The sequence below is a fragment of the Lates calcarifer genome, linkage group LG3 (assembly GCF_001640805.2).
Source record: "Lates calcarifer isolate ASB-BC8 linkage group LG3, TLL_Latcal_v3, whole genome shotgun sequence".
Lineage (NCBI taxonomy): Eukaryota > Metazoa > Chordata > Actinopteri > Centropomidae > Lates > Lates calcarifer.
The window spans coordinates 16,492,248-16,726,342 of NC_066835.1; the positions used below are offsets into that span (position 1 = coordinate 16,492,248).

Consider the following 234,095-nt stretch of genomic DNA (forward strand, 5'->3'; position numbering starts at 1 on the left):
TACTAAATTGCCTGAGGTGGCATCACTTGAGTCAACATAAGTTGAGACTGAAGACTACAAGTTCAAAAATGAAAAAAAATCTGGGGTGTTAAATTAGAAAGAAGCGATCTTACCAGACCTCTGTGGCCTTCTGTTCATCTCTGCATGTGGCTAACAGCTAATTAGTCTAATTTCCTACTTCTTGTTGGATTTCTAGCAGACTAGATGCCTCGCGGCACGTTGCTGCCTCCTACAGGTTATACTATATAGATTGCAGTTCGGCTCTCTGGGTTTGCTGTATGGCTTTTAACCCTTTGTTTATAAACTGACCATTGTGATTCAGACAATTTCATGCTATTGTTAGTGATAATAATATAATACAATTTACAATTTGTTAATAGTCAGTTTGTTCACATCCCGTCACTTTGCAATAGTTTTCAAAATGAAACAGCATGTGAAAGCAACTGTGTGACTTGAGGAGGACATTATAGACTATAGCAGGTCAGCTATACTGTGTCACATCCATATGTTGTATGACCATGACCCTGAGTCTGATTAAAAACTATTCCCTCCCTCTACAGATTACTGATTAGCTAATTAGAGGAACTCGGAGAAAAGGAGGATTTCTATTTCAAATGATGTAATGGTTGCAGGGCCAAGCTATCTGATCTCCACTGCCTCGTGTATGTATTTGTGCGAGTATGGGTGCGGCTGTGGGTGTGCATTAGCAGCAATGGATGTAGGCACCACAACCAGTGTGAACATCAGAGGTAACTGAAGCTCGCTGTCTCCAGAACCTCTACTTCATCAATTTCCAGGCATGTGACTGAGCGGAGGTCATGGGGGCATCTCAGCATTTCTGTGTGTGTGTGTTAGTGTGTGTCAGAGGGGATGGTGGAGGAAACAGACCAGACAGCTGATAGCAGTGTGGTGAACAGGGTCACAGAGTGGACAGATGCTGCTTTAAGTCTGAACCATGAACCGTGAACCATCAGCCACCTGGCCTGAGACAAACTCCCTAAAAGTTGGGTTGGATGGAGTCACATGAGTCACATGGGTTTAATCATCACCATACCCAGAACACTTTATTCTGACAAGAGGTAGCTTCATTCAGTGGTAAAATTCTCAATCTTTCCTTTAATTTCATTATAGTTCAACATATTGGGAAACACACGAGAGTGATATTGATCTTCACATCTAATTTTCGGCAAGAAAGTGAAAAAAAAAAAAAAAAATGCTGAACAGCTCCTTTAAAGAGAACTATATTTACATTCTCCTTGCTGTAAACTGCACAGTTAGTGTAGTCAACAATATCTAGGCTCCTTTCCCTCTCATCAAAAGCTGCCATTTCAGCATGAAACGTTGCCTCCCCCACACTCTCAAATTGCTTCAAGTACTGTCAATAATTCATCACACTTAGCACAAATTTAGTTCTATCAGCATACATTTTTCCTCTCTTGAGCATTATATGTCAATTACTGTTGACAGGCAGAAGAAATAGCAGTCATTACTAAGAAATAAAAACAACACAAGATAGATGTGGCACTTAAGTTTAGGGGAAAACATTAAAATAAGCAAACATTAAAAAAAATTAAAAAAAACTACACACAGCATGAGCTATGTTTCTAAGTGATGCCAGGATTGGCCTTCATGCATTTTAAAAGATCTTTCAGTTACTGTGCAGGCTGACTCCTACTTTTCCCCTGAGTTGCAGTCTGTTCTGCAAATGACTAAAAGAGACATTATGCAAATGGGGGGGATCTAATCTGAAGTTAACAGCGTCTGAGCACTGTGTGGCAGAGATCAAAGGAGTGTGTGTATTCCAGATATATGGTCCAGCAAACCCTCAGGCCAGATGGGTCACGAAGGCCTCCGATAGCCACTGCCCTGGGGTGGGACTGGGACAAAGGAGAGGAGGATGGAAAGTATTTATTAGACCTACGTTATCTACACAAAGAGACAAAAGGACTGCTGATAGCATGGGAATAATCTTTGGGGAGGATCTCGGTGAAAGTCAGCAAAGAGAGAGCTGATTTCTGATCGTCATTCTTCAGCTGGCCCACCAAGGCTACATGAGCCCGTAAAAGCAGTCAGGTCGATAAATCATCCATCTGCGTGCCTTATCTTTTTTCCCCCTTCTCTCTTCATCTCTAGCGGGTGTTTGGGAATTCTGTATCTATAAAAAAGATCTTTCTTTGCTGAAATTTTAATTGTTGCAGTGGGAATAGTGTCAGTATAAATGCATCAAGGCAGTGATTTATTGATTTATCTGAGCTGTGGAAAAGATTATGAGTAGGATATGGGCTGACACAGAGGAATATTTAACATTAATCATTTGTTGGGGACATTCTTCATTCAGGTAATGAGCAGTAGTTTGATACTGCATCTGCATTATTGTATGTAAAAGGTAAAAACTAGACTCTCTCTAGATGCTGTTAGAAACCATGAATGAATATGTGGCTACAAGCCAAAAACACCACACACAATTAAAAGTATAACACATAACTAGAATAACATCTCACTTTTTTAATATGATATAACCTTTACCGGTTTTCTCTGTGTGAGTGTTTCCATTTTAATTACATTACTCGTGACAAATGTTGTAAATGTAGGTCAAGTGTTTCTTGTAGAATTATGAAAAAGGATAAAGGGCACAGTGAAGCATGAGTGCCACCTGTTGGACAGAAAAGGCACAAAGGCACAAAAAAGAAGCTTGAAATCACTGTACAATAGTTCTCTATGTACCACATTACAGTTTAGTTTGCTTTTTCAACAAACACACCCCAGGTCCCTCCATGAGTCTCGTCAAACTGACATAAGTAAATGGACAACATAATCAACTTTTCATCCCGCTAAGTTCAGGAAAATCTGTTAAAATCACAATATTTTGAAGGGTAGTAAAATGGTTGAGTGGGCTTTGTGTGTTTGAGTGATAAAGTGGGTTTATATGGTCACACACACACACACACACACACACACACACACAAAAGGCTCTGAACTATGTCATAGCTTAGGGAGTTAAGTCCCAGACACATTGTCTAGAAGAGGGTTCATCACTCAGCAGCCCAGGGGGGCTGTGCTGCTTGGTGTGTGTAGTAAACGTGGGGCTATTAGGGGCATTAACTTTTTATATAAGCAAGTGTGTGCATGTGTGTAGGGAGTGTGTGTGTGTATGCAGTCCTCTGCCTCTGTGTTGGGTGGGATGTTGCTGCATTGTTGGAGTATTTATGCTTCAATATGCTTTTAATTCTTGTGCCCAGATGCTTCCATATACTGCACACAAACCTTGTATCATATGGAATACACCTGTGTGTATAAACATATATTTATATGATCATATGGGCAGGAAATATCTACCTACAGTTCACCTCCTCCTGTTGTTTATTAGAGGAAGCAGCTGCATTATAGAGGGATTTACCGTTGCTTCATGAACAACCTGTCTGCTTACACTGCAGCCCACAGGCATTAGGATAGTTTGTTTTGGCCCCATACTCCAGCACACTGGATTTGAGATGTAAAAATGAGTTGATCTCAGGGTGTTTACATCCATATCCCACAGAATGGTAACCATTTTTATATGTCTCCCAAATCCCACATGGTTTACCCAATATGATTGTGAACACTTAATAACATTTGCTAAATGAAGTTGCTAATGGCAGCAAACCAAAAAAGTAAAGTTGAAGGCCCAAAAAACAAAACCAATGGGCTTAAAGTCACTAAAAAGCTGAAGGGGAACTGCAGAATCAAATTATTTAAATAAATCCTCACTATGAGTGACCCCTTTCACATAAAATTAGTCATTTGATCCATTTTTAATGTGAAAATAATGACTACAAATACATATAAATACAACAATTTAATGGCATAGTCTTACTTGAGATACAGCATGTTGGAATACAGAGCCAAAACAAGGAAAAACATATCACTGCATAACAATTCAGAACTGCACTCTTCATGTAGCCTGCACATACAGTAGGGTTATTTAAAAAAAAAAAAAAAAAAATCACTCTGTTTCTTAAGTGGGTTGATTTGATGGCTAATTTTAATTCTTGTGTCGTAACCTTTTGAGATGTTGAGAAGACCATACTTATTTTCCCATTAAGGTGAACATGATTTGGAAATACTATTATCTTTTAAGGGTTTCATGTGTGTGTATGTGGGTGTATGTGTGTGTGCATGTGTGTTATCAGAGCACATTGAGTTTCAAGGTTTTCGGGTTGTCTGTGTTTTGAACAGAATTAATCCAAGGTCAACAGTAACAGACTATTAAATGCAGTGTCTGTGTCTAAAGAGAGTCTGCTGTGCCAGGGTCAGTGTAGAGACAGAGGATTAGGTTGTCACTGTTAAGTCCAATAATGATTTATCTTCTAGGTTTTGGCAGTACAAGTCCAAATGCACTCGCTACACCAGCACACACACACACACACACAAACACATAGTGCCTGTTTCCCCTTCATGTCCCAGCAGAATTGAAGGAAACTGCTTTTCGGTTCACCCCCAAGGGAGAGGTTGGTTTTGTTTACGTCCCAGAGTCATGTGGGGCTGCACCACAGAGACGTGGTGCCTGCCTGTGTCCTGCCTGTTCTTCAATAAGGGCGGAACTAAGGCCCTAAAGGTCCCAAAATAACCCCTGGTGAATTGTTGGACACAAACCAGATTGCATGAGTAGGAACAAATGGGGATATGTGAAGACAGAAGTCCATTGTCAGTGTATAGTAGTGTATAAATGTGTGTGTTCAGAGGTGAATTAATAAATTATACCTCTTAACCACTAGATGGCACTAGAGTATTCTACATAAAAATATGCCATATATTTCTGTCCATACACTCATACAGTAGATAATAAATGCATGCATAAGGACAGACACCGCAGTGAGCTCAGGATGTTGACAACATATGGAAAGTCTGCTGTTAATCCTAATGTCACTCAAAATATGGTGTCCTATCCTATCAGATGTTTTTGAAGTAACATTCAGTTTTGGAGGACAAATATACAGGACATTAAAAGGCAGAATAATAGCAAAAAGCATCTGCATATAAAAAGCTTTTGTGTGCGTTTGATGTTCCCAAGGGTGGAAGGTGAGTGGGTGAAAAGACTGTGGTGACGCTTGGAGGAGAGCTGCATTCTGTTTATCCATTTTTGTGGCACAACAGGTGAGAGAATAAATCTATACCCACCCTCCAGCAATGTAACTGTGAATAAAACAGGTTATTTTACTATTTTAGAGGGGAAGGGACACAATGGTCTAATGTTACGCTCTGTTGTATGGAGGCCTTGGCCTCCTCTGTTATGGGTTTTATAAATGCCAAACCTGAAACTTGATATGTGAATAGGTGAGTGAAAGTTAATGTGAACTTGCCTCAGCTAGCTACACTCACCCTATGGGGCTAATATTTCAGTATGACACATAAAGCATAGTCGGCTCAGTAAGGTGACAGTAGTGAATTTGATGTATGTTTTTTGGAGTTGTTGCCGGAGCTTGGAGAAATGGCAAAGCAACTATTAAAAAGAGCATAATTTCATAGCTTAACAGAAGAAGACAGAAATACATAGAGAGAGTGGCAAAATATAGATTCAAATTTAGTATAGTACAATTTTCCAGAATATAATATGAATAACTGGAGCTGTGAAGTGGTCAAGTTGAGAAAAAAGGGACTTGAGTTTCCAGGCTTGCTAGCAAACTGCTGCCTATTAGCAAAGTTGTGGTGCCTTCATTTTGTACCTTTTTAACCAATTTTTGTACCCCAAAAATGATCACCAAAGAACCAAATGGATAATCAATATAATATGATTAATATATTCAAGTGCATAATGTAATGGTAGCTTAACCATACCAAACTGAATGGATTAAAAAAAAAAAAGTCAAAAGTTGTTGCTAAGTTAGTTAGCTTTAGCATTACTTTAGCTGGGTTTTTCCTGCAAGTGGATTTAGTTACACTCTCACTTAGTTTTGAGGAATAACGAATAGAATTACCAAAAATGCCAGTTCATTAAAACTGATAGTTTGCGATGAGCGATACATGTAAATTTAGTTTTAGCTGAGGCTAGCTGTGGCAGTTTTCACCTGCTAGCTCTCTTGCTAGGCTCTCTTGCCTTAGCTGTCTAGTAGGCTGTTTCTCTGGGGCAAAAAGTCCAGTAAGAGCAACAGAGCTTATCTTTTAGAGAATATACTTTTCTATAGTGAAAAATGGTGAAATTGAAAAATCAGATAAAGGTCTGTAAGTTACTGAGTTCTGCCTTTGTAGTAGGCTACATTATGGCTGCTGGTTGTAATGGTGAAAATTCTTTTTTTTTTTTTTTTTTACTAAAACTGACCAGTAAGTCAGTATACAGTCTGTCCAGAACTTTATCAAGTCTATCTGATAAGTTTGGCACAGGGAGAAGGGAGACTGAAGAGACATGTATAAATATTCGTTATGCACATTCCCAACATTGAGACCCCCTCTCCACCCACTTCTCCACCCCTCTACTCTGCCCCCAAATTTTTGTTTTGGACGTCGGATCCTGTGATGCTCTGCCAGCAGCACCCAGGCTGCCTAGCGCTGCTCAAATATTTGAGCTCAGATGCGGCCAAGTTGACTTAGCTTGGAGCACGGCATTCCCCGAACTTTGATAGGATGCCTGTGCCGAGTATGGGCTTTCAGGCGGGCTGCACTGAGCGCCTCTTGTGCTCCGCTCCGTCTTGTGTCTGGTGGTTTTCAAAACAGACAGGCTGGGCTGAGGGGCAGACGGCCACATGAGAGAGGACTAAGGTTTCCCCGCCATCACAGACAAACACTGGCACAGGACTTCTGCTATCCTGAGTTGTTGACTAGCACAGATCAAAGTCTTCTGGTTCACAGATTTGGTGGATAGCAGAGAAGGTGGGTTTCTTCAAGGTAACCGGGGAATAGTTCAGACTCCATTTTCTAAATTATATACCAATACAGTGGCCTAGTTTCTCTCAGCCTTTTCCCATTAGTGCTGATGAATACCTAGACTACCAGAACTGCAAGTCTTTGCTCCTGCTAGACAAGACTATGATGCTTCTTTACAAACTCTTTACCTAAAAGTCCACTCTGTGCAATATGCATACCAGTGTGGGTCAGGACATTGCTGCAGTCTTGTAATGCGTTTCCATTTTGTTGAGTTATTTCAATACAATTCAGGTAATTTAAAAAGACAGCAGACACAAATGTGAGTTAACTTTAATTGACCTTACTCGAGTTCAATTCAGTACTGCAGAGTAGTTTAACAATCCATTCAGTGTGGTTCCCTTAACAACGATGACTTGATGAGTTCAAACCAGTTCAACAGCCTGAAAATACACCTGTGTTTGATATCAGCAGTGCGGTATGCAGTAGTTGTTCAATATGTGATGCTATACCTAGTAAAAGCTTTGCCTGAGGCAAATTTATGGCTTTTAGCTCCTTGTTGTAGCCTTGTCAATTATGTTTCCTTGTCAGAAGATTGTTTGCTGAGTTTGTTATGGTCCCTCAAGTGGATCTTTTTGTTGTATGCCTGTTATACAGTCATTCAAAGGTTTCAGCTCCATTATGGCATGTTATGATGCATGCTGATGTGACAGGACCCCATACTGCTATAACACTTGGACTAATAATTTCCATTCCAAGATAAGAGACAAATCAGGGGTTTGATAAATGAATGTTTGAAATTCAAAGATGAAAAATTTCTCCCACTTGGCTTTTAGACAGCAGTGGAATGAGAAGTGAAAATCAGGCAAACACATTTGACAGAGTGACAGAGTGGATCCGAAAGCCAAGAGACGAAACGACACAGAATAGCAATGATAATGGACCGTATACATGCTGGCAAAATCCCCTGAACAATAACAAGACAGAGAGGCTAAGTGGGCACAGCCAAGAGAATGAAATACCACAGATACCTACGAAAGGCTTTGATTTTCTCAGAAAATGAAATCCATCTTGCTCACAGTGTAGGTTAAATAAGAGATGTTTGCAGTCCAAGGAAATTCCCATGGTAGACTAGAACCCTGTTGTTTCCATGAGAAAGAGGAAACCGGGCCTACACAGATACAGCAGAGCGTGGCAGCCCACAGGCCTGTGTGAGTAGGAGGTTGTCCAACTGAGAAGAGTTGACAACCAGAGATCAGCACACATATGACTACCCATAGAGCAAAGGGAAGACTTCCCTTATTCTCTTTCCTCTTTTGTTTCAGTAATCTCACAGTAAAGTGTCAGTCTTAAAAGGTCACTCACTCACTTGTGCACTCATTCATATTCTCATCAGTACAGAGACAAACGGACAGTTAGGTTTCAAACAACACCCTCCTTTTTACCATTTACCTTTTCTGTTTCTTTCCTTGCGTCACTTATTTTCCCAGCAACGGCTGTTCAGCCTGTCATGTTTGATTTAAAGGGAAGGTGGTGAAGTTTGGATGTGGGGTGAGTTAAAGGTTCCACTTGTCCATCTCCAAATCAATTTTAACCTCAAGATGAACTCCCACATCTTCCTGTAACATTTTCCAATGTTTTATACAAAAACCTTTGTCCTTATTCTCCTTTCCTCTTGTCTGATTCCCTTTCTTCTCATCTCCTCCCTAATTCTCTATTTTTGCTCACACAATTCTCTCCTTTGTCCCTCTATTTATTTCTTAAAAGTAATATTTAGCCAGAGTAAACAGTGATGGTCAGTTTGGCAGAGGCTGGCATCAGCTGGCTGTGCTGGGTTTGATGATCTTCCACAAGCCTCGACTTTCTCTTGAATCATTTCCATATAAATAAGCAGCAGATAGATCACGTTTTGAATACCAGTGCTCAGCATATCATTACATCTGTAGAATTGTGTCTCTCTTCTATTTTGCTATATGTCACCTGCCATTTCATATCTCATTTTCAACCAGTGAAGATGTGACCTGAAATGGCTCTCTGCTATAGGCCTTTAATAACATGTTAGGTGGTTGATGTGCATGGCAATTAAAATTTAAGATAACTTTATCAGTATCTGTCTTCTCTAGTGTTGGGTAAGTTACTTGAAAATGTAATTAATCACTTTACTCATTACTTCATTTCAGTTACTTCCCCAACTCTATCAACACACGTCTCATATTTAATGTAGAAATATGAACTGAGATCTTGTGGTTTAACATGGAGCCAGCTGTTTTGTAGGTATTGTGGTGTATTTGAATTTAGCCATTTTTAAGTTGGAACCAGGAAGCGCTAATGTGAATACAAATCATTTTCACAAAGTTAGACATGTTCAGTGGATTTCCCTGTTGTGGGTTCTCCTGCTGAAAGGATAAGGAGGTGGATGGATGATAGACAGTGTAGTGTAGACATAGCCTCAGTAATGCATCACTGATCATCCAGTTCTTTTAATAACCTCAGCAGACATTTATTAGACAATCTAGCAACACACAAGGGTTTTGGTACATATTTCTAAAAATCACCTCCAACATGTAGCTTTTGCGCTGAAGGGTGCATTTCGGGGCATTTTGACTGACTTATTAGATCCGTTGAGGGCAACTTACCTCAAGACATATAACGGTGGATGGGCCACTTCCACAGAATCGTAAGCACTTGATATGTCAGCGCCAGCTGTTGACGGATTCAGTGCAGGGATTAATTTCACCCTTTAAAGTTTGACTGACATTAACAAAGTTTCATTAATTGTCCTTCATTGCAATTTAATTTTCATAAAACCTCACAACTCACCACTCAAACCATTAGTTAGATTACTCACCTTCCTATAATACAGCCCACATGCACACCCACTCATACACAAACACACATACCCATGCACGCGCACACACACACACACACACACAGTGCTTTGTCCAGTTCCATGTCAGTTAAATGTGTAATTAGAGGGACCCTAATTTGCATTTTTAATTAAGCAGTGCATAATGGGGATACAAGGCCCAGATATTGGTGTGGTATTTAATGGTGTGGAGGCAATCAGAGAGATGACTGGTAATTACAGATACACAGTCTGATTGCTTTCTGCTATCTAATGAATTGTCTGCCAGAATAAATGGCTTTGATGTAATAGGACGTGGTCTTTGATGAACCCAGCGGACCACCACCTTTAATGGCAGCAAAAAGTTGAAGTTTTCTCTCTTCTCATGGTGAAGTCACTTGTAGATGTTTAACAGAAAGGAAGTGTGTTTGCATGCTTATAACAGTTAATTATGCAGGGATAAGTGCTCAATAAGAATTTCAAAATAAAAGTCCCTCTGCAGATAGCAAAACTGACAGTACAGACTACAAAACCATGTGTATGCATTTATGACCTGTGCTTTAAATTTAGCAATCAGTGCACATTGATAATGAACACAACCCTGTCAAGAATCATTCATGGAAATCATAAAACCTTCTTTAAAGTGCACTACATATCATCCAACCATGTCTAAAGGCAAAATGCTTATGGTTTTACCCAAAGGCCACACACGAAGGTGGATGGAAAGCCTGCCATCATAGCCTCTTCCTGACTGCATCCCACTGTCTCCCTGATCTCTTTCCAAGAATTCTGTAAAGTCTTTGTAGTCTCGACACGATGAATTGTACAAATAGATATAATGACACACTTTGAAACAGCCTCTCTTCAAAGGGATTCAAGGTGTTGCGCTCAGCTGAGCACACCAAAAGTGATGGGAGTTGTGCGGGGAATGAGGAAAGAGCTTTGGAGAGAAGTTCAAACCCTGCCTACTTTCACACTTTTGCACAAACTGGTTGGACTGGTTGTCATGGAAAATGGAAAAAGGATTGATGCTTTAAGGCTTTTGATATTGTCTCACCTTCAGATTAAAAGGGTTAATGCTTCATTTATGTGAGAATAAAGCACAGAGCAGGAGAGGCATTCTGAGGCAGAACTTGTGCTTTAACAATCAGAGAGGAATTGCACAATGGCTGACATGCTGTGACTTACTTATTTTCTGTCAGCTAAGTGCATGCAAGGCATTATTATCTTTTATGACACCAGTTATTGGTCTGTCATGACTATTTAATACTATATCATATATTATTCTGAATGCCAAATATGCATATTCTGTAAATGCTGCTTCAACATTCCCCCTAAGATATGCACACTGTTTATTAATCCAAGCACATGGTTTAGCAATCCACACCCCTTGTTTCTACCTCAGTATTTAATTTTTACCATATGACCTTGGGGGGCTCTACAGAAACTCAGAGAAAATGGTTTGTTAAGTGACAAAGTACAGTAATAGCTTCATCATTGCTTTTCAAATTTAACCTAAAAAGGTCTGTTGTATTTGATGTTGTTGTTGTCCATGCTTTACTAACATCAAACTTCACATTTCCCACACTCCAACTGTACAAAAATGTCAACTGTCACCCTGAAATTTTCCAAAAATACTTTGGGGGCTGCTGTTCCCAAGCTGCAGCTCAGCTCCCACAAGCTTTTGTGGGTGAAGATGACACTGAAAGCAGAGTAAAGACATCTTTTTTTTTTCTTTTTCCTTTTTTTTTAATTTTTTTGACTCTTCTCTGATGGGACAGGTTTTCTGCACTAAAAGCTTGACTCTTATTCTCCATTTCCAGTATACAATCATTTGTTCCATGACAGTTCAGGAGATGATGACATAAGGCAAGATGACCTTACAAGGACACACAATCATTTTCTTTTTTTGTACACATGAACACATTTATTCACAGTTGTGAGGTCAGGTTAATCTGACACACAGAATGTCATGAGAGGCCTATTTTGAGTGCAAACATACACAGACAGTCTCACATATAATACAGTATATAGCGAGCAGCAATGTAACATTTACCAAAGAGAACAGTGGGTGATTCCAAAACAGCCTGAATTCAGCTGTGTCGATACGACTCTTTGGCCCTTTTCATCAGTGTTTCTCCTTTACAAACCAGTATGAGCAGCACTCATGCACATGAATACACTGTACACACACAAACACAGAAGAACTTCCAACAAGCATGTCCCTCTGCTCTTGTTAAAAATGCATGAGAGCTGGCATCCCATTTGGATAGTGGAAAGAAAGTGGCAAGGCAGCAGAGTGGGAAGGGGTAAAGTGACGTCCAAGAAAAAACATGTTGGTCTCAAACGTCCTCCTAAATAGCTCTGTGGGGGATAAAATGAAATTAGGATCATGGTGAAAAGAAAGCCTCGGTGGCTTACTTGAAAGAGGAGGAAAAAAAAGATAGCAATTATCATCAACGAGTGTGACAGGTGGAGAAGGCCCTCATCGCCATGGTGAATATACATCGTTGGGGAGTGCTAAAGAAAGACAGCAAATCAGGATGGAAAGTTGATTTCTAGGACAGAGAAGGATCAAGGAATTACAAGTTTAAAGCTGGTGGAGATTTCACGCTGAGCAGCTGATCGGCTGTTTAATGTTCAAGGATGTGATGATATGAAAGATTTCACTGACTTTGCAGCCCTTTGGTTGACTCAGTTGTTGTGCGACAGAAAAACATGGTGGTGTCATTTCACCCCAGGAATTTAGCTCAGTACAATAATAGACTAAAGTCAGTGAAAGACCTCTGAAGTGCCATATTTTAGAGTCTGAAAATGCCTCATCATATAGCAAACTGATCAGTTTTCACTGATAGTTTTCACACCACACAAGGCTTAATCATGCTAAATAATGTACTTCAAGGATAAGGCTGTATTTTTATTAGCGTCAGCAATTCCCATGAAAAGACTAAAACAAACTTTGCTTTCACCCCATAGGTATTGCCTATGTAACCAAAGCCTGATAAAGCTTATTCCTCTGTGCCTTTAGACCTCCAGTGTTGAGCATCTATATTGATTTGAATATAAGACTACATTTTTTTCTGGATATTACATTTAGGGAGAGAGTGAGTGTGTTGCGCCAGCTCCTACAGGGTCGTTAGTAGCCTTAGAGTTAACAAGGTTCTTCAAGGCTGTTTTAAGCTGCGTTCAGACCAACTTTAGTCCAATATGTTTTTATCTGCAGCTCAAAATATTCCCCAATAAAATGCAATACTTTCCCTTTTAAGATTTGTTGACAACTACAGATCCCAGATGTTTTACAATTGTTTTAAAAACTATTTTAAGTACTGAAAACTACACAAAATTATCCAACTACTGCTATACTTAAGTCATATCATCACACAAGTTGATCAGATAGCTCTTTTGCTATGCTTGTGTACTCATGGGAACATGGGGAATAGATGTGCAGTGGACACTTCCTTTAAATGCGGTCTGTGGTGGGAAATTCATGACTGACATTGCTGTTTTGATCTGTTTTCACTTATTCTCTTTGGCTTTGAATGGAAGTCAAATAACATCAGAGTTGTTAAGTCACGGGGGCGTAAGGATTTGTCATAGTGTTAAGCCAGCTGGGCCCTCCTGAGATCTGATGCCTCACATAAACTTTCTCTGTAGCTGCACCCACTGACAGTCTGTCTGAGGACCTGAGCAGCGGCAGGTCTCTGTTTGAAAGCTCTTACTGGAAATAAGTATTGGCTGGTGCCCATGTGTCCTGACATGCGGCTGGCTGGCTGACCAGCTGGCTGGCTCCAGCAAGCTTGCAGAAGACATGACTCGGCCTACGCCTCGGTTTGCACAGCCTCTGAGCACGTTTTCTTTCTTCTTGGTTGCCAAGGTAACTCCATGGCTGGAAGAAAAACATCCCACTTACTGTCTACACAGCTGAGAGACAAGAAAGGTGGAGAAAACTGACAGCGAGAGAGAAAGCAGACCAGTCTAAGTATGTTATGATTTAGGTACAGTAAGTGTGTTTATCACAGTGGTATGTGTTGCTGTTTATTCCCATTCCAGAACTGCGATGGTTTTTATTGTCCCCTTTCCAGCTCTATAAAGCATGTTCTCATAAACTGACAAAGTTTATACTCTTGACAGCACACCTGTAGGGCAGCGTGTGAATGTGTTCTTTCTTAAAATGAAAAGCCACACACGCTGAAAGTGGCTAACATGATGTAACGCAGAACGAACTTGCAAGACGGCAGATTTTTGAGAAATTTGCCACTGAAATAACATCCTTTACGTCTGAAAAGCAGGAGACTTTCCATGTAAAATGAATGAATAAATGAATGGAGGAAAGACCCTGTGCAGAATTCAAAATGCCACACTGAAGTTAATTCTGTTTCTGTTGTATCTATATTAAATTTGTTAGAAAATTTGTTTTATGTCTGCAGCTGAATCCTAAATGTTAACGTGGTTTATTGGTCACAACAGCACAGTCATCAGTCACAGTAAATTTTACTGAATGTTATGTCATGTCTCCCTCAAATCCACCAAAAAGACTGACAATTTAATCCCACTGTAAATTGGAAGTACAGCATTAAATCTAATATTTATATATTGACATGCCAAACCCCAGAGGGATGAAGAGGGTGCTGACAATGTGAGTTAACGTTTCCTATGAATTCCAAATGAGAGAGTGGCTCATATGATCATTCCTGCCCTCATATCTCACCACATAGATTTCCTGAAATTCATATTACCACCAGCTTGTCACAGGAGGTGCAGAATCAATGGATATTCGATTCCTGCTGGAAAGTTAACAGTACTGTAAGCAGAGAGAAATCAGATAAGCTTTATTTCCAGGGAGAATAAAAGGTGGATGGAGAGGTTGTCACCAGAAAAGATTCTGCGTCATTATACCACTGCCTCTGAGGCTTCTCTTGTAACCGAAGGTAATATATGTACGTATTTTCACGGATATATTACATCAACAAGCTGTGCTGTTATACTGAGCGAGGAAACAGCTTTTCAGTCTTAAACTTTCCTCACCAACTGCAAATGAATAAAAACTTTGACACACTTGAATTCACAGGCTGCTGTCTTTTTGTCAGCTATGAGTATAATATGAACATGTTTCTCACTTAAACCAAAAATATGGCACAGTGACAAAATAAAGCATCTGTATTTTCAGAGATATGCCAAATTTAGTTTTGCAGCTTAAGACAGAAAATAATCTAAATGCCCTTTTGTATTCATCTATCATTTTCAAGCTGTGAAGATGTAACAGGCTATTAATTGATAGCAGGAGCTGATGAAAGATTCCATGGTGCATAAAATGTACATGTATTGTGACAAGATTTGTTACCCTGATGTTTTTCATTACTTAAGCTTAACAACTTTATTAATTTTAACTCACTGTCATACTCTGTTTAACCTTTTTTTCTGTTTTCACCTTTTCAGTTAACTAAATGAAAATGGTTCCTTGTGAAGACAACGAGAGGTTTGGACCTGGTAGATTTTTGTCCATTTGACCATTCACTAATCTCTGCCCCTCTTAGATACTGTGCTTGTCAAGCATCTATGCAATTTACAATAACAGAGGCAGACTTACCACTCAAAAACAATAGGACTTTGTTTTAAGGCAGTTAGAAAAAAACAGCTTTTTATTTCAAGCCACGCACAAATTTTGCCAGCTAAAAGGACAACTGTTACCAGGTAGCCAGTTAAGCTAACATTAGCTGTAGCGTTGACTGAAAAGCTGTTGAAAATTAAGTCTGCTGAAAAGCCAGACTTAATAATTTCTCCAACTGATTTCAACTAACATCATTTAATGAGAACATTACATATAAACATAAAATATAAAAAAGACTGAGGCTAAAGCTACAGGTCTCAGGCTAAAAGTCACTAGTTGATGATGCACATAGAACATGTATGTAAATAAAGAAACAGCATTGTTCTTGTATTGCAGAGAGCAGGTTACTTACAGTAGTACTCTAAGTAACATGTAAGATGATATTTATTTTTGGAAACCCTGTTTACAGCTACTTAGCTTAAATACTTGTTCATACAACGGTAAGTTTTCACTTTACAAGAGAAAAGGATGAGGACTAGCCGATGTGTTTGTCAGATGTAACACTACCCCGGGGAGTGATGGCTCAGCTTGCCCGAGTGCAAACATCCCAAAATCCAATAAAGAGCTTTGAAGTCTTCTAAGTCAGGTCAAGTCAATTTTATTTATAACACTAAATCACAACATAAGTTATCTCAAAGCACTTTTAATTATTAAGGAGATACAACACAGTGGATGTGCAAGGCAATAATCAGGGCTTTAAAAAATTTCACTTTAACCTGTAACCCCATAAAGTGATAGTCATTAATGATCTGCTCCATGGTTATGAAAGTTATGCATGGTAACTTACGTAGGTGGTACACTAATTAGCCAAACACATGAATGATTGCAGTTTCTGTTAGAGCTTAGCATTCCTTACACTTTTGCTCTTGTGTTTTTTCAAATGGTGTTAATAGGAGTTAATTACCAATACACTGAAATAGATACTGAAACTGTGGTTACAGATACTGCAAAGAGGTCATTGTGTCAGTTGTTGGAGTTGAATTCACGAGGAGATGTAGAAATCAGTGATAGCAACACGAATCACAGATGTCTGTGAAGGAAGATTTATGATGAGTTCATTTTAGTAAGGAGTTTACACCATGGACAAAACTTTCAAAAAAACAAAAAAAAAACAAAACTCTCCTTAATGTCACTTTCACCTGGAGCGGATTAAATCGTTTTGGAAGTATGCACTTCTTATGCCTCACCCATACTGTGAGTCATAACAATATTCGAACATGGCACCAGAAACACTCAACATTTCCAAGTCTGACTGTTTGGTGGCACATACTTGTTCTTAGACTTGCTTAGTGAGAAGAAAGTGTCAGTTGGTAGGATTACTTCTCTCCGGATTGCACTCAGAAAAAAAGAGAATTTAGATTGCAGAGACTCAGGCAGATAACAGTCTGCAAATGCCACAGATGCCTTCCAAAACCAGATTTGCCCAGAGACAGATGGACTCAAGTCTTCTTGTTAACCCCATGTAGTTTGGAAACACAACCAGCTCAAACAAACAGCTGATTTTTTGGTACTGTATTGAATTGCTGTAAAAAAAAATAACTCCTTTGGTATCAACAAATGAGGTTTTAAACAGGTCTATAGAAACATGTTTGCCTCTTTTGTCATGCCAGATTTACAGACAGAGGAAATATCTCATCTCCTTTAAAAAATGTTCTTTTTTTTCCTTTTACTGTTACACTGTTTTACTGACTTCTTCTTCTTCACTGTCTTTTTTGCAAGCCAAATCCAAAGTACAGTACCTGCAGTACCACTCTTAGCAATATATTTTGTACCCTCTCCACTTGTGATCAGCAATCTCAAGAAAATCACTTGCTCATCACTTGCTGAAACTGTATGATCCATCTTCTTATGTCAGTTATTGCCTTAAATCAGCAGTGTGTGACCAAAAGACGACAAGGAGTTGCCCTTCTGGAATGAGGGAACTTTGCAATTTCGTTTCTTTCTCAGACAAAAGATCAATAAAATGTTGTAAAATGTTCAACTTGTAGAATGGTCCTCTTCCTGTTCAGAGGCCTTAAGTGACTGAGACTTCATTCATATTTATCACACCCCTCACAGTAGTGATTTAAGATCGTGCACCAACTCCCTGCGACCCTTTCCGTCATTACATTCCTAACCGCAAAACTGAGGCTAAATCATGTGTTCATGTTAATGTCATACTCTGTGGTGCTTAGGTTACAGTGACTGTTTGCAGTGTGTTCACCCAGCCTTCAGGGTCAGAGGAGACTGAACCATATAACACCCTGTCAGCAAAGGAGGGAGGGTACGTCAACATGTGGTTACACACCTGTAATAACATGCTGCCTACCTTTTATATATACTGTCACACACCTGTGAGCCACAGTCTGGCCAAGTCAGCTTTTTATTTGCTTGCATAACCTTACTTTTTGTAGTTGGAGCGCTTGCCTGTATGTATTTTACTTTGCAGCCAACAGACAGCGCATTCATTCCATAGAAGATCTATTGCAGGGGTGATCGCTTAGTATGCTGTTAGATTTTCACAGTAGCTAACTTCCTGAATCATTATTTTCCATCTTTTGATAGACTGTAAAAAGATGGTGCATTGTTATAAAGGCAGACTTTGGACAAGTTTAAATTCTGCAATTACCGTAAGAAATACAGACATGTTGGACTCAATTTTCTCTACTCAGGATGGGTGCCAAATAATCTGAATAAAGATGAGAATATCCACAGCACTCCCATAAAATCACATTAAGTCTTTCTGCTTGCTACTGTGAGGGATTTTTATTATTACAAAAAGATAAACCTCTTTGTATGATTTATGTGTGTATTCCTCCTTTTCCTAATAACAATGACTCATCTTAACCATTGTTGCCACAGGTAGAGAAAAATGAATGGATGATGAATTGTGGACCTCACACGTTGTGTATAATAACATATGAGGTGAATGGGAAATGTTCTCAGGCATTCTTACCTAGCATTCATTGGGCAGGAGATTGAGGTTGATGATCGCTATAAATTGACAGTCCACACACTGTATAAAGGGCAATAATCTGCATTACTTTGTAGGGTGGTGTCTTTTTAGAAAAAAAAAGGAAGAAGTTTTAGGAATCGGTTTAAAAGTTTATCGGCTTTAACACAACGTGTAATGGTTAGCATGCCTGGCTAACTACCTTACTACCTCCAAGGCCAAGGAGTATATTATTGACTAACTACACAAGTTTGTTGGGTTACAAGTTACAGTGCATTATAACAAAGTCTTATTCACAGTAGCACATCCACTGTGCAGTCTTTGGAAGCTGGTCCTCGATGCTATCAGTGTTTAGGCTAACATTAGCAACTCTGTATTTGATTTGGGGAAGTGTACACTCTAGTAGTGTACGCTTGCCAAACACATTGTGAGACCTTATCCCAAAAGGCCTAATTGTGTGTGGGACATGCAACATTGCCTTTAATCCTTTAGTAGGATATTGTGTTGTGTAAGACTAATGTTAGCTTAATTGGCTAGCTAGCCACGGCTAATGAATTGGCCAGAATCGAACAGGTACTTTTGTGTAAGTCTGTAAGAAATTAAGGAAAAAATGACTAAGAATTTCAGGTGGTAAATCTGCTGCTGTGATCTTTGTAATGTGCTGTGCTAGAACAGAAAGGTTGACAGGCTTAGCAACAGTAACTAAGCAGGTGGGACCTAGAAAATGGTCAATATATCAGCACTGCTGACAATCCTCAAGCGATCAGAGGCTCCAGGGGTTAATGGACTATGAACACTATAGAAATGGAGAAAAGTAAAAGGGGACTTCCCTAACATGTGAAACAGATGCTTCTCATTCTCTAATTTTTATCTTCTTTTCCCCATCTCTTTCTAAAATTTCCCATGAACTTACAACGAAGGGAAGTAAAATAATTTTTGACAAGATGGATGAGGTTATACCTCCTGGCATGGCTCAGGAAACTATATGTCAACTTGAATGAGCATTATATCCTCAGAAAAAGACAAATAAAGCTGGTTAGTAATCTATTTAGATATTTTTTCCCCTACTTTTTGGAGCAGAGGAAAGAATCTGGCTCATTCAATTGGCCTCAATAATGAGCTGGATGAAAATCAATACACCCTCTCTCATTCAATGCGTGTGTTTGGGCTATAATTAGCTTATAAAACATACTAACTTCTGTAGTGGTTTATGTGGCTCAGAACACACAATCTGTGTCTTAGAAACAATAAAATACCCATATTAAAAACTGTTTAAAGCTGAAACAGATAAATATTTCTGCAGAATGTTCATTATTTTGCCAAGTAATTTATCTCCCTCTTTTCTTTGCCCACCAAAAGGACCTTGGTGGTTGTAAGTGGTTATAATTGTACATCTGGTAGCAGTTAGAGCCGCGTACTTGGCACCACTGAGCTTTTTGCTGCTGGAGGAGAGCAGCAACACGTTCCAAGAGCAGCCCTGGGCCCGGCTCAGTGCTCTCAGTTCATCCCTGGATAGAAACAAAAGAGTCGTTTGATTCAAAGGAGTCCGACCTTTGGTCTTCATGGGAGGGAGGAGAGACATGGAGGAGAGAAGTCATCGGCTTTCCTTCATATCTTCACTTTGATTTCTTTTCTGAATCCTTGGATGTTGTTGAGTGAACACATGAGATGAAGAATGAGGATAGAAGGCAGGATGGTGGAGTGTAAGCTTGAGATAGAGAGACATGGGATAAAAACACCCCCAGAAATGATTGATGACAATAGCAAAGCAGATTCAAGGTCTGGCTTCCACTCAGATCTCTCCCACACCTATAATGATGATGGCATGTCACATGGCTCTCTTCTCCCTCTTGGTTAAATAGGTATTTCCAATGTGACTATCACTTTCTCTTCAGGTGGAAAAAAGCAGAAACGAATGTTATTTTTGTTCTCCAAGTAGCAGGAAGGCACTAAGAGTGTTTGAGCAGCTGAGTCTGAGATCCCTCTGATTTTAATAGGCTTCGTTTCATGTTCTCCTCCAGCCTTTTGCCATTTTTTTACAACCTTTTCTGATAAGAATGTCTTGCTATTACCCCAAACAAAATGACTTTGCAAAGATGAAATAGATAGACCTCCTGTGTAGTGCAAATGGCATCATCCCCAACAGAGCCATTACTATTTGGGTTATTTCATACCATTTCTCATCCCAGATGAGTCCCGCGGCTTTCAGCTAAAGCCAATGTTTGCTGGAATAAAATGAGGTTGTGTGTGATGCCAGCTCCTACCAAGTGCTCTGTACTTGTGAGGCACAACACCATGCAAACCAAAATCACACACCAGCTCATAGCAACAATCCAATTTCAGACAACAGCACATTTTAACTTCTTTCCAGAATCCAGATGTTGCTTGATGCAAGTGGGTGAAACAAAACATTATGTAACATACCTACAGCAGACTCAGATCAGAGTTTTCACAGTCTGACTGTTTTCATATTTCACCATGATATAATCATGAACATACTGTATATAATCAGTGCTCATTGCTCAGGCAATCATAGTAATTAACTTTGTCATCTGTGGGTTGCCTTACATTACAGAATTTGCTGTAAATAGAGGATTAGCCTCGGCAATGGAAAGTACTAAAGTAAATTTGCTCAACCACTGTACAAAAGTATTTCCATTTTATGCTACATTATACTTATACTGTACTATAATAATAATCAATCACGGGGACTACTTTTCTTTTACTTGTGATACTTAAAGTACATTTAGTTCATAAAATGTCTGAGTGATCAGAGTGCTTCTTCCACCACTAGCCTACCTGATGTTTGCTGTACTAGTTTGTAAATGCTGTGATCACCTAATCATGATTCAGCTGGGTTGGAATGTAATTATAAAAGCATTATGAGGTGCTGAGAGCAGCAAGAACAGGACAAGCAGGGGAGAGCAGCCTAGACTCTCCTTGCCACCAGGTTACTTTACATATCTGCAACCCAAGCAGCTCAGCCCTCCCACCACCCCTCTGGCTTCTTACTGTGGTAATGGCCAGGAGCAGTCACAGTCTCCTTGGCACAGCCCATCTGTTGTTTTTTGTTTTTCAGACTCGGGGTGGGAGGGGAGTGGGCTGACGGCTGGGTTGGTGTTGGCCTGGGTGAGGAATGAGAAAATGATGGGAGGCTCTAGCCACAAATTGTTGCCTGTCTGTTATTACAGTAGGTTGTACGTTAGCGACGGTTACACGGCCTAACAGTCTGACACAATGGTCATCTCTAAATAAAGCCTCGACCTACTGACGCAGTTGGTCGGCCACTTTGGGCTTGGTGAGAGGGACAAAGCTGAAGAGGCAGTTTGCAGCCTGGCTGCACCCACCACAGAGTCAGACGTGCAGACAGGAATCTACAGCAAATTAAGATTTATATCAAGGTCAAAAACATAAAAATGTCTCCATTTCGGAATCAGAAACATCCTATTAGGTACATTTACTGGGCAGCAGGGTGGATCAGTGGCCAGCACAGGATGGTCCTGGCTCCAAATCTCCACCCTGGTCTGTTCTGCGTGGATTTTGTATTATGTGTTATCTCCATTTCTGGGTTTCCTTTGGTTTCCTCACACACCAAAATATATGTATATTAGGTTAAGACTCCTGCTTCTTGCTCTTGACCCTGTGAACTTGAGTTGGTACTTTGGTTAAAGGGTTGGTTCACCCAGTTGACAAAAATGCAAATAGTTTTGTTTTTTTTCATAGGTATAAATATCCCACCTCTTGGATTTCTACCTTCAACCCCCAAAAAAATGTTTTAAAAAATTGTTCAACATGTTGGCAAATATGCTAAGTCACACAAATTCAAATCTTATGCCTGTGGGTTAAATATGGTGCTGGAGATGGGGCAATTAGCCTGGCATAGCAGAAAGAGTGAAAACAGGAAGAAATATCTAGCTCTGTCTGAAGAGAATAAACACACCTACAAACACCTGTACAGCTCACTAATTAACACACCATGAAGATGTTTATTTCACACACAAACAGAAATGGATAAATGACTAGTTGTGGTTTTAGTGGGAGTTAAGTGCTATAACTATTACTTGCCAAACAACACTAAGACCTGAAGCAGCACTTATGTGACTAGATCCGACAATCCACGCTATATCCAGAGACGCTGAGATATGCTGAATGAGATACAAGATGTTGTTTACAAGGGTTGGTATTCACTTTAGACAGAACCAGACTGGCTGCTTCCCCTTAATTCCAGCCTTTATGCTAAACTAGGCTAGCCCATCTCTAGCTTTGCCTCAAAAGCTAAGCAAATTGCAGACATGAGAGTGGTATCAATCTTTTCATATTGCTCTCAGAAAGAAAGCAATTAAACATATTTCCCTAAAATGTTGAACTATCCCTTTTCCAGAAATGATCTGATAATGCTTTGCAACATAGCAGTAATTGCTGAAGAAAGTGTGCGAGGAATTTAGAGAATGTAGCAGGTGATCAAAACACAAGGTATAAAGAGACAGCGCACAGACTACAGCATATGCCACATGGAGAGGGAGTATGAGCAGTGAAAGACTTGTTGATGAAATCACATCCTGCACCTTTACCCTCAGGGTTTTATATTCGGGTCCTTCAGCCATTGATACTAGTGTAAAAATATAACTTTCGTCTCAGTGATCCCCAGACAAGCTGGCTTTTGTTTGCAATGTAAGCAGCCCATTGGTTCCCCACTTGCTCTCTGTGTCTCATACAGACAGTCACAGCTAAAGCCAGCCATTGTTCCAGGCCAAGATAATAGTATCAGTCCTTGACGGAGGAGTTACAGTTGGATTGCCACCAGCTGTTAAAGCAGCAATACTTTGTGGACCTGATTAGATTACAAAACTACACCCGTTCTCATCTGACATTAATTATTGGACTGTAATATGTTCCGAACCAAGCACTGCGCTGTATATCCCAGAACTACAAATAAATTGCATGGTGCCCCTCTGCAGTTAAACATGTTCAGTTACGAGAGACTGCTCTCATGGTGTCCAGAGACCTGGCAGGTAATGTGCTGTATAGAGACTTTAATAGGGATATTCAGACAGCTTAATCAGTATCCCAATCACAATTCCCCAAGGAAAGGAGAATGTTTTCCATTGTTGGCTAATACTGCCAGACCACCTTCTGAGATTCTTGAGCATTTGTATGTAGCTACTGCTGTTGAGAGCTTGTGTTTCTTCAGTAGTGGACTGTGCCCATGCTGAAATGTAACACTTATAATTTCCTCTCGCCTCTCTCGTCTGACTTTCAATGTACATGGTTAAAACTTTGTTTGCAGGACAACTGTCTGGTGATCTGAAGTGTGTATGGATTTGTGTTGCAGGGAGAGACAGATGGCAAATGATTGGCTCTTTACACCTCCAACGCAGAGAAATAGTCAATTGTATTATTGTGTCAAGGAGGTAGCAATGGACCCACAGCTTTTTAAAATGAGAACATATACAAAGATATAGCGTGCAAGATGGGTAGAGCATGAGACGTGATTATTAAGAGGGATATTCCTTCTTAGATAGGTTAGCTTTAAATGAGTGCCAGTATTAGCCAGTTTTTAGTCACTCTGTAGACAGCAATATCAGCCTGTTGGTCAGTCCACCATTTTGGGTCTAAGGTTCAATATCGCAACTATTTGATGGATTAGAACAAAACTTTGTACAGACAATTATGTTTCCTATATGATGAATTTTAAGTTTGGGCTAGACTTGCAGGGACTCACTAGTGTACCATATATGTTAATCTACAGCAGAAAATAGGCCTTCACTATTCTCCTACCTCTGTTTGTGTAATGTTTGCTAAAATCTACAGTTCACAGCTATTTTAGGAAATTCTGCAGCCTTTTCAAAAGAAACAGACCCTTTATTTGTGACCTGTTTTTGAATATTTATTTTATTTTTTTATTTTGTCTTTAGTATGAATTACTGGGCTTGAGGCTGAGCTTCAGTGAGTATTGAAATCAGAAAGTGGGTCACAACTGGTCAACACATTGTTGATTTTGATCTTTTCATGGGAGGTGATGAACTATGAGAAAAATATAAAGAACACCTGACATTTAAACGTTTACAAAGTTGCATTGAATTATTTGTGTTGTTTTGAGCTGCATCATACTGTGACATTATTAAACACTAACAGAATCATCTCAAGAGCTGATAACACACAGCTCCTTAACGCTGATGATCTGGGCCTGCTGCAAATGATGAAATGACAATGAAACCACAACTCGCGTGAACAGTAATTTCATGCATCCCGCCTGGTATGACTAAATCACACAATGGGTGATAAACCAACTTAAAAACCAACCAATGCACTGCCATCTGCCATAAATGGCACACATCATGAGAAGCTCCAGCTGTAAAATGATATATACCATCACTCTAATTATTGCCCACACATCTGTTGTCACTGCCTACAAATCCCCAAGCAAAACTGACAACAGCAGCAGAGTGAAGCAACTGAGAGAGAGAGCCAAGATGTAGGTAGTGATAGATTTACTGAGTGATGCAGTGGACAAAAGAGTATCTGAGATTTACAGCAGGTCTGGTGCCTTCGAGGCAGAGACACCTCCAGAGCCATCCTGGCTTGCTCCTATTAAGATTAATAATACTAGTATTTACAAGGCCCAGATCTCCCTTCAGAACCCTGAGGCTGCCCTGCAGACAAACCATCGGCAGAACACAGCACAGAGGCTGGCAGAGAGGAGGGAAGAAACTGTGAGTGTGTGTGAAAAATGGGAGTGAGAAAACACTCCGTGTGCTTCAGAGCATAGCCACAGTACTTCTTTGGGATGCTGTGGTTTTTGACTTCCTTACAAGCTAAAACTATATTTTATGTTTCAGTAAATCTTTGGTAAAAAAAAAAAAAAAAAAAAAGTGCTAAAGTTTAACTGTTGAATAGGAGTTATGTGGTGCTTAAAACAATAGTTTGACATTTTGGGAAACATGTCTCTATGTTGAGAGTGAGATGAGAGCATTGATACCACTCTCATTTGTCCAGTAAATGCAGGGTTACAGCCAGGGCTGGTTAGATTAGCATGAACACTTGGGAAAACAGCTAACCAAGCTCTGCCAGAAAGTAACAAAAGCTGCCTATGAGCTCAAAGATAACTAATTAACACATTATTTCTCCTTTGTTTTAACCACAATAAAACCAAAGTTTAAAAACATCAGAAAGTTATGAGGAGGGCTATTTCTCGGGTGGAAGCACATAACTTCCTGAAGTCTCAGCTGGTTGCCAAGCAACTTGTCACTGACAATAATCTAGGAAGTTACTACTCCTGACCCGAAAAATATGTCAACACATAACCTTCCTTAAAAGCCTAACTTGTGTTTTCCACTTTGTTTTTGTATGGTTTGTGCTAAGCTAAGCTAACTTGTCACTGGTGTCAAACTATTTTAAATCTGTAGAAGCCTACATTTGGGAGAGAATTTTCTATTTTCTTGACTCAAGTATAAACTCTGAACCGGCAATATCAATAAATAAATAATTATAAAATCAATAAATAATAAAAATAAATAATTCAATAAATACAGTGTTTTTATTTACACCATGTAAACAGTCTAACAAAGAAGATTCAATCTCATGTTAGTTTGTTAATATTTCATGTTGTGATTATAAAGTTGGTACATACTAGTTGAAACTGTAATTTGAAAAAAACTTACTACGAGTACACATTGTATAAGTTTTCAACACATGAAGGCATCCGTTTCACTCACTCCTTTTGAGTGACTTTTGAGTGAAGACAGGAATGTGAGCAAAGTGCAAACAAAGCTGAGAAAGTTGAGACTATAACCACAGATTCCGTGAGAAATTTACATTTGATCAATATAATCATTCAGTTGATTAATAAGCTGTCTGTATTTTGAGGACTTGTAAGGCTATTTTTCACATTTCCTTCTCAATGAATGAGAATCACAATCTTCTCCTTTTGTCTTACTACTGAGTCTCTGACTGAAATGAAACTTTCTTGTCCTCCTCACTCTCCAGCGGTGCGTACTCACAATCACTCGGCTCTAAAAGGTTGAGATTCACCTGTACTGCCACCAGTTTCTGCACCTTGTCTGCTGAGAGAGAACCTTGGACCTTTGTATTGCAGAAACGCGATCGTAGGCGTTCACAAGCACCTGTTGTTGGACGGGATCTGGAGTATAGCAGAGGCCACGGCGGACAGTGGCTCAGAGGAACACAGCCCTTTCCACCAGGTGGATGCAGACACGTGCTGGCATGAGCTCCATATCCCTGCCCCCCTCCATAGTCCCTGTTTGGCTGAGAACCTGGCAAAGCTGCCGAGCACTTTACCCTCATCAAGATTTAGATGGTGTGACAGGTTGGATATCACGTAATAGGCACTGTTTATCTGCTCTCCAGAGAGTGTCTGCTGTCCAACATGCTTTGGATCCAGCATGTACGCTGCTGCGTGGATGGGCTTCACACAGAACTCCTGACATCTGTCTAATGATGCCATGACAGCTTTCTGTTCAGCACTGTGCAGCACTGACCCAGACAGGGAGGCTCCAATGTGGTATCTTATCTGACTGAACATGTCAACAACACCAGAGAGTACAGCATCTTCTCTTTTCATGTAATCAATAGAATTCCCAATCAAGTAGAGCAGGTTGTGACTGCTACGCAACCCTTTCCAAAATGCAGACTCCTGTAACGTGGCCCTGATGGATGCTTCAACATTTAGTGCAGGTGAGACAGCCATCTCCTGTAGAGAGCTCTGACCCTCCAGGAGGCTGCTGAACATGTTAAGCACACCAGTCCAGTCAGAGCTAGTAGGCAGCACCAGTGTTGTCCTATTAGAGGTGTGGTCTCTAACCTTTGTGGTCTGCCAGCATCTAAAGGTCTCTGCTAATATTTCTCGCTCTCTAACATACCTCACCACCTGCTCAGCTCTCCTGCACAGTGCCTTTATAGACGGCTGCGCCACCATGTCGTCAAAGAGCTGCTGGATGCCTGCATGCTGTGCAGCCAATCGCCGATATGTGCGGGAAGGCTTCCTCTACTTGAGCCCAAGCCGCCATCATTTCTGGGGAGTCATCAGTGACAACAGAAAAGATCTTCTGAGGCCCCACTTCATTTATGATATCTTTCAGTTCCTCAGCGATGAATGTGCTTGTATATGTCTGCTCCTTTGTCTTTGTGCATTTATAAAAGAGCGGCACAGGAGTTGCGACAATATAAATGATAGTTCCACTTTCTTTTATTTTCGACCAGCCGCTGCAGATGATGGTGACACAGTCTGCTTTCCCTATTGCCTCATGAACCTGGTTTTGTACTCTGTCATACTCACAGTCCAACAGATGAGAGGACAGAGCCTCTCTGGTGGGTGGACAGTAAGCGGGCCGGAGCACACTGAAAAATCGTTTCCAATAAATATTGTCTGTGAGAGTGAGGGGTGAGGAAGTGGCATATATAGCCCTTGCCAGGCACTCGTCAGCATACGCCTGGCTGCGCTGATCCACTGAATCAATGAGGAACTGTCCCCCAGGAGTGGCAGATGGTAAGAATGAGAAAGAGGGAACGGGAATGGAGGCAGAGGAACTCCCATCTGGGCCTGGTGACTGCTGTGAAAGCACAGAGTATTCCTTGCATTTGTCCAAATGCATCTGCATCTTCGTAGCGTTCTTCGTGTAAGTCCTTGAACAGTAGTTACACATGAAGGTTTCCCTCCCATCTTTGATGGCTGGAGTAAAATGCTTCCACACACCAGACTGCAAGCGTGGCATTGTCCTGTATGTTTACAATGAAGATGAGGAAGAATATTACCTCGGTATCAAAGTGGTGAACTAACACCTTGAGTGTCTAAAAATGTCACAGTAACAACAGCTGTTTTTAACCACACTGATGCTAATATGGTTTTGAGCTATGATTTTATATGCTACTGAGAATGTGACTGGGTCATATGACTACTTGCAGCAGTCCCAAATCACAGATTGCAAATGTCTACCTGTTGGTGGCCAATTCAAAGAGTGACTTTTATTTGAACACTTTTACATGTATTGGGAGATGGAAAAGTCTCTTGTAATTATCAAGCAAACAAAAAAGATCTGAAAAATAGGAAAAATCTTCTGTTTTTGTGTCCTGTTAAACATCCATGACCAGTTAAATTTAATCTGGAACCACTAGGCTGGGAGTCACTGTCTACAACAGTTGAAGGTAAATAATTGTTCCAAGCTGATTCAGGTATTTATCCTAATGAGAACAATTTTTGGGTTGCCAGGTTGTGGAAAATTCTCCTCCAGCATGACTTTGCATGTCTTTGTAGGCTTAGACTCTTGATTGAATTAAGAAAACTTATCCAATGGACTACATGGCTACTTAAGTTGGATATTGATCCAGGCGTTCTGTAGCCCTTTTGAAAGAAAATAAGTGGCTGACAGTTAGATTGCGAGATCTCCCTATGAAATTAAAGAACTAATCAGAAGAGCAAAGTCTCATGCTGGAGGAGGTTGTGTTACAGCTGGAAAACCCCAAAGGCTTACAAGTGATATGTAAAGCATTAGTAAATTATATAATTATATATTAACATTAATATAGATTACATTTCTTTCCCAACTATTACAGAAACTTACAGAGCACAGTAAATAGGCAACTAGCCATTCACCCACCTCTTTGTATGAATCTCAGTCCAGTTGAAGTTACTGTCACATAAGCTGTTTTGGCTAACTTGACACCCCGCTAAAAACGTTAGCAAAGTGGCTAAAATTAACGAAAAAAAGTCTGAACTGTCCCGGTTTTAAACTTTGATCAGATAGCAGACTGAATACACATCGAACGTGTTCCGTATTATGGCCATAATTACGGGGCAAGTTAGGAAAATTTGTCATAATTTGGCAAGAGAAGTAGGTTGTACGCCGTTTGTTATGAGTGTGTGGCTACTTCCTGAAACTGAAACCGAACGCTCCGTCAAGTACGGAAGCTCCCATAGGATCAGTAAACGCGAGTGCGACTGTGGTATCTGGAGGGAGTCAAAGGAAAGCAGCTGGCAGAGGAAATGTTCGAAAATAATACTGTTAAAAGTCCGTAACTCTGCAGCTAGAGTAAACTCATGGAAAGTAGAAGGTAAATTCTGTTCAGTATCATAAGAAAAGTACAGAATGTCGGTGATTAAACTGCTGACAACTGTTGAGTAAAATAGACAATTTCTATCTCACACATCTTGGCATGTCATGAGGAAAAGCACAGGTGTGATAAGTAACACTAATTACGACTGGCCCCGTGTGGTTTTGCTAGGTTTTGCTAGTCTCAGTGTTGTCTCATGATGGCTGGTGTGGCTACTTGGAACCATCTTGAGTGTTTTTAGTTTCTCCCGGACCTTTCCCGTCTTGGCAATTGAAAATGTAAGCTGTAAATCTTTCTTTTATTTCCACAGCGTTTTCTTCTGTTCCTGTAAATTACGATAATTCTTTTTATGTGTTGAACCGTATGATTGGATATAGGAATTTGATTATATAGTCTGGCATGAGCCGTCAGACAAGCCAACACTAGAGGCAAATTATCAAGACCACTTAATTTGGAGGTAAAACTGTACAAGTGCACAACTAGAACAGCTAGGTAGCTACCAGCTATCTTACCAGTACACAAGCCAGGTTAAAGTTGAAATAGGTAAAATTGTGATGGTTCTTTACACCGGGCAGTTTGGGTTACACATAGTTATTTGCATCGTTTGTAATCGTTAAATCTGCCAGATTTTTTATCTTAATTATTTAATTAGCAGGCCAAATATTTACGTTGACATATCCTCACATTTGAGAGGGTGGAAACAGAGAATTGGAATAATCATCTGTTTATCAAAATCTTTTTTTTCTTTTTGCTTAATTGATTCAACATTTCAGCTCCAGTTATAATGCTCTGAAATGTTTAATCATCTAGAAAGTTGCATATAAATTTTCCACAGATTGACTAATCAATTAATCAACAGAAGGCAATAAAACCAGATGCATATCTAGAAGTTTTTAAACACATGTATGGTCACCTAACTGATCTCTTACCACTGATGTAGGTCTGTACTGGTCTTGGTGTTAATGGCCCACACTGATTTGCTCTAACACAAAATGACAGTGATTATCTCCAGCTCTGAGTCACATTTCAGTACCATGTGTCTGTCATTAGTGACATTTCTGGAGTTTATACAGTGCCCAGTTTTTTGCGGCACGGTGAGTGCAGCCAAAGCAAACTAGCTCTATCTAATTTGGGGGCAATCTGAGCTGTGTAATGTCTGGTTGTATCACAGTGCTCTTCAGAGGGTGAATATTCACATCGGCACGCTGCAGAGAGACACAGAGAGCAACAGGACCTCACCAGAGCCGAGCGCTATTATTTTCTTGTCTCTCAGCTTTGGATTAAGTTGCCCAGCCCTTTTGAGAGCATCCATATTTGAGCCAGAGAATTAGAACTCCAGACCACAGGGACACCAGTAGAGAGGAAGCAGGGTGATGTCATGACATGGCAGTGATGGAGGATGATGTTGGTTTGCTGGTTAGTTGGCGGGTTTGGCTGTTCTAAAGCTTGCTCTGGTCTCATGGGAATTGTTTTGCCATTTCATTCAGAGGTTATGCTTTTTTCATACTTAAATGATTTCACAGGAAATTCTACAGGGGACAGAAGGAGACATAATCAAGATGTCTTGGAGTCACTGAATTTGATTTAGAGCACATAAAAGCGCATTTTAAAGTATGATAAATGTTTTTTTTTCCTGGTTTTCGTTCCAGATTTAGTTGCTCCCCAAGCAAAAACTTCCTCTCTAATCCCATTTAATGTGGAACTGTAACAAGTTGACATTCCAAAAGCTGTTTCATGCAGGCATCTTGATTTAACTGTCACTCTCGCACACAAGTATTTTTTGTGTCAGAATACAGTAATACAATCTGCCAAAGCTGTAATGATGACACATAAGCCCTGTCTATCTGTAGGTTGTTGTGGAAAATTTGGCTCAAAGATTAAAGTTATCGTTTAAGATCCAAGAAAGTGCTTTCATGTCTTCTCTGCAAAATGCCCCCCTCTTTATAATGCTCTGTCAGAGTCAGGCTTAATCCGACAGCACTAGCTTTGGATCCAAACACTTTGCGACATAAAAGCCTTTCAATTACCCTGTAAAATGCATTTCTTTAAACATGAAACAGTGCCACACACTCTTGACTTAGGAGGCCATTAGGCCACTGAATAGAGATGAATTAAATGGTGTCATTTTATTTTCACTTTAATGGCTAATCTCTGCCTCTTGGAGCTTCAGGCTAAAGCTACAGCATGGGGACTCTGTTAGCAATTACTTGATTTATATCAGAGGTACTTTTAAAAAGACTGAAAATAGCTTTAGTGAGGTTTCTGAGAGCAGTTTATGGGAAAACATCATTTACTGTGTGTACTGTATGCTCTGCCTTTAGACAATGGCATTTGTTATCGTGAGAGTTTTGTTTTTAGCACCAGCTACATATGTTTTCTCTGTCTGTGGTTGACATCTATTAATATAAAAGTGTTTCCATGTTGTCATAAAGTTTGCCTTCAAACAGTAAAAGATTTTAATAAGATGTTAGGTACATCTGGGTGTGCTCTTTTCACTGTTTGCTTCGCTTGTCTTGTATTTTTTGTAGGACACATTAAGAGCTCCCAGTTTGTCTGAGCTTCTATTCTCAGTGTGTTTGTCATCTCAGAAATGCTAATTAATGTCTGATATCAATTTGACTGAAAGAGCGAGTATACTTAATTCCTTTATTTAAAAACAATTCAGGTATAATTTGATGAGCTACATTCAGGACTGACTTCTTATTTAATATTACAAACGTCAGCACATTCCAGTATAATTAAAAAGCCAAACATTGCTGTCATCATTTTTCCAGCAGCTGTGCAAAGGCAGGACAGATGCATCCCTCAGCCTCTCCCAGTTAGCAGTTGGGATCCATCCACGTCAATTATAATCCACAACAACAGTTGGCTGAGTTTGATTCATTATCTCAAGGTAAGCATGAGCTGGAGCACAGAGATTAATACAGGATTAAATTAATTAGCGATCGTCAGCCTATTGTTGAATGAATCTCAGGGCAGTGTGCCCCTCCACATTCCTGTCATAAATGTCTACCCCTGTATGCAGTACCCTTACCACCCAGCAGAGGCCACTGTGCCCAAGCGCCACCACAAGACCTTTGACATCAATCCACACTTTTCTCTCAGGCTCACAGGTGTCCTCAGATTGGTAAACGCTTGCACTCAAAATGATTGAAACACCTTAAAAGTCACCACTGGCCCTGCAGTAGATGCCAACTTGCTGAAGCTCATAATATTTGTTCTTTGAGACTGTCACTCCTTCAGGGTGCTGGTTTGAGTTTTTGTAATGTTTGAGGCTGTAGACTGTAGTATTGTTAAGAACCTATCTCTCAAAATGTCCTTTGTGATATGTTTAATTTCCATTTGTCTTGTGCTCCTATACATGAGATTACTTTGCATCTCTGACGGAAGCAGCACCAGCAGCAAGTGACCACTGAGAAATCACAATTACACAGATAGCTTCACAAGTGAGTCATGTCAAATTTAGGGCTCGTTGTTTTTAACAGAGTCACTTATTTTTAGAAGGGAATTTTAAAGCCAGAGGAAATTGCTTTCATACCAGTTGTAATTAAGTGGGAAAAGTCCCAAAACTTATTACAACGCATGTATAACAGAGGCGATAACACCTCAAGCATAAACAAGCATGGGTCACAAGAAGACCCTCATGATGAAAAGACAGTTAATGGGATATTTAGTGAACAATAGAGTTTCCCAGTGACCAATTCAACAACCAATTTGTTCCCTGTTGAACGCTTCAGTTTAGTCAGGTCAAGGCAGGTTCCCATTCTTATCTGTGTCAACCCTTCTTGTCTCTTGTCAAGGAACTACAGATGAAAATTTGCTTTCAGCTGCTGTGTATCTGGTGCAAAAAAGGTACTGTCCATTGTCCATGCTAAAAAAAAAAAAAAAAAATGGAGAATGTGAAAATCACATGAACTGCTACTGTTTTTGACCACAGCTGCTCATTATTTGGTGGTGCATCATGCTACTGCCAGTTTGCTCTGCTTGTTGGGGTCAACAGTATTTTGGGTCTAATTATCCTTGGGTCTATTCAGACTGGGTCTCATGCTAAATTCAGGCAATGCCAGCAGAGTGGGAAGTATGTTTTTTAAAACAAGAAAAAGAAGCTCTACTCTGACTTTGGAGTGTTCATGCTTTATTCCAAAGTGTTACCCTAAGTGCTAACTTAAGCTAACCTTAGTTACTGTACTTTTGTTGTTTTTTTAGTAGGTGAAAGTGCCCTTTTTTGATCTGGTCTGGTCTCTTGTTTTTGTTTTTGAAAATTGGAGTTTGGGAAATGCAGGATTTTGGGACAGGAAGTCATGATCCAGTCAATATCCAATATGCAGTTTCTACAAGTGAGAAAACCTTGAAAGCAGCAGACATATTTTATCCAGTAGTTAAACTTTTAAAAGGAAATACATTTGCATGTTCATAGACTCTGTCTGGCCCTTTTTAATGAGGAAGAGAGGGTAGATGTAATTAAAAAATACTGGGCAATTGGAACTTGTAAACCATGTTACACACAATTGATTAAATATTTATCAAAGGTGAGTATTTTCATATGTCATGTGTCAGCCTCTTGTGTAACATCTTCTGTGGCTGCTAGTTGAGCGTTATAGTAGAGAGGCTGAAGGCAGCATTTATTTGCATTTTCTGTAGTAATCTCCCTTTTTCTCTTCCTGTCCTTTCAGTCTTTTACTTAACTGTTTACAATAATGACAGTATATACAGTCATTTGCACAGGTACAATGACTTCCTATTTAGAAAGCCGGTATAGCAACAAGATGGATGTAATGACCAACAGAGACTGAGAGGCAGTGTGTCTTATCTCCCCTCTGAACACAACTAATGTCCCATAAGGACAGGTGTGTGAGGGGAGGTGGATCAGTAGTGAAAAGGACAGGTAAAGCTTAATGAAACAGAAATGGCGGTAAAGAAATCAATCTCCCTTGTAGCCTCTCTCCTCCGATTGTCTCCGATCCATACGTTTGTTTTCTACAGGAGAACGACAAGCTTGGATGCCTCCATGAGTCACAGCCATTGCTCCATTCAACCAGTAAACACCCTGGAAAATATCACAACCATTTGTCTTTGAAATGATCTCACATGCAAATGGAGTTTTGTGCCCATTTGTTTTGTGTGACTTTTTTTTTTTTTGTGAGGCAGGGAGAAAACGCAACAGACTTGGGCACTAAATCTTGTAACAACCTGCACAATCCACGCAAATGGAGCGGCATTAATGATCAAAGCAAGTTCACAGGCAACCAGTCTTTGTAGATAACAACCAAAGCCATTGTTTACTGCAGCAGGCAGAAAGGCAAAACATTTGTAGGGTCCAAGACTGTAAAAAGAAAAGCACATATTCTGAAGTCTCAGAAGTTTGCAAGGCCACTCCTAACTGCATTGTCTTTGCTGGTAATGGGCTTGAAGCAGCAGCCTGCTTTGGTACATACAGGGAAGTCAGGCGGGAAACAATTTGTCTAAAATGGAGGAGAGCATTTAAATAACAAAGGAGCCTGAACAGCCAAGAAATAAAGAATTTACAGAATAATTTCCCTTCAAAACCAATTATAGTGCACTCAGAGTTCTAACAGTAGAGTCTGAGAGTTTACACAGCATATATGCGATGCAGGATTGTTTCATTCTTGCACGCTTTAATCTTCCCAAGATGTTTTAATGATATGAGTAATATAGAAGACAAAGTTGTAAACAAGGAGCATCAAATCAAAGTAAAATATCTGTATCTGAGAGAATTTGTACAAGGCTCCATCCTGATGATGAAATCGGTGTGAAATCACAGGAAAAACACAGCAAATCTTCTACGGAGACAGACATATTTGTTCTGTCAATGTTTTTTGTCAGGCATCCATTTAAGAAGCCATTTGTGTTAATCTTGGATTCAATCTCCAAGTGAAAGATCTCTCTGTTAACCAGATGCCATGACCCAAGCTCAGCCCTCTTAGCATGAAGCATGGCATCAGCAGTGAAGCCGGACACTTGCGTGTTGTCATAGAGACCCAAAGACTGACAAAAACACACGCTAATGACTCTAAGATAACTCTCCCAAAAGCATCGTAACCACTCACCACATCTACAAAATAATCCACCAATCACAGACTAATTTAAAACGGCAAAACTTCACAGTCACACATTTTCACTGGCTGTGAGAATAAAGAAAGAAAAACAGCAAAGGAAAATCAATGACCGCAACAGACACATTCTTCAAGTGTCAGGGGTTAAAAGGAGCCCTTTGGGTTGAGTGCACATGCTTCCAATTAGGTCTCAAATAGGCAAGAGGAAACAGTTGATTTAGGAATATTACTGAAGAATGACTTTAATTAGCCCAGAGACTAAAGGCCCCTGAATGTGGATACCACTGTCAGCACCAAACAAGGACAGACCTCATTAATCAGCAGCACCAACGGGGGCTTACTCAGGCTGAACTCACTGGAAACAAGACAACGAGGGGTGATATTTGTTTATCATCACCCTCCTGGTAAATCATATCTGTTGACAGAAACTTGAGAAGAATGATAAAAGTAAAGCAGATGGAAGATGCAGGATTGTATGAGAGGAACAAAGGTTCAGCCCTGCTTGTTACTTTTCACTCCACAACAGAAACCACACTATTGTCACCTCCAGGCGGCACAGCTGGATTGTGACTGTTGTGACTTTGAAACCATCAACAGCCTCATTTGAAAGGCAAACACCACTAAATTGAATGTCAATATATTGCTCCACGCAAATCCTCATCTTATTAGACTGCAAAGGCTTTGACTCACTGGCTCTGAATATTTAAGCATGCAGTGTTATCATATTTACAATGTGGGGTAAATTATGCTCGGACTAAAATTTTGTCAACCAAAACTGTAGTCGCTGGTCTCTTAGAATCAGTTTGTTTTGTGTTTTGTGTTTGAAATAAGGCTCTTGATAGTTTTGGAAAGTTATGTAATCTGTCATCACAACTGATGTTTTTGACTGCAATTACTTTGTGTGAATTAGCATTTACGGGGTCTCGCTGTCTGTCTGAGGGACACACAGGCTGTTTCAGAGGTGACCTGTGTCCTGTGGTGGAATTTAACCGTAGGCTGCTCTCAATGGACTTGCAACTAAGTACTTTTTCTATGTTTAAAATACAATTTGCTAATAATACAGTCTTTACCCTAGTGACTTTTTCCATGCATGACTTTTACTTGATGCCTTATTGCTGCTTTTAGTTATGTAAAGGATCTGAATACTTCTTCCACCATTGCCATTTAATACCACTCTCTACTTCTATTCCATTAAATTTCAGAGGGAAGTATTACACTTCTCTCTCTACAACATTTATTTGACAGACTGTAGTTACTAGTTATTTAAAAAAAAATTAAATGATACATACAAAGCATATGAAAAGGTTATACAACACATTGCACTGTCCTAGATAAATAAACTACCTGACAGTATATAAAATTAGAGCTGAAATAATTAGGAGACTGATATGATAAAATAATCAGCAGATTAATGCAAAATGAAAATAATCATTAGATGTAGCATCATATGTAATACGATATTTAAAAATTTACCCTACAGTAATCAGCTACAACAATAAAATGCTGCTTCCTCATCAATGTGTCAGGAATAATAACCTCATGATAGAATGTATGATACATTTCTGGTCATTGAGTGTTTGGACTTATTAGTTTTATTAGTACCTGTACTTCAGAAAAGGATCTGAATACTTCCTCCACCACTGCAGTAAAATCTCCCTCAGTCACAGATCAGATTTGTCTTCCTCGAATAAAGCGCTTCTCTGATTTCAGTCTCATGCTGCTGCAGGTGTAATGCTAATCATCACTTAATCAATTCAGTTTTATTATGTATTGCAGCCTCGGCTCCCCTGAGAAGTGCTTTGCTTTCAAACGAGTCATCCGAAACTAACTTTCCACGCATTTATATTCAGGCACTGACTTAACCAGGTAGAGATCTACCTAAGATGACTCTGAGTAATTATGTAGCGATTAGGCAGCCGATTCAGTGTTCCAATGGAAGAAGCAGTGTACTAAACCTATTATGGGGTTTTGACAGCTTCTCTTAATTGATTGATGCACAGCAAGGATCTGGTGATTATCATGCTGTGTGCTCACACATGAATCATTTCACATGGGCAAAAAAAAATGCTTTCAGCCACACATCACACTCCAGAGAGCAGCAGCACGTGGCATGAAAATTCACATGTATTAGAGGGCGTTAATGAATCCACAGACATTAGAATATTATCATCATGACTCTGTGTGTGTGTGTGTGTGTGTGTGTGTGTACATGCGTGTGTGCGTGCGTGTGTGCGCACTTATCTGCACGTGTGTGTGTGTGTGTGCTCAAGCAGGTGTGTCTTTGTGAATATGCTGGTCCATTATGTATAATAACCACAGAGGTTCCTGTCAGAACATTTTGCCTCCTTGCTTGACTTCACTCACTGACTATTTTATAAAAACCTGAAATTTTCTTTGCATTCTTAAAATAGCTTTTGTCTGAGAGGACTGGGTTCCCACAAGACTGAGGAATAAGTGAGCTGAGAGTGACTGATTCCAGAGGCTTGCCAAGCACTGTTAAAATTGATAATTACATATTTAAAATGGGTTTGACGTGAAGAAATTGATATGGTTTTAGAAGGTCTACTCCCATGCTTCATGTGTAGTTTAAGTTATGGAGGAATAAGGTGTGATAAAAGAAATGCTTTTTTGTGATCTGTCATAAAATCTGACAAAAAGTGTTTGAATCTCTGGAGGTGGTATTGTGTGGTGTTGTTATAACCCCAGTCATCAGAGCCCCTACAGCTGATGGTTCAGCTCAGGTAGATGTGGTCAAGCAGGTCAAACTATCAGGCGATGCTGTGGCGTGTTTTCGTTAAAGGAATAGTTTATTGTATTGGGAAACGCGCTCTTGCACTTTGTCGCCAAGAGTTGAATAAGAGGATTGATATCACTCATGTATGAGGCCACAGGCCTGCCCAGGAATATATTCCAGCACATAATGTAAAACTTGTTGTTTCACACTTTTACACTAAGCTAGGCTAATCTGCTGCCAATTGTCGCCTCATATTTAACATGAGACATGAAAATAATTCCAATCTTCTTATCAAACTTTCAGCAGGAATGTAAATGAGCTCACTTCCCAGAATATTGAACTATTAGAAAACGAGTATGAAAATATTATGCTACTATAAAAAATGTATATATTTACATTGCTTATTTGCTGTGTTTTAGATATTTCCTAAAATGACCGAGCCAAAAACCTAAGAAATATTTCTCATCCAAACTCTGTCAGGATGCAGTCAGATTCAGTCACATACAGTATAGAGCCGTATCCCCTCCATTCATGTGCACTTTGTCCTACATATTTGTATATTTCTCAGAAGAAGCGGCTCCTTGGCCCTCAACTGCTTCCAGATGTGGAATGCCAGAGATAATCTGTCCTTTTGGATCTCGACAAGAGCGGTGGTGTCTTGCAGAAGCTAAAGGTCCGGATCCGGCTACCAGATTGTAGACATCCTACGCATGCACGTGGTAAGAAGTAGAAATGCTCATGTGGGCACACACACACACACACAAACAGTCACACAAGGATATGCACTAAGGCCCCAACCCGGGAAATAAAAGTCTAAACTACTAGCTAAGTTTGACTTATTAAAGCAAATACAACATGGCATTTGTTCACAATGAGACAAATTACTTCTTCGTCCTTAAGATTTTTTTCAATGCTGAAAAAGTCATACATTCTACAAACACTGCTAAAATAGTAAGTATTGATGTTTTACTCTCTGATTAGTATTTATTCAGACCAGTTTATCCAACAGTTGTTTTCAACTGTATTGTGTTTGAAGTGGTGTTTGCTGATGGTGAGCAGATGCTGCGGGAGAGACAGACCAGATAGGGAACACAGAAATCTCTCACTACCGGATGCCATTTCAAAATGTGAGAACACTGCCTGTTTAATGTGCATCATCAACAGGATACTTTACAAACACTTCTCTGTGAGCAATGTGTCTGCCAGCTCTGGTTGCCGGTGAAGCAAACATCTGCTATACATAGCAACACCAATGAAGGATTTCTGGATGTTTAATAAATGCTATTGATGTTGGTTTTGTTTTGATTTTGAGGGGAAATATTCAGTATAGCATTTCATTACAGCTGGGCTCCAGGACCTGTAGCTGGCAGGTCTCCCACAGCCAATATAAACAACCAGTCCTGTAAACTGTGCACCAGGCATCCAGCAAACCAAAATGTATGTGGCAACAGAACAGAGCAGAGACTGAGCGCTCGGGCAACTCGGCATCCAATCAGAGTGACGTTTTCCTGAGTGGAAAAAGTGTCTGAAACAATTAGCATAGTTTAGAGGAAAAAGCAGTTTAGCAGCAAACTGAACATGAGCTAAAGATAAAAAAGCTCCTTCACATTCATAAGCAAGCAGAGAAATAATGTAATTACTGTACATCTGGGTATTTTTCTGGCTACAGAAACAAAAGATTGGCTTCGTCGGGGAGACTATTCATGTTCAAATTTCCCTGGCACCAGAGTAGTCATTACTGTGTTTGGCAGCAGCGCGTCTTCATGGATGAACTTTAGAGCAAGATTCACATTCATGGAGGGAAATACCAGTCATCCAGAATGAGTTGAGCTGGAGTCATCCTGAAGTTGCCTTTTTTAAACAGCCAGTCATGGCTGAAAAAACATCCACAGACTTGACAAAGCTTTTGCCTTTTTCTGTGTGTGAGTTGAGTTATGTTACTGAAGAGTTCTCTTGTGGTAGAGGAAGGCAATGTGTCAATAAGACACCAGATTGCAGATCATAAAGCATAACAAGCTCACATTTCTCAAAACAGTCTGCTCCTGCTTGAGGGAAAATGGAAGCCTTTTGAGAGAGAAAAAAGGGGGAGAAAAAAATATTCTGTTAGATGTTGGATTCCAGACATCGTGGCTCATTGTTGTCTCTGCAGAAAGCATAGCATGATTTCGGGCTCTGTTGCATAGTCACCCCAAAAATTGAGTCAAATGTCAAATATTCTGTGGAGAAACTATCCAGAACTGTAGCAGAGTAGATGAAGTCTGACTTGCAGTCAATTCTTGCTATGTTCCATACTTTTTCTGGTTGTGAAGTGTCCAGGAGGCTCTCAGCAATTGACTGTTTGCTAAGACTCTTCTCTCTGATGCTTCATCTGTCAAACTTAACCATTCTTGCTCAGTATATAGTTTTTTTTTTTAGCTATAATCAGAGACTAAAAGCAGGCTGCTTGTTTTTAGCCTGTGACCACCAGATTTTCTGACTGGAATGAGAACTGAAAACTGGTAGATTTTAGTTAGTTAGCTACCTCACATTTGTTGATTAAAAATGGTGTCTTTGGCCGACCTTTAAGCTGGTGACAAAACACATGATAAATGCTGATCAAGCTACATTTCCTAGACCAAAAAGTCTCTCTCACCAGTTGTCCCTGTAGAAGACACAGAAGTAATCAGCATACTTCTTTTACTTGAGCTAATCAGTCCTAATGTTAATGATAAGGGAAAAACATAAGATAAGAATGTTATGTCATTCTAACATAACCCAATTGAGCTGCTTAGCTTGTGTTACATACGTGTTTGTTTTTTCAAAAAGTATGTTTTCACTTTCAAAAGACGTCTTACAGGACCAGGACCAGGGCTGAGCAGTTTGTTTTACAAATCTCACACCCTCCCAGGTCATGGTGATTTGGACTGCTGGAGTGTTAACTCCCCAAATTCCAATAAAGAACAGGACAGACCTGTAACATTAACATCACCGTAGATTTTGTTAATATCTATTTTTTAAAAATCTATTAATAATGGCTGCATTTCAGTCGCCGCCACCTTTCCAAGAACACTTGTCCTCAATCATCCCTGTACTCTCATATTATTTTCCTCTTTTCTCACTCTTGCCTAATTTCTCACTCCTTCAGTTTGTTTTAAATGCTTCCTATGCTGTCCGGTCTGGTCTCATCTAATCACGCCCTCTGCGCTCTCCTCTCTTACCTCCTTCTTCTCCTCTCATAGAGATGTGAGGATCGCTGCCCTGAGGTCTGGCCTTGGAACAAGCACTTGCCTTGTGAGGCTCTGTTTGCTTTGCGAGGTGTTTTCTCACATTGCAGAATTTCATGGCCATGCCTGGCAGATCACACCTCTCTGTGTATGCCTGTGTGCACATTTTCGAGAAGACTCTGTATGAAGTACTTCAAGCTTGTGAATTCATCTATAGTTTTCGAGCATCCTTAACTGCATGGGCGTAAGCATGCATCGTGTGTGAGCATGTGTTTACAGTACGGAGTTGTGTATGTTTGGAGTGAGAGTTGCCCCTGGGCAGTGCGTAACTAAAGCTTTGCTCACCGGGTAACTAATGAACCAAGGCATGCCTGCCTTCCTGTTTTCTTAATCAACAAACATTTAAGGGAATTCAGCAGGTCTTTACAAGGCTTTATTAGAAAGACGAAGAGAAAAACACCTTCTAACTCAAGTGCTTTCAAATGAAACGAGGAGAACAAAACTGTAGGAGTACTGCAAACCCTAAATGCACAGTGGCACAATCATATCTCTTGCTCTTGTCCTCAATCAAAAAGATTAAAGTTGTTCTTTGCACTTGAAAATGAGTGTATAGCTTTAAATGATAAATGAACAGATGGGCTGACACTTTAGGACCTGCTGGAAGTTGATAAAGCTATGGTTTAACTTTAAATTCAAAAGCTTCTGTGATTTTTTTCCCATCACTTTCTTACAAACTTTAGAGTAGGAGTTCAATAAGTCAGAAGGGTGTGGAGCTGCTAGTTTTCATTCTGAGCTAGATATTGATCTTGATATGAGAATATATAACACAAAGTAGCAAAATATGAGGCATTTGATGTTAAAGTACATCTGAGATGAATCATCTGTCTGGAGTTAGTGTCAGAAGCAGATTATTCTACCTGTTCAAACAAAGATATATTAATCTTTCCACATGCTTTGTTGGAGCCAGGCAACAGATGGCTGCCAGAAATGTTCCATACCTGGAGAACTCACACACTGTTCCAGGTCAGGCTTGTTTCATTATTTTCACGGCTGAGCATGAACTATATTTCACTGATCTTTCCATTATGTTTGATACACTTACATTAAGAACAAAGAGCTGTAAGTTGATCTCACACTTCTAGGGGTGACTGAGCAGCTCCACATGAGCAGCTGTGGGCTTAGTGCCTTGCTTTGCAGCATCTCAGCAGATGTTACTGGGCTCAGGTATTACTCTTAACATTACTGGGCTTTAATATTTCACCTCCTTGAGGCTGTAAGTTATCATTGAAAGTGCAAGTTATCATTGATTTCAGTGTGACAAATGGATAATGGATTTGCTGTATTGTGTTATGAAGTAAATACATTAAATCTATTTATTTTAGCTAGTTTAGACACCTTAGATAACCTTTTTTTTCTTTTTGCTCAGAGTCTGCTGTCTAATATTGATTTTGACCTTTTTGCCAACTACTGTCCATGCTGAAGGTCATGCTGCCTATTGATTTTGCCTCAGAATATTGCCACAGAGTATTGGCTTGTGGCTTTGATAAAAACATTTATATACTCTGCTAATTTAACATATACCATTGTATTGTTGCATGGAATTCGGAAACAAAGTTTTGATTCAGTTCCAGTTTAAACATAAACATGTGGTGACAGTTGTTTGGAAATGGTGTGTTTACATGTGTATATGTGTGTGTCTGCACTGAGACAACGGCCATTTTAAGCATTAAAAGCCACTGAACTACCACAGACATATTTAGGAGGTATGTACTAAACATACCAGAAACCCTAAGTGAGACAGTCCTGTGTTTAAACATACATACTGTATACATCTCAGTGAGGAAAAATAATAACACAGTAGATCACTCACAGATCATGACACAGAGCCCGTGACAAAAAAGCATGCCTATATTATTTGTGTTTATCAGACCTGTCCCACCCCCCCACCCCCCCGGGAGATGTCTGAGGCGATACATTCAGAGATGTTAGCATTCCCAGACTCAACTCAATCAAATTTAGTACAAAATGACCTAAGGGGTGGGATTTCCCTAAAATAATCTCTAAGGCAGCAGTAGACGGTACACAAGCACTTGTTTTTGCTGATCTCTTTGCTGAACATCAGAAATACATTTAAGTGTCAAAACAATTCACTCTAACAAGGCTCAGACCTCCCTTGCTGAAGATTACATTATGTCCCAAATTTAACTCAGGTTTTTTTGAAATTGTAATGTTTGATAAGCAGCTGAGAAGTTCAAATATTAACCAGAAAGGTAGTTATCATTGTCATCATGGCCATTCTAATCCCACAACCCCCTCTGTGATGTTATCTCTGCCTTACAGAACGTGGAAAAAGATGAGGACACAGACAAACACTTGTGCAACTTGAATTACAGCACCCCACCACCATGACCTCCCTCTCCCCTCCTCTTCCATACCAACAGAGAATGACTGGTTTGAACCAGGCAAAGAGGAATTTCAGCACCATCGGCCAAAAAATCAAAGACTACAGCAGAGATCACATTGCATGTCGATGTAGTTTTTGAACTTACACTGATAAAAGCCTCACACTGACTGCTGGGTTTTATAGGATTGGCTAACAGCTAGTGCTTATGCAACAGTCGAGTACAGAAAACATAGACTCTGAGCAGCGGCCTCTTGGATTTCCCAATGAAGTCAGTGAACCCTCTGCACTGTTATTTGTGTTGAGTACAGGGGGAAAAAAGTTTACGTCACATTTTAACCATCATGTTGTCTTGAGAATGGCTTTACACTTTACACTCTCACTGGTCTCTCAGATACTTTTTTGCTACATATAGAGAAGCATTCAGTTTCTTACATTGTTTTCAACCATTTGAGGTTTGACCGACATTCTTGTATTTACATCATCTCATTGTGCCTGGTTTCTTTGCAGTGATTTAATGGTATTCAGCTGCGCCAGAATTATCTGCTCCACGGCAGTGGATAGAAACACATCTTTTAGACCTCATAGAAACAAACTGTTATAAAACTTCAATAACACAAATTGTAATCAACGTATTTGGGGAGTGGGATTAGAAGTGGTGCATAAAAAAAATCAACATCAATCACAGCCACAGAGCGTCTTTACAAGCAATTCTCAGAACATTAGGGAAAGTCATTAAGGTATCATGGTTATTAAACAATGTTAAGTATGGTTTTCATGTTAATTTTCCCAACTTGAGGATTCCATAAAGTTGTTTCAAGTGGAGAGGACACAGACGTCTTTACAGTGACATCTCCAGTAGCTGTCTGACTCTGGCTCTGCCCTGATCAAAACACACATGTGACAACCTACAGGTCCATACAACACAAGTTCCCATTTTGGAAACTCTTGCCCACACATTTTCCCTTGCTCTTTTTCCCACACCCCACACCTCTGTTTTTCTGTCTCACACTCTTTCTGTCTGTCAGCTCTCTCCCCCCTGCCTCCCTCTCTCTCTCTCTCTCTCTCTCTCTCTCAAACACACATGTGTACACAGGCCTTTTCCTGTACTCAACTCCCCTTCCCAGCAGAGTGATGCAGCTTTGCTTTTATGAGATACCAGAGTTGGGCTTGCGGCAGGATGACTGACCGACTTGTAGAGAGGACAGAGGAACCATTTTGTGCCCCACCGCTTTGCTGAATCCCTTTAAAATATTCATTCATAAACTCCTGGAGCCTTTTACTCCACATCAAACACTAGACCCATAGGAAAAGCACTGAGCTGATGCATCCAGAGAGGAAAACAAAAATACAGGGTAAACAGGACCACGGGTGATCACCAAAATTAATCTAAATATTTATGCTCTAAATATACTCTGATATATTCATTGTGTTTTTAGGGAAATGATTTGGACCCAAAGTGAATCAACAGTATTTGAATTTGGGAAAATATGCAAAAGCTGTGAAAATTGCTTGCTCATTTTGCAGAGCAGCTGTGTTTATCCCTGTGAAATAGTCCAAAACAATTAGGTATTTGCTTTTTTCCCCCCCTATTTTTGCAACTGCATATTAAGAAATGAAGCCTCAAAAACTGATTTGGAAAAGTTAAGCAGAGGAGACGTCATCATTTTCCTCATTAGGATTGGTTGGCACAAGCTGTTTGTAAATCCCTTATTAAGTTGTGTGAGGTTTGTGAAGTTCTTAGAAACTACTACACCATTAAAAACAGATTCTGCAGCAATATCAAGTCACTCAATTACAGAAACCAAAATCACAACCTGCAACATAGCTTAGAAAATTCAGTTTTGAAGAGGAGTTGATACATTTAAGTTCACCAATGTATATAACTTTTGTTTTATTAATAATTTAATGCAATATTCATGCAGTTTAGAATGAGTTTGACATATCAGAATATGTTAACCCAGCTCGCATTGTTTATGTGAGTTGTGAGTTTTAGAGGTGCTGGTACATGAACAGAGCCATACTGGCTGCTTCCACCTGATTCCAGTCTTCATGCTAAGCTAAGATAACCACTCTGCTGTCTTTTATGCACACAACTGCTGTCCTAAATCTTTTTTTCTCTTTTCTTTCCATCCCCTCTCACCGCAAATGACTCCTTTACAGAAGCCTCTCTGACATCTCGAATGTCACCAAATCTAACTCTGAGCTGGCTCACTGCTCAGCTATGTGAGTGCAGAGTGCACGGGCGGCAGTGGGAGCTCTTCACAGACAATATTACGATTTCTGTGGTGAATGTCACAACTAATAGAGCCCAGCATGACAGATATATGCTTTTAATCAGAGGGACACTAGATTATGAGAGCAGGGCTGACATAGAGAAAAGAAAGGAGGAAATGGAGAGGAAATCAGCAGTGACTGTGATTAAAGCAAGGCCTAAGATGAAAGGAAAGAAATGCATGAGTGTAGGAGGGGAGCACAGTGGGGGGGGCAGTGAACCTGAATGGTCAGTCATGGCCGTCATTCTAATGCTGTCTAATAAAACAATAATCTTTTTGCTGTCTTTTATGCAATTAAATGCAGTAAGTATGCAAAGTATGCAATGGCTTGCATGTCTCAATAAGCTTTAGATTAGTTGCTTATGTGGTGGAGATTTGTTTAGTAACAAATGTCACACTTTGTTGTTGTATATGAGAAGAAAAAGGGGTGGAGTCAGTAAAAAAAATGGGATACAGCCTCTGTAAAATCTTAGTTTTCGTGTTTTTCTTACCAGTTGCATGTTCCTGAAAGCACCTTGGCCTATTTTTTATCCACGGTGTCAACACAGTTTGTCACGGCAGGGGCACCAAACATGCCGGCTGCCAAAACATCCCCTTCTGGATGGGGTGTTAGACCCCCCCCCCACCCACTCCTCCTCCTCCTCCTCCTCTCCACTCCCTCACCCCTTCCGCCTTCTTCCTCCTCCCTCCTGCAGACACCATAAATCACCCAATGTCTATTCGAGGTTGACCTGCTGATGAACCAGTGGCTTTTAAAAAAGTCATTTAAATAGCTAAAGAAGGGGCCACACACACACCTACATGCACTTCTGTGAGGTCAGAAGTTTAATATTTGATACCTTACTACTGTACCTTTTCAGCTACTTAGAGTACAGTTGCCCCCGATAGAAGCAAATTAAAGTTGACATCCGGCACTAGACAAGACCTGAAGAAAATAAATTCGGTTAATTCATACTTGTATGTAGTCAGCTGACTATTGTTGAGTCAAATGTATGTGGTTCATATAGTCATTTGCCATGCTTGGTTTAGCAGATAGTTTTTCATTAAATGGTACTGTATTCTGGCAGATAAGAGGGATCTCTGAAGTTCCGGTGAGTCACTATCGGGTCATGGCAGAGAGAGGAGTTGAGAAATAAAGGTAGAAACAGCAGAGTGAAAACCTCAGAAAAATAGACACAACAAGAGACAGAGAGAGAGAAACAAACACCACAGAGAACATAGGGAGCACAAGAGAAAGAATAGAAAACTGAAGGAGTGGAAAAGCAGACAAAAGTATCCTGGGGCGAGGCCTGCAGGAAATGAAGTCAACAGTCGTAGAGAGATGGGAATGGGAAAAGCAGCTGTGGGTCCGCAGTCCTCTGCTCCCACAATCTGCAACTCTAACACCACATGGCTAATGAATGAAACCAGAAAATGACACTGTAGTTGATGACAGACTGTAATTAAGCGCTGATTAGACTGTGATTCTATTGTTCCATGTACCACAAGTTCTTTAACTGTTGATATAAGATGGAGAGGATAAACTATACCAATGTCAAGAACTGCAATGTGCTCATTGTGATTTCAATTTATTTAAGGGAAACTTACTATGGAACAGATTTTAATATACAAGGCTTACAAGAGTTGAAATAAAATACAAGTGTGGAAAAGAAAATAGATATACACGCATTGCTGGCTGGGATAATTGGATTATTAGACTTTGTAGCAGTAAATCCAGGCTTAAGACTTTTCATTAATAACATTCTGAGGTAAACACTTATGCAAACGTCAAATGTTTTCAAACTAGATTACAGTAGAATAGGTTTGCATAGTCTCTGGTGTAAAGTGAATGGACTTTTTTATTTTCTTTTGCAACGGTTTTTGCCCTTGATTTAAGATGTTTCCAACCCAAAGAGGATTAAAAACACTGTTTGTAGCACAAAACAAAAACTTCTGCACAGAAGTCGCCACAAAGAGTGGAAGAACGAAGGGATGGTTAGGGTCTTTTCAGTTGAGGATGAGCCCACACAGATGGGCTGGGACAGAGGGAGGACTGATTAATGATTAATCTGCCTTGGCCACAACAGAGAAGATGCAAACATGGCCCAGGAGGAGAGCCACTTCAATCTCTGGCAGAGAAAGGAAACACACAGGCAAATATGCCATCATTCAGCGTGCTCACTGGACCTCATGCACATTGTATCCTTAAGTGATGGACCAGTGAAAGAGAGGGCTATTTAAAGCCCTACAGAGCCTATGCTTAAAATGAGAGTGGGTGTTGTGGTGTTTGTGTGTGCGTATGTGTGATAGAGAACAAGGCCTATGGGAACAAACATAACAAAGGAAGAACTCCCTTTTTTAAAATTCACTTATAATGGTTTTTCTAATTACACTGCACTGAGCTGTTGATTACCAAAGACCCCTATTGACTGAGAGGCTGCATTAAATGAGACAGTTTCAATTAGTTTTTTAGATACTGTAATATGAGAAAATTACATAACCCTATTTACTGTACTTATTACATCATTACATCATTTTTTTAAAGCTAAAATGCCAAAGTTCTCCAGTGGTAGTTCAGTGTGAATATTTACAGCTTTTCTTAGTTTTCTTTTATAATTAACTGAATACCTCTGGGTTTTGGATTGTTGGTTGGACATCACTTCAGATTTGGGAAAATTGTATCATATTTTTATTTTCAATGATTAATCAGTTGATATATGAAATAATTGACAACCCAACAGTGAATACTTCTATTTGTTCTGTTCAGCTGCTTTGATTTGCTGCAGTGAAATTATTGTTAAACAGCTGACAAGCATGTGCATCACAATAAATGTGCTTTGATATAAAGGCAGTGGTATACCTTAACAATGAAGGTTAAATTATGATGATGACAGTGACACACAGGTGAAGTAGTTTGGTGAACAGATGCTCTGACCACCATTAACACTGGCACACTTCAGCACTGTCTGAGAGGTCTGTGCCTGTACTCAACCAGCACGAATCATATTCACAACAAGAAACCAGGGTTGTTATTTTCAGTTTAAGATCAAATAAATATCACAAATAATCAGAGGTAGATTTGCCCATTTTTCCCACAAATATCTAAAATCTCAAAAAAGCCTGAAGCAGTGGAGGTGAACGGCTCCTACTTCAGCTGTAGGATAATGAAGCCACTGCGGAGTTTCCTTGTTACCGCTTCTGTATCATTCATCTGACAGCAGAGTTTGCTACAGCAGAGCTGAGATGATTACTTCTCTAGAAGATGGACAAATACCGAGAATAGATCATGATGTGGCCTGCAAGGTGAGGGTGGCAAAAAACATTACAGGAAAAAGACACTTGATGGGAGGGAGAGGAAGACAGAAGCAGAGCACAGGGGATATGAGTGTTTGGTGTGTGTCTGCATGAGGGGTGCTCGTACATTTGTGTGTGTGTGTGTGATAGTGGCGGCAGTGGGGGCTTTCATATAACAGATTAAAATCAAAACAGAATGACATTCAAAATGAAGCCGAAAGGATTAGACTCCAGCCGGCGTTTGTGGTTTGATGGACTGTCAAAACACTTTTCGTGAGATTACCCACCTGTCATGGGAATGCTGTTGTGTACGTTATACAACACTGATAACATAATTGGATTCCTGTTATGAATTTTAGCTATGCACTCAAAAAAAGAAAAGCACTTTTCACTATTATTTAGCTCTCTGTCTGTGTCTTCAGGTGCACCTGCCAAATCCAGCTCAGTCCTCAGTATGCAGCCCTGTCAGGACAAGCAGCAGCTGAGCCACTACCTGCATGCATCCCAACAAACTGCAGTCTGTTTATGCTGATTTATTACACCTTTTCACCACTTATTAGATCAGCACAGCTCTCAAAACATTACTGCAGTCTTTTTTTGCCTCTCTCTGTCTCCTTCCCTCTCTCTTCTTCCTCTCCCTTTCCATCTGTTCTCACTAGTGGCTTTTGATCAAACGGAAGGAAAATCTGCTAAAACTAATATACCCGCTCGGTCAGCCCTGTGTAGAAAATGCCAGACGCTAGCATCTCAATTCTCTGTCATGTGAGCATTGCAAGCGACTGCCAGTTATGATAATTTTACCTCCTAACATTTAAAGGGACAGATATAAAACCAGCTCTGTATAGTTGCTCGTGTGCAGTTCTATGGTACCTTAAAAGGAATAAACTGAAATGACAAATTAGAAAACATTCAGTATTTTTGATTCTTGCTTTTGATTCTTCATTCTTGTAGCCAATAACCTGAACTGACAGTACAGTCAAACAAAAAACAGACCCTGAAGACGCGTTTCCCATGATTGAGGTGACCTACGTCATTGAGCTCCTCTGTACTTACTGACCAAAAGCATCCAGTGAAGAGCAGAGAGGAGTTGCTCTCTCTTTGGCAGTCTGCCTTTTCATCCTGACCCTGACTTGTTATCTTGCTCCCTGGTCTGGCAGAAATTGTTTCTGATCACATGTTGAAACCAGTTGCCATATCAGTCCTGCTCCTGTTTGTTTACCAGTGCCTCTGAGGTGTATTTTCTCAGTGTCAACATACCAGAATATTCCACTGAGTATCAATAGTTTGAATCCTGGGTACATATGAAACATAAACAATGACACAAGACAATTACCCTATATACTCTGTCAATCAAACGTACTAATGCCCAAATGTCAGTGTATCGAATATTTAAAAACCTAAAGTCTAATTTGCTTCCTTGTAAACCTGTCCACTTGATTTCACTTAGTGCCAGCAGATGTGGAAAACTGTAATACTGGAGGTTGCTCTTGAACTCAGCTTTTTTGGCTACAGGACTTTCAAGGATCTGTGGATCTCACCCATCTAAACAGTTCTGTCAATTATGCAGGCAATGTGACACATAGATACATCACATAGATACATCAAAACTGCTTCTTTAATTCTAAGAACAGTGCAGTTTTAAACATGACCAGTGGTTGCATAGTTATTGATTAATCCCTTGGGGCATACTGTGTATCACAATTTCAATGTTTGTCCAGTTTCTTAGTGAGATATTTTGAGTTTTGGTCCAATGTCCTGTATTCAGTATTGTTGCATTGCAGTCAGAGCGTTTGGCCTCCTTATGACCTTAGGGAAATGGCTATAGCTATGGACATTACTGTTGTGATGGTGTTGCTGTTGCTGTTTTGATTAGCGGTGCTATAACACAGTTTTTTTTTACATAATGCAATGTAACATAACACTAACAAACCAACTCGCCAGTGCGAAGTGATGTGGTGGAGCTTTATATACTGTATAAATATTATATGAAAATATTATGATATTATAAATAACTAAAGAGAAAGGAAAGTGTGTCACTTACACTTACCACCAGAGCTTTCCCATCAGCTAGTCTCTGTCTGAATCTCTGTGGACCAACCCTCTGCCTCTCTACTCTTCTTCCTTGGTCCCCAAAACCCTAATATGTCACTTTCCCAAACCCAGCCTTTCTCCAGTTCAGGCTTTAGTCAAAGCCAACCTGAGTACCAGCAGGCCTCTGGTTTTGGGGTCTTGGCTTTGTCTTCTTTCAGGATCGACTCAGGATCTATGGTGCCTCCTTGCTGAGCAGCACCGCATAACCTTCACCTGTACCCTATACCCTCTAGTCAATGGGTTGTGGTACTGATGTCCTTCCCACATGAGAATTTGCAATATGGGTTGTCAGTCTTGATGCCAGCAACTGACTTTCCACTACTTAGTTTTATGTATAAAGGCATTTTCAGATTTTAAAAAATGGAGACTGGACTGTTGAGGTCTCATATTCTACCAACTACCTGTTGTCATAATATCAAAATGCTCATATCCAGCATCCTTTGGCTTGATAAAATTTCAGCTAAAATGGAAAAAAAAAACCATGATCATTCATTTAGATAACAAATTATCTATGAACACATGATACAATCTTAAACAAGTTCCTTTCACTCCACAGCGCATTTGGGTTTTTTATACTGTACTCCCTCTCATCTACATTGTATCTGTAAGCAAGCCAGGAAATTGGAAGTGACAGAAAGGTGTGTTTGAGTGTTTGCAGGTCATTTTATCGATGTCAGACATGGACTGAATGAATAGGGAGGCTGACTCAGGCCCCCTGGGAGCTTTTTTTTTTTTTGCTGTGTCTATCGGAGGAAGAGGTGGATGGCAGATCTATACTGCAGTACCGCATAAGTGTGTGTGTGTGTGTTTGTGTGTGGAGGAAACAGTCAAGTTAAAACTCTAAAGCCTCTGTGCTCCCATGGGGTCTGAGGAATCAGACAAAGGAAGCCAGTGGGTACCCAGGAGACTGAAATAAAGCCCCATTTCAAGCACACCCACACAGACACACACACAGACATGAAGTGACAGCACAGACTAGTTAACACTCGGCCACACACACCTGGGTCGTCCAAGGTGCTGAGAGCAGACATGTTGTGTCTGGAGTTCTGCTTTTTTATGACGGGTCCACTGTAGCAGACATCCTCCTTTTTCAGGGCCACTGTACTGTGACGGCACACACAAAAGAATACTTCACTGCTAATCTATGATTTTGGTGTCGAATACTCACCAACTGTAGACTTGAAATATGGCTCATAAAAGCACTGATGAGCAAACCAGTGTTACAGCATAATCTACTTCTCTATTGCTGATCCATGTCTTGTATGTTTCAGTTATTTATAGGTTCTCTACAGTAGATAAATACATTCCATCCATTTTGCACTATTGCCTCTTCAAAGCTTTAAAGCTCCACTTGAAATAATAAATTTAGAGATTTGTTCGTGAAATGACAATTGCTTGGAATATACAGAGGATGTGGATGAATAGTGGAGACATGGATTGTGCTGCAGGAATGGATAAGAGGTTTCTGTGGAGGTTTGGATTTGTTCTGACATATGACAAAGCTTTGTAGTGGTCCACTGGGAACAAAGCAAGAACTGTTGTAGAGCCCCAGATTCTGCAGTTTTAGGAGGTAGATGCAAGGGAGATCACTGTACATTTCTTGTTTCCTACCAACTCCTCAGCATTCGGTTTTTGGTCTTTTAACCATGACCACATTCATTGCCTAACCTTAAGTGACTGGTTACTACTGTAACCACAGTCATGAAGTACATAACTTATTTTAACCCAAATCATGACCAAGTTGTCTTTGTGACTAAACCTGAAGAAAACTTACTGCTGTCAGATCAGAAAATCCTTTTATTTCTCTAATGATTATTTGTATATGTTATGATGGTCACAATATATCAGGAATGACACCAACATTCACTTAGACTCAGTTTGTTAGACAAAGGTCAAAGATCAAGGTAACTGTAAGCACATTTTTGGCCTTGTGAACATCTTGAGGGAATTTCTTCACAAATGTTCACTTGAACATGAACTGATTAGATTTTGGTAGTCAAAAGTCAATGTCCCTGTGATGGGACAAAACACATTTTTGGCCATAACTCAACAGGGAGACAGTAATTGTAGTTTCCACTTAACTTGACTTATTCTTTCAAACCTACAGGTGGTGTGTTAGATACTCTAAAGAGAGATGTTTTTAAGACTTCCTTTAAGAGAAACAGTATTACACAGTGTTTCATTATAAATCCAGATTAAATAAGAAATACTGTTTTACAATAGACCCAGAATGGGATTGGTACCTAGGGTTATGATACATGCTCAGCCTTTAAAACGCTGTATCACTTTTCATGTCTGTGATCGGAGGTTGTTGAACTGACAGCAGTGCCATGCTCAGTCTCAGCACACACCCTTTGAAGACCACCTCATATCAGCTTAATGAAAACTCAAAAGCCATTTGTGTGGCTTGAGGACAATACCTCCACATGGTGAACTCATAAGCCAACACCTTCCAATGCAATAAACATATGTCCCGCCATGGTATGCAGCTGCAGCACCCAGATCAGATCCGTATTGAAATTCATAGATTCAGTATCTCCTTTTCTCCCAGTGCTGCTCTAATATAAATACACTTTAATCAAAATAAGACGTATTAAGCTTCCCATTGGGACACATGGAGAAGGGAAAAAAAAAATCTGATTACAAAAAGCTGCCTTGTAGTGAGGCAGTAAGTCGATGAGTCATGGGTCTGGGAGATTAGACAGGAGGTTCTTGTGCTTCAGAAGGGATTACAGAGCATACATCAGAGGGCCACGATTTTTGAGTTTACAATAAAGAAGCAAAGGATCATGTATGCAGCAAATGAGGAAAATACAGCGCTCAGGCCTCTTCTCTCTACCTCATGATCCTTGGTGCCGTTCGAAGTGTCACCTTCCTGATAGCAGTCACCCCTCTGTGTGATTTACCTCACTCACCAAAACGTATCAGACAGCAAAGTCCAACTGGTGAAATTCAATCCTGCCAAATCTCCCCTTCCCTCAGCTGTGCAGGGACACTGATACGCATGTTAGACACGTATCCAAACGCACACACGTATGCACACGTATGTATGTATACAAGCGCTCACACACATACACAGTTTCCATTTCAATCCCACTCAACCCTTCTCTTTTCAAAATTTAAGCTGCTTTCATGCTGCTACTTATGCAAGCTGAATGTTAGCATCTGATATTCAGATTAGCGGCGCTGCGAAATGTGCCACCAACGGCCTTTCAAGGCCTATTCTGGGTAGGATGCACTACTCTGTTTTCAGCAAACGGCAGCCAACCAACGCCAGGCAGACAGCTCAGAGACAAAACAATCCACTGTTATTAATGAGGACGTTTTTCACCTCACTTAGAAAGGTAAATATACCCTCTGAACGTTAAGCCATATGGGCTGCTTCAGAGAACCAGGATCAAAGAGGATTCAGTGATTCAGGTTGACATTAGGACAGCCCTGAAATAACAATGATCAGACTGAGTATAACCACCCACAAATTGTACTTGACTCTGCCTGGTTAACAAACATCACACTTGATATCCCCATACTAGCTGCTAAACTGTGTGAATAGGCACCATGTAGTTGGTGATGGTTAAAAGCAAACAAGCTAGTACTTTGAATTCCTGTATTCTCTATGCTTGGAATAATTGGTTCTTAATCCAGTTATTCAATTAATTTGGTGGGTTGATTTTAATACTTTAACACCATCAACTACCAAGGTTGATGGGTTATATTATTTTTATGAGAAACCTTGTTCAGATATTTGTGTTACTTGTGTTTTTAAAACAGTATCAGCAAATGAGCATTGACATGTTGAGAAATCTGCTTTCTTACTGAGAGTTGAAGCAAGGGTATGCTTGAAGAGGCAGAAGACAAAATCAGTTGTGCAGATCCTCCTCTGAGGCATTCATGGTGTTGTTGTAAAGGGATGGAAGTATTGTTTAAAGAGTTGAAAAAATAGAACTTTGGAGATAAGTTCAGATCCAGCCCTACTGTCTCACCTCCACACACCTGGCCAATCACCGTGTGAAGAGGTCAGTTTTGGAAATTGTGTGATGCAGCCCCACAGTTCCAGTGTTGGGAAAGCTGTGTGGAGAGTTTCAGGAGCTATTTGTCAATCTGACAAGAACTTTATTTGAAGCGTACTGGCACGTTTAGATGACAAGATTGATAGCTCTCTAATTTCTTTGTGGTAAGTATCATATGGGGTCACTGGTTGCCTGGCAACTTCACTGCAAAAAGTGTTACTCCTCATAAACCAAGAGGTGTTGTTTTTACACTTCTGTTTGTAACACAGTAGTGAGCTTCAGAGGTGGTGGTGGGAGAGTGGCACTGATCTTTTATCTCGCTCACAAAAAAGCAAATAATTGTACTTCCCAAAATGTTCCAGTAGGTGTTGTATTGTAGCACAATTAAAATCTTATGGCATGTTTATACAAAAAGCATTTCAGGTACATTTCAGCCATCGTTCGCATCACTTCTGACAGAACATTAAATCAATCCAGCTGTCTACACAGGCCATGTAATGATTTACATTGTCATTCACACTCATGCTATATGCAGGAAAACATAACCTGAAGTGTATTTTTAGTTTCAAGTCTCTTGTCCTGTGTTTTAGATACGTAACCACAGTGAGTGTGTACTGGGCTCTGAAAACTTCCAAAATGCAGGTGACTTACAACTCAACTCTCTGCCTGAAACCCTCCTGTGTAGACTCACATGTGGAGCACAGACGCTGCTCTTCTAATGTGCTGCTCACACTACACCCTCTGTGCAGACTGTTACGGTCATATTTTGACTGCAAATGTGTACATACAGTTTTGTTCTTATGAACATGCAGCACTGATGCGGTAGACTTAAGATTCCACCCTGTGGCTTCACAATATTACTTCTGTATCTTTTCTGCTTTTGCTGCAAGCTACACATACACACACAAACACCCAAACTTGCGACCTCTCACACAAACCATCTACTCACCCACGCACACACAAAAAATATACTCTGACCTGTTGTTCTGCACCGAGCTGACTGTCCATTGTCTCATGGGACAGTAGCAGCATGCCCCCACATTTGACATTGCGTGAGGCATCGACTGCACACTTGGCTGCATCTGGTATTTCTGTTATACCCAGAGACCCCAGAGTCGGGACCATGCAGTTTCAAATTCAGCACTCTTTATTGTCTATTGAATTTCCATGAAACACACATTCATTGTAGAAATATGACTCTCAGTAAAATAGAAAATATAGACACCACAGGCAAAAATTATACAATAATTGAACTGTGGTACAATAAAGGAGAAAAAGATGTTTTGCCTGGAGTCATAAGTTGACATAACTGACTGTTGACAGTGGACCTAATGTGCCCCAGCCTTGACAAAACTCTGCAAAGAATAGTGAAAGTTGCAAGGAGGACGAGGTGGGTAATGTCTTTTATTCAGGGCAAGTCACCTGATCTATTCCGAGCTTTTGCGTCACTGCACAAGTTAGCAGAAAGAAAAAAAAACACAGATCGATTAACAGTTTTCATACTTGTATCCTCTGAGGCCACCCCAAATGTCTCGCTGTTTGTCAAGGGCAACAACACATTTAGCTAGCATGTACCCTAGTTTCCTCAGCAGAGTGTTTTGAAGAATAGCAAACTGCTCAAAGCACAATACTCTATAAGAAAAACATTATATCACAAGAGAGAGCAGAGATGAATGGAAATTTCTGATACATTTGCCAGTAAATTACATTCCAGTTATTTTTTCAAGATGCTGTTAAAAGTAATGTCTAGACTGCAACCCTTGGATGGCAAAATGAATATATATATGTGTAAAAATATAGCTTTTAATTACTCCTAGTGATATCAGCTCCTACCTGTAGGTGCAAACTGAGGCTGAGAACATGCAGTGCTGCTCCAAGGCCATGGTGACATTTTCACAGATGCACATTGGAAGATTGTATTAACAGCACACGTCGACCAGATCCATCTTTAAACCAGCCCACCATCCCCTCTAGCCCAAGGCCACATTGCTTCTCAACAATGAGAGGCCTATTACAGTGCAGGGATAGTAATAAAACCGTCATGGTATTAAATAGCCGGGGTAAGAAAGAATAAATGTTGAGTAAAAACTGGTAATGATGATGGTTTTCACTGTTTTTATTATGTGCTCCAATAAGTCCTTGTAAATTGAATCAATTGAATTTGACAGTTGTGGACAATTACTTCATGATTCCAGTAAAAATGCTGATGGAAAGATACAGAGAAAAAAGGCTGTGGGGGGAGTCAGAGTCAGATCTGTGTGGTTCCAGGAAGAGATGATAGGAGGCGTGTGTGTCAGGTTACTGTGAACTTTGAATTGGAAAATGCCAGTGTTGTATAACTGCACATTTTTACTGTAATGTGATGAAAAAAAGTTCAAGATTATAGTGAGTATGCCATAGCTAAGGTATTTGTTCTGGTTCTGACACTGCCATTCCCTGCACCCATTTGTTTGATGTGCTAAAAACAAAATGGGTAATTTTTCAGTGCCTTTCAACATAACTCAGAAATGGTTCCAAATGACTCATCGGTGTTTTCTTAACTGCTGCACTGGTTAAAGCTCCAAAATTAATATTTTTATATTAATAATGGCCAAATAATGGTCAAATGGACGCAAAAGGGGTCACTGGTGAAGAACCAATAGAGTTCAGCTTGACGGAGCATCTTCTAACCAATTGTTTTGGTTTTCACGGCCCACAGTGTTACTGTTTTGGTTTACTCTTGCAGCATCATTTTCAAGCTCAGCAGGCAGCTGTTTTCAGGCAAAAAGCTGTGATAAACCAATGATACACTGGCATAAGCTACATAGTGAACATAGTGGAGCATTTAGTAGCTTAAGACCCACATATTTCCCTCAAGAGTCAGTGGAGACCAGAAACAGAGCTAAGAGGAGAGTAAATATTAAATTCACCAGGGGGCCAGAATGATGTAGTTATGTTCAGGCAACTAAAGCTAAAGGGTTAGGGCTTTCATGCCTTCATAGTTAAAAGAGAACAATATTGACTGTTCGTAGGTGGCAAGATGCAAATGACAGTGTCAAAGTCACATGCTATCTATGTCCTACTACGTTTCACTACCTCCACCTTTGTGACTGAGAGGACTGTCATCCTTTGCACGACAGTGATTCAATAAGACATCACAAAACCAGACACAATCCAAATATAAAGCGCTCTGTCCTAGTCCACCTCTGTCATGATCAAACAGAACCAAAATGTTGCAGGTGATTATCTATACCAGCAGCTGGTACTGACACAGTGTCAACCATGATGTCATGGAGGTCAGAGGTCAACCTGGTTGGTGCTAAGGAGACACTGGGAGCCTGGGTCATCATTAGTCACAGCACAGGAAGAACTAATAGACATTAGTGAGTCATTAGTCAGTCAGGGTTGTTTGAGGGTAAATGAGTTAAAGGCATCTTTGTCAACACAATGATATAATATGACAGAGGATCAGTCAGCCTCACAATGATATCATTCCTCTTTATGCTGAGAAAAAAATGATAATTTCTTATTAAGGCTATTTTCTTCAAAGAGTCAAACATTTTTTGCCTCATAAAAGTTTCAGGATGTTGCCACAAACGGCTTTTGTAGTCAGGCCCAACTTCCATGTTGCAATGATTTGTAAGTTATTTTGGGGCGTTATGGCTAAAAATACCACATACTACAGAAGCTCTTCTTCACTGTCTGAAGATGTGCCATAGCAAATCCAGTAACCTCTTTTTTTTCCCAAGGCGCCACCACGAGTTATGTTTAGATCTTAAGTTGAAGTCACACAGAGGTCACGGCCCTGGACAGACATGGGGGTCACAGCCCTAGTGACCTGTCTACATTTCCTCCACATGCATGTTATTATTCAGGTATGTAGGGAGGAGATGGGGATCAGGTTACAGTGGACTGCCCATTCATCAAGGCAATGAAGAGAGAGAAAGAGAGAGTGAGACAGCAATGGAGACGGACAGACCGCAGCATGATAAATATCAGCAGGAGCCATCTATTGTACGAACCACAATAGCAGCGGTGATCCAAAAGCCACAATATTAAACACGTAGGGAGGGAAGAAATATGACAAAAAGTACAAGGAAATGAGAGAGCGATGTGGTGAAAAAACGACACGGATACCCAGCAAAGAGTCTGTTGGACCTGAGACTTATTGGCACAAATCAGTGCCGTCAGCTCCCTGGCTTAGCTGACCACAAGACCTGCAAGCTAATTTATAGATCGGTTTAGGTTTTCCGTGGCTGCCTGGAACCTCTCGCTCTGTTATAAACCCCTTTGGGAAAGGAGGAGTTGTGACTGGAAAGTTATTAGCCCATTCTTTTTTGCCATATGGGTTGTAACCTTATTCTTTTACAGAGTATTCATACTGAAAAGGTTTTATTTTCTTTAGTTCTTGCCACTATGTATGTATGAGAGCAGATACCCATGAATCTCTCTATAACGAAGTGGCAGTTTATCTATAATGATCTCATGAAAATGCATACACTTCAGTAATGCTTTGTTTATTCCAGGCCATTTCTAATGCCTCTTCTCCTACATACATTCACAGCCTCGTAAAAGCTCCCAAGCTGCAGATTTAGTTGCAGGTATATGAATATTCAAGATCCAAACAATTTAAGTACTTCATGAATAATGCTGGCTGTGTACAAAGCCATTTCCTGACTCATTGTCATTTGTCATGCCCCCCCCAACCCCAACCCCCTCTGCACTGTTTATTACTCTCTCTCTCTCTCTCTCTCTCTCTCTCTCTCTCTGTCTCTCTGTCTCTCTCCATCTGCCTATAGGGCAGATCCATAAGACAGCTTCTTCAGGAAGAGAACAGACAGATTTAAACACTGCTCACTGTCTTGGCTGACTGCCCAAACCTGGAACGACTTCAGGGGTGTGTGGAAATTAAAATACCAGGATAAAGACAGAAAGAAAGAGGGGGTGGGATGAATTAGTGTCAGGTAAGTTACAAGGAAACAAGAAGGTTAAGATGTAGAGAGAGAGGGAGCAGGAAAGTGAGGTAGAATTGGTGTGAGTTGGCAGTCTGAAAAGTTAATGACACTGTACCTGTGAAGAAAGTTTGGTCTTCCAGTGGACGCTGGAGGTTGTTGGTTAATTCTAATGGATTTGTTGCGAATGACTCCAACAACTAAAAGTAAAAGCTTAGCCAATTAGAGAGAGCTTGAGATGGGTAAACTCAGTTTTCCTTTTCTCCTTCCTGTCTACTCCATTTTGCTTCCTCTGTGTCCTGCTTCTCTCACCAGCCCTGACAGTTATACCCATTTTTCTAGTCTAACTGAAGTTACATTCTCATTCAGATTACACTTCTACTTCCTGATATGTTCTAAGTGTGTGTGACTCATCTGTCTTGTGATGTGTAGACTGCCATTTGTTCTCAGGTCTCTGAGAACAGATCTTGAGCTCAGTTAGACTTCCTAATTAAATAATATGAGATACAACTCGTGTCACACTCTGGATAAGCCACAAAACACTCGTGTCTGCTTCCATTGAGACTACTTCCTCTGTAGAAAGTATTTTGCTGTAGTTTGGGTGAATGAGGCCTTCAAATTGACCTAAAATGGAGCACACCTTCTTTATGACTGTAAGGACATCTCCACTTTCACATAGTGTACTAACAAATTCACATTAATGATAAACAGCACATGTGCAATACATATACATATGCTGGATTGTACTACACAGATATAAACACAGACAAAACCAGACCAGTGGAACCAGAGTCTCTTGGTTACATACCTTGCACAAAAATGACTAACACCACTGTAGTTTCCCTCAGAATAAAAAGTGTGTGTGTGTGTGTGTGTGTGTGTGTGTTTGTGTGCGCGTGCGCAGCTTCATGTTATTATTCAGATGGTTTAGCTCTGGTTTGGTTGTATTACACTGTGCCCACCTGCTGCATGAATTCTATTGCAGAATACTTTGCAATACCTCTGTGCACAAGTGTTTCTATAGTGATACACATGCAGGCACAAATAATTATCCTTTGGAGGAAATATGTATAGCCTTAATGAATGTTTGCGAGTGTGTGTGTATGTGTGCGTGTGTGTGTGTGCTGTCCCTAGGTAGACTCTCTTCAGCTAGTGGTCCCTTGCAGTCTCATTAAATGTGGTCTCTGGCAGGGAGAGTAGTGCTGCACATTCTCAGGGTGTGGTGGTGAGAGCTGGCTTAAGTTTCACATTTCTGTGAGTGTGTGTGCATGCAGACATGTATGTATGTGTTTGTGTGGCTGTGTGTGTGCATGTGTTTGACTGCTTATTAACTGTAGATGCCATTCTGTGCTGTGATTGATCCCATAACCATCCGCTCGTTGGTCTCCCACCAAACACATACTCTGGCTTTTATAACCTAAACATGTACGACCCAGTTTTTTAAACAGCCTGCATATGACTACATGAGTGTGTGTGTGTGCGCATGAGTTTATATGCATGTAAAAGGCACAGGTCTTTAACTAAAAATGTACAGGGTGCTGAAAATGAGCCTGGACATTAATGTTAAGCAATGCTGCCACAAAGAAATTGAAAAAGCAGCCAAGGCTATTAGAGCCAGAAAGCCCTGTGAAATGTTAGAGAGGAGGAAATTATTTCATACAATTCTCTTCCTGCTTGTGAGCCTCTGTCCCAGTGCGTAATTCCCCTGCTCCCATCTGTTGAAGACCCTTGTCTGTATTGCTTTGCCACCCATTTTTCTTCACTCCTCCTCTCTTCATCGCTCCCTCTCTAGTCGGTTCACCTCAGTAGAAGTTTGTATTTTTCGAGCATCGGTGTGGAGACTGCCACTCTGGCGCTACTTGTTGGGAGCATCTGACAAAATAGAGCCGCAGCCGTGGGTGTCAGAGGCCTGTGATGTCTGAAGCGGCAAGAGTTTAAAGCTCTCAGTGAGCAAGAAATAGTTTGGCCTGTGACAGTGACACACACAGACACGTACTGTTCAGATAGGACAAAGTGACAATGCTCCTCATGGTATAGCTGAAAATCTCTGACAGTGCTGGGTTGCGAGAAAGTCAAAAACTCATTTCAGTCTTCTCCAAGTATCTCTCAGAATGTTTGTAGCCGTGGTCAGTCACATTAGTCTGCAGTACTAGGAGCAAAGGGTGTAGGGTTCTGTTGTGATTTAGAAGCACTGAACCTCCCTGTTGAAGATGTTGAATCCCTGCCAGCGCATTGCGCTTTTTTTTTCTTTCCTACAATAAAGTATCACATATTTCCAGCATTATTATGTCACATTTGCAAGGGAATATGTTTAACATCAACAAATTAAAATCAGTGTTCCGTAGCATGTCAGAACATGTTACCTATTATGTAACCCTTTTAAAATTTCAAAATTTAAATGTTTTAATAGAAGTATCCCTTTCATTAAAGCCAAACAGATTCCAGTCTCACAGTAACTAGCAGATATATAACAGAGATGATCATATAGTACAGTTGTACCCAATGTCTGTGTGAAATGACCACGATGACCAAAGACTGATTTTATTTTGTTTTAAAACTTTTGAAAAGGTAAAATTATTAACTCACAAGAAGGGACGTATGCCTGAAAAAAATAAACCTAATTTTGTGTAGCATAAATCAGTAAATTTTTTTGCTGCTTTCCTATCCCATTACCTCATAATCTTATCTCATCACTTTTTAAAATTGTGGATCAATTCCCTCAAAGTATATACCAAAATATTTGTCTGTATTAGAAATATAACATTGGTATACATAATCAAATATTTGCAATGTGTTGTCAAATACTGTGCACTAAATACAATATAGAACACACCAATGATTGGTGCACATATTTTCATTTACTTACATAGACCTTATAATAAATCTGCGTGGCTGATCATTTTGTATTATACATACATATAGAGAGTGAAGTGGATTGCAGTACAGGAGTGTTTTTTCCAGACATGAATCTAGACGGGCCGCTGCCACTGCTCTCTTTGAGGAGGCAAAACACAAACTTCATACAGCCAACCAACAAGCCTCCAGGGGACTTTATATTCATAATCAGATTTTGGCAGAGTATCACAGAAAAAGGATTCAAAGTTATGTGTATCATTTCTATCTAAAAATATACTAATAAACTGCCAGTTTATTGGGTACACTTCGCTAAAACTAGTCGATCTAACACAACAGCCCTGCAATAATTCAGACATTATAACCTTCATGACAGTATTTTTGTCTTAGTTTTAACAACGTGTACTTGATAAACTGGCAGAGTATGTGTTTCACCTTTGTGTGTTTTCTTCTCCCTCTCAGCCACCACTTTGTGTGTGTGTGTGTGTGTGTACATGCAGTATTATGACATTTAGACAGATACAGTTTCTGTATGTGGCAGGAAATACAGCCCAGGTGAGTTGAAAGGTGCAGGCAAGGTCAGTGTAAACAACCTGTGAACAGCTGTGGCAAAAACCTAACATGACTAAGAAGGTGAGGTGCTGATGTGGTGTGGCGCCAGCTTGAGTAGCATCACACCAACAGGGCACACACACACACACACACACTCACACACACACACACACTCAGAATAACACTCTAACCCTCACAGCCACACAAGGATGCTTGTATTCAGACACACACACAGCCACACACATACCAGGTGTGCACTTGACACATGGTGATAATGGCATGCAGGCATGACTAATACACAGAGCCGTACTGGTGAGAATAGGGGTTCGCCTGGGCATATGGAGATCATCACTCACACCTAGAGAGCGAGCGATAGCGGGAGAGGAAGATCTATGGTTTTCAATGAGGGCCTGGGCTCTGGCCTCTCACATTACAGGCAATCACTTACCCTAAATAAGCACACTAAGAGCTGATTAAAGGAGGGAGGTTGAGCGAAAAAACACAGACGGATGACTGGGAGTGAGGGAGAAAGTTAAACTACATGAATCATTGTGAGGATTGCGAGGAAAGAAACCTCACACCTTTGCCAGTGGTTGCTCTCCCATCTGATCCAGGAATCGAAATGAAGCGGGCAGCGTCTGATGGGACCAGAGAGGTGTCGTCCCAATTTATTTGACAGCGCCTCGGCTGAGTCACCAGCATTTTAAACTCGCCTTTTATCTTTAGATCCGTCCTTTCCACAAAAGGGCCCCATCGCTCAGCGACCCCCCTGAATAAGATAAGCAAGGCAGATCAGAGTCAGATGAGAGGAGAGGATGAAAGGATTAAAGGGAGGAAGAGGAGGGGATGTGTAAGATCTATGAGATGGTTAAGAAAGGTGCTGTCATTACATGACGACCCCTGCTAGGAATAGTCAGGGTGAAGCATCTCTGACACAGCAGGGCCGTACAGGTCTGGCTTTGATTTGAAGGTATGAGATATAACACAGTTTAACAAGCACTCAATATGTGAGACCACTCTTTTATGCTCATACTCACACACCAGCATTATCTCCTATGAATTATGTTAATACATAAAGATTCAGCTTTAGAAAAATATGCTCTGGGTGACACATACTTCAGGCATGCATGGATTATTGAACAAGCCTGTCAGCCACAAGCTCTGGTGACTATGGTTTTAAGGGGGCCCCTAAGAGCCTCTGTTTGAAGCTTTTCTTTTTAGAAATTCACAGGATTCAGTAAAAAGTTTTGATCCTGATTTATTATTTAGAGTCTGCTGATACTGAGTCTGATCTGATATTGATTGAAGCAGTCCTTCTCTCAGTCCACACTTTGGTCTAGATTGAGATATCTCAACAACTATTGGACTTATTGGCTTCAAAACTGTGTACAGAGAGTCATGCTCTCAAGAGGATGAATACTACTGAGTTTAATGACCTCCTGACTTTATCTGTAACGCCACCATAAGGTTTACGTTGACAGCAAAGTCAAAGTTTTCAATTATCTTATGAAATATCTCAACACCTAATGAATGGACATTCATGGTTTCAAGAAGATTTTGTTTTGGTAAATGTTATTTTAAATCTTAGCATGCTAACATGCTAAAATAAAATGGCAAATATTGTAGACATTATCCCTGCCAAACATAAGCTTGTTAGCATTGTTATTGTGAGCATGTTTGCGTGTGCATATTTTTCCCCTAATAAAGCCGCAGAGTCTTTATATAAGCTGCAGTAAATGTCCATTAAAATTGTTAACCAATATGTTTGGCAGCATAATAGCCCCGCTTGTACAAAAATAACCTCCATCATAGGTTTCCTTTGATGATTTTGTATGGGAATATCTGTGGAGAAGAATGTCATTGTGGATCTGTTTTGGCAGGAGGGTTTAGAGAGGATTTAGACAGCCTCCCTTCATCTCCAGCATAAACAAAATAGTCTCAACTAACATCAGACCAACTTCTGAGTTTAGGTAAACCACAGAAAAACATGCAAAGCCACTGCAAACAATGTGCGAGGGTTGGGGTGTACATGTCTGTGCCCAGGGGCCCACCATCCTGTAATCTGTCAGTGGATTAAGTTTTTCTGCACACAGAACATTCATATTTAACTTCTGTGGAAAAACTTCCCTGCTGAAGTGTTTGTTCACCTCATCCTCACTCAATCAAATGCTCTTCAGTGGTCATGCCACTGAGGGCCATAATGTGGCTCATTCGCTGTTCACTCATTATCTAGTCAGCATTCTGCCAGTTCTAATCTAATAGCACTGGTTTGTTAGTGTGCTCCAAACTCCAGGGCTTTAGTGTAACCAACATGTATCATTATTCTTTGTGCATGACGCAGAATATGTACTTCTGACTAAACGGAGGACAGAAACATATACTGTAGTTCTCCTGATTGACGCCATGAACCAGATTTTAATTTGCAGTGTGAGCTGAGGTTGTTATGGGAGCAGCATAATAGGCACTGAGATGATGACACCACTAATAGGAAACAGCATTCTTCATCCCCGTGTTCAAGGGTATGGTCTTTGTCAGTCAGTTGGGCCTAATGGAGTAATTGCATTTCTCCTATTCTCGCTACAGTCGCAGCATTGGCTCGAAAAGTGTCTCTATTTAACTGCACAAAACAAATGTGTTTGAATGAGTTATGATTAAAATACCTCCTCCCTCTGTTATGTAGAGTTTGAAATAAAAAAAAAAGTTTAGCAGGGTAATAGCTACTGATTCTATCATGTGACGCCAGATTCAGACGTCCGTTGAGCTCAGTATCTTGTTTATGTGTTTCCCTCAGCCTTGTACTTATTTAAGGATGTGAATGTGTTCCATTGTCCTACTTTATGTCTACAATCAAGCTAATTCATGCATTCATATGTGAGGATGGTGGAAATGGCATGCTTCTGTTAATGACGTGCTTGATGACTTGAGGGTAAACAAAAATGTTTCGTTTGTCACAGTACACCCACCTCCATGCAGAAAGGATACACAAAGACAGGCAGGATAAGAAGGAGAAAAAAAAAAAGGATAAATACATTAGCTGCATACCAGTTTTGTCCCTGTTCTCTGTACCCGAGCCATTTATATTAGATTTTTTAAAGCTTGTCTTGTCTATTCTCAGCCTGCCATGTTAGTAGAAAGGATGTTTGAATGTCTGTTTCTACAGTCACAATCTGTCGTACAATAACAAATTAAAATAAGCTGTGAAAACTCCACATTTAAAAAAAGATAATTACAATTGACAATTAATAATTCCTTTGTCTTTTTTGTGTTAAAATGCTGAATTATTAAATGGAATTGCACAATCAATGTCAGAAGGGCTTTCAAATTCACACTTAGGCTCCTTGAAATGTTTTTGAACTTTCAGTTGCATCTTGTGACCTTCATCAGCAGCTGGAGTTTGCCCAGTTGTTGTGGAAATAGTTTGGTTGTTATTATGAGTATTGGAGTATAGATTTTCAGTCACATTATAAGTGGTGTTTGGGAGTAAAATATCCTGTGAATGTATAATTCCTTTTAAAAACATGTAAGATCATTTTGGTGACACTCTCTGGACTCCATACATCAACACCTGCTTCCTCCCCAGTGTGTGAACTTCCACAGCTTCCAGCCACAACACTGAGTCACCCTTCAAAATTAAGTGGTTGTTAACCTATAGGCAGGATTATGGGTAGGATTTTGTCAGTTTCTCTGGTGCATTAATTCAGATGTTAAATAAATCAAACCTCAGGAAAAATGTTTCAAGGGAAGAAGTTTGTGATCTATATGAAACATCCTTTGATTAAATTCTAATTCCAGTAGATGGAGGGGGGGTGGTCTGATAGTCATATCTATTTCTACAGGTTTATCACTGCAAACAGGGCAAGGAGAGACGAGGTAGAGGGGGGTGAATTAATGTGATCATTATGGAGAGGATTCGGCTCATTACAGTTTTGACGCTGATACATGTAATCCAGCACTCGGGTAATGAAGCTCCGACTGTCCTGATTGGCTGCTTTTAATTGCCCTGACAGAACAGAGCAAATACAATAGTCGTGTCCTAAAGCTTGGTGCTGTGTGACGGTTCTTATCCAGCATCTCTAAACATTTAGCAATGATTTCAGTGTGTGTACAGCTGAGAAAGAGACAGCAATTTATGGAATTAGTTGTAAGTAATGACAGCAATAATAAAATAAATGAGGTTGAATGAGCAGTAGTTAAAAGGATAGGTGAAGTGCATTATAAGAGTTGGTTGTAGGTGGACAAGCTCCTGGTCTGTCAGTCTACATGAGCTGATCACTTTGTTTCAAATATCAAATATTATTGTAAATATTAAAATAGCGTTCAATGACAGCTCCAATTGATATGGAAAACTATCTTCATCTCCAAAATGCTCCACTATGTTCACCAGCTAGTCGCTAACTTTTATGTATCTGTCGTTTGGTGCCGGGAAGGAAGTGGGCTTTCTGAACTTTGTCTCTGAAAATTGCTTCATGTTAAGGCCAAAAGTTTGTATTGATTATCCTCTTTTGGGTCCAGAAATTCAAACTCCCAACTGCTAAAATACAACCTAGAAGTTTTTTATTTAGTTACTTTAATTTATAAAAGGGGAAAAAAGATAAACAATTATTGGGAGATTTCAACTTTTCTGTTCAAACAGCAGAGATCACATGACATTCTGCAAAGACGGAAAAAATGAATGCAGCATGTCACATCTGGTAATGCCCTCATGGTGCAGGTTAACAGCAGGGTGATAACAGAGGTGACTGCGGTGAAGGGGAGAGCAGGCAGTAGTTTATCAAGGGTTGAGGGGGAACAGCAGCAGCGATACAGAGGTGGCGGTGAGATTTGGAGGACAAAGGAAAAAAAGGAGGAAAAATTGCACTGTAGAAGCATGAAGGCGAAGGAGGAGGTGAGGGAGCGTGTTGAGATAACAGCGGTGATGGTGGTACGGTGGGAGCAGGAGGAGAGTTTATCTGAGCTGCTGAATGTTCTCCATTGTTGATGTCCCAGTCTGCCGGCCTCCACACAGATGTGCTTCAGAGGACAGAGGGGGTGAGGGGAGGAATTTGACAATCTGCAGTGCTATCTCTCAATCTTCACCCGCAGCTGCTATCAACCGACATCCCGCCTCCTCCCTTCGCTTCTCTCCCTCCCTCTCTCAGGGTCTGTGAAGCCATTTGAAGTGTCACTCAGTAGATGGTTAGAACAAAACGCAAAGTAAGCAGTAAGGGTGCTCAGAGAGGTTGCTTTTTTTACTTCTATCGGAATTTTTGAGGCATGAAAATGATCTCATGTAAAGGCTTCACAGTTGTTGTGAATGATGGCTTTATTACTAAATATTAATAAATTATTAATGAATGCTTTTTCGATCCATTATGAGCCATTAACACCTTTTAGGTTTCCAGGTGGTCAAAGGAGGGTTTTTAGTAAAAGGGATTTTTTAAACAACCTGCTAACTCATTTATTTCCCAAACTATTTTTTCAAAAAACAAAGATTTCCACAGCTATAACACAACATGTAACAAGATGTTGAAACATGCACAACTCAGTGCAACTCAGTCCTCTCAATAACTTGGAATAACTTTGTTTTAAGCTTGTGATTTACTGTACTATGTACTAGGGCTTGAGCACTTGTCACACCACTTGTTTAGAGGAAAATGCATGGCTGTGCTCCAACACTGGGCTCCTGGCAAATTTGTATTAACAATGTCCATGTTTGCTTATTGTGTGTCAGCTGGTTTTGATGCTCTAACACCACAGTTTGTGGGAAATAGCATTGTTTGTCAGCCAGCTGTCATCATATCTCTGATTTCTGGGCCTCTCACCAGCACATGATCACCATAAGCCACTAGTAAACTCTTCAAGAAGTGCATTTGTCGGAACCACATTACCACACAGCAATACTGATGAAAATATGGTATGTTATTAGCACAGCTAAAGCATGCTAATTTGCTCACTGTGATTCTTGACTTTTAGAAATGGCTCATCAGCTGGGAAAGATGGTTTCAGTTAAAATGGTTTTACTACCACTGAAAGAATGAGGTCTAATTTTACCACTGAGCATGAGGAACCAATACAGGTCTGAACAAAAGAAAATGTCCTCTCCCTAAAAACTGACAGCCAACAACCTCTGACTTCCTGTACCTCATGTGCTGTCAACCTGTTTGGAAGAGGATATGACAAACCTCATTGTAAACCACCTGCCAGCTGAGCCCATGTCCTATAATAAGTAACTTATTTTGTCCAGTTGCTATGGACACAGATGGCACAGAACTAGGCCGGGGCAATGATAATAGACAGAGGAGGTTTGGGGTGAATGTGAATCTGTATGTGTGGGTAAAGGGCAGTTACTGTGACACTGCGGTCACTGCTCTGATAATAGGCTGGCTGGATGGCAGGTAACAAACAGCAAACACATACACAGTGTCAGTCGCAGGAGAAACACATTGAAAGGGGCAGGAGAAAAATATTCTTCCAGCATCATAAACAGAATGTGCTTATAAAAGTATTAAACAAGGGACAAAAAATGTGCAGGAATTTGACTTTGAGGCATCAAGTCAGTGACAATGAAAGCTAAATAACAGTAGTAGGGAAAGGAGCTAAGAAAAAGTAGTTCCTGAGTTTCTCAAAGTGTTGCTAGTGTATTTTTACAGTTGTAGATATGGTTTATTTAAAAGAGAAAATTCTGCATTTTAACAGAAGGTAGAGATTGTTTCATTTTTGTTTTGCACTTCTGCAAACTGCAAACTTTTGCCAGTTGTGGGTAAATTATGTTAATGCCTTGCAGTTATTAAGTGCCATAACCATGTCAGGATGCCCTCACTTTCAGTTTTACCTCCAAATAAACTGATCTAGATAATCTTGCTAAATTGATGAGATGATAACTACTACATCTGATCATCTACATACCTGTGTTTGCAGATCTCAGCAATTACTTTGGTGGGTACAAGGGTTAGGGTTAGCTAGCTACAAAGTTAAACTCAAGTAGTAATAAACCAGCATTTTTCTTTAAAAACAGCACAATACAAATGTAGCATTCAAGCATTTGAGGCCTCTTGGACAATGCTATAGAACATCTCTGGTGAACAAAAAGATGTACAGTTTAAGGGATCCTTCATGCCATACTGTATGTGCCCATTCTGTATGTGATCAGGAGCTCAGGCCTTCACAGACAACTAAGAAAACTGTACTACTGTGAGGTGACTATATTGGGGAGAACTGGGTATTGTAGAGAAAAGGAAAATCAGAGTTTTCAATGTGAGCTAAACCGTGTCATTCATATATTAACATTTATTTGTGTCCTGACAGTTCCCTTTAGCTTTTGTTTAATTAGCGATTTCATACCATGATGTAAAATTGTGTCATTTTGCGTCACCTTTAAAACCACTGTCTGATATACTTGTCTCTAATAATAGCTTCAAACCAGACAAGTTTTAAATACAAGGTAGAGTTCCCCTATAGCTCATGGGTCATCACAGAGTACCCCCGCCTTTGCAGGCAGCTACGCTTATTTTGTTATTTGTAATGCAAGCTCTGTCATGTAATCACCATCTCTTTTCTCTTTTGGTCCCTGTCATCTGCAATATCTTTTTTTTTTTTTAAACTCTCTTTGGCTAGTTTTGTGCATCTCAAAGTCAGAGCCAATCTTTTGTACCATGTGCAATTAGTATAATAAACAGGAGGCAGGAGATTTCATTTGGATCAACTTTTGAACACATCCTGCTGTATCATTTATGACTTGTTTTGCAACTTGTGCAGGATTTATTCTATCCTCTCTTCCTCTATTCTATTCTAAGCTTTATGTTTATTAACTTTCTACAGGATACATTGTGGCTACAGGTGTAGAGGAACTACAGAATTATGAGCATCCTGCTCACAATACCATAACATAGTTATGAAACTGGGCTAATAGAAACTAACTTTAGTGTTTCAGAACCTTCTTTATGTAAATGAGCATTAACGGGAGGAAATAATCAAATTAAGTACAAATTTTGAGAAAGTAAATACTTGAATCAATGCATTTAGTTATTTTCACTGAAAATGTTGCTGCATGTAATACATGTGCAAAGTTTCCTTTTTTAGTGTAGACTGCTCATATATGAACTTTTCCACTAGTGTTCATGTGGTGAGGCCATATGCTCAAGAAGACAATTTGCCCTTTGTGCTCAAAATGGAGACAGTGTTCCTAAACTATCCGGTGTAATTCAAAAGTAAACCAGGAAGCGCTGGTGTTTCCTTGGTCCTGTGAGCCTGTCACATGGTGAGCGCAGTTGTTCCGTTTACATGCTGTGGCCTCAGCAAAGGATTAGCTGTACAATAACAGACCCTGTGTTACATACACAGCAACACACATGGACAGAGACATATCCTATAATGAGAGAAGAGGACAGATGAAGTGTTACCACCTGTCAAAGATCATTCCCAGCCACAGCCTCACTCTCTAGCTATCTGCCCCTCTTCCTTCTCCCTCTCTCTCTTTATGGAGAAAAACAACAATTACCAAGTCACCTTGAGCTCTGACACTTTCCTCGACTGCTACCTTTTCTCCTGTGATGTCAATTTTGACCTCCTGACAGCAGGGCCAAAGTTAACCTAACCACACAAGCATGCAGTAGCATACAGGCCATACGCTGACAATTGGATAACATCCCCAGCTGTCCTGTCGCTTTCACCTTCACAGCTGCTAAGCCCTGGTGTGTACATTACATTATGCTAAGCCATGTGAAGTATTGTGCTTATGTTTGTGTGTGCCCATGAACACATATGGACAAGCACGTGTGTGTGTGTGTTTCACCAGTGGCACATGTTTTCAGTCTTGTCGCCACAGCTATCTAAAACAGATTTAGCACTTGCCTTTGACTCCTGCGGTCAGGGGAGGCATGCGAGAGGAGATCATTTGCGGCGCACACATAGATACACAACTGACCACACACACTAACAGTAGAAAAAGAGAAGAAATAGAGGAGGATCTGGAACAAAGAGAGGAGAGGAGAGGAGAGGAGCAGATTGGATGCGAGAGCAGAGAGGAACAGGGCTCACTAAGCCACGCCGCTCGGCTCTTTAAGGGATGTGGAAATGAATATGAGTCTGCCACGTAATCAGCTTATCCCGGGACCTTGCTCGGTGCCTCGCTTATGCAACACTCACACCATCTGAGAGCCTTTCATTTAGTTTTCATTTAGCAGCCTGAGAGACTGATATACCACATCCACCGGCTGGCTCACCACAGCTGGGCTCAGCATCATACATCCTGCACTAATCACGCCTGCTGCTGTATAACTGTGCGTGTGTGTGGGTGGAATGAGCAAGTCAAGAGGTTATAAGAGGCTGTGTGTGAGTGTGTGCATTTTTGCTTGAGCGTTTTTTATTGTTTATCTAAAGATTGTGTGTGTGTGTAATACAGCATGTGTGCTGCATCAGCTGCATCGTGCTACTACACCAACTACATCTTTCCATCTTCTTGTAAGGGCAGAGATACGACATGTTCCCCTGACTTCTTCAATGCATCACTGCCTCACCGTTTAAATAAGTAAAGAATGAGTCATGTCCCAATTGTTTCTGCCTCTGCATTAATGCATTTATTTACGTAAAACAATGTTAACACCCACAGGGACATTAAAATAAACAGAAAATGATTTACAAGCTTAGCCTCACATGTTAGTTTGTTACACACAGCAGCAGTTGGATTTTCCCAATTTTTATGTAACTACATGGAAGTCATTACAATACTGGCTTTAGTGTATTGTTCCACCTTAATTAGAAGTGGTTAGTACCTAGTGACTGTCCACCCATCACTTCTTTTTGGCAGTTGCATGGGTAAGAGTCAACCTCTTGGGAGGCGATTTATTCTTGGCTCCAGCTGCCTTTTTCATTTTACTTTTTAATGAATGTAACATCGCAGATACATGGTTTGCTCCTTAACCCACTGAGCAACCGAGACACTTCTCTTTAAAAAAAAAAAAAAAAAAAAAACTTAAAAACCATCTCTTCCAGAAGTCTAGGTTAGCACTTTATTTTCATCTTTTACTAAACTTGTTCAGCACAGCACTGTCAACATTGCCATTTCAAATAGCAGCAGAAATAAATCAGCAGAGTTACAGCAGTGCAAAGTCACATGTCTGAGTAACTGTTTCTACACTGTTGGCTTCTTCTGCTCTTTGTTTGGATTGGAAAGGACTGACAGTACAGAGTGTACTTAGTCTGAAAGGTTAACAGTAAACATTTTAACTTTAGAGGAACATGCGTGACATTTAAAAACAGGTTTTATAATTGTCCCATGCAGACAAAGCCCACAGAATGTATGTGCATATGGCATTCAAGATATGGTAGTAAAAAGATGTGTGTGCTAGGCACAAGCTTAAAACAAGTCTGGTAGGAGAAAGCCACTTTTGTCGTAGAGGCTGTAATGGATTGGCAGCATGCTGACTGGGGAAAAAAAGTGCATCTAACCTGTATTTATCCAGTTAAAATGTCTGAGTACACATTGCCCTGCTTCATCATTTAATACCAGCCGCCTCATACAGTGTAACCACTGTGTTCTCGGCTGGAGCAAGTTGGTTAGTGTTTAGCTTGGTGGCATCAAAGTGTGATTATTCAACCTTTAAAAAAAGTAACATCAGTCCTTCTTATGCAAAAAATTTATTTGAGAAGGAGTAAAATGCACCAGCATCCAAAGAAACCCAGAAGCAACAACATCTCAAATTTGGAGATAAAACTGAAGATCTGAATGTGGAATAAGCTCCAATACAATGCTGCTTTCAGCTATATGTCGTTGTTTTGTTTGTTGCCAATGGTAATGCTCCTTTTTTGTTAGTTTGAAAGCTACAGATTTTCTACAAGGCTGGTTTAACCATAATTTGGAGCTAAACTGCAACTTCTCTACTCCTGCATTAGAGTACTAGTAGGGATGAATGTCTACTCTCCACCCACGTAACGTTATCTATCTGCAGTTTGAGATGTTCAGTGCATTTGATGAGTCATTTTGGGATGTGTGTAATGCAGTTAATTAGTGTACATACTTTCCCTCAACCCACCTACTTCCTCATGCTACATTTCCTAGAATGACAACTAAGTGTGAACTCACTGCTTGCCATGCTCCTTTCTCAGAATACAAGATGTATGTTATAGCTGCACTGCATTGTAGCCTATTACAGCTGCTGTCAGCAGAGATTTCTGTCTTGGCTGCCTCTATGATGTACTTCCTCTTTAGGTAATTGTTAAAAAATGTGCAGAACTGTGAAGCACTTGCCCTTTGATTCTCTGGAGCTGAGACTATAATTTGACATTGAACACTCCTGCAGTATTTGAGATAGTTGTTCAGTGCAGTATTTTTTGCTCGCAAGTTGTAATGCAACTGCAGTGAAGATTTGTCAATTTGATGTCCAAAAAAAAACACACATGAAAAACACTCAGGTGGCCCCATAAATGCATTAGCAATAATGCTAAAAGCACTCAAAGTGCTTTTTCCTTTTAGTAGAGAAGACTGGTTCTTATAAATTCTTGCAGTACTAGCAAAGATAAAATCAGCTGAAATTAGTAGACAAAGATATTAGGAATGAAAAGAGACTTTTAAGGACATTCAGCTTGATAACCTGTGAAGTACAAAAATAACCATGCATTTTTGATATTGCTGATGTCAGACTTCATTAGTCTTGTATATTTCCATTTGATCCAGAGCGCTATCACATCCGTCCTCATTAGAAAGCGTCTCTTTGTGACATAACACACGTCACAAATCTGCTGCCCTAGCCCTGCCTGTCACACAGCAGTGATTAAAAAAAGCTGAGAGTGCACAGAAATCTGTGTGTCTCTCTAAATCAGCTAGTGTGTGTGTGTGTGTGTGTGTGCACGCTTTATGTTTATCTTGATTAATGTGTATCTCATCCTTGCAAACAGTCATGAATACCAGCGATTCTCAATTACACACTTGAAGTCTTCCCTATTACCCGATTTGAAAACACAGCTGTACTTTATGTGAATGTACACAGATAGATCACGTAAACTGGTGCACAGTCTGACACCTCCTACCACAAACCAATATCATGCCTCTCTTCCAGTAAATGCAGCTGCAACATTCACTATAGGAAGTATACAGTACTGCATGTATATGTGTGACAGCACTCCTCCTATAGTGATCTCACACTGTATACAGGAAGCACTGACGCAAAACACAGATGAAAGAGGGTTAATTTGAGTGGAATTTCCCTTTTTAAAATTAGAAGCAGAAACCCAGACTCATCCTATATCATCCGCTCCACTCAAGTGTGAAGCATACCCTCATGGTATGTTGATTGGGTGTAATACAAAACCTGAGAGCTTTATTAGGGTCTGTTGGGTGTGCAGCCGAGACAAGGACTGTTTCAAGTGATGGCACACCCACCACTCTTGTCTAGAGGAGAAACAAAGGAGTCTTTCTGCTTCCTGGGCAGTTTACCCACTCTGGTAACAATAGAAGCACGTTCCTCGTCTGTGTGCATATACATGAGGCCTGTTTCTCAGCAGTGAGCCTCTGATAGCTGGTTGAAAGGCATAAGTCTGGATGGAAAAAAAGAGAGAGTAGGTACGACTACCAAAGAAGGGATAACAAACAAGCTGAAGTTAAATTATGAATACTAATTAATATGCAGTCTTATTTTTGGTTTGACTGACAACCAACAAACTAACACAATCCTGCTGGTTTGTTGCCGTAGTCATGTTGGATTGAAGGTTAAAGAGCACTGTTACTGGTTTGGTAACATCAGGGGTCTCTTTGAAAGCAAACAGGTCGAAGGTTGTGTTTGTTTGAGAGATCAAAGTATCTGTGCCAGAATTTTCCATTCCAAAGAAGTCAGGGGAAGAAGTATACATGTTTTGATTACCCATTTCAAAAACCTGCACAGCAAGGATTACCATTCTTATCAAGTAATGTTTTCTTTCATTGAGCTGTATAAATCTTAATTTTCTTCAGACATGTGAAAGCCAGAGCCATGCCAGCAGCTCTGTGAGGCTGTACCAGCGATGCTTTGAGCTAAATGCTGTGCTCACAGCAACACTAACATGCTTTTCTTTAGCAGGTGGAATGTTTCCCATGTTCGCCTTCTTAGTTTAGCATGTTAGCATCTTAACGTTTTCTGTCTGGCATCTGCCAGGTGTTGAGACACTTCACTAAAAAACCCAAATGTCAACCTCATGGTGGCGGTGGAGGAAGAGTCAGGAGATCACCAACATCATTAGGGGCAACAGCAACGTGTGCACCAAATTAAACGAAACTAAATCTGAACCAAATAGTAGACAAAAAATACTTCATGTGAATAAGAACAGATAATAATAATAATGATGATAGTAAACAGCACTGGTCAGCAGAGTTTTGTTTCTAGAAAACTTTCACAGTTTTCCCTGTGGATTTACCCCAACACATTATATGAACACCTTTGGGCACAGTGTGATGGTATGTCATAGTGTTACAGTTGTACTCATGTGTGATATGCATTAACTGGACCAGTGAAGGGTGAGCATCAAGAGCAAAATCGAGGCTGTAGATGGAGATGAATATCAATTATTCATAAACCATGGAGATGGTGACAGAGAGAAACAAATTTCAATTCAAACACCACAGTGTTCCATCACAGGCATTTATCTGTCTATAAACTTCAGTTTGTCATGCTGAAACTAAATAGGTGTATGGCCTTGCACTTCATAACACTGTGTAAACGCCTAATTTAGTGCTAATAGACCACTGTCTGTTTTTATAAGCAGTCACATGCAACCACTAGAACTTTACAAGGGAGTGGTTTTTCTCTAAGTGCCTTTGCAAGAAATGCAATTTTCTCTAAGAAGGGTATAGTTAGATGGGTGTGAGGGCGGTGGGGGTGAGAGGGGTGATTTAGTGCTACAGCTCAGGGTGGAGTCGAGGTCCAAACATAACCACTTTAGCAATTCTCAACTAAAAACAAACTGTAATCTGTGACAAGTCGACCCAAACATAACATTTTGAGTGAATAAACAGAAAGGTGGAGCCCAGAATAGCTGCTGTGTGACGTGAATTCAGCACTACAGTATCATGAAACGCTTTGTCTCAGACACAACACTGGAAAACATTGTATTAATTGTCCTGTGTGTTACTGCTGCAGACTTTCTACAACACAGCAATAACAAAACATGCTATGCCTCTTATTTAACCCTGTAATAACAGAATGTTTTGGCTGTTATGTTCTGCCATTAACAAGCTAATAGTACTACATCCCTATAGCAGTGACTTTTTTCTGGCATCTCTGAACAACTTGGCGTTCTAATATAGATTCATGTGATGAGCATTAGACTCTGTTATTCTGCCTTGATTTTACAACTAAGCGAGAAGAGGGACAGAGGGAGGCCGGGGAAAAACAGAGGGAGGCAGAGCATTAGAAGATTATCTGATGTTCCTGTGAAATGAAAGAAAAAATTATTCATATTTTCACAGAAGTAGGGGAATAAAAGATTATTCACATTCTAACACCCACTGTTTCCTACACTACAAATGTGATTTACAGTCAGTCGTTACCACAAGCTTCGGGTAATAAGAGAGCCGGGGAACTAAGAAATGCATTATCATAAATAGAGAAGCGCTTTATACCTGAAAACACAGAAAAGTGCCATTAAAAAGCGTGTGAACTCTATGACATATCAGAATAACTAGCGATAGAGAAGCCAGGAGCATATTCAACTCTCATTCCTCTTCTTTATGAAATGTGTCATTGCATACAACAAGCGCTGCTCGTCAAAGTAATTGTTGCAAAAAAGGAGTAATACACTCCAATGAGAGGAGAAATGTGCAGAGACCATCTTCAGCTCCCTGGATTATCAGCAGCCTCAGTCTTGAGTAAGAGGTGGACATATTTATTTTTCATGATGTTTTGGAGGTGAAAAGTGCATCGCAAAGCAATAAGTCAAAACAGGAAAACAGCGGTGCCTGTGAGTGTGTGTGGGGTGTGTGGATATGTGTGTAACAGACTGTGTGTGTACCTCTTCAGATGATGTTGCTTAGTTCCTTGCTTTACTTCAGTGTGTCATCTTTCCTTTCTTCCTGTCTTCTTTTCTGGAACAGGGCCCTGTTTCCTAAAAACATCTTATGGCTATAAGGTGACAGTAAAATCCATCTTGCAAACCCTCTTGAGTTTCAGAGGTTTTCCCCAAAGGCATTGTAACTTAAAGCACCCTTTGAAATGATCACAGAATAATGAGTGCCTCCTTCACACTTGTAGAAGCCTGAGAGCATCTTAAGAAGCTTCGAACCTGCAGGAGAAACTGGAAATGACATGTATCCACAGAATTGTCATTGAGCGCGCAATGCACTGCAACTTACAAAAAAGCTTAGTTTCAAAAAACTGTAACTGTTTAAATAAATCATAGATTTAGAAGTTCCTTTTCTTCTTGAGATTATACTCTTATTATGACCACCAAATATTATCACAAAATTAGAAAAAATCTCACTTCTCACTTAGTATGTTCATCTCTTCAGGCTAATATGCCACTTACCTGATGTTGTCAGGCTTGTATCCTTTTGTCTCTTTTTATAAATGGTGTGCACAATATGTTGTTTACCAAGTGCAGCAGGTGTAATACAGAAATTATTCACAGACAACCTGCATATTTATGCAACTTAACCATCATTGCTTGATAAGAGTTTTAATATGTGCTTGAAAATAATGTTTGCCTGTTGCAGCAGCGTTTAATTCAACATATTATCTTCAACATATTATCAATAACACAGCTCAGCAAGATGGCAGCAAGATGACCATGAAATGTTAAGCAGCACCCGCCAGCATGTGCATACACTTACATGTAAAAATATTTGTAAAATTTGAGAGAGAGGATCATGACACAGAAAAGCTAAAAGCCATGGCCTCTGTTTGGACAGGAGAGGTTCACTGACCTTCGCTCTAACACAAATCATCAATCTCTTGTTGCAACATATAACCTTTAACACAAAGACTCTGCTGCAAAGTCTTAAAAGACGCACAGAAGACTCTTGTCATTTTTAACACCTGCCATTTTCGGAGTCTATGAGAAGCTTAAACAAGAACCTTCCTTTCTGTATTATGAATACCTTTTACCCTAGACATCCATTCAGCCTAAAAACATGACTGGATGGCTTCCCTTTGTTTTACAGGTCTTCACATGTCAGGAGTGTGTGCATACATGTGAGGCAGGTAATTGTGTTGTTTGTGCTGAAAGTCCTCTCTTTGACGTCTGACTTCAGTGTGGTCCATAGTCCTGATGACAGGTACATTAGTGCCCACATACTGGCTCCGGGGTGGGAAAATAAACAAGGAACCGTTCAATCATTTCTCCCTTTGTGTGGAGCTTTGGAGAAATTGTGCTTTTCAAGTTGTCTTACCTTTGTAGATTAGTCCCAGAAATTGTCCATTTCTCTGCTGTTTTCCAAGGAAACACTTGTCAACATCAGGTAAAGTAGAGCCACAGAGGAAAATCAGTCATCTTATAAAGTATGAAAAAAGAAACAAATACATGCAAAGGGGCACAAAAATAATGACATAGGTAAAATTATGTCCAAAGAAGCTTAGATAAGAATTAGAACTTCTGTCACTGTCAACTTCCACAATTTACTTCTGACTAGTACTTCCATTATAGCCTACAAAAGCTGGTGCAAGGCATTTTCCCCCTTTTCCATATTAGCAATTTGGTTTATCTGTCCATTTACAACATTTAAAATCTGCGAGGACATATTAAGCTTTTGTATTCCACCTTAAAAGTGGAGGCTAGCAAGCTAGGCTAACTAGCCTCTGCTTGAAAAGTGGAAGCAAAAATGAAAACTGATTACCCCTTTATGAAGGGTATGTACCAAAAATTCACCGTCCCTGGAGAACACTAGTACATGGGCAGAAAAACAAATAGAACAAATAAGTTTCAGTCAAGGACAACAATATTTTCTCTCATTCAAATTCCATACTTTAAAACTTCCTGCTTGCCAAAAAGATCAGAAAACCACAAAACCAAGGCAGTAAAATAAATATTTTAAAGCATTTTAAAACATCTAAAGTTAAAATCTCACTGGTTGACATATTCATGCCAGCTCAAATATGCGCACATACTGAACAACTCACTTGATAAATACGTCATTCAAAATGGCTCCAGCCTAAAAATATGACTCAGTGAATCATTTATGGGTTAACAATCAAAGTTGTTCTCCAGGCATGAGGCAGCACGGTGGGACCAAAAACCTCAGACAACTGCTTGGGTGAGCAGCTGACAGAGAGGAGAGGGAACAGAAAAAGAAAAGGCCTTTAAAAATGTTTCACATCAGGCTGATAATGGTTTGCAGCAGGTTTGTATTCCCTGTCCGGTGTTTTTACAGTTTAGGTACTGACCTGATGTCTCATGATCTGAGACATTAGAGGTACCTTTTATACAAATTATAGCCCACCCAAATAACACCTCACACTGGTGTCATTTTGTATAAACCAAATTCTTAAGTGGAAAGAGCATTAATACAGTGTCTTCTGTGGTAAAAAAAAAAAAAAAAAAGTAAAACAGTTTTTATTGGTTTGATTTTAGTTACCAAAGTTTGACTATGTGTGCAAAAATTCCACATCCAAAAGCAAGATTAGCTACATATTAAGTAACAAGATCTGGAGCATTTGTGAATAAGATGTCCTTCAAAGATCTCCTTCACACTAAAACACAAGTGCAAGCAGGGTTTCTGGACTCTATGTGAAAAAGGGGGATCGAGAAAGAGAGGGGAGGAAAAGGGTGAGGGCGGAGCGCACTCAAGCAGGCAGAAGCAGAGAGGTGAGCATGAACCATGGTGCTGCGCTAATGTTTTCTTTCAACCCATTAATCTCTTGCTGGCCACGCCACAAAAACAGGACCTGGATGAGAAGGGAGCTGTAATCACACAGACTAAGCTTGCCACTGGCTGACTGACCGTCCCTGGCCTCCTGTCCGCTCCATGAAATCCAGAGTTAAAATTCACGCATGCCAGCCTCAGCTCTAACAAACACAACAGCACATGACCGCATGGATATAAAGAAAGAAGACAGAGATAACATGGTCAGTTGAAGAATAAACCATTCTCGATCTTAAATTTGTATCGATGTTGATCATAACAAGCCATAATTAAACTAAAGTCACATCTAAACTAAGAGCATATAGCAGAACTGTAGGAATTCTTGATAGGAATTTAAACATTTGAATTCAACAGTGCCTTTTAAACAGTCTAACAGTGTTATGTTAAGATTTACCAACACACATCCTTGAAGCCTAACAAGTGCATTAAAGCATCATAAAATAATTATTAAGCCAGTTTTTGAAATATCTCAAAGCTTTCGTTGTTTATATATAAGTTGGCCATCTGTTCTTTGTTGATGCATTGTTACATCATTCTTAGCTTATTACTGCCAACAACCCTCAATCAGTGGAATATGTATCACACTGCTACTTGTTCATGTGTGCATGTATGTCCTCGAGCTTGTGCACAAGATACAAACAAACATCATGTAACATACTCAATCTGAAGTTCACTTCCCCTTGGCTCAAATTCAAACCATGTGCGGCACAGTATACATTCCTTTTGATAACACATGGCCTTAATAGATTGCTTCAGGCAGGAGTCATAGACTGTATATGGAGGGAGCCCACCACAGTGGAGTGTAGATCAATTAGCTGGGGGAGGGGTAAACGGAGAGCCACTGCAAAGGAGAGAGCCAAGAAAAGAGGATGACCTGCAGGAAGAAGAAGAGGAAGAGCGTACGAGGATTGGATTGATGGATGACTTTGTTGAGATAACAGAGTAGTATCAGTGCTGGAGGATGATGGGAGGGGATTCACTATCTGTTCCTGAATGCCGCAGGCAGGCATTTGTATTTCTGAATGTGTGTCTTTGATACATATAGATATATGTACGTAGGCAACCAAGGTGCAACACACATGCAAGCTCCACTGACAGACACACACACATTTCTTCTTTCCATACATCCCATTCCATCCTGTAGTCATGGGCTTCAAAGTCCAGGAGCTAACGGGATGGGACCACCACGGTTAGTTAAGTAGAGACATGATCCATGTCCTGATCACAGACAGGAGGTGAAGGTGGGGGTTGGTGGTGGTGAGAGGAGCCATTGGTGGTGAGAGGAGCCAGTGGTAGGAGAGAGGAGAAAGAGGAGGTGAAGATCTCACATGGAATTGACAGAGACAAAAGGAAGCAAATCAGGAGGGAGAGATGGGGAAACGGGAAGGGAGAGGGAACGACGGCATGTCTTCAGAGAGATGTTGGTCCCTTTTGAAGAGGACACGGGTGCTGCTCAATCACTGCAAACTTCAAAGGCTGTTCATTAAAGCCTTGCCTGGAGACGGGAGCCCTCCTCCCCTCCCATCCCCTCTCTCTCTCTCTCCCCCCTCCCTCTATCCTCATCCTCCTCATCCTTCTTTTCCTCACTGTCTTGCCTGTGTCGCTCACTCTCTCTTTCTCCCCTGCCTCCACTCAGCCATTAAAAACAGCAGGTAGAGAAGCGAGTGAAAGAGAAGAAGAGCGAGGAAGAGACAAAGGGACACAAAGGGAGAAAGATCAGCCATGCAGGCAGCCACGTCTGTTTAGTGGAATGGGCAGTGTCTTTTTTCCTAGAATCTATCTGTCTTTTGTCGTTGCCCAAGCTCAGTCTGTGATGTTGTCTTGCTCTTCTTCTTTGCGGCTTGAATGGATGAGTCAGAGACGGATGAAAAGGTGTGCACAGGCTTGAGTGAAGAATCAGAATAGAAACTGAGGCGAATGCTTCACGGTGTGTGAAGCCTGCCGTGGCAGAGTGATGTGTCACATAACTTATCAGCTGTCACATGAAAACGCAGTGTTCCCAAAAAGTCAATCTCAGGATTTAAGAATTGTTACATTTTTGAAATTGTTTGACATGAAACTTAATCCAAACAAGCACTGTGTACAATGTTAATACCATCTGTAAAATTATATAAAATTGTGACTGTCAGTTAATAATCACCTGTTTTTGATTTGATTTTGCAAACACAAAATCCGTTGATACATTTGATCAGTGCTTTCAGACATTGAGCACATCAGGTCCAATCAATGCGATGATGAAATATACACCGTGCTGAGGAAAAACGTCAGGGAGGCAGCACGGCTGATCATAAGCAGGATGAAAACTACACATATAGTGCATCATTCTGTGAACACACACTTCAGTCTAGAGATAGTGAATCAAAGAAAAAGAAAGTGTCACTTTGCACTAATTAGACGCACAGGCATGGACATCTGTCAGGCGAAATAACAAAAAAAAGAAAAAAAAAGCTTTTCTTTGGCGTCAGAGACCCTGCTTGTCACAAATGATGAAAATACATCAGTTGCCATGATGGGAGCAGTGATGGAGAGATGTAAAAACAAAGACAAAATCTAATGAGAGAGTGATATAGCTGAATTGCCAGGAGCCAATTTTTACATTAGGACTTGGATGGTTGCTCAGGCTGTCACATCCGTGGCATTTTGGGTATACAATTGTCAGGACTGTCAGCTCCTCTAATGAGAAGTGCGGTAACACTGGCATCAAAGCTGTTGTCAACATATATTATTGATGTAATGCATTACACTTGCTCCAGGGAAGAATTTTGATTAAAAGATGTTCAGTAGACCTACCTGTACCATCAGCCTGGGGCTACAAACTTTTCCACAGTTCAGACAGGCACATGAGCTGTTTTATTGTCATGTTTCATTTAGTGTCTAATTAAATATGACTTCAACCTACCTGTGACACCAGGTAGCTTATATAAAAGTAAATATTTGTCTGCATATTCCAACGCTAAGCACTGCATTCTTGCTAGCACAGCAGTATCTTTACATGGCAAATTTAACTCCCTCCACTATTAGCATTTAGATTTCTGTGAATTTTGAGGGTTTCTTGCAATATGTCATGATTTTCATCAGCTTTTGTGTATCTTAGGATCTGCCAGAATTTTTCTTCTTAAGGGCCAGTCTGTGTCAAGCTTTAGTAATTAATACCACAGCATCACATGAGCATAGCACACTTCACAGCTCAACTGTATATTACTGTTGAAAAAAGGGTTAAAACAGTGAGTGTCCAACTGAAAACAGAACAAGGCTAAAGGTGAAATACAATCTGAAAGTACATGTCCCCGCAAAAATACGTAGAGAAAGGTAAAAGTAGGTTGCACAGGCTTGCAGAAGAGATGTGTGACAGCAAACAGCAAATTTTTGGGCCAAAGCATATTCTGAACATCTTCTCAAGCCTGTTAGTAAAGCTGGGGTCCAGTGCTGGCTGATGGAGTGTCAGAGGGTGCACTGAATGCTCCACTTCTGTAGACTGTGCCAAACCTAAATGTGGCTGATCATCCCTGGACGCAGAAACACTGCTCCTAAGGTGGTGGTCCAGATCTGGACATGATGTAGGCCATGGTGATTTGAATGCCTGAAATATGGAAGTCCTTCAGAGAGCACAGTGCCCCTGAGACTCAGGAGCGCCACAGGAGGACTGGTCAGATCATTACCAGTCCAGGGGGGGGGGGGCTCGCTGTTAATGATCTGTCCTGTCTGTCCTTACCAAAAAACATCCTTGCCTCACAGAAGAGGCTTGCAGCATCAGACACGCATCAGCAGCATCCATCACCGGCAGATTAATGTGATGGGACTCCTCCGGAGCCCAGCTGCCACCGACTGCTGTTGTCATGATGTTCTCTCCACATCACTACAACTAAGTGATTAAAAAAGGACTTGAAGCATTAACAAATATTTAGTCTAGCTATTTGCACCACAATGTCCTCTGATTTTCTCCACCGAGATTTTACTTCAAAGACACATCCTCTTCCCTGCCCTGGTTTTGACATCCAGGAAAGATGATTTATCTGGGGATATGAGGCTTTCATCATACAGCCCTGCAATGATTATAAGTACAAAGGCAGCAGTGCAAAGCCAGGTCTTCAAAAAGGTCTGGCAGAGTTCAGCAGCTAAAAAGTTGCCTCTTTCTGTGATGAATATATAATCAAACAATATAAAAAGACAAAAGAAAGATGGGATCAGCATGTTGTGGCTTAACTGAGCCTTCTTACTGAAATATATGTGGTTTTTATAAAGTTAATCATTGCAACTTTCAACATCAAAACCCAACTTTCCCCCCTGTGATTGATCTTTACTGGAACTTAACTGTTCACTGCACTGCATATTTTATACTACACTGAATATAATGTAGCGAAAAGTGAATGAGTGCAGATGAAGTCAATGTTACAGAGTCTTAACACAACTAAAAAACATAATTCAAACCATCACTGTAGTAAGTATTCCAGTCCCAGAAAATGGAGTGTTCCCATGGGCTCTGAACACAAATCCATGTGACTTCCCCCCCCTGTAGCTTCAGATCTAATTAGTATATAATGGTTATAAACGTTCCCATCATGGGCTCTCTAATCAAAAACAAAACTTCCATTTTCCCCCAGTGGACCTCCAATGAGCAGGCTGCATTAAAATGAAACGATGGTAATATCAAGTTGCAGGCTAAACCCAGGGAAGATGAGAAGTCTAGCAATGGGAAGTGTTCGTATGTATGTTCTTGTGAGGGTATGAAAGGGAATTAAATGATTTCCAAATCCAATCAAAATGAAGCAAGGTGGCACATTGGCATCTATTATCAGCCAGCATTTAATCAAGAAACTTGGTGATTAATTGGCAAAGTGAGTAGCTTGTTGTTTCTCCAAATTGAGTTTGTCATGTGGAGGGTTATATTAGACATTTCTAAATTATATCAGTCAGAGTTCTGTAGCATGAATTATCCCACCAGTATTTCTACAGTTTTGCAGTGATCACCTTGTGTTTCTGGTTGGTTTCTGAGAGCATTTATTTTGAGCCATGCTAGTGGCTAAATCATGGCTTCATGGGTGGTAGTGTCAGTCTGTTGGTTGGTCCACAGCTTTGATCCAGAATGAACTTTCTCAACAGTTGGTTCAGACATTCATGGTATCCAGAGGATGACGCCTAATGATTTTCGTGATCCCCTGACTTTTTCTCTAGTGCCACCATGTGGTTTTCTTTTCTTCAGTTTTGGGTTTTTATGAACTCAAACAACTATTGGATAGTTTGCCAAGAAATTTAGGGCAGGCATTTACAGTAATAATTTGCATTGTCCAGTACTTCAGTTTATGACCAAATTCCCATCAGTCTCAGCTGTGTAGTGTTTATTAGCAAATGTTAACATGCAAACATAAGTGCAAATATTAGAAATTTGCATCACTAGAGATATAATATGTTATCATTTGTATGTTCTGCAAGTTTGGAGTAAATGGCACAAGAGCTGAGTGTCTGTTTAGAGCTTCCCAGCATTCAGCTTTGTAGCCTGTATAGTTACACCTCTGGCTCAGGCCCATTAACTCTAAATCATGTCAGAAAAACTGGGACAGCTGGAGTTTTTGGAGCAGAATGTTTAGATTTTATTGGCTGATAATCCTGAAGAACATAGTTGAAAATGATACTTCTGCTTTGTTTGAATAACGAAGCAGAACATAGTTTGTTAGGGAGTGGTCATCCTCTGGGGCAGAACATACTGTTTCGCACTCACAATATGCTTTGTGTTGCTCACAAAATATAAAACTATATAGTTTACCTCAATAAATGATTCTTAAGAACCTCATTACTCCTTTCCGAAAGGGTGATGTAGTGTTTTGAGTCAACAAAATATGAGGTTATTAAGATAAATCAGTGCAATCAGTGCAATTTAATTGTGTGTGACGTGGGTGAAATCTGTTTTAACCTCAATGAATAAGCTTAGAAAATTAAAAAAAAAAAAAAGATACAACACAAAGAGAAGACATGAGGCCAATCTTGTGAGCTCACAATACCATCTTGTTCCTTCCATCCTTTATCCGGCCTGTTAAATTACACTGACCTACATGAAAGTGGACCAGAAACTGGGCATACTGTTATTCTGTTCTTTGAAAACATGATTAAGTCATCTGTGTTCAATTACCAAAGACAGAAATCACTTGACTGTTGTAGGATTCATCACCTCAACAATAATCATGTTTTAGAGATGAGGGAGTCTTAAACACTGTTGCTGTGTTGCTTTTTGATTGATTCCTGCACCATGTTGGCTTCTGTTTTGCCAACAGGGTGCTGGAAAACCACTCTTCTAATCATCAGAATGTGTTAGCAGTAGTAATTACACTCATCTTCCCTTCCCAAATGTGTTGTTCTTTATGCAGCAGTGAAAGCTTATTTTGCTAAATGTGTGAAACAAACTCAACTACCAGCTTACAATAGCAGCCAGAACTCTTAACCTGGTTCAGCCTTGTTTTATACTTTGAACCAAGGAATTAAAATTGTTGAAATTCCCCAGTGGATCATCCAAACTAAGCAAAATTGTTGCATAATTAGTTCATGCTTCCCTGCCGAATGTAAAAAGCATCATTAAGCTTTAAAACCTCAAGACCCAAATTACCTTTTTTATACATGACTCAGAGCTTTTAAAAAGTGGAATGATAATAAAGGAGATGGAGATTAAGCCCACACAAAACGGCTACAAATTCAATTCATTGTAGCAGTTTCACAATATTCAGACATGATTTACCTCCTAAGCATCTTTGAGCGCTAAAACCTCTGATCCTAAGAAGTACTCAGCTGAGCTCACCTCCCTCACCAGGAGTGAATTACGCTCGCTCTGAGACTGCTTTGCTTTTAGGAAGGCCAAGGAAATACTGCTCATGCGGGTTATCTCCTCTGTCCTCTTTGACCAGTCAAACCTTAAATCCAGTAAAGAGCACTGAACTAAAGACAGGTTGGTTTGGCTCAGGGAGGATGGAGATGGGGATCACAGATGCCAAGTTTCTTTACGACAGAGATGACTAAATATAGTGACTATATGACAGGCTAACATTACCATTTCCTCTTGTTTTGTCTGAGGATGATTTATTTCTAACCATTCCACTCTTTCTCATCCTTTTTAGTCTAGTACAGCCTCTCTTGCACACTGATGCAAATTTGTGCTCATAAAACTATTGTTAACAAGCTAACATTCGTTTTTAGCCATGCTAACAGCATGCTCTCCGTGCACCAGTTTTGTTCAGACTAAATCAGCAACTATTTGATGGACCGCATTTGTGACATTTGTAGTCACCACAGTGCTTTGGGTTGCTTTTACTTTGAGTAAATTTTTTTGTTCAGCGTTTCTTTATTCTTTTCTTTGTCAGGCCATGCTTAGAAGTGAAGCTAAAGTTCATTCTTGGCAGCAGTGTCCAAAAAGCGCATTATTGCAGATTATTCTGTGTTGTGTTGTAGAAGTGTCCCCTCTGGACAACGAGACAATGAGTCCCAGAGTTTTTGTCACCAGTCAACTTTAATGTTATGTTGTTTGTAAGAGTCAGAGCGGTTTCTTTGTTTGAAGCTGTAAATCATCATGCAGCGGTGGCTGCAGCTGGTAGAGTTGAGACTGAGGCGTGTGGCAGCGACAGCCATGAGCAACGCCAGGCGAGAATATAGACTTGAGGTTGAAGCTTGGACCAAGGCTCGAGCCTCATCATACTATAATTATCACAGTTTGATTTGCCAGGCTTGGGCTTGGACAGGCACATTGGCCTGATCCGGCGTAGTGTTGTGTCTGTGTGCTGTGCTGCTGTACTCTGTGTTTGGGTCAGTGAGGTCCTACGTGTCCACCCTAGACGGGCCCAGGCTCAGTCTCCAGCCATGAGCTCTTATGAGGCCTGACAGCCTGTTTACCTTGGACGCCATTTCCTTAACGTTTCTGCATGGTTTGGCGCTGACTACCAGTTGATGGCCGACAGCTTTATTGAATTAGCTCTGAAGCTACAAAGGGAGAAAAAGAAAAAGAGACACAAAGGAAAAGATAGAAAATGAGAAAGAAAGAAGAAGGGTTATAAAGTAGCCTAAAAGCAGTCCACCTATATCTTTGACTAAGTGGGATTTGCATTTATGCTCTCTCTCCTGACGTAAACACACACTGACCCTTTACATTAACCTACACAAAGCACAAACATCACATAAATCCTGTTACACTTTGACACAAACTTTAGACTAAAGGTCTAGACTAAAACACATGCACAGAGAGGAGGAGACAGATTGGGAAATGTTTGTTACTGCAACAGCTTCAATATAAATGGCCTCTCCCATTGGCTCTCTGCTTTACCACCCCCCTAAGTGGGTCCTGTCCTGGTGGGCTGTCTTGTATAAACTGCCTCTGGGCAAATATCACATACCGTATTAGAACATACTGACCCGATTCCTTAGAAAAGGAGTAGAAAGAGGAGTATTCACTTAAAACAACATATCAGGAACCAGGGGTAGTTTTATCCTGTCCCCAAAGATCTGCCTCCCCTCAGGTTAGATACAAGAGGAGACAAAATGCAAGCAAACGTTAGCACACATATGTAAACACACACACACACACACACACACACAGACACACACACTTTTGGAATATTCACTGATGCATGCATGTTCAGTTCCTCTTTCCATTTTTATCTTCAAAAAGAACATCACAGGATGGTTTCAGCACCAGAATGAATATGAATAACCCCATTGTGATGAAGCAGCCTGTAAAATCACGAGTCACTAGAGATCAAATGTCAAAAAAGAGCTGATTTTCTGCACTCAAAGTAAAAAAAAAAGGTTAATCTAATGGCATTAAATGGTTCCCACCTCTCCAGTAATTTTCATAATTGCTGCGTTTATTCCATTAATGAACACAAAGGGAAAAGAGAAATGTTACCTTTTCTTAATAAGCCGCTCTAAAGAGGGGTAATCACCTTTACTTTTACAGCACATAGGACACAAGCCATGATGTGTTTCTGGTGATAACTCTGAATAAATAAACTGGTTAATGAGAGTAAAGTTGCCCGCCTGAGAGTTTCCAGAGTTCTTGTCAGCCTCGCCGGTTTCTCTTTTCCACTCATGGCACCACTCAAGATGTGCAATCCTGTGTGACATTAATCCCCACCGTTACTCTAATCTCCCTCTGTAACAGGGTGAGATTAGGGTACTAAAATGATATGGTGGAGAACATAACCACATAAAGATTACTCATCTGCACATTGATAATCCCCTTAGAGTTTAAGTAATGTTAAGAGATTGAATGTGCTGTGGAGTATTAAAGGCAGCCCTAGATTTTAAATGTTCTATTCTATTTGGAGACACAGAGATAGCCTTTTTTGAGGGCAGTTTTGCTGTGGGGTACTTCTGGCTTTAGGGAGACCATAGTAAGAAAGGCTTACCTTAGAATAATTAACCAAATGAGCACTGTTTGAGACATTTTTAGTATTAATGAACGTAAGGTTTCAACTTTTCTTTAACTCAGTAGTTACTTTTACTCAGTACACCGGGAGAAATATTTGCTCAAAGGTATTTTAAAAAATTAGAAAACATATAATCTAAAAGCCACAACTTTAATGGCAGAACAGCATGATTTTGACCATATATTAAAGGAATACTTCAACATTTTAGGAAACATGCTCATTCACTTCCTCGCCAAGGGTAGAGGAGAAGATTGATACCATTCTCATGACTGTGCATTAAATATGGAGCCGGAGCTAGGCAGAAATTAGCCTAGCTTAGCATTAAGACAAGCAGGACACAAGTAGCCTGTCTCTGTCCAGAGTTTTAAAAATCTGCCTATCAGCATCTAAAGCTTGATTCACATGTTGTTTTACAACATGGTGATACCTGAAAAATAAGTGTTTTGTCTGACCAACAGTTCAAAATCCAAAGATATTCACTCTACAATTATCGGAGACAGAGAAAAGCAGCAAAATCTCTTATTTTAGAATCTGAAATCTTGAGCATGTTTGCTTAATAAATAACTTAATCAAGTGTGTAAACTCCTTCAAGTGCTGTGTGATTCAGTGCTGATTTACCAAGGTACTTGGTAAAAATTAACACAATCAACAAATGCAGGAGGCAAAAACAAGTGTTATTTTAAAATAAGATGACACAAGGCAGTTGGATATTAGGCCACAATGTTTATTCAGTAGTGTTGTTTCAACTTATAGGTACAATACTGTCAGCTTTTGTAAGACTAAAAAAAAGTTACCATTACAGTCATCCATGCTCACAGAATGCCAGTCAAGTCGTTTACACCCCTCCTGTGTGTACACACCCGCCACATGCTCACCTTGAGCAAGTACATTTCCAAATGGTAGGCACTTTGAAGGTTTAAAACATTTGTGAATATACATTTATATATATTTATATATCTTTTCATATACTAATAAGCAATTGGACTCAAAGGTCAGGTCTCTAATAGAGAGAGAGAGAGAGAAAAAACGAGTGACGAAAAAGAGACAGGAAACAACATGATGTGGCCATGGTGGAGGGGAGTGGGGATGAGAAGATGGTGGGAGTAGAAATACTGTGAGTCTTTGGGTTTTTCAGTATAGTTCAGTACCTTAGGTCCTATGACGAGGAAGGACGACAGAGATGGGTGGGGGGAGAGGATGAAAGTGGATCACAGAGAAAGGAACAGGGATGGAGAGGTAGAGGGATGAACAGCTGCATGTGGGTGGTGTTAGGAGTTTAGACGATGTGACAGCATCTACTGTATCTACTTCACATTACTGTACATGCTGAAAAAAGGCAACTTCACAAACCTGCCGGACAAAACACACGTCTTTTGAGAGCAAGTTAATGTCGACATTTAAAATAAGGAGAGAACAGTAACCTGTTGTCATTTGACTGTAATGTTTGTTTTCAATTAATGTAGCTATTTTGCAACAGCCATTTTGTGGCCCTTTTGTTTAGTTAAACTCATTTGGGGATGCAAAATGGCACCAAGACAAACACCTTGTGGAGGATGTAAACCTGGTAAACAACCTCATCTTTCAACCGAAGCTATTTTGAAATGACCTCTGAAAATCATGAATAGCCCTCAACAAGCCAAGTCTCAAAACTTTTCAAACGTAACACTCGAGTCTTAGATTTTCCGTGCAGACTTATTTATCACTCACTCTGAGAAACTAGGTTTCTAGAAAGGGGGGCTCCGGTGTTGTTTGCTGCAGAGTTTTGTGCTCTGCATGGATGGGGGACTTAGCCCCGGCCTGGTTTGTTTGTGTCCAAGCAGTAGCAGGCCTTCACTGAGCAGATCTTTGGGCCTAAAGCATCAACACTGGGACACGGACAATAACACCAGGCTGCCCGGGTGGCTCCATACAGCTGAGTGGGAAAAAGAGAGAGTGGTGGTGGGGGGGTATTGACAGCCCAACTGGCCGTGTTCCAGTCTGATTAAAAAGAAGGTGGGAGTGAGGGAGGTTAGGGCAAACAAGAGAGAAAGAGAAGGGGGGGAAAGAGATGTTAGCAGAGTTTGGGTGCAGTCAGTAAAATCGAGGGGGAGGTAGGTGGCTATAGGCCAAAAACACCACAAGCCACGGCGAAAGAAACTTCACCCCAAAACACTACACACGCAAAGCTGCAGGATAGCAGTGGGAAGCAAAAGCAGTGAATGTGCAATGTGAGAGAGAATGCATTTAAATAGAAAAGAAGTTCAGCGAGACGAAAAACAGAAGCAAGATTTTGTGACTTGTCTCGAGCCCTGACACACTTATTTTTTAAAGACCAATTTCCTGGTATGAAAATATAACGCTGTTGAAAAGAAAAAAAAAAGGCTACACCGAGAAGAGAACAAACAAATCAACAAGACATAATGAAACGCCCACGTTTGACTAAAAAAACGGATGTGAGAGCAAATAATAAACATTATAACCTGAAGGGAGAACATTTACATTGACCGTTAACAGCGTTAATATGAAGACCAAAGAGCTTCATCAAAACTACAAAGGCATTTTTTTTAACATCAGAGAAAAGATAAATTAATGTAATACACCTTAAGAGATCAACATCAGACATGCTAGGACAAAATAAAAAGAAAAAAAATGAACGTAGGATTGATACAGAATAATTATATTCAATTATTTCCACTTTTAAATTTTTTTTCTTTACAAGTAACATACTGCTACAGTTAAAAGTAGTCAGCGACTAAAAACAGCTCCTTTGATAGAAGACAGATGCGATCAGTTTCCTCACCTTTACAGATCCTGTTTTTATTTTTTCAGCCTTTTCAAATAATACACAACATGTTTAAATACACTGAGATTTGCCATAAAATGAGAAATGCTTGGTTTTCATTTTTTTTAAAAAAGAAGAAAGAAAAGGTCTTAATTACAATACTCTATGCAAAACCTTTCCTTTATGCTATTTTTCCTTAATCAACTTGAGAACATTTTGTTGTTGTTTCTTCTTGTGTTCGAACAGATTTGCTGTTGGACTGCGTTTTTTCTTTTTTTCTTTTTTTTTTTTTTCTTTTTTGACAGTCACTCGAGATTTTGTCAATCTGGCGGAGGGGAGGGTGAGATTTTATGCATAAAACTCCTTGGTTGGGGCCTTCTGATAGGCTGCGCCGGAGGGTTTCCTCTCTCCCAGGTCGTAGCTGCCCTCATCCTTCTTCCTCATGCGGTAGACCAGCAGGAGGATGAGGAAGATTGCAAACAGGAAACCGATCACGCCGCCTGCAATAACAGCTGAGAGAGGCAAAGACAGGAAGGGAAGTTAATTATCAATGCTTGGAAAGTAAAGTCAACGTCTACTGTGTGTCCTAAAGGAGAAGGAGACCTTTAATCTGTCCTAAAATTTGTTCCAATCAATTACAACACACAGTTTATTTTAACAACTGTTTCTGCTATTATTCGAGTAAGTGTTGATACTAATGCAATACAACAGCATATTCTCAAATTGAGGGCTTAAATGTGGTGAAGACAAACTGCAACCATCACCACAGAATGTTGAAACCAGTGTAGTTACTGAATGTTAGTGGGAAAACCTTCAGTTTGTCTCAGGAGATACAGAGTCAATCATTTTCTGTGGTTCATTTCACCTCCTCTAATGTGTTTAAAAGTTAATGTTCCATTAAGGGGATATTAATGCTCCCATCTTTGATTGGTATACAGAGCTGTGCTGCCCCAAGTGTGGTTGATTCAACATGGTCTCTATTCCAATCAGTGACTGCCATTTGGGACTTAAGAGGAAGTAGCTTGTGGCGCTGGCTCCATCGTCAACAGTCCAGGGGAGTAAATCCAGCCGGGACAACCAGTCCAGCTTGGCTTGAACCGAATCCTGTCCTTGAACTCACTGATAAATGTCACTGCAAGACTAAAATATTGACCGCTGACACAGACCTGACAGACACCAAGCCAAAAAAAACTGGACTAGACACTCTCTGCCTGTTCCACATCTGTCAAATTCACACATACCAGTCTGTAACACAAGCTCTCTCTTACAAATTAGTAGCCCCCGAGCCCAAATTAATAACCTAGGTGACATCACTATGACAGCATCAGGGTTATATTCCTAAATTTGAGGGTTGACGACAGTATACAACCATGGACTGGGTTGGACTAACTGTGCTTCATGAGCAAAGTTAGCGGGGCACCCCTTAAATTTATAATTCAGAATCACTGGTTTGAAGAGACCAGAGGAGCGACAGATAAAATGTTGAGATGTACATTTCTGAGACTGTGCAAGGGTAAATTGCCGGATTTGTTGTTTCTTTGTTCCCACACCTCTGTTGATACATCAACAAATTTTGAGTTGGCGAGACCAGGGGCCCTCTAGCAGGCCTACAATAACATCAGTATTTTCATGTCATTTGATTGGATGGTCAGAGAGCATACTGGTCAGAGCTAGCAAACCATATCTATAGCTACTAGCATAAGCTTAAACATGTTAGTGTAGGTTTAATAGCTGTTTTTTCAATCCACAATGGCTGAAGGAGGAGGAAGAGTTCAGTGACTGTTAATTGGGTTTTTATAGCATTGCTTCAGTAATGGCATTTATTCTGGGTACATGACATGCTTTCAGGTAGGCCACCAGTAAAGGCCTAGGTGTGAAATGTGCAGCCCGCCACTAGAAAAAAGTCAGCTGGCTTTAGGGTAACAAAAATCACGATTTATTCCAGGTCTCTTCCACTCAAGTCAACACAAGGCAAGACTCCTTGTTCTGGAAGTCCTGCCTTGTGTTGCCATCTTGAAATTTTACATGATTTGTGTTAAGTTAGTTAGTGGGTCACTAAAAGGATTTCCACTGTCCCATGAGTTTAAATTTTCAACATTCTGGCTGTAACAAATTATATGAATCGATCAATGACTAAAATGTCCTTGACATATCCATGCAGGACCATTAGACATAGTTAGTATAGGGTTCTGAATCAGGGCACCCCAGTGAGACTGAAACAGAAAGTGTTTGAGGTTAAACTTTCTGTAAAGGACACATTGTAAACCAATAGGCCAACAGTGGGCTAACATCAAGGGAAATCTGAATTAAACCCACCAAGGCTGTATTAATACATGCCCCCCCCCCCCCCCCCCCCCAACTCCAGCTTTGACCCTGACTCTCCTCACTAATACTCCTAACTCGCCACATGGGCTTATTTCACTCTCTCCCTCCCAATTATGCCTGTATGAGGTTCTTTATAGCTTCCTAATCTGTTTAAGGTCTCTCCTGGTGCTACAATCTGCCCTCTGCTCCACTTTAGGTTTCCACATGTCGACTGGCCCTCACGGCCCCATGGGTAAAGATCTTGGCACGCACCCAATTTCTGAGCTCCAAGAAGCAGTAATGCAATGCAGAGCGAATAAACGAAAATTACATTATGGGCAATTATTTTTATAGAAGTCATACAGGAGATGAAGAATAATGGTTATGATCTAGAAGAGGGGTGAAGTGAACGTGGTGGAGAAGGAAAAGAAGGGTGGAGGTGACCAAGGTATACATATTTCCACTTTAAAGGCCTTATCCGAAGACTTTATACTGCCAATCCTTTTTTTTTCAATTACAATCCACAAACAATATGCAATGAAATGAAAAGATGAAATGAGCCTATCAATAGGAGAGAGATGTGAGGGAGTCTGTCCTGATTTGTCCTTGTTGATGTTGTTTCAGCGTATTGCCAACACCAGATGGATATCACAACAAAGTAGAAGCGAGGTGCCAATCAATGTTTGCCTCAGACACGCAGGGAAAGAGAGACGGCATCAGAGAGCACAGTGATTTTGAGTCAGATAATTTCCTTTCCACCCTCTTTCATGTATTCAAAGCAAACAGCACACACTCGAAACACCCACAATGCTGCGAACTCTACAAGGTCCCACAGCGAGACGCAGACAGAGTTTATTAAAAGTAATTATTTTGAGAAGTGGATTAGGTTGGAGACTTTAGGGAAAATATTACATAGAATTCCAGGACTTTCCGGAAATGTGCTGACATGTTGTAACATATAAGAATTTGAGAAACATGAGACTGCAAACTAAATAAACACTCCCAGAATGCATCAAAGAACTTGTTGGTGGAGAATCAAACTGAGACGCTCTGACAAAAACAAAGATTGATCTCACTTAGAACACAAACTGGAGTGTGTCCTTGTGTATTTAATTAATTTTCTAAAGAAAAAGTGGTTTGGTGTGTTTTGTGGTTTACTGTGATACATACCTGCCAACACCTCTGTCCTCTGGAAGAGGTTTTCAGTGCGGACCTCGATGGCCTCCTGGGGTGAGCCGGGGGCACTAGTCGTACTGGTCATCTGGTTCCTCTGCACGTCCTCTGTAACTGGCACTGGTGCCTGGGTGAGGAGAAGAAAGACAGGAAGGGGAAGAGGCAAGACAGGAAGAAAAGAGGGTTTTAAGTTTAAGATTTTGTTACTTTAGTTTCCCTGATTACAGTCTTTATGCTAAGGTAAGCTAACTGGCTGCATTTCCCAAAATGCTTAACTGTTCTTTTTAGGGAAAAGAGAGAATTTTACTGGGCCACTAAAATGAAACCCGCCCAGTAAATGTACTGTATCCCATGCCTTTTCCAAAAACACCAAAGAAGGGTGCAAAGGACAGAGGCACGAGGGAAATAAATGGAACAGGGCCAAGTAGGCTTGGCTTAGGGCTGTTGAGACCTTAACGACTAATCCCAAACAGATGCAGTGTCCAGTACAGTACAGTAGGAGTGCAACACAGAAGTGAGATCTAGGATGGTTCCAGAATATGTGATTATGTCTGAGAGAGATGTAATCCTCCATAATTTGCAATGGAGCGAAAACACTGAGAACTGACGTGAGCACTTGATCTTTATCCTGAAAGCAACCTCACAGCTCCTGGTATTACAGGGGATTTGATGACATATACTGGGTAGGATAACGACACACTTGCCGCTCTGCGCTGTTCTCCCTTCGGTCAGGGTAGTCATAAACGAGCTACCATGATTATTAATGACATTAGTTGTGGTTTTACAGGGGTTACGTGATGGAACTAGTTTTTGTTTGGTGTACTGTTTAAATCATAGCACTGTTTCAGGATACGTCTTACCTCTGTTCTGAATGGTTTCCTGGGTGTGCTCTCTCTGGCCTTTTCTCTGACCGTGGCTGTGTCCACCCTGGGGGTGAAATCTTTAGTGGAGTCCTGGGTGGGTTGTGCTGCATTGGGCTCAAAATAAACTGTACTGACAGTCGCCGTTTCCTCCACCACTTCTTCACCTGCACCTGGGAGAAAGAGAGTGACGGGCAAATAATGTCTTTCAATGAAGGAGGAATTTATAAAATGTCTGAAATGTTTGCTTGGTTAAACTCCAACTGTTTTACTTTGCTTCACTGGGCTTAAAAATGCAGTAAAAATTTAAAGATTATGATGCTTGTATATTCAAATAGGCAAAATATGGGCATGCGTGTTATCAATATTTCATATCCAGAGTATCCATGTACTTTGTCTCACTTAACTTCACACTCAGTTGGTTTAATTTTAATGTATTATTTACAGTTTCAGTCTCCTATAGAATATAGAGTGGCAGAGCAGAGTATTGGAGAGGCTATTGATCACTGTCCTGTCTCCTTTTACCTAGAATGACCTGTTCTAACTGCAGTTATACAACTCTCTCAGGAAGAAGAGTAACTTTTGACCAAGGAATGGGTGGTGTAGAGGTGCTTAAAGCAAGTAGAGCAGAGAAGCTAATAAAAAAGACATGTGAAATTTGCACACTTGCCCACAGCAGTCCGGGTGACAAGGCAATCTCAATTTAAATCGAGTGAGAGAACGAAGAGACAAAGAGAGAAAGAGAAAGGGAGAGTGATAAAGAGCAGGGAGAAAGTGATGGCTTTAGTCTGCTGCTGGTAAAAGAAAAAAAAAAGAAAGAAAAGAAAAAAAACTTGGTGTTCATAAAATTTACCTGCAGCAGACTTGAAAATGAATGTTATCATGCCCCCGGGTAATTGCCTGCTAAGCTTGCAACTGTGTGTGTGTCTTTACCCAAGTGTGTAAGTGAATGTGCATGAGTAAAGGTGTGAGCTTACCTGAGCCAGACCCTGAGTTAAAGTCATCATCATCTTCAGGGTAATAACCTCCTGAGCCTGTGTCATCCAGGTACAAGTCATCAGGCTGAGAGGATGTCTTGGCTGCTTCTGCTATCTGCAAAAAACCAAGATAACAAGGTACTCAGGACTTGTGTCGCTTTACTACATGTCTCTGTTTGTATCAGTTCTTGCGAAAAGTTTTAATTCTGCACCAGATCACATCAACAAAGTGAAGACCTTCACTTTCTCCACACAACACACACTCTCTGTTTCAGGCATCTAAATATAAATCAGAAAGTTTAGTGGCAAACTTTTTATTCTAGCTCCTAAATCATTAATCACAGCCTCTCCACTTTGAGACCAACACTTCAGTTAGTGATTATTCCTTTAATTGGAAAACATAAAAACCTCTTGGGTTGCAATTCAAAACTCATATTATTAGAGCAGTTTGAGGAGCACAAATCCTTGTTGAATTTGCCATCCAGAAATCTCTCAGGCTGCTAAGTGCAGCCAAAACGGTCTAAACAACAATCTGTCTTGTTGTATCGGATATAAAGTAGGAGTTAGAGCACTGTGCAAACACAAATTTACAGCTGAGTGTGTGCCTAAGAGATGGATACTATCAACTAGTGTTTTAAAAGTGAGACGTATTGGTGTGGTATGAGCTCACTGCTAATTTCAGTGTGCTTATATGCTCATCATCAATCACACAATCACCAAAATCAGTAGGATTCATCCTCTGAACACAGTGAATATCCACACCAGATCTCACGGCAATTCATCCATTGAGATATTTCAGTTTGGACCAAAGCTGTAGACAGACCAACACTGCCATCCCTACAGCCACACTGCACTGGCTAATAACATATGTCCACGTTTTATGAGTTAAATGAAGCACAGCGGCACAGGTGACCATCCAATAACAAGTCCCTCCCATAGTATCATCGCCTAGACAACTCGCCTGACTAGTGGGAATGTTTGTGTTGCAGCTTAATGGAGTGACTGGCTGTAAAGGCTGCAGTTTAACAGTGCCTGTTTGTTTAGAAAGCAGCTCCTCACATGGTCTGTAAGTTGAGAATTTAATGAGAAATAAGATCAGGAAATGGAGTTTTCATTCGCAGAACCGGATATACGCTGGATACCTAAGTATGACAGCAGGTATACAAATGTGTATATGGTACACGTAACTATTTAGGTGTTGTGTTGAGTGTGTGTGACTGGAATAGCTATGAATGTATCCATGGCAACATCCATTCAACTCCTATTCACCAATCTGTGGTTGGCTGTACTGCCCCTTCTATACTGATAGTCCTGCTTTAGGGAGAAAAAGAGTACAAAAGAGAGACCCCACTATATATCATCCCTGTGTGTGTCTGTGTGTGTGTGCGAGAGTGTGTGTGTGGCACCCATTAAGCTGGTTGCTGTAGTTCCCAGATCTGCTCTGAGGATGGTTGAGCTGATAAACCTGGGGCTGAATGAAGCTGGATTGGGGGAAATAATCAATTGGCTTGACAGGAAATAAGATTTTTTTGTTAACAACAAAGAATAGGCATGCTGTGAGAAAGCTAAGAAAATTTTGCCCCTTAGCACCTGTTTTAGACTCTTTGTTTGAACGGGAAGAGGCAAGCAGGGCTGAAACTAACATTTTCATTAAGTAGTCTGTCAGTTCATTTTTTTTTCCATTAGTGGTTAACTCTGTAAATGGTGTTTTATGAGAGTTTAAGCATTTGTTTGACATATTTTTATTATATGTTTTAAGTATCTAATGTTCAAGTGTATGTATTCCCACAACTTTCCCTTTAGGCCCATTAAAATCATTGAGCATCTTCAGGTTGCTTGGTTTGTCTGACCAGCAGTGCAAAATCCAAATATATTCAATTTATATAAAACACAAAAGCAGCAAATCCTCATTTTTTAGAATCTGGAACAGACCCATCTTTGGCATTTCTGGCATCTGAAAATGCTCCTGTTACATCCCTGCTCCACCGCCGCATTTCCAATTACACTCGGTATTCTAATGTGAGTGTGTTCAGTAATGCTTTTAAGTCATTGTGTGTGCATATGTGTGCTTTTGTGTCATTGTGAAAGAAAAGGCCCGGCACTCTCCATAACAAAGCAGTAGGGAGTACACACAGCTAACAACAGTGTGAAAGAGAGAAAGAAAGACAGAGGCGAGATGAAACAGAACAATGTGTATCTCCATCTCTCCTCTCTCAACTGGCTCTGACTCCTGGAAGAAAGGCCTTTCACTGCTGAGCCGCCTGATCAAAGAGAGAATTTGTTCAAAGCAACTTTATCTTAACCTTTCTTTGCCTTCTGTTCCTCCAAACACCCCTAAACCCTCACTCCCACCCCCAACAGCCTGGCAAACCAATTCACCGGTCCATGCGGTCGACAGGTCTTTATGCATTAGCGATATGAGCACAATGGGCCAAAAAGAGGCAGGCCACAGATCAAATGGTGACAAAGGGCACTAATGAGATAGAGGCCACACACACATGTACGCATGCATGAGTGGACATGTTTTACAGATGTATGCAAGCATTCATTGATTCATTGATTATACATACACACACATTGGAGTGAGAAATTGAGCATGTAACATGACACCACACAGACAGACAAGGAAATGGTCAAATTACATGCATAGTGATGCACGTGGAGGTAGTTAATTCTAGTTTTATTTTCTCTTTCTTTAGGGTGATACAATATAAGGCCTGCTACAAATAATTCATTTAATTATCAGTTTTTCATTGAATGTATAAAAGAAAATTGCAAATAGCGAAAAATGCCCATCACAACCCCACAGAGTCCACTTAATGTTTAATGTTTAATGTGATCAAAACCAGCTCCTGACTGAAGCTTTGTAAGTATCAATATAAGTGTGGTACAATCTTCTCATCTAACTCTATGCAAGATAGCAAAAAAGTAGATTTCTCATAATGAACTAGTCTTTTAACAATGGCAGTAAGACTAAATCCAACCAAGAGTTATGCTGCCGTTAAGATGTGCACAAAGGCACACAAGTGTATCACTGAGCTGTTTATTTCAAGCTTGAGGGTACACAGGTCTGCTGTCTCCTCTGTAATCTTCATGTTTCAACAGTTCAAACAAAGCATTTGGATTAGAGAGGCTGGACTGTACAAGCCACGCGACTCCAAATCAGCACAGATCTGAGAGAAGGAAATGGTCTGTTTGACCTCGATAAACTTCACTGACTTTATCTGACACACTGGGACAGGCACAAACTAGCAAGTTTTGTGTGCTCGGGAGTATACACAACATAAACTCGATAAAGCTGACTTTCTCTATCACACATATGCGTGTGCCCAGACACGGCAGCCCCGATAAACTTTGCTCTTTTTATCAATCCGGTGACATTTACAGGTAGTCTCTGCTTTCAGGCCTTATCACAGTGTCTGAGCTGAACCAGACATCAATCTGCCGACAAGTAAAGCAGAGTGGACACAGAAAACCAGTTACAAGGTTGCTTCACTGTGACATAGCTGCTCCAGTCTAAAGAGCAATTATTTGAAAACTCCTGCAGTGTTACTTGCAGAATAGATTCAGGGCTGGAGGAACTTGTAAAATTGATCCAGTTGGAAATATCTAATTTAGCGACTTATTATTTCTTTTTAGTGACCATTGTTAAGTTTCCCATGATGAAGAACAATTTCTGAATCCAATCTATTATATGGCAAAAATCCACTGACTCATCCCTCCCTAGAAAATCAAAACAGTGCTCTTTCCCTTACTATCTATGTCGTCATTCACTAAATCTGAAAGGTAATGTGATATTAAAGTTTCGTAAAGCCATGAAAATAAAAACTTTAAGACCTGCAGTAATTCAGTATTGAGTCTAAAGTAGGAATCCATTTTATAGCAGCCCACATTCAATGAAATGTGACCACTCTAGTGAAGGGCTCCATGACAACATTTTCTGAAGGCTTACTGAGTTGCTGTATTGATTGTAAGATTAACCACTGGTGTATATAGTTAGTGAGGAGGAAATCAACAGTAATCTACAGTAATTGTCAACTACTAGCTAATCTTAGGTGACAGTTTGATTTTCAATGCTTTGCCTCTGTGTTAAATCATCTAAAATCCGCACTGCAGTGTGGTAACAGCACACTACACTTCGCTATGACAACCAGAAGCAAATACAGAAGGTTTTCTGGGAATTAAAAGCGTCAAAGACACACTCAGTCACATTCACTCGCTCTTCATAAACAAGGCTTAACTTTCCACTAGTCCTGCTTTGACAAGTGTCATTCTCAGAGCTCCACATGTACATGTTGTAGTGGACTAAAAAAAGACCATGTCTCAGAAAGGAGAGGCCTTGGAGCATTATAGCCGAGGGAGATGGAGATAAACATCAAAGCATCTGAGTGACACTTATTGAATCATACAATATTTATTTACATTTACATTACATTTACTTGTTTGGCAGAGGCTTTTATCCAGAGTAACAGGCTCTGATACAAAGGTGCACATTCTTAAAGTGGCACTTCACCTTTGTGTGCAAAAAGGTAACAAAGAGTGAGGACGAAGGTTCACACATACAGAAATTTACCTTATGCATACACATACACAAACACTTCTGTACAGTCATTGTCACACACACAAATCTACATGCAAACACACTCAGATACATAATTAACTTACTGTTTCTACTCCACTTGTAGCAGTAACAAGTAGCAGTATCTGTGCCTGATATTCACACTGACATTATAAAAAGTCCACAGTCGGCCATCAAAAAAGTTGAACCTGGCTCATCCTTTGGCCAATCAAATTCAGCCAAGCATACACTCCTAGTAGACTACTTTGTAGTGTGAACGCCATATTCCTACGGTTTACCTAGAGCCAACTGCACAACGTGTGTAAACACCTGGATTGATTGATCTCTTTTGTTTGGTGCACATTATGCAGCTGTGGCAAGCTTTTACTTGTTCTGTTAGTACCCTATGGTGACTTATGTTAGCTCATGCTAAAAAACCTTAGGTATGTATGACTGTTTAACTGGCACTTTTTCATGGCTCTCCCTTACTTGTGCTGCTGTTACACTACATTTTCTCATCTACTTTTATTCGGTAAGTGTCACTTGAGGCCACGGTGGCTGCTATTGAGCAAAGGTTACATAGCTGCATTTAACATATTCAAATCTATACTGATTTAAGTGGTGAATGGATTTTTCTGATAATGAACTTAACCCTGCATCAAAACGTATCACAGACACCAAACCACTGAGTTCCTGACTTTTCAAATTTATATTTAATTAGTTTTTTAGCTATCATTAGGGTGAATGACTGTCACACAAAATGGTTTCATACACACCAAGACACACAGAGACAGCGTCGTTTGGACACCTTAACAAGCAGATACTGCATAGTCTAATCAAGCTTACAGACAGTAAAAGGAAAGGAGAGACAGACACAGGGAAAACAAGTGAAAGCGAGGAAGAAGGAGGGCAAACTGCCATAATGAGCTAGTAGCTGGTGATGTATGCCCTCTATTAGTTGTGAAAAGAGCTGCCTTTACTGGCATCTCTGCCTGCTAATGAACTAATGAGCCAGCAGGAGCGCAGCTTCCACACTGTCTGTCTGTCTATGTCTGCGTCCCCCTGTCACTCTGTCTGTTTGACCTGTAAATCTGAGCAAGACGCAAAAAGCTGCACTGAACAAAATGCAGATGACAGAGAAGGAGGGATTGAGGAGAACAAAGTGTGAGATAAAAGAGAGAGTGGGGGTGGACGAAAGGGGAGAAAGGATGAGAAAAGAGAGGAGAGGGAGGGGGAAATAACCCACTGCTGCAGACAATCCCATAGCCTGGAGGTTGCTCTGCTAAAAGCCCGTCAAAATCACCATGTCCATGCCTAGCGGGGCTTGAAAGGCACTGGGTCTGTATGTGCTTACAGTATCTGTGAGTCAGTGTAATATTTGCATCTCTCTCTCCTTTCTATAGGAGAGAGATGGAGGGGATGAGGGGATACATATGGAGGGAAATGGAGTCATCTAAACCAACCCTGGGCTCCTGACTTTCTACTGTTGACACACTGCTCTCACTTCTAACACAACAAATATTAGCTCTACTCCGAGTCAGGCCAGGGGAAATAGTGTTCCTCAAAGGAATGCAGACACACACACACACTCGAACATCTGCGTGTCCATGAAAGCACCCATGGGACACACACACATGTGCCAACACAGACACACACAAACCCTTATCCAGCTCTCACATCTCCAAGGCGTGAGATGAATACATAGCCACACATCATAACACCGACTTCAGAGAGAAGAAAAAGTGGAAAACAAGTGCACGGGGGCCAGCAGACAGACAGAGTCTCAGATCCTCCGTCATTGGTCTGCTGCTCTCTCTCTGGTTCTTAACTATTTCCTTAAGTCTACCTCAGAACTGCGAGGAGCTTAGCAAGAACCACAGCAGAGAAAAACATCATCCATCTCTGCTTTCCAAGCACAGTCACTACACTATGTATAAAGCATTGTGCTTCACAACTGTAACTTTTCTATATTTCATGAGAATATCTAAAGCATATGCACTTACATCAGCCACTGAACTTGTAAACATGTCTCCTCTTTTCTTATATTTAATTAAGCACACTTCCATTCTTTTGTTACACATTGCCCTTGCTAGTAAATTTACACTGGTGAGGTGGGAGTAGTCAACAATTTTTATCATCAATTCATGATTTAACTCATTTAAAAAGCAAAAATGCCAAACATTGATTAATTCCAGTTTCTTAAAGGCTTAGAGAGAGACGCGTTTATTCACCTTCCTTTGGAGAGTTATACAGATCAATACCATTTTCATGTGGCTACACCTAGGAAATGGTTAGCTTAGCTTCACTTGAAGACTGAAAGCAGGGATAAGCAGCTGGTGTTTACAATCAGGACCTCTAAAGCCAATCTCGTTAGTGTAATCCATGTTTTAAAAAAAAGCTGAGTAAAAACATCAAAATGTAGTTTTACAAAGGGTTTTGTGCCAGGCCTTCTCTAAGTCTTTATGCTAATTAAGCTAATTGTCTCTAAACGGCAGCTTCACACTCAAAAGAAAAGTTTAACAGTTTAGGAAATACTCCTCTTAGCTTTTTTGCCGAGAGTTAGATGAAAAGATTGATACAACTCAAATCTGTCCATTAAATATGTGGCTACAGCAGCCAGTTAGCTTAGCACAGCATGAAAACTATTGTTAGGCCGATGTAACTATTGTTAGGCTGAGTTTGCTACATTAATGTTGGTAGCACCCTTGAGGCTCTCTTTGCATCTCTGTTTGTTCAGGTGTATTAACTTTAACAATATCAACATTCTTCATATGCATATTGTGATAGCTTTGCTGCGTGTTAGGTATTGTCTGCTTTGTTCTGTCCTGTGAATGAAATCAGTTCTCATTGTCACAACCAGGCAAACAAATATCTGCATCTGTGAGAGAACTCAATAATATGTGAACAGGAGGGTGTGTGTGTGTGTGTGTGTGTGTGTGTGAGTGACAGAGAGAGAGAGAGAGAGTGCGATAATCCCTAATTAACAAAGTAAAAGTGGCAGATTGGCCTGCTGGCTCTCACTTTATCTGTTCTACTTGGCCTCCACAGATCCATATAGAAGGTCAATACAGCCAACACAGTGTGGCAGGCAACAACTGTGCTCTGCCCTGCCTCACTCTGCTGTGGACAAACCAGACTCCCTCCACAAGCCCATCCCGTTCTTTCTCTCACTGCCTCCTCCATGACATGGATCTTTATCACTGTGCAACAGACAGAACACTCAAAAACAAGAGGGGAGTGGAGTGGATGCAGGCTGAGAGGTGTTGGAAGACCTGATAATACATTAAGCAGTTTATATTTATTACATTTTGGATGCCTGTTTAATGTTAGATGAATTTAGCAACTGTGATGTGTTTTGTTCCCTATTGCACTAACAAAGTCTTGTGATACCACAAAAGCTCTGATTTTGCACTTCTGACTTCCTCACCATAGTTACACAGTGTCTGAGTCTCACTGGTATGACATTTAGAGCTATTTACCGTACCAAACTGACCAAAAAAACCACACACATTTTCACTGGAAAAAAGTTGAAATCACCCAATTAAATTGGGCATAATATAACCATAGTATGTCACTTAATTATCCTGGAGATCTTTGTTTTTATGTTGAGGAACAGTGAGAATATCATTAGGAGAAAACCTCCAAATGGCATTTTAAATTAAAAAAAAAAAAAAAACTTCCTCCCACTTTGCAACTCTATTGAGGCTAGGAGGAGGACAGTAAGTCAACAACAACCTCCCTGATGCTTGGAGAAGTTGATGGCAGGAGAGAGGGGTGACAGCAGAAAACGAGTCTGGGAGACTTTGGTGGCTGTGCAGGGTGACAAATTGGCTTCTGTGAATTTGTGTAGCATCAGCCATCAACGAAGCAGACAGCTGCTGTCTTCATGGAACAAGCATGAATAACAGCTGGATCTGTGGTGGTGGTGTTATTAGAGACAGGAAGAAAAAAAAACAGGACAGGAGGAGTTGGCGACATCCAAACATTTAATTTGTCCCACCAGCACCTGCTGATGACTGAACAAACTGCTGGCAAGACAGACAGAAAAAAGGTCTCTGTGAGTCATGAATGTGGGTGGTGAGCATTGTTTGGAAAATGTAAATAGGAAGAGCAGGCAGTAACAGCCACCTACAGAACTGTAAGAGAGGATGTCCAAACTGTAACTCTTACAGGCCAAAAAAGGTTAGTGTGTGTGTGTGTGTGTGTGTGTGTGTGTGTGTCTGCCTTTGTGCTCTTTGAACCCACTCTAACTTTTATTGCTCTCCCAGGGATCATAATAAGGAACTAATTGATAGTCTTTGAGCTGCGGGCTGAGGAGAGGGGGAGTTCCTGCCGGAAGTCAACACAAATCAAACTCTCTGAGCCTTAAGGTCTGGAGCTATTCCAGCTGAGTTGTGGTGTGTGTGTGTGTGTGTGTGTGTGTGTGTGTGTGTGTGTGTGTGTGTGGTTGGGTGGGCGGGAGAGACAGTCAGACAGAAAGCAGAGAGGAGAGGAAATGCAAAAGAGAGTGTGACTGAGATAAAGAAAGACAGCTTGAGTTGACATTTAAGGTTTACACAGTTACTCATCTACATGTTGCCTCCTCTCAAAAGCACAAACTTCCCCTTTGACATAATTTCAGCTCTATGAAATTATGAAATCCAAGACATATCAATATCCTACCTATCTTGCATGTAAACCTCTTAAAAGCTTGCAGTTTTTCCTCTTTGTTGCATGTAAAAATCTTAGAAAACACAGTACATAAAGTCAACACAACAAGGCAGCTTTACATAAACTTGTTACACAATGATGTCTCACAGATTTCTAAAGCTGAACACTGTACAGTAACCTATGGAAATTCATCCTACCCCCAACTCTTTTCATTTTCTCCCTGCTCCTAAAAGATTAGATCACATTGCCTCGGTAGGTGAATGCCCCCCCCCTTAACAACCTGAGCACAAGCTGAGCATGTGGGTGCTTTTTCGGCTCAGATTCATATCGTCTCCTATTCCAAAACAAACGGCCGTCTGACACAGAAAGGCATACACCACATTCCACAGGGCTCAAGCCCCTCCATAAGGGGGTTGGTAGGAGCAGGAGGGGTTTCCAGCTCATGCTTCCAAGGGTGTCTGCACCATACTGCTCTGTGTGCAACTTACAGTTTTCCTAAAAGTGAAGGTGGGCCACTTTTAGGCATGTGCACAAAATGTTCTAGTGCAAAGTCAAGTCTAGTGATAATCAATATTTTTCTTTATCCTGGGAAAAGACCAAAACCAACAATGAACTGACCCTTTCTAAGTGGATCACACCACTTCACTGTCAGAGGTGGCAGTCTACCAAGTGAACTTTAATTCATATCAATGATTTAAGCTTATAGACTTTATATTTTTGAACCACGACCCTTGGTATTTGGCTCAAGCTCATAAGACTACGGTGTTTGAGCTGTGTTATTTCAATGTGTCGGATACACAGACATTTAATCAACATTTTAGTAGCGTAAATTAAGTATTGGATCAGACTCTGGTCAGCACATACCCAGTATTAAAACCCTCGGCTCTGGATCAGGGCTAAAAAACATGATTGTGACATCCCTAACTAATGGGCTTGGGGCTGAGAACTGTAGACCTATTGAGTTCTGAGAAACGGACAAGCACAGTGTTAGTTTTGGTCATCTTGTGAGGCTTTCTGTCAATAACAAAGATAAAAAGTAAAGCTGGCCTTATACTTATAATAATAAACTGACAAATAAATAATAAACTGCTTGCAAACACTAGATGAGTTTTAGTCATACATCCATCAGAAACAGGGTAACATGGGCCTCCCAAAGGAATCCACTATGGGTCAAATGTAAGTCCAATAATACCTTGTGTCTTAGCCCTGGTTTGGTCCTCTAAATCCTACTGAAAAACATCTGGGTCTGTTTACTTGCTATATGCTACTCGGTTACTTCGACTCCTTACTGTTTGTGCGGGGCAGGTAGTGTACAGTTAGCTTGTGAGAGGTTGCATGCAATGAGCTGTGGATTTATATCATATATCAGTGACAGTAGTTGCAACTGCAAATGATCTCAATCGCTATGATTTATTTTCTTGCTGGAGCCACAGGACTTTTATTTTTCATTTTTTTGGTTAAATCTTTTAGTGTTAACTTTCTGTAACCCAAATGAAACACAAATGTGATACTGTGTTCAGGACAAGAGGCTAAAAAGATTTTCAAATGGGTATGATGAGAATGCAGGTGAAAAGATGAGTTACCCTTTCATTCCTCTAACACTGCCCTGCATGCTGTTATTAAGAAGATGAGACCAGCCTTTAACGGGTGCATTAGCACAACTTTATGTCCCCATAAAGATTAAGTAAATGGTCTAAGACTGCAGGACAGCCACATGCAGCTCACTTTTCTGTGAGTGCTGCTGCTCAATGGACGTGTCTGCTGACTGCTTCAGCCTGATACCACTGAGCAAATACACAGACTTTCTGAAATATGTCAGATCTGCTACCTTTTCACTCCACAGCTTGAGCATTTTCTGCCCACAGAGAGCATATCAAGCACTAAAACTAGTGGCTGTTGGAGGGATTTTGGTTAATGGACAGAGCAGATGGGAAAGAAGTTAGGGACTGAAAAGATGAATCACCACCATCATTTTTTAGCCATGATTGCTACATGGCTCCATGGATGACAGTGCCAGTCGGTCGGTCCACCACTTTGAATGGATTACCAAGAAATTTTGTACAGACATTCATGTTTTTGAGAACATGAGTCCTAATGAGTTTGGTGATCTCCTGACTGTTCCATTAACACCATCATGAATGTACATCATTATCTGTGCCTGGGTACAACCTCACAGAGCACTCACTAGCTAATTGATGTATTAAGAGAGCTGGACATGGCCCTGCCACTTGGCCTTGCTGCCACTTTGTCCCAGTTTCTTTGTAGAAAAGTATGTTTTATTATCGTCATCCCAGCGTTAAGTCCATGGGCGGAGCAGGAGCATGCAGTTGGATGAAACACTAATATGCATGTGCAGTGGGCCGTACAGCGTGGAAGCAAACCAGGAATCTGGACAAACTTTTTTGCTCATGCACCAGATGAGCAATTTTCATTCCAGTGAATGAGCACCATCTTTAAGTCCAGTATCCGCTTCCTGTAATAGTCCATGCACTAGCCTCACTAGCATGGCAGTAGACTTAGTTTTGTTTTCCTGTCTTACAGAAACAAAGTCCGCTTTGACAGCTCAAACTGAATCCATATGTTAGGTGAACACTATCTGGCAATTAAAGCAGATTAGAGATTTAATTGTTACTTCCAAGCAAACAAATGCAAGCAAAAACAAAGAGCTTGAGAGTGGCTGGAAGAGTCATCTCTAGTTGTATATTACTCATGTAAACGGCAGACGTGGGCAGAATCATAACCATGCCTACCATAATGTGCAGATTTTGAACCAGCACCACGCGCTCCTCTATTTTTCCTTCCCACAGACCAGTAAGACACAACATAGTGTGGCTATGATTTCCTCTCTTGCAGTATTGCTTCCCAACAGGAAGAAAGTCAATTTCATAGTTTCCAAGAAAAACAGACACATGCTGACTGACCACCGATCTGTGAGAAGGAACAATGGCTCCTGCCTCACTCTCACCCCTACCTGTCCAGTTGTGTTTAGAGGCTAATGTAAGATATATGCAACCACCACCAAAACTGATAAATGGAAGTCAAAAAGAATAGTGTAACATTCTTACCTTACTGTTGCTTTGTATTTATGTGTTTCTGTGAACGTGTCAGTGTAAGAATATGGATTTTCTTACATGCTGCAACACATTACAACTGATTTACTTCATCTCAGACCTCTAAATATTTCACCACTCTAATTACAGGCTGTCTGATTCTGTTGAGTGGCTCTCCAGAGGCCCTGATCAGATTTAACGTAAACTTAATGTAAACCTTCTCACTGTGAAATTTCTCCCTCAGCGCTGCCAGAGCTCATAAAGAGGGAAACAATGTGGAGCTCATGTGGCTTCAACATGGCCCTATTTAGAGAATACCTCAGTGCTGTGGTATCCAGCCTCATGGACCGTAACTGGCTTTCTTTCTGCCTTCTGCACAAGAAGGAGCTCTGCAGATTCCCAGGGCCAAGGCGAGCACTGCTGCTCCCAGCGCAGAATCCCGCCCTCTTCTCCTCCCTCCTCTACGCCCCCCTGCTTGCCTGTCCACCGGCTCCTGATATGCACGGGAAAGCCTGGATTCTTTGTCAGCTGTGAAACTCTAGACACTGGGAAATGGGCTTCACCTTCCAGTCATCTCTGGTGCTGAGGAGGGGGGAAACAAGTAAGATTTGCTGCAGCACGGCAGCTTTCTTCCCTCCAGACAGAAGAGAAATATGAAGCTTAACAGAAAAGCGTGAGCTGAGTAAGTGTAGAGAAGAGCAAACGCAGTAAGAGAGCGAGAGAGATTTAAGTGCGTTATATAAAACAGGCTTCATATTCTGTATCTCAAAGACTCCAGTAACCCGAAAGCACTAAGGCGCAGCATGGGAACAATCTGGAGTTTCTCCATTTAGCTGGGAGTGATAGCACAGCCCATATCATGAATACCACATATCGGAGGTTCAAACCACTTGCAGGGACTCAAAATGGAGTCGGGCCATGTACACACAAATGTGAGCAGCTGTATGAATAAGTGAGAGCTCTTGTTTAACAAGAGCTGATAACTGGAGGGAGTTTTTACAAACAGTTCAGTGCCTCTGCTAGAAGTGAAGAGGAACTGTCTGGCCCCAAACTGACCATTCAGTGGTTAACTGTTAATTGATATGACCTCAGATTCCATGTTTTCATATCCTGAAAGTACACATTAATGTACAAATTCAAACAAATGCTCTTCCTGTGTACAGGTTTAAAGCAGCTGTCCTTATTCCTGGTTATACACAAAGCGTAACTGATGCTCCTACAATATTTTAGACTTTGCTGACATCATTCTCTGAAAGCTAATGATGCTGCTGCTGCTATAAGAGTCTTAATTATACTACAAATACAAAACAAATTTCAATATTTTGAGGGTTGGTGAAGTTCAAGGATTGAATTTGATATTTTTTGTGACCTGACATTGATGAGAATAGGCCATCATGGGGCTTTACTACATTTAAATAAAAAAATATATTCACAGGGGCTATAATTAATGATCATTTTCATTAGTGATTAATCTCTTGATAAAATTTCCCTATAAAATGTCAGAAAATGGAGCAGAAACCAAAAGTTCAAAACTAAATAATATTCAGTTTGGGGCTGCAGCTATTACCAGATAATGTTTGGCTTAGCTTTTTAGCAAAAATTGTGATTTTTTTTTCATGCAAAATGACATTAATGAAATTATTAAATTAGATAATTTTTCTGTTGATCAGCTAATAGATTAATAGACTAACTGACTGAGCTCTAATTCAGTTTACTCTGAGAGAGAGCAGCTGCTTTAGCTCTGATATTCACTGCGTTTTAGTAAAAATAACTTCTGTGAGCCATCCACTCACAGTTCCAAGGACTTCTCAAGGCCCAATGGAACCTGTGCTTGTGTAAGTGTCCTTCTTCAAATCAGCTCACAGACAGAGTAGTGAAAAGCAAGTTAACAACAGAGGACGTTTGAAAGCCGCAGGTAAAGGCGATTTACAGCTGACACAACCAGAACTGCACAAACACACTCAGAGACAAAATTTTCATAGACATCATCAGTTTCCTGCTTTAATTAATAGCCACCTCTGGCTCTCATGACAACCTTTAGTTGGACTAAAGAGCTCGTCCTGTTTCTTTTTTTTCCTCATGTGCCAGCAAATTGTAGCTGAAAATGACTAACCCTGCAATGCACACTTAACCTGGGGAGAGCATTAGCATTGTGACAAAAGCTTATTCTCTCAGAAAGGTCTCAGTGACCCTGGTCCATTCACTCACTCTTAATATAACACAAAACTAATCAGGCATCTGGCTCTACATTGGTGCAACATTCTCATTTCCCTCAGCCCTAAAAGAACAGATTTTTATCCCTTCACCTGCATCACATTAATACACACTTAGGTCAACTTTTAGCTCACAGGTGCATACTATATGAGACCCTAGCCTTTTGTCTATGCAAGAGCAGGAAATTAACAGTCATGCTGCTAACTTAGCAGGTATTCTCCCAGGAGCTGTGGTGTATTTTAGAGAAAGGAGAACATGGAGTCTATATAACATCCCTCATCATTGCCAGTACAAGAATTCTCATCTTTCATGCCTCCTATGTAATACTCAGCCCAGTGAGCAGGAATGTGTTCATATACATCCACCTCTATTTAACTGCACATGTTACTGTTATCTACCTCTCTGCGCCAACAGGCTTCCTGCTCCCTTGATGCAGGCCTACAGGGTTCAGCTGAGTAGCATGTGGCCCAGAACTGAAGCTCTGCTGTGTTCAGCTGCCGACAGACAGGCAGACTCTTCTGGTTTAAAAGCTGGGAAGGAGGAATACTTACAGAGGGTGCCAAGACCATCTGTAAGGGAGTGCAGGAGAGAAAACAGGTCTCTCTTTATCTCACATCCTTGGACACAGCCTGCTAATAGGACAGGGGTCGGATGGATGGAAAATGTTTGAACAATTACTCAGTGGAAGCTTAACATTAAACCTATGGTATATTGTATTTACTGTTGGAATAATGTGTCATGTTGGATTTTCTTCATTGGAGACAATACATACAGTTCTTATTAGTACAAAAAGCAGTAGTTGATGACTTGATTAGTGGCTAGACAGAAATCCCCTGCCAAATGCAAAAATACCAAATGTGCCGCAACAATCTTTTCAAATATGAGTATTTAAATTTTTTCTCTGTTTTTTTTAATCTTCATTAATTGAATATCTTTGGGATTTGGAGTATCAACAAAACCAGCAGTGTAAAAACACAGGACTCTGGGACATTGTGATGGTCATATTTCATGATTTTCTGACATTTTGATTTATGAAAATGGTTGTTAATTGCAGCCCCATATTGATGGTTAATGCAGAAATAATGCAGTTCCTCAGTCACTGCCAGACCTGTGTCTCCCACTGATGAGGACGTCTCCAATTATAGAAGTGAGACGCTCACGTCCTCTGACCCCCAGCGGTGGCACTGCTGGTGCACATTTCTTCACTTCTTGACATTTGACTTTGGTATCTGACCACTTCCTCGTTCATTTCTTGAAATGTTCAGCTCTTGGCAGCGTAAACCACTGCTGACGTATTATGCTGCCAAAATGGTCCTTTAATTTTCACAGCAGAACTATGAACTGTGGGAGGTAAAAGGACTTGAAACTAGGCTTCTGTGTGTGTGCAGTATAGTTATTAAGTGTTATGTGTGGTTTTATAGATCAGGACATCACATGGATTGACAGATGAATAGAATTATACTTTATATCATTAGAAAACATATTCCTACATAAATATAGCTACCATTAATCACCAACAGTAAAGACTTCAAAAGCTTTGCATGGCTCCCAGCTGAGATCTATCACACCGTTGGTTATGTAAACCTCTGCTGTGCATACACACACCTGTGCCACGAGCAAAAACGCACTTTCAGTACACTGCCTGGCACATAAACACACATACACCTCGAACACGTATGTACACATTAACAGATGAGCTGCCACATGTTCATGAACACACAAACTATAAAGTATGTTGCTTTGGCCTGCGCAATGACCTGTGCTCATATAGTATGCACATACATGGCCTTCTCTCTTTCTTCTTCACACACACACACACACACACACACACACACCCTCCATCAGGTCGCCAGTGTGTCAGTCAGTGCTCTGGAAAGGGATGAATACAGTCTTTCAAGCTGCAGCAGGCCTACAATATCAACCATTCCAGCACTAACACAGGTGCTGCTGCTGGACGAGTCCACTGAAATGAATATTTGTGTGCACATGCAAATATTTGTAGATATATGAAAGAGAGTGCGTGTGTGTATGTATGTTTGTGACTTGCTATACTACATGTTATATACACACACATGCACAGTATACGAGTATCATGATCACCTGAAAGGCACGTGGGATCAATCAGAGCCCTGTGATCTGCACTGCTGACTTTGTCAACAAAGTGTGCGCGCACACACACCACCACACACACACACACACTGAACTGGAATGTGTTTTGTTTGAACCCTATCACTATAATTAGGCTTTGTGTATGTGCATTTGTTCCATGATGCCTTTGCATGCTTTGTACTTGCACTCTTTGTTCTTGAACTGCACATTTGCTCAAGTACTGCCGAATGCTGGTCATGAAAATTACACGCTAAAAATGGCATACACTGAACATGTTTGTGTTCTCCAGGTCAATCTCTTTGTACACAGAATGTCTAACTTAAAGGGGGAGCTGCTAATTGTTTTAAACTCAGTAACCTTAATCTTTCAAACAATGTCATGCACATGGCTTCTGGCTCAGAGGGGGGTCAGTGTCATTAATCACCAATCATGTGCTCCAGACTTAAGAGCTAAGCTAATCAACTTGTCTTATAACAATCAAGGTGCGGGGTCAATTCACTTTCAGCTGTCAAATGAAAGCGCAAATTAAAAACATTTCATTCAATACAAGCGAGGCCAATTAGCTGCTCAGTTGTCAGGAAACTGAATAAGCAGATTTTTTTTTCCTCTTTCTTTTCTGGAATGGATGTATTGTCAGTGGTTTCTGCTGTTAGCGGCTTCTGCCAGCTACACAATCCTCTAGTGCTCTGTGTCACAAAACATGTCTGTCACACCTCACACGGTCTGGTTTTCTCTGTCACTTTGTCAATGAAAGGGCCATGGTTTCCATCAACTCAGCCTTTTAAAAGCTTGTGTGTTTCGCCGGTGTTATAAAAGTCCCGCAGGGCAAGGTGTGTATGACTATGTGTTTAGCCTCTATGCACGCATGCATCTTTTGTGCTCACATACTGTATGTACAAGAAAGTGAGTGAGTGAGTGAGTGTGTGCATGTGCTGCTTTGATGGATAAACTACATAAACCGTTTCAAGTTTAATATAGTCCAGCCCCCCCATTTTAACGTCTCTGGGTCTATGTACGTGTGTCTCTGACCAATCTGTTGCCAAAAACAGAAAAGAAAGCCCCTGAGCTCTTCATTGCCAGATCATTAACACCACCACATGAAAGCTCTCTGGAGGCCTAGAGGGGTCAAAGTTGTGCCCTATGTCCTCCTCAGCGCATAAAATACAAGATATAGCAGATGGATGGGAGAGGGGGGAGAGAGATGTCGGACACAGTTTGGGAATTTGAGGCGAGTTATAATTTCCTCCCAAAAGTTGCAGTGATTTGCCAGTTGCCAGCTAAAACCTGTTCTTATCCATTTACTTAGAGCATTTTAGATGACATGAATAAATGGTTGCAACATAAACATATAACTAGAAGAGTGGAAATCCAGATAACCACTCAAATACACCATATTTTCGTTCCTGTTAATACATATGGCTGTTTATGCACTTATCAGTGTGCGGGGGAAAAAAACTGATGATGTGCCACATTCCTCCATCCAGCACGCCAATCTCTCACTGCTGCCAGTCCTGCCTTTATCACCTGAGATGAAAGCCAGAGGGGAAAGAGAGAGAGAAAGGTAGAGAGAGAGGCAGATGGGGCAGAGACATGCGAGAGGGAGGAGAACGATTTTGCCGCTTTGTTGGCTGATCTGGTTCAATCCTTGTGGTGCAGCGATTGAATTTCTATCCAAGCCTTTTCCCTTAAGAGGATTTGGACTCAAGGGAGTCAGCAGGGCCACAGGACTACAGTGTGAGGGGAGGAACCCGTAAAGAGATGATGGGAGTGATGGGGGAGAGAGGCATGGGTGTGGGAGGAAGAAGAAAGAAAAGAGGAGGATTGAGAAGTTGCAGAAAAATAAATAAGATCTAGGATGGTTTTTTTTTTTAAAAAGGTCAAGGATAAATTCCTCTCCCAGCCAAGGCAAACACTATCACTTCTAGCTGGGATAATGTGTTAGTAATGACAGGGAGGAAGCAAAGATGGTGAGGAAGGTTAATGAAAGAAGTTACGTGCATTATAACTGTCAGAAAGAAGGGGGGGTGAAGAAGAGAAAGGGGACAGTGATGATTTAAGGAACGGATAAACAGAAGGAATAAAGAGGCAAAGGAGGGATGAGATGACGGGAGAAGCACGGCAGGTGGTGATCTCTGATCCCATTATCCGGTGCTAATCCTGACCAGCAGTGAGCGTGTTTGTATGTTTACCTGCATATGTGTGTGTGTGGGTGTGTTTTTATTGTTGGCATGACACTTACTGGAGCACCAGGTCTACAAGTCAACCTGTAGCCTAGATCTGAGATGTGTTCAAATTTTACTAATTAAATGTCTTAAATAGAATGTGCAGAATGGTTTGGAGCATCTTAAGACTGTTGACATTTAGTCTTTTATTTTGGAAAAAAAGTGTAACTCTTAAAAAAAATGCATTCGCACATAATTAGTCTAAAGGAAAGATATCAATTAAATAAGATGAAAGGCATGAAAATTGAACAAGAAAATTAAGAGTTACGACAGGCCGGTGTGGTGATTGTATAATTAAATCTGTACCATCTATTCAGTGAGACAAATTAGCTGTTTAGTCTGGCCAGTGCTTTGGATCTTGACAAAGGTTTGGCTGTCATTTCTCAACAGTATCAATTTGCCTTATGTTTTAACAAGCTATTTCTTTGTCATATTTTCCTCTTGTGTGTGTCTGTTCTCCACCCTCACTCACAAAGCAGCAGACTCCTGACAGCTCGCCGCCTGTCAGATGAAAACGGTGTAAAGTCTCAGCGTGTGTCCACAAAAATAATAAAACTCAGGTGTAAACTTTTCAGACTTTGAGAAACAGCAGGTAGTGAGGGATTGAGTTGAGTCTGACGTTAAGTGCATGAGAGTTGGCAGCCCTTGGTACTACGTATCCTGAGTGCCGTCACCTACAGTACGGTATGCACTGGGTTTTATTAATAGTGAGCTAGCCAGTGAATCTGGGTCGCCATGTGTTTATGCTCAAACACACACTGTTTGAATTATGGCTGCAGGATGCATCATAAATAATCTTAAATTACATTTTTATGTTTTCAAGATTTATAATCACAAAAATACAGCATGAAAATTATTCAATTACAGATGCAATTGTAGCTTTTCTGTTATACTATGACCAGAAAATAACACATGCAGTTTTATACAATGTGACCTAAACATACAGTAGGTCACAGATCAACTACATCAAGTTTCAATCTAAACTACAGCCAACTACATTAAAGCAACGTGTGCATTATTTCTTTAGTGATCCAGTGAGAACCCTCGCCATTGTTGCATTGTTATGCTTGAAGAGGATTTTGTCCTCCGGTTCTAATCCAGTCTGGGCCACCATGTCACATGATCATGTTGGATGGATGCAGATGTAGATGTGCAGGTCAGGTCATTACTGTGTTAAGCCTTAGAAAAAAATGTCTGTCCAAAGACACTGTAATCCTCCTTTACTCAAAGCCAAGGCAAAATGTGACAGCTAGCACGTTCAGGTGACACATCATCACAATATTTTTAACTGTAATCTTGCATTGAGACTGAAACTTCGGAAGATACCCACTTGATCTGTCTAGCTCGGACTGCTAGAGCTTATTCAGATAAACCTTGCAGTGTATTTTCACATTACATTATCCTGTCACTTACCATTAAAAATGATTTGGAAACAGATCTATTAAGAGCTAATCTTGACAGCAGGAGTGATTACAGCAAGCAATGTCCGTTTGGGGCCTGAATACAGACATCCTGATCCTATCCTTTAAACATTTTAGCCTTCAAGATTTAAAGTCAGGACTGCAAGGTATATAATTGGGTATTAAAATCTTCATTAGAGGGAAATCCTGAAAATAGGTCAAGAAGAGAAGATAAGAGAAAACATTAGAAAAGTGTTTCCGTGGTAGGATAGCTCTCTCCAAAGATAGAAGAGATGGAAATCACAGAAGAAAAAAAAATCACTTCTCAATTGACTCCTAGCTGTGAACAGTGACTGGCTCCAATGTGGGCTAAGCATGACTCATGTAATTGCCCATTAATGACACTGTCTAATTATGGGTGCATGAGCTGAGCTGTGTGCCAGACTCAGTGTAGGGTCCATAACCACACAGGTTTTTTAATCTCTAGTCTCCATCAATATTGAAACTTTGAACTAAAATATCTTGAAACACTGGCACAGGAATTCCCTTCAAAGTACAGTGATGTTTTCTTGGCATTATCACTGAAGTACAGGTTTAATTCCTGCTGCAAGTTTCAAGTAGTGTAAAGGCCCACCAACAAAGGACTTGTGAGCCAAATACCGAGGTTGATTATTACACTGGTAATGTGCACCCATAAACCCAGTGAACCCTGTAAAACCAGGATTAGTTTAAACAACATAGGCATTGACACTTCACTTGTAGCTGAAGCAGTGATTGTACAGTCACACTAATATACCCACAATATATGCACTGCAAATCCTGATGTTCCTGCTGTGGAGAAGTGGGAAGCATGAAGTCACTGTCACACTGTTACCTGTGTGGATTAACAGTGTTAGAAAGTCACCTGAGATTAAGTTAGCACATGCTGAAGATTAGCCTGCTGTGGCTCCAGGGCATCTCAGACCTCTTAGCAGTGTAGTCCAAACTAAATCTGACTTGGCGTGCAAAGATGAGCGAACTCACTGCAACTCAACGTCTGTCACGTTAATGGTGGCAATGCCAGTTTCACTTACTGGCATGTTACAGCAGCAGCAGGCACAGCTTGCAAGTAAATCAAAATGATAAGCTGATTAGTCGATTAGTTGATCTGCTAAAAAAATAATTTGCAATAATTTTGATGATTTATTATTCATTTCAGTGATTTTACAAGCAAAAATGCCAAACATTCTCTGTTTTTTTTCTTTGTCATATATCACATTGCAAGTTTTTCAAAATCAGACACAAATATATACTAAATCTAGAGGATTGGTCTGTGCATGCAGCAGCATTCTAGGCAAAACTCCAGCACTTCCTTTACTTCATCACAAGTGTGAAATGACAAATGGGATTTTGCTTGGAGAATACAGCCTGCCTTGGGATCAAACACCAATCACGCAAAGAAGAAGCCCTTCTAATGTACATCTGTGTGTTTCTCTGCACATATGAATGATGTTTGACAGAAACACTGCAGCTAGGGCCGCTCAGTTCCGCTGCGAAGCAAACTGCTCCACAACAAAAGAAAGAAAAAACTTCCATGTCTTGCATATGCAAGCCAGATGCATTCTTCTCTTATCACCCAAACAGCAGAGAGCCCACAAGTAAGCTCAGAAATATGAGTAAACAACTCACATCATTCTAGACGATATCCTCCAGGGTCTATTATATGTTGCAGTTCAGCTTTGATTGGCCCGTAACTGGAAAGACTCTTGTGAGGATTGCCTGCTTCTTATAGTCTGTTAAACTTTAGTAAGATCACACTCTCCTACTTGAAAGGATGAGGTGTTCCTCCCTAATGATGTAACACAATCACCCTTCTTGGGGATATTTCATGAGTAATTTTTTCAGAAGTGTTGTAGCCTCTGGCTTATATTTGGAAATGATCAGGTGAAATTCTTATTCATGTTCCATCCTATGTAAATAATTGAATTCTGGCAACTAAAATAGGCCCAGTACTTCTGCCACAGCTAGACTGCATTTTCAATCTTTAATGACTTTGTGGAAGAATAAGCTGGGACTTTGAAAGAGTTCCAGTTTATCAAGACAGAAAACACACTTTCAGCTGAGAGAACGCACAATTAGTAAGAGCCCAATCTTTCACAGAAGAGAGCAGGTTTTTTTGTGTGCACTCGCTCGCCCTGCTTTGGATGCAGGACAGAGATTGCTAACAAAACTCCTGCAGCTAAAAATGGCTTTTAATGTGTCTGCCAAACCTCTGCTCCCTAGCTCACTACACGGCCTTTCCCAATTCTTTCCCTGTGCTGTAATTCTGCAAGAATGTGTGGTTTCTGAAGACTGCAGTCTGGCTTTCCTGAAAGGTCCTGAAACAACACAAGACGCTGGCCAACTGACGCTCCACCCTGTGCTCCAGGTTTTACTTTACGACCTCCTTACAGACGGGCTGGGGATGCTGAGCTCTCAAGAGAGGCACCATGAGTTCTTGTAAGGGGAAAAAAAAGAGACAAGTTAAGACACAGCATTTGCGCAGCACAGGGAACCTTTGGAAACAATAAGAGAGATGAAACACTGAGCTCTAATCAATGATATCTGCACATGAAAACTTAAAAGATTCATTCGCTCAACAGACATGATAAGAAAACTGGGAGACAGAGGTTGTGGTGGCACATCCCGCACTAAAGAGAAGCCTCTATCAAAAACCCACCACACAACAGATGTTTCCAGCAGCTTTTCACTGCAGGTCTAAGAAAACTTGTCATAAAGCCTCTTGTGGTCACAAGAGTCACACATAGGCGAGTGCAACCACACTAAACAAAAGCAGAGGCTGCAACAGCGAGCAATTATCTTCAAAAAGGCATCTTCAGTAGACTCTAAAGAGCTGTGTGAATGTGTAGGCAGCTATGTCTGCCACATACAGATGTGCTGAGGTTAGTGGTGTTCATCTGATGCACACTGTAAAAGCAGGATGCCACAATGTCACCCTACGCTCACTATTGAAAATGAATCTTAAAAGCAGGACAGAGCCAAAGTAACTGTGGTTACGGATATTAAAAAAAAACACTACAGCAACTTGTGTGCTGCTCTCAGATTATAAAAGTAGTCATTATGGCTTGTTATTATATTGTGGGTTGTAGAACAGACCTCTTTTCTCATAGACAGTGGAACTGTGATGATCTGTGTATTTCAGCAATTTATTATTGAAATTTCAAAATGTTAGAGGTCTCAAAAGAGATGAAAAAACAAATCTCTGCAGTTGAGGCCAAGATATTCTGAGTTTTTTTGTAACTCAGTTGTATTGTTTTTTAAGACTTTTCCTGCCTTGTAAACATCCATATTTCTTTCTCTGTGCCCCTAGCTTGTAACACAGACTTTCTAAGTCCAAGCTGAGATACTTTCTCAGACTTGACAAAACTCCCTCCAGAGCTAAGGCAGACATTATGCAATGATATTTTCACAGGCTGAGTCATTCTGTCCATGACAAAAGGTGATTTTGATGTGTAAAATCAGTGGAAATCCCCTTGAAATTTGGCTGGGTTTAATACTGTTATTGAAACTTCACTAGACCTGAACACGTAACACAGAGAACTCATTTGATAATTGATTCATCAAATTGAAAGTCATCACAGTCATTTCTACTAGCTGAAATGCCAAACATTTCTTAGCTTTAGCTGTTGGAATGATAGAAATAACCACCTGCTGCAGCACTAATCTTTACTATCTTTACTACTTTATTATTAACACTAGAAAGAGAAGAAGAAAGGTTTCTCTTCCTCAAAGCAAGAAATTGACTTTTCTTAGAAACAAACAAAAAATAGGTTTACATTCACCTTAACAGATCTTAAATTCTCTTCATAAAAGATGTGGAAAGCCAGTTTTTAAAAAATTGTTAAATCCTACATCTCTTTTTATTAGCTAAGAGTATTATTTCTCTCTCTTGCGCTTTAACACGACCAATGGTCCATTAGTGGAATCATGGAAAATCAGCAGTGTTTGATGCTGCCTGCGTTTTTTGCATGTGCACGTTCGCAATATAAATAAAAAGTCACTTACATTAGCCACAAGAGTTATGAGACTTAAAGCTCTTTAAAGCTTCTGTAGATCCTCATTCTCTTTTTAATTCTTTGTGATGAATCTGAAAAACCCTATAGAGACTGTGTTGGGAAGCCAGGAGGCTCCAGCGTCTGTTGGCTGCCTGGACAGAGATCCTGCTGAGTCTGGAGAGTAGCGGCATGCAGCCATTCCACTCAGCCACCCATCACTTGATTAAACAAATTATCATCATCAAAGTAATCAAGCTTTGCACCCTGCCAGCCTGCCTCCATTATACCATGAAAACCGGTTTAACCATAGCATGGAAACGATACGGATTATAAGTAAAGCAGTGACCTTGGCTGATGTCACTGTCAAGAGGGCTTATGTTTTTTGGGGGGGAGGGAGTAAGACGGAGAGAGCCTGAGAGGATGGGTAAGAGCAGAAGAGCAAGAGAGAGACAGAGAGACAGAGTGTCAGTGAGGATGATATAAAAGCTGGTGCATAGTATGTCCTCTAAAAGTCCATTAGAAGCTTTTATTATGAAAGTAATAATGTGCTTAGAACTTTTTGATTATATTCACTTTCAAATATCCAAACCCCAGGCATGGTAAAGCCTGCAACCTAAACGCAGTCAACCATGCAAAAATAGATTTCCAGTAAAGGGGTCAAAAGGTCAACCATGTACCATGACTGTGGACATGACGCATTTTGACCGCCAGCCTCTGTTTGTTTAGAGATCTCTCCCTGAAATTTTCCACCCATCAAGAGGGCTGTGTGGTCGCGCCCTATAAGGAGAGCGCCGACGATGAGCGTGTCAGCGGTATTTGCATTTAAAATCAAAATGGATTCCATCTGACACGGTTTCTCTGGTCTAAAGCCTCTCTGGGCTGAATAATAAACCCAATCCCTCTGCGTAATGGAGGACTGACTGCTGGGGCGCTGAATGCCGTGCAGTGCTCTGCTGAAAGGGTTTTACAGTCAGCGTTGAGAACACAGATGGCTGTTAACAGAATGCATTAGAAAAGATTAACTTGCCCAGTAGATTCGCCACATTAGTGCTTCTGATCATGTTAACGGCCACGGCAGAGAGACAGTATGTGGCATGATAAGATTTAGACTGAAGTTAGAGTTAGAGTCATATCTATGGTATTCTGAACATGGTGGCCTTATTCAAAATTCTTGAATGACCAATAACAATAACTATATAAATGTTTGTAGCTACCGTTCACGTGATCTTTCCAAAGCAGGACAGCAGATTTGGAGTAAAAACACATGGCAGCAAATTACTAAAAAGCATCTTTGCTGATGCACATGCCAGCTCTAGCTGTCCTAACATTTGTTTTGCACAGCATGTGATTTAAAGTTTGTTGAAAATCTCCACAATATTTATATTCAGAGAAAGAGAAGCTAGCAGCAAGCAGTAAAAGTAAAGAAAGAAAAACACTGAGGCTGTAGAGATTACGGCTCCTTCACAGGAAGAGCTATGTTCACAGGTGTTACTTTTTCCGCAGTAAATCATTTCACCTGTTTTCTCAGATTAAGGACTGTAAATTGGTTTCAGACTTGGTGTGAAAAGGCTCTCAGTTTGATCGTTAGCAATGAACTCAACTCCAGTATTCTTTTTTTTTTTTCTATAATTTGCTCCCCTGTTTTTCACCCCTCTTAGCTCATTCCGTCTTACAGTATGAGTCACTGTCTGGACCAACTGTTTGATGATGTGGTCACAGTTTAGACTTTCAAACATCGGATGTCTGCCACAACAGCATACACGAACATCTGGATGCAGATACCGGGGTCATGACGGTTCCTCCAAATCAAAATAAGGAAATGAGGCAAACCTCTGCAGAGCCAGCAGCAACCATTGCCTGAAATTAAACTGGGATTAAAAACTAGGATACGAAAATACTGCTGAAGACTCAAATGTTTGTTTTTGCTGAGAATGTGGAGTGTTGGAGATGGATGCACATTTTTCTAAGCCTGGAAAAAACTGGCTTATTATTAAATTACAGGTTATGTGCTCATGAGGAAATTATTAAAAGCTGGAAGTATTCAAGAGTCGACTGAGACGACCCACATGGAGACAGGAAAGCAAACACATCCACTTCCTGTTTTTCGTCTCACATCTCAGTAATGAATATTCATGAACATTCAGTTGCAGGCTTTTAAGTCACTGCTTTTTGCTAAAATGAGATGAGTTTATACACCAGCATGCATTTAGAGAAAAAAGTGCTATGTGCTGTGTGGGGAGTTCACTAATGAATTTCCCTCATCAGCTCATCAGCTTTCCCAAATACTCACTGGAATCTCTCAGTTTTCTCATGAAAACAGCTCTAAATTAAGTGACTACATGGAGTATAATTTGTGGTCGGTGATACACCCTGCATAGAAAGCATGATTTACACACTTTAGCTCATTCAGTGCTGTTTTGACTCGAGACGGGGGGAAATAATGGAAACAACAGACATTAGAAGTGCATTTCTCTGCTTGGGCGGAACGCCAGCGCAGATATCAATTTGGCGCCTTTTTTTGGAGACGATAAAGCGTGCTCGTAAATATGAGTGAGCACAGATGTGTTAAATGTGCCTTGCCGTTTTCCACAGCAATCTTGGGAGTTGGATGGAAAAAAAAACCCTCACTGACATCATGGCTTCAAATATCCACAGTTTTTTGGATAGTGTACAGATGGAAGAAATTTGGCCACTCAAGTCATTATCGATTCAGCAGAACAAAGTCTAACCGAGACGGCTTCACAAGCGGCATTTGATTTCACTTCATCCTTTAACAAGCGAACCAACAAAACCTGAACTGACCACAATCTACGCTAATGACATTTAATACAGCTGTAGAGGAAAAACATTCGTCTTAGTTGGAGAAACAGGGCAAGCAGTCTAATATCACAGTTTCGATTTCCAGCAACAATGTCTATGATTTTCATGTGCTTTGACTTCACTAAACACTATAAATTGTACCAAACAGCGAGGATTTGACTTCTCTGTATGGAGACTGAACGATTCGTGTTTCAGTGATGATTTCTGTTTTCACTGAAAACATCACATTTCCACACAGTCAGAGAATGTAAAAGTTGGTGTCTTGGTCATAGCTCAGTTATGAAATCCTACCACACCTCAGAGTGTCTCTCCTGCCGGGCTGCTGACTGCGCCGTCAACCAGAGCTCAGAGTATCACAACGGCCAACAGATACGAGTCACGCTGCCTTGCCTCGCGCTGTCCAGTGTCTCTCTGCCCTTCGTTTCCATCACTGTATCTACTTCCATCACAGTTTTGTGGTTCAGTCATTTTAAGACAAGATTCAGCTGTAAATATTGCTCCTCCACTGCTGTGTGTGTAAACTATGATAAAGAAGGGTAATGAATTGACTGACATTTTGTGAGTCCACCCTGGAGTCTTCTGGATGGATGCATCGACTCGTCGACTTTTAGGTGGCAGCCCTAGCTATTTCAAAAATTCTTAAAGTTAAGGAACACATAATAGCACGCATTTTCAGACAATCTTTCCTCAAAGGCATTCATGGTAACAAAAGAAACTGTGAGAAAACAAAACAAAGATGTGAGAGAAGCATTTAGAGCCTATATACTTTGTCACCTTGGCACACGTCGACAATCACTGTGTGAAGTGTGAAGTGTTAACTGAGATTTTCAGAAGCAAGGTTTGTTCCATTTACATTACTGCAACAACATCCTCATCCTGGATTTGTATCCCTGCACCAAACTTAGGTTTAAGGATACTGCTGTGATGTATAAATGTGATCAAGTTTTACTAGAGTAATCATAGCGTTAATACATATACATTGATGGAGTTTGTGGATAAGTCTTATAGATATCATAACCAAATATAAGATATTTGAAAGTAATATTTCGCCCTCCGACCCAGAAATTCTGCTGTTCATAAATGTGGAGACACCTAAAATCCAATACACAGTGAGTTGTTCCATTAGCTCAAGATTAGATGTGAAAAAATTGAATAGATCAGCCAAATGGGCAACTACTTTAATAATGAATTAATCATTTAAGACATTTTTCTGGCAAAAATGTCACAAATTCCCTGGTTCCGACTTTTCAACTGTGACTGTTCAGCTGTGCTGCTTTGTTTGTCATGATAGTAAAGAGAATACATTTGGTTTTATTGCCTGGTCAACCAAAAGAAGAAAAAACAATAGTTTGATAACAGCATGCTGCATGCTACATTAATTCAAAAGAGCCAGGCCTTCTTTTTAAATCACATATAAAATACAAAACATCTCTCAAAGTAATTGAAAAGTTAACAGTAGAGGCTGATTCCTAAAACTCTAACAAACCATTCACAAAGAAGACCAGTGCAGTAGTTACACACCAAATACCATTAGTGGCACTCTGTTTACCACTTGGCTCTGTCTCTGTCATTTCACCCCCTGCCAAGTTAGACACTTTTCACACCTCATGCAGCAGGTCCTGCCTGGCCTGGGAAAAACCTGAACACCAAAAGGGAGGCAGGGTTCTCACTCCCCCACTCCCTTTTCCTTCATCTCCCTTTCCTCCTGCCGACTAAAACTGGAAAGCAGCAGCAGTAAAAAAAATAAATAAATAAAAAAGGCAGAGAGAGAGAAAGAAAGGAAGAAAACAGACATCCTGACACAGGGTTTTCCCCATTTCTCTTTGTCACAACCACAATCCCCTCCACCACAGTCCTGCCAAGGAAGTTTCCATTTGCTAAGCTAATTAAATAGAAGAAAAACGGGAAGAAAGGGGGTGGGAAGAGAGGAAGAAAGGGAGAGAGAGTAATGTTTCAGGTCTAGTGTGTCTAAATATTTTCATCCTGATTTCCACATGCACTCACGGGTTCTGTTGTCTACCGCTGCATACGTCTGCTAGCAAAGGTGGCTGTGGCCCAGCATAAACCAGTGCTGCTGTCACTGGTTTTGCTGCAGCCACATCTCCTTAATGTGTTTTCCCTGTGCCTCGGTGGCTGGGATGACAGTGTATTTTAAACATGTGGCTATAAACTCGCTCACACTCATAACCCACAGGGACATTAAAAAAAGGCACGGGTGCACAAACACACACACAAACTACATGCACAGTCAACAAGAGTTTGACTATTTGTGAGTCTTTACTAGTATGCACAGGTTGCTGCCAAAGTACGAGCCTCCTCCAACTCGTCAACAAGAGAGAGGAGGAGGTGGAGGAGAAAGGGGGGAGGGAGGAAGGCAGCTTCTTTTAAATGCACATACGTCCTGCAGATGTTAGCAAATTCAATGCAAGCGCTCACATTTTGAGGGAAAGGGGTAGGGAAAAAATGGGGTGCATCTTGTGTGAAAAAAAAGGGAAACTAAATCCTTTCCCCTCATTCCTTCCAGCTGCCTGGAGAGGAAATACTGTGCCACTGTTCTCAGCCCAATCCAAGACACTGTGGTAATGACAGTCAGCATCTTGACCGTGCTGGCAGAGAGATATGGCAAGACCGGAGCAATGTAGAAAAGAGGGACGGGGAAAAAGAAATTCAACACGGAGGGAGGCATGAGACTGCGTGCATGAGTGTGTGTTTATCTGCTTGTATGCGTGTGCCTGCGTGGTGGCAAAACGAGTTCATGCGTGGACACGGATGGATTCAGGGGGGGGGGGTGGTTGCAGTAGTGCTTTCAATGGTCCAGCAGCCCTTGCCTCCTGCCTTCTGTAGAGTCCATTAGCGATTGCATAATGCTAGGCAGGCAGGGACAGAGTGAAATGCACCCCCTGAAGGGCCGGACACTAGCGAGGAGGTGGGTTGCTCTGTGGAGTAAAGAAACTCAGTGTTCCCATGTGTGTCAGTGGCCCAATTTATTAGGAAGATAAAATGGAGAGCAGTGGGTTTTTCACAGTCAGACAGACCACAAGCAGTTGCATGCACGCAGTAGTGGTGGTGGTGGGGTTGGGGGTGGGGAGTCTTCAGTTTGAGGAATCCTGGGTTAATGCAAAAATAAAAGAGCATCATTAAATATACAGCAGGGCATAGCTGCAGTCACAGCACAGCATATGGCCTCCTCTTCTTTCATTTTTCTGCTCTATCATTACCCTTTCATACTGTAGCTTTTATTACATTCTTTATTTGGTCATTGGTATCCTTGCATATTACTCTTTGCTGTCTTTCTCCCTTTATATTTCCTTCTCTTGAATAAAGAATGATGGAAAAAAGGGCAAATATTCTGTCATAATATACACTGGAGATGAAGAGCTTAAGATGAAGCATATTTGTTTTATCATTGGAGAAATGAGAGGAATTCTCCAATGTATACACCCCATTCAAGCTGTGAAAGCCTTGTGCTGTGCAACAAAATGAGTAAAACTGTTGCACTGAGCTCAGTAGCCTTGGAGAGGATGTCAGGAGAATTAAAAAAAAAAACATCAAGAGCGGTGGAAAATAGCATGCTTTCAGGATTCATACAGCCTTCATATCAGTCTATCTTAAAGAAATAGCGGTGTGGGTTATTTGGTCTTGGTCGACCTGGGAATGAATGATGTCTGTGGATGTGTGCACTTTGCTAGAAGTGTGAGCCGTCCACTAGATGGCCTTAGGTTTAGAGGAAGGTCGGCGTGTGCGTCTGTGCTGTTCATTTCATTACCACCAAATCAGCAGATACAAAACTAGCATTCAAGCCAGTAAATGAAACTCGAATACTGCTGTGGGACCCAGATAATACATCCCTGACAATACACAGCCTGCACCTTTTCCCACTCCCTCGTGAAAGCCATCAAAGGCTTCAAGTAAGAGTCTTATATTCGGCTCCTTGGCCTTTTCACCCTTGAAATAATATAAGGATTTTTCCTCGGACTTAGCGTGTCTTTTCTTTTTGAGTATTTGAGGGCAGTTTATCAAAGCGATCCGACCTCACTTGCCCTTTTGAGGAAAGACTTGTAAGACAGGCTTTCACCCTGCATCATCCTCATGAATGGGGGTCAGTCCATAACAAATGCCCCGAGAGAAAATATAAACAGATATGTGAAATCTTTCTTTTGTCTGCTTCAAAATCCCTGGAACTTGCCTGTCCTCCAATTTTCCTCTCCTCCTCTCTTCTGCTACACTCCATTTTTTTCCCAAACTATCCTTAGAAGCTCATACCAAATCAAGCCCCCCCTTCCCCCTGTAGTGATTCCTTTGAGTCCAGCATCAGAGTGCGAGACAGCTCACGAACCCCCCTGTAAATCACAGATGTAAAGGGAGGTGAACACCCACGCTTCCCACCAAAACATGACACAAATTACAGACCACAACATCTGGTGAGTGGCGTGCACCAAAAACACGACGGGGCGGGTTGAGCTGAGCGTATACAGTGCAGCCTAGCTTAGCCCAGCCAAACTCTTCCTCCTCCATCACAAAAGTTCTTGGAAGCAGAGGAGTGGAAAACATTACAAAACCTGTCTGAGAGCAGAGAGCAGAGCGCTAACAGCTCCATGTTTGCTATAGGCTGACCTCATCTACAAAGAGATATGATAACAACACAGCAGTATGTCTCCCACTGTGCTTTGAGATCTACAAAGCAGTGTTACAAAAAGCATTACTCCCTAAGTAACCACGCAAACAAATCAAAACACAAGAATAAAGGGAGAATAAATGATCTTATAGGACTGTGGATGACAAATCAGTTCTCCAGCTTAGTGATGAAATAATTTTGCCAAGCCAGGAGCAGCTAGTTTTATCTCTGCCTTTTCAAAAGCCATTGAGTATCATACTGTATCCCTGTGATGTGACGGGCTAATTAAAACACAGACAGATGTGCCTGGAGCAGGTTCTCAACCACTTGTCAACACCAGCGCTAATATTGAGAATCAATGTCATGTGTCAAGTTCCACTGAGGCCTTCAGGGGACACAGATAAAGGGGAGGAAGATATTGATCAGGTTAAAGTGTGTGTGTCTGTGTGTGTGTGTGTGTGTGTGTATGGATTGTCTGTGTAAAGTCATCTGGATGATGATGGTCCAGCATGCCAATCCTGCTATAATCCTATAATAAACAGCAATAATAATCCAGTGACTATCACTGGATATTATACTTGAAGTGACCAGAGGAAGATCACAGTACACTGTGATCGTACTGTGATCCATTGTAATAAATGCTGCCTTTGTGAAACTTTTAGCTTGTTTATTCAACACTGTGGGTATTTCTAAGTCTGCCATTTGTGTACTGTAGTCACTCTGTGTATGTAGAGCCACATGTAGAGTTCAATAAAGAGCTTGAGTGTTGTGTTCAAATACACAGCCCAGGTGTGAAAAAAAGATAATAGAAAACATGTTTAAAAAAATGTACTCGTGGGGTGACCTCATGCAAAACAATGAGTCATTAAAACAACAGAGTCTGAATCAGCTAATTGGACAAGCGGCTCTAACAGAGGAGGAGGCACTGCGCCAAGCGACCAAGTCACAACCCACAGAGAAACAACAGGAGGGGACAATAATGACAGGGGCCGCACATGAAAGTGCCAAAATCTGTCATTCCAACAACCTGGCCAATTTGCAGGGTGATGCACGCTCGGTCAGAAGGCACTATGCTGACTTGAACCTGTATCTGGATACAAGGGATGAACAAGAGCAACAACGTGTGGGGTTTTAAATCAGGCTGCTATTGATGATAAGAAGGGGAAAGGGAAAATTGAGACTGAAAGTTGGGACATTGCTTAGGGGAGAAATGTCACAATCATTCAACACCAAAAAGAAGACAAAACAAAGATTTATCTATCTAGTATGGTGGACTGCCCCAATAAGAATGACACACAGTACTGCATTGAGCCTGCACGACTCACAGGAATCAACATCTGAACGGCAAATCACTGTAATACAGCTGTAATAATCCATGTAGATTCACTCTGTGCTCCCAAATAGTCAGTATCCTTCATTTCAGATGTCACAATGTCTATTATATTCCTATTTAGTGTGATATTTCCCTCTAAATGTGTCTGATTATACAGTTACTTCTCAGCTTTCAAAAAGATATTTAAGCAACAAGCATGTCAACTTAACTTTAACTAAGCATGTCCCTTTAAAGTTGCAAAAAAAAATATTTAAAATTCTGAAGATGAACACCTTTAGGCGAGTAGTTAAGAGAAGCACATCGACCTCTGCAGGCTCTTTCTGACTACGCCAAGTGTATTTTAGTATATAAAATGACCTTAAGACTTTTTGTTATAACCAAAGTCTTGTGTAAAGTGGCAGCAATAGGCTTTTTCTGCCTAGTTGTCAAGCACACAGATTCAATGGGCAACCAGACATCGATAACTTAACGTTCAAACTACTGTTGAAATCCGTTTCGCTGCTTATTCTTTCAAATAACACCAGTGTTTTACAGCACAAAATGCAGATACGAAGAATGCTGAAAATGCTCCATGGGTTTTTCTCAGACACAACAGCCAAAAACAAGCAGCGAGTGGTCCGTACGTGGACCCAAGTTGCCTTTCTCTCCCACCGCCACCGTTTTAAGTTCCAAAAAACTTACCCTTTCCCCGGAGAGGACGACGGTCAGGCCGAGGGTCAAAATTATCCAAACGTTCCTCATTATTCCTCTTTATTAATTGAAAACGTTGTTACGAGCGAAACGTCAAATCTTTCCCCTCTTCTTCTTCTTCTTCTGTCTCCCTCTTGCTTTCCTTGCACCCCTCGCTCCAACTCCTGCCGCTACTCTCTCTCTCAGGAGTGGGATCCCACCGGATACGTGTTGCGTTTTGGTTATTCCTCCCCCCGCCGCTCTCTCCAGGCACTTCTTTTTTTCTGTTTCTCTCTGTGTGTGTATATGTGTGTGTAAACTTGACAAAATATACACAAATAGGCACGGTCTAATAGCTAAACCCTCCGCGCGCCTTGTTTCAGTGAATCCGCTCGAGACACCTAGCTTGCTCTCCTCTCTCCCTCAGCGCTCACTTGAAATAACGAGGACGAGGTGTAAAGCACGAGCGCGGACTGACGCTCCGATGAGTGCGTGCGCTCTTTTCGGCCATGTCACCGCGAGACGGAGAGAGAACTTGCGGTAAAGTGGCAAAAAGAAGCCAATAATAACAACCAGCAATCATAACAATCCAATTATGTTGTTTATTGACGCGCTGCGAGTCCTTATAGGAATTACTATTGATTATTGTTTCTTTTCCTTCACTGGGGAGGTCGGATAAGAGACCGCGTGAAGAAAAGCCTCAAAGCTAATTGAGCCATTTATCTCCACGTCCAGATGATGATCATTAATTGCACCATAATGAGGATTCACACAGTTACGTTCAGTCACTGCACTAAATTACAATCAAGCCTTGTTCTGTGGTGCAGCAATGATATTATGAACACATCTGATTAGTCGTTCTTTGCAGCTACAATTCAGCGTGTAATCAAATAAATACACCACCCTTTATTTATGACTACTGCACCCAACATTCTGTTGGAAATACACTACTCAATAAAGATGGAATTAAACACTTAAAGGAGTTAACATCAATTTCAAGCTGTAGTTGAGCTCAACCATTTATGGGCAAAGTCGCCCCCTGCCGGTATAAATGAATAACTCCCCTCAAAATCTACACAACACTACATTATTCAAAAAGTCAGAGAAAATAGAGTTGTGTGCATGTAATCTTTATACAAATATACATTTAAGCTTGTATTCAAAAACACGTTTTGATTTACCTTTGCATTCAGTTTCACGTTTCCTTCTACCTTTAGCTTACCTGTTGTAGGGTTTTTACAGATTTCTGTGTTCACTGTTGAAGTGTTCTTAAGAAAATGACTTAGGTCCTAGTTCTTTTCAGCTATTAGAAAGCTAGAAATCTGTCAGACTGTTACTGGGTGTAGCAGCTCCAGAGAAAGTGATTAGTCAAAAGTTAAATTTTCCTATCTGTTTAGACTTACTAAGTCTAAACCGCCAACACCATTTACATATGTGAGAGTCAGCATTTTGGTCCCCACAAAGCTGTTGGACCCCACAAGTATAGCAGGCTCCCAGTTTTCAGACCCCACAAATATAGTAAAACAAGCTCTTACAGGCGAACACACCTGCAATTTTTAAATTCTGTGCAAGTTTTTCAAATCAGTGTTTACAGGCATGAAACCAAATGTTCAAAAAAAAAGTCTGCCAGCATATACCTGAATAACTTTCAAAAACGAAGAGTTAACAGGTCCAAACAGAAATGTACAATTTAACAAAAATAAGATTACAGGTATAAAACTCTACTTTCAAGTGCACCTTTAAAATTTTGCCTTGTTAAGAAGATCAACTTTAATCAGTTCCAAAACATGCACTTCTGACAGGTGGTACAATTAATTAAAAAAGCAGAGATTGTTTTCTATGTAGCAGCCGTCAAATGATCCACTGGCGACAAGCTTGCCAGCTCACTCTTCCACCTTGCAGTTGAATTTCAGAACAGTGGAAACAGTATTTTCCCAGAACCTTTTGAAAACCACTAATCCCACCCGATAATAGTCTGCCCTTTGTGCACAGCAAACCCTTCGACTCTCCTGATCACAAGTACTGCCAAACAAAATTCCTCAGGCACCATCTTGGCTACATGATTTGCAAGTAACTTCTGGAGCCACAAGGTGACTTGAAATACTTCAGCCAGTGGAGACCAAGGAATTAGACAACTGCAGGATGGAGGTCGATGTGCCTCAGGGGCTTTGTAGCGCGGCTTCAGAAAATATGAATATATTCTTTCAAAATGCAAAGAATATGTCGAGTTCAACCACGTGACATCACATACTTGACATGGTTTGACCAATTAACCTTTAACTCTCAGATGAAAGAGATGTGAGTCACAGACAAATTAGACAGGTTTACTAGTTAGCACCACTGCTGGATCGCTGCTATAAAAATTAAAAAGTTTTGGGAATTTTGAAAGGCAACATAAATCCTTCCGATGACTGATTAATGCAGTGTTTATTTTGAGATTTCACTGGTATTCACTGTTTGAGAGCTTTTTTAAAAAACAAAATAATTCCAGTTTTTTAAATGGATCACAATCAATGAATGATGACCATGAATGATTTTCTTAGTTTGTTCCCAGCTCACTGTTGAAATGTTTTATAACTCAACATTTGTTTTAGGGACAAAATCAGGTGTTAAGTTCAGGTAACAGAAAAGTCTATTGAGATTTGACTGGAATTAAATTCTGCTTTTTTTGCCAATGAAGAGAAAAGCGCACAACATTTTCTTTTTGACGTGCAACTCAGCACAACTAATGATTGTACATAGCAAAGTAGAAATGCAGCGCTTGTGGAGTCACAATGTTTCAAATACACAAAGATACCCAAAAACGTTACATATTAAAGGGATACTTTGGCATTTCAGAAAATACACTTATTTGCTTATTCGCAGGAGTTAAATGAGAAAATCAATACTACTTGCAAGTCTGTACAGTAGATATGTAGCTCTTAGCTTATGTAACAATTATCTTAGCTTAGCATAAAGACTAGAAACGGGGAAACAGCTAGCCCTGCTCTGTCAAAAGGTAACAAAATCTCCCATGTATACTCATTAACACATTATCTCTTGTTTTATATAAGCTGCACAAAAATCGATGTGTAAAATTAACAATTCCCTGTTTTTACAGGGATTATGTTTGACCCTGACCAGTAACCTCTTGGGAGTTTTCATGGGTTGCCTGGTAACTGTCTCTGCCAAAAAAGTAGCCTGGCGCTAAGGACCCCTTAAAACAGCAAGTTGTCATTTTACACCATGGTACAGATTAAGTAAACAAGATATAAACCACTGATAGATAGATTTTCTTACTTTTGGACATGCCAGGCTACCTGTGTCGCCCTGTAGACACCAGAGTGGGACCAATTTTCTGGCTTAACTCTCAGCAAGACTACATCCCAAAAATGTTGAACTATTACTTCTCTAAGCTGGCAGTTAATATTACGGCCCTCCTTTTCTTTCCAATTCATAATGCATACCCTGAATAATTACAGATGTAGTCACTGCTCCTTTTCAGAGTCTCTGATTATTCAGTCAGGGCAGGGAAAGGTGCCTGTTAACTGATAAGGCAGGTTTCACTGTCAAATACCTGAGTGCTTGCCTGGTATTAGCCACACTGCACTAGGGGGGAACAAGAAGAAAAAGAAATGAGACAGCGAGGGAAAGTGAAAGTAGTCATCAAGGGACATAGGCAAGACAGTGGAGGAAACGGGGGAGGAGTAACAGGTCCCATTTGACCTGTACGATTCTCTTTGTCATATTGTTCATCCTCCATGACCTGAATAGAAACAATCAACAGCAGGAAAACGAAGTGGTGCCAGTCACCCCTGCTCAAAACAGCATACTGAGTACTTGAGTTAATCATTTTGGGTGTGAAGGAATGTGAATTTAAACCAAGCATAATAAAAACCAAATAAATAAATAAAACATTAAAATATATCTTGTGACCCATCCCCCCACTGTAATGCACAAGCTTCCCAGGCCTCATCCTTCTCTTCCTCAGAGGGCTTAACTCTTCTCCTGGTGTCCCAGATTACGCAGCCAATTAGGGCGAAGGCAAAGCCCCTTCTGCTACCGAGCCTGGCTGGAGAGTGGTGTGTGGTGTGTGAATATGGCACCAGTTCATGTTACTGTCAGCATGGTGTGAGGCTCCACAAGGGCACAGAATGAGAGACATCTGATAGGAAGCCTTCAGTGATCTACAGTAAATTAAAAAAGGTGAACACTGATAGGGATGACAAATAAACTCTGTGTGACGGCTGTATAATTTGATTTCCCAAATACAAATTATGCATGGCGAATTATGCATGCAGTGCTCTGGGCTTTCTTCATTTTCATATGTGAATTGAATATCATTCAGACTCTATAGAAAGTGAAGACCTTCAAAGTTGTTATTGGTTTCAGTATATTTTATTCAACAGCACCACCAGCTGGCAAATGAGAAACTGATTCAAATTCAGAGGCAATTCCTGACAAACACAGTGTGTGTGATGACAGTCCAGGGAGGTGCTTTGGAAAATAAGCCACACATGAGTAAAGCAGAATGAAAACTCAGCTGCTACCTGAATCTCTCTCTGTGTATCTGGTGCTGTGGGCTGTGCTGAGGAATGTATTTGTGAGTCTGGGCACATGCAATGCCTGTGTTATGCCAGTGAAAACACTGAACACATTCTGTCTCTTTCACACATACACGTGCGACTCATTCAGTATCTGAGGTCACTGCCTCAGTGTTTCTAGTGTTTATGTGGGCAGTGCTGCCTTATCTAGCAGGGCCTGTCGACTTGGGTGCCATGAAGGATGACCTGCTTCCTTGAACAAGGGTGCCAGGATGATCCTCAGTATTGTGATTAACATCACTGCCTGGTTCATGGTCCTCATCCTCATCTCTGTTGCTTTTTTGTTCTCCATACGGTATCAGCGTTGCGCGGCTGAACTGTCTCAGTGGCTTGCCAAGAATCCCAAAGCTGATTAGAAGAAGGAAAGAAAGAAAAAGGGAGAAAGAAATAAACAGAGGAAACATAATTCAATTTAATGCAGTCACAAAATCTTACTCTGGATTTATATTAATATATGCTTCTGCAGTTCTGTGTAAATAGTGTAAAAAACATTTTAAAAGTAAAAGTTGGTCAAGAAAAGTTAAGACCACTGGGGAAACACTGGCAATACAGCTAAGTGTGGCTAAGCATTCTTATCCTTAATAATTATTAGCAAGATTCAAATGCAGCTTTAAAGCTCCACAATATTTTTCGAATATTAACACTGATCAAATGATTGTAATTGTAACAGGACTGCTTTAGTGCCAGACCCAATGAAAATTATTAACTCACTTCAGCTCATGTGTTTTTTAGCCACGGGCATGAAGCTCTGGAAAGTGCACGCTGTGTTCAGCATTCAGAGAGATAAAACTAACGAGTGGCGGATGACAAGATAAAAGACCCAGATATTTTTCTTATTGGTGGACAGCTGGTAAAAACAGAAATGTAGCACCAGTAGGATGCTTATGTAGCTATGTATCTGCTTGTTGCAGAGGTAGGTAACATTAAGTAAGTTTATTTCTGCCCCTGGTGGTCACAGATCACTTTATGCAATTTTAACCAATACAGCTCTGACTACTTGTCTGACTTCACTGTACACTGTAGTGCAACAGATGCATATTATTAATGATAAATCACATCCCTCCTGAGTGTTAAGTGGGATGTATTCTGTGATGTTTTATACCACCTGACGCTGGCCAGCTGCTGGTTGAGTTCCTCTGTCAGGGCCTTGGTGTCACAGTGCTCAGCCTGCAGCGGGCTCTGCCTCCTGGCCCGGCTGCTGAGGAACAGATGGGGTGACTGTTCTTTGGGTGAGGGCAGCAGAGACACCATAAGTGGGGAACGCTGATTAACTATACTGCTGGGGGCCGGACGCCTCTTGAATGTTCTGGGTAAAAAGTCAGATCAAGGAGCAGGGTCAAAAGCTGTAATGAATACATTGTACATACAAACACCCTGGGGAAACATACAAATTTAAAAGGATGTACTGGAGGAAAGAGAGGACGAGTGTGTGCAGATTACTCTCCAATTTCATTTCACTTACCACAGATCAAACTCATTATCTTTCACTGTTTATATCTACTACCCCTCAAATTCAACAAAATACTATGATACTTAAGAACTGCCTGTACATATAGTAGTGCATTCACTCCCAGACAACAGCTGTATAAGCATTTTGAGAAGGAGAAATTCCTCACATGTTCCATTTTGTCATACGTACTTATGATACTCAAGCTGGAAATCTAAACAAATATCTAGAACTAATTAATCAGGAAAGCTGCTATGGTAGCAAAACTCTTAAGATCCATGTGCTACTCCAGAACAAATACATAAAATATATACTCTAATGGATTTTTTTTAAAACCACAATCATTTCTGTGTCTGCAAGACAGCTGGAAGTGGTGCTGAAGCTAGTCCAAATCATGTTTACATCCACCCTCAGGAGGAGAGCAAGCTTCAAGCCCAGCTTTTGATTGTTTGGTCTCAACCTGTCAGCGGGAAAAGAGCGCTGGGCCTCTGACAGCTTACACAAGTGCCAATCTCGTGTCAGACACGGCCGAGTAACATAAAACAGGCTGTCAGACAGTCATTCCTATTGGACAAAGCTATGAATCTGTCTACATCAATCATATTCTAGTTAGAGTCCTGACATGATATCTATCAAAAACAGACAATTTCAGTGTCTGAACTATTAAGTTATTTGCTTTATGTTGAATCAGGGGCAGACTGGTTATATGAGCTCTGACCTTTGAATGTGTAGGAGCTTAAGGTCAAATTGCACTTTTTGAATTGTCACTTAGTTTTCAGTTGCAGTGAATGAGTGGAAAAGAAAATAATCACAGAAGTTGAAATTGTGATTGCCTCCTAGGCTGAGCAATACTGAGACTTTTCAAACTCTACAGGGCTGTGGTCTGTGTGGAGAGCAATCAAAAATGTGTAGGATAATATACAGGAGGTATGAACCTAAATAGCAGCAAAAAATGCTGCCTCTTTTCATGAATCAGAAATTCTTGTACTCTTAAAAAAATATATGCACAGTGACAGTGAGTGCTGAAGCCACCGCAACCTGACCTTTACCTCACTTTAATGTAGTTTACCTGTGTTTGAATGTGCTATTACATCCCGTCTCCTTGAGGTCAGCTTCTCCCGTCTTTGCTGAACCATTATGAGCAGCAGAAGTCATTCCTGAGTCCCCATCAGTCCTGTTCCTCACTGCTGTGTTGAAGGTGTCAGAGTACAAAAGACGCCCAACCTCCTCTTGCATGTCCCTTAGGCCCTTCCTGCCAAATGTTACCCAAGCAACGTAACAGAAGAAGCTGTACAAGCACTGGGGGAAAAAAAGAGTAAAGAATGTCACCTGCTGTTCTTTATTCTCAAATAATTTCCTTCTGTAATTCATTTAATCAGACATTTATCAGTTTTTTTCATGTGTACATTGAATGAGCATTCAGCATCTATACTTCCTGACCAGACACACCGGCAGCCACTTATTCTACTGTGTTTCTAAAAGGTCACAACAGCTATTTCTGTCCAAAAAAGGTCACATACGGAGCAGGCAATAAGCTGCTGCTGTTAGCATGATATTTCTCTGCCTGTCCACCCACCTGGCTAAATACTGGAGAGAGCCTGTCAAAGCAAAGCACCTGTGTTATGTCAACATCTCCTACCACTAACTAATTCATTAAGGCCACCAGGCATAACCAGTGCTCAATGTCGATCTGTTCTGCTCCCTGCTGCCTATATTCACAGATGGTGGACTGGCCTTCACTCTGACCAGCTGAAAGCTCCATTTTTGTGTGCAGATGAGGCAATGCAGTTTCAAGTGTTTCAACATGCTGCCAGTTACCAGGTCAGCCAGTTACCTTAAAAACAAATTAATTGGAACAGTCTATTTGCAGTGAAGGTGATTAATATATTGTAGCAAAAAGTTCTGATTGCACCTACCGCATGTAGCAGCCAGTCTGTACTCTTTGACACGTGGCCCCTGGAAAAACACATAAGAGCTGAACAATGATTTGGTGATTGGAAAGGCTTTAATTGGTGAAAACTGATATATATATATATATATATATATATATATATATATATATATATATATATATATATATATATATGTATGTATGTATGTGTGTGTGTGTGTGTGTGTGTGTGTGTGTGTGTGTGTGTGTGTGTATAGGGTGGTGCGATCTGTCAGGATATAGCCCTTAAGTCCCTCTTTTTCACAAGGAAACTCTTTCTAGGGTAGCACTAATAGGGAGGAAAGATAGCTCCTTGATTTGTCAAACTCAAACTCAAACTACTGAAGCCTCATATCAGCATCAGCTTAACTTCTGTATGCATTTTTGCACAGAGGAAGGACTAGAAAGGACTACGGATTTTGTCTCCCATCTCTTACATTGGAATTTCATTATGAAGAGATGTTATCATTGCCAATATGGAACAATGGAACAAAGGTACAATGACACTGTGGGTATGTGAATGCTGTCTCAAGATAGACTTGAAAAGTGTGAACCTATCCTTCAAGCATCACGCACTATAATGACAACATTCAAATGAGGCCTCTGTTGTGGCTTTGACTGCAAAGCTTTGAAGAATGACAACTGAGTGTTGGAGTGATGAGTTTCTGTTCCTGACCCCTTTCAGATGACTATAATACTTCAAAAACACAGAGATTCCTTAAATTAAATCAAATCAAAATGAATGCTGCCCTTGTTAAAGATTTTCCAAATGTATTCGCAGCTAAACATTTTTCACCAGCTTCCTCAGAGTGTCTTGGGAAGGCAGTTATTATTGCTATCCAACCATCAACCCAGGAGGTCGTTTGAAAATGGAATGCATCCTTGTAACTATACAACAGAAGGAGTAGTACTCTCTCTGCCTACCAACTGCTTGATAAATCTGAACAAACACCCACTTGTGATTTGCTGTGTGTTGATGCTGTTCTATCTCCAGGTCCATGATCAGAGTGAAGTAACAGACAGCCAGCTTCTTTTCAGCTATCTCCTTTTTGGCCAAAGTCTCCACCATCACCTGGCGCTCTGTGATGATGTCTACACTGGCAGGTTAGTTAGAAAATGGAGCAGGGGTGTAAGAATACAAGAGACAGAAGACAGACAATATTAATTGTGGTGAAGAATACCACAGCATTACAATAGAGACAACACTCCTCCATTCTTAGTATACTTACGCCATTATAGACTTAGGTTTATTTTCCAGAGACTTGTGTTCAAAGAAACAAGACAGGTAAAGTAGAAGGGCAGTCAGGACTTCATCGAGCTCTTTACTTCTGAACACAGACAGAAGGAAGTAGTATTGAGTGCTGGCTGGTCTTTTCATTCAGAGTACTGGCAAAGGAAATGGTGTGTGTGTTATTCAAGACATGTATTCCTTACTTCAATACAGCCAAGAAGCAGAATGGAATGGGAAGCAAATAATTCTCCTGTAGCAAACTGACAGCCACCTCTAGAACACAGGAAGCATGGCCAGAACAGGTTCAAAGGTCATCTACCATTCAGTAGGAATAAAAAGATGGCATTCTCTGGCTAAAGGTTATCACCATTCCTATCCTGTCACCATGTCTGAAACGCCATGGTTGACTTAAGTCATGCAGTTTAAGTGTTGAGATTTCAACAACACATGTACACTTGCGTTTAACATCATCAATGGTGACGTGGTCTCCTCGCCTTTTCATCACAGAAGACCTATATGCGTTCAGATGAGCAGGGCTCAGGCTCTTCCTAATGCTTTGGCGCCCTCTACGGTTCGGAGTACAGATTTCAGCCAACCTGAGGAGACAGCAACAGCATTAACATGTGCAGGTTAGTCTCAGATGTTAAGAGCAAAACATTTGTGCAGGCACAAAAGGAGGGGATTGCAGCTCTATATTTCTTCTGCTTTTCGAACAATCTTAAAAACATTTGAATAACGTGAATAGATATATCAACTTAAAGAGAAAAAAAAAACTTTTGAAAGGGGCTTGCTGAGTCAGGCCTACCACTCTGCACGCTGCTGAAGCTCGCTGAAACTGGCATTGGTTTGCCTCCTTTTACTCATAACACCATCCGCTGCTGGACTAGAACTAGACACGAGGAAAGAGGTTTGTCATATTTGATCATATTATAATTTAACTACATCTAGCGACTGCTAGCAGGTGAATTGTGTTTGTAATCAGTGGCTGTTGTCCTCACCTGACAAACTCCACTGTTTGGGATTCATCACTCCACACCCAGCGGCCTGGCGGCGGCACACTCACCTGAAAGGTATCTCCTTTACTATCAACCAGACCTTTGAATAATGTGTAACTTCGTGACAAATTGAGACATTTATTAACCAGTGTCGTTACAAGTTGGTCATTCTGGCGCTTTTAAATGGTTAACGAGGTTGAAGTAGCCGCACAAACACCGGTTGTAATACTTAATGGCAAAGTTTAGAGCGCTTTATTTTTATACAACGTCTTCAAAACTTAAAACCGTTCCAGTGCGGCAACTTACGTTTCTCGTCTCCTCCGGATATTTCGGCATTTCTTTAAATAAAACTTTCTAAAGTTTAGCTAGCGTTCCTTTCTCCTTCCGTTTGCTAATGTTAGGCACTGTATCTAGGCAACAGCCAGTAGAGAGGAAGCTCGACCCATGACGCAATTTACTATTTACGATCTTTAATGGCTTTTCCCTTAAGAAAACTACCTATAAACACGACCTGTTTCAGAAATTCTCTTGAGAAAATGACATCTCCTAGAGATCCCAGAGAAACATGGTTAAATAATGGATTTTAATATCTGTGATTGATATTGACAAAACTGTCAAAGCAGCACTACCCCTCCTAGATCCCAAATTAGACTATTAGTATTTCTAATATGTTACTGGGGTTTTATAACAGTTTGTTTATGAGCAGGGAGTTAGACCGCAGTTTGTGGCAAAGGGAACGCTTATTACTTCAATATTTTACTTTGTGTTGGGTTTTAGTAAGGTCAGGAGAAAAAAAAAGATTTTGCAATTATTGTTATTATTTTCCACACATATAGCAGTGGGGTCTGTGAGAGTAAGCAAGGTAGAGTAAGGTCTGAGTAACATTTTAGACTGATAACTGAAGGATATCTTTTAAATTTGTTCTGATATTTTGTATATTGTTCACCTGGTCTTTAGTTTTAGAAAGAACAACAACAATAATAATAAAAAATACCCTGAAAGTCAGTCATAATTGTAAGGAATGGAAAACTGATTTTTCATCATAGCATTTACTTACTCTCCTGTCTCTTTTAAACATTTCCATTATTTGATGTCATAATGAATTGAATCCTCTTATTTATGTATCGTTATAAATGTAGTTCTCCAATAAGTTAATTATGGAAAAATAGTTCTGCAGGTATAGAAAAATATGCCTATTTGTAACTGTTAGTAATACACAACAGCTGTCAGCTGTCCAACATGTTTCGATTAAGACATCTTGTAAAAAACATGTTTTATTATATCAAACATGGTATGTTGCAAATCTTCGAAACAGTTATAGAAAATCTCTTGACATTTTCATGTACTTTAATTTTCCCCCAAAATGAAGCTGAATCAAGAAGATGTCTAAGCATAAAAAAAACTGCCTAGGACCTGTCTTTGCAACAAAATGCCAAAGATCAGCTTTTCTAAGCTCCCTAAACTTACAAGCAAATTTTTAACTGCTCTTTAGAGTGATGAGGTATACATTTTCAGTTAGATAGTCCAGCCCCCAGTTTCGCTGTCTGTCTGTCAAGGCATCCACTGAATGCAGCAGCTCAATATCACAGCTGTTCCCTGAGGAAAGGAAATGCACCATTAGAAAGCATGTGCTCTTCATATTTCGGCCTTAGTTTCATGATTAAGTATAGAATGAGCCACGATAGTCCTTAACAACACTCACCAAACAGGCTGTGTACCTGCTCATCAGGCACAAAAAAAGGAGGACCTGAAAAATCAGTCACAGATATTTGTTTATGTTTCACCAGACTCATACAAACACAGACGTTTAAAATGCAAAATAAGTGATACAGATGGGTATTTTCTTTTGTAAGACACACAACATAGTATGTGATATGTTAGACTCACAGTGTATAGACAGTTACCTTTATATAATTCAGGATTGTAAAGCAAAGTGTCCAAAAGGTATCTGCAGTCTTTGGCCATGAGAGAAATTATGAGAGATGTATACCTGTGGTTTAGAGAGAATGTAGTAAGACAACACAGAGTATATGGTTAAATTACAAAATGTTATGTAATATATAATAATTAGCTCAATGTTTATATCCTAGAATAAGTCAACACATAAAACTTAAATGGAAGGTTCAGTCTTATCTTACTTTTCTCTGTCTCTTGGGTTGATGGCCACCAGAGATCCCCTGTCCCAAATCGCCCCGAACTGACCGTCGATGGAGCTGTGGGATTGAGAAAAAGGAATTGAAAGTAAGTCATTTAACTCCTTTTAAGGGGAATAAAAACACACACTGGTTACCTACCTGGAGAAGTTGTACAGGTCACATTGATATAGAGAGATATTTTTCTCTGAGCTCTGCAGAACAAAGGCAGTCTGGATTAACAACTTTTGCAACTATTGCTTAAAAAATATTAAATATAAAAATGATAAATAGAATATAAAATGGGGTTTGAGCCTCTTTTAGAGCTCTCTTGGATAAATGTTATGTCTCACGTTATGTATGACATTCATCCAGATGTTTTAAATATATGAAATATGAAAGAGCATGATGATCCCTCTATAAGTCAGCACATACACAGTTCATCTACCTTGTAAACCTTTGCTCCAGGTATGGCAGGGACAGGCTCTGCACTGTAGGTCAGGTTGTTCTCCTCAAAGAACTCTTTTATAGCCTTTTCAGAGATCTCCACCCCAACCACTGAATGGCCCATGTCCGCCAGCCTGGTATTCACACGGAAAGGAGAGGGGAGCTTAGAGACAGATTGTTTTCATCGCCGAGAAGATGTTTTAATTCATAGGGCGTCCATGCAGTTTTTAATAAGAACTGGCATTTTATAGCTGAAATAACCAAAAATGTAGACACCAAGTGTGATCCTTATTGGATGTAATAAGCTTCTTCATACCACTTCATATCCACTGCTTTCCCACAGAGAGGGAAGAAGAAGCGAACCCCTGTCCGTCCAGCGAGAACCTTATCGATATTGTTTTCCAGCATCCTGTCAAAAACAGAAAATCAAACCCCAAATCACTATTAAACAGCAAATCAGCAGGCGTTCCTGCTTATGTATTTTTAATATTTAGGGTTACATCAACACTTCATTTAGAGTAATTAGCTCTATTAAAAACACTCCAACATACAATCAGAGTGAGATTCAGGGGTGCAGCATGAGAATGACGCAGCAGTGTTTGGACTGAGCTGGTCTGGTTGATAGTCCTCATTTGCCTTGTAAATAAGTGATTTGTTTGTGCAGCTTTTCTGACATGATCAGTGAAGGGGCGTGCATTTAACAGCTGATGTAATCTTGTTGGATCACACACACGTTTGGAAGACTTTTGTTCTCCCTTATTCCACTGAAGGGGTAGATTAAAGTAGGGTCTTTACTTGTGTACTTGAGGCTGATGGAAGCCAATTCTGCCCTCATGCCAGCGTTCCTCCCATTCTTCGAGTGCCATGACTCGGTCCGCCTGCGGTGCCAGCATGCTGGTTATGTTTGCCTGACACCAACTACAGGAGGATAAAAAAGAACAGAGACACATACAGAGCAAAGAAGATAAGAAGAAGAAAACAGTGGCTGGAGTCCGGTGAGAACACTTGATACACACTTTCACACGTTCCTCCCCATAAACACATGTGCAACAGCTGCACAGTGAATGCATATGATGCATAAAATTGGCATTAAAAAGCCACTGGATTGACAGCTGGCCACATGTTGCACCAGAGCATTAAACAAGCCTGTAGAGAGCACTTAATAAGCCTGTAGGGTTACAAAACCATGAGTCACATTGACCCCTATTTGTCTGATTCCACTGGTAGATAATTACAGAATAATCTGCTGCAGCCAGAACAAACAGAACTGAGACCAAAGGTCATGTGCATCATACTCCGTAACCTGTGCCCTGGAAAACTGGAAAGTCAGCCTCTGGTTTTGTCTCAAGAGCAACTGGTCCAGCTTCTTGAAATAAAAGCGTTTCTTTTTGTCACGTGGATAACCAAACTGACGTCAGAGGGGACTACTAGCTTACATAACATCATAAATCTTCCGTATTGTAAATAAATTATATTTACTGCTTTAAAGACGCACTAAAAAGAAGCGAGGAAATGTTTGAATATTATGAGCAGAGGCAATTATATTTAAAGTACATGACAATTTCAAAGTCGGACCCACGCTTACCCAGCAGCAGCCTGGAATAAAACCAACCATAGTACATGTAAGAGAAAATCTGAACCCCGCATGTTTGTCAGTTTCTAACCACACAACGGCACCTTTACTTACTGAAAACGGTTAATATTTGCTCAGCAACACACCAGCGGCACACAACCGTTTCAATCAATACAGGATAACTTATGTCGATATTTATTGTCCTCAGGTAAGCCTGTCAGGTGTTCCTTCGGTTTGACTAACCCTTAAAATCGCAGCGAGAAGTAGCAGAACACGTACGAGCGCAGTGCCTGACAGGCTGTACCCAGGGATAGAAACCTCTACTCTCACTCGCTTTTGCTTCTGGTTTGGGAGGAGCTTAATGCTACATTCAGGTTACGTTGAAAATATGGGAGATACCATCATCCCACTTTTCAACGTTGCTGCTACTTTTAACTCTTACTGTGAGGGCAGGCTAAGTAACAAAAACATCTCCAGGTATACCACAGTATAGTTCAACAGTACATCATACCCGCCCGCCAAAATGATCAGAAAGTTGAATCAGCACTTCTTAAAACAGTTTTAAAAAATCTGAATTCAGTCTTATCTTACTTTTCTCTATAATTTTCATGGAGGAGGGATTTATTGGAGGATTGTTGTATTAGACTGCATTAGTTTTGGCCAAGTATAATCAAGTATAACATTATTGTAATATTGTATGTAATATTTTGCTAAATCAGCTAAATAGCTCTTTTAACTTTACTTATTTAGTTCTCTGTGGGGAATGAAGGGATCCTTATTGTTTCCCAAGCAAAATGAAATGTTAATGTAACTTTAGGCTCAGTAGAACGGTGCATAATTTTTTCCACAGAAGGCTGTTGTTGTCACATCATACTGCTTCTTGTTCAGTCTTGAACTTGGGAACAGTGCTCTTATTAAAAAGAGCCTAACTCAAGGTTCAGTCACTAGATTTTTTCCCTTAAGTTCTAAAATGTACCTCACAGTTAGAGTTTGCATAAGTGCCACTGAGAATGGTATCTTTGCAGTAGTGTAAAATTAAAAAATTGTTAATTGATCAGCTGATCCACAGAAAATAAAATAAACAACTATTTGATAATTAATAGTCTGCTCTACCACTACCATCACCATTACTACATAATAGTAATAATAATATATCCAACAATGATAATGTAATTTGATTTACTTTATTGTTTACAATATACAGTTGTCTATATAATTGTATACAATTACGTTATTGCGATTCTCAATACCATCTTCTTCTTTTCAGTAAAAGCACGCTGAAACCATATTCAGACTGTGACAGCTGTCACTAATCCTCAGAAAGCCTCTGCACTGTTGCTTAGTGATTAGTCTTGCTTACCCAGCCTCTCTCTCTCTCTGTCTCCACATTGGTTCAGTTCAGCGCTGCGTCGGAGCCAAGAGACAGATCCGGAGATAAACTATTCTTCCAAGGCATGACAGTATTAAGAAAGAAGTGAGGTGACTTTTTCCGTACGCAGGGCGGCGCAAGAGTCTCAGAAATACCGGTTATGAGGCGCTGTGTCACTGTCAGCTCTGTTTCCAGTGATATTATCATGCTGTAACCCATTACATGTGCAAAGACATAGCAGTTATAGGCAGCCACATAGCATTTGGAAAGCATTCGCTTCATCAACACGATATAAAAAATATATAATGAATGGTAATTCATTCTCTTCTGCTAGTGGTGTATTTTAAAACATCCATTAGTCTGGTCCTTTACATCTAATTGGCTCTTCGGGCCTCCTCATGCAGATCCGTCACAGGCTGTGGAGTGCGTGTGTTTGTTGCCAAAATAAAGAAACCTATTACTTAGGTGTAATTTTATTTGCCCACTTAGTTTTATAACTTACTTAATTGTAATTTCGTTTTGAGTAATAATGCGTTGCATACATTATTCAAATAATTACTGGTCCATAGCCGACAGCTCTTGTCAGATAGAATTCAAATGATAAAAGAACAAAATCCTCCCAGACTGGTCTCCCTCATAGAAAGTCATCATCATCATCATGATGGTGGTCCAGTGTCTACAGTGATATATGTGAAACCATTCTTTCCGCAAAGGTGACATGATGGCTATCCACAGCCACAATAAACAGTAGACTACATTTAAAGGAGCCTTGGGAAATGTGACGCTCCTTCAATGCCTGTGCGTAATTCGGTGTTTCCAAAGCGCTCCAGTTGCGCGGGGTCGCATCCAGATGTGTGTGTTTTTCTTTACTGTGCGACTAAGACGTCGAGGAGCCTCTGAGCCAATCACCACCGCCCGGGGGCGGGTCGTGTGTGGACTGTTGTAGATATGGAAAATGGACAGTTTAACACGCACATTCATCTTTCATATCCCGACGGGAAGACCTGCGCTCGCACGCTGAATTGATTCGCAAATGCCCGGCCGTGGTGTGAAAAGGAAAATTACCAGAGAGGGGAAGAGCGTGGTTCGCCACCCGGTAAGGGCGAGCTCTCCGTCGGGGAGAAGTCGGAGCGCAGCGGGGATCGTACTGGGTGATTTCTGCTGTCTCTGTTTAGAGGCTGTGCTCGTTGTAGATGCATCGGAGTAATAATGGATAACCTGATGTTTCTGCAGAGATTATAGGTCAGAATTTCTGTAAGCAGAGTTATAGTACTCCTCATTTGGCTCACATTTGGTCCACATGCATCAGTCACCATTGTAAGCTCATTTTCATACAAATACAACCAAACGCTTCATTGTCTGATGACATATGGCAACGGCACATGTTGTGATTGTAAAATTAGGAATATGTTTCTGCAAAGTGCGTTTTCATCTTAAAGCAGGTTTAACTGTTGTCCGTTCCTGGTGTATTGTTGTGTGTGGTGCTCAGCAGCGCACCTTTGTCACTCACGCTGCTTAGATTTTCAGATGGGAATCACAAGTGTTTGAAGGAACCTTCGCGTCCACATACGACACACATAACTAGAAAACCTTTTGTTACACTGTTGCGATTTTACAGAGATAAAATAGTGCCAGAAGGTCACCATAATCCAAACTCACCAATAAGTGCAACAGGGGGACTTTAATTCACTACTGGATTATCATGAGACTACCAGCCTTTATTTGACACACACAGCCTGTTTCAGTAAATCCAGGTGGCTGGTGGAGCGGCAGGGGAGTGATGATGATGTGCGGTCCATGGTGCTCTGGCTGAGAGAGGTGCATGCTGGATAATAAAGGAGAAACCGACATATCGGTGAGGACAGACACGAGGGGGCGGCGGGCTCTCCGCCTTGACATTATTGTTTTTTTTTTTTCTTTACGGACGCGCCCGGACGGTGCCTAATGTGTTTGCGCTATGTCAGTATGTTGTAACTCAACCGCATTGTAGAGCTCGTAAATCGAGACCGGGGGTCGCCCCGCGAGGAGGAGAAGTTGGTGTGTTCAGCCTCTACAGCTGGTGTCATCGGCGGACTGAGCTGTAACGGCGCCGCTAGAGCAGGACTCCCAGCAGTTAGGTACGCAACTGTACTGATCATGCTCCGAGGGGGGGCTGGAGGACTCTGAACCTCAGAGATCACAACTGGATGAACCTGCTACTGCTACCTGCAGCGGATCTCTGTATCTATCTGTGACAGGTACGCTGAATAGGTAGTGGCATATTTTGACAGTTAGACTGAGTGGCGCTCTAATAGGCTACTGTAGCTGTGTCACAGTTTGATGCATTCCTAGGTTCCTTTAATGCTGTTGTAGATAATGATGCTCTCTCTGAGTCCTCTTTTCACCTACCGAGCCTTGGAAAATCTTCAGAATACGTTGAGATCTTTTGGCAGATGATCTGCTTCTCCCACTGGACAGATGGGCTGCGGGGTTGCACATTACTCTGCCACCATCCAAGAATATTAAATAATGTTGCCACCAGTTCAGCTGTCATACTGTTTCTGCATGCCAAACAGCTGCCAGAATCATCAAAATCAGAATCACTGTAATCTGAAAGTCTTATTATATTTTACAGACACATATTTACTTATCAGACTTTTATAGGGTACTGATGAGGAGAGTGATAGTACAAGGCATTTTGAGAACAGTATACTCTGCATAAAACTCAGTATAATATGACTTTGTCTTTATTTTATCAGTCTGAATGAAGTATCTGAAAGCTGTAGGAATTCCCATTTACTTGAAAGCTACTCTGAAAGATCTCAGCTATAAAACATACACCACAAGCTTGTATCTCCTGGATGCAGTCCAAGTAAAAAAAAAATACTCCTGACTCCTGTTTGTCTTGGATGCCCCCTTGCATTCAAGATATATAATAGTTCAGGAAAGAGCAGAAAAGTACCTGCTTCCACATCTGACTGAGTGCTCCATGTAATAATGAATCCCAAAGAAACAAACAAGGCCGCCGGAGTTCATTGCAGCAATTAATTAAAAGTCTCTGGTTATTTTTTGATGAAAAAAGATGGCAACTTTCGGTGATCCCTCAATAAAGTGCTGTCATTATCTTGGATGCGCTGGAAAGGCTCTCTGGGGAGGGGTGGATCCCGACGGCAAGCTGTACATGGATTTCATCTGATTTACGAAATGACTTTATTGTAATGGCAGCCCCCTCATCTTAATGGGATTTTGTATTCTTGGTGGTTCTGTAATACCCTCCCTGGTGATTAAGAGAAGCACAAATCTTGTCTTGTTGAAGTATTGGCCAAGACAGAATATTCATATTCCATAATCAAGGCATTCATTAGAGGGGTTGAGAGAATCAGTGTGCAACCTTTAAAAGCTATTAACCCCAATGGGTCACTGTGCACTTTTTACTGTGTGTGTGTGTGTGTGTGAAAATTCTGTTCATAATCAAGTTGGAGAGAAGGGGAGTGGTATTAACAGGAGGAAGAAAATGATTTTAAAAGCTTATTTTCCTCACAAGATTGGAAATTTTTAATCTCAGATGTCAGAACACTCTGCTAATTGAGCCTTGTCTGGAATGTGCACATTTTCCTTTATCTCAGGGTCAGATTGTATATCTTTCCCTGTGACGTCAAGGTCAGATTGTTTGCAGGCTGATCTGATCCAAGTTCTGTGATAGGACCGCCTCTGGGCCGAAGCTACCGAGATAAGATGAGTTGCAGGTAGGATGCGCTGTGAGCAGGACCAGTTAATAAGGCAGATGGATTTCGCTACATGCTGTTTCTGCTGTGTGTGTTGTCAGGTGCACAGCCAGGCACCCTGAACACAGAGCTGTGGTGCTCACTATATCAGAGTCCTCAGTAGGCTTTTCCACTCTATATGCTCGGAGCTGTGTGTCAGTGTTAGCTATGATCTTTGTCTCTGTATGGGAGACACAGCCTGATCCACTCATTTTCTGTCCCTGTTTTCTAGGACTGTAAACAGCGCTGCAAAATTCAGAGCTTGAGCTTGAACCTCCTAATAATTGTTCCTACCCATCTTGTTCGTTCTGTTAATTAGCCCTTGTGGCGTTGGAGTACAGCATATTGTTGAGACATAATTAATCAACCCAGCTTGTAATTATGCTGGGTTTGGAATGTGAGCGCGGTTGGGAGGCTGGTTGCATTGCAGGGCGTTCAGCTTGAGGTAAACATCTTATTAACCGTGTCAGAGTCCCTCAACCCACACCGAGCAAGTGCGGTGTTATTAAGGTGGAGAAGAACGTGCTGTTATCCATATTATGAAAATGGCCTCGTAAAAGAACCTGCGCTTGATTAAGTTTATGGCCGTTATGGTTCTGAGGTGGTCAAGCTAATGGAAAAACGCTCTGGTAGCTGCATGGAGACAGCAAGAAGGATTATTTTTATAGAGTAAAAAGCCATTGGTTCAGCACACTTCAAACTGTGCATATGCGTGTGTGTATGCATCTGCTTATATATGCATATGGTATGTGTGGGAGTGTGAGAGCATGTCAATTTCAACTAGTAGGTGAGGACAGAAAATAGAGCATGGATCACATCCCGGTTGTAAGCCTTTAATTCAGGACTGTCAGAGGAGACAGACCCTGTTTTTCATCGCAGCAGGATTTCTTTGGTTCGCCACAAACAGACAAAGCTCTCACACTCAACCTGACTCCTGCTCGGGTTGTAGATAGCCAGAAAGTGATGGAAATGCAACCCTGCTATTATGCAGGCATCTACCACTCTCGCCAATAAAAACACACATACAGTAGTTAATGGGCGCATACATAAATTCCTAGCCTTCCTGTCCCCTCCAGTAACTACAACAAACATACACTAACACAATGGTTCCCAACTTTTGCTGCAAGAAATTAGGTTTATTTTTTTCCTTCTGTGTACTTTTTGCTTGAGATTGAGATAAGTTTAATATCTTCAGGCCCCTAAATTATATCTATTATACATAATTATATCTTACTTTAACATTTTCATGTAACCATACCCCATTGTTGATACTGTTTCTATCTGCTAGGTTCCATTGTAACTGGTGGAGTCTGCCATTACCGTGCTGGAGGGAGGGATTCTCAGGAAACAATGTAGCATGTAATGGACTGTGTGAGAACTGTATGAATTTAATACAAACTCAACATTTCCAACTGCTTGCCTCACAGTAAACACAGGGTGGCTTCTATTGTGAAGAACCCACAAACCACATTGTGTTTGTCACTGTGGCTTGTGCTGTTCACGATCAGCTATCAAAATGCATCTACAAAACAATGTTTTGTTTTGTTTTTTGGCAGTTTCTGACTGCAGATTAGTTTAGATTTTTTACTGAGGAGTAATGGAACAAGAAGCAGCAGCTACAGTGAGCTGGTAAATGAAGACTAACCATGGCACTACAGGCAACAGACAGTGTGCATCCAACTCCTCCAAGTTACCAGCTCCTTTTACACTGTCCAGAAAATCAGATCGCAGTTGTTTGGTACAATGGAAAAAAACATTTAATTGACTGACTTCTATAAATAACGTATGTTTGTTTGGCTGCACTGTAACAGATGTACCAGTCACCCCTCTGTTTTATTTCTGACTGCACAGATGTTTCCAAATCAACCAGGACTGAAATTTTAAGGATTACAACTTTTGAATTATTCCCAGATAAAAAAATGACTCTTTGGTCAAACAGTAACATATGCAATGAGCTTCATTTTAAGAAATTACAAGTGAAAAAAGTTGGGAATCACTACAATAACACAAACAAGGCAGTGTGGCTATCTTCTGGTCCCCGGTCACACTGTCACATCTCTCAGGCCCGTAATGACAGAGTCCAGGATTTAATTTTAGTTCGACTGAGCCTTTCACCTCACCACAAGATTTGTGTTTTCTTCAAAACACTTCATTTTGCTGAACTAATATGTCGCCAGCTTTAGGCCAGCAAAAACACACATGCTAGATGTGTGTTTAAGTATAGTTTAGACAGACGCTCGCACACACTCAGGCGCATACAGCCACAAAAAGTCACTGAAAGGTCTGCTACCACACTGGCATTTGTATGGTGCAATCATCCAGGATTTGTGTCAGAGCATGGTATGCCTCCATCATTCAGGTGGACTGTCTTTACAAGCTAACCATATCATTTGGAACGGAAATTTCATTTTACCAAGCATTTGGCCCATCCAGTGTCAATTTACAACCTGCTCTATGTCACTGCCCCAAATCATTTCAGACTTAATAATGCTGCTGCTGCCTCTCTTACACTGACAATGGCTCTGCTACCTGGAAAATGACTGTAACGTTAGTGGATTTCATTTTTGAGTGTTTACAGTGTCAGTGGTTCTCAACACTGGTGCTATGGTCAGAAGACAGACAGCAAACTGAACAAATAAGGGAAAAGTCAATTCTTCCCTGAAAGACAGAAATCTCTTTATAAACAATATCCTATTTGTTGGAAGAAAAACACAAACTGACAAAAGCTGAATTTCCTGCAGAAGGCCACAATCGGTGACATCCATTTCAGAGCACGTCAGTTTTCATTTTCTATCAAAGCCTGCATAACCACAGTTGAATAAGCTGCTGTGTAAACACTATTCAAGGGAGCCGGATGGGATGACAAATTTCAATTCCATTTCCCTGAATGACTTAATAGCGTAGTTCTGTGAAAACCCACAGCAGGTAGAAACAGTTGAGGGAAGCCCTTAAGGCCCTCGGAGAGGAAGAGCTCGAGGGCAGGAAGTGTAGGGATTGGGTCCAGCTGTCACCCATGAAATATCGATCATTAAGTTCCTCTCCTCCATGTTGCTCTCTCCTTCCATGCCTCTTAAATGTCCTTCAGCCTCACCTTTTATTCCCCTCGACTTGTTCCCTTCCTTTTAAGTACTGACCTTCCCACGTCCTCTACATCAGACTATATTTAACAAGATGTCCAGCTTCTAGAATTGAGTCATGTTCTGTGAAGAAGTTCAGCCCTTTAAAGTTGTAATACTTAACATTTCAGTCCTGGTTGATGAGGCGGCTGCCATTGTTACTGGTCGTATCAGCAACTGTGATTTAATACTTTAATATTTTTCAGAAATACAGCAGAGAAGCAACTGGATTTCAATAAAGTCAGTCAATAATAATCTTAACTGTGATTCATGCTGCATACAGCACCAGTTTTCTTGTTCAATAACTCCCTTGTGAAAACTAAAAACCTTTGATGAAAAAAATGCCTAAAGTCACAGTTGTCTTGTTGTTTTGAGAATTGTGTTGTTTAGTAAGAAGTGTAGGAGTGTATCTTTAAAACTGCAGTATGCTAGAGAGGTATGGTAAGGTGAGCAAACAACTATAGAGGTACTTACTTTGCTGCAAGGATGGGGAACATTGTGTAGAAAAGCTGCTTTGTCCAGCTCTGATAGTACAAGATCCACCTGCCACTTTATATTAGATGATTTAAAAGCATTATTATTTTTTTTTCTCTCTGCAGTGTTGACACAGTTTCATTGCTTGTTCAGTACACTTTGAATGAACCTTCCTAGAAGTTTCTTTGCACTCAAGGCGAGCAAATGATCAAAGAAACGTTGGCCTTGCAGAGTGTATCCCTCATGTCTGTGATTAAGTGTTTTGTTGCCCCTCACTTCATCCCACCTCCCACCGCCCCCTTTTGAGGATGAAGCAGGAATAGCTGAAAATGGCGCAAAAACGGTATTGTTTGTAAGTGGAACCCTCCAGTCCTACCTAAGGTGGGATAGGAAAAGGAGGGGAAAGGAGAGAAGAAAATAGAAGGAAGGAATGATGGAAGGCAGTAGGAATTGAGGGAAGAGGGTGTAGATGGAAAACAAATGACAAAAGGTGGAATTGTAGAGCTCTGAGTTGTGCTCTCACCTTCCCTTGAACCCTGTGCCTCCACCTTCAGGCCCCTCTATTCAATGAGCCTTGTGGCTTTTTCCAGTGCTAGTCACCCAACCATAATGATCCATCATTGATCCATGACAGAGGGACTTCGCTCACCACTTAAAGCCACTTGCGTGTGCGTGTGTGTGTGTGTGTGTGTGTGTATGCTTGTCTCCTCGCTGATTTGCAGCTCCAAGGATGTTGTCAGGCCCGGTCAGGTCCAGGCATGCCCTAGAGTTTCGTTGGCATACATTCATCATTGTTGCTCCCTGTTAATGGCCACACACTCCCATTGCACAGTTTGTCCTTGCACACCAAAGTAGGATGGTGTTCAGCACCTGGAGCTCTCAGGCAGAAAGATGAGAGAATGATTTTTCTTCTGGTTGATTATTTAAAAATGGCTAGTTTCATGCCCTAATATCCTTTAATATTATCGCCAGTGATTATGTTCAATTCACATATTATTCTATAATACCTCATTGCCTCGGAAATATTGTACTGTCCTGTAATTTTGAAATCGATTCAGATGTGAGCTTCGAGCTGCTAGTATTGTCAAAGGAAGGTTGTTTGTAATGATAGCGTCTTATTGTGAAATGGCAGTGTAAGCATGGAATTGAATCTCCTGTTGTTGATCCAACTGTAATAGAGAGACCTCTGTGCACTTAAATCAATATCCTTAGTAGACATTTATTTTTGCAAGACAACTGCAGGAAGATGGACAAAAGCAATGGCGTCCCTACATGAAATTGCTCGGCATTAGATCTTATAAGGCAACGAAATAAATACTTCATGCCTATCAGCATTACCATCATCATAATGAAACCCTCCATCACTTTTCTATTACACCTTCCATGACATCAATATCAATTATCCCCACAACCACAAATCACAAGGACAGCGCTCGTACATATCTCTTGCCGGAGTGTATCCCGAGGAAGATTGAAGTCTAATTGTGTGCGCTGGTGGCAGGGGATATAAAGCACGAAAAAATAAAGAAAAGAAAATCAATGCCTTAACTAAAGGAGCAAGTGAATTATTGATGAGGAGTATGTAATGGGATCCCAAGTGTCTATTTCTCCCCACCGTGGACTTCTTGCTGCTTAGGCGGCCACAGTCGTAGTGTAGCCGGAGAAGTAGAAACAAGGAAGTTGCCAAAAACCACCCACTAACATCTCTGCAGGCAGATTAGCCGACCTGAATTATCTGGTGCAGTGTGGTAGACACTAGACGCTGTGTTCACACGATGGACAGCGAAAAAAAAAAAAAAAAAACATTTAAATAAAGACTCCAGACTGTCGAGGTGCTACTGCTACTGTCATGTCGAGCCACGCTGTCAAGCACTAGTGCTGTCATAAAAACCAAGTTTGAGTGAAGTTGTCCTCACTTGACTGGCAAGCTAATGTTACTGTATTGCATTTCACGAGTTCAGCTAACAGAGTTACCTTTACCCACAATTTTTTCCTTCTGTGGTGTCAAGTCTAAAATGTTTTCTCACATTACCTCTCAGATGTTTCAGTGTTGTAATTATCTGTTTACTGTGGCTCGCTGGATTTGTCTGTATAGCAAAGGGAAAAATGCCAACCTAGTTTATTGACGGATCATATTTCTGCATTTTAACTTTAGTTGTAAGGTTTAGTTCTGAGTTATGGACTGAGAAAATTGTTCAATCCTTAAGTTTACTGATCCCACAGAAACAAATTATAGTAGATAAACTGATCCTGTATGACATTCAAGCTAAAAACAACACAGTTTTTCTCACTTTCTCCAAAGCTGTGGTATTCACTACTTAACATACAGTATACACAGACAGTCATGGCTAAAAGCAGTTCACTTCACACATAAGTCTTTATTTCCTCTACCCTTTTGAGGTGTGGAAATCAGAGGAGGCATTGTTTACCCACATCTCCAGTGTGCAGTTTGTTTTATTGGAAGCAGAGGAGGCAGGCATCACTTCTGCTTGGCTGGAGAAGAGGCAGAAATGAGGAATGTGAATGAGAGGTAGAGAGTGAGCGGCCAGGTGAGACCTGAAAGCTGCCTTTGTGTGGCAGCTGGCAGTAAGAACACTGCCCTTCAGTGTGAGGCGTTCTCCCCGCGCGCACACACACACAAGCATACTGTACATGTCGGGGTGTCACGGGGTGATGTTTGGCAAAAATATGCGGCTGAAAAACCGTTGCAATTTTACGAATGTAACAAAAAAAGGCCTTCTCCCCGTCGCTCCAAGGTGAACGGACGTTTCAGGGCCATAAAATGGCTCTGTTTTCCTTCTGCGTCTCCAAATCCCCATTTCAGATGCTAAACGCTCTCTTATTTTCTCCTCCACTGCACTTCAACTGTATCTGGCCCAGTTCAACTGGAGCTTTAAGAGCATGATAATATCTAGTAGCATCTGCTGCTACAGAGTTTAACATACTATCACAGAAGACTCTTGCAGAAGCCAGTGCGTATCACAACACATATGGCCAGTATACATTCATGTTTATCACAGGAAATGTGGACGCCAGAGAGGGACAGAGACAGAGAGATGCTGGATTTCATGATGAGATGGTGTTGATGTGTGGCTAATCAGGGTTTGATACCTTTTTTTGGGGAGCAATGAGTTGCACTTTTATTAATTTTCTCTTTGTGAGCTCAAGCAGAAGAGGGATTTTGACAGTTTAAAATCCTCTGCTGCCTGTGAAACATTACCCAGCTCTGCTACTTTATTGCTATTTGATTATGTGTGTATTTTTGTGTATTAGATGTGATTGAGGTTGCAGATTACATATGTCTTTCCAAAATGAAAAGCCATCCAAATGAAAGCTTATACCCATCGGGCTATTGAAAGTGTTAGTTATGGCATCTCTTGAGACAGCAGTTTTACAACTAACCCCAGAGTAATGTGTCCGTGTAGGTTGCGGAGCAGCAACTCTGTGTACTGATCTGTATTCTTGTTTGTTTACTTCTCTCCAGGAGGGGCCCTGCAGACAGCAGTCGCGCCAGGCACCATGAGGCAGCAAGCTTGGCCTTTGAGAGCGGAGAAATCACCCTTCATCACTCTCAACCGGGCTGGACACTGGAAGAAATGCACACAGCAGAAGCAGCAGAATCAGCACACGCCACAGCAAAGACAGGCTAACACACACATCTGAGAGTACAGTGGAGAGCAAATGGGGAAGGCAGAAAGAGACTGAGAGAGGGTCAGTAACTCGGATTGCGTCATTCTAAATGGCAAAGTGGCCTGGGCCACACTCAGAGGCAGTGATGTCCTTGTTAACACATTGTCCTCCGTTAGAAGCTCCTTGTTAGAAGTCACAAGTCAGTCCCCCGCCCCTGTGAGGCTACAGAGCTGAGGGGCAGAGGAATAGAAAACCAGAGGTCAAGAGAGAGAGACAGAGCAGAAAAAAGAGACTGTGACAGGCCCCCATGCAGGCGCGTAAGAAGTATGTTCTGCTGGGCTTGTGTGCGTGCTGCTGGCTGGTCCTCTTTTACTGGGGCGGAGGAGTCCAGCTACGTCTGCTCCGGCTGCTGACACGCCAGCGGGGTGAGGTGGTGCGCCCCTGGCCCAACTGGACCGACCGGGCCTTCCTGCCCCGCTATGCCCACCTGGACGAGCTCCAGACGGACCCCGGGACGGCTGAGTCGCCCCGCCAGCGGCGACAGGCATGGTCCGCCATTTATAAGGACAGCCGCTGCCGCATGGAAACCTGTTTTGACTTCTCTCGGTGTCGCCGCAGAGGAAGGGAAGGGTTCAGGGTGTATATATATCCATCAGAGAAAAACGACCGTGTGTCGGAAAGCTACAGGAAGATCCTGATGTCTATAGGTGAGTCACGGTACTACACATCAGACCCCCGAGAAGCATGTCTGTTTGTGCTTGGAATAGACACCTTAGATCGGGACCAGCTATCAGGACAGTTTGTGCCCAACGTGGATGAACGTATTCGTGGTTACCCATTGTGGAATGATGGGAGGAACCACCTGATCTTCAACCTGTATTCGGGCACCTGGCCCAACTACACAGAGGACCTGGGCTTTAACATTGGCCAGGCTATCTTGGCCAAAGCCAGCCTCAACACAGAACACTTCAGGCCGGGCTTTGACGTCTCCATCCCGCTATTCTCCAAGGACCACCCGCAGAAAGGTGGAGAGCGGGGCTGGCTGGTGAGGAACACCATCCCACCGCGAAGGAAGTACCTGCTGATGTTCAAAGGGAAGCGTTATCTGACGGGCATCGGCTCCGACACCAGAAACGCCCTCCATCACATCCACAACGGAAAGGACATCGTGTCGTTGACGACGTGCCGCCACGGGAAGGACTGGGAGAAGCACAAAGACTCCCGCTGTGACCATGACAACCTGGAATATGAGAGGTAAGACAGGGGTCACATGGCCAGTGGGGAGGGCAGTAATGAGATGATGTTAAAAGTGAAACGAGGTGTGAGCCAGTGTGCCACTATCCAGGGATTTATACGAAACAGAGAGTCAAGTGTTATTTTTTTATTAGGAAATGCACAGCGGTGTTGTTCGTTTGCCTTTTTTATTTGAACTTTACATGCTGTTTTATTGGTCTTTTAGATGTCAGATTTTCTACAAGCAGTGTCAGTGGTAGCTTTTGTGTCCCACTGGTTATTTTTGTCTCTCTTTTATGGCTGCACAGTTTTTGACTGTTTGAGTTTATGATGTTTGGCAGTTGCTTTTGACATCAAAGATTTTAGACTCCGGTCTCTGGAAATTTAGATTCAGGTCAACATTTACAGCAATTCTCTTATTCTCTCATTAGTATTGTTAAAAGTATAGTAGCAGTTAACTGACCTTGAGCTCTTTTGTTATTTGATAAATCTTACAACATGATCGACAAACCAGACTATTCAGCAAAACAGTGAAAAACCAAGTGTACGAATACAGGTTCCCAATTTATATTTTGGTGTTTACTACTACAAGACAAAGTAGCAGCTAGTACAGTAGCTACCGCTAATTAATTACAACTGAAACAACAGTGTGTAATGAGCCAAAGCAAAGGTCGCCATGCACAGAGAACGGCTTTGTGAAATCTCTAAATACCTCAAAAAATAAACCACTATTGTGTGTAGGTTTTTCTTTTCATTCAGCCGGTCCATTTTTTTTAGAAAGATTTCTTGCTGTTGTTGTTATTGGATGGGGAATAAGCTTGCCATTCCCACTTTACTTGAAATGTATTTTGGAGTTTGCTGATTAGATGGTGGATGGAGTGGATAAGAGACACTGGGAAATGAGATTCCAGCAATGCTGAGTGTAATGATTTATTATTAAAACCAATTAATTTCAGCATATGACCTTTGCCTCAGTTTGAAAACAAATCATACTAAGACATATACTATTAAACAGTATACTGGATGATTCCACTGCAGCCCTGTATGCTTGTCTGGGCCTTTTAAGAGAGAGGTTTTCAAGAATGCAAGCACCGTTGTTGAGTTAATAATGAAAAGCTTTAGGAAACACTTCCATCTGCCTAATACATGTTGCAGCAGCAGCTTGGTAAACATGTCTCATCCTCCGAGTACTTGTCATAGCCTCCTACTGGCTTATTAGAGCTCAGGCAGTAATTTAAAAACAGATGGAAATAGATGCATGAACTCAAAATAAATAATATCTTTTTTTTTGGCTTGTTAAATCATTACTCATGATCATCATTACTTTCAGAGAATTTATCTCTGAGGTAAAAACTCTTCACAGTGTAGTACTTTATTAATTATTCATTGCAAAAGAGCTTCAGTGTAAACCCCAAACATTGCTTCAAATGTGTTGGATTTAGCAGCTGATGATGTGTTTATGTGAGCTGATGAACTCGAAGATAGGTAGAGACCTTGAGTGCTGAGGGTCGAGGTCCTGTACACTGGTGGTGAGGTGAGAAGGACGAAGAGTGTTATTACATTATTAAAAGAGCAGAGAGACAGTTCTGTATCCAACTGGGTTGGTATGATAGGTTTAAAACTACTTTACTAACATATCCCACACCAACACTGTTTTTATGCATTTACTGTAGCTACAAACTATTAATACTTCTACAAATAAGCTACATTTGGTTAATTACAGTGTTAAGGACCCTAGTAAAAGGTGGAGAGGCTCAGACCACATTGGCAATGGCAACCACAGCAAATGTTCATCATTTTTATCATCACTTAACATCGTTTTTCTAGTCTGTGGTACCATCTTGAAGCATTTTGCCTGACCCATAACTTAACATTATATATTCAGTAATACAAACCTAACTGTGATTATAGCGTTCTTGAATTACATTTTGTGCAAACGTCATTATCTCCTATCCTCCTATACCATAGTAATTACAGTCGATATAGAGGAACAGTACCGCCCTATAACACAGCTCCTGTGCATCACTCCTACTTCTTTAACTTAAACTTTGCAATGAAAGTCTCTGATGCTGAAGTGCTGACAGAGCTCCTCATTATAAAGTCTGTGCCTGTCCATTCATAGACAGATACCAACAGCAGGATAGTCTGATGGTGCAGAACATTTGCAGACAGGAGAAGATGGATTTTACTGAACGTAAGAATCATAATGATGAAAGAATGAGGGGGAAGAAAGGAATTTGAGCCACACCGGTCTCTGTGTGACAGTAACAATAAGACCACAGGAGTTAATTTCCTTGTCTCATTCATAATTTGACAAACAGAAGCAGAACAAACTCAAGGGCAGGATCGAGGTCAGTTTATGGAAAACTAAACTGTGCTCCTCTGTTGGACTGACTGAACCTTTCTGGCATAAAAAAAAGCCAACTGCTAAAGCCTGATTTAAGTCTAAGCCATTGGGAGTTGGAAGTTGCTTTCAGATGTTCTCAAATGACTGCTCAAAACAAGTATTTTAAAATTCTACAATATGACTTTTCAGATATTATTAACCATGGGATCAGCAGTTAAGGTGGTGGTTCTGATCCAAGCACACTCCTAGTGTGGCCTATAACTACCTACCTTAGGCTTGTTTACATTGGGCCGGGCAGCAAAGGGATGGAGCTGCTCAACACTGTATGAATGAGCTCATTTATTCCACACAGCGCACTACTCATGACACTCGGGTGGGCAGGGGTGTGTTGGATGGGGAGGAGGGGAGGATAGTGGGGGAGGTGGGATGGTCCCATGTGGTATTTTGCGGTAGATCTGGATACGGCAAAAGCTCTGAGGGTGTAAGACTGTGAATAGGGAAAGCGATGTGAGAGACAGCTGCCGTCTGTAAGAAAAACACAAAAAGGTGGATGATTTTTTTCCCCTGCTCTGTCGTCTTTTGTATGAAGTCTCTTTCTCTGAAACAGGAGGCTTTTAGCCTCGGAGAGAGAGGTGTGGAGGAGGGATTTTTTTTGGGGGGGGGCATCTGTCTTTTTGCATCTTTTAAATCTGTTATTGGGGGGAGAAGAAGGGGATTTCTGAGTGTAGAACATGAGAACCATGGTGACTGTGGAATCAAAATGAATGAGAGAAAAAGAAAAGAGGACAATAAAAAAACTCCACGAGCATGGTCTCTGTGTGACGACCAAGTTCAGGCCAGGTAGAGACACACACCGGCCTCTCCATCTGTCTGCTGTTCTGGCATATTCTCCCCCAGTTTTGTCCTTTTTTTAATTGTTGTTATCCTCTCCTTATCCCTTTTAGACCACCTTTTGTCAATAATCCAGCAACTCTGCTAATAATAATAGTCCATGTCACCAAGCAAGCATGTGTCTTTGTGTAGTTGTCACTGCTATATATGAGTGTGTGCGTGTGTGTGAGTGTGAGTGTGAGTGTGTATGAGAGTCAGTGAGGCTCTTAGAAGGTGGTACCAGGTTAATGAGCGCATGCATCTGGTACACCAGCAGATTAGCCCCGAGGGACCTGGACAAGACAGCAACCAACAGACAAAGGGCACGAGGCGGATGAGGAGGAGGGGGAAGAGGAGGAAGGGAGGGGGAGGGGTGACACAGACGGAGAGATCAATACACCGTCATGACATCATTTTTCTACCCAGATAAGAGCTTGAATGCACCACCCACCTTTTCAGGCTGAAGAGAAAATTAATAGGGCTGTAAATTGATTGCCTCCGAGGTTAACGTTAAGTGTTTGTTTTGTTTTTACCATTAAATTTAATGAGGTTTTAAACCAAAGAAATGCTTAAATGATTAGAATAATTTAAAAAATAACCCAAAACATATAATTCTTTTGCAGAGTTAGAATTAGGCCTAGTTTAAACTCATAAACACAAGAGAGACTAGTGACACATCTGGTCATCACTGCAATTTCTTTGAAAATTATATCTGAAATTAAAAACTGTGAGGTCAAGGATTATCCTGAGTGATCCCCATTAGAAACAGTGTTCAGCCCAGGTTGGTAGGAAGACACACATTTACCCATTTAGACTGGACACTAGTACAGGTTTGAACTGCATTGCTTTGCCAATAACTACTAAAGACAGCAGTTAAGCCTTCCAACTTAATTAAGATGTTAATGATTTTACGTAGACTGCTGAATAGATGTATAACACAAATAATTTTGGTTTCATAAAAAATGATGATGTCTCCATGGTTGTTAGCAAAATCGTTTTTAAAAACAGATTAAGTTTAAATACATCTGTTCCTGCCGTTTCTATTAACATAATTTTACTCTTTTAAACTGTTGAATGATTGGTAAATTGTACCTGAAAATCCCATTAAAATCTGCCATAGGGAAAAAGAAATCTGAAGAGGAACAGAAGGTGCCTGGAAATACTTTTCCGGTCCATTCAGTTGGTGTGTAACATTGAGTGTGTATGTGTGTGGGTGTGTGTGTGTGTGCGTGCGTGCATAGATTACACATGATAGTAGAGAAAACTGAACGAAGTAGCAAAGAGACAAGTTGGAGGTAGGACACTGTGGTACCCACGGCAATAAGAGAGAAGCAAGACAGAAAGGAAGAAAAGGAGAATGTCATGTGATAAAGATTACAAAAAATGAGAAAAAGACAGAGGGATACCGCAGGCAACTTAAAGAAAAAGTGAGAATGAGACAGGGCAAGAGGGAGGGTGACAGAGAGAGAGAGAGAGAAAGAGGGAATTAGTAGAGAAGGGGATAGTCGAAGCAAGGGAGAAGCTGTGCTGCAGTCTAATGGCCTACTTTCCCTCACTTTAGAGAATTCTCTAAGAAAAGGAAGAGAAACGTGCATTGTACAGTGAATGTAAATGAGCGAGAGTGTGAAGAGAGAGAAAAAAGAGGCGAGGAAGAAAAGGAGGGATATTTAAGAGGTACAAAAGGTACCACAGAAAACACAAAGTTCTCAGGTTCCAATTTGGACCAAGTAAGAACCAAGCGTGTGTGTTTGTGAAGGAGAATTTGTGGTGGTTGGACAGAGATGGACAGGATTGGAGGGAGAAATTGAAATGAGTGGGAGGGTGTGTAACGCTCTACCTCTCTGTTTGGCTTAAATGGCCTCAGTGTGTATAAGGGCTGGTGTCGGAAAGCCGATGGTTCATCATTCATGACCCTCCTTGAAGCAAGTGAAGGTTGAAAGAGAAAGAATGAGCAATTGGACTTTAAAACCTGTTCAGGATGAATGCGGCATACTAATCAGAAAAAACAGAACAGAAGGACTGCAAGAGAAGCGATTTAACAGTATTTTCGCCACACTGAAAGTTGGAAGAAAAGGCTTTAGAAATGCTCTCATGCATATGTAATTTTGACAGGAAATTTGCAAACTTTTATGCTATCATGCGCATGTAAACGCGGTGTAATAATTCCCACAAAGGATTTCAGTGTGGTGCGTGAAAAATGAATCAGCATTGGAAAGGAAAACAGTGTCACTCTTATCTGCTGGCAAACATAAAAAAAGGCCTCCCATATCTGTGTTGTTACTTCATATGTACATACACAATTTAAATTAATATGTGGGTGTGTACATGCACAGTTGTGTGTGTATGTGTGTGTGTGTGGATCTGTAAACCGTGTACGCTTGTGTGCACAATTTGAGATTTTGGCAAACCAAGTAAGAAACGCTGCAGCCCACTGTAATTAGGGCCTGTGAAATTGTACCTCTGAAGATGCTGTGGTCTGAGTGTGTGTGTGTGTGTGTGTGTGTGTGTGTGTGTGTGTGTGTGTGTATGGTTTGTGTGGCCCATGCCGGCTGTCTCTGTTTAGAATACTTGGAAATAAGAGGCAGCCTTGTGATTCTCTGGCACTTGTACACTCCATCCTCCATTCTTTCTCTCCCCTCCAGCTCGTGTCTTTTTAATCCCACACATGAGTCTTCCTCCTTCCCTGTGCTTTTGTCAAGTCTGGTCAAGTATATTTACAAACTCACAAAGTGCTTCCTAGTGCAGAAAGGCTTGCACCCAGGGCTCTAAATGAACTTGCTGACTCACTACCCATTGTTGGACTTTGTTTTTCTTTAAAGCTGCTATAATCCTTTTTTTTTTTTAAATATTAACATGGGATTAAATGACAATGCATAATGTGGAAGAGGTCACTCATTGTGGTGACCCCACAGAAAATTATTATAAATATAAAATTATCACTGGACTCTGCAGTTCCTCTCACTTCTATGCAGCATTTTAGCATCTTTAAGTTCCTTGTTTTGGTTTTACGGCTTGCAACTTTAATGTTTTGGTTTACTCTAATCCACACCGCATTTCCAGTTACAGAAGCAGCTTTTTAATTCACTGCACACTACCTGCCAAGCACCAAAAGACAGGCAGACAAAATTGGTGACTAGCTGGTGAACACAGTGGAACATTTGGTACCTACAGCCACATACCATATTGTCCCAGATATAATAATTAATTTATCAGGTTTTGGGCCTGACCTGGTTTGAGATTCCAGTGTTTAAATAATCATTACATTTTAGCCAGAACTGTGAAGAAAGGTAGTCACATGATCTCAAATCCAAAATACAGGTTTACAAGGTCACAAAATCAATTTAACTTCACTACAACTTAAGGGAATGATGACTTTGGCTGTAAAATTTACTTGGAAGTGTTAGTGTTGGCAGAGGCTTGTGCTCTCTGAATCCTCTACTGCAGCTCCCCAGACTGCTCATCTGAAAGGCAGAAAAAAACCCCACAGCTTTCATTCCTTAGTAAATGAAATGATGAATTCTCAAACACAAGCCAGTCACAACCTGTTTGTCATTTCTCGTGTTTGTGGTCCAATCTGCATGCACTCATTGTTCTCGCAACTTCTGCTCGCTGTTCGAAAACTTGAGTCATATTCGCAGCCTCCCACTTCCTCAGTGCTGCTATTTCAGAGTTTCTTGTCAGTCTAGCCCTTCCATTTTTCAGAGTAGGTTATAATTTATCCATCCAGTCTGGGCACATTTAATGTGACAAAAGCTTGTTGTTTCCAAGTCACACGGGCAAAAAACCAGTGACACTTGAGCCACACTACCACATGAGGCAATCAAGATCTCAAAGGCTTTGTGCTGTGCAGACCTCAGCAAGCTTCAACATTGTTTTTCATACGCAAACAAGATCAGAAATTGAAACATGACAAACTGTCTGGTAGGCGTATCTCCCACACCCAGGCTTTACTTACATTTGGGAAGTCTTAATTTTAATCCCTGCATTAAAACCTACTGTTCATCTAATTGCTGTGGTAGGCACAATGTGGCATGGGCGCACACGAACATGAATATTTTGCAGCTTACAATTCTTTCTCTGTCTCTTACTCACACCTTCTTAGAATGCACCCTCTGCATAACCCCATAATTTTTCTCCCAGCATCTTGTCTCCCTCCTTACCCTTTTTTTATACTGTGCTGCACAGAGTCATCCTACAGTTGACTGCAAGCTTCCTACCATATTTCTGAGCTCCAGTATGCATAATTTATCAGCTGCGAAACTTTTTTGACAGCACAGCTGTGTCTGTGGTGTTACACCCAATTGTCTTGCACGCCATTGTGTTAGTTACATGCACATGAGTGCACATATGCATGCTCACAAACACAGATGAACAGTCCCCTCTTTGCTCTCACTTGCGAATCTATGCATTCCAACCATGTTCCCCATCCCCCCACTGCTCACCCTTCATGCATGTTTTGATGGGCTGGACAGCATGTGAAAGGTTAAGAGAGGAAAGGTCTTACAGTACATGAGCCTCAGTGAGTGTCAGGTGAGGTTTCATCTAATCAACTAGAAGTGAAGAAAGAGCTTTGCTTAGGCATACTGCCCTCAATGAGCAGACCATAGCTGCAAGCAACACACCTCAGCTTTACAGAGCTTTATAATAAGTTTCAGCTCATTTTTAATCTGTCTGGTTAACTTTACTGTTCTGGTTCACTTTCACCGCTGTCACGGTGTAGTTTCTGACCACACCAGGCAGCGGTTTTAAGCGCTATAAAACCAACACAGACAGACACAATTAGCAACTAGCTGGTGACCACAGTGGCACATTTAGCAGTGAAGACATCAGATATTGCCCCATGGAGCTGGTAGAGAGCAATGGAGCTAAAAGAGAGTGAATATTGGACTTTCTTTTATCATGTGGTCAGAAACATAACTCCATGTTAATTACAGTGATTAATTACAATTTGCCAAAGCTTTATAGATCAGTTATAAGTCATTGATACAAACAACTTTTGTGTTGCCAAGTTGTGAAAAAAATCTATTGTTTGGACCATTAGACCACTTACCATCTGGAAAAGTTGTGCACTCATTAACAATCTTTCAGGCATTTATTTATGATTTACCAACATTTTATAACTGCAATATTACCATACAGCATTAAATGAAAGGATAAACATCAACAAACTGATTCTTTTCCACTAGCTCCCCACACCAGTTTTTTTTTTGTTGTTGTTGTTGTTGTTGTTTTTTACTTATTAATGGCTTATAACTGACCTAGAAAGCATTTGGAAATGTTTTATTTACCATTTTATTTCATTTTCGAAATAAAACATTTGATTTGTCAGTAGAGGAAACAGATCTGCCTTTATATCTCGAAAACCATAGATTCTTGTCATATTGTGCAGCTAATACAGTCCAGCTGCTTCAGAGGAAATCACCATACCTATAATATCCTCTGTCTGTTGGTTGACCTCGCTTTGCTCACTTATTACAGACATATGTGAAAATAGTGATTACTTAGAAATACATCTGTTTTTGCCTGATTGTCTCAGGGAATTTGGAAGCAGTAGTGGCTTACAAGTCACACAGCCACAACTGGTGAGAAATCCTGGCAGGCAAAGCCTCAGTTTATTTCAAGGATTTTCAAGTTTAATCCATGTAGACTGTATAAGTAGTGCTGTGCAGTTACAGTAGAGGCTCTGGGTCTCATTGATAATGTGGGAGATTGACACTATTGTGACAGTATTTGGGAATATCAGCTTTTGTTTTTTTATTTTATTTTATTTTATTTTTTACCAGAAATAGTACAGTGGGTGGGTAAAGACAGAAATGTACTAACATTCTGGACACAACTTATGATAACTTGAAGGCCAAAACATTTGCCTCTTTGGAAAAGATATGTGTTTTCGCTCAGTTTGGGGGATCAAATTCAAACATGACTTCATATGACCCCTTTCTTCTCCACAGAGGTCTTGGCTCTGGTTGACTTGTGCATGCTGTACTTGATGTCTCATGGTGAAGTCGTGATAGTCAAAACTGCTTTATGATATTTTCAGTGGCCATTCTCTTCTTTTTATTCTTCACCCTACTACTTCTGTCCTGGCTGAAATTTCAGCTCCATGCAGCAATTTACAAGTGATGTTGCAAAGAACTAAGCATTAGCAACATTTTGTCCATCATTCTGCAGACCTTACAGTTTGAACAATTGTGGAGTCATTCTGTCTGCCTGTTTCGGTGTGTGAGGTTTGGATAAGGTTGCACTGTACTATTTGCAGACTGCAAGGGTACAACCAAGCTAGAGATCATTTGCTGGGACTGCCACTGCTTGTGAGTGACACGAGTTTCATGTTGACATCAAGTAAAGTATGCAGCTTTTTCACTATCAGCTCCTCATTTCTCAGAAACTGTATCTCATGCTTTTTTTCCCCCTTAAAAACTCCAGAATATATCAAGTGAGCGGCTCCAGTCAGGTGCCTATCAGTTTGCTCAAGGAAGACCGTTTGGCCCCGGGGATCCCTCACTAGTGTGGATGTCCTCTTAATGGGTGCCCATTCAGCTCCCTAATCGGGCCCTTTTATCAACCCCGGCTAACACCATAGCGATCATAGCAGGAAAAGCCTCTGGCGACCTTGCTCGTTTTTGTCCAGGCCAACTGGAGCGTAAAAGCTTTGACAATGACAATGCAGTTGGGAGAGAGAAAGGGAGAGAGAGACATGGAGGAAGACATTTCTCATTGCTTATGCGGTTAAGGAGCTCAGTCTCCACCGAGTGCCCTGGATTTCACTTGTTTACTGTTTTTTTTATAGCATTTATTTGACCTTTGACCTCACCACCACATGTTGTTAGAATCCATGGTTTAATACATTGTGGAGAGGAGGAAAATAAGAGATCAGTAATGCCTCAGTCTTTCTTAGTTTCTTGATGTTTGATATCAAAGGAGAAAAGATAATGAATTTAATGAAGGAAAAGAGAATGCTACATTTGTTTATGGCTAATTAACATCTTAAAATATGTTTTTAAAAACCACTCGGCATCACCAAAAGACAGATATGCAGAAAGCAGTAGGGTTTAGGAGTTCAAACCATTAATGTGAAAGAAGCCAGCAGCCAAATCATTACTCCCAGGCACACAATTCAGACCAGATTTTGATGCAATCAAATCCAAACACATTCTAACAATTTTTTCCAAGCACTCTCTCACAAAACTCCTAAATTGCCTGTGATATCTGGTGTAAAATTAGGTCAGAAAATTTTGTGTAGTGTAAGTTTGCAATAAGATGAAAAGGTTTTTTTAATGACGGCTTCTTTTTTTTCTCTTTGATGTAGAATGAAGTGCTGTGATTGGTGGGTCTCAAGATGAATGACTGATACATAGTGATAATCCCAACCACTGGAGGGTTCAAAGGACTCACTAATATGTGCTGCACTATCAGCATTAAAATGATCTATGTACCCTGTTTTTTAATAACGCAGTGGGATATTGGGGTTAAACTGGGATTTGGATGAGAGGGTGTCTCAGCAACCTCTAGTATTTTTTATGCAAACTATTTCATAACCCTCCATGTGTATAGCTTAATTATTTCACTCATACATCATCCTTTATTGTAGTATCTGCAGCACTGCTTGCTGTGTGTGTTTTTTCATGTGTGAGCCAAAGAAATTTGATCTATATTGCTATAAGGAGTGTCCCGCTCAAGTTGTTTTGTTTTTACCCTGTCGTGAGTCCCCTAATATTGGGTGTCTGCCAATACTGAGTCCAATCAAATACTTATATTTACATAACATTAGATATTCAGTATTTATCTGGTGCACAACAGATATTGTCTTCTAACTTTGGTACACCTGATTTTTCACAAGCTACTTGATCCAAATACCAAAGGTCCTGCTTCAAAGCCATTAAATGATCAGCTTAAATTATTCATATGATCTGAGGTTTTGACTTCATATTCACACTCTAATTGTATTTGCACTATAAGCTGTAGTAAAGGTAGTAGTACAACATGAGCAGGCTGCAAAGAGCAAAACCCAGTAGAGTTCAGTAAAGAAAGGATCAGATGTTATCAGCTTTATTTTCAGCTGATACCAATGTTTAAGGTAAAACATATGAAATGGCTGTGTAGAAATGTTACAAGAATGACTGGCAGTCAGCTTTTTATTAGTGTTAAGGCTACAGTGTGTGTGTGTGCGGGAAAGTAATAAGGAAAAACATTGCAGCTAGTTCAAGCAGAGGCCCCATGAGCAGGCAGCCCCAACAGCATTTATCAGAGATGTTCTTGTTAAAGTTTTGCTGTTTGTGATTGGTCCAAGACGGAAGCAAACTGTGCTGTCAAACAGTAGCCCAACAAAATCAGTGCAAGAGTGGACTTACCTGACCAAGCTAGCATACTGTATAAAGTCATCCACCAGCCACAGGGAACAGCAAAACCACAACTAGGGGTAAACAAAGGCAACAAAGGGGTAAACACGCTGCCACAAAGCACACATCACTACTAGCAAGCTAAAATTTAAGCAGTCCCTTTATTAGCTAGTAAGCTAAACTAACACAAAGCAAAAATCCCCAAGCTAGAGCTATTAACTAGAATTAGCATTATTGGAAATAAGATCCAGGGGGAGACCCAAGTAATGATGTGAGAACAACTGACAGCTGGCTCTTTGTGTCTTGGCTACAGTTGTTTTCACATCAGTAAGGGAGAGCAAATTTTGAAATATTTAAAATATTTTTATCACACTGAAAAACTTTTCCCCAAATAGTTTTCATGCTAGTTTTCTGTGCGTTAGTTAACATTGTGTGCGGGCAAAGTAATACAGCATGCTGTTTTTTTTTCTAATGAGCCATTCTCTCAGAAGAAATTAGGGTTTCTTTTTACTAGCAGTCACTTCTCAGTACAAGTTGTGCTCCTCAGTTATCACTTAAGCTCTTTGAAAAGTTATTCATGGGCAGCGCTGTTTGACCCGTACAGCAAAACCCGCTCTCTACTTTCTGCCTCTCAATAAGCAACAGATAAAGCCAAGTCATTTTCGGCTTTTTATTTCCCCCTTTTAAGTGCTTTGTCTCCTCAGTTCGTAGTGTTCTTCAGTATCTGTTTGGACTGACAGCTCACGTACAGACAGTCTTCTGCTTTCTCACTTACACTGTGCACTTTGGCAAATAGTTCAGTTCCGCTTCATTGTCACTTTAGCTGTTTGAAATGGCATTGGCAGTGGATGACAGATTGTTCAGAGACTTTGTTGGAACTTCACCTGCTTTTCATGCCATTATCTGATGAGTACTTATCGTACTTCTAGTTCTAGTATTTAAGGATACTTTTTCCAGGGTACCTTTTCAATTATAAGTGAGCAGTGTGGAAAAAGCATCTGTTCCAGCAGCCTATGCACAACTACACACAGTCATTCTTTTAACCTCTTGACTTGTGCAATGTCAGAGAGGTTTTGTAATCGGACCTGCTCTCCTCCCGCTGTTGTGCTGTTTAGCCAACACCTCCTTGTCTAACACTGTTGCCTGGAGAAAGGGTGGGGACCATTGCCTAAATGTGTCATGATTACAAATGATAAAATCCTTATTATGTTGTTCTCCTTTGGTATTTTACTAAAGTGCATGGTAGAGGAATAATAATAATTAAGCTTTTGAGGAGCCTCACCTGTTTTTTTTGATGCAATCTAATACACTTTTCACAAGCTTCAAAGTGCATGCTCAAGCTTGTGTTTGTGTGTGTTACTGTTGCTAAGCCCAACAGCAGACAATATACTATGTGTGTCCCAGATAAGGGCTTTTATTCTGCTACCTAGCACATGAAGAATCTGTAGAAGATCATGAATTACTCATGAGTTCTGGTGTTGAACTCTTATTTAATGATAGCCGTGCTGGGACTGCTCTGTACCTCTCGCCTGTCTCCCTGCTCATCACCTTTGATGAATGAGAAACAAGTTGAGGAAGAGTGAGTCAAAACTTCCCCTTAGTTGCTCTGAAAATGTCTTTTGCACTGTAGTCTCTCAGAAACTGCACCATAGACATAAACCCTACAAGCCACAGTCTCACTTAAGAGTGTATGATGTATGGCCTGCTGCACTTCTTGTCAGATGGCCTACTACACTGAGCACTCACCTACAACACACTACAAAACGGCCTTCCTCCAAATGGCAGTGCGCCGAATATACACACATTTTGTCAGGTCTGCGTGTCATGTGAAAAATGAGCTTTATGTAGCCTCTGCCTGCTCAACCTAAAAGTCTCTTCTGTAGATTAAAACCTCGGCCCGCTGAGCTCTTTCACACTACACCAGGCCCTGACTCATTCCAATCCACCGCTCATTTCAGTCCTCATTTCCTTTACATTATACACACCATTAAGCATATTAAGTTCAAAGCTAGACGTTGCATTGTCCCATGCTTTTAATGATATAGCAATCTGTGTGCATCTCCACTCCTCAGAAAGCAGGTGCTTCAGGGCAGGTTAGGGAAAGAAACTGCTTAGTCAAACACAGGGATGCTTCTAAAATGTAATACAATTGAAATGATAAAAAAAAGAAAGAAACAAGACTGTAATCTACAGCCATGCTAGCAGCTCTGTGAGTGATTTGAACTTATTGCAAGTGTCATGCTAACAAAGCAACAATATTGAATTGGGACGTTTAGCAGGAACAATGTTTAGCATGTTAGCTGTCTTACTTCATTATGTTAGCATGTGTTTAGTGCTAATTAGCATTAAACACAAAGTACAGATAAGGAGATGGAAATATTTTTGCACCTTGATGGTCACACAGTTAAGTTACGATTCATCCTGGGATTGTGTGGTAACCATATGGTAAAAGTGCATTCAACATAACCACAGTGTCCAGGGCTCGACAGAAGCCTTTGTTGCATGTCCTGGGAACCGTGAGTGTCTGTAGTCTATCCAGGAGTATTTGAGATCTTTCAGTCTGGCCTTAATTGGTGAACTGACTGACCACACCTCTAGCATGTGGCTAAAAATGAGACTGAGTTGAGATTACATGTGTATTCTTTTTCCCTCATTCCTGTACCTCACCCTCCACTGCTTCTCATGGTGGAGTCATTCATCCTCCCTCTGATGTATCTTTTTCCTGCTGTGATATGTTTATACCGTTCCTACTATTAGCTCGCTGTTGGCATCTACTATAATGACCTCTAACAGTCCGATAGTAGCATTCGGTGTCACTCCCAACCTTTCACCCAGTGCCAAGCACCAGATTACACATTACACATACCCCTCATATGCCCTTACACTCTCTTTCCTGTCTTTGCTGCTGCTGCTGCTGCTATTTCTTTCACTTAATCGTCCTCTCAACACAAGATGCACACGGTCACACATGCCCCTGCTCATGTTTCTCGCCTGTGTGCCTGGGCTGGCAGTGCCCTGTGCGCCCAGCCCTGCTTCTATGTGTCCAGCTGTCCTCTGGTTATCACTCTATCTGTCTCTCTGTCCACTGGCTGCCAATAACCATAGCACTCTGTCTCTGTCTCCTTCTCTGTGTAGTGACCTTCCCTCTCATGCTGCACATGCCTCCTTTATTTCCTTCTCTATGTTGTCTTGCGTTCCACTCTATATCTGCTGTGATATCCTTTAGGAAAAAGGATTTACTATTTCTGCTTATTCTACTTTTATTTCTAGAATTTATTCCTTTGCTCCACTGTTGTCTGTCATTCTGCTGCTTCCCCAGCTCCCTAGCCTCTCTGCCCATAAGGATGTAATATGATCAGGTGCTGTGTGTGTGTGCGCGTGCATGCCTGTGTGTGAACCATCTTGGTTATATTCACTTCAAAAAGTAGATTATGTCTGTGTCCTCTATTTGCTCTTCTCCTTTGCCCCTTTTATTTTTCTCTTCTCTTCATGTCTTTTCCTCTCCTCCCCTCTTCTCAGTCCTCCCATTGCTCAAGGAATGGTGGATTCCATACTTTTCAGGCTTTTGTGGAACTGAAAACAACATCTGAAACATGACAAGGGAACCCAAATGAACACTGTATTTTTGTAAGGGGCCACAAGCCCAAAAGGCTGTGAACCACTGGTTTTATCTTTAACAGTAACATTGTATTTTCTAAGTTTATCACACATTTTCCTGTGTGAAATCTTAATCTGTAAAGAAACTAGTAATTATACCTGTCAGATAAATGTAGTGGAGAGATATACAGTAGAGGAATGTGTATGACTTAAAAAAAGCACTTAAAGCCTTCAGACAAGTGGGATACACAGAAGTTGCTGCAGCATATGTTGTTCATCCCCAGTGCATTACACCTCCCTTTACCCGCACCCACCCAGCCTCTGCCCACTTACTATGCACATGCACTTACACGCACTCTGTCACACTCCATCATGGCCTCTAATAGGGTAGAGGCTGATGGAGCAGCCAGACCTGCTCAGCAGACAGTGGTAGAGTGAATCTATATTCAGTCTCTGCACTTCCTCCTCCTCCTCCTCTGGAGCCTGATGAACTCAGGAGAATCCATGGAGCCAATAAACGTCCTGTGATCTATTGAAACACCCTCCCTGGAATGCAATCCATACTCCATGGGACATGGACTGTTTTCTGTGCAGGCTTAGTGTCTGGATGTGGTCATTTTTTATTTGTGTGTCCGATAGAGAACAAGGTCCAGTGGTTTAGTGGAGGTTTAGTGCGGGTGTGCATGCATTAGCCGTTTTCTGAGTGTGTGTGTGACAGAGAGCCACTAAGTGAAAGCGACAGAGTCAGAGAGAGAAAAAGAGAGAATGGATTAGATAATGAGTCTCTGTTTTCTCAGCGTTGCGGCTATCGGTTTACTACAGAGCGACTGCAGCAGATGAGCCAGAAGGAGTAACAATGTTAGTGTCCCATAAAATGCAACTTCCCATGAGAGTGCCCTCACTGCCACATCGCCTCTTAGGTTAATGCAATGATGATTAAACATGTGGAGCTTTATCGATCCCCGTAGAAAAATTCTCTTCACTCAGAGGTCGGCAGGAGCCACAGGACAGGTGTCAGAGCTGATAGGATCCAGTGTCTTACTCAGCGACTCTTCAGCAGGGTGACAGCAGTGATCACTGTGCCATCCCACACGTCATAAAACTGCATTCGTTTAAGCTTCCAGTTTATACACTGGTGAATTATGTTATTTTTGTTCTTCTCAGCTAGATTTCAAAGTCCATTCTTGACCAAAGTTTAGCCTCAAGATCCATTTAGTAGCTGTTTTGTTTGGTTAACTGCTGCTCCCTAAGGTTAAGAACAAACTCCAATTCTCATCTTGTACAGGAAGCCGTTAAAGTGCTCAGAAAAAATGGAAATGTTAACTTCAAACATAACATGTTAACTGGGCAAATCAATTTGTTTATGATAATGTTGTATGATCAAAGGCATTAGAAGAGCAACGAGAAGGACCTTGAGAGAAGAATGTTTTGAATGAAGAATGTTAAGTTTTGCGAGTACAACTGAAGCTCTTAGTGTCAAGTAGACCTAATAGATTTTATTTCAAAAGCATGCAAATACATGTCATGGAAAAAACAATAACACATGTCTTTAGTCAGGTTTTAGGCCACCACAAGCCTCCAGAGCAGCTTCAAGCACAGTTAGCTTAGAATTCTACAAGTCTCTGAACTCAAATGGGATCCTCCCAAAAATGTTCCTCATTTGATGTTTTGATGATGCTGGTGGAGAGCACTCTCTAACAGCGTGGTCCAAAATCTTTCATTGCTGAGATCTGGTGACTGTGAATCATTCAATTGTGGTTTGTGTTTTAGATCATGTCCTCTTGACATCTTGATCTTAAATGAAGATCAGCTGGGCTTGCTTATTTGTATCATGCAGTATTTAAGAGTGTAAACATCTGCTGTTGTTGTGTTTCTCCACTCATTTGTTCAGGTTCTTCCTTTAATTCGTCACCCTACTGACAGGTTATGAGGTTGTACGGTTAACCTTTTTTAAGGTATTATTTCCTGGTAGAGTTTCATTTCCCCCTCTGGCAGTGAAGTGACTGACAGTGAGTAATGAGTGTAATGCCATTTGCACATTGATATGAAGCCTCTCATCCTAGGTGAAATGGAATAACAATTACAAAAGAGGCTATAATAAAGTCAAATTAATACCTTGTGTATTGGCTAATCCAGCTTGGCCAATATTAGCGTCAGCAATGAGCCTCTTATTCTAAAATGAGGAGAATAAAAACGTACTGATTGTTTTAACTCATCTCACTGTGTGCAGACAAACTGGAAACTGGAAAGGAGATGAGCATGATTGGCACAAACCTAAAAATAAATAGTGTCTGGTAATATCCACACTATTGTGGCTATACTCAAAATGTTATTCTAGCACTTTATTAACAGGCGGGCCAGTACAGTGATGTGCCTGAAGCTCAGCTGAAAAACAATAGCGATATCCTGAGAGGTTTTTGGTCATATCAATGTCTGGATTTCATTGGAAATTGGAGTGCGATTGTGGAAAATTACATTTGATTTTGTGTGCGTGTGGGCCACTAGACTGTGGGTGTACAATAGTGTGATTAGCCACTGGTAGCCTCTTAATTCATTAAGCTTCTAATCAGGCCTTCATTTGTATTGAAATGGTTTAGCTCTCTGATTATTGGCTGGAAACCTACCATCCTGGATATGTGATGTCCCTATTTGATTACAGATATCACTGGTGGGATTTTAAAGTGAAAGAGAGAACCACAGAGAGAGAAAGCATGCTCAAGGCAGAGTCATATTATTAGTTTGTTACTGTCTCTCTTTCTCTGTCGTTTTCCTCTGTTCCACCAGCCCTCCCTCTTTCCATCTCCCCTGTCTTTCTTACGGTAATGCTCCATTGATCCATGCTGGGAAAAGATATTGCTAATTCACTGAACCCTGCTCAGCCTCTGCTCTGCCTTGGGCTGATTGCACTAGTTCATCCCTAATGTTCCCTTTTCTCTGTGAGCTCTCTCCCTGCTTCCCTCAGCCCTAACCATCAGCCCGACTGGACACATTTAACCCTTAAGTCTTGCAGTGCTGCGGGGTGGCTGGCGGCTAATGGCGAGGCAGACTCGACTCTGCAGCAAGTGCTGCTAATGATGACAGCGCCAGAGTGCAAGTGCCAAGTGAACTGAGTTGGTAAAAGTGATGATTTGATCAGCAGCGCTCTCAGCAGTGAGCGTGTGCACTGTGGAAGTTGTAGAGAGAACTTCTGCAGCAGTTAAAGTTTCAGAAATGATAAATTACACACAAATTAAATTTAATGATGACTCCGAAATTCTGCTCTTTTTTTTTTTCCCTCGCTCTCAGACTCTTTTATCCAGGGAATCTTACTGTATAAGTATATAAATATCAAATGAGGTCTGGGTTCAATCATGAAGCAGCTCATTAAAGTCAAGGTTAAGGCAAGTCTTGATTAGAATCCTTCAGCTGCAACAAAGCTGTGATTGATGCAGCAAATCATGAAAATGTATAGAAACAGAGAATAGAGGTTATTATTTTGAAGTTAATTTGGCACCAGCAACTCAGAGAGAAATGGAAAGACAGACAACTAGACAATAACTAGAGGTGAGAGGAACTGTAACGACAAAAAATAATATACTGCATAGATAAAAGAAAGTATATAATGAATGTCCGGGGGGGGGAAGCCCCTTTATTTTGAAGTCAAATATTAGTTTTCTGGTTTGGATGTGTTTGTAGTTTTCTGCAATGAGTTTTCTTTATCTCTGTCTCCCACATACTAATACACACACACACACACACACACACACAGACCTCAGGCCATGATGCTCCCTCATGCTCTCAGATGCCTCCTGTCCCTTGCTCCCTCACTGCAACATAAGGATGCTCATTTCTCTCCTCATTCATCATCTCACTGCCAGGTGGAGCAACCTCTGAAGCACTGTGGCTACAATTAAACTAAACCCATTAGAATTGTGCCTGTGGTAACTTTGCCAAGGGCAGAAAGTTAAAAAAGGAGTGTACACCTGGATGCTGGACATTTTTTCAAATAAAATATAAAGGAAGTGATTCTGTGGAACTTAAACCATTGGGTACAGTTTTTTGGTTTTAGGTTTTTTTTTGTATTGATATTTGCATTGAAGAAGAATTAAATAGTGAATTCAGAGCCCTGGGGTTACAAATAAACCAAAAATGAAGAAATTATCTCTCTTGTCTGCCAACATTATTCAGTGTAATTCACAATCTCTATCTTGTGTGCATCACTGTAGTGAATCATGGCTTGAAAATATGTAATTTGTTTCTCCTGCTGCTGCTCCTGGCTCAATAAAATATCATATTTTGTAAAAACCTTGGCAGTTAAACTGCCTTTCAAAAAAGTTATTAGAGGAATAGTTTCAGGAAAACACTTATTCACTCTCTTACCAAGTTACACGGATAGATGCAAGATATAGAAGATAGATACCGCTCTCATATCTGTGCTCTAAATATGACACTACAGCCATCCAGGGAAAGGAGGGAACTGGTTACCTGGCTAGCAAACAAAATCTGCTTAGGAACATCTCTAAAGCTCACCAGTTAACATATTATAACCCATTTGTTCACTCTGTACACAATCTTAAATGTAAAGCCAGATTTTGTTCCCTGTAGACAGCATCATGCTAGCTGTTTCAGACTGCTTCCAGTCTTAATGAATTGCTAAGCTAACTAAGCTAAGCTAATCAGTCTTCTTATCTAACCCTCGGCATGAAAGCACATAAGCATAAATGTTCATTGAACAAATGGACCAATTGAAAATTAATTTTGTCGTCATGACCTCGCTCCAGCTGTACCAACTCGCCCCCTTGCTTTTGATGTGATTTCCATGACCCGTTTGATGCTATTGAAGAGCTATTTACATCTTACAAAAGCAGAAAGTTCTCTTTGATGGAGCTATCAAAGGAAAAAGCTGTAGTGTTTATGTGAAGTGGTTGGACCCCCCCGAGAAATACTGAGGTGAATGTGTATGTGTGTGTGTGTGTGTGTGTGTGTGTGTGTGCGCGCCAAGGTGGTGAGGTCGGAGAATGGTGTTTATGGTCCTACTGAGGCGTGACATTTTAAAAATGCTCCGTGAAAATCCCTTTTCCTCTCCGTCTGTCCTTCCTCTTCTCTTTCTTTCAACATTCTGAAGTGTCACATACTGTATCTTCCTTTCCTCCCCTCTCTTCTCATCCTCTCCTTTTGCGTCCTTCTGCACCTGAAAATGTAAAATTACATGGCTTTAAATATGCACATACCAAGTTAGGTGTCAATCACCATTTTGTTTTCATTACATGTTCCTTATCTAGCCTCTCCAGATGTGTGAGAGGGATGAGAAACTGGGGAGTCAGGAAGTATTCATGCTGCTTTTGGCTACAGTCTAGTTTCTTCCAGTGAGCTCTCCCCAGAGGCTGCGGTACTTCTGCTCTTGTTTTCCGACCAAACGAAACTCTGATTGGCTTGAGGGCTGTTCCCCGTATGCCAGTCAACTCGTCTGACTTAATTAACCGCTAATCTCTCAGCTGTCAGCTTCTAAGGCGGGAGCTGGAGTGACTTCAATCTCCCGCTCTTTTCTGTACTTTTTCCCAAGAGCTTTAGGGTCCCTGTAGAGAAACCTCAACCCAGTCCGCCCCACTCAAACCAGACAACGCCGACATCAAATACCGAGCGTCATCCCACTTTGACAGCCAGCACACGTCAGCCGCCCACAGGAAATTGAAAATTTTTCACTAACGTGCTTAAAAAAAAAAAAAAAAAAAAAAAAAAAAGTCACCCATGCCAGAAGGGAGTGGTTGACGGACAGCTGGGTAGGAATGTAATGAATTTCTCTCCCATAGAATGAGGGAGGAGGAGGAGGGATACTGATGTCAGCGGTTGTGTTTCTGTAGTCTTTAATAGACTCGTCACCTGGCCTGTCTTCATCCTCCCCTCTAGGTTACATGGGAAAGTGAGTCTACAAGTCACCTGAAATCCAAATTTGACTTTCCTGTTTAACTACCTCATGTTGCCCTCAGCAGTTCTTGATATAGAAGATACGTGTAATTGATACGTTTTTTTCCATAATGGTTTCTGTTCTTTTCAGATTTTCCATTTACTTGAGGGTAAATTATGTTCTTCCAGCTAAATGATGGCGCCGCACCATGTCTGTGTTTCTCTTAGACAAAAACAGTGTCAGTCGAGAGTCTGTTCAATTGTTCTGTGCTTGCTTTCACAGTGCCAAAACAATAGATGTGCTTACCTTACCTTTTGTCTCAGCTTCAGCTTAAATTTTATTTTCCATAAGGGAAAATTTGTCTTGCAGCCAGGTCAAACACAGAACATACAAATATTTAAGCATAAGATACAGAAAACATTGGAACATATCTAATGAAAATATGTGGAATGATTGTTTAAACCCACTACTCAAGCTGACATAAAACAATGTATATCAAGTCACAGCATAACATAAAACCTGGAATACATCCAGCCATCATCATCTAACTCTATCATCAGGGGATGAAATTACTTTGCAATCACCACCCCTTAATTCTATATGAAATCATGAGCATTTAACAGTTTGATGGCAGGAGAGATTAGATTATTTCCCACAGTATCAGTCCTGGTCTTTGGCACTCTCAATCTCCATTCAGTGGGAATGGGCTCAAACTGATACAGATGATGGAATGGGGCACTCAGTGATTTCAGATAAAGTTAAGTGAAAGAGCTTTTGCCTTCTGTCAACTATTGGATTTAAAACAATGGATCAGACTCTCACAGCTAGTCTTCCTGTACATTTAGAAAAGTTAGAGTTTTGGTCATCATTCCTGATGGTTTTGTATTAGACAGTAAAAAAAAAATATTTAATTGATTTTAAGTTGAAGCAAAATGAGGCTGTGAAATGAGCTGAAGTGGAAAATTAAATGACTGACAGTTTTGTCAGATGTACAAGCTGGTTTCTGACTTTGTCTACCTGCTGTTTGGTGCTGGGCAGGAAGTGCACAGTGGGTTTACTTGAGCTGCCTGCTGTGGCTGACAATGCTGATGAGAGCAATGAGACTAGACCTAAACATTAAAGTTGCAGGCTGTAGAACCAAAGGATTGAGCCGTCTTAGCTGTAGGGTTGAGGGTAACTGCAGAGTCTGGTGATAAGTCACTAAGAGCGAATCCTTTCATATTACACATGATTGTTTAATTCAAAGTATGATAAGTGCAGCTTTAATTTTCTTTTCCACTCACATCTTTTCCTCTTTCACATTTCTGCATTTCAAAATGTCAAGTCTCAGTTAGTCATAAACCAGACTCAGATAAGAGTAGGCTCCATGAGCAGCTGGGCCTTACTACTAAAGTATGTAAACTAATTATTTGCACTCATGGCTTGTTTTGAACTAATACTGGCATCTCTGGGACAAGAGAATGCCTTTTAGATCATGCCACAGAGGTCACGTTGAAACAAAAACATTCCCACAACTTTTATTTACTGTACACAGCGATGAGCACTGTCTTTCCATGTTTCCATTACAAGCTTTATCTGCAGCGAGTTGGCAAAAATAAGTTCATTTCATGCTATTGCTTCCTTTTTCCAAAATTTCTCAGTTTACTTTTTTTTTTTGGTCCATTTCATCACCAACTTTGATCTTTGCATTCATATCATTCCTCTAGCTTTGGGCAATTCACCAGCAATGCACTAAAACATATTTGCATATTTGTTGGATATGCCCTTTTATGTATGCTTGTACATTACATCTGCACCTCTAAGAGCCTACCAGGCAAGTTCAGTGAGAATGGTAGCTCCAATATGTTGTTCTAATTAGATGCAATGTGTCGTTTTGAATGTGCTCAGTGGGGAGCAGTATAAGGACTTTTGTAGTGCGGCCACACATTCTGCACAAGTCTTGTTGTTTAATTACTGGGTATCACTTCCCCTGAGGTCCTGCTGCATCTCCTTTAATTCCTCACACAGCTTCTTTCATCCCTTCTTCCTCTGTCCTATCCTTGATATTTAAACAGCCAAACACCCTCACTTGCTTCCACCTCCTTTGCTTCCTCTATCTATTCTCTTTCTAAAACCCCACCACTGCGCCTCATTTCTCCTCTGCAGTACCTCTGTTCCCTATCTCCTGCCCTCACTTCACGCACCTCTCCTCCTTCCTTCTGGATAGACTGTTATCGGAGATGGCCGCTGGCTCATCTGTGGCCCAATTAGGCATAAACAAACATTTGGACATCTCCCTCTTGTGTTCCCTCCCTGTTGCTCTATTCTCTCTCTTCCATTTTTCACCTCACACAAGGCCGACACAAGCATTTCTTTCTCCGTTAAAATCAGTGTTCTCAGTGACCCTGACTGTCTGAATAAAAGACAAAGAGAGCAGTATAGAAATAAATATAGACAGTTAAAAGAGACAAAAATAAAGGGGTGTAACAAGGGAAAACATGCAGTCTTTCATAGGTAGAGAGTTTTAGGAGAGAAGGAGTAAAGTAGGAGACAGAGAGATTAAGAGGGGAGAGAGGGATTTATCAGCAGAAACAGTGTCTCAGGAGCAGATGGCAACCCATGCCTGCCTTAGAAGTTGCTTTTGTCTTTCTTTTATCATTTGTCTGAACTATTTTATATACTGTAGTTACATAAACTACTTTTGTTTCCAGTGAGGTAAATCTAAAGGTTCTGTGTGTGTTTGCAAATGAGTTTGATCTTATGCTAGATGTGCATGTCACTCCAATGTATGCCACTTTATTATAAGTCTGTCAGATGTGGCTCATGGTATTATATATTTGTCTTACTGTCAGAAAATCCCATGAAAAGACCAAAAACAGCCTTGTATTCGTCAAGTACTTTGCTTCGTTTTCCCATCTTCCCAGCCTGTCTGTAGCTTTCAGCCTAGAACCTTTTAAGCCATCCCGAAGCAAAGAAAAAATAGGTCACAAATATGTAATTTCACTTTTGAAAAATGCTACGTAATTTGCTAAAACAGCTGGGCACTGTAGTTTTTTTTTTTTTTTTTTTTTTTTTTTTTTTTTTTTTTTTTTTTTTGCAAACCTTACTCAAACAAGAATAAATAGTGGGAAGACAGTGTATGTGGGATTCAAGGGCTTTTCTCTACATCTCCACAGACATTTTGGCCTTGGTGGAGGTGTGAAGTTTTTAAAGACCTCACTTTTAACTTTTCTAATTTAAAGTTAACAGTGAGAGACTGTTTAAGCACTATGTCCTTGGTAAAAAGTATTTCCAATGAAAACTGATTACAGTGAGGACTGCGAGTTGTCCTGAGTAACCACAACATTGTTTCTACAAAGATATATTGCTGTTGAATTTTTAAAATGTAATTTTTTAGTGCTTTTTGCAGCACAAAGGAAAGTCCATTCATCTCCATCATACTTTGGCAGAGGCAGAAATCTCTGAGATGAGAAACCGCCTTTACTCTGTATTACTCTTTGACTGTGAGGACATAGACACACACACACACACACACACACACACACACACCGCATGCATGCACAGGGGTTGTGGGTTATGTAGACATAAAGAAGCTGCTATGAATTCAAAGCATGGCTAAGCTAAGGCTGCACTCAGCTGGGAAAAGCAGGGTAAACAGGAGGATCACTCCTGAGGATCTGTATCCATAATTAGATATAACTAGGAAGTTGCTGGACGAAACTGATGAGGTCTCACTTCACCTTGATTCAAAGACAGACATTACAGGTTGGAGAGAAGGAGGTTGAGAAAGTCAGGGGATTTATTTGGTGGAATACCTTTACTGAATTGTTTATGTGTCATCTGAGATCAGTTTATAAAGTCTGATAATGATTCAACTCTGTGTGATGCTGCAGTTTAGGTAGTTTCACATCAGTGAAACTTAGACCCTTACTGTTTGTTCTGTGTGTGTTTTTGTCCATCTGTCAGAGTGTATACTAATTTACTGTATATTTGCTGCTTCTGCATGCATTTATGTGTGTTTAGATGTATATAAGCTTTTGTGTGGGTGTATTTGTGTGTATATTAATGCACAGTCACACAGACATTCTCCCAACCCCTCTCTCCCCTAGAGGTGCAGTGTAGATGATTGTGTCACAGCAGGAAGACGCACTCTCTCAGCTCCGTGTCTAATTAACTTTACGCCTCATTTTGTGAGTGTTTGTGTCATGCATGTGTGTGGGCTCGGCTGCGCATTGTGGCTTTTGCCAGTGCTAAAAATGAGAGCGAATTATTTAAAATGAATGTGAAATATTTAAAGAGAGACTGAAATATTGGCCTGGTGTTGCTGCAGAAGGTTGGAGGTGGAGGATTCAGCAGAAAAAGGAGCGAGAGAGCTGTGATGAGTGTGTGATCCTCTGGGTTCAGGGCGTGGGGGGGGGGGGGTTGAGGAGTTGTTATTTTTGTGGGCTGCTGATGTGAATCTCAAAGTGACTGTGTGGAGAGTTCATCAACGAAAGCTCTTGCCACTTTGTGTGTGAGTGTGTCTCACTTTTTCTCAGTTTTACAGATGTGTGTGCCTTTGCTTTAATTGATGAGTCTAATTGGATCTAAAACAACGGGTTCTTGATTTTACACAGATTTCAAGCCTGACGACAGTGGATTTTGTTGGCTGAAATGAGGGCTGGTGCTAGCAGATTTTATCAGCCAGTTAGTGTAAGCTAACATTAAAATTAAAACTATCTGAGTTGGTTTAAAGGACTGAGGCTAAAGCTGCGTGTCCAATTGCAAAAAGTCAACATTCTTACTGACTGAAGATTCATGTTAGACATGGAAATAAGCAGCACCATTGTTCTTATTCTGCAGAGTAGAGCCAGTTAGCTCAAGATGCTTGCTGTGTGTAGTTACAGATGCTAAGCTATGATTAGACAAACACTGTTCAGGAGCAGGGTTTAGCAAATTGTCAGTTTCCAAGAGTGGAGTTCATTCTTGGCTTTGGGAATTCATATCTGTGGTCAAATCTTCTGAACTATCTAAGCTTTCAGCCACATCCCATGGCCTTCTTCAGTGAATGAAACTTGCCTGTGTTTCTTGTCCTGCCATGTGCTTTGTGGTTTTTTGTGGTAATTCTGTTTCATTGCTGCATAGTCAGTAGCCCTTTTTGAGACAACCAAAGTAACTGATTGATTGACTGTGATAACACCTGAGCCAGTGTCATTCACTGAAGAACATTGTGGGAAACAGGTGAAAGCTCTGGGGATAACTACGTACCATGTGTTTAGTGTATCCTACAACGGTTAATTACTGACTCTGGTAAAGAGGCAGCATTGTCAAAATAAAGTCAGAGAGAGTAAGAAATACAAAACAGATTTTAAACAAACCTTCAGGTCACATTTATTTGGAAGAGAAAACAAAGATGAATGGTAAAATTATTCCCAAAACTGTTCACTGCAAACACCCATCACTGTTTACAGACCAGATTCCTGGTTCAACTTATGACCTGCTGTACACTGCAGTGTATTGTAGTTCTTGTGCAATAAGGGATTATTACTTTTGTGGAGGGTTTTTGTGTGTGCTCACTTTTGGTGGTGGTTTTGGTGCAGCTAATCCGGCTAAACTGTAAACTTGTTTACAACCTGTCTGACTGCTCATATTTCTTGACTTCTGTTTAGCATTGTCGCCCTGTTCCCAGCTCTTACCAATTAATTTTTATAATGACACCTGACATTATTATAAGTTCTATATGTGTGTGTATGGTAAGACTGCATCATGTGGTTGCAGGATCACAGCTATGCTGTCAAGCATTAGACAGGGACAGATGTTTTGGTGGTGATGGCGTTAACAAGACAGCGGTGTTAATGTGTTAATTGCAGCAAGTGTGTGTCTCTGTGAATTTGTAGTGTGAGTTGATTCACGCTGAGTGGATTATACCCCAGTATTACTCACTGAGACACACATGCGTGCCATATATTAACAACAGTAAACTCAGTGGGGTGCAGTCCTTCTGAAGGGCCTCCTGTTGTCACTGGTGTATTTGCTCATTAATCACATGTCCATTATGAATTCACCTCAAACCTTGCGCCTGCAACACAACACCACGTTGGGGAATACAAACACGGCCTGCTTTTCCTGAGAATACACACACACTCATGGGCACACACAAACAAAAACAGGCAGATAAATATACACACAGAGGGAGACAAACACATCATTACACACACAGGCAGATACACACTAGAATACAAACACATCTACATTCATCTGGAAAAAACAAAGAAATAAAGCTTTGAAAGAAGCCCACTGAAAGACATACATATCTAAAAACACTAACAGATATAAACATACCTTGACAAACATGGATTTTAATACACACCCACACCCAGAGAGCTGCACATTCACATGCACCACACTCCTCTTGCTGAAGGGCTGGTGAATCAATAAAAGTACGATTCAATTGCTCCCAACTTTCAGTCGATGTTTAATCTTTCTGTGTTTTCTGCAGGAGACATCTGTCGCTGCGGCAGCTGTGCCTGACAATATTGGCTATACACTGATGTCATGTCGCCATGTCTCAGGAAAATAAAGCATTAAGATACAGTCAGTTATACCTTCATGCATGCTTGTCCACTGCACAGAGAGAAAGAAAGTGAATGAGCATATTTTCCCAAATACAAATATCAATACATCAGTCTTTATTATTCACAATGTTGTCTTTCTATAAAGTGACTCCAGTATCAATATAACATTTACTTTACTGTCGTGGAGACCACACTTGTCACACACTTGTTACTAAACTGCACAGATATTTAGCCACATTATGTTTTCAGGGTGAAATGAGTATCAGCACTTCCTACCCACTCTGTGCTCTTTCAGCACATAATGACATGATTGATGTGTGTGGACCAGCAGCAGTTGCCATTGAGCTCCAGTCAGTCAGACGCTGTCAGCTGTGCAGAGGTCAGCTAAACTAGAAACGAATGGGCGAGTCTGAGCCTCCTAGGGTCTGGTTTACTGATTAGTTTAATCTGTTGAGATTTTGAGAAAATCTGCTGACTACACAGCAATAATGGGCCATTAATTACTTGAGGCACGTTATTTTTTGGAGTAAATGAATTGTCTTTGTGCACTGTTATGCTCATTAGATTTTTTTAATGCTGTATGAACCCGCATTTGTTACAGAAGCTGTCACTGCTGCTAGTATTGCAGACTGCTGTGAGCTCTGCTGCCAGAGCCCCCCCTGCATAACAAATCCTCATTTAACCCCTGCTGCTATATCATCAAGTTATCAAACAGATTTGAAGGAATTGCTTGTGTTAAAAAACAAAAACCTTAGTATTAAAGAAGAAACTGCCTGGAAAGAAATCAGATGCTGTCTGGTCGACAGCTGGCGCTTGCACAAAACACTGATAAGTTTGTTAGCAGCCTTTTCTGACAGAGATACAGCTGTATTACAAGTTCTGTATTTCCGAGTTGTGTCGCTACAGTGAAAATCCGCCCTAAGATTGAGGAGTTTTAACATTAAAACAAGCATAACATTCATTACAATGCTTATGGTTGGGGACAGTCAAATAAGCACTTATCCCCACAAAATTATCCCAAATACCATAATAGAATCAGCAGCTCTTCACTGACAGCATAATCAAGCCTTTTTTTGTATTTGCAAATTGAGGCAGAATTGTCATAGGTCACAGGAATAATGTGACGTGGGTTAATCCCCTTTCAGAATGGATTTTTTTTTCTCTCTCTATCCCTCTCTCTCTCTCTCTCTCTCTGTAGGAATTATATAGAGCCAGTGTTGTTGTTTGTTGTTTAGCTTGTTTACCAGCAACCATCCAGCCTGCCAGCCAGCGGTCTCTCAATGGAATGTTCTGGAGAGCCTCTGGAGCGAGGCCAGTTCCTCCACACTGCACCCACTGTCTCCCATCTCACTGCACTGAGAGCTCCACAGACTGGGGATGGCGCGGCCAATAAGGAAGCCTTGAGAGTGTGTGTGCTTGAATGTGTGTGTTTGTGTGCGAGAGTGCGTAGGACTCTTGAAGTGTCTGTGCTTGTTTAACCAATGCTCTTTCAAAACCACTGGTCGTAAGGTTGTGTGTACTTGCTAACGAGTGTGTAGGTCTTTGCATGTAAAATGTGGTGAGGAAGAAGTAAATAACTATCATCAATTCATTTTGGAGGCTGTAATTTGTGGTGCTGTTGAACAGTACTGTATTATGCTAACAGGTGTTCCTATTATTTAGTTGGCCCCATTCAAATCCATGAAGGTAGGCTAAACAAAAGACTCACCTCTTTGTATAATGCCGTACTACGGAAGCTGAGAATAACTGTACTTGCAATTGTTTTTTAATGCCATGATATTGAGATAACAAAGCTTGTTTCCTCGTGATAATGCTGGGTTAATTTATCTCGTTATTTTGTGAAAATAAAAGGCCCATTTCTCAAGATAACGGCATACATTTACTCACTATCACAAGAACACAAGCTTTGTTATTGCAGGATAACAAAATAGATAATTTGTGATCTTGAGAAAACAACAGTAAAAAATAACAGCAAGTATGCAGTTCAACAGTTACCACAAAATATACAATCTATTATTATAGTATAGTCTAGTATTTTTGGCCATGTCTGTTACAGAGTTGATGGTAAAGAGATGATATGAAATGAGGGGAGAGAGAACTGGGGACGTTGTTGTTCATGGTGCCTTGGAGCCTGAAGTCACAACAGTTTCCCTGTTTTGTGATTTTGTTGCTAAATATTTAATACATTCACCTCCACAGGCCTCTAACAATCCAGTCTGAGAAGGAAAAATCCAAAACATGTGATGAAGGATCATAAACTAAAAATATTGTAAAGACTGCCTTAAAATGTAATCAGTTTTTAAGTTACGGTAATATTATGAGTTATTAAATGGAACTGAATCAAAATCAGTTTTATTCTTGAGTGCAAAATGATCCACCATTTATGTACCTTTTTATCAATCCACAGTTGTGCCACAGTTGTGTCTCAGTGCCAACTCATTATCTTTCAACCACAGGAATAATGGCACAGCTGTTTGTTTAATGGTACTTCTGCCTGTTCAGTAGTACTCCTGCATGTGCTAAAATGCGTAATGAGAAAATACTTGTTTGAGGTAACTAGATGTGTAGAGACTGATAGTAAAGGCTGGCTGACACTGCCTGAGCCTGCAGTGGCAGAGTGCTGATGTTCTGTATGAAGAGGGGCTTTGAGTGCAGGTGAAAACGATGACCTGCAGTTTGGGAGCACAAACCATGTTTTTTGTTTTTCATTTGTATTGAACTCCCAGTGAAAAATACCATTTACTTTTCAGCTGCACAGCTATTTTAGAGCTTGTCCGTGTCAGGCATGAGCATCAAAATCCTTTAGCAACAAACCTCAGAGCAGAAAAGGGTTAATTTCTAAAATGCAATGCAGAAAATTCATTTTGATCCAAAAACAACTGCATGATCCCACATCAGTATCACTAAAATAGTCAATCTAGGCTCCAAATGTGTCAGCTAAGAACAAATAATTTCCAACCTTTTTTTTAAAAAAAACATGCCTATTAATTTTCACTTTTGCTGCCAATTATCTGTGAGTACCTTTATCATTTTTTCCGATCTTGTTATGAAATAAATTTTTTATCCAAGTGAACTCAACTTTTATAAAAAGGTAAACCACTAGTGCCAAGTTTGTATGTGTCAGAGAGCACTGTACAAATCATTTCTGGAGGTAATAAGTGGACTAGAAACCCGTGTAGTTGCTGTTTTCTACTCTCAGAGGTCCTTAGGTGGAAATGAGAGCATATGGTTGTGTTACCACCAGACTGAGTGTACGTCCAGGGAGCTGACCTTTTGCTGTCCTCGAGGAGACAACATGCTCGTACAAAACTTCAAAGGCAGAGTGATTGCATTGCACCAGGGAGCTGAGACAAGCTGTAACCTTTGCTGTATCTCATTGACTACTCATCGACTAGTGATGCTGACAGTGATGCTTGAGGAGAGAGACCATCATAAAACTAAATTTGCAGTACTCCTGTGATTATATGTGGGTTGGTGTAGCTTTGTTTAGGAGAGATTTTGTTTGTGTGCAGTCACGCAGGAGGTTGTAGCTGGACCCTCGAGCAAAGGTTCAGTCAGGTGGCAGGGGGTGACCCTAAGTTGAAAGTGATGTGACTGGAAAGAGCATACATATCAGGGGCTTCCATGTGCTATGTGTGTGGACAGATTAGGGACTGCATTAAAATTATTGGGCTTAGGTGGAGGCAGACAGGGTATTGTTTAGGGCAGTATTTTCAGACCTTTTTTTGTCTTGCACTGCTTGAGACCTATTGTCAGTGGTCTATGGGTAATGATTAGTTGAGGAATTTTAGTGAGCCAAAGAGGAATGAGGAAGGTTAGCTTAGCGTAGCTTAGCTTAGCTTAACATAAAGACTGGAAACAGGGAAGAATAGCTAAAGTTATACAATGAAAAATTATGACTTCACTGGGAATTGCATGAAGGACTGTTTTTCATTTTTTCATTTCATTTATTTTTCTGGCCTTGCACTGAGCCAGGCTAGTTGTTTCCCATACTTTCAGTCTTTATGCTAAGCTACACTAACCAACTCCATACTAAAATATATCGCACAAACTTTAGGATGGTATCGATCTTCTCATCTAACCCTCAGAAAACAATTAGCACATTTCCCAAAATGTCAAACTAAAATGACATCAAGCCTTTATCAACACAATAGTCTTAGCTATAGTTCACAACAGAATGAAGAGATAATCATGACTAAGACACACACACACACACACAACTTACACAAGCACTTGTGAACACACGTTTACAGAGATTTGATAGGAATCCCACAGAAACGCAGACTGCAGGCAAATGCTCAACATTCCAGAAATACCTCCCAGAGAAATGTGTGTATTTGGAAAGGCTGGTGATATATTGTTAGGTCATTGTAAAACAAGTGCGGTCACAGGCTGTGTGTCCAGCTCAATTGAGGTCATATGCTTTGTGGTTTACCTTATAACGTGTGTGTGTGTGTGTGTGTGTATTTTGTGTGGTCGGGTTGTGGGCTTGTGTATGTATGTGTTTTGTTGTGATCTAGATAAACTGGCGACGCTGTACGAGTCAGTAGTCGATAGTGTTTGTGCCTGATAGCAGTAAAACTGTCTGAGTGAGCATGAATGCCATTAGACACTATCACTGTTGCCCCAGCACACACACAAACACACACAAACACAAAATGCAACTGGCTCCATTGACGTGACCTCTTGTGTCTGCTATTTATCTGAGCAATCTGTGTTTACACAGGTGTCACACACACAGTCGCTGAGACTCCCCATGTTCGTGCTCATATGTACATGTACACACACAGTTATGAACACACACATATACAAGGATTTCAATTCTCCATGCCCACTCCCCAAGAATGCCTAAATTTCATAGACACAAACATTCATGAAGATGAAGTGCAGCCTTTTCAGATTAACTGCATCACTGGACTTACTGACAATCATCTATTTCAGTGGTTTCCAGCCTGTGGTCAGGATCCCCCACAAGGGGTCACTAGATTAATCAGAGGGGTCACAAAAACATACTGGTACAGTATGTAACAGAAAAAAATGCAATGCTGCAAAAAAAAAAAATATCTTTTTAGAGTGTATAATCTTTCTTTGACTGACAAATGCATGCAGAGACAAAACAACACAGATCACTGGATGGCCTCTACACTGTGTGAACCTCAGGCACATACCATATGTCTACAGCAGCAATCAGAGTTATTTAAAATCCTGCTGGTCAGCGAGCTCTCTTCACCTCACGCTGAGCCGTTCCTTAAAGGCCATGGCCTCCCTCATCCCCTGAGGACCACAGGTAATCACCCCACAACCTGCTGCCTGGGTCTGAAAACACACGCATACAGTAGGCATCCACACACGCATGAACAGTCAGGGGCAAATAGCCGGTGAATTCCTTTACAAAGCCTTTACTTTTCTGGAAAACTGAGGTTAATGAACAGGCTTATAGCCGACAACTCGGTGGCTGTCAGGATTAGGAAGGTAATTTCAGAGGACGAAAGCAGGGGGGCAGGTAATGGGAATTCAACATTGAGGAGTCAGGATTCAGGATGGACAAAATCATGAAGAAGCAACAGACATGCTGAAAATGTTTGAATAAATTGTTCAAGTGTGACATAGCAACATAGCAAAACTATCTCATTAGTAATTTAACATTTACATTTGTTTTTTAAATATTAGCAGCATCATTCAAGTAAATTAATGACATCTGTGGCACATGGTAGAGATTAATGATATAATATATCTGAGGCTATAAGATATGAAGATAAAGGCATTATCATGATCTGGTTCATAATGCAGCATGAATAATAATAACTGATGTGAAGCATCATGACTGGCCTTGCCGGTCATATAAATTGAATCTGTTGTGTTTGTTTCTATGGCTTTAGAGCACATTCGGCATCTTACAGAAGTTGTCCATCTTTAGATCTATATTTTATGATGTTTCTCCTTTATACTCTTGTTGGAAAGCTTCTGGACCAATAAGATGAAGAGAAAGTGGAGCAGTGACATGGGGTTTTTACACTTGTAACCAAAACACGCTTCTGCCTTCTGGTAATAAGACAAACATGCATCAAGTGCATAAAAAATACGAGAGATTATTTTATGGGCAACAGGATTTATCGTTGCTGTTGTTACAAACAATTAGAAGTTGCCATGTTTGGTCTTTTCACACAAGTACACAGGAGAAAGGCATTTTCTTTTAAACTGTAACTCTGCAGTTTTGTAACTGCTGAACATGGTCTTACCACTTGTATTTGTGGCCTAAATAAACACCCATGGGAGCTTCTTTGGGAAATATTGCTGCTGTCCTTAGAGCATGAAGAATTAGTGTATGAAATACAAACTGCTAGGAGCTGCAAGGCATGCGTCACAAAGAAAAATATAATCTGCCACACTGGAGGAAAAAAACAAATCCACAGTTGCCTCACACTGAGGTTCTTATGTAGATTACTTGAGTATTTTAAGGATTTAATCAGGGACCGACAATGCTACGGTGTCTCGCTTTTTCCCCCCCTACAATAAGTTCTAGCTCACTAATCTGTAAGATCTTGACACACACTGCATCACTGACTACACCAGGACATACAGGTGGAGACAAACAAGTGCTCACACACACATATACACACACACACACACACACACACACACACAGATATGCAGATGCACTGATCTCCTTGGCCTCACGTATGCCTGTTCATGTGCGACTCCCCTGGGTGGTGTCAGGGCCCTGACTGATGAAAACACAGCAGCGGTGGCGGTGTCAACGCCATAAAACAAAGGCTGCAGTGTAGATGAGCTGCCAGCCGTACCTTCCAGTGATGGATTTCACCGCTAGCACATTTGCTGCTGAAAACAGACCATTTAGTCTCCCTGCTGCTCTTTCTTCTTCCCTGCTCTCTTAATTCTTCCACTTCTGCCCTGCTCTCTTGGTTCGTCTATCACAGAGCATTTTATTTGTCTTTTGCATTTGCAATCCTCCTGTTGCCGTGCTGTGATTTTTCCCTATTATTCCCTGTTTCCACACTTTTCTCCAGAATTGTCGGTGACCTTCAGCCATCTTCAAAGTTGAATGACTCATGTTTATGACCCTTACAAAGGCAGGCATCTGTTCTCCTCCTGTCCCACACTGTCTGTTTCACTGTTGTTAGTCTTCTCTCTTCTCTGCTCCACTTGTCTGCACACGTCTGCAGCAAACCCACCTCAAACTGTCTTTTGTCCATTCAATATCCTTCACAGGTGATAGGGTCAACGCAGGCTCCAATATCCTCTAAACCCTCTCTAAAATAAGGGCTGTGTGTATCTTGTGAAAATCTTCCACAGGTGAAAACTGTCAAGCAGAAAATTGTCAGATTTGTGTGTGATTTCCACAGAAAGATTTTTCTTGTGTGGCTGTAATATCCATTTTTGTTGGGAAAGTTTACTCCACTCTGGAACTGTTACTTATTTTGTTTTTATTTTCTGCTTTGATTTCCAAACTTCACGCTTGTGCATTAGTCAGCCAGATTGCTTATAAATAACAGCATACGTCGACAGATCGGTGTTAAGCCAGGCTTGATCATGACTCAGTTTTTTGATGTTATTGGGTACAGGATGCAGCTCACTGAAATATGCAAAACCCCCTAAACCCTGTGACTATTAATAGAAGATGAAATATCACGGAGACAGATTATGTTCACACCAGGGAATCTCAGCAGAGAATTTTCCTCAACGATCTTTAGTAGTCCCACTCAACAATGCACACACACAACAATCTGGGTTAATATCATGCAATTACAGTGCATATGTTTCATTTTGGTGCTTTGGAACTAGGGAGTGCTATAGGATGAATATTAAAAGGACGTTTGGCAAGGTTCATCCATGCTAGGTCCTATGTACAACCAAATAACAAACTTCCATTCTTTAATGAGAAATATCTTTACTGTCCTTCATAGTGAATTCATGGTGGATTTGAAAGAGTGAAATTTTAAAAATGAAAATGAAAAATAAACACAGTAGATATAATCAATATTTTTATATTAACAGTAAATTACTTGAATGCTCACAGTGATTAAACCAAAGAGAATTTTAATCAGACTCTACTGTTCACCTCAGCTCAACAGAGCATTTTAGCTTCTTTCAGCTCATTATTTAGTATATATACTAATGTTGTTCTGTATCTGCTTCATTTGTAAACAACCAACTGTTTGCTAATGAGTTCACCATAACTTAAACTGTGACACATGCTGTGCTCACAACTGGTTTCCACTGGTCTCAAATGGCCAAAGAATAAGAGGATTTTAAAGTCAGATTAAAAGGTGCTTTAAGTAAGTATTTGCTATTGCTACATAGCCAACCTTAGCATTAACAGCCTTTTATTAGAAGAAATGTTGCAAGTTCAGCATCAAACTTCATGAAAGTGGTGAGAGTGAGTCAAAAGTAATTCCACCTTTCACATTAGTTTATCCATTGTTTGTATAAAAATATTGATTAGTGCAGCTTTAAACTTTTTTGGGGGGGGATTTGGATTATCAGCACTAAATTTTCAAGTTTTCAATTTGTAGGAGAAAAGAAAAGCTTCAGTGCTGGATACCCACCAGCAATAGACACTTAATCATAAGTTCAGCCAAGCCCAGCTGGAAGAGTCAATCCCACTTATTTGACCGTGAAGGTTTATGATAAATGGACAGACTTTATGAATAGAGGCTCTATTTAGAGATGGCTCCATAAAACAAGCAGCCGTCCACTGTTTTATGTTTCATCATAAAACCCAAAGTCAGTGCCGTTTGAAGTCCAAAATGGGATTCATTCTCTATTTTTACAGGGTGGCAGTTAATCTCTTGTGACATAATGTTCATTAAGGTAGAAAAAGAGTGGGACTAGTGTTTAACCTGAGTCTGGAAACTTTTGTGGTTTTGGTTTCAACATTACGATATGAACTGTAGGGCAGAGAACATATAGTGTCATGGCCTTTATGTTAACAGAAGCTATTTGGGGCTTTGTGAAGGCATGAAAAGCGTGCTTTATATATATGAGTGATTGCAGCACACAGACACACAAATGATCCTATAGTCTCTGCAAACTTTCCCTCTCATCTGACTTCAAAAGGAGCCACCACATGACAGCCATACCTATTGTAACCCCACCTGTGTATGGGCATTTCAACCATGGCTATTAGTACAGCTGCTTGTCTATATGTGGCAGTATTTGTTCAGAGCTAAAATAGCTTTAATGACTGTGTTTGACACCGTGTTCTCAAAAGCGGCTCTATTGTCACTGATGTAATGTCTGTTGTTGTCTGTTTGGCTTACAGGCCCATAGGTGGTGCCGCTGAAGGGATTTGTCTGCCTGTGTGTGTCAGTGGATATGTGTGTGTGTGTGTCTGTGTGTTGTGTCGTCTTTTGTTGTTTAATAGACTACCTGGTGAACTGCCAGTTGACTTGTCGCATCGCAAGGAACCAAAATCTGGTCATTCTCAGGCAGGGCAGGAAACAAACAAAATATTGGTTGGCACTTTCCTGTGGTTAAACGTTTAAAGGCACACAATGACACATGAATGTCTGTCACCATTTCACATGTGTGCAGGCTCCCAAACGCAGTATGTCCTATCGTCCATATGAGTTCCCGACACATTTTATTTTCAGCATGCAGCAGTGAAATCATAAGGGGGAGAAAGCTGTCATTGATGTGTAAATTCACTATAAATAATTCCTCTCTCGTCTCACCCAAAAGACCGTCTTGAGGCGTGTTCGCTGCTCCTGCTTCCAGCTTACACCTATCTCTCTCTCCCTCCCTCCCATATCCATCCCTCCCAACATCATTACTTATGAAGCGCAGTAATGAAAGACTCTCATTTTCAGTGTTTTCAGAGACCCTCCGTCATTCGTCCTCCCTCCCTCACCCTGCAATGGGCATATTGGATAAAGTATCCAGCTGTAATGGAAAATGAAAGCAGGGTTGTGGCCTACGCACTCGCGCGGCGTGAAAAACAGGAGAAGTGGAAGAGTCCTCGCCTTGCTCAGCTCTATATTTATAGGCAGAAAACCTGATTTCAGATCAGTCACGCTAGACTTGCAGCAGACACCTTCTGCATGCCAGGGGAGGTGGGCAGGCAGACAGACAGTGAGCTTTTTCTAGTTCTTTCTTTCAATCCGCCCTTGCAAAGAGTGCAAGCTGTGTTTTATTTTCTGTCCCTGTATACCTTTGCTTTCTCTCTCTGTTTCTGTACGTCCTTATTTACCTCCTTCTCTACTGATGTGCCCCCAGACCAAGCAGTGTGCTGTCTCCACACTGCACAAATCTTACAGTCATCTATATCTACTATTCTGTGTGATGACAGTTTCAACCTGTTTACTGAGCAGATCAGCTTGTTTCAAGAATTTACTAGAATCCAGTGCCATTCTCTCTCCTGTGCAGAGATTTCCTTTGTTCTGTCTTATTATGAGATACCAACACTCATGTCTACGCACTTCTTGAAACATGTTGATTTTCACTGGAAACAGGCTGGAAAAGTTTGCTGCATTGGCAGATTTTTATACTTGTTTTAAGAAAGTAATTGTTGTTATGGACAATCACTCCTTAAGCATGGCTGGATCAACCTGTTAGGAGCCCAGGGGTAAACGTTTGCTGCTGGGGCCCCCCTTTGAACCCACCCCTAACTGACTGAAGTATTAAAATTCCTAAAAGAATGATTTTGGGAAATCTGCTTAATCATTTTCTTGTCAAGAGTTATGTCAATACCAGTTTCATATCTGTTAAATACAAAGCTACAGCTGGTAGCCTGTTAGCTTAGCTTAGCACAAATACTGGAAGCAGCTGGTCTTGCTCTGTCCAGCACCACTAAAGTTCATGTTGTATCATGTTTGGTTACTCCATATAAAAACAAATGTTACATGCTAAGCTAAGCTAACCTGTCGCTGGCTATAGCTGGCACGATAAGTGGTATAGTATCAATCTCAATTTTCATCTAACTTTTGACAAGAAAGTATATACTGTAAGTGTATTTCCAAGGGCCCCCCTACAAAGCAGGGGCTCAAGATGAAATTATAATGCAGCACTGTTCTTAGCTGATATTTTACTTCGATGGTGCAGTTTGTCAAATTACCAACATCTGTTGACATACAGTGAGACTGTGGCTTTTGGGGCGTGGGGTCTGGGGCCCAGAGACAATGAAATGAAAATCCAATCTTGTTGATAAGAAAGGTTCTCTGCCAGTGCATCAGCTTAAGTTGGTTTCACAACACTGTCTTGGCACACATCATACAATCCTTCATCAGTCTTCCAGAACACTTGATAAATAATCATTTAATATTTACCTTGTTGCACAGATGCTAATATCCTTGAAATCAAACCCATTACTCTCCACTGTCCTTAGTTTACATTTTTTCTCTGTCCTCCCTCCCTCTCCCATGTCCTCAGTTCTCTCAGCAGCTATATTGAGATCTCCTCTTCTGTCTCTCTCCTCCTCGTCTCCATCTTGTCATACAGAGGCAAGCGGGCCACTGACTTCCAGTCGTGTTCCTGTGCTGCTGTGCTTTTAGCCTAATGGACAGACAGCTGTGCTCCCATTTCTATATTTAACTTACAACCCCATATGATGAAGTTTGTCACACCCTCTCTCTGGCTACTGACCACTAGCTGACCACTGTGTTAATACCCAAGGAGTACTATACACACACACACACACACACACACACACACACATATATATATGTAGTATATGTATATATGTGAACATGTCTGCTCATATGGGTTTGTAGTGATAAAGCCTAAATACCCAAATTTTAATCTGCTGTCATTCTGTACTCAATGTTCCAGCACTTTTTGCTACTTTTTTTTTTGCTGCTTTTTATTTAATCATTTTCTACTAAACATGAAAAATGTGGGTTTATGTAAAATTAAAACAACCTTAAATAGATTTAGAGAAAAGCATGTTGATAAGCCTAGCTGGAACTACTTAAAGTACAGTACTTAATGTAGCCTTAATCTGCATAAAACCGCAATTCTGTTATTAAATGAATGTGGGATAAATTTGAGGTAAAAAATAAAGAGCCTTTTCTGTCTCAGCAGTTCAGTTTCAGCAGATTGTCCACTTTATTTTCAAGGAAAAGTAGCAGAAAATGGTGACATTACAGTATCTTTGAATTCACAGTCTATAACGGGCCTTTAAAGTTACTTGTTATGACACCTTCACTCTTTGAGCCCTTTTTATTTTGGATATATACAAGGATATGTCTGTTTGGCTGCATCTCTGTATGTATTTGCATGTGTGAGTGAGTGCAGGATTGAGGTATAAGTAACAGCGTTAAGGGATCAGCTGGTGGTGGGGTCATATCCGTTCAGATTAGAGAGCTTAGTCCTCCGGTCTCCATGTAATTAACGAGAGACGGGGGAAAGAAACAGATAAAGACAAAGAGGCAGAGAAGAGAGTAAGCGCATATGGAGAGTGGTATTAAAAGAAACCAGTGCACACACACAGGACCATGCTCAGAAGAGGAGGGATTGTGTGTAATGACAGGGTGCCCGGTGGTCAGTGTATTTGTGTACATGATGAGCGTATGTGCAGCCGAGTACCGAGTCCAGAACCAACAACAGATAGAACCTAAGAGGGCTGGTCTGGATATGTGGTTTGTCTAGCAGAGTTCAGGACCTCTATAATGTCAACAGGGATAATAACTAGAGGAAGGCAAGAATGTAGTGGTTTAAAGCCTGAAATACAGCAAAAACAAAAATCTGCATGTACGCAAACGCACACATTTGTAACATTTGCAGTGACCGTACAATGTCACTGGTTTTGAGATAACAGGCCCAATCAGTTCTGTAACAACTCTTTAACAGAGTATTGTCTACAAGTGACCAGGGCAGAGTATTGTTTTTACAATTTCACAAAAAATGACTTGAATTTAATATAAATAGAAGTATACTTTTTTAAAAACTGTAGTTTTAGAAATATGCATGTTTTTTTCTACAAAACTTGGTCTTAACACAAACAGTTGTCCATAATGAAAGTGTATCACTTGTTCAAACAACACACGAGTAAAACATTACAGTCAGAAATGATAAACCTAATTTTGTGTAGCAGAAATGATTTTAATTTCTACTTTATCCCTCTATCCCTGTAATCATTCAGTGAGATTGAACTGATCCCTACTATTAGATGATAACGCAGCATGTAGACCTGGCTGGTAAATTGTGAGGAGAATATTTATTGTGACAAAAGATGAGCCTCATCTCTGGCTGTTGATGTCGTTCATTTTCATTTAAAGGTGAAAATATGAGCTGATTCTAGTGTGAATGATAAAGTTATATACTATACACTCACACAGGGAGGGAGGGAGTCATCCTGTCTGCTTGTTAAAAGTCATGTGCAATGAGCAAATTGCGTGTTCTTTGCTAATGAATAATACATGTTTCTCTCATTAATAGACATGTAATTTTAAACTAGATAAGACAATGTTTTTTACGTGTCCTAAAGCTAAGGAGGTCAAAGAACTTGTGAGTCAGGATGTCATATTTTTTAAGTAGGTTATAAAAAGAAAATCTAAACAGATTTATTATTACAACAGAGGAGTCTAATTGTGACTCCTGAGGAAACAATGACTCAGTCAATGCACTGTCACATAGGGAAAACAATTGCATCCAAATGCAAAGGGAGAAAAAAAATCACTCCTTTGTAGCCCAGCACTCGAGCCTTCAACAGTAATGACTCTTGGTAACTGAGGAAGACAAAGCTGCGTGGCAGAAAATCCATTAGTGAGTCTGCTGCTAGATAGCAAAGAGACACAGAGGAATGGTGGCTTTTGATACGACGAGGCCGACTGCACTGAAGGCATCAGAAATAACTGCCTTGTCTTTTTCTTTTTCTGGGAGAGTCTGAGGTAGAAGTTAGCCCGCATGTCTGTGCCCCCGGTGGATGACTAATATCCGAACACTGCTGTGGAGCCGAGGTGTGTGCGTGTTTGGGTTCAGGGCATGACGGGAGGGTGAGGGACAGAGGGAGGGGGGGGGGTGAAGCCACACAATTGAATAAAGTTTGGGGATTTCAGCAGTGCCGCCTGTCACAATACCAGAATGCTGACAGAAATACCAGTGAGTTTTCACTCCTTGGCCAAGAAAGTTTTATACTGCTTCAGCCTTTTAAAGTCGACTATTACCTTCAAATATATATAACTAGTATTGCATCTTTCATTTTTTTAAGATAAGGGCTGTTTGAAAATGAAGAAACATTTGAAGTGAATAGTGGCTTTCAAAATACTTTAATAAATTATCTTGGGGAGCATTTTATGCATTCAGTAGACAGCAGACAGAACAGATCTGAAGGGAAACTAGGGAAGAAAAAGACTGGAGATTGCATCAAAGGTCCCCAGACTCACACCAGGGTTGTTGCACTTAGACTGTATGGTCAGCACCTTAAAGCCTGTAAAAACTGAAGTGTTTCTCTATAACATTAAATATTCATGGCTAACTAAGACATAATCAAAGTTAAGAACACATCTAGCTATTTTTAAGAGATAAGAATTTGATACATAAAAACTAACCGCTAAAAACTCCCACATCAAACCAATGAGAAGGTCACAATCACAAACACATGAAATCTCACACATCTAAGTCACACATTAAGTCTCCTATTTAGCATGTATAAGCAGTATACACATGCCTAGTAAGTGGTACACTATAATGTTGTTGTAAACAGATATAAGGACGTTTCTAAGTGTTAATTACGGCAGTTCTACGAAGACAGAAGCTAATTTAGATGATTGGTTTGGGCCTTTTAACTTCTAAGCAACCGTCGCAGTCCTCAGTCAAGATTTTTAATAGATATATATACATGTTGAAATTTACCTCACCAAAAACATCCAGTTAGAGATCAAAGATCTTAACCTTGAATGTCATTACAGCAGAATTGTAACAGATAAACGACACAGACAACACAAGTTAACAGCAGTAGTGACATCAGCCTCTTCCTTTACTTGAGGAGAGTGGGACATAACCAAATCTAATGCACACATGTTGCTCAGATCTCCATAGCAACACACAAGAAGAGGTTACAACCTTCTCATGTGGGATAGGACTAGTGACAATAAAATTTGTGTATAAATAAGTCTCACTCAAAAAGTGGACAGAACTCCGTGCTTCTGGTGGGACAGACAAGTTTGATACCATTTCAGTATGCTGCAGACAGTCTGATTGAAATGTCTTGCGTGGTTTTTTGCGTTGCCTTTTGTGATATGGTCTTTTGAATTGTTGCTGGATCTGTGAGCAGAATAGCTCCATGTTCGTTTCTAAATATAGATTCCATTTACCAGTTCAAGAGCACTAGATTCTGTTTAAGATGTGACAAACTGTTCAATGTTTCTGAATTTCATGCTGGCTGCTAAAAAAAAAAACAGACTGCAGCTCAGTCCATGTTGATTTTCTAGGTTTACTTTAAATTCATTGCAAGAGCTGTCTGTACAAACAGTATTCTACACCCTCTTTAGATGTCTGCTTTGTGAAAGTGTTGTGTATCTCTAAATTAAATTGAGTTTCACAGTAGTATTGAAGCTGCAGTTAAATTTCAGTGTTTGTGATAGATCACCATCAAGGAACTAAAAGATGAGGAAGTAGAAGTGGAATAGTAAGAGAGGGAGAGAGTAGAAGGTGAATAAGAAGGAGTGATTGAACGAGATTGCGTATCTGTCCATCTGCTACTAAGACAGCCGATGAGGCTGGGAGGTAACTGTGTGTGTGAGTGTGGTGTGTGTCTGTGGGAGAGAGAGTGAGTTCCTTACATGTGCATACAACAGCTGCAGGATAGGATTTAACATCTGGATACACCTTCTCTTTCTCTTGTTGACTTGTCACACACACGCAAACACACATGGAAACCCCAGTCCATTTTTTTTTCTTGCCATGGATTACTGAAACGAGAAAAAAGATGAATAAAGAAGGGATAATGAGGAGGAAAAAAAGAGGAGAAATGGTGAAGATTATGGGTTGCTACTTTAGTAAGACATCACTGAACATCCTCCACACAAAGATGAGCACAAACACTCATCTCACCCTCCCTCTTTTGGTTTTTCTCTCTCTCTGTTTAATGTAAGTGGATATTAGAAGACCTCATGTCTCTGCACACTGAAACCTGAACTGCCTCTTTAGCCTCCTGCCTTTCCGTCCGTCTCTCTCTTCTATCTCCCAGCATCTTATTTTCCCTTTCTCATTTCATACTTTCCAGTCTCTACAATTTGTTGTTGACATTTCTCACTTGTCTCATGCTGTAAATTCAGTTCAGAATAGCAGTTTATTGTCTAAATAATGTTTTTCTCACACTAAACACAGCATTAATTTCTCTCTATTACCCATCTGCTTCTGCTTCTGTCTGGTGGCATATTTAGTGTAGGTTGTTGCCCAGCTCCTGACCCATCGCCTGCAGACAGAGCAGTAGTTTTGTGGCTTTCTCGCTTCCAACCCTCCCTTCCTACTGAGTCCCAGAGGCCACAGCAGCTGGCTTCATACATATTTCTCTCCATCTATGCCTTCCTCTCCTCTTTTTTCTGTCATTTTTCTCCCTCCATCTTTCACTCCCTCACTGTTTTCTGCTCTCAGACATTCTTTGTCCTCCCTCCTCCTCACAGTGTCACATACCCCGACACCCTCCCATTGTTTGTCTAGTGAAACATTGTGTTGGCAGCTGCAGTGATACAGTTAGTTTATCATACATCTGAGGGGGGAAATATGGAGATTTTATTTTTCTCATAATGCATAACCCTCACTATTATACAGTTGATATACAATACAACAGTTTTGGCTCATTATAAGTTGCTCTGGAACAGCATGAGCTCAATACCAGGGATGTAAATATATTTAAGCAGCTCATAGGATCAATTCTTCCAAACCTAACTTTAGTATCACATAAAGCAGTTAGCATAAGGACTGCATTCCCATTTATTCTAGTTTTGTCCTGTGTGTGAATTTTGTATTGGAAGCAGTGACAATAATAAAAAAAGTTTCCGTTTCAGACATCTGTAAATGAGAAGCTCTTTAATACACAAATGAAATACCTACAGAATATAATGCTATAGCTGTAGTAATATTTACATGTTTTTCCAAGTATGTTTTGGGAGCATTCTTGCTTTTATTCGAAAGTAGTCAGTGGAATGGTGACAGGAAATGTAGGGAGCTCAAATTCATCTTGAATTTCTTTATATGAAATGTCTTATTGGTTTTCTAATAGAAAATGCCTCTCCTTTTCTCTTTATTTTTTACTCTGTAGGATTTTAATCAGCAACAATTATGTCAGGGAATTTACTATTAACAGCAAATAGATGCACAAAAGACGCTCTGCTCTTTGAGGGAGCTCATAAAGAATCTGAGTAGCAATGAGGATTCTGCAGAGAGGACTAATCTCATTTTAACAAACACATAAATGAACATTAACTCTCAGTCAAAACAACAATACTTAAAGCTCAGCACATAAGGAGGAATTGGTGGCCGAGGAATGCATGAATATGCAGTCAGCTGGTAGCCAAACAGCTAATGAATGAGCCAGTCATTGTGAAGCAAGAACCAGTGCTTTTCTCCAGTTTATTCTGGTTCTTCTTCTCCTTTATTTATGAGTTCAACAGCAAAGTAAAAATGTGTCCAGAACATGATACACAAAAGTATTTTCTTACTTTAAACAGTGGCAGTGATGGAGCAACAGTATGTTCGTGTTTAAGATTATTGCTTTGGCAATACTTTCTAGTTTGTGTGTTGACATTATCAAGACAGTCACTTCTGTCATTCAGTTAATTTTGTGCTCAATGAGGTGCACATGAGAATGAAAAGTATTGACAGTAGCCTGTTAGCGCTGTGGCGGGTAATCCATAACCTTGGTCAACCACACACTTGTGTTCACGCACAGGGACAGACATGCACACACACACAGATACTGGAACACACTCATGCTCTATTGACACCTGACCTTTACAGGAAGCAGAGTGGAGATCAACTGACCAGAAGCTGCTGTCAATCAAGGAGCCTCTACCCCCACACCCCCCACACCCCTCCATCCCTCACCTCTCCGCTTTCACCCAGTCGATATTCATTAAATAGTGAGTGTTTTGTATACGTGAGGGATGAGAGTACATAAAGGGATGAGGCAGGAGTGAAAGAGTTTTGAGTTTTGTTTATTGTACGAAAAAATGAAATCATGCTCAGACAAAATGGAGGGTTGGAAGAGAGCGCGAAGCTGATGGGTGCATGAGAGAGAAAGAAAGGGATCAGGGGATGATGTCGAGGAGAAGCAGATTTGCTTATCAGACAACGCAAAACGCTCACACACACAAACGCACATGCACATACTGTCAGTGACTCAGAGTGGTGCCATCTTAGTAAACACAGCTTTGATGACAGTGGTACCACACTGAGCCCAATGCCTTGACATGAAGAGAGACAGCCTGCTGTGCACTCTGCGTGTGTGTGTGTGTGTGTGTGTCTGTCTGTGCGCATGCATGCGTCTGTGTGTGGGAGACAACGGGTGGGTGTGAGAAAGTCTTTGGCCTGTGTCTCTATTTCTGTCTCTGTATGAGACTGTGGCTATCTGAGACAAAAATATGAAAAATGATAGCAATAGGAATACATCAAGCCTAAATCTGTGTGTGTGTGTGTGTGTGTGTGTGTGTGTGTGTGTGTGTGTGTGTGTGTGTGTGCGTGTGCGTGTGTGCGTGCCATGACTATACAATCAACTTCTCTTATCCTTTTACATAGATTGGCTCCATATTAGATGTTTAATATTTAACTATATCCATCCTCCTGGGAGACTGGAAGATTGGAAAAAGGTAGGAGGAAGCAGTGTGTGTATAGACACAAATACACACACGCTCATACAGAGCAGTGCTGACTTCTACAAATATAAGTGTACACACAATCAGAATCTTTCATCAAAAACCTCAAACACACAATGTGCAATCAGGGGCATACAAATAAGATGAAAATGTATTCAGACAAAATCTAGTGTCAAATCATTTGGTACTGGTACACATGCCTAAACATAACTGTATTAATAGTGTGGAAACAAACAGTCAATTAATCAAATGCCTGACTGATAAGCTATTTCATTAATGAAATTTTAAACTTATATTAAAAAATGCCAAATATAGGCTGGTTCCATGATCTTAAACCTGTATTAACTGATTTTTTTGGTCACAGTGAAATCAGCTTTGATTTGCTCTCTGCCAACTCCTGAGGCAAATACTTGGTTCCAAATGCTCCACCATGTTCACCAGCTAGTTGCTAACTTATAGTAGGTTTATTAGAGGTTTTGTTGCTCAGAACATCTGCATGCTGTATCTAGAAATGTTCACTGATGAGAGTGAACCAAAACATTAAGCTGAAAGTAGCTAAAAAGCTGAGTGGAGCGGAGCTGCAGAGATTGCTAGTTATTTGTGGGCTCAATCACTATGAGTGGTCCATTTCACATACACACAGCACTCTACACACAGCCATTGCTGATTAAAATAAAATAGGTGTAAGAATTAGTTGCTTTTTATTTCATTGGAAGACAGCACTGTGGACTCTGTGAATAGTGATAAGGACTTTTCACAATTTCACAACCACTATTAAAAGAAAATATAAAAAAATTGTTAGTTGCAGCCCTCTACTCCTTAGTCATGTTTATCCCATAAATCCATCATATTCATGAAAATACGCACATTGACACAACAAGCAATCTACTAGTATATCAGCTCTGTTATGCAAATTGAATATAATCCACATCCACACACAGATCTGAGCACATTCACAATGAGGGCTTCCAGATAACAATCATGCAAACTGTCACCCAGCACACACAGCATGCATTAGAACCCCCGTGGTATTATACTGTAAGTGCAGGTCCATATGTGTACATTACACATACTGTATGCATGCTTTCCCACATTAACATGCAGGGGGTTTGGTGCAGTACATTCCTTGCCATGCACAATATGAAATGACATGCATGCAATTACATGCGCATGAATACACAGTGAGTCATTGTTACTTATACCTACCAGCCAACCCCCAATCACAGACCAGCACTGACTCAGTTATTTGTTAACATTCGTCATACACATGCAAATACTCCTGTTTTTTCATGTCCTTAGGAGAAGCATAACAGGTTCTTAAAGGGCTAGTTCACCCAAATTACTTTTTTTTTCACATACTTCTTGTTTAGATTTAGGTGATATGATAATATATTTTTATATCGTTTATATCCTCTGATTAATTAACTGGCAAATTGTTTCAGTTATAATGTGGGTGAACCAACCTTTTAATACACACATAGACAGACACTCATTCAAACATAGACCAGGATATTTGGCATAGTCTAAACCAGGGCATAACCATATGCACAAACCTACACTGCAACTTTGTTCTCCTGTGGCATCTGTATGACGGAACACACAAACAAAAACCTGCACACTCAAAGGAAAAATGCTGAGACAAAGGGCAGATGAGAAGAAAAGAAGGAGAGAGAGGGGAGGAAGAGAGTGAAGGAGAGACGCAGCAGGCCCCATCGTTTGTTGTTGGAAACAAAGTGCTGTTAAATGATTTACTTGTTCCCTGCATTTAAGTACATTCCCTCATTAAAGAACAGCAGCAGACGGACCGGCCAGCCAGATTGCTGGATATGCAGACAGACCCTCTTACATGCGGACGCACACGCACCACTTAATGCACACGCTGACTAGCAGTTATGCATTGTCAAACACACACAAATGCACATGCACAGACACACACAAACAGAGAGAGAGGGAGAGAAGTGGGTCAGACTAGACAGCTCAGTCTCACTGTATTTGCAACATACAAGGGGTCTTCTGATTCACATTAGATGCTATACATACAAACACACATAAACGTATACATCTGTAACACACACACACGCATGCACTCATATAACCAGGAAAATATTAATATATTCTCACACAAACATTCCCAAGCACAAAATATTTACTCTAGGAGAAATAAATATATTTACTTTTGAAAGCAACACACACTCTCCATTACACATTTATTTACTCCCTTTCAAAGACATGAATACACAGAGGAGTTCTAGGTCTTTACAGATGCAATCTACAAATTCATTTACTCATGCATGGCTAAATGCAAGTGTTTACCTAAATCCCAAGCTCAGAACCAGATTTGGACACACAATCCCTCAGAAATACATTGCATAAATCTCTTTAACCATTGTGACGGAAATTTTCGCTTGGAGATTTCATTTCAAATGTACATCAACACTGTACGCTGGAGATTTATACTGCTGCAGATGCACAAAGATCCATCACACCCCCACGCACGCATGTATATGTACAGCGGCAGCAATGGCAAAGCTCTATCAACAGGTGGAGGAATATCAGAGCAGAGCCAAACAAGGCTGCCTTTCAGTAAACCGATGCCAGTGTTTGTGTATGTATGTGTGTGTCCGTTTGGCGTGTTTAGACACATACATATTTAATATACACTCACACAGTGACATCCATTCAGATCTAGATGTCCAGGACCGAGAGTGGCAGTGTTAACTGATGCCAACATCAGCAATGAAATCCAAATTTTCTCATCCAGGGAGCAAAAGAGGCCTGCGTCTCATCATTCACGGAGGGTTAAATAAATGACTAAGCGACTGAGAAGATTAATGGCAGGCATATTTTACTCTGACGTGCCTTCTGCAAATAAACAAGCAGAGAGCTGGACTCAGATAACAAGGGGGGAGGGCTGAGGAGGAGGAAGAGGAGAGAGCAGGGGTAAGACCTACAGGAAGAGGTGTAGTGGAGTGATGAGATGAGGAAGAACAGAGTGAGGGGAAAGTTGAACTCTCCCATAAGAGCCTGTTTGTTTCCTAATCTGTTTACACCACTGTGCAGTCCTTTACCACGAGACCGTTACACCACTCGTCCGTTGGTGTTCCATTCAGCAGATGAAGGAGAGCATTGATGCAGAGGTTTCCGTTTGGCTTTTTTTTCTTTTTCTTTTTTTTTTTAACATAGTGCAACTATGAAATATGAGTATTAAGTGGTGGAGCTCATCCAGTTGACGTATGGCAGCAGCCTGTGGGAGTAGCGCGCTCAAAATTTCTTACTTTGGCTCAGGTTCAGGCCATCTTGTCTACAACACAAATCAATAGAGAACAGAGATTAGACCATATTTACTTATGAGCTCAGTGATGGATATATTTTCCAACATACAGTAGCTATCTGTACTGGTGCCAACATGTCTGTGGAGGGGAGGAAAAAAACTTGGAAGATTTATGACTGCACATAATCTGAGCCATTACGACTAAATATCAGAAATGAAAAGCCACAGAAATCTTGTTTTATGTGTGACAGATGTTAAATATCACATATCAGAGGGAGCGTGCGTCGCCACACTGGCAGGCTGATTATTACATTTCTTTGCTGTCATTTGGTTATTTCAGTCGATAAGAGCTGCAGTTATTTGAAGGCATCTGTCACATTTCACCATTTTTACAGTCTGATCAGGTTACATCTCAGACTCTGTTCCTAACATATATCTTCGTGCATACTTTTAAAAAATCCTGCTACAATCCATCCTGGATTTGGTCTCGCACCTCCACAGGTCTTATTGAACCAATTGTTAGACTTAACTGTAGAACATGAAGGATTTATCTTAAACGTTCTCCCTAGACTCATCACTGTGCAGCTCTTTCACAATCTAACGTTTTGACTTTCCATAACTACACAGCTCTTATATTAGCTCTAGTAACTGCATAACTGCCTTCTCCCTTCTTCACTTTATGTTTTACAAGGACATAACTCTGCAACTCTGCAGGTGATTAACCAGAGTAGAAAATCATTCATACAAATATTTCCTTCTTCTGGAGTCAAAATTGTTGTAATTAACAGATCCTTTCAACAGCCAATATATTGATATTCACGTTTAAAAATATTTATTTTGAACTCATATGCTTTCCTGATATATATACACTGTATGTTAATGTATTACAATTGTTCTCCTCTGTGTTAGGTTTGATTACCAGGAGCTCCTCCACAACTCCACCTTCTGTTTGGTGCCTCGAGGTCGACGCCTGGGCTCCTTCCGCTTCCTAGAGTCACTACAGGTAGATATATATTACTCTAGAGAAAATGCACCCACATCAACAATATTTATCACTGAAGTCTCATTAGCACTATTATCATGCTTTACACATTCCTCAACATTAAAGACCCTGAAATCCTGTTTTCCTCAATCAGCTTCTTATAATGAGTGTCGGGGTACTTCATGAATACAAAGCATTCTGCTGAAGTTTTACACATGAGAGATTACTTTATTTGTGTTTTTGTCTGTGCTCCTTGTACTGATTTGAAGTGGGTGGTGCTCATTTAGATGAATATTTAATGTTATCAAGCTAAACTTGAGATTTGAAACGAAGTTTTTGGGGGGTTTTAAGATGGATAACACTACTAATCCATCATATAATCTGCAGTGTATTGTAAACTGTCATCAATAGTATGTGATTTTTCATGTGCTTACAAGTTTAATTCACTCATAGACATAGGCTGCACTGACAAATAGTTGTTCTATATTCGTTGTAAAACTGTACTGAGTACTTGAGGACTCTCCAGTTTTTCCAAGGCCCCATGTAACAAACAGCTAGACTCAACATCCTCTATGCCAATCATCAAAACATTAGCTGTAACATTTCCTTCCACATAATACTGTTAGATTGACCAAATTACACTTTTATAGGAAATATCCCTGGTTGAATGAGGTCCAGCTCATATACAGTTTAGTCAACATGGAAGTGCGCAGGATGCAGAATGTTTATGTTCCAGTGCCGTGGTTTATGTAGTCTTTTGGTTATTGACACCTTAATGGTCACATCTGTAAGTGTTTTCCCAAGCCCATTGTGTTGTGTTGAGTGCAGATCTGGCCATAAAGGCTTTATTTGCTATTTGGTAGGCCTTTTAAACCAAAATGGGTCCATTAACACACGCAGAGGTACACACACACACACTTATACAAACACTGGAATCACTCATTTAAGTCCATCAGTGATTTCTGCAAGTACACAAACAATGAAGAAACCGCAGGCAATGGAGTGAGAGAACAGTTTAAACCAGTCAGTCTGCTGTAGTTCTCTCTCTCTGCCACCCAAGTCGACAGCCTCACACCAGTGCAGGAAGCAGTAGTGGCTGTTTTTAGATTTGCCGAACACTGAACTCTCTGGCTGCTACAATGTTCCCTGGCCGCACTGCTCTCTGGGGCTATGCGTGTGTGTGTGTGTTTCTGAGTGGTGTGTGTGCATGAATGGTCCGGAAGCATCCACAGGAGTGGCAGCCTGCCCCACCGCTGATGTCTGCTGAATGGACAAATCCACACACACAACCCACTTGGGTTGGCAGCAGGCAGCAGTCATGGTCCCTTTCTCTTCTCTCTTTGTCCTTTCTTTCTCTCTCTCACTCTTTTTTCTCCCTGCTTTCCCCTCTCTTTTCTTTTTCAAGCTATTTTTCAAGATTTTTCAGTTGTGTGTGTGTTTTTTTTTTCTTTATTATTATTCTGATGCCAGCCAAGCCCACAAAAGAACTGGCAATTACCAGTGTGGTGGCAAACTTACTGCCAGCTTTCCAATATACACACAGACACACATTTGCTCACTCCTCCACATACACATTCGCCCAGAGCCTCCCCTTCTTCATCTCCCAATGCAAACAAACGAAGAAGAAAACTACACAGCGCATAGGCTTTCTTATTACCCTACCTCCAGGCAGCGGGGAGCTTGAAATGTTTGAAACTCACCCTCAGAGTGCCTCATCTCTCGGGAAGCAGGCTCAGTCAAGCCTCAGGGTGCATTTCAAATTTAGAGGCCTTGGATTATCACTCTGGGAGTCTTTATGTGACCTTGTTGTAACCTGTGGCCCACACTAACACACACGCACACACATACAAGTCCTCCCATTTGCTCGAGTGTCCTTCAGCAGGTCTATTCTCAGATGAAGTGCAGGAGCGTGGAAGCCCCAGTGGGTCGGAGAGAGCTGTTTGATCTCCAATATTTCGGCGGCTGCTGCTGCTGCTGCTGCTGTTCTCTGGTGGTTTAATTAGAAAAAAAGTAGGGGGGAGAAAAAAAAATAACACCCAGACCTATCAACACTCCAGACCACAGCGAGTAGAAAGAGGAAGAGAGCGGGATGGCATGAGAGCGCGGTGGAGAGAAATGGAAAAAGGAGTACAGAGAGAGAGAGAGAAACCGATAGACTCCCAGAGAGGGGGGTGGGGGTGGGGTGGGGGGGACCAAAGGAGGGTTCGGAAAGCAAAAAAAGTGGAACAACATCAAAAAGCTGTCAGTGAACGAGGGGATAAGGCAACATCAAAAATCAACTTCAATAAAGCATGATGTCTCCACATATCAACCGGTTCCTTCTTATTCTCCTCCCATCCCTGCATCCCTCTCTCTTTTCCATTAGCTTACCTGCTTCCGTGCATATGTCCCTCAGTGGCTGTAAACTAATTAGTACACAAAGTCAGCCCCTGTCAGCCACATCTGTGTTTGCACGTATATGAGTGACAGTCTTTGACAAACCTCCAGGGCTTTCTGGGAAAGGAGAGAGAGAAGTTGTTAACTCATTCCAGCCACCCTATAGGGGTTTGTGCACACACACACTCTCAGCTGCACATACATTCACATACAGGAGCATTTATCACATTATCTGCTCAGCTCGATGTCACAATGCCAAGCAGCTGGGACTGCACTCATACAGATTGTATTATATTCACGCAGCTGTAGTAAGTTGTGTTATGTAGTTTATTGCTAAAGAGAAGCTAAACTGGAAGGAGCCCAGTCAAACTGCAGCTGATCAGACCTTAAGTGATATGTATGGAATTTCTTAGTTTGTTCTACACACTATCACTTGGCTTATCACTGTCACTGTCTCTCTGAGACTCTCTAAATTCTTCTGTGTGTGCGTGTGTGTGTGTGTGTGTGTGTGTGTGTGTGTTTCCAGGCGGCGTGTATCCCAGTTTTGCTGAGTAACGGTTGGGAGCTGCCTTTTTCTGACATCATACAGTGGAACCAGGCGGTCATTGAGGGAGACGAGAGATTGCTGCTGCAGGTAACACGAACAAGGCATTGACACACACATCTAAACACACGCACACTCACAAGCGCACACTTGCACAGACACTTGCTTACAAGATCCTGGTGCTCAGGGGCCTAGCATGCCTGTGGGCTCCTGCTGATGAGTCCAACAATCCAGTCCAACAGGTGTGGTTACAAACATTAGCCCAGTAAACACCAACTAAAACAAATCTCATCTACATATTTGAAAGAAAAAAAACTATGATTGGTTTATTAATCATATGGCAAACAAACAGCATGTGTCTAATAAGTAAGGTTATATTCCATGAAAAATGCACTGTTTTTTTTTTTTTTTTTGAAGGAGCAGATGAGTTTATAGATTTTTCTAGATGGATATACAATGACCTGGATGACTAATCCTCACAGGCATACCCAAAGATTTTTGTTCCCTGCTGCAAGAAACTGTTCATCAGTGCTAAGCAAAGAGGTTTACTTGGTTTAAATGTAATCATGGACACAGGGAAACATTGACCATGCAGGGCTACAAAGTAGGCATTACCTGTAACAAACAGTGTGGTTACAGGTTGGGGCCCTTTGAGATTAAACACCCACAGAGGCCTTAATCCAGATTCAGTTCAAAAGCACTCATCCTCTGTCTGTCTGTGCTCTCACACAGACATACACGACATCCACATAGATGACACAATGAGCAAGCAAAGCCGGCTCACTTCCAGCTACAACCGTTATCTCTCTCCCTCACACAAATTACATCATCTCTCCTCTGCATTGATCCGCTTCGATCTCGACCAATGGGGGACATGGATTGGCATTCAGCTAATGAACAGGAACAAGCCCCGGGAGCTCACACCTAGGGGAGACATTTTCAAATTAGGGCAGAATTGGATTGAATGAGCTGATCTCATCAGTGGCATTTCTGCACACCTACAAAACTCCCATACTGAAATGCACACACAGACACACAAATATTCACACTGTCCATGATCTGAGGTTAAGGTGAGGTTTTTGCAGACAAGCTGAGGATGGCTCTCAAGAGAAAGAGAAAGGAAGAAGGACGTGGGTAAAAGAGAGTAGTGAAATGTAGAGGAAGAGCGCTGTGTGAAGAGAAACTGAGAGGTTGAAAGAACAAAGCAAGAATTAAAAAATACAGCGAAAGATTTAGCGTCCTCCTGACTTCTTCAACTGGCACTCATTATAAAGTGTGTTAGCTGTGTGAAGACTAAAAGAGTTTAAAGGAGTCAACTGCTCACACTTTTCTCAGTTCAACATGGCTTTCTTTCACTTTGATTGAGCTGCTGAGCTTAACTCTAAGTGATTAAATCAATTTTGGTGATTCACTTGAAACCCCCAATTTAGTCCTTACTAATTAAGCTCTAATTATCTGAACAACAGGCCCCAAATCAGCTCTGTATCAAATGTTTTTTATGGGGGCAGATTAAGAAACCACTCAATGCAGTTTATGCAGTTTTGATCACTTAAATGCCATTTCCTTCCTTTTCTATTTTAAGAGACATTTTTGGCTTTAAAAAAAACAGCCCAAGTAAAACTCTTTGTGGCTTTTTTGCTGTGTTCTTCTTTTTATTTTTTTCTCATTCCACTGCCTTAATCTCCTCTCATCTTTTCTCTTCAGGTGCCATCCACAGTGAGAGCAGTCGGGAATGAGAGAGTCCTGGCCCTCAGGCAGAGGACCCAGATGTTGTGGGAAGCCTACTTTTCCTCTGTGGACAAGATAGTTCTCACCACACTGGAGGTCAGCATCAACATACTCAGCATAAAGGCTCAGTCATGCCGGAAAATGACACATCACAATTAATTAGCAAAATATGTTGTTCTAGAAGTGTCTTACTTCTCTGAGTTGGACATCTTATGAATCTGTGACAGCTATGATATCTCCCATTTAATGAAAAGACCTACAGAAGAATGAACAGCTACTCACTAAAATATTATACTAATACAATTCATCTAATTTAAGAGCTGGACATGGTTTGTTTCTAAGTGGTTTCACTTACTAATAAATTAGGCTAATTGTGTGAAATTCAAGGCTAACAGCAGAGCCAACCATCCGGTGAGCTATGTGCTAAAACAGATGGCTGGAAACATGCTAGCAAAGTCAGGCAGTTGCAGTAGCTGTCCGAATTCTGGCCTGGTATTTTATCCTTGGGATTGTACATCATGTAAATCCACAAAGAATTACTGACTAGGGAAAAGGAACTTGAACAAAACTTAGCATGCCCTTTAGCTTTGTTGCTAATGGGACATAGCTTGTTCAAAGGATGTACTTGTACCATTGATCCCTGTCTCAAAACTGTCTAAAAATCATTCCTCTTTTGTAGAGCGTTTTATACTCTCACATACTTCACACAAATAATGGGTTCAATACAAGTGGATAAGCTACAATAGCTTCTTTCATTTCAGACTCTCTGGCTCTTCATTCTTCTAAAGGTCAGCACCTTTATTATGGGTTGCTATTGGTCAAACATGCGCTTGTTCACAAAACACATAGTGGGAAAAATTCCATTGGAATGAATTGATTTTGCTGCAAAAGTTGTAAATGCTGGACTTTGGTCTGGTAATAAGTCAGTACAACTTTGACTGTGTCATACCTTCATACAGCCATGCTGTGATATCAAATCATAGTGCCACCGCTAGGACTTCTGTCTGTCTCACAAATACTTATGGGTAATGTTACTTTTAGCTGCTTAGTGTGGATGAGAAACCTAATTGAAATGTTTTATAACTGAATACTCAGCATTTCTACTACCATACAATTCTGTTCAGGAATGTGCAACACCCTACCCTTTCCAGTGAAAACATCTCCAAAAAAGAAGCCACTGCTGTAAACACAGGTTTTCCGTTGAGCACACAGCCATAGATGCTACCTCTCTGCAGTTTACTGCCTGTGTGCTGTCATCAGTTCTCTTTCAGAAAGGCTTTCCAACAGGGTTTTCACATTTGAGTCAAACCAACCTTCTATCATTATGATTATGGGGTTGGATCCTGGCCTATGCTCTGTATTTCTCCTCTTTTTACTGTCTCAGCTCTGTGTTGTAGTGCAGGTCTGGTGAACGTTTTCAAAGCAGTCCACATCTGACCTGCCTCAAGACTCAGAGAAATCCCCTAATGTATAGAAATGATATATCATTACATCGCAAATATCAGTCTCAACCTGCCAGGTTCTTCCTCACTGCTCGCTATTATCAGACTGTGAGAAATGTTTCTTTTTCAACGCCACAGATCAGGGCCAGAAAAACTTTCATCTTTGAAAGAGTCTTTGCAAAACATTAAAGAAAAAGAGAATTATTTTATTTTATTATTATTATAATTATTAGTCATTTTACCCTAGCGTCCAGTCTAGCTCATACGGCATAGTTCTCTGTTCATCTTTTGTTTTACCTTTCTTTCTTTGAACAAGCTTAGAAGAAATGTACTTCAAAGGTATTTGCTCCAGCAAAGAGAAAGTCATTTGAAGGTTAGCCTAAGGGTTAGACAGTGCATGAAAAGAAATAACAACCTCCTTATATGAGCAGTTTTTGCACACACTGCCAGTGTCAATTTTAGCACATAAAAAATGGGGAAACAACAGATTTAACCCCTCTGAAATCTGAAGAAATCACACAGTGAGCGGTAGGCTTTGCACTCTGATGCTTATAAAGGCAAGTGTGGCTGCCCCTAGTGTGTTTTGTGTCTGGGATTTATGCTAGAGATAATAAAGAAGAGGTTCTGGAGGTTGGTGATAAGCTGCTTATATACATACAGCATGCAGAGGGGGACCTCTCCCCATGGGAACCAGCTGTGCAGTCAGCCTGAGGTCAGTGAGACGGAGGGGCTTTAGGGAGGATGCCGGTGTTGCTGCTGCTGCATGGACACCTCCTGTTGGTGTAGAACAGGAAGTACACAGAGCATACCATTAGCGATTGCTGTAAAATGCAAACACAAATGCGTCAGGGCTTGAACTGCAATAGCATTTACATTGAGCTCCAAGAATCTCATCCACTGGCTTAGAGGGGAAAAAAATGATGTGGTGCAGGCTTAATACTAGATGAGTACAACAGCTACTTCACTATGCAAAGCCAATATGTTCTCTCTGCATCTCACATCACAACCCACGTCCAACCTCGTCCATGTTTTGTTTTCGATCTCTTCCCCAGATCATTAAGGACCGTGTCTTTTCTCACATATCGAGGAACAAGTACATGTGGAACTCCCTGCCAGGAGGCCTGCTGGTCCTGCCAGAGTACTCAACTCACCTCGCACATTTCCCTTTCTACTACCTGGGATTAGGTAAACACACACAAACACAGTTGTTTTCAATGAGTCTGCTCAACATGCAAATTTTGATTGCACATTAAGGATGGTGATGAGACTGTTGTGTCAGAGCTGTGGTGGTAGAGATGAGTAATCAACACTCCACCAGCAAATTATAATCAAATATTTCCCAAAGTCCTTGTCTGCATTGGTTTTAATTTTCCAATACTTGTTCCAAACTCCGAACTATCAAAACCCTCTGTATGAAAATTTTAATATGATTGATATTTTCAAATTATTCTGATGGTATAAGTCTTTGCTTGTAGAATATTGCAGTCTGTATGTTATTTTCAGCAGCATGTATCACTCTATGCCACATTTTCTGCATTGATACCACCAGTGGAGAGTAGAGAAATGTAAACTGTCAAAATATACACGTAAAGGGTTTAAATTATTCTGATGATCCCTGATATAGACGTACAGATGTACATCTATATGTTTCTTGTCTAGAACAGCACCTAATAAATATTTAACCAGGCGATATATTCCTTCTCACTCTCATATTATTTTTTCATGACCTCATTCAGGGGTCAGTCCAGGTCAGGAGTTCACTGCTGTCATACACGCTGTCTCCCCATTGGTCTCCCAGTCCCAGCCAATCATGAAGCTGCTTCAGGTGGTGTCCAAGTCAAAGTACTGCTCACAGGTAAATAAGGCAAACTCCAGGAGATTATGACAAAGTTAAATGTAATGTAACCACATGATAACTGTTATCCAGTTACCAGACAGCCATCCATCCACAAGCCTGAAAATAAGCGACCCAAAATAAAAAGGTTATTTTTCTTCAGCCCTTTTGATTACAGTCATAAACCTGGTCTCCTCTGAAAAGTAACTCTTTAAATTTTACAGCCAAAAAGCCTGGATGAATGTAAGAGATGCTGAATCAAAGTTACAAAGGCACAAATGTCAGTGTTTCTGCCTCACAAAAAAGGTAATATAAGGCCTGGTATAGGACCTTTTGAATGGAAAGCCTTAGGACATAGGACCAATTCTTTGTCAACAGCCGATGCAGTGATACAGGATCCTAAGCTGCTTTGCACAGATGGAATCAGGAGACTTAGAGCTTTTAAATATGATATATAACATGTCATGGTTGTGTGAAGATTTAGTCCAGTAAAGACAAAAACACAACTAAAGTAGCTCTACAACACATCTCACATGTCCCAGGCATGGACAGTGTATTCTAAAAGGTGAAAACACTGTTTCAACACATGCAGTCAGCTGTTATTTCTGATCAGGTCTAATGCTTCTATCTTTGTGTATGTTCTGTGTCAAATTCCCCTTCCCTGCTGCTGCAGATCATCATTCTCTGGAACAGCGAGAAGCCACCACCCAATCGAAGCAAATGGCCTCCCATGCCCGTCCCCCTCACCGTGACAGACGGCAGGAGGAAGGTGAGGTCCAACGCCACTCACAACTCACACTGAGGCCTGCTCTGACGTCTGAGTGACAGCATGACAAACTGTCAGTCGCTCAGTTTGTTTATGCGTGTCTCTCTCTTTCTCGCCGTATCTGTTACTCTGTTTCACTGGTCCTTCTCCTCGATGTCTATTTTTCCCTGTCTCCTCTTCCTATCCATGTATATCTGACATGTCCACTGATCCGTGTGGCATTCACTTTCATAAATGTCACTCATTCCCACCATTTCTTCTCCGTCTCTCTTTCACTATCTTTTTCCCCTCCCAGGGCAAAATCTATAGTGATTCACTCATCCCAGTCACTCAACATGATTTACTGTAACATGATCATCTCTCGACTCATTCTCTCAGTCTCAGTCTCTCAAAGCACATGCCACAGACAACACATAGCCTACAGTACCAGAACCAAGATTCATTACTGTATCTCTCGTAGACCACCAGTCGGTTCCTACCTCACGTTGCCATAGAGACAGAAGCAGTGCTGAGTTTGGACGAGGATACAGTCCTGCTGACCAGTGAGGTATGTGTCAGCATGTTAGTAATAAACATACAGCAGATGTACACACACACATTTAAAAATCTATACTCCTGAAAGTTGCAACAATATCTAATAAGAAGTGTTTCCTCTCTGTGCTTGTAGGTGAACTTTGCCTTCTTGGTGTGGCAGAGCTTTCCCGAGCGGATCGTGGGCTACCCTCCCAGGAGCCACTTCTGGGATCCCCTGAAGCGCGCCTGGGGCTACACCTCTAAATGGACCAACGACTACTCTATTGTCCTGACTGGAGCTGCCTTCTACCACAGGTACACAACATTGATTAAGCAACTAAGACCAAAACAGACTGCCTTTCAGAGAGCTTTGCAGGAGGCCTAATGACATGACTGCCAACCTGAAAAGCAATAAGGGACAATCAAACAGAAATAAATAGTATCGAGGATAATTATGTGCAAATGTGGTTGAGAGAAAAAGAAAAGGAGAGGGTGAATTACTTAGGGATTACTTCAAGCAGTTTGATTAATTCGAAGAGCCTTAAGTCGATATGTGCAGTGGCAGAGAGAGGGGATGTGAGTTCTCATACAATATGAATGCAATTACTGCACCGACAGGGGTACTTTAAAAGCTGTTGAAACCTTGTGATATTTTGAGACAATGTGGTCATTTTTTTAGCAGTTTTAATGAAAACACGTTTTGTTTCATGCTAATCAATCCTTATAGCCAGCATTACCTCAAATCCCTTTTTTTTTAACCACTTAAGCAGAGAAACAGTGAGCAGTCAGTCAGTTAACATGTACCGTACTCACTGTGGGACCTCAATTTGGTCTTTTACATGCAGAATTATCAAATTACTTAGTCTGTAGTGTATTAGTAAAGTGATGTGACAGCGCACCAAATGGTTTTTCACAATAGGGATCCTTTGCAAAAAATGCTAGATTAAAAAACGAATAGGAAGCACTGGACTAAAATGTCTTGTCTTGAAAACTGAAGGAAGAGAGAGCATATGCATTGTACAACAGGGGTTTGGTAGGTTTGTTGCGCACTATAAATATCAAATCCCACTGGTGGTGAAATGGTTAAATTGTCCCAGATACATATCATCAACATACATCACACCATCTCCTCTTTCCTGTAGATTTTTCCATGAAGGTGCTGCTTGCCTGACCTCCACCTGTGATCAATTATGTAGAGATCTCTTTACTCTGTATGATACATTTTTTATTTTAGGTGTTACGCAGATGTGCTTGTCTAAAGAGATTTATTGTACTGTGAGTGCAAGTACAGAAACCTAAGATTGTGATTAGACACTAATAATAGTGAGACACAACATTAGGTTTTGCGCTCTTGAGACAGATGTGACAAAATAATCCTCCAAGAGAAATAATAGCATGTGTGATGTGTGATATAGGGAAAATTGGTGTCAAGGTGAGAAAAACTGCAAATTTTAAAACTCTACTTTTGGACAGTAATGATGAATTTATAAGACATTTAATTGCTGGAATGTCCAGTGATTCTGTAGGTAATTGTTTTAAATTGGTGCCAAGAAGCATTTTCCAAACTAAATGTGACCACGTAGATGTGTATTGATTTTTAGACGTCAGCGCCCCACCTGTGGCTACACTGCATCAGTGTTAGGGAGGTAGAACATGGGCACTGTAACAGACAATAAGTTAATCTATCAACAAAAAAGCAGCTTTTGTGTTTGTGAGAAAACTGAAAGTTTCATGTCGACAGGCTTTTGATGTCACTATAAAAGTTTTATCGAATCAGTACTTACATTTTCTTTTATCAGTTGGTTTTCTTTTCTTGCTGTAAGTAATGTAAAACAGTAATGTGCTAAAAACAGGTGGTAAATGTCTGCAGCAAAATCAATTGGATTCTATTCAACTGAAAAACTCTGTTTGTTGCGTACAGCAAACAGTTATCTAACAAAGCAGCAAACCTTATAATGTACCCATAATTTTTTTAGCACTGCACATCAGCTCCTTTATAAAAATGTCCTATCCACTTTTTCATATTCCAACAATAGTGAACACACCTGTATAACACCTTCCCCTGTCCCACAGGTACTACCACTACCTGTTCTCCCACTACCTGCCCCAGTCTCTGCGGACTCTGGTGGATCGCACCTCCAACTGTGAGGACATACTGATGAACTTCCTGGTCTCTGCGGTAACTCACCTGCCACCAATTAAAGTGGCTCAAAGGAAGCAGTACAAAGAGTTGCCCAGTCCACAGGTAGGTGTCCATTTGTCTCATTCACTGTAGTCTGTGGATGTTGTTTACTCAAATGCCAGAACAGGACTGGGTTGTTGTGAGGGTGTCTTGTTTTTCCTCCTAGGGTACCAAGAGCGTCCCCTGGGCCAATCCGGAGCACTTCAACCAGCGGCAGGAGTGTATCAACACCTTCGCCAACTGGTTTGGCTACATGCCTCTGGTTCACTCTCAGTTCCGCTTGGACCCCGTGCTCTTCAAAGATCAAGTGTCTGTCCTCCGCAAGAAGTACAAAGACCTGGAGAGGGCATGAAATTGACAGACAGACTGGGGAGCATGGTAGGTCTGGTCTAGTGGCCTTTTGGACAGACAAATGGACCAATCACTGGTAGACAGTCAAGATGGGGTACTCACTGGAGATAAGGCTGTCTGGTATATGGACAAAACGGTCTGTTTGCATCATGGACAAAGTACAATCATCAGACAGACCCTGGTGGACTGTTCTGGACTATATACATATAAATCTGAAAAGGGCCTATAAAATTTGAAAGGAGCCTCAAACGATTCTCCCACCTCCATGAGTCTGGTAGGACAACGAAAGGAGGAAATTCAGGGGCCTTGAAAGAGTCCCTGTAATTGGGCCTCTCACTGAGAAAGGACAATCTCTGTTGGACAGCAAATAAAGGAACATGTGAACACTTCTGCCGTGACAATACGAAGGGAATAGCTCTCTCATGCCAGAGGCACCCAAGGGACTGGTATTGGTGCCATGTACTCCGGCTGTCAATGTGTGTCGCAATGTTACTGTGCAGGGACTGTTGCCAAGGAAACAGATCATTTCACATCAAAATGCTAACTGTAAAACCAATAAATTGATTTGTAAATGCAAACTCTGGCATGGTGCCGCAGACCGTTGAAGTTTCCTTTCCCCTCTACTGGACACACACCTTCTATCAAAAGAAGTCCAGGATATATATTTTCAGCAGAGATGAAGGAAACAACATGATACATTTTAAGACACTGCAAAGGTGAAAAGAAAAAAGGAAACCTAGCTTTAGTGAGGAATGCGCAGTAGCCCTTAAGGCCAAAAGACAACAACATTTCAGAAAATCCACTTTTTCAAAAACAAAAACAAAGTGCCCTACCAGACTCCACTGACTAACAGATGGAGGCTGCAGTATTCCAAAAACGCCCTGTTCCTCTCAGTAGAATTACAATTTTCCAATGGAGTTTGGTAGTGATATAAAGCAATATCTCTGGTTAAACAAACAGGATCTTAAATAAAAAGGTGTTTCTCTCTAGGAATCCTGTTCATAATGTTGTCAGCTATTTATAATAACAATCTGAGCCTGTCAGTCACAAAAACAATCACTTTAGTTGATGTACTTCTAGAAGTGTTAAGACAGCAAAATTATAAAGTAATATGTTGACATTTAATGGGACAAAAGCTCACATCAGCTCAGGCTCTCGATTCAGTCATATTTTGCAAATTTAAAAAACATGACTAACATGAATGTATCTTTTTTGGCAATCAAATGTCTATTGAGAAGATTAAATAATACAAAGGTATTAGTGTTTTCTTATTTACTTTAAGAAATAAAACAGTGTACAACTATAAATCAAATTACTGTACTGCAGAGTATGAGATTTGGCTTTTATATCTATCTGTGTTTGTGGTGATTTGTAATTGTGAAAGCCTTCAGCCGTCCTTCATCCCATTTAATTTATTACAATTAATTTGGGGTTTGTTTTTGCTGGAAACTTTCCAGGACTCTGCAGTACTTTTAATTGAATTCAATTAACCTTTTCAGATCTTGATTTGAAAATATTATGGGACAGAAAAAACAAAAGGCTGAAATTTTACTAAAATTGTACTTACTAACTATATTACTGACTTACTTACTACAATATTATATAAGAATATAAAAACACTAATACCTTTGTTGTATTATCTATATCTCAATATCATCCGCGCTTTCATCGTATTACATGTCAACATAATTCCATGCCAAAGTCTCACTACTCAGCATCCACAGTGTGAAGTTGTAGTGGACATTGAAGTAGTAAGCATGGTCATGAAAATGGCAGGCTTGGCAGTTGGAACTTATGAGTTAACATATTATAGATAAGATTCTGAAGAAATCAACAAAAGCTAAATTATGGTATAACTTTTCAGGCCAGATCTAAGCTTACATTAGTCTTTTGACACACATGGAGTTAAATCTAAGTAATGTATAAACCACAGTTCATCTGCAATTAACATGAGCTCATCTCATATTGTGTAAACATATCTGGCTGAGACAAGCATTCCTATCCGATGGGCACACAGATAAGTTGTGGCATGTAAAATCCTGGGGATTTTTTTCTAGAAATTCAAATGGAGAAACCTTTGTGAGCAGAATGAATTATTCTAAATACAATTACAGGAACCAAATGTGCTCAATTACATGTTTGCTGTGTTTCTGTGACTGTGGGATTTTGATGCCTTTGTGTAGTATAGGAGCACTACATAGATAAGCTGTTGGTGTGTAAAGAAAAATGAATACAAAGGGTCAGGGTCAGAATATGCATCATTGTGTGTAGGTGGATATGCCTTGATGTACTTACATATCATCTCAATGGTGCAGGAGAACATGCATTCCCACATTGGCCCTTGGCGGTTGGAACGGCGACTATGTAGCTGTATTTAGAGGCAGCCCTCAAAAATTGGAGTTAAAATCAAATTATTAATCTGAATTTTTGTTTATAAAAATGTTTATTTTATACAAAACAGAATGGACCCAGTAGGTCTTCCTTTTGTCCCACAATTTAGAAAAATAAATTCACAAACAAGTCTCGACACCCTCAGGGTAAACAGGTGTGCTGTCTAGCACTCGAGAAGCTAATCTCATTAAGTACATGCACACACACACACTTATGTACAAAGCACCTGAGATACATAGCTGCCAAGGGGCTAATTTGAATTCTGAACCCATAGTGTTTTTACAACCGGCAGAATATAATAAGGGCAATTGTTCCTATTGTAAACACAGTCGTCAGATCAGCTTCTGTGCTTTCTGCAAGAATTACCTGCAGTGTGCCTGGTGTCAAGTCAGCACCTGGGGGCAAAACACCATGAATACGGTGCTTTAACAAAACTTTTTTTGTTTGTTTGTTTTTACCTGAGGCAAAACAGGTTTCAACTCATTATTTAAAACGCATGACAACAAAGATTTAGAACTTATTTGAATAAACACAGAGTGGTATAATAACAGTTGCAGAGCACTTGGCAATCACAAAATAGGTTGTCAGCTGCCTCATACAAAAAAATATACATTCTTGGAGTTGGAGTGTATCAAGCTTATAATTTGTTTCAGCTTTTAAGCCTTATCCTATCTCATTAATACTTTCCCCCTTAACAGCTTCAATATAACAGATAATCAACAAAAAACAAAATGTTGGGTCAAGTTATGAGTAATGGGTCAGTTTCAGTAACAGAGTGCCAACACAACACAAAAGAGGAGCACCCAAGTGGAAGGTCCCATATCCAAAATCCAAGAGAAATTCCCTCATTTCACCTGGTATTTGCCATTATGCAGTCTGTAATGAAGAGTTATCATTTCCTTAGCGTCAGCATGGCATTGACATCCCACAGCAGGTTCCTCATCTGATCCATCAGAACCTTCATCTCCTGGTTCTTCTGACGTACCTTCTGCAGGTAAACCACAAGAAATGTGATGTTCATTAGTCAAATTCTTTGGAGCACATGAGCCATTGCTTTAGCATTCACCATCTCTCCAATCTTAAGCAATCAGGACAGAACCTACTTAACTCCCTGTAAACAGATTTTCTTGATCAATAATTGCGACTTGATTATAACTGCTGGGCAATTTTGGGAGTGAAAAAAGCTTGGTGTTGTTAGTAAAACAAACAAGCTTACCAGCCCCAGGTAACATTTTGCCGTTAGGTGCCTGGTAGCAATTTCCTAACTCACCTGAAAACTTCATCCCACTAGAATTTCGAGTGTAATGTTAAGAAAAACAAACAAAAGAAAAACAACATCTGATAATGAAACTTTACTTACGCTGCAAATGATATTGGATTTTTGCATTTCTTTCATGGCACTAAGTGGCCACTTAGGCCTATGTCAGTACTGCCACCTAGAGGCTATTGCATGGGACTTTTTGTTCAGTTCAGTGCCACTGAGTATCAGTTTCCTTTTTTGGTAATTTCCATCTTGACAAAAATATGAGGATTTTTTGTTTTCAACACCTGGTTTGAATTTTTATATTAAAACAAAAACAAATGTCAGCCTGAGTTTCCTGGCAATAATATTGCACCACCAAAGACATAGTGATGTTAGTTAATAAGTGGAAGCAATGTAGGGACCTTTACTTTATCCAGGAGATCTGTAAAATGTTTGTGATTTTAAAGAACATACCCTCAATGTAAAAAATTGAGAAACAGCAAAACAATTATCAGCTGTTCTGTAATCTGACAACAGCACAGAAAGAGGGATGTACCATTTGCACCACAAAACACTAATTATCCGCTGTCAGTTCTGATTATTACTTGAGACAGAGAAAACAGAAGCTCACCTCCAGAACTTCTTTTCTCTCCTGGTTGACAGCAGGACTGCAGGGCTCCACTCTGACAGAAACCAGCTCCTCTCCAACATATGGGACAAGCTGAAGACACAGAGCACATACTAAGAGGTTTAAAATGGTTCCTCTTCCCTCTTGAAAGAATTAAGAAAATGTAAGAAAAGGCAAAGAATATGTTGTCAAGTTTGTTCTCAATCAAGCCCAGATACGTCCATTTTTACCAAGGTCTCCTCTTCAGCATTATAATATAAGACATGGTCATCACATACTCCTAAACACTGAATTATCTGATATCTAAGCAGAAATTTAGGGCTTCTTCCTAACCTCTGCTGGCCCCTCCTGCAGGTCAGAGGTCATCTCCACACAGCGCTCATACAGGAGCCGAAGCTTTCGGAAGAGCAGGGCTAGCTGTCGTAGGTGCTCCTGGAGCTTCCCAAAGCGATCCTGGTACATCGCCTGGCTCTGAGTCACACCATTAGGAAGCTAAGGCAAAGATACACAATGTCTGTCATCAGTTAAAGTTTACATTTTTGGCTTAGATTTCAGTGCAGTGTGCACATAAAGACTAATTGGTGGACAGGAGAAATTATTAATATGTTTTACTAATTTTCTCCTTGGTTTTTTATTGATATTAGCACATAGATGTTGATCTATTAAGCCTGGGTAAAAGTCCTGATGCTGTTTCTTTGCACTGAGAGTTTTCAGTTCAGAAAAAAAAAGAAAAGCTCACTCCGTTTAATGGACAAGGACAAGCTGGAGGAAGTCAGTGATACACTGAGAAAGACAGCAAGACACAATTAGAGACACAGATCAGGTGGAGATGGAAGGATGAGTAAGACAGATGCTGACAAGCATGCCAAGCAGATACACCAGAGAGGAAGACAGGACAAATGCAGACTGACAGAGGAACCCTGTAAGCTCGAAAAACATTAGCCATTCAGTTAGTGTCCACACACATACCAGACAAGAGTTGTTTTCGGGTTTTTTTTTCACAATAGCTATTACAAGACCTCTTGGAAAACTATTTAAGACATTTTGTAAATAAAAAATGTGATCTATGACAACAGTAAAGATTAGTAAGTAATTCTATTTGCAAAAATCAGCATCACACCCAGCATCTTTCCTCATGAAAGCATTATCTACAGCTAGCCGCTAGTCTAAGACACATGGCAATGTCCATTACCTGCGTTGCTCGTGTGATCTGGAAGATCTCCATTGTGCGAGTAACAATGTCCTGGACGGTTTCCTGTCCAATCCGACAGAGGAACACTGGGGATATCTCTCTCAGGGCTCCCTGAGGGGGCATGGGCTGCTGGCCTTGTGCTGAGGCAGTGTTGGGAGGTAGGTGGGGCTGCTGCTGAGGGGGCATACCTGCCATTCCCTGCTTCTGAGGTAAGGAAGCTGCCATCACTACGCAAAACTGTGGAAAGGGACAGGATTGAGAGAAATACACAAAGATAATAATTTGATAAAGAGTCAAAACATGCTGTGACCCGACTGACTGCCAACTTTATGCTGATGCCACAACTGGGGCTACGCACAACGATTAACGTTTCAAGTAATCGATTAACAGAATAACGCTTTCAGTTCTACTTGTATATACTGTTAGGAAGTATATTCTGCAACAAAGCATCCTATTTTGTAATGTCTTCACATGTTTTGAATGTGAAATCATTATTTGTAAAATAACTAGTCGCTAAAACTGTCAAGTAACTGCAGTGGTGACAAAAGGATAATGTTTCTCTCAAATGTTGTGAGGTAGAAATATACAGGGGCATGAAAAGAAAATACTAAAGTGCAAGTACCTCAGATTTGCACTTAAGCACAGTACTTGAGTACTTTAATTTAGTTACATTCCACCACTGTTAACAATCATGTTAGCCACTCAAGAGTAAACAAAGAGTTTCAAAACGATAAAATGACAAATCCAAAATGTACTCCACTCAAACTACGGCACTTAATCTGTACTTTTAAACAAAACCCACGAGACTTAAACTTTCATTCTTGCACACACTAAACTTAAGATACTAAAGAAAGACAGCGTTTTGAATGGCTGAGAGACAGAGGCTAAGCTAAGCTTTGTAGCTAACCATGCTACCCTATACAACAAAGTGCTATACAAAGGCAAGCTAGCTAGTTAGCCACTATCTGGCTAGCTGACGGCGAGGACAGAAACCAGCTTACCTATATTAACAACGTCCTTCGGCTAGATGCCGTCCAGATATCTCCGGGTTTCTATGGCAGTTGTGAGAAATACGTTTTCTTATTTGTTATTGTAAAGAAAACATAATGAGACCACTGATATCATTCCGAAAGCTCGGCGCGGTATTGTTTTTATGACGTTACTTCCTGTCAGAGAAAGACACATTTCCCACCACCAGATGGAGACAGTATTGAGTAAATGTAAACACCAAACTTACGTAGCACAACTAACTTAAAATCGGTGGCAGATGACGTAATTACATCCTTTACTTAAAAATAAAATAATATATACATATATATATATATTTAAAAGCACTTGCAAGATGTGCTTTGATAGAACTGTTCTATAAATACTCAGTTCAACAACTATTATTGTTTGTTCATTGTGTTCTGTGTTACAGTAGCTGAATCAGATTGCCTATACACAAACATTTCAAAACACTGTACTTACAACCAGCACCTACCAAGGCATCTTCACATAGAACTAAAACCACACTTTCATAGGAAAAAGTTGAGAGAATAGTTTAATTAAGCCTGCACATAACAATCCACTTTTTAGGGTTAAATAAAGGTCATATGATTTAGACTTGTTTGCCCTCCAGCCTGCCCAGACCAATGTGATTCAACAGTGGCAAGTTAAGAGTTGGCCTGCTTTCTTTGCTTGGTAAATCAGTGTAGCCGACTTTATCCATGGTTTACATAAGATCAGAGGTTGCACCCATTGTGACGCACCAGAAGTTATAAGGAAGTACACCTGTTTTTTTCATGTGACATGGTTTAGTGCTTAAAAGGGCCTTTTTGTTGACCTAACAATACATGCAATTACAGCATGGTTATCAGGATTTGATTGAGCTAAAAGGAAGTAGTTTATTTATGAAATACATCATTTCTAGCTGCCCAAGTAAAAAAAAAATCTATTTGTATTTCAAGGTCATCAAAGGAGAGGAAGGATCAAATTCAGCAGTGGGAAGAGAGCCAAAAAAGAGAAAAGAAATTGCAGAATTGACTGAGAGCTGTTTCATCTCCCCCTGTTCTGTGTCACTGTAGTAAGTTGTTTGTATGGTGTTTTAACTCTGAACTGATGGGATGTTGTCATTATGCGCCCTCCTTTTGTTTGTGTAGTGCCCTGTTTCCATGACCTACAGTACATCACTACCTCCAGGAGATCTGGAGGCAGGCCCGCATTTAACACAGATCTCACTGGAATACAAGGCTATGGATGAGCAGAAGACCAACATTCACAGTGACCAAGAAGCAGCTAATAACCCAGAAGGAAGGAGGAAGATACTGTCAAAGCTGGGGACTGAAAGTCTCCAATACAACAGGAACACTAGCGTGCAGGATGGAGATACCAAACTACTAGATAATACCCCACCACCAGCTGTATCCACTGAGCTGATAATAACAATTGTAGTGGGGCCAGCTCTATGCAGAGGCAAGAGGGAGCAGCAACAAATATTTTGCTCCCTCAAATGAAAAATGCAGTAGTTACGAAAACTCATTTTAATAGATTGATGATGCAAGTAGTTGAGTATACAGTAGTCCAACGAAGTCATCTCATTTCTGTATCCCTCCCATAAACACCCCTCAGCTCTCTCTCTCTCTCTCTCTCTCTCTCTCAATTTCAATTTCAATTTGGCTTTATTGGCATGGCGTTTTACATAAAACATGTTGCCAAAGCATAAAATGACACATGTACATTAGAACATCAGTAAATACAGTGATAATTATATACAGTGAGATAATAATAAAGAATGAGATAAGAAATAACAAAACATAACAAAAGCAAAAACAAAACAAAAAAAACAAGAAAACAAAATAAAATATATGTATATGTATATACATACACATGTATATATCATCTCTCTCTCTCTCTCTCTCTCTCTCTCTCTCTCTCTCTCTCTCTCTCTCTCTCTCTCTCTCTCTAGCTTCACAGGCTGCCGTAGTTGGCTTGCGTGTGTTGTCATTGGCCGCGATGTTTGTCGTCATCGGTCGCCGCTTTAGTCAGGAGCGCAGAGAGGCGGAGAAACGAATTCGGAAAATAGAGTAAAACAAATGTTTGAACCATTGACTCGGTTTGTCAGTACTTTCAGAAAACGTAATTACCGAAGAAGCTCGGATGCTAAAACAAGCTTTGGAGCTGCTTTTTTGTCGAACACGAGTGAGGCTGGACGCTGAATACTCCTGCGGCGCGAAGGTGGAGCAAACTAGCTAGTGGATAGCGTTAGCTTTTGCGTTAGCCGCGAGCGTTAGCATTAGCCCTCTCTTCCATTTTCAGTCGTATTTATCAAGTGGGTAAGAGTGTGTTTGTGTTTCCGTGACTGAGACGTCTCTGACACGAGTTGTGGACCTCCAACCTGGATGTGTGAAAACACAATGAGCTCTTGATAGTCTGTTTAAATCCCAGTTGTAATTGTATAGTCACCTTACCGACATTTTGCATTTCTTTGTAACTTTGTGTGCCATCCTGGTTATTTTAACTTCGTTTGTGATGGTTTATCGTGTCGTTGTCATCGGTTTGTGGCTATTTGTGTTCATTTTATATCATTTTACATCTAACCGGCAGTTTTACACCTGGGTATTAGCATTGTTGTGGAGGGTGGTAACTGTTTAGTGGTCAGTTTGTCTGTGTACACCTCTGATTGCATCTCTTTACAATTAGTTTGCTGCCTTTTTTACTGTTTTTTTGTAATTGTGTGCATTATAAGTCAGTTTATGGCAGTTGAATATTTCTCTTTGTTTTCATGGTTAAACTGTTGATGAGGAATAGGTAGTAGTGTATTGATCATTTTCCTTTGTATGTTTCTCTTTGATTAGTTCCAGGTGTCACCACTTCGTCCACCACTTCGTCCACGATCACAGAGATATCGTCCACGATAGCTGAGACATGGTCCATGATCGGAGAGACATTGTTGAGGATGAGGGCGACATCGTCCATGATCAGAGACGTTGTCCGTGATCGCAGAGTCCTTGTCAAAGATGAGAGAGACGTTGTCCATGATCAGAGACATTGTCCCATGCTTCGTAGAGACCTTGCGATAGAATCGGCGGAGACGGGGGTCACCGATTTGACGGCATTGCCCGCGATCATGGAGACATTGTTGATGATCACAGAGACAGCGTCTATGATCTCTGAGACATCGTCCACGATCTCAATGACATTGTCCATGATCGCAGAGACTTTGTCCATAATCTCAGAGACATTGTCCACGATCACAGAGACATAGTCCACAATCACAGAGTCTTCAATATACAATGAAGAAGTTCTTTGAGACCAGGACAGAGGCTTCCAGGTAATTCACAAACAGCTTTACATCAACTGTCCAATACAGAGCACTGACATTAAACTGTTTATGTTCAGTATTCAGTATATCAGAAGTGTAAAAATAGAAGTAATGTGCAATATAAAAATAATGTATAAGTAATCCTTATTAATAGAAGTAATGGAAAAGTAATGAGCAATATCAGAAGTAAGATGTAATAGTCAAAGTAATCTGTTACTAGATGTAATTTGCAACAGTAAAAATTATCTGTAGATTTAGAAGTAATATGTAAAAGAAAAGTATTATGTAATGGTAACAGTAATGTAATACTAGAGGTAACAGTAAAAGTAGTCAGTAATGTAAAAGCAATGCAGAAGTAATAGTAATCCAAAATAGCAGTAAAAATGTCTCGTTATAGTAAGATGCCAAAAATGTCATAGTATAATAAGGCATAAAAATGTGAAATGTTATTGTTAACGATCAATCAAAATGGGATTGAAAAATATCTTGACTTCAGTTTGATCCTACATGATCAGAAATTCTCAATTGTGTATTTGTGCTAGACACACTAGGCTACACCATACAAAACTATCAATTCTACAAATAAAGTATTGGAGTGAGTTGTTCATAAGTGTGGTAAATAAGTGTGGTCAGGGGGTGATTTTAAAAATATCTTTACAGTTTATAACGACCAGTTCTACACATATATACTTTTTTCACTTATTATTTTCACATGAGCTGCTGTTAAGACCTTTGTAAATTTGTTTGTTATTTGTTAAATGAAATCAACACAAAACAAAGACATTTGAAATACGTGTTAAGAAGAAGGTTGAAATGTGAAATAATGATTCTGTATTTGAATGTCTGTGGTGGAAGAAATACTCAGACTTTTTACTCAAGTATAATGAACAACACAAGTTAAAATCCTGCATTCAAAAATTAACTAATAGTGTTTATTATTGTTGTGAAGTTCACAGTAACACACATTGCTTCAGTGATTAGTTGATAGACACACAATCATTAATCATTTGACTTTTTCCCAAATATTTGTTGTTGTTGGTTCTTCAGGAGGTGATGAGTCAACTGTTGATTTTCTGAAACAGCCTCTAATGTTTGTTAAATGTTGTAGTTCAGCTGTAATGTTGAATATTTCTCTTTTTTTTCATGGTTAAACTGTTGATGAGGAATAGGTAGTAGTGTATTGATCATTTTCCTTTGTATGTTTCTCTTTGATTTCCTTCAGGTGTCACCACTTCGTCCACCACGTCGTCCACGATCACAGAGATGTCGTCCACGATCGGTGAGACATGGTCCATGATCGGAGAGACATTGTTGAGGATGAGGGAGACATCGTCCATGATCAGAGACGTTGTCCGTGATCGCAGAGTCCTTGTCAAAGATGAGAGAGACGTTGTCCATGGTCAGAGACATTGTCCCATGCTTCGTAGAGACCTTGCGATAGAATCGGCGGAGACGGGGGTCACCGATTT

General features: G+C 40.6%; 6 protein-coding genes and 2 long non-coding RNA genes across 15 annotated transcripts; 2 read left to right on the plus strand and 6 right to left on the minus strand.

The window, feature by feature from the left end:
• Positions 1–25,737: 25,737 nt before the first annotated feature.
• LOC108889572 (uncharacterized) lies at positions 25,738–29,105 on the minus strand. The gene is made up of 2 exons (XM_018686100.2): positions 28,833–29,105; positions 25,738–27,954 (listed from the first exon to the last, which is right to left on the minus strand). Exon 2 carries the CDS (start codon positions 27,152–27,154, stop codon positions 26,333–26,335), a length of 822 nt encoding a protein of 273 aa, XP_018541616.1. The 5' UTR covers positions 27,155–27,954; positions 28,833–29,105; the 3' UTR covers positions 25,738–26,332.
• Positions 29,106–29,161: 56 nt separating this feature from the next.
• LOC108889569 (uncharacterized) lies at positions 29,162–114,246 on the plus strand. 3 transcript variants are annotated; one of them, XR_007810281.1, is made up of 4 exons: positions 29,162–29,286; positions 32,061–32,179; positions 38,663–38,813; positions 113,847–114,246. It is a non-coding gene; the product is annotated as an uncharacterized LOC108889569 (long non-coding RNA). The 3 variants fall into 3 exon arrangements; XR_007810269.1 differs by lacking the exon at positions 113,847–114,246 and adding an exon at positions 43,638–45,356; XR_007810275.1 differs by lacking the exons at positions 29,162–29,286; positions 113,847–114,246 and adding exons at positions 29,484–29,564; positions 43,638–45,356.
• Positions 91,594–133,089, minus strand: sdc2 (syndecan 2). Its single transcript, XM_018686090.2, has 5 exons — positions 132,647–133,089; positions 98,961–99,075; positions 97,984–98,156; positions 97,121–97,250; positions 91,594–94,158 (listed from the first exon to the last, which is right to left on the minus strand). Exons 1-5 carry the CDS (start codon positions 132,704–132,706, stop codon positions 93,995–93,997), a joined length of 642 nt encoding a protein of 213 aa, XP_018541606.1. The 5' UTR covers positions 132,707–133,089; the 3' UTR covers positions 91,594–93,994.
• Positions 133,090–136,995: 3,906 nt separating this feature from the next.
• On the minus strand, positions 136,996–143,214 carry LOC108889566 (protein phosphatase 1 regulatory subunit 36). 2 transcript variants are annotated; one of them, XM_018686087.2, is made up of 11 exons: positions 143,127–143,214; positions 142,824–142,888; positions 142,631–142,714; positions 142,285–142,421; positions 142,029–142,098; positions 141,824–141,919; positions 141,551–141,691; positions 140,581–140,620; positions 139,734–139,963; positions 138,323–138,523; positions 136,996–137,565 (listed from the first exon to the last, which is right to left on the minus strand). In XM_018686087.2, the coding sequence occupies exons 1-11, from the start codon at positions 143,154–143,156 to the stop codon at positions 137,361–137,363; spliced, it is 1,299 nt and encodes a 432-aa protein (XP_018541603.1). In that variant the 5' UTR covers positions 143,157–143,214; the 3' UTR covers positions 136,996–137,360. The 2 variants fall into 2 exon arrangements, with proteins under 2 accessions (XP_018541603.1, XP_018541602.1); XM_018686086.2 differs by having other exon boundaries at positions 141,824–141,922.
• A 935-nt stretch (positions 143,215–144,149) lies between these two features.
• Positions 144,150–147,272, minus strand: LOC108889567 (probable thiopurine S-methyltransferase). Its single transcript, XM_018686088.2, has 9 exons — positions 146,985–147,272; positions 146,195–146,317; positions 145,716–145,808; positions 145,401–145,533; positions 145,115–145,167; positions 144,959–145,033; positions 144,725–144,810; positions 144,523–144,567; positions 144,150–144,416 (listed from the first exon to the last, which is right to left on the minus strand). Exons 1-9 carry the CDS (start codon positions 147,044–147,046, stop codon positions 144,298–144,300), a joined length of 789 nt encoding a protein of 262 aa, XP_018541604.1. The 5' UTR covers positions 147,047–147,272; the 3' UTR covers positions 144,150–144,297.
• Positions 144,982–223,447, plus strand: ext1c (exostoses (multiple) 1c). 5 transcript variants are annotated; one of them, XM_051067988.1, is made up of 12 exons: positions 144,982–145,061; positions 159,159–160,558; positions 211,061–211,154; positions 214,036–214,143; positions 215,758–215,877; positions 218,276–218,408; positions 218,960–219,078; positions 219,731–219,826; positions 220,284–220,370; positions 220,491–220,651; positions 222,410–222,581; positions 222,685–223,447. In XM_051067988.1, the coding sequence occupies exons 2-12, from the start codon at positions 159,612–159,614 to the stop codon at positions 222,868–222,870; spliced, it is 2,223 nt and encodes a 740-aa protein (XP_050923945.1). In that variant the 5' UTR covers positions 144,982–145,061; positions 159,159–159,611; the 3' UTR covers positions 222,871–223,447. The 5 variants fall into 5 exon arrangements, with proteins under 5 accessions (XP_050923945.1, XP_050923944.1, XP_018541600.1 ...); XM_051067987.1 differs by lacking the exon at positions 144,982–145,061 and adding an exon at positions 146,253–146,394; XM_018686084.2 differs by lacking the exon at positions 144,982–145,061 and adding an exon at positions 149,185–149,437.
• LOC127139987 (uncharacterized) lies at positions 214,152–225,228 on the minus strand. Its single transcript, XR_007810348.1, has 3 exons — positions 225,165–225,228; positions 217,882–217,997; positions 214,152–214,977 (listed from the first exon to the last, which is right to left on the minus strand). It is a non-coding gene; the product is annotated as an uncharacterized LOC127139987 (long non-coding RNA).
• A 65-nt stretch (positions 225,229–225,293) lies between these two features.
• zgc:114119 (Mediator of RNA polymerase II transcription subunit 30-like) lies at positions 225,294–229,511 on the minus strand. Its single transcript, XM_018686078.2, has 5 exons — positions 229,325–229,511; positions 228,324–228,560; positions 227,465–227,623; positions 227,135–227,224; positions 225,294–226,248 (listed from the first exon to the last, which is right to left on the minus strand). The coding sequence occupies exons 2-5, from the start codon at positions 228,546–228,548 to the stop codon at positions 226,153–226,155; spliced, it is 570 nt and encodes a 189-aa protein (XP_018541594.1). The 5' UTR covers positions 228,549–228,560; positions 229,325–229,511; the 3' UTR covers positions 225,294–226,152.
• Positions 229,512–234,095: the final 4,584 nt, after the last annotated feature.

Bases quoted from the DNA above. Each gene is read 5' to 3' on its own strand.
- LOC108889567 (XM_018686088.2), bottom strand. From the start codon at position 147,046: ATGCGGGGTTCAGATTTTCTCTTACATGTACTATGGTTGGTTTTATTC. The intron at 145,168-145,400 runs GTAGATGAACTG...TTTGTTCTGCAG, and splicing joins CTGGAGCAAAGGTTTACAAG to AGCTCAGAGAAAAATATCTC. The intron at 144,568-144,724 runs GTAACTGTCTAT...CTGATTTTTCAG, and splicing joins CAATCCTGAATTATATAAAG to GTCCTCCTTTTTTTGTGCCT.
- LOC108889566 (XM_018686086.2), bottom strand. From the start codon at position 143,156: ATGCCGAAATATCCGGAGGAGACGAGAAAC. The intron at 140,621-141,550 runs GTGGGTGTTTGT...GTGTTTTTCCAG, and splicing joins CAACACACAGCAAATCACAA to GGGCCACGTGTCAAAGAGTA. The intron at 137,566-138,322 runs GTGGTATAAAAC...TCTTCTAATCAG, and splicing joins CAGCAGCTGGCCAGCGTCAG to CTTTGGGATTCTTGGCAAGC.
- LOC108889572 (XM_018686100.2), bottom strand. From the start codon at position 27,154: ATGGTGGCGCAGCCGTCTATAAAGGCACTGTGCAGGAGAGCTGAGCAG.
- zgc:114119 (XM_018686078.2), bottom strand. From the start codon at position 228,548: ATGGCAGCTTCCTTACCTCAGAAGCAGGGAATGGCAGGTATGCCCCCT. The intron at 227,624-228,323 runs GTAATGGACATT...TCTTTGCCTTAG, and splicing joins AGATCACACGAGCAACGCAG to CTTCCTAATGGTGTGACTCA. The intron at 227,225-227,464 runs GTTAGGAAGAAG...CTGTGTCTTCAG, and splicing joins TGCAGGAGGGGCCAGCAGAG to CTTGTCCCATATGTTGGAGA.
- sdc2 (XM_018686090.2), bottom strand. From the start codon at position 132,706: ATGAGGAACGTTTGGATAATTTTGACCCTCGGCCTGACCGTCGTCCTC. The intron at 99,076-132,646 runs GTAAGTTTTTTG...GGTTTTTTGCAG, and splicing joins TCGTCCTCTCCGGGGAAAGG to ATAGCAGAAGCAGCCAAGAC. The intron at 98,157-98,960 runs GTAAGCTCACAC...TCTTTCTCCCAG, and splicing joins TAACTCAGGGTCTGGCTCAG to GTGCAGGTGAAGAAGTGGTG.
- ext1c (XM_051067988.1), top strand. From the start codon at position 159,612: ATGCAGGCGCGTAAGAAGTATGTTCTGCTGGGCTTGTGTGCGTGCTGC. The intron at 160,559-211,060 runs GTAAGACAGGGG...CCTCTGTGTTAG, and splicing joins GACAACCTGGAATATGAGAG to GTTTGATTACCAGGAGCTCC. The intron at 219,079-219,730 runs GTAAATAAGGCA...CTGCTGCTGCAG, and splicing joins AGTCAAAGTACTGCTCACAG to ATCATCATTCTCTGGAACAG.